This window comes from Pan troglodytes, chromosome 9 (assembly GCF_028858775.2).
Source record: "Pan troglodytes isolate AG18354 chromosome 9, NHGRI_mPanTro3-v2.0_pri, whole genome shotgun sequence".
Lineage (NCBI taxonomy): Eukaryota > Metazoa > Chordata > Mammalia > Primates > Hominidae > Pan > Pan troglodytes.
Window position 1 is genome coordinate 48026161 of NC_072407.2, and position 246898 is coordinate 48273058.

Genomic DNA, 246898 nt, shown 5'->3' on the forward strand with positions numbered 1-246898 from the left:
AGTGAGGGTGACTCAAGTTAGGCAAATTGCATGATGGAAAAGCTGGGACATAAAAGTCCAAATAAGTTAAAGTATTGCATTGCATTTAGAGCCTGTAACCTGGGGCGCTTCCAATATTTCCAGCCTTTGGAAAAGATTTCACCATGAGCCAGAAACCCAAGAGCGTACATCTGTCTCTCCTCGCCCCACTGGGAGTTTAGTTCCTAAGTGTGTCTCAGATCTGTGTATGTCTCCCATCTCCCCTGCTACCTGTTCAGTCCATGCTACCTTCACTTCCCACCTGGACATCTGCTCTACAGGTACATCCTCCCTGACCTCCACCTCCCAACCCCCAGCCAGTGAGGCCAGAAACCCCCATGGCTGGCTCCAGCACTTCTCCCCAGCACTCATCGTGGTCCTAGCTATGGATTTATTAGTGAGCTTGTTTAAGTAATGGTTGCCTTCCCCATTTCATTATAATGTCCTTAAGTGGAGGGACTGCGTCTGTTTTTGCTCATCATTCTGTCCCCTGCACTTAGCACAAAGCATGGAAGAAGGAGGTTGAAACATATTTTGGCCAATGCTTTGTAAACACGTCCACATAAGTTAGACCTATTCTGACACTTACTCGGTCTCCCTATCCTGATCTGTGAGAGGTGCTCAATAAATATTTGTTCAGTGAATGAATAAATGAATAAAGGTGTTATAAACCTCAAAAAGAGATCAGTAATTTTTGCACATATGCAGTCAGTTTTTCTCCTCCCCAACCAAAAAAATGCTGAAGTGTTTCAAGACTGTCCATCTGAAAGAACATACTGGTCTGTTCAGAGCTCACATATGGGTGGTGGAGACCCTGATAAACCCTGGGTGTGTGTTTGAGTATGTGTGGGGGCGTGTGTGTGTGTGTATGGTTGAGAAGTTAAAAGAACATTCCCTGGTGAGAGGAAAAAGAGGAAGAGAGGATTCTGTTCAATTACCTATCAAGATACAAATACATCCAACCTAGAGCCTTATTTGAAGTATTTGTGCAATGAATACTTGCTCCAATACTGCTAAGTATTTGTGTACTGAGTGCATATGTGAGGGAATCATTACTCATGTGCTGATGCTAGGAGGGGTGTGGGAGGAAAGAGAAGAGCCTCCCTTCTAGCCTTTTTTCTGTCCGTCCTGCCAAAGTCTTCTCCTGGATGATCCTCTGGACTCCTTCAAGGAGGTGATGGCCCGGGAAGTGGTCTGTTGTGGTCAGTGGGGCTAGTGTTTGGCTCTCAATAGAGGTTCCCATTTATGCCCACTTTGTGCTCAGTCTTCCAGAAAGACCTGATGCTGGCTAGGTATGGAGAAACAGGCTCTCTTATATACTCTTCTTGGGAATATCAATTTGATTAACTTTTTTTTTTTTTTTGAGATAGAGTTTCGCTCTTTTTGCCCAGGCTGGAATGCAATGGCACGATTTCGGCTCACTGCAACCTCCGCCTCCCGTGTTCAAGCAATTCTCCTGCCTCAGCCTCCTGAGTAGCTGGGATTACAGGTGCCCGCCACCATGTCCAGCAAATTTTTGTATTTTTAGTAGAAACGGAGTTTCACCATGTTGGCCAGGCTGGTCTCGAACTCCTGACCTCAGGTGATCCACCTGCCTCTGCCACCCAAAGTGCTGGGATTATAGGTGTGAGCCACTGTACCCAGCCTTGATTAACTTTTTTCAGGGCAATTTAGCAATATCTGTCAAACATTTAAAGACATATACCCTTGATAGTGCCAAATTATCTTCCAAGAATCTATCTCATGGATATACTTGAAGTTGTGTGCAGAGATGGACTTATAAAGATGTTCATTGCAGTGTTTTTTATGCTAGCAAAAAAGTCAGAACAATTAAAGTCTAACAATAAGGAAACGGCCTAATACATTGTGGTCCCTCCATGTGGTGAAGTGTTATGAAAGCTGTAAGGTGGCTCTTTCCATATTACAGTCCCTTGATTTTCTTCCTAACTCAACAACGTTCCTTCTTGGTGTCCTTTACTGGGTTAACCTCCTCTCAACAACAAAGAATAATCTGGTCTTAAATATCAATAGTGCCAAGGGTGAGAAACCCTGGGCTAGCCCAGTGCCAGGAGCATGGTAAATACTCATTAAATCTGTGATATATGAACAGGGTCTAGCACATGGCAGGTGCTCAAGAAATAATGGTTACATGACTGAAGGAAAGAGAATGAGGTAGGTCTATATATGCATATAAGGAAAGAAGTCCAAGATACACTGAAAAAGCAAAGTGCAAAACAGCGTGTATATTATCATACTTTTGGGCTAAAAATAGGCATAAATGGATCTGCTTATCTATGCATAGGAAACTTATGTATGTAAAAGAACATAAGCACTTCTTTTTCTTTTTTTTGGAGACAGGGTCTTGCCCTGTTGCCAGGCTGGAGCTGGAGTGCAGTGGCGCAATCTCGGCTCGCTGCAACCTCTGCCTCCTGGGTTCAAGCGATTCTCCTGCCTCAGACTCCCAAGTAGCCTGGATTACAGGTGCCCACCACCATGCCTGGCTAATTTTTGTACTTTTAGTAGAGACGGGGGGTGGAGTGGGGCGCTTGCCATGTTGGCCAGGCTGGTCTCGAACCCCTGACCTCAGGTGATCCACCCGCCTCGGCCTCCCAAAGTGCTGGGATTACAGGCGCGAGCCACCACGCCTGGCCAAGCACGTCTTAATAATGGTTTCCTCTGTAAGACAGAATTTGGAGTGAAGGGTATGAAAATATATTACGTATTTCATAGGTTTTTGAGCTGTTTCATTTTATTCTGTGAGCATATAGTGATTCTACAACTCACCACCACCCTGCAAACCTAGTTTAATTCAAAAACAAAAACAAAAAAACAAAAACAAAAAAACAGGACTGCTTGGTCCCCCTTGATTGCAGCAAGACCTGAATGTAAAAAGTAAAAAGTAGCATTTGGGGCTGTGCGGACAGAGGCTTCGGGGTTGGTAACAGACAGATGGGTTTTCACAGCCTGCAGAGGCGCCCTTCTGCCCCAGAAACCACCTGGGCTCTGAACTCATTTCTGTTGGTCTTCATCTCAAACTTGAGAAGAAGGCCTCATTGCCACCAATCGTGATGCTGAGGAAACTGAGGCCCAAAGCAGCACAGCGCCTTCCTGAAGGGGAAACAGCAGATAAGGGTTCTTTTTGTTTGGCCCCCAGGAGTGCTGCCAGCAGCAGGGTTGGCGGCAGGTGCCAGTTATCTACCGCTGTGAAACATATATCCCCACACCGCATCTTACATCTTAAGACCACAAATGCTTACTTCACTTACTGCCTCACAGTTTCTGAAGGCCAGGGTTTCAAGAGTGGCTGAGCTGCTGATCCTGGCTCAGGGCTTCACAGGAGGCCCCTTGAGGTCCAGCTGTGGGCAGGGGCTGCTGTCATCTGAAAACTGGACTGGGCTTCCAGGCTCACTCTGTGGCCCTTGGCAGGCGGCGATGCCTCATTGGCTGTCAGCCAGAGACCTCAGTCCCTGCCATGTGGGCCATAGGCTGCCTGAGGGTCATCATGACATTGCAGCTGGCTTCCCCCAGAGCAATGAGCTGGCAGAGAGAGATAGCCAGAGAGAGAGAGAGAGAGAGAGAGAGAGAGAGAGAGAGAGAGAGAGGTGCCACTGTCTTTTATCACCTAATCTCAGAAGGGACATACCACCACTTCCACCATATTCTATTGGTCACACTGACCAACCTGGCACAGTGTGGGAGGGGCCTGCACAAGGGTATCACTACCAGGAGAGGGGATCGTGGGGTCCATCTTGGAGGATGGTGACCCTAGGGCAGCCCCTGGCAGGGCCTTACTCTGAAAGTCTGGACTCTACATTTGAGTGACCCTAGGAGTAGGAGGGGAGAAGGACCCACCAGATTGAGTCCTGCAGTACAGCAGAGGCACCGTGGAGAGACACCTGGTGAGAGAAAAAGGTATGGGCCTGGGCTCTAAAGCGCTCCCCGAGCCTGGGCTCCTGCTCCAATCCCAAGAATCACAGACATCTCGTGGGCCTCAGCATCCTCGACCCAGGGCCAGTGGCGGCCTGACTGCCTTCCCCCTCCCCTCCTCCCGGGGATGTGATGATACACATGCAGGGGCACCCAGGAGCCAATGGCACTGTCAATCAGCTGCCATAATCACAGGCATGCACAAACTGCTCTGGGCAAATAATCTCACCAAGTTGGTGATGGAGTAGGTGCTCCATAAACACTCAGTGGCCAGCTAATGGCTTTTTTTCTGAGCACACGTGTTGAATGCTGACTACATACCAAGTCCTTTGGCAGGCATGATTCATGCATTATATCACTGCTTTCCACCCAAATATACTATAAGGTTGCAATACACCAGACAATAAATCTACTAATAAGATTAGACCCATTTTAAGGATGAGAAACTGAGGCTGGGAGGGTTAAGCATGTTGCTCAAATCCTTACAGGACTTACACTCAGATCGGCCTGGCTTCAAAGCCTCTGCTCTTGCCTCTGACATTGCATTGCCTCCCACCCACTCTCCTCCAGTGGAAGACAGGGCCATCTACCAGAGAGAAGAAATAGGAGCCTAGCATCGTGTAGGCATCATATAGACCTCTGAGTCCTTCCTGCTTCACTAAAGAGGCAGACAAGATGCCGGCCCAAGACAAGAAGCAACTTTACTCCTTGAGTGGGGAGCAGAACCCACACCCAAAGCCTCCTAAGAGCCAGACTAGTGGTGTTTCGCTTCTACCCTAAAGCCCATCCTCAACCCAGCTCATGCAAAAATACTTCTGCAATAAGAATGCGGCTAGGTTTGTCTTAAACATTGGAGCTAATTCCCAGCAGGATGGTGTACTAGAAAGAGCCTGGGCTGCGTCATCAGATAGATCTGCATTCAAATCCTAGTCCTCTGACCCTGGACCAGTATTTAAGCTTTCTGAGCCTCAGTTTTCATATCTGTAAAATGGGGCAATCACACTAATTTCTAATTTAGTTGTGAGGAGTAAGCGAAACATAAGAAATGAAAATGCCTGGCATGTAGTAATAAATTATATTAATTTCTTTGTTTCCTTTAGTCATTTATGATCATATTGCAGAAGCTCCAATTCTTCCTCCAATAAAAATATTCTTCTTTGGGTTGAAAAAGGGACCCTTACTCTAGCCTGCTATTTTTTTCTCCTATGTGGCCCTAGCATCCCTAAACCCTTCTTCCAACCAATGAAGACCTCCAAGCATTGATAGGGGCTTTCTTTTTTGTGCCTTGATAAAGCCAGACCTGGAGCCCCCAGGAACATGAAACTTTGGTACCGGTGGCTTAGTTTTAGCCAACTGCTACTCTGGTGGGCCAGTCAGAGACACAGATCCTGCAGCATTTCTGGAGTGGAAAAACTCCAGGTTGCCGGGTGGTGGCTGCTGCAGTATTGCTGGCCGGCTTAGTCACAGTGGGCAGGCCTGGGAGGTGGTTGGATTCCAGCAACAGAGGTCCCTTGGGAAGCATCTGCTTCTGTCCTAGCTGAGCTGGGGGAGGGGGAATGGGCGAGCAGATATTCTGGAGATGCTCAGCTAGACTACAAGAGGATTGGAAAGGGTCCTAAATCCTCCCTGAGCTGCTCTGACCTGAGGTTTTTTTGGGGAAACAAGGCCCCTGTATCTTGATCACTCAAAAATAGGTGGTTTAATAGAACCAGAAAAAGATAGTATCTGTTCAGGTTGGGGGTCCAGCTCTGGGCAAAGGGTGGGTGGTCCTCAGGAATTGAAGGGTGGTTGGACCAAGCCTTGAAAGCCCTTTCCAACACCCCAAATACAGGACTTCATGATAGGGGACTTGCCAAGAAATCCAGCAGACAAGTATGTGGACTCCATAGGCAAAGCTGCTATGGCATTTCTTTGGGAGAAGCAGCCGAGTACCCAGGCCTGCGGTAGTTAACAGAAAGACCACTGGACATGGTGTCAGAGGTCCCACTGACCTTGGGATTTTGGGTAAACAACTTCCCTCTCAGAGCCTTAGTTTCTCTACTTATAAAATAGATCTCTTATAGAGACCCCTCCAGCACTGAGAATCTCTGATTCATTTCTGGAGTTTTTGCCTCATGTTTCATAATCTGAAGATCTGCCAATGGGCAAGTATTTATAGAGCCCTGTCAGGTGAGGTGGGAGAAACAAGTCACTTTGAAACCAGCCTCTGCCCTCCTGGAGCTCATCAAGGACATTCAGATACACACAGGCACACATATGGAAGCAGCCACCCAATACCCAATGGAAAGGACTTGTCTATGGGGGTCCAGAGGAAGGGACAGCAAGGTGGCCTGGGCTGTTCCAGGATGGCTTCCAGGAGGAGGTAGAATTTGAGCCAGGCCTTGCAAGATGAGCAGAGTTCACTAGGTTAGAAGAAGGGAGCAGGATGTCCCATGCAAGGCCTGGTGAAAAGTCAGGGCTCACACATACAGCTGTGTAGGTTGTGCACTGCACAACTCCAGGGGCACCAGGGGCATTCACATTGTGATCTGTGTGACTATACTCCCTGTGTACAACCTGCAAGGCCTTATGCAAAAGCCCTGAAAAAAGTGCTGGCATAGAGGAATGATGTCTGCCAGGGCTGCAGGAACAGGCAAGAGTAGCCCCTGGGTGGCCCATTTGTCCACCTGGCCTGTGGGGGTTAGTGTTCTCCCAGGCTTGGGGGCAATCAGCTCTGTTCATTTCCTGAATGGCTCAAGTGTTCATGAGAAGAGTGCAGCCAGACATCAGGTTCAGATGTTTCCTCCAGTGCTTTCTGGGATCCTGGGCAACTGACATAACCTCTCTATGCCTCAGTTTACTCCTTGAAAGTGGGCATCATAAGAGCTCCTGCTGTACAGGGTTTTGGAGGAGATGCAGGTGGATCATACATGTAAAGTAATTGTGTAACCCTGGGCTTGATCATTGATCCATGTTATGATGACTGACCCTGGGAGAGAGAGAGAGAGAAAGGCTGGGTGGAGTGGTTCCTGGAAGCTACTGGGCACTGGGAAGAGAGGGGCGGAAGTAAGCAGCTTGTCATTGGGCTGGAGATGAGCCATTGCCAAGCAGTAATGATTTTTCCATAAATCATAAATTTGGATGGCTCCCAGGAAACCAGCAGCGTCTCCTGGGAGAACTGTTTTAGGAAAAATGCTTTGTGAAGTACACTGGAGCCAGGGACCCAGGGGACTGGAGTTCTTTTCCTCACCCATCAGGGACCTTGGGCCACTCCCTGTATCTGGGCGTCTGTCTGTCCCCCAGCCCCAGTGGGGGAAGGAACTTCACAGTGGATAGACCCCTTGGCCACCTGGGCAGTACTTAAGGAGACCAAAGATGCAGATATCTGAGAGAGGGTGAGCTTCCCAGGGAGCATCACAACTCCAGGCAGACGACTCAGCCAGACTGAGATGTGAACTCACAGCAGGGAGGTCTATGCCAGCCGGTCTCGACCTCTGCCTGCTCTCACCAGCTGTGCAGACACAGAACTGATAGCAGGAGCCCCAACTCGCCCCAGCCCCACTCAGGCTTACCCTCCTGACCCATGAGTCTACAGGCAATATAGTTGGTACTCAGTCAGGGCAGAAGTTTCTCCTGCAGACTTGAACACAGCCCAGGCTCAACTTCCTCTTCCCTTCACCTGGGCAGCCAGAGATTGAGAGACCTTGGCCTTGTGCCTGGTGGAGGGCAACAGCACCCTTGACCTTTCAGGGTCCATTCTAGATGGGTTTCTAGACTTGGGGCCAGGATGATAATAATAATAATTACTCATTTTTAAAATAAAGTAACTTTACTGAGATATAATTCACATATAAAATTCACCTTTTTCATGCCTGTAATCTCAGCACATTGGGAGGCCAAGGCAGGAGAATCACTTGAGGCTAGGAGTTTGAGACCAGCCTGGACAACATAGTAAGACCCCATTTCTTAAAAAATAAAAGGAAATAAAACGAAAATTAAAAATTCACTCCTTAAAATATACAATTCAGCATTTTAAGGTATATTCACAAAATTGTGCAATTATCTAATTCCAAAATATTCTCATCACTCCAAAAAGAAATTTGATACCCATTAATTCTCCATTCCCCTCTCTGTTTCCAGCCCTTGGCAACCACTAATTCATTTTCTGTCTGTATGAATTTGACTCTTCTAGGCGTATCATATGAATGAAGTAATACAATGTGTGGTCTTTTGTGGCTGGTTTTTCTCACTTAATGTATGTTTTCAAGGTTCATCCATGTTGGTGCATGAATCAGTACTCATTTTCCATTGTATGGATATATCACACTTTGTTTAATCATCCATCAGTTGATGGACTAAGTTGTTTCCACGTTGGGGCTATTATGAATAATATTGTTATGAACATATGTGTACAAGTGTTTGCCTGCACATATGTTTCAAATTCTGTTGAGTATATACCTAGCAGTGGAATTGTTGGGTCATATAGTAACTCTGTGTTTAACTTTTTAGAAGAACTGCCTGTTTTCCAAAGTGGCTGCATCATTTTACAATCCAACCAGCAGCGTATGAAGGTTCTGATTTTTCCACATCCTTGCCAACACTTGTTACTGTCTGTCATTTTTATTCTAGCCATCCTAGTGAGTATAAAGTAGTATCTAATTGTGGTTTTTTAGAACATTTTTCATGGGCTTGTTGGCACATTTGTATATATTATTTGGAAAAATCTCTATTCCAATCATTTGCCCATTTAAAAATTAGGTTATTTGTCTTGTTATTACTGAACTGTAAGATTTCTTTATATGTTCTAAATACTAGACCTTTATCAGATATATGATTTGCAAATCTTTTCTCCCTTTTGAAAGTTATCTTTTTACTTTCTTGATAGTGTCCCTTGAAGCACAGAAGTTTCTAGTGTTGATGAAGTTCAATTTAAATATTTTTTTCTTTTGTAAATTGTACTTTCAGTGCCATATCTAAGAAACCATTACCTAATCCAAGCTCACGAAAATCTACTTCTATGTTTTTCTCTAAGAGCTTTATTGGTTTAACTCTTACATTTAGACCTCTGATCCATCTGGAGTTAATTTTTGCACATGGTATAAGGTAGGGGTCTAATTCCATCCTTTTGCATGTGGATATCCACTTGTCTCAGCATTATTTGTTGGAAAAAACTATTTTTGCCCCCGCTGAATTATCTTGGCACCCTTGTTGAAAATCAGTTGACCATAAATGTAAAGGTTTACAGCTGGACTTTCAATTTTATTCCACTGATCTGTATTTCTACCCTTATTCTAGTACCATATGGTCTTGATTACTGTTGCTTTGTAGTACATTTTGATCTTGTATCCTGCAACTTGTTGCATGTTTATTAGCTCGTATAGTTTGTGTATTTGTAGCTTCCTTAGGCTTTTCTATATATAAGATCATATCATCTACAAATAGAGATAGTTTTACTCCTTTTTTTCCCACAGCCTGGATGCCTTTTATTTCTTTTTCTTACTTGTCTTGACTAGACTATCCAGTACAATGTTGAATAGAAACGGTGAGAGCAGACATCCTTCTATTGTTCTTGATATTACAAGGAGAATTTTAAGTCTTTCACCATTAAGAATGATAAATGTGGATTTTTCATAGATGTCCTTTATTAGATTGAGGAAATCTATTCCTAGTTTCTTTGTGTGTATTTATCATGAAAGAGTGTTGGATTCTGTCAAATGTTTTTCCCGTGCCTATGAAGATAATCACATGGTTTTTGTCCTTTATCCTATTAATATGGTACATTATATTGATTTTTTTTCTTTTTTAATTTCAACAGTTTTTGGGGGAACAGGTGGTATCTGGTTACATGGATAAGTTCTTTAGTGGTGATTTCTGAGATTTTGGTGCACCCATCACCTGAGCAGTGTACACTTTACCCATGCATAGTCTTTTATTCCTCACCCTCCTCCCACCCTTTCCCCCGAGTCCCCAAAGTCCATTGTATCATTCTTATGCCTTCATGTCCTCATAGCTTAGCTCCCACTTACAAATGAGAACATATAATGTTTGGTTTCTCATTCCTAAGTTACTTCACTTAGAATGATGGTTTCCAACTACATCTGGGTTGCTGCAAATGCCATTATTTCATTCCTTTTTATGGCTGAGTAGTATTCCATGGTGTGTGTATATATATCACATTTTCTTTATCTAGTTGTTGGTTGATGGGCATTTAGGCTGGTTCCGTATTTTACGATTGTGAATTGTGCTGCTATAAACATGTATGTGCAAGTGTCTTTTGCATATAATGACTTCTTTTCCTCCAGTAGTGGGATTGATGGATCAAATGGTAGCTCTAGTTTTAGTTCTTTAAGGAATCTCCATACTGTTTCCCATAGTGGTTGTACTAGCTTACATTCCCACCAGCAGTGTAATAGTGTTCCCTTTTCACCACATCCATGCCAACATCTATTAGGTTTTGATTTTTTATTTATGGCCATTCTTGCAGGAGTTAGGTGGTATTGCATTGTGGTTTTGATTTGTATTTCCATGATAATTAGTGATGTTGAGCATTTTTCATGTTTGTTGGCCATTTGTATATCTTCTTTTGAGAATTGTCTATTCATGTCCTTTGTCCACTTTTTGATGGGATTATTTGTTCTTTTTCTTGCTGATTTGTTTGAGTTCCTTGTAGCTTCTGGATATTAGTTCCTTGTTGGATGTATAGTTTGCAAAAATTTTCTCCCCCTCTGTGGATTTCTGTTTACTCTGCTGATTATTTCTTTTGCTGTGCAGAAGCTTTTTACTTTAATTAAGTCTCATCTATTTATCTTTGTTTTTGTTGCATTTACTTTTGGGTTCTTGGTCATGAACTCTTTGCCTAAGTCAGTGTCTAGAAGAGTTTTTCCAATGTTACCTTCTAGAATTTTTATGGTTTCAGGTCTTAGATTTAAGTCTTTGATCCACCTTGAGTTGATTTTTTTATAAGGTGACAGATGAGGATCCAGTTTCATTTGTCTACATGTGGCTTGCTGATGATCCCAGGACCATTTGTTGAATAGGGTGTCCCTTCCTCACCTTATGTTTTTGTTTGCTTTGTTGAAGATAATTGGCTGTAAGTATTTGGCTTTATTTCTGGGTTCTCTCTTCTGTTCCATTGGTTTATGTGCCTATTTTTATACCAGTACCATGCTGTGTTGGTGACTATAGCTTTATAGTATAGTTTGAAGTCAGGTAATGTGATGCCTTCAGATTTGTTTTTTTGCTTAGTTTTGCTGTAGCTATGAGGGCTCTTTTTTGGTTTCATATGAAGTTTAGGGTTGTTTTTTCTAGTTCTGTGAAGAATGATGGTGGTATTTTGATGGGAATTGCATTGAATTTGTAGACTGCTTTTGGCAGTATGGTCATTTTCACAATATTGATTCTACCCATCTGTGATCATGGAATGTGTTTCCATTTGTTTGTGTCATCTATGATTTCTTTCAGCAGTGTTTTGTAGTTTTCCTTGTGGTGGTCTTTTACCTCTTTGGTTACATATATTCATACGTATTTTATTTTTTTGCAGCTATGTAAAACAGGTTGAGTTCTTGATTTGATTCTCTGCTTGATTGCTGTTGGTATATAGCAGTGCTACCGATTTGTGTACATTGATTTTGTATCTTGAAACTTTACGGAATTCATTTATCAGATCTACGAGCTTTTTGGATGAGTCTTTAGGGTTTTCTAGGCATATGATCATATCATTGGTGAATCGAGGCAGTTTGATTTCCTCTTTACTCATTTGAGTGCACTTTATTTCCTTTTCTTGTCTGATTGCTCTGGCTTACATTGATTGATTTTTGGATGTTAACACAATCTTGCGCTCCTGGAATAAATCCCACTTGGTTGTGGTGTTTTATCCTATTTTTATTTGTTGCTTCATTAAGTTTGCAAGTATTTTGTTGAGGATTTTTGTGTCTATATTCATATGAGTTATTGGTCTGTAGTTTTCTTGTGATTGCTTTGTCTGGCTATGATATCAGGGTAATTCAAGCCTTATGAAATGAGTTGAAAAGTGTTCCCTCCTTTTCTGTTTTTGGAAGAGTTTGTGTTGATTCTTCTTTAAATGTTTAGTAGAATTCACCAGTGAAGAATTTTGGGCCTATGCTTTTCTTTATGGGAAGTTTTCTGGTTACTAATTCAATCTCTTTATTTATTATAGGTCCATTCAGATTTTCTATTTCTTCTTCTTCCTTTTTTTTTTTTTTTTTTTTTTTTTTTTTTTTTTTTTTTGAGAAAGAGTCTCACTCTCGTTGGCCAGGCTGGAGTGCAGTGGCACCATCATGGCTCACTGCAGCTCACTGCAGACTTTCTGGGCTCAGGTGATCCTCCCACCTCAGCCTCCCAAGTAGCTGGGACTACAGGTGCACACCACCATGCTCAGCTACTTTTTTATACTTTTAGTAGAGGCAGAGTTTTGCCATGTTGCCTAGGCTTGTCTTGAACTCCCGGGCTCAAGCAATCCACCTGCCTCAGCCTCCTAAAGTGTTGCGATTATAGGCATGAGCCACCACACCCGACCTAGATCTTCTATTTCTTCTTGATTTAATTTGAGTAGTTTGTGCCTTTCTAGAAATTTTTCCATTTAAGTTATCTAATCTTTTGGCATATGTGGTTTCTGGTATTCCCTTATGATCCTTTTTATTTCTGTATGATTGGTACTCATGTCCTCCTCTTTCATTTCTGATTTTTGTAATTCGAATTTTTTCTTTCTTTTTTCTTGGTCAGTCTAGCTAAAGGTTTGTCAATTCATTATCTTTTCAAAGAACCAACTTTTAGTTTTGTTGATTTTATCTGTTTTTTTTTTTTCTATTCTCTATTTCTGCTGCAGTTTTTATTATTTCCTTCCTCTGGCTTGCTGTGGATGAAGTTTGGTTTTAATTTTCTAATTTCTGAAGGTAGAAAGTTAGGTTATTTATTTGAGATCTTTCTTTTTTAAAAATATAAATGTTTATAGCTATAAATTTTCCTCTAAGTACTAATTTAGTGGTCTCTCATAAGTTTGGTATGTTGTGTTTTCACTTTTATTAATCTCAGATCATTTCTACTTTCCCCTGTAATTTATTATTTAATCCAGTGGTTATTGAAGAGTGTGTTGTTTAATTTCCACATGTGTGGATTTCCTGAATTTTCTGTTGTTATTGTGATGGTTAACTCTGTGTGTCAATTTGACTGGGGCAATGGGTATACAGATTATACATTATTTCTCAGTGTGTCCGTGAGGGTGTCTCTGGATGAGATTAGCATTTGAATCAGTGGACTCAATAAAGTAGATTGTGCTCCCTAGTGTAGGTGGGCATCATCAGTCTACTGATGGTCTGAATAGAACAAAAAGCAGAGGAAGGAGGGATTCACTTTTTTGCTCCCTGCATGTCTACTTGAGCTGGCACATCAGTTTCTCCTGCTCTTGGACTGGGATATACATTACTGGCTCCCTTGGCTTCCAGGCCTTTGGACTCAATCTGGAACTATACCTCCAGCTTTCCTGGGTCTCCAGCTTGCAGATGGCAGATCATGGGACTTCTCAGCCTCCATAATTGCATAAGCCAGCTCCTCATAATAAATCTTCTCCCATATATATCTCTCTCTCTTTCTCTCTCTCTCTCTCTCTCTGTGTGTGTGTGTGTGTGTGTGTGTATACATCCTATTGCTTCTGTTTCTCTGGACAACCCTAACTAATACATTGATTTCCAATTTCATTCAATTGTGGTCAGAAAAAAATACTTTTAAATTTATTGAGACTTGTTTTATGGGCTGACATATGGTCTATCCTGGAGAATGTTCCATGTGCACTTGAGAAGAATGTGTATTCTGCTGTTGTTGGGTAGAGAGTTCTATAGATGTTCATTAGATCTAGTTGGTTTATATGTTGTCCAAATGTTCTATTCCATTGCTGGTGATCTGCCTGGTTGTTATATTCATTATTGAAAGTGAGGTATTAAAGTTTCTGTTATTATTGAATTGTCTATTTCTCCCTTCATTTCTGTTATTTTTTGCTTCATGTATTTTGGGGCTGTTTGTTGGGTGCATAGATGCATAGAATTGTTATGTTTTTATGATATATTTATCATTTTATTATTTAAAAATGCCCTTCTTTGTTTCCAATGATGATTTTGTCTTAAAGTCTATTTTGTCTTACATTTGCATATAGCAATTCCAGCTCTCTTTTAGGCACGTTTGCATAGTAAATATTCTATTCTTTTACTTTCAATCTATTTATGTGTTTGATTCTAAAGTGTATTTCTTATAAACATCATATAATTGGATGATATGTCTTATCCTTTTGCTTGGAGTATTTAATCCATTTACATTATTGTAATTACCGTTTAGGTAGGGTTTACACTTGCCATTTTGTTATTTGTTTTCTAAATGTCCTATGTCTTTTTCTCTATGTATTCTATCATTGCTGCCCTATTTGTATTAAATGGATATTTTTAAATATATAATTTTAACTTGCTTCTTGTTTCACTTTTTTTAAAAAATTACTTTCTTAGTGGTTGCCCTGGGAATTACAATTAATACCTTAACTTAAAACAATCTAGTTTGTACTAGTATCAACTTAATTTTAATAGTATACTATACAAAAACTTTATTTTAACATAACTTTGTTCATTGCTGTCCCTCTCCTTTCTACTATTGTTGGCATACAACTTACATCCTTATGCATGATAAGACTGTAACAGTTTTGTAATTATTGAATTATACCATTATCTTTTAAATCAGATAGTAAAATAAGAGTTATAAACAAAAACATATCTTTGAACTGTTTTTCATATTTTCCTATGTGATTACTTATACTCTATATTTATTCATGTGGATTTGAGTTCCTGGCTAGCTCATACAGCCTAAATGACTCCTTTAGTATTTCTTATACAATTGGTCTGCTAGTGATAAATTCTCTCAGTTACAAAAAAAATCTAGGAATGTCTTAATTTCTTCTTCATTTCTGAAAGATAGTTTTGCTGGATATACAATTCATGTTCAAAGTCTTTTTCTTTCAGCACTTTGAATATGTTATCCCCATGCCTTCTGCTTTCCATAGTGTCTGATGAAAAGTCAACTGCTGATCTTATTAAGAGGCTCTTGTACATGAGTAACTTTGCTCTTGTTGTGTTCAAGACTTTTTCTTTGTCTTTTAACCATTTGACTAGGGTGTGTCAAGGTGTGCAACCCTTTGAATTTATCCTAAGTGGAACTTGTTGAGCTTCTTGGGTGTGCAGATTAATATTTTCATCAAATTTGTGCAGTTTTCAGCCATTATTTCTTCAAATATTCTTTCTACCTCCTTGTCTGTCCTCTTGGATGCCCATTATGCATATACTGGTATACTTAATGGTTTGTCACAGGTCTCTGTTTGGTTTTCTTTATTCTTTTTTCTTTCTGCTAAACAAACTGACAATCTCAATTGATCTATCTTCAAGTTTTCTGATTCTTTATTTTATCTGTTCAATTCTACTGTTGAGCCCCTCTAATACACTGTTCAGTTCAGCTATTGTGCTTTTAACTTAGAATTCCTATTTGCTTCCTTAAAAAAAAGGTCTACCTCTTTATTGATATTCTCTATTTGGTGAGACATTGTTCTCATTACTTTCTTTTAATTCTTTATGCTTGACTTCTTTTAGTTATTTGACTATATTTATCATAGCTGATTTAAAGTCTTTAGTAAATCCAACATCTGGGCATTCTGAGGGATAGTTTTAATTGAATGCTTTTTGTTCTTATGTATAGGCCATACTTTCCTGTTTCTTAGTGTGTCCTGTAATTTTTAAATTGAAATATGGACATCTAAAATAACATAATGTGGCAACTCTGAAAATCAGATTCTGTCCCTTCACTAGGGTTTGTTATTGTCATTGTTTGTTTATTTATTGACTTATCTAGACTAATTTTTTTTTTTTGAGATGGAGTTTCACTCTTGTTGCCCAAGCTGGAGTGCAATGATATGATCTCAACTCACTGCAACCTCCTTCTCCTGGGTTCAAGCCATTCTCCCACCTCAGCCTCCCGAGTAGTTGGAATTACAGGCTTGTGCTACCACGCCTGGCTAATTTTGTATTTTTAGTAGAGATGGGTTTCTCCATGTTGGTCAGGCTGGTCTCGAATTCCCAACCTCAGGTGATCCACCCGCCTTGGGCTCCCAAAGTGCTGGGATTACAGGCGTGAGCCACCGCACCCAGCCAACTAATTCTTTAAAGTCTATATTCTTTATCATGCGTGACCCCTGAAGTCTGCTTGTTAGCTTACTGGTCTTCTAATGATTGGACAGAGATTTCCTTAAACGCCTAGATACAATAAGTTTCTCAGCCTTTGCCAAGAGGTATTTTGTGTTCATTGGGGCATGTCTTTAATGCTCTGGCAGACAGTCTACAACTCTGCCTTAGCCTTTACTTCCTTGGGCAGAGGCTCAAGGTCAGCCAGAGGAGAGAGATGTGGGCCTTCTTAGATCTTTCGTGGGTATGTGCATGCCTCTGAACATGCATGTGGACTTCTAGATTCCCAGAAATAAATTGGAGCTTTTCATAGCCGCCTATAGAATCTTCCAGTTCTGCTTTTGCTTTTTAAATCTTGGAGCCTCAGCTTTCTTATCTGTAAAGTAAATGTTCCAATAAAGGACCAGCTGAGTTCCTATGAAAATTAGGTAGAGAGCTTTATAGCGAAACCTAGCATTTTGCCTGGCACAGAGTAAGTGCTCATCAAATGTTAATTCCTTTCCCCTCCTTCTTCTTTCCCCTTTTTCAGCCCCACTGAGGGTTAAAGATTGGTGAAGGTTAAAGGAGGTGAAGAAATGTTCCCAAGGGCATACAACTGGTTAAATGGTGAAGTCCTTTTCTGATTTCTAAGCCCATGCCTCTCCACCATACCAGTGTTTCCCAATAATGAGATAATTTAAGGTAATATATAGATCATCATTCAACAACTTTGCCTGCATGTTTGTGTGTATGCATAATTTGTACACCAAACCCATGACTTTGTGCTTAGGACAAGGCATATATATAATAGATATTTAAGCTTAAAAAGTGAGTCAATCGATCTAAGCTGGGTGTGGCGGCTCATGCCTGTAATCCCAGCACTTTGGGAGGCCAAAGCAGGAGGATTACTTGAGGCCAGGAGTGTAAGACCAGTCTGCGCAACAGAGTGAAACTCTATCTCTACAAGTCTTCTCAAAAAAATTATCTGGGCATGGTAGCATGCACCTATAGTTTTAGCTACTTAGAAGGCTAAAGGGAAGATTGCCTGAGCCTAGGATTTTGAGGCTGCAGTAAGCTATGATCATGCCACCATACTCCTGCTTGGGTGACAGAGTGAGACCCTATCTCTTAAAAAAATTGAGTCCATCTAAAATCAGTTATTAAGATAAGTAAGAGATGGTGCAGGTGGTATGTTGTCAGGGCAAAAGCTGAGAGTAGTGGAAGTTGGCATGGCACCACATTCTACCCACAAGCCCTCAATTCTGACATTGGGAGTTAGAGTTGGAGTGGGCAGGAAAGGTTATTTGTACCAGCACTGTCCAGTAGAATTTTCTCTGATAATGGAAATGTTTTACTATCTGTGCTGTGCTGTATGGTGGCCACCAGCCACATTTAGCACTTGAAATGTGGCTAATATGATTAAAGAATTAATTTTTACATTTTGAATTTAAATAGCTACATGTGACTAGTAGCTGCTGTGTTGGGACAGCTCAGCCATAAACCAAATTTATTATAGCTGCTCCCATGGGTCTACCAGCATCCTCTAGTCATCCTTGCGTCACCTTCATTGAGCAGAGTGTGTGGCACAGGGAGCCCTTACCCAGGGGTCAGCAGACAAAGCTTCTGCACCCAAATCCTGGATTGTGTGATAGAGCAGCCTTGCCCAAGGGACTTAGCCTTGTTTCATCAGTCTTGTCTGTGCCTCAGTTTCCTTGTCTGTAAAATAAGGGTAATAAGAGTAATAATGACTTCTCCACATATGTCATAGGCTTGTGATGAGGGTCATGTGGAATCATACAGGAGGAATGTTTTGTAAGCCACAAAGTAGTAGAAAAATGAGTTAGCTTAAACAATAAGTTTGGAATAAGTTTGGAATGGATGTGTCCTTTAGAACAGGTGTGTTCAGGCTGGGCTGGGGTGTGGTGATCCTGTAGGCTTGACCTCCACCCAGAATCCAACCACTTCTCACTCCCGGGCAGTGATCATGCTGAGCACACTGTCACCACCTCGCCCTGGGGCTATTATGATGTCCTCCTATCTGGCCCCACCATTGTCCCTCTGCAACAGCATCTTTCCCACACTGTAATCAGAGGGATTCTTCTATGTGCTAAATTAGATCTAGTCTTCTTCAAAACCCTGCAAAGGCTTCTGGCCTCTCTAGGAGAAAGCCAAGATCCTTCCAGAGGCCTGCAGGTCCCTCCTGTTCTGTCTCTGACCTCATCTCCAAGTACTCCCCTCCAGCCATCCAGCTTCTTGCTGTTCCTTAAACATGAGAAGCCTCAGGGCCTTTGCCCTTGCTGTTGCCCCTGACTAGACTGTTATGGATATTCTCATGGCTCACCCTTTGCTGCCTTCAGGTAACCTTTGCTCAAATGCTACCTTATCAGAGAGGCTTTCTCTGTATACCGTTGGATACCTATGCACCTGCAACAGTGCCTGGTGCAGAGTAGGTGCTCAGTCATTATTGCTGAATGAATGAAGTCCTGGTTAGAATGAATCACTGGCAGCTCATGCAGTGAGGTGGTGCTGGATTGGGAGTTGGCACTCTTGCTGGGTGACTTGGACAAGCTATTCACCCTTTCTGGACTTCAGCTGCCCCATCTGCATGTTGAGGCCTAAACAAGGGAGTATGAATAATCTGGAAGATACCTTCTAATTTCAAAGAGTCCATAACCCCAAGTTCCATAGAGCCCCCGATTCTGCTTACATCCTTGCCTGATCGCTTGGTGAGTTGGCCCTCCAGAGGAGCAGTGTGATCTTGGATTGGCTAAGGGATCACTTAGGATAAAGAAGAATGGAATCTAAGCAGGGGTCCCTGGGACAGAACTGAAAGGGCAAGGGGATAACTTTTGTATAACATGAGGTTGTTGGAAGTGACTCCATTGACTTGGGTTCATGTCAAACGGTCAAACCAGGGTCCCCTGGGCCTTGTTTTTATTTTATTTTATTTTACTTTATTTTATGTTTGCTTGTTTCTTTGGTTGATTTTTTTTTTTAGTATAAAGGGGCTCCCCCTGGTTTTCCTTGCTTAGTGACGGTGGTGACCTGCCTCTCTCTTCCTGGTCTATCAATGTCTACTCGTCTCTCCCTGGGTCCTTTTCTCTCTCCCCAGTAAATCTGAGAACACTAGTAGTGATTCCTCAGGATTCTCTGGCTCAACAAATTTGAGGAGTCTTGACCCATTTCTTTCTCCCCTTCACTACAAAGCCCCTTCTCCCCACCTTTCCCTAAAACCCCAGATTGTAGAGCCCCACTCTCCCTCCTGTTTCTCATGGACACAGGCGTCCAGAAGCCTAGGCCCCCTCCCCTCCATCCCTCCCCGCCTATTCTCCAAGCCCCAGAAGGGGCCGCCTGCTGCTTGGCTATTTTTAGCCCAGGAGCTTTTTCAAGGAGAAAGCAGCACGAGTCCCTGAGCCAAGGCACAGGACTGCGTCCCTGTGGAAAACCTCCCCTCATGGGGAAAGAATCCAGGGGATTTTTTTTTGGATCCTGGCTTGGAGCCTTAAATTTTTGTGTGTCCCTTGCTAATTTATCTGGTTTTTTGTTGTTGATGTATTGTTTTTCTTATAGAAACGAAGGCAACACCAGATTATGAATCAGACATGGACATAAACTCTTGTGTAATTTGTGATCAGCCTGGAGTTTGGGTTTTAAAAAAATTCTTAACTTGTTTGTGTCAATAGGATGGAAACAACTCAGTGTAATGGAAAACTGGCTGGTCTGGAGGCTGGGGTGGGAGTCAGGGTCAAAATTAATATGACTAACACATGTAACACATGATCACACAAGACTCATTCTCTATGCTTACGATGCTCTTAGGAGGAAGAGACAAGGAGGGTCCTAGTTTTATACATGGGGAAACTGAAACTCAGAGAGGTTAAGCAACATGCCCAAGGCCTCCCAGGAACACACAAAAGGCAGGGATTTACACCCAGGATTTGGAAGGCACCTGGCTGTTGTTTCCCTCCATTGGGGTTTAAGTCTCAGCCCTGCCATGTGTTAGCTGTGTGACCCAAGGCAGCCTGCTTCACCTCTTTGAGACTCATGTCCTCCGTAAAATGGGAATGGTACTACTTGGCTTGTGAATGGTTGGGAGGATTCCATGAGATAATGTGTGTAAAGAGCTCAGGACAGAGAATAAACGTTCGCACGTCATCCTGCCCCCTGCCATCCCTTCCAGGGGAGGCTCCTGGATCACATCAGTTCCTGAAGACCCAGGTGTCAGTCCGGCTCCCCCAGGGTGTCTGCTGAGGTTCCTGCACCTTGTTTTTCTTGTCTTTGAAGTTTTCCTTTCATGTGGCCTTAGAACTTCTGAGATCTGGATGGTATTGATTTTTGAAGATGCTCGTTTTTCCTAGGAGGAAAAGTGTCTCGAGGAAAACAAAGGAAAGCATCAAGACAGAGGCTCCATGGGCTTGAATCTTAGCTTTCCCACTGGGTGGGATTAGAAATGCAATATATTTATTGGAGGAAACACCTGCAATGGATGAAAGAGAGGGAGCAGGAGGAGGTGGGAGGGCCTTCAGACTGTGTGACCCAGGGAGAGAAGACAGAAGGATGGGGATTGAGGTAGGAAGAGTCTTGCACTGCCACACACTTCCAAGAAAGGTTGAGTCAGGCTGATAGGGAGTCTTTGAGCCAAAGTAGACTGATGGAGGAATTCACGTCTCCTAGGAAGAGGCTTGTGCTAGTACCTTGGCTGTGCTCATTTATTGGCTGGGGGCAGCCCTGGAGAAGACACAGCCTCAGTGTGGATGGTGGTGGATGCAGGTGGACAGTCGCAGGGGCTGTCAGTCAATTAAGCTCCCTCCAGCAGGAGATCCAAGGTGCATGTTTCACGGCCACCACATTCACTTACTCAGGGGCAACCTTGGGAAATTCCCTCAAGCTCTCTGAATCTCAGAGTCAGCATCGGTGAAATGGGGCTGATTATCATAGTATCTGGGTCTGAGGGTTTTATTTCAAATTTCTATTGCTGTGTGACAAACTGTCCTCATACTTAGTGGCTTAAGACTACAATAATATATTATTTCTCACAATTCTGTTGCTGAATGGGACTCAGTTAGGGGTCCTTCTGCTTCACATGGCATTGCCAAGGTTGCTTATGTGGCTGCAATCCAATGGGTGCTTTGCTGGGGCTGGGATGTGCAAGATGCCTCACCTTCCAGGGTATCTCTCTACATGTCCTCTCATCACTCTGCAGTCTGAGCTGCTCTGCAGCATGGCGCTGGCTTCTGGACCACCCACTGCACTTGTCAAGCTCTGCTTGCATGGCTCTTGTTCGTGTCTCGCTGACTGAAGCACGTCACATGGCCAAATCCAGAGTCCATGTGCAAGGGCATGAATACCAGAAGGCATTATTCACCGTGGGTCAGCAATGGTCCAGGCAGCTGCAGGGTGCGGGGAGGGGGATGAAATAACATTGCCAAGTGCTCAGCACAGTGTCTGGGGTGCCTCAATGCGCCCAATAACCTGGGGCTGGGGCATGATGAAATTGCTCTCTGGAAGGCTTGAGGCATTAAATAAGCACTCCTAGCTCTGGGAAAACATAGCAGAGTGGACTGGAGTGGGGAGCGGGCAGATACGTGGGCATTGTCCCCGCTCAAGAATTCCTACGAAGAAGGGAAGTGGTGAAGACCAGCTCTGCAGGTCCAGGTTTGAGGGAGACCTAGGTCAACAGAAGCCCAGTAGGTCAGAATGGGCCTTTCAGAATCAAGGAAAAGCCCTCCTGCCAAGAATTTTCCCAGTGGGAAGGAACTCACAAATGTGGTATGACTGGGAGGAAAAGTCCCACAGAAACTCTCAGCTCATCGTCTCTGAGAGGCTCCCCCGAGGGAGACGCAGGTGGAGACTTCTCTACAGAGCTCAAGCCTCCCTGGCGACAGTGGGAGGAGTCGGCAGGAACTCCCTCCAAAATGTTTCTTGTATCAGCCTCAGTCTCAGAAGACTGGTGAGTGCACAGTGGAGTAAGGCTCAACAAAAGTTAGTAATGAAAGAATGAAAGTTTAAATGGTCAGGTGGACGAACAGTCGGGTTTGGTGGATGGCAGGATGGAACTTGGAAGGGAGAGGCTCAAATTTATATTTGTTATTTCACATAACCTCTCGAGCCCTCCTCCCTGACCTTCCTTCACAGAGGAGAAGCTGAAGCCCAGAGACGCTTAGTAACTCACCCGTGGCCACGTAGTTTGCCTGGCCACGTGGTCTGTAAGTGGCTGAGCTGGGACTTGAACTTGCGGCATGAACCCTGGGCTCTTGACAAAAACTCCATATCAGACCACAACACACCATACCATACCTCCTGAACAGAAAGGGACTTCTTAGGGAATCCTGGCAAACAGGCCCAGAAAATGAGCAGATGAATTCAGGGCCTGCCAAAGCCAGATAGCAACCCCTTCCCAGCCAGGGAACCAGGCCATTGACATGGCCACCACTGTTGTCTCCAGCCTCCTCACCCCCAGCATGCCCAGGGCTGAGGTCATTTGATCTCCCCTACAGCACCAGAGTTCTTGAAGGGGGCCCCTCGGATTTGAAATGTGGGTGACAATGGTAGATAGTGTCAATGGAAAATGAAAGAAAACCCTTTTCTTTGTGTCCCAAGCAGGATACCAAGTCCTGGGCAGGGGGAGAAATGGGTCACTGGAACAAACTCCTCTTTGACAGCTGAAGCAGGAAGACCTTGTTTGGGGGGAGAGTAAACAGAAAGGGCCCAGAAAAGACCGACTTCACTGAGCCGCAGCTCTGGCAAGGAAAACAGCTTATTCATATTTGAAGAGGTATTGGATGCTGGTAGCATCCTAAGTGCTGGAAGGAAGGGAGACACTGCCATCAAAATACATCTAAGCAAAGTAATGAGATGCAGGAGACCGAGAAAGAAGACATTGGCAGAAGGGATGGGGGTGGGGGCAGTGGGTGGGAAGGAAAGGAACTGGAGGGAGAGGGGTCAAGTCCAGCCGGGCTTGGGCTGTCATTTTGCAGCCATTTCAGTGGCAGCCCCATTTGGTTTGCCTGGAATATGATTCTCCATCTTTGGGGGCGTCTAATGAAAGCTGTGGTCATTATCATCCCCCTAACACCACATATACTTGTAGATACAATTTAGGGTGGGGGTCCACCCACACCCCCTCTGGGACTGTGGGTCTTCATGAGCAGTGTGTAGCCCATAGCTCACCCCAGAGACTGGGTCAGCGAGGCACAGGTGGGACTTGGCATTTGTTTTTGGAAAAAAGCTTCCCAGTGATTTTGACATGGCCCCTGGTTGAGCATATTGCTCTGGGGCTCCAGGAAATCCCGATGAAGACCTTAGCTTTTGAGGAGCAAGGATGCTCTATTAGTCTGTTTTCGTGCCGCTGATAAAGACATACCTGAAACTGAGTAATTTATAAAGAAAAAGAGTTTTAATGGACTCACAGTTCCACATGGCCGAGGAGGCCTCACAATCATGGTGGAAGTCAAAAAATATGTCTTACATGGTGGCAAGCAAGAGAGAGAGAGAGCTTGTAGAGGGAAATTCCCCTGTATAAAACCATCAGATCTCATGAGACTTATTCACTATCACGAGAACAGCATGGGAAAGACCCATCCCCATGATTCAATTACCTCCCACCAGGTGCCTCCTATGACGTGTGGAAATTGTGGGAGCTACAATTCAAGATGAGATTTGGGCGGGGACATACCCAAACCATATCAGGTGCTTCATTCTAGCAATGAGAACAAGTGAATTTTAAGTCAGGGAATGAACCTCACAGAGTCCCAGGCACCCTGAGTGGTTCAGGGGCCTCCAGCCAGCTCCACAAGGCAATGAGTAACTCACACAGTAGCTCTAGAGCACCTGTATTATCTTCCCATCATGCTCATAGTAAAAGCTAAAGTGGCTATCCAGGTTTATGAAATCTTGCAGATCCATTCCTCAACTACAGCAAATACACTGTCTTATCCCAGGGCCTTTGCACTTGGCATTCCGTCTGCCTGGAACATTCTTCCTTCCCCCACAGATCCATGTATGTTCCTCCTTTGCTTCCTGTGGGTCTTTGCCCAACTATCCTACCTAAATAGCACCCCCTCTTGCTCTCAATATCCTACCCAACTTGAGTTTTCTTCACAGCACTTACCCAATTATATTATACTTATTTATATATGTTGCTCATTTTCTGTCACCTGCTTTAGGTAAATTGCAAGAGGGTTGTGTCTGTCTCGTTGCTGTCTCTCTTCCCAGCACCTAGAGCAGTGTCTAGCATGTCAGTTGCTCAATAAATACTTGTTGAGTGAATGAATAATGCTAATTCCTTCCTCTCTGTTGTCCAACAGGACACAGATGTCATTTTCAACTGTGGTTAAAAATTCCCTGGAAAGCAGAGAGCTGGTTTTTGGATCTGTTTTCCCATGTAAACAGTAAACAAGTAAACAAAAAGCAGCTACGTGGCATCTACTGTATGCTCAGCCACCATGGGCTCAAGGGAGAAAGAAGCAGAGTAAAGCATTAGTTCCTCTCTTCAAGATCTTCACAGTCTGTTTGGGTCTGAGTGCTAAGGCCAGAGAATACCTGGGAGGCATTAGAACCATAAAGAATAGCTGAAGGGGCAGGGCACGGTGGCTCAGGCCTATAATCTCAGCGCTTTGGGAGGGCGAGGCAGGCGGATCACTTGAGGCCAGGAGTTTGAGACTAGCCTGGCCAACATGGTGAAACCTTGTCTCTACTAAAAATACAAAAATTAGCCAGGCATGGTGTTGCATGCCTGTAGTCCCAGCTACTGAAGTGGCTGAGGCAGAAGAATTGCTTGAACCCGGAAAGTAGAGGTTGCAGTGAGCCGAGATCATGCCATTGCACTCCAGCCTGAGCCATAGAGTGAGACTCTGTGTAAAAAAAAAAAAAAAAAAAAAAAAAAAGAAAGAAAGAAAGAAAAGAAAAAAGAAAAGAATAGTTGAAGTTCCGAGGGGGCTGGAGCAGTCAGGGAACTTTTCTGGAGAAGGGGAGAACTTCAGTGCCCTTTGAAGAACAGTCCCTGCAATGTAAGTGGTTTGAGCCAGACTGTTCCCCAGAGGGCAACCAGGTAGCAGCCAACTGGGTAGCTGGCCTTCGGCCCCCGCTGGAGGAAAGTGGGCAAGAGCCATTAGGACCCTGACATGGTGACCTTCCTCCTCCCCAGGATCCCCATTCCAGGTCACCTCATACAACCTAGAGACCAGGCCAGACCTAAAGGAATTGTTAGGGTCCTGTCACTGTGGCCCAGGAATCCGTGAAGAGAATACTCTGGGCCTGGATTCAGACAGGTCTGCAGTCAGGCCCAAGCAAGTAGCATGAACTTGGACAAGATCGAGGAACCTCGCCGGGCCTCAGTTTTGTTACCTATAAAATGGGGCCAAGGACACGTTCCTCATTGAATTGTTGGGAGGCCCGTTATTTGGAGCCGAGGGCCCAGTATTACAGATTCCCAGGTTCTATGCCAGGTGCTGTGGTGCACACCTGCAATCCCAGCACTTTAGGAGGCCAAGGTAGGTGGATCACTTGAGGCCAGGAGTTTGAGACCAGCCTGGCCAACGTGGCAAAACCCTGTCTCTACAAAAAATACAAAAATTACCCATGTGTGGTGGTGCACACATGTAATCCCAGCTACTTGGGAGGCTGAGGCAGGAGAATCGCTTGAACCCTGGGGGCAAAGGATGCAGTGAGTCAAGATCGCCCCACTGCACTCCAGCCTGGGTGACAGAGCAAGACACCATCTCAAAAAAAAAAAAAAAAAAAAGATTCCCAGGTTCTGGCATGGACGGGCCAGGGTCTTGCCAGGTAGGTTCCTCTACCTCTCTCTGGACCACAGTTTCATTGATGGGTTGGAGACCTTTTGCAGTCTCTTCCCACTGGCTGCACCTCTGTGCCTTCCAGGCTGCTGTCTCCAAAGTGAGTTTGTATGAGGCCAGTGACCACTTAGAAGCCCAGGGAACTGAAGTCAAGGGAGAAAAGGTTATACAATCTGGAGGGATGGGGAGAGCTGAGGGCAGCTGGGTCAGTGTCCCTGGAAGAGGAATTCTCCTCCTTTCCCCATCTCCCACTGCCTACCTCCACCTTTCCCCAACCTTGGAACCTACAGGCCTTCTAAATTAGGCCATGCCAGATGTTGCACTTGGAATTTGTTTGCTTTTGGAGCAGAGATGCCAAAGGGGTGGTAGCAGGAACAGCCGTATTTGCCAATTCTGGATTCTAATCCTATCACTAGATTCTGGTTGTGACAGTGACCAAGGTACCCAACCTCTCTGAGCCCTGAGTCCTGTCTGTAAAACAGAAATACTAAGAGATCCCAAGAGCCACCAGTGGTTGCAGTGAGTCAGAAAAGAGATGCAATTGCCTGCTGCTAGCGGCAACTGCAGGCTGGAGCCCAGCAGTCTCTCTTGACTCCCAGCCTTTCTGAGGTCACGCATGCGCGGATGGCGCACTGGCCGCTCCTTGCCTGGCCTCTTCTATACTCCTCTCACCCGCTGCTTCTCTGAGTCTGCAGTGCTGGCTGGCCTGAGTTTTCTGCACTAGGCATGAAAATAAGGGTTTAGCGACCCCTCTTGGCAAATCCGTGTTACAGCTGCTGTAGTCAGGGTGCCGGCAGCAGAGAGGCTCCCAGGCATGTCAAGTTGTGGAAAAGCCAGGAGGCTGTGGAAGGTGAAGTTTTTCCACTGGGTAAATCTTCACTCTACTGTCAACATTCACAAGGTGCCTGCAACTGATTGATTTCTTCATTCTTGTCTTCGGTCATTGAAAGATTAGTTAGAAATGAATATTCAACAAACATTAACTAAAAACTCCCTGTGTGCCTTGGAACTATGGTAGAACGTGAATAGCGTACAGACCAGAAGGGGGCCCAGACCTTAGAAAATTGCATTATGGTATTCATCCATCCATCCATCCATCCATCCATCCATCCACCCATCCATCCATCCATCCATCCATCCACCCATCCATCCATCCACTTGGTCATTCATTTATTCATTCACAGACATTATTGAGCTCTTACATGGGCCAAGCACCCTTCTTTGCGTTTGAGAAATATCAGTAAACAAAGCAATTGAAGACCTCTGCCCTCATGGAGTTTACCTTCTAGAGAAGGGGATTGAAAATAAACGATGCATGTAATAAATGAGTACATTATATAGTATGCTTGAAGGGGAAAAGTGCTACAAAAATGAAAGGTGGGATGGAGGAGGGGGAACTGCAGTGTGGTGAGCATGAGGAGTGGGTTGTAGAATTAAATAGGTGGTCATAGCAGGACTCTGGGAGAAGGTGAGCTTTGAGCAAAGCCTTGAAGGAGATGAGGGAGTGAGCCAAGCAGGTATCTGAGGACAGAGTAGCTCAGACGCTGGATTCATGTTAGAGCCAAGACTCTAAAGCACTGCCTACCTGTTGTGTTTTATACAGAGGGCATGAACAAAGTATGTGGGAACATAGGCATGGGTCCCTTTATCTGCCTGAGGAGTTAGGGAGGAAGGCTCCTTGGAGGAGGTGTTAAAAGAGCTTAGACTTGAAGTATAAGCAGGAATGCGCAGAGTGGGCAAGCCTCTGACAGGGCTTTCCAGTGGAGAGGCAGCATGTGCAAAGGCCCAGAGGAACAAGAAATCCTGGTGTGCTGGGAGAGTTAAGGAGGCTCAACGATTTGGGTTGTTAGAGGGTAGAGTTAGAGGGTAGAGTGAGGGGGAGAGGAATGCAAAGGATGAGAGTAGGGAGCTAGATGTGACTGATTATTCCAAAGCTCTATTTGCCACACTGAAGAGCTTGCAAATGATGGCTACAGGGCTGAAATCAACGGGCAAAAAGACTTTGCTTGGCTGGCCTTACTTTTTAAAAAAGTTTGAATGTCTATTGGAGGAATAGGCAGGCTGCCATTAGCCTATGTCCTCCCCAACCTCTCCCTTTTCCTTAAGTCAGCATTGTACTTGTGTCGCCACTGTGTCCCTGAAGGTATTTGAATTTGCAGTCTCTGTAAGGTGAAGGGGAACTGTCGAAGGATCTTGAGCACAGGAAATAGGTGATCAGACTTTTCCATTGGAAAGTTTATTCTGGGGCGCCTTCAAGTCAGGGGATTTTTTTCTTCATTTTGATGCTCCCAGGGTCTAAGACAATACTTGGTATCTAATAGGTGCCCGGTGGATTGTTTTTAGTTTTGTTTTTAATGAATGGGGAATGAATAAACAAATGACAGAGGAGATGGGCTCCCAGTGCAGGACAGGATGGGGGATATGTGAGGTCCTGCCCTCTGGGGTAAGGTGCCTGCCCACAGCTAATGCTTCCTTTAGGTGTGGAATCTACTATGGCACTGTCTTTCCAAGAGTCTTCCAGAATCACCTGTCATGCTTGTTTTAAAAAGCAGATTCCTACCACTCAGCCATAAAAAAGGAATGAATTAATGGCAATCACAGCAACCTGAATGGGATTGGAGACTGTTATTCTAAGTGAAGTAACTCAGGAATGGAAAACCAAACATTGTATGTTCTCACTAATAAGTGGGAGCTAAGCTATGAGGATGCAAAAGCATAAAAATGACACAATTGATTTTGTGGACTCAGGGGGAAAGGATGGGAAGGGGGTGAGAGATAAAAGACTATAAATTGAGTTCAGTGTATACTGCTTGGGTGATGGGTGCACCAAAGTCTCACAAATCATAATTAAAGAAATTACTCATGTAACCAAACACAGCCTGTTTCCCAAAAACCTATGGAAATAAAAAATAAATAAAATGCAGATTCCTGGGTTCAGTTATACACCTACTGAATTGGAATCCTACTGATGTGGAGCCCAGGCATCTGTATGTTAAACAAGCTCTCATTAAAGTTTGCAAAGAGGCACAAGGCAGAGTATTCTGGGGCTACAGGCTGCCTTGGCCTTGCTTCTGTGTAGACCCCTAGAGAAAGCAGCACAGCAGCTAGCTGCCCAGGGCAAGCCTGGCAAGCCCACAGCACATAGTCATGGGCGGTTCCACCTGCCCTATCACTTTAGCATATCTGCTCCCGTCTAGTCCTCATACCACCCTCGGGGAGGTAGGTTTCATTACTCCCATCTTTAACAAGGAGAAACTGAAAACCAGAAAGGCTAGATGGGTTTGCCAAGGCCACACAGGCAGGGGGGCCTGGGCAGATTGGGATCCAGCCCTCCTGGGTCTCCTTCCTGATCTTTCTTGCCAAGTTGTCTTTTCTGCCCTGGGTTAACCCACTTCAGCTTGTTCTCAAATCATGACCTCCTCAGATATGGGGAAAAGTCAGTAGCTCATTTGTGTTTTAATTGGGAGTCCCTTGCTCTAGTAGTTCTCACTAGTTGGTAAGTATTAGAATCACCTGGTGGTCTTGATAAAGTACGTAGGCCCAGGCCTAGCCTACTTCATAAGAGCCTGGTCCTGTAGCGCTTGATTAGTTCTCCAGGTGATGCCAATACCCTCCAAAGTTTGAGAACCATGGCTTCAATCAGTGGTTCTCCCTGGGTGGGCGTTGCAAAGCCTTTTCTCTGTAATGGGGCAAAGAAAGCCCACTTAAGGTAATAGGGAATTCCTGGGGAAGATCACCCTGGATGGGAAAAGGTGGATCTTATTATTACCTCTAAAGTCACCTTGTGCCTACAAGCAGAACATGCAGGCCACAGTGGTAAACACATTCAGTGAGGAGGGCGGCAGAGCAGGTCCCTGAGTGCTGACAGTCAAGGATGGTTTGCTCAGTCAGGTTCTAGGCCAGAGAAAAGAAGAGTGAAAACAGATACAGAGGTAAGTGCTGGTGGCAGGGTAGTGTGAGCTGTGAGATGTAGAGTGAGAGAGGTACTTTGGACTAGGTGATGCCTAGGGCTCCTGGGCCTCCAGTGAGGTATGGACTTAGGTGGCTCATGGATCCCCAAAAGTGAATGCCAAGCTTTGAGAGTATGTGCACCCTTCCAGGGAGAGGCCTTAAGGAGGAATGTTTATAAGGGCAATGGGGCCTGAGGTTCACCAACTTGGGTTTGAAGCTCCCCTTTCCACGTCCTACTTGTGCCATCTTGTGTGATTCATTGAGCCTCTGTTTTCTCATCTGTAAAGTGAGTCTAATGATGGTACCCTCCTAATAGGACTGTTTTGAGAATTAAATAACGTAAAATACATAAGGAACCTAGACCAGAGCCTGACTTGAGGCAGTGCTTGAATAATGTTTTAGCTGTCTTTGGTAATATTGTGGTTCAGAGAATTCTATGTCCCCCATGAATAGTTTACATCATTCATAATCATTCAGGTCATATCTGGGGACCTTGCTAAATTCAATGGACTGTAATGAATTATGTCCTTAACCGTGTCATCTGAAAGTTGAGGATAATTCTTACCTCACAGCAGTTGTTAGGGTTAAGTGAAAATGAAACAACTTGAATGGGTCAGCTAGGTAGTCATTAGGCTCACTTTTTAGCTAAGTGACCAGCCTTTTCTTCCAGATTACTAATTTTCTTTTTAGCTATATCTAATTGCCTGCTAAACCCTTTTGTTGAGGTTTTCCATTTTTGGTCCTTATATTTGAACCTCTAGGATAGGTTGAAAATGCTAGTCTAGTGTTTATCAAAGTCTGACCTATGTGTATATGCAACATAGGCATAGCTGTGTTCCAATAAAACTTTATAAAAACATGAGATGGGCCCCTATTCTACAACTATGTTAAACTCTTGTAGATCTTCCTTTAATTCTCTTGTGTTTTCCAGATGTATAGTAGTAGTCTGTAGATAGTGATAGTTCAAATTCCCTTTTCTGACTCAAATTTCTTACCTTGGCTAATATTCTTGGCTGAGACTGCTGGTACAATGTTAGATATTTAGCAGAGACAATAGGTAGGCCTTATCTTGTTTATGAGAATCCTTCCATTGTTTCCCAATTGTGTAGGAGGCTGGCTTTTTAGCTGAGAGATGTTTCATGTTAAATAGGTCCCATTCACTTAAATAAGTTGTCTAAATAAAGAATGGGTGCTGAATTTCGTCAGGTATCTTTTTAGCATCTATAGATATAATTGATTTTTTGAAACTCCCTAGGATCTATTAATGAAAAGTTGATATAAATAATAGTATTAAACTAGTCTTACATTCTCATATAACCCCACTTGGTCATAAGGTTATTTTATGGTGCCATTGGATTCCATTTGTTGAATGCTATTCAGCTTTTAAGATATTTATAATCTACTCATAGGTGAAATTCATCCATAGTTCATTAAACTTCATCAAATCTTTATCACTATTTATTTGACTATAAAATATGGGGTTTTTCTTCTCTAAAACAATTTAAATAGCATTGGAGTAATATACTCCTTTAAATATATGGTAGAATTCACCTGTGAGACAGTCTGGGCCAGTTACTTGCTTAGGGAGTTAGCTCTTTTCTAACTTCCATGGGAACTGATTTGTTCAGATTTTATTTCTCTTCTGGGATTAGGACTAATAAATTCAGTTTTTATACTAAATTGTCCACTTCATCCAGATTGAAGTGTAGTCATAGAACTATTCAAAATAGTCTTTAGTCCTTATTTCTGTGTACATGCTTTCTCCTGTTATTTTTATTTTTATTTATTTTTGTAGAGATGAGATCTCACTATGTTGATGAGGCTGGTCTCCAACTCCTCAAGCCATTCTCTTGCCTCAGCCTCCCAAATGTTTGGATTACAAGTGTGAGCCACCATGCCTAGCCTTCCTGGTTTTTTTTTTTTTTTTTTTATTAGCTTGTCTTTTTTGGAACTAGCTCACTTTTTTCTACTATAAAATAATTATGCAAATATCCTGTGTAAATATGGGGACCAACCCCATCCTGGTCTTTCCACTGGAAAGGCTAGCATTTAAAATAAAGTTGTTGACTGGGTGCAGTGGCTCACACCTGTAATCCCAGCACTTTGGGAGGCTGAGGTGGGCAAATCACTTGAGCCCAGGAGATTGAAACCGGCCTGGGCAACAAGGTGAGACCTGGTCTCTACAAAAAATACAACAAAATTAGCTGGGCATGGTGGTGTGTGCCTGTGATACCAGTTACTCGGGAGGCTGAGGTGGGAGGATTGCTTAAGCCTGGGAAGTTGAAACTGCAGTGAGCTCTGATTGCACCATTGCACTCCAGTCTCGGTGACAGAGTGAGACCCTGTCTCAAAAATAAACATATTTAGCTATTTATATTCTAGCAGAGACTTAGTTCGCTATAGCTACGTTTTAAATCTATTTAAGTCTGATAAGATTCATAAGTATACTGTTTGAGCTTGGACAAATGGCTATCACCATCTACCTACCACTCCATCAAATAGAGATCACCTCCATTTCCCTAGAAAAGTTCCTTGGGCCCCAGTGCAGTCAGTTTCCTACACGCCTCCCCTGGCAACCACTAGTCTGAGGAATTGGTATTGCCTGTGGAAATATTGATCCTGTGATGGTCACAAGATTCTAAGTGGAGTTATTTTCTTTCAGTACATTGAAAATGACATCCCACTGTCTTCAGGTTTCCACTGTTGATGAAGTTAGCTTTTGATCTGTTATTCCTTGAAAGGTACATTTTTTTCCTGGATTGCTTTTGAGATGTTATCTTTGTCTTGTTTTTTGTAGTTTCACTATATAGTGTAGATTTCCTTATCCCAGTTAGCATTTGGACTTCTTGAATCCATGCTTTGATGTCTAACTATCTAGCACTGAAGATACAGCTTATTCAAATGATTTTTGTCCCATTTTCTCTTCTTTTGGGACTCCAAAAAAATACATATGTGTGTGTATTAGATTTTTTCATATTCTCTTACTTTCTCTTGTCTTCATGCCTTATTCCAGAAAGCTTCTTCAGCCTCTTCTTCCAGGTTAGTAATTTTATCTTTAGAGGTTTTAAATTTTTGGTCCTTATATTGTAACCTCTGGGGATCTCCTGTTTTCCTTCAAATCTGTTATTTTAATAAATTTTAATTTTCTTTCCATTTTTAAACTTGGATTTTATCTCCTTCAACAGAAAAACAATTATTTTATAATCTACTCCCAATAGCTGGAGACCAGTTGGTCTTTCTCTTGTCTGTGCTGGTGGTTTTAGGTCATGCTGTTTATTTATGTACCTGATTTTCTATATGCTGGACACAATATTTTAAAAATGCTTTGAGAAATGTACTCTATGGTAGCAGCTTCCAGAGTGTTTGCTTACTTCTACCTGGAATTTTGAGTCACCAAAATACGGTATGATTTAACCCAATCTCAGAACTTGAGACTTTCTGGGTATTATGTGACATGAAGCCAGGCTGGAGTTCATGCAAGGACTGGTTTTCTACTAGTTCACTCTGCTTCCTAGGGCTAAAATGGGAGGCTTGGGGTTTAAATCCTGGCTCTAATGTGAGACCCTAGAAGGTACTTATCTTCACTGGGCTTCAGTTTCATCACATTCTTCTCATCTTACATACGGAGAAACTGATGCCCAGACAGGGGAAGTAATTCTTCCAACATCCTACAGTTAGTGAGCAGCAATTATAGAATAGAGCCTAGGCCTGTCAAGGGTACTTCTACTTGAGCTTTCAATTTTGCACCTTCTATTTAGGGATCTATATCCCCAAATACCTTGCTTCCCCCTACATGCACATGAAGACGATTCTGCAATCCCTATCATACTTGCCATACCCAGAAGGAAGAATCTGAATTAGGTGAGAGTACTGAGACACCAGAGGAGGCTGGTGTGTGGCAAGAAGAAGGAAGGCTGGAAGAGTTATAAGGGCTTGTAGGGCACTAGAAAAAGTGATATTAGAAGTATCCTTCTGTAAACAGTATAGCCATGTGCTGGCATCAAAAGTGAACTGCCAGCCTGTTCCCACTTCATTTCCCACATTCATTTCTCCTTCCCAACTTCTGTTCACGATCTGTCTTTCAGCTCTTGTCAAAAGGCTGCTAGCATCTACTGGGCTGATCCTGGGATACTGGTTCTAGCTGCTAGAGAAGTCCCCCAGGTGAATTGAAAGGTAGATGGTGGGAGGCTGACGAATACTGAAACCAATGGTATAGCCAAGAAGACTTGAGAGGATTGGTATACCCCCGGTACCAGACAACTTAGGGCTGAGGAATAGGGGTATTGTTGCCTTTGTGGAATGGTGTCATTTACGATAGACTTTTCCCATAGAAAGATGAGTCTTGGCAGAAGTCCAGCTTCTAGGTTTACTCCTGGCCTTGCTGCATACTCACTTTGTTATCAGAGAACACATTTTTGGGACCATGCATGGTGGCTCCTGCCTACAATCCTAGCACTTAGGGAGGCTGAGGCGAGAGGATCACTTGAGCCCAGGAATTTGAGACCAACCTGGGCAACATGATGAAACCCCATCTCTACAAAAGATACACAAAAATTGGCTGGGTGTGGTGGAATGTGCCTGTAGTCCCAGCTACTCAGGAGGCTGAGGTGGAAGGAACGCTGGAGCCCAGGAGGCAGAGGTTGCAGTGAGCCATGATTGCACCAGTGCACTCCAGCCTGGGCGAGAGAGTGAGATTCTGTCTCAAAAACAAACAACGGCCCCCCAAAAAAACCAAAACATTTTTACCAGGAAAACGCATTACTTTCAGTTACCTGCCTTGGCCCCAATGTTTGCTATATAAATCTGCCCTGGGGGGTTCTCATTCAAACTACTTTAAACAAGTTTCCTCCTCCATTTGCCTACTAGGCCACACTGGCCTCCAGCTTCCCTGCCCCATCCTGGTCCCTATTTCCTATGTGCCTGGAGTCCCCGGCTGAGTGCTTGGTATATGGGGCAGACTAGTGGGACTTTGGTAACAGCAAGGACTTCCATGGCAAGAAGTCTAAGAGCCCCTAATTTAACTGAACTGGAATAACTAAAATTCTGGGACCATGGGCTGAGCTGGCTGATGTTACAGAGCTGTCCAAAGAGCTGTCCCATCTTTGACTTTGTTGTTAAGGTGACACAGGGCAAAGATACTCAATGTGTAATTCCAGTCCTGGGAGAAGGAAGAAGATGCCTGGTGACAATAGCTTCTTGTTCATTGGAGGGAGGTTACCACCCCGATCTTGGCTCTTTCCACTAGCACTCCGCAGGACCAACAGGGATGATAGGCACCACCTTTTGGAAGGCAAAACCAAAGGAATCTCACCTGGCCCTTGCAATGCTCTATGATAATCAAGTATTTGGAAAGATAGTGTGACTTACCTACAGAGTTGAGAGCCCCATTAAAATGAATCTCTTCTAGGACAGGGAATTTGGGCCAGAGCAAAGTTCTTGCTTGTGGAAGAGATGGTTTCTCTAGGCATAAACACTTATATTTGTTCAATTTCTTTCTCATCAGTATGTTCCTAACACTGAATAAAGTTTTTGCATTATGATTAAAGGTTGGGATCCTAAGTCAAGACTTGATACAGCTTTGTTCTGTGGCTTTCTCTGTCTATTGCTCCATCTTCCATGGCCAAAGTCTTCATTTATGGCTCATCTCTTCCCTGACTTGGCAACATCCTTGTGGTTATGCCTCTCCTACTCATTAACTATGTTAGTTGCCCATGTGCCAAGGTACTGTGCTAAGAATGTAATACTGAAGGCTGACCTGGGCAGACACTGAACAAGTAACAATATTAAATGTCACTAAGGGGAGGTATAGGTTGCAATGGGAACATCACAGGCAAACTGAACATGGTTTGAAGAAGTTGGACAGAGTGTTTGGTACTCTGAAGTACTGGTGCCCTAAATTTATAAAAGAAGCAACGAGGTTTTTTTTTGTGTTTGTGTGTGTGTAGGGGGATGTTACTTAGGGGGAAAAACTTGGAATTGTAGCATTTGGTGGAATGGGCATAGGTCTAGATTTTTAGAAAAAAGGGTCTTGATGTCTTGGGATATAAGGATTGTCTTAAAGAAGTAGTGGCAGCTGTTGGCCTCAAGCTTTCCTACCTTCTGGGATCTTGCTATCTGATTTATTGATTCTTTGAGGCTTTAAAAGGTATTTTTTGGTCTTGTTCAGTATTTAACTTGTTTTCAAAAGGAAGGTTAATCCTAATCGTTGGAAGTTTGTTGCAGTAAGCCATAATCGTGCCACTGCACTTCAGTCTGAGTGATAGAGCAAGACCCAGTCCCTCCAAAGAAAAACAAAAACAAAACAAAACAAAATTGCTAAGTATAGTCCCAGGAACTTGCTAGAAATGAGGATTCTCAGGTCTCACCCCAGACATACTGACTCAAAATTCAGGGGTGAGGTCTCACCATCTGTTTCCTACTACGCCCTCCAGGTGATTCTGATGGACTTCAAAGTTTGAGAGCCATGTACCTAGCCCATAGTTACAAGTGATGGAAGCCTAAGGCAGCTGTCACAGTGAGTAGGTGGAAGGCATTTGCAGGAAGCCAAGTGAGGATAGAGGAACTGAGGAATCTAAAGGCTTTGAGTATCTGGTATGGCCAACCTGGAGAAGAAAAGGCAAAAAGAAGGGCTGATGTTCTTCAACAGGGCTTGGCAAACCTTTTATGTAAAGGGCCAGACAGTTAATATTTTAGGCTTCGTGGACCACATGGTCTCTGTCACATGGTCTCTGTCATGACTATTAAACTCTGCCATTGTAACACAAAAGCAGCCATAATCAAGACATAAATAAATGAATGGGGCTGTGTTCCAATAAAACTATCTACAAAAATAAGTGGCAGGCCAGATTTGGCCCTCAGGCATTAGTTTATTCTAGCAGAATGTTTTACTCAGTGGGTAGTGATGGTGATTGTTTTTGAGCAGTAGAAACCCTTTTTTCCTATTTAACCAAACAAAGCAGGAACTGCTCAGGTTGAAGAATGGGGTGGAAAATCCAGAGCCTCCTTGTTCATATCCCCCTGCTCTTCCTCAGAACACATCCTAATGCCGTTTAAGTAGAGCACTCAGTGTCTAGGCTTGAGGCCATGTACTCATTGCCCTAAAGAGTAGGTAACTCTTCATGAACCAATCTGGTCATATAACCAAGGCATGGAAGTGAGAAGAACAGATCTGAGATCTGTTCTGTCTCCGTCCATTCCCGGACCTGAGGGTCCAGGAGATCCTCCTTTGCTCCATTGTCAATGGTCTCTTTCTCCGTAGGTGCCAGGCAGCCTGCAGAGGCCAGTAAAGATACCCGGAGTATGAGTCATCGGTCAGACACCCTTCCTGTGCCCTCTGGTCAGAGGAGAGGCCGGGTCCCCAGAGACCACAGCATCTATACCCAGCTGTTGGAGATAACGCTGCACTTGCAGCAGGCCATGACGGAGCACTTCGTGCAGCTGACGAGCAGACAGGGCCTGTCGCTGGAGGAAAGGAGGCACACTGAGGCCATCTGTGAGCATGAAGCCCTTCTGAGTCGCTTAATATGCCGGATGATCAACCTCCTACAGTCTGGGGCCACGAGTGGCCTGGAGCTCCAAGTGCCTCTTCCTTCTGAGGACTCTAGGGGTGATGTCAGATATGGGCAGAGGGCCCAACTGTCTGGGCAGCCTGATCCAGTTCCCCAACTGAGTGATTGTGAAGCTGCCTTTGTCAGCCACGACCTATCCAACCGTGGGATTGACATCTCTGTCTTTTATCAGTCGAGCTTCCAGGACTACAATGCCTACCAAAAAGATAAATATCATAAGGACAAGAACACCTTGGTGAGAATTTGGGGTGGGGGGTGGGCAGCATCCTCACGGGCTCCAGTCACTTGGATTTACTGAGTCCTGGGCCAAGTGCTGTATATGCTCTCATTCTTTATAGCCTTATGAAATGGGCACTCTTGTCATCTTGCAGATAAGGGAGTAATTACAGAAATAAAGTGACATGCCCCAGAAAGTTAGAGAACTCCATCCACCCCCACATCCCTCCCTCTCCCTAAATCCCAGCTCTTAATTATTAGGAGTTGGCCCCTGTGGTCACAGGGACAAATGAGCCTGCCGTTAAAGAACTTAGTGTAGTGATGAATGGAGTCAGCCACTGGGGCACAGACATTAATAATCTTCCCAAGAACGTGAAAGGGATGCCCACTTCAGGTGGTCTGGGAAGAGGTCTTAAAGGCTGAATCAGCCAGCCATGTGGTGATGGCCATGGCCATGACCCTCCAGGCAGGAGGAACAGCACACGTGAAACCTTCAAGATGCGAAGGGCTAGGAGTGATTGGGAAAGGAGGTCCAATGGCCAGAGTAGGGACCACTGGTGCTGTGGCAGGAGGTGTGAACAGAGGTGGATGGGAGGTGTTAAGATGTTACCCTAAGGGGCTGGGCGTGGTGGCTCATGCCTGTAATCCCAGCACTTTGGGAGGCCAAGGTTGGTGGATCGCTCAAGTCCAGGAATTCGAGACCAGCCAGGGCAACATGGTGAAACCTCATCTCTACAAAAAATACAAAAACTAGCCAGGCATGGTGGCACACACCTATAGTCCCAACTATCTGGGAAGCTAAGGTGGGAGGATCACTTGACCCCGGCAGGTGAAGGTTGCAGTGAGCTGAGATCGCGCCACTGCACTCCAGCCTGGATGACAGAGTGGGACCCTGTCTCAAAAAAAAAAAAAAAAAAAGGAATGTTACCCTAAGGGCGATGGGGAACTGAGGAAAGGCTTCCAGGAAAGGGGGTCCTTAGCAGCTCTCCAGCCAGAGGGTGGAGGGTAACATTAGCTATACCTTCCCCTTCTGTTCCTATCTCTGTTCTCCTCTAATAACTTAGAAGGCCCTAATGTGTAAGGAGAAGTAGCAGAGGTAGGTGCCAGATGGGGCCTTGGGGATTAAGGGTCCAGGCTCAGGCGTCAGGTAGGTAGAGTTCTACTTATCACCCAAGGTCACATGGCTAGTAGGTTATTCAACTTTTCTAAACTTCACTCTTTAAATTGGATTATATAGAACCTTCTGCTCAGGAATTAAGACAACTCACAGGAAGCACTTGGTCTAGTATCTGGCACATAATAAGAACTCAATGACTGGTCGATAGGACATAACTTATTTATGTGGCTCTAATGGGGAAATTTGCAAGCTGTACTATTTTGGGTTCATGGAAAGCTTTCCTAACGTGTAAAGTTGTCAAATTTGGATTGAATTGCCTCATGGGCAGTGAGATCTCCATTTGAACTAATGTTTCAAGGGATCTATGTAGGGTGGAGCAAGAGGACTGACATGATCTTGGATTCCTTCCATCTCCAGGGTTTCATTAACCTTGGCACCAGTGAGAACAAGCTCTGCATGGATCTGATGACTGAAAGAGTAAGGATGTTCTGGGCTGTGTTGGGACCCATCCCTTCAAGGCTTAGTCCCCCTAGCATGCTCCTGAGCTATGGTAGATACAGGGGTGAGACATAGGAGCCTGGGAAGAGGAGTGAAGAAATAGCTTCTAGAATAGCACATTTAACCTCCTGGCCTTGCTGACTGTCCAGAGATATTCTCTGATTAGGTATATGGTGGGAAAGTTGCTATGGGAACCTCTGGGTCAGATACTTCCCAGTGAGGTATCTACTTGTGTAATTTATGACAAGATGGTAGCCTCCATTCATTAAGGAGCACGCAGTGTATATACCCATTCCCTTTCTAGGAGGTCGTGTATGTGGAGGGCAAACACTCATGTACAAACTAGGAGTAGGATGAGGCCTCTTGAACTTCCCTGGCCTACCTGTCTTCATGTTCTATTTGTCAACAGTTGCAAGAAAGTGACATGAACTGCACTGAGGACACCTTGCTTCAGTACCCTGATTGGAGAGGGCAGCCATTGTAAGTGACCTTCAGATTTAGAGTCTCTTGGTCCCACAGGCAGCTATCCTTATCCGGAAGGAGGATTCAAGGCACCAAATTCCTGGTTGGTTACCTCCCTATCTCTTTGGGTAATAACTTCTAGAAATAGAGCAAAACTTCATCAGGAGGCAACCTGGTATAGTGGGAATAGTTATTCTGGTATAGTAGGAATAATTCATAAGGCCTGAGTTCTTTTTTTTTTTTTTTTTGAGATGGAGTCTCACTCTGTCACCCAGACTGGAGTGCAGTGGTGCTATGTCAGCTCACTGCAGGCTCTGCCCCCTGGGTTCAGGCCATTCTCCTGCCTCAGCCTCCAGAATAGCTGGGACTACAGGTGCCCACCACCACGCCCAGCTAATTTTTTGTATTTTTAGTAGAGACGGGGTTTCACCATGTTTGCCAGCTTGGTCTTGATCTCCTGACCTTGTGATCCGCCCGCACTGGCCTCCCAAAGTGCTGGGATTACAGGCATGAGCCACTGCGCCCAGTCAAGGCCTGAGTTCTTGTCCCAACTCTCATTTATTGTCTGTGTGACTTGGGGAGTTGATGGTCTTAGTCAGTAGCCCTGTAATATGAGGTTGGACTGAGTAGAAAAGGTCCCCGTTAGGCTGGACAATGACCATCTAGATCATGAGTGAGGAAAGGGGCCCGGAAGCCACAAGGTCTCTCTGGGTCTGTTTACAGCCTGCGGGAAGAAGTGGCCCGGTTCCTGACCTACTACTGCAGGGCACCTACCCGACTTGACCCAGAAAATGTGAGTCAGTTTCCCAGCCTTGCTGCCACCCTGGTGGAGGGCTATATTCTTGGAGGATGCTCTGCCCTTTCTAGGGGGTACAAGGAGAACCAGTGAAGACTCTCAGGGCCAGGGCAGCATGAAGGCCAATGTGTCCCAGCTGAGGAGGCTCCCTGTGCCTGTTCTGCCCAGGGGGATGGAGAAAGCATGGCTACCCCTTCTCACATAGGTATTGGTTTTGACTTCTGCCTTTCATGTGTTGTCTTCAGGTGGTGGTTCTAAATGGCTGCTGCTCTGTCTTCTCTGCCCTGGCCATGGTTCTGTGTGATCCAGGCGGTAAGTCAGTGGGCTCTGCTTTCACTCTCAGTGAAATACTAGCAACATGGGTAGGAACACACGGGCACTGGACTTTGAGGAAGAAGAGCATCCTGACTCAAGGCCTTTTCCCCAAAGTGGTGGGCCTTCTCCCACACTGACTAGGTTATCTTCCTATTTCTGTGGGAAAGGGGTTTGGATTCTCCATTTAAGGGAAGAGAGACATGGTGGACCTCAAGGAGGTATGCCCCAGGAATGATGATGGGAGCCTACCTACTATGTTCATGGCTGGGCTTTTGGGCTCAGCTGCAATACAGACAGCCATGGCAATGGGCTCAGACAATATAGATTTCTTATCTCTTCAGAAAAAGGCTAATTAGTCCTGGACCCAACGAGGTTGAGTGGACTGTTCCGAACCTCCCCGGTAACAATGCTTAAGCAAGAGGCTCCAATGTTAAAGAGCTCTGCATGCATCAAAAGAAGTGCTAAGATAGTCCCTTTCATGCAAAGGAGCTTCTCTTAGCTCGTCAGTAAGGCCAAATGGATGGGAAGAAAAGAACGTGAGATCACCAGGTCCAAATAACTGGAGCCCTCCTTGTGCATGGACCTTGACCTCTGATATTTGGCCTGAATCCGTTGAGACTTTCCTGATAACCATTGCTCCATCTGCTAGTGAGCCTCGCTTGACTTGTGCCCTGGATTCTGAGTTACTCAGTGATATTCTTCCCTCTTCTTCTCTAGTGTACCCGCAAAGAAGAAACTAGAGTTTTGTTTCCCCCAGTGATGTCTATAATAATGGATAACTTTCATAGCACCTGAACCTAAGAACATTAATCCCCAGGTAGAAAGGATCATGAAACTGACTTTTTTTCTGTCGATAGCTTTGCTAGTTTGGGGAGCCTGGCAACAGGCTCTGATTGGGAGACTTTGGACTGATAGCTCTGTCTCTCTGTGTTTCCAGAGGCCTTCCTGGTCCCTGCTCCCTTCTATGGTGGCTTTGCCTTTAGCTCCCGCCTGTATGCAAAGGTTGAGTTGATTCCTGTCCACCTGGAGAGTGAGGTCTGAATGGGGCCCCTTCCCTGCTCAGTATGCCTAGACAATGGACTGTTCTGGGGACACTTAAAGGGGTAGAGGGGCTTGCTTTCTACCCATCTAAGTGGTTGGGTAGGGGTGGAGAAGGCATGTGGACTGGCACTCTGGTATGAAGGCAAAGGATTGCGGGGCTTATGGGAATGAGGAATCAAGACTTAGATTTTAAGAGACACTTCTCACATAGTGTTTCTCTTCCAGGTCACTGTTACAAACACCCATCCTTTCCAGCTCACTGTGGACAAGTTAGAGGAAGCCCTGCTTGAAGCTAGGCTTGAGGTAAGGAGGGAACCATATTTTTAGGATGGCCACTGATGGTGCTAAAAGGGGTTTGAGTATTGAAATTCTAGTACTGCTTATTCACCAAGACCTGGTGGGCTGTCCTTAGTTGGAAGAGACAATGAATGATCCAGGGGTGTGTCCCTCTAGTCCTATGGGGATGTTATGGCAGCCCCAGACTTCCTTCCTGTTCCCCCTCTTTGGGCAGTATAGTAGTTGCTGCTTCAAGACCCTACCTAGGCCTTTTTGGGTGCCTGACCTATAAAAGATCCTTGGCTGAATTTAGGGTAGATGCTAAGGACTTGTATTCACTCAGTTATATTTGGGTTTTTCTTAGGGGAAAAAGGTCCGAGGCCTTGTGCTAATCAACCCTCAGAATCCTCTGGGTGACATCTACTCCCCAGAGTCACTGATGAAATACCTGGAATTTGCCAAGAGGTATGAGTTCTACCCCTTGAGACTAGGTAATGTTTCTTGAAAGGATTCCCATCACTTATAGTCAAGTAGTCAGGAGCCAGATCTGGTGGCACATGCCTGTAATCCCAGCACTTTGGGAGGCCGAGAAGGTGGATCACTTGAGGTCAGGAGTTCGAGACCAGCCTGGCCAACAGGGTGAAACCTTGTCTCTACTAAAAATACAAAAATTAACCAGGCATCATGGTGGGCACCTACTATCCCAGCTACGTGGGAGGCTGAGACATGAGAATTGCTTGAGCCCGGGAGGAGGAGGTTGCAGTGAGCCGAGATCGTGCCACTGTACTCCAGCCTAGGCAATAGAGTGAGACTTTGTCTCAAAAAGTAATTTACCCTAAATGGTCTCACTATACACCATACTTTGCAGAGTTATATAAAACTAACTGAAATTAAAATGAAGGAAAACGCAATCACATGCTTACCACTTCAAATTTTTTGCCATTTCCTTTCTAGCCTCAGCCTATGTATTGACATTTATATAACAGTCAAAATATAGTTTTGTTTTCTGAGAAATATGTCACTTAAAAATATATAATTTGTTCCTTCTCTACTTAAGCTTAAGTACTTTCTCCCAGCATCCATTTCCGAAGCCACTTGGGCTGGAGTGCCGAGGAAGACACTCTTAGACCTTGTGGGATGAAGACGTGTTCCTACAGAGCTTCACATTCCTTTCTAAGAGCACATTCTAGAAATTATAACCTTCCATTTTCCATAAGAAACAGACTTAGTCAAACTTCACGACTAACACAGACCAATGAATGGTGCAGTATATGGTCAGGAGGAAAAATGCTAGAGGGGGTAGGCAAGAATTGGATAGAATGGGTTCACTTCCCAGCTGTAGCACCTGCTAATTGAGGGAATTGACTTTACAGCTCAGAGCCTTAGTTTCTTTTTTTCTTTCTTTCTTTCTTTTTTTTTTTTTTTTTTTTTGTTTTTTTGAGATGGAGTCTCGCTCTGTCACCCAGGCTGGAGTGCAGTGGTGGGATCTCAGCTCACTGCAACCTTTGTCTCCCGGGTTCAAGCAATTCTCCTGCCTCAGCCTCCTGAGTAGCTACAACTGCAGGCATGCGCCAACATACCCAGCTAATTTTTGTATTTTTAGTAGAGACAAGGTTCCATGATGTTGGCCAGGCCGGTCTTGAACTCCTGACCTCATGATCCACCCACCTCGGCCTCCCAAAGTGCTGGGATTACAGGCCTGAACCACCATGCCCGGCCTGCCTTAGTTTCTTCATCTAAAATGGAGATGACAGTACTGAGGGTTGTTGGGAGAATGAATGAGGCACATAAGCAGTTAGGAGCTCCTGACTCTACCAGTTAAAAATTCTCTGGGCTACCCAACCCCTTCCCATAGTCTCTGCTTGATGGTTGAATGGTTAGCTAAGGTTAGACAAGATGTTCTCATATGTGTCTTTTGCATCCTATTCCTTCCCATTACCCCCAAGCTAGGTCTAAGGGTCCCTTCTGATGTACCACCCCATCTACCTTACTATGCCCCTTGGAGGGTCAGATGGGCTGCTGGGGCAGTAGGAGTGCATGATCTGTGTCCAGAGAACACCATAAAAGACATGACTTAAGATTACAAAGATGCTTGTAAAAAGCATGCAAAGAAAAAAGATTAGAGAGAAGCTAGATCTTGTTCTCCTTCTTTCATCTAATCTACAGGTATAACCTACATGTGATCATAGATGAGATTTACATGCTGTCTGTGTTTGATGAATCCATCACATTCCACAGCGTTCTGAGCATGAAAAGGTGAGCTGGTCTCAGCTGGAGTTGGGAACGAGAACCACAAGGTTCTTGTTTTGCAGGGTGAGTTTATGTGACATGAATTTAACTCAGTTCCTAGCACATAGCCAGTTAACTGCCCACAGGGCCTGTGAATACAAACAAAGCATCATCTTTCCCTCTAAATGTCTTCTAGTCTATATGCCATTTTGTATAGAAGATAATTTGAGGTCAAGGTAGAAAGTCTACTGTCAAAGGTCAAAATAAAGCCTCATAAAATGCCAGGGTAGGAGATTCTTGATAAGTAGAGCACAGGGAAAGAAAAAGGAGGCAGAACCTTCTGAAGGGTAGTATCTGGCCATAGAGATGGGATTCCAGCATTCAAAGCAAGGGAAGGAAATGCCTGGCAGAAGGAACAGCTTCACCAAAGGTGGAGCAGTAGGAAATACTCGGGCACGTTCTAGAAATTATGGTGACCCACATCTGAAGAGCCAACTGCCAGGAAAGTGGCTTTGGCCAAGCTGTAGGAGAGCCACATGTCAGGCTGAAGGCCCTAGACTTCATTCAGTGGGCACTTGGGTTCTGTGCCTCTAGGTCTTCAGGAATACCTTGTGTTGACTTCCTGGCTTAACTGGGACAACTGTTTCTTGAGCTTTGGGCCCTATAGGCCCTTCTGTCTAGGAACAACCTCAAGTCTACTTTCCCCTCTTATACCCCAAATCTTCATCAACTATTTCTCTATAACCTTAGTTAATTTTTCCATTTCTTCTTCAGTTTGCCTGATAGCAACAGGACCCATGTGATCTGGGGTACCAGTAAGGTGAGCCATTGCTTTCTCTCCTTGGCTAGGGAAGGAGGAGGAGCCAGGAATAGAAGGCAGACAAAACACTTGTTCCTGTTCCTGCTTTTCTTCCTCTAGGATTTTGGCATCTCTGGCTTCCGCTTTGGTGCTCTGTATACCCACAACAAGGAGGTGGCCTCTGCTGTGAGTGCCTTTGGCTACCTCCACAGTATTTCTGGCATCACCCAGCACAAGCTGTGTCAACTGCTCCAGAACACAGGTACTGAGCTCTAGCACAGACCAGCATGTTGGCTGGACCTCATGGCCATGGGGAATTCTTGGATTTGCTTGGGCCTCTGATGTGCCCTTAATATACTGAGACCCTATTTACTGTCTCAGATTTAACTGTGGTAAGATGTGAGGTTTGAAGGAGGGCAAGATAGGGCAGATAACACAGCAGGGTGTAGGCAGAAGATGGAGGTGCTGTTTTAAAATACAGGATGAGGCCGGGCATGGTGGCTCACGCCTGTAATCCCAGCACTTTGGGAGGCCGAGGTGGGTGGATCACTTGAGGCCAGGAGTTTGAGACCAGCCTGGCCAACAAGGTGAAACCCGGTCTCTACTAAAAATGCAAAATTAGCCAGGCATGCTGGCAAACGCCTGTAATCCCAGCTACTTCGGGGACTGAGGCAGGAGAATCTCCTGAACCCAGGAGGCAGAGATTGCAGTGAGCCAAGACAGCACCATTGACTCCAGTCTGGGTAGAAAAAGTGAAACTCTGTCTCAAAAAACAAAAACAAAAAACTACAGGATGAGCTTTAATTTCTGGATGTCTGGTAGCTTGTGTTCTACCCAGATGTGGGATGGCTAATCGTACTCTAAGTTGTGAAGGTAGGAACTTCAGAAATTAGTCTTTATGTGAATATAGATTTTCCCTCCCCAAAACCCTGTTTGCTTTAGACAAAGATTATAAAACCAAAAACAAAACAAACACTCTGACTCTTCTAATACAACATAATCTCATCTTCCAAGGTGGCCAAAGGAGAGCTGCCATTTGGGCAGGTTGGTGTGGCTAGGCCTGTGGCACCTAGATTCATCGTCCCCTTGCTTGGATCTCAAGTGAATGCTGGCCTCAGAAGGGACTTTCCCCTTTAAAGCCATGGCCCAAGCTTAGAGACTCACTTTCTTTAGTTCCCTGTAATAGAACAGATACCAAACTGGAAGTTTTAATTAATAGCTGGGATATAATGAAACAAACTGATGTCATTATATTTGCTGATTTAGAAAACAATTTGCTTTCAGCTCTGGGAGGGGAGAGAGGTAGATAGGAGAAATCCAACTGAATGCTTCCCTAGATATCAAGACCTTTGATACTTGGCAGAAACCAGATCGCAGCCCCTTGAACGCTAGTCCTTAATCTTGGATGGACGTGGGAGTTTCCCAGGGAGCTTAAATACTGACGTGTGTTCCATCTTCAAAGATCCTGATATAGCCTGAGCATCAGGGCTTCTAACAGCTCCCCAAGTGGTTCTGTTCTATGAATGCTGAGGGCAACTGGCCAAGAGCATCCCCAGGCACACATATATTCCTCCGACTCCATTGTATGAGGCTCAGATTCGGGTGGTAGGAGCTGCGAGTCCCTGCTGCTTGCCCAGTTAACAACAGCAGCATCAACCCCTATTTGGGGATTGACTCCTTGCCCTAGGGCTGTGAACTCAAAGAGAACTTTCCTACTAGACCTTTGAGAAGCCCAGTGTCTCTACCAGAGCCTTAGATAAGAGGTGGGTGTATCAGATGTGGACACCATCAGCTCAAACATACTAGAGTTAGTCTTAGAAATAGCTTGCAGGGTGCAGTGGCTAACACCTAAAATCCAGCACTTTGGGAGGCAGAGGCAGGTGGATCACTTGAGGCCAGGAGTTTGAGACCAGCCTGGCCAACATGGTGAAACCCCATCTCTACTAAAAATACAAAAATAAGCTGGGTTTGGTGGCGTACGCCTGTAGTGCCAGTTACTTGGAAGGCTGAGACATGAGAATCACTTGAGCCAAGGAGGTGGAGATTGCAGTGTGCCGAGATTGTGCCACTGCACTCCAGCCTGGGTGACAGAGGGAAACTCTGGTTTTGTTTTTTTTAAAAACAGATGAACAAAACAAAAACAAACAAACAAACTTGCATGAAGCCCAGGAAGGGAGCATTTGGGAAGGAACTCTCGGTAGATTTCTGTAGTAATATCTGTGACAGTGTTTTTCCTCTACCCATCCAGAATGGATTGACAAAGTATACGTACCCACCAATTGCTACCGGCTCCGGGAAGCTCACAAGTACATCACTGCTGAGCTGAAGGCATTGGAGATCCCTTTTCACAACCGCAGCTCTGGCCTCTATGTCTGGATCAACTTGAAAAAGGTGTGTTCTGGGAATGAGGACAGGTGTTCTTGGGCAGACCTGCCAGCTGGGTCTTGGGCTCAGTTCTGTTCCTCTGCCCTCCCTAGTACCTGGATCCCTGTACATTTGAAGAAGAATGGCTCCTCTATTGCCGCTTCCTGGACAACAAGCTATTGTTATCCCGTGGCAAAACCTACATGTGTAAGGAGCCAGGCTGGTTCCGCCTCATCTTTGCAGATGAGCTCCCCCGGCTAAAATTGGGTGAGTGGAGCTGACCTCCCAATCCTTTAAAGATGCCCCATCAACTTAATATCTCAATCTTCTCCCCCACCCCCCTTAAACATCCTATAGATCTAGCCCTTTATTCCCTGTTTCCATGTCTATCTTTAGTTAGGTGCTCTTGCAAACAACAACTGATATGTACCTCAAGCACCTATCCATTCATTAACCATTTGGGGTATCTGTTCTGTGACTGCCATTGAGTGAGGCATTGGGACCACAAGCTAAAAAGTAGTACTCTGAGGCCAGGTGCGGTGTCTTATGCCTGTAATCCCAGCACTTTGGGAGGCCGAGGTGGGTGGATCATGAGGTCAGGAGTTCCAGACCAGCCTGGCCAGCATGGTGAAACCCTGTCTCTACTAAAAATACAAAAAATTAGCCATGCATGGTGGCGCACGCCTGTAGTCCCAGCTACTCAGGGGTCTGAGGCAGGAGAATTGCTTGAACCTGGGAGGTGGAGGTTGCAGTGAGCTGAGATTGCGCCACTGCACTCCAGCCTGGGCGACAGAGTGAGACTCTGTTTCAAGAAAACAAAAACAAACAAACAAAAAAAACCCAAAAAAAGTAGTACTCTGCCCTTGTGGGGCTGGCAGCCTAGTAAGTGAGATGGATAGGCAGATGACCATGGAAGTCCCTGTATGCCATACTAGAGAGTTTACTTTCTCCTCTGAGGTTATAGAGAATAGGACATTCATGTGAACATTTATTTATTGCATTCCACTACATGCCAGATGCTGTTCTACCTGCTGGGAATATAGCAGTGAATTGTTCATTCTCATGAAGATTTTTGTTGCAGAATTCTTTTGAGCTAGCATAGAAGATAGGCTGAGTGAAGAGACACTAGAGGCAAATAGAAATCCTGATTAGGCCAAGGCCATAAGCCCGAGAGTACAGGCTTTGATACAAGACATTGAGATGTCTCGCAGGCTGACATAACAATGATATTCAAAAAGAAATCAGGGATGCAACATGTAGACTTGGAAATCCAACCCAAAGGTGGGAGGGCTGAAGTTCAGGATCCCTGAATGAGAGGCTTTTATGGTTGACCATGACCTGGCTATGTCTGGGACCCACCTGCAAACCTACTAAATCACGATCTCTCTCTGTCCCCATTTGAACCCTCTAGCCATGCGTCGGTTCTGTGATGTGCTACAGGAGCAGAAGGAGGCTTTGATAGTGAAGCAGTTGGAGGATGCAATGAGGGAGTAGGCCGTCTGCCTCCCAACCAGCAGTTCCAGCCCATCACTTGCTCAGGGACCCCCTAATGTCAGCCTCTGGCCCAGAAGGCCAGGGTGTCTTTTTGTCAGTGTTGCGATGGAGAAAATGGTGGGCTCCTCCAGGAAGATCTCATCTGACCCGGTTGTCACCCTCCTTAAGCTGAGTGCCTGCTGTCTTTGGAAGCTTTCCATCTTTTTAGTCTTTGCTAGCCATTATATATGCAAAACGTTTTTATCGGGGTTGGGGTGGAAAGGCCTAGAGACACCTAGAGAAACAAAGGGAGTTCTCTGGGCCCCTATTTAGATGGTTTATTTTATATTCAGTACCTAATAAATTCTATACTTTTAAATTCTAGGCCCATCTTATTTTCTTGCTTATATTCTTCATCATCATCTTTGGAAGCCAGATGATTTTCTGTCCTCCTTAATTTTTAAATTCTAAGGCAGGTTCTATGTAAAGAATACTGTCTAGAGCAGGCCAGAAAAAGAAAGAAGTCATCCTTAACTGATGGGCCATTTTCCAGGTGTTGGATGCAATGTTCTATAAGATTCTTATGAAATCACATCCACTTCCACATGACCTGCTAAGAGGCAGGCGGGAGTATAATTGCAGGTATTCCTGCTTCCAAATACTAGAGTTTGTTCCACTTTTACCTTCCCAAAAGGCTTTTAAAGTCTCTTGCTGGGTATGGTGGCTCATGCCTGTAATCCCAGCACTTTGGGAGGCTGAGGCCAGAGAATGGCTTGAGGCCAGGTGTTTGAGACCAGCCTGAGCAACCGAGACCCTGTCTCTACAAAAAATAAAATTAGCTGGGTGTGGTGACGTGTGCCTCTAGTCCCAGCTATTCAGGAGGCTGAGGTGGGAGGCTCACTTAAGTCCAGGAGGCCAAGCCTGCAGTGAACCATATCGTGCCACTGCACTCCAGCCTGGTTATAGAGTAAGACCCTGCCTCTACAAAAAAGAAAAAAAAAAATCTGATAAGCTTGGTGTCTTAGTCCCTTTATAATATGAACATATCACAAAGTGGATGGCTTAGAAACAAATCTTTCTCACAGTTCTGGAGGCTGGAAAGGCCGAGTTCAAGGCCCTGGGAGATTTGGCATCTGGTGAGGGTCCCATCTTCCCAGTGTCATCTCATGTGGCAGAAGGGGTGAGAGGTCTTCCTCTGCCTTCATGACCCAATCACTTTTCAAAGGGCTCACCTTCTAATACCATCACCTTGGGGGTTAGGATTTCAAATATGAATGTTGGGGGGACACATTCAGTTCGTAGCATCTGGGGTTGTCCATTTCCATTTCTAATGTTTTCAGCTGTTCAAATCAAACCACCCATCAGTTTCTCTGCAAAGCCCTTGCATGTCAGAGCACCGATACTGTGAAGTGGGCAGAGAAGGGACTACTACCATTTTATGGATGAAGAAAGAGCTCACAGTACCAACTGGTGGCTTTGGTCACTTGGGTTTGTGGCCGTACTTGCTCCGAATCCAAATTTGTTTATTCTTCTCAGTTTTCTTGTGTGTGTGTGTGTATGTGTGTGTTTTTGTTGTTGTTGTTGTTGTGAGACTGAGTCTCACTCTGTCGCCCAGGTTGGAGTGCAGTGTCGCAATCTTGGCTCACTGCAACCTCTGCCGCTGGTTCAGCGATTCTCCTGCCTCTGCCTCCCGAGCAGCTGGGACTACAGGCACGTGCCACCTCGCCCAGCTAATTTTTATATCTTTAGTAGAGACAGGGTTTTACCATGTTGGCCAGGCTTGTCTCAAACGCCTGACCTCAAGTGACCCGCCTGCCTCGGCCTCCCAAATTGCTGGGATTACAAGCTGAGCCACCGCTCCTGACCGATATAGCCCTTTTTAAAAAACCTCTAGTATAACGTTGAATAAAAATGGTTGAGAGGACAGCCTGCCTTGTTCTCAGTCTTAGTAGCATTGAGTGCAATCTTCTGCTCTTGAGTATAACGTTACTGTATTTTTCATTCTGTCCCTTATCTAATAAAGTTTCCTTCTATTACTAGTTTGCTGGGAGTTTTACCATGTATGAGGGTTCAATGTTGTTAGATGTTTTTCATCTGCATTTATAGAGATATGATTTTTCTCTTGATTATCAATGTAGTAAATTACATTGATTTCTTAATGTTAAAGCAACTTCACATTGCTGCAATAAACCCCATTTGGTCATGATGCATTGTCCTTTTATATACCATTGAGTTTGGTTTGCTATTTTAAGAATTTTACATTCAAGAAGGACATCATTCTATAATTTTTTTTTTGTAATGCATTGTTAGTTTCAGTATCATGATTAATACTGGTTTCATAGATGTTTGGGAAACTGTTCCTTCCTGAATTTTCTAGAAGTTTGTGTCCAAAAACTTCTTCAACCTTTAAATATTTGGTTGAATTCAGCTGTAAAACCATAAGGGCCTGGAGGTTTTTTTTTCTTTTTTTGTGTGTGTGTGGACGGCTTTTACTTATAAATTCAATTTCTGTGACAGTTCAAGTTTTCTATTTCTTGTATCAGATTTGGTTATTTGTGCCTTTCAATAAAGTTTGTCTATTTCATCTAAGTTTAATTATTGACTTAAAATTGGTTATAAATATTCTGTTATCCTTTTAATATATTTAGGATCTTTAGTTGTATCTCCTTTTCCTTTCCTGATACTGAAATTGATACATGCAGGAGGGGGATTAGGGAGAGGGTCTCCGGAGAATCTCCAACCCATCTGTGCACTGGGAGAACAAGACGGAGCCAAGGGAAGCTGTGGCCATGCTCAGCGGGGAGGAGCCTGGCCTCTTCAATTTCTGTGTGGTGGCCTGGGATTCAAGGTGAGTTTGGGGGCCTGTTAGCAGGACCCCCTCTCGCTCTGCTGACAGTATTTTTCTTTTTTCCTTTTTGCCCAGTAAATTCCGTTCCCCTCACCCTTCAATGTGTCCATGTTCCTAATCCTTCCTGGTGGTGTGAGAAGAACCCGGTTTTAGCTGAACTAAGGAACAAAATTCTGCAACAAAATGAGTTTTTTTGATCAATCTAACTGTTTATCAACTGTATTGAACTTTTCAAAGAACCAACTTTCAGTTTCATTGATTTTTCTCTTGTTTCACCTTCATTTCTGCTCTTTATTTCTTTCTATTTACTTTGGGTTTAATTTGCTCTTTTTTCTAGCTTATTAATGTGGAAGCTTAGATCATTTAAGTTGGTTTCAAATATATGCATTACAAGCTATTCATTTCTCACTTAGCATTATTTAAGCTACATTCCATAAACTTTGATCTGCTGGTTTTTAATCATTCAAAATATTTTCTAATTTCCCTTGTGATTTCTTTTTTTAAATCAATGGTTTGCTTAGCATATGTAACTTAGTTTCCAAATATTTGGGGACTGTTCAGCTTTCTTTGTTAATGATTTCTACTTTAATTTCATTGTGACTAGAGAATGTACTCTATGGTTTCAATCCTTTGAAACTTATTAAGACAGTTTATGGCCAGATTTGTTTACAGCATGTGGTCTATCTTAATGTTTCATTTGCACTTGAAAAGAGGTATATTCTGTGGTATTGGGGATGGTGTTCTATAAATGTCAATTAGATTAAATTTTTGTATAATGTCCAAAAGTTCTGATCCTTAGTGTCTTTTGATCCATTTGTTCTATCACCGAGAGAGTGGTATAAAATTTTCCAATTATTATGAACTTGTCTTTTCTCTTTTTCGTTCTGTCAGTTTCTGCTTCATGTATTTTGAAGCTTTGTTATTACGAGCATAAACTTTTAAGATTGTCATTCTGATAAATTAATCATTTTATTCTAAAATGCCCCATTTTATTTTTGTTAATTATTTTTGTCTTGAAGCCTACTATCAGATACCAATATGAACACATCAGCTTTTTTTATGATTATTATTTGCTTGGGTTTTTTTCACATTTTTACCTTTGACCATTTGTTTTTGTATTTAAAGTGTGTCTCCTGCACACACCATATGCTTGATTCTTGCTGTTTTATCCAGTCTGATGATCTTTTAATTGATCTTTAGTCAATTCACATTTAATGTAACGTGTGTGTATGTCTTCCACCTAGGACAAATGCCTGTGTTTGTTGTTTCGTGGGGTTAAATCCCCCTGCTGCATGTTTCCATGGTACCCAGTAAATAGTCTTTTTAAAATAGTCCCCACATTGTAAGTCGGCCTTCCCAATCAATCATGCAGGCTTTGGTTTGTCTTGCTCATCACCGTATCCTCGCATTTTACAGAGACCTGGCACATAACAGGCATTCAGTGAGATGTGAATTACATAGAATTAAGATTTAAATAGAGGAAAATAATGGCTTCCTTATCTTACAGAAGAAAACAGTAAGGGCCAAAAAAGTCATGAGAGTTACTCAAGGTCACAGTGTTAGCTAGTGCAAGGTAAAAGTGAAGACAAGAAGTGGAATGGCCAGAAGACAGCCATGTCTTCCCAGCCATACCTGTATTGAGAGATTCTGCTTATTTCCTTTCATGGGGAAAGAAGACTTTCCCATTCAAGGCACCTCAGAGATTGCAGCTCTACCTGGGACCTGGGTGCCCACTGTACCCATTGCCAGAATATGTAGAGCTTAGGGCAGAGTTTGAAAAATACTTTTGAAATTATATGTGTGTGTGTGTGTGTGTGTATGTAATTTTTTTTTTTTTTTTTTTAGACAGAGTCTCGCAAACACCCAGGTGGGAGTGCAGTGGCACGATCATATTCACTGCAGCCTCTACCTTCTGGGCTCAAGTGATCCTCCCACCTCAGCCTCCCAAGTAGCTGAAACCACAGGCACATGTCATCAAGTCTTGCTAATTTACAAAAACATTTTGGCTGAGTGCAGTGGCTCACGCCTGCCATCCCAGCACTTGGGAGGCCGAGGCGGGCGGATCACGAGGTCAGGAGTTCAAGACCAGTCGGGAAAATATGGTGAAACTCCGTCTCTACTAAAAATACAAAAATTAGCCAGGCGTGGTGGTGCGCGCCTGTAGTCCCAGCTACTGGGGAGGCTGAGACAGAAGAATTGCTTGAATCCAGGAGGCGGAGGTTGCAGTGAGCAGAGATTGTGCCACTGCACTCCAGCCTGGATGACAGAGCGAGACTCCGTCTCAAAAAAACAGAAAAACATAAAAACCTTTTTTTGGTAGAGACACGGTCTGTCTATGTTGCCCAGGCTGGTTTCAAACTCCTGGGTTCAAGGGATGCTCCCACCTTGTCCTCTCAAAGTGTTGGTATTACAGGCGTGGGCCACCACGCCTAGCCAGAGTTCAACAAATATTGCAGGCACATGTGGGAGACCAGGACATGCCTCCCCAAAACATGAAGGATTGTGCTAAAGACAAGCAGCAGCACATTCAGGAAAGCTCTCTACCCTGGCCCTATTTGCCTAAAAGTAGGACATAGGTTTACAAAGACAAAAGGTATCCTGTCCCTCTGTCTACCTAGGAAAACAAAGACAACTTTAGACCCCTATGGCCTGTAGATGGTACCAGAGGAATTTACATTAACAAGCTTGACTAACTGGCCTTTGTCTTTTTTTTTTTTTGCCTTCTCACATGTTGCCTCCTGGAGAGACTCAAAGTCCTATTTCTTTGTCTTGTAACTTAAAAAAATTACTGTTCTTTGTTGAAGATGCTATAAAAACTGGAATTCAAAGTCACCTCTTCCAGAACCACTCATTCCCTCCGGATTTCTCATGTATAAATGAAATATACATGTCAGTAAATTTCTGTCTGTTTTTCTCTTGTTAATTTGTCTTTTGTAACAGGAGTCTCCCCCAACTAAGAACCTATGAGGGCTACAGAAAATCCCCTACAAATGCAAGGGGCAGAAATGACAAACTGCGATGAAAGGCCATAAGGATGCTCACACCCGAATCTAAAAAGCCCTCTGTGTGGGCCGCAGCCAAGCATACTTTGGCAAGAAATTTCTGTGGCTCTAACCTCCTTTGAAAACTGGAGAACCAAGGCCAGGAGGCAGAAGGAGGTGGCAGACCCGGCCCGGCGGCGGCCCAGCACGCGCAGGCCACCCAGAGTGGAGGTGGGAAACGGCATTACGCCCCTTTCCCTTGTCCTGCGGTGCTACCTCGTGTGCCACCCTTAAAGCGTAGTCCCCGCCGAGACCGCCCCGCCTGAGTGGCGAGGGGACGAACTGCGCCCTGAACAGGCCTGGAAGCCCAGCCCGGGGCGGACCGCCCTCAGTCTCCTAGTCCGGGCGCGCTGAGCGCAGGGCGGCGCTGTCCTCACCCGCGCGTAAGTCGCCGCAGGGCGTTTCCGGGCGGAGGAAACCTACACGTGATGGGCGCCCACCGAGTGCCAGCACCGCCTCCTCCAGCTCCGCCAAGTAGGTGGGATCCACTACTTTGCAGAGGAGGAAGCTGTTCAGGCCTCCCTCTGTGCACTTTGCAAAAGCCTCTGCCCTTCCATCTGGAATCCCTTGGCGCCGATCACACTTCCTCTGCCTGGAAATCCGGAGCCGTCTCTCGCGAGACGTCCTCCGCCCTGTAGAAGGCCGTTTCGGTTCTTCGTGCGCGGTAGCCGCCCCACTTGCGGGATTCCAAGGCCTCATCGGGTGCGGGTATCTGGCTGTGGATTCGCCGCCGTCCCGCTGGACGCCTGGAGGCTCGAACCCCGCCGCCCCCCGACCCCAGGCTTTACTCCCACCCTGGCTTCCGCCCACTGTGCTGCCCTTCCTCGGACCTGGGCTGTCGGGAGAGCTGGAGGTGAGCGCTCTTGGGAGAGCCCAGCCAATTTAAAGAGTACCCCTGAGAAGACTTTGCGGAGGAAAATTTAACTGCGGGTACCCACTGAGTTTCTGGTGCGCCCAGTGTTATCAGAGCTTGTGTTGTGCATCAAGACTGGGAAAATTGGCAAGGAGTTACGCTATAATGACTCATATTTTATTGAACTTTGGTCATCAGCCAGGATTTGTTCTAAGTACTTTATTGTCACTAACAGATATATTTATGTCTTCATGGCCACCCCGAGGTGGTTACTGTTATATCCACTGTGCAGATGAGGAAACTAAACTGGCTTAGAGAAGTGAAGGAGTTCACACCCGCGGGCAGGAGTAGACCACCCTCTGCTTGGTGTCCACACCTGGTTTCTTCAGGACTGAAGAGGCAGGCCCTGGAGCTCTGCCTGGGGTGCCTGCACTTGTGGAGGTTCCCATTCCTCCCTTTCCTTGGTTCCCACCCGCCATCTGCCTCAGAACACCACATAATCTTATCCTACCCTTTACACCACAAGACCCCCAGGACTCCCAGGCAATGCTCTGCTTTAACTCAGGAAATTTTAACCTGGCATTTGGTAATTGAGGTGAGCAAGGATGGAAAAAGAATGTTGATGACCCCTTAGGCTGGAGAGTGAAAAACTTTTGCAGAAGTAGAACACGCTAAAGCAGCAATACATTAAAGTCACGTCAATGTGGCAAGTGCAGTCCCTGGTCCTTAACAGATTTTTCTTGTTGAAGTCATTGCACATATGGTTACAGCTAAGGGACACAGGAAGTCATGAGTGCATAAACCTAAAGGAAGGGGCAGATAAGAGAAAGGGGACTCCCATGACTCCAACTCCTTTCTGATGCTTGGTGCTATGGAAATCCCTTGAGCAGGGCTGTGCATTTTGTCTTTTTGCAGATGTTCACCCTTCCTCAGAAGGACTTCAGGGCTCCCACCACCTGTCTGGGCCCCGCCTGCATGCAGGACCTGGGCAGTAGCCATGGGGAAGATCTGGAAGGAGAATGCTCCAGAAAACTGGACCAGAAGCTACCAGAGCTCCGTGGAGTGGGTGATCCTGCCATGATCTCCTCTGATACCTCCTACCTGTCCTCTAGAGGAAGAATGATTAAATGGTTCTGGGATTCAGCTGAGGAGGGCTACAGGACCTACCACATGGATGAGTATGATGAGGACAAGAACCCCAGTGTGAGTGAAGCTCCCCTCCCACTGGGACCCAAGAGAGAACTGCAGGGTGGGGTACCCTACCTTGACCAATAAGGCAGCATCCAGCCTGCTCTTATGAGGTTGGAGTTATGGTACTCTGACCTCCAAGAGGGCTTCTAATGTAGCTTAGAGAGGCCCCAGTGTACTGCCTGGATCAGGAAATGGTCCATTTAGAATATAGGGGACCTTGATTTCTGAGGGAGGAATTCAAGAACCATATGATGTTCTATGGATTCTGACCCACGACCTGTCGACTATCCAACTTTAGAGCTAGGGCAGAACTAAGGTTCAGGTCGCAACTGTTTTACTTATAGGTTGTGTGTTGCTGAGCTAGTTACTTAACTTCCTTGAATCTTAAGTTATCTCTAAAATGAGATAATAAGGCCAAGCATGGTGGTTCATGCCTGTAATCCCAGCACTTTGGGAGGCTGAGGCAGAGGGAACACTTGAGGCCAGGAGTTTGAGACCAGCCTGGGCAACATAGCAAGACCCCATCACTACAAAAAAGTAAAAATAAAAAAATTAGCAGGGTGTGGTGACGTGCACTTGTGGTCCCAGCTACTGGGGAGGCTGAGGTGGAAGGATTGCTTGAACCTGGGAGGTTGAGACTATAGTGAGCCAAGATCTCGCCGCTGCATTCTAGCCTGGGCAATGGCGTGAGACCCTATCTCAAAATAACAACAAACAAACAAAAATAAAATCAAATGGGATAATAATACCTGTTGTGTAGAAGAGGCAAGATTAAATGAGAGCAAGTATATGAAGTTTTTAGCACAGTGCTACCCAATAAATGATAGCTGCTATTATTATTTTCTGTCCCAAATATAAGCTATTCTCATAATGCCTTCAGAAGTCAGAAAGCTGTTACAAATAACCCTTTAATAATCTTCATTTGTTGAGCATCTACCATGTAGATGTGAACAGAAACAAAGTTCTTATCCTCATAGAGCTCATATTCTAGTTAGGGAGACAGTGAATGAACAGAGAAAAAATATATATACTATATGGGGGTAAGTACTATAGAGAAAAATAAACCAGGTTAAAGAAGACAGAGAATGATGGGTGGGCTGGGGATATTGCTATTTAGTAGAAGGAGGTCACAGAAGGCTATTTTAATAAGATGAACATTTGAACAGAAACCTGGAAAAAGTGAGGGATTGTATTAGTTATCTATTGTTGCGTAACAAATGACCTCAAATCTAGCAAGTTAAAACAACAGTTCACAATTTTTGGAGTTCAGGAATCCTGGTGGATGCCTCAGGCTCAAGATCTGTTTTTTCCTTTTTCTTTTTCTTTTTTTTTTTGTGACGGAGTCTCGCTGTGACACCCATGGAGTGCAGTGGCACGATCTCGGATCACTGCAACCTCTGCCTCCCGGGTTCAAGCGATTCTGCCTCAGCTTCCTGAGTAGCTGGGATTACAGATGTGTGCCACTATGCCCAGATAATTTTTGTATTTTTAGTAGAGACAGGGTTTTGCCATGTTGGCCTGGCTGGTCTCAAACTCCTGACCTCAGGTGATCCGCCTGCCTCCGCCTCCCAAAGTGCTGGGATTACAGGCATGAGCCACCGCGCCCGGCCAAGCCACTGTGCCAGGCCACACCACCACGCCCAGCCTCAAGATCTTTTGTGAAGGTGCCATGAAGCTGGGGCTATGGTCTCATCTGAAAGGTTGACTTGGGGCCAAGGGATTGGGTGGGAAGCTCTACTTCCAATGACACTCTTATGCTTATTGGCAGGCTTCAGTCCTTCTCCACATGGGCTTCTTCACAGAATTGCCTCATGGCATGGTAGCTGGCTTCTCTCAGGGCAAGTGATTCAAGAGAGAATCACTTGGGTCATGGTACCCAAGATGGAAGCCACAGACTCTTAATAACCTAACTTTGGAAGTGACATCCCATCACATCTGCCTATTCTGTTAATTAGAAGCACGTTGCTAGGCCCAGCCCATACTCAAGGGGTGTGAATACCAGTAGGCAGGGACCTTACAGGCTGCGCATCACAGGGAGTAAGCCATGCAGTTATCTAGGGGAAGAGCATTCCCAGCAGAGGAAACAGCCAGTGCAAAGGCTCCAGGGTTAGATCATGCTTGATGAGTTCAAGGGACAGCAGAGGGGCTACTGGAGCTGGAATAAAGCCAAAAACAAGATGGGCAGGCGATGAGGTCAGAAAGGTGATGGGGTGGTGGAGGTGATAGATCCTGTAGGGCCCCACAGGACCTGGTGAGCCTTCTGATTTTGGACAAACTGGAATAGGAGGTATTCAAAGGAGGAGCAGTGTGGTCTGAATTTGGGTTTTGAAAGATGTCTTGGACTGCTGTATGGAGATTTGACTTGGCAGGTGAGACAGTACACAGAGAGAGGGGAGGGAAGCTGTTGTAATAATATAGATAAGAAATGATGGTGGCTCATACCAGGGTCCCAGCAGTGGAGGGTGAGACATGGTTGGACTGTGCATGTGTTTTGAAGGTAGAGCTGCCAGGATGTGTGGACAGATTGGCTCTGTTTGGAGGAGCTTCCCAGCTTGCTTCCCAGGTCGTGAAGGAGCACTGCCTTTTATTTTGTCATAGCCTGAGCTCATTCAGGTTTTATTTTTTCATCTTCCTTCCTTCACTCCCCCTGCAGTAACTCAGGGGTCAGCAGTTAGCTGTGCGTGAGGCCTGCACCAAGTCTCCCTGGGGACTCTGTAAGGGAGAGCTTGGGTTATGCCTGCCTGCCTATCCTATGACAATAAATGTCTGTGGGGTGGGGATCAAGGTATTGTGTGATGTTGCAGGGTCTCCTGGGGGAGTATTTGCACTGGCAAAGGAACCTCTTCTTGATCTACATCCACCTTTGCTTCTGTTCCTTCCAGACTGCCAATATACCATCTCTATCCTTTCATTCTGTAAATGTGTATTGAGTCCCACTAAACCCCTCGAGAGAAACAGTGGTGTCTTCAGCACACATCTGTCCTTCAGGGAGCTTACCCTCAGTAGGGGAGATATGGTGTGTACCTCAGTCCCTGTGACCTGGGGTGGAAACTGACCAGTTCTCTAAAGGGGACAGATCAAGAGCTATGGGATCCAGAAGAATATATCTCTTCCAGGTGGGGTTATAGGGGGGACTTCCTGGAGGACATGGCATTTGGACAGAGCTTTAGGAATGGGAAGATGGGATCAGGCAGCTGAGCAGAAGGCATACCTTGAGCAAAGGCAAGGAGGGGTGGTTGAAAGGGTGGGATTGTAGAGAGCTCCCACTTTGCTTTGCTGCCTCCATGGGCTCCTGGGGCCTTTCACTGGCACCCCCCTGCCATGCTAACTCTGCCTCTGTACCTCTCATCTCCAGGGCATCATTAACTTGGGCACCAGTGAGAACAAACTCTGCTTTGACCTGCTGTCCTGGCGGGTAAGTCCTAGGGCCCCTCTGGGGGGCATCACCAGCTCCGAGGAGCTGTCTTCCCTGGAACGCTTTCCCAACAGGAGCCTGCTGCTTGGCTCAGTGGCCCTGGCCTGGGAATCAGGAGACCCGGGTTCCAGGCCTACCTTGGGACAGTTTTCTGTGTGATCTTAGGTGAGTTTCTTCCCCACTGTAGTCCTATTTCTTCATCTCTGTAGACTCTTATTTCACTCAGTCCCTCCTGCTGTGTTGGGTCCCCTGATCTCAGAGGGAAACACTCAGTGCTTTGTGGTGTAGGTATTTAGCAATTAGCTCTTCAGGGGGACAAAAAAAGCCCTGTTGTGTAGTTTTGCCAATTTCCGTAGTGTAAATACTCCCACCATGGCTGATTTCAAGCTCCTTATGTGATATCACTGTAGGCAGAGTTGGAAGAGAGCTGCACGGGCACACTTATGTAATATTTTCACCATACAGACATGTAGACAGAACTGACCTCAAAAGCATAGATAGTAAAAGGTACTAGCAAATCAGGAAGCAGTGACGTTTGAGTGCTTATCACCTTTGTTTGTAAGATAATGTATTTCATTGTCAGTTTATATTAATTTGCTTTTTAAAAGTGGCTGTTTTTAACACAGCTTGCAACATTTCTGAAAATTTTATAATCCGATTTCTTGAGCTGTGGTAAGCCATCTTAGCAACCACTGACAATGCCTAATAAATGTATCTCCCAAGGCGGCAGTGGCAGAGTTTGGGTTTGTAGAAACAGCAGTCCTTAACCCAAAGGAACATATTTCCAAAGGGAGAAATCTCAACCCCAAGGGGAAGGGGTTATAGGGAATAGATTTTATTTATTTATTTATTTATTTATTTATTTATTTATTTAAGATGGAGTCTCACTCTGTTGCCCAGGCTGGAGTGTAGTGGTGTGATCTCAGCTCACTACCACCCCCTCCTCCCGGGTTCAAGCAATTCTTCTGCCACAGCCTCCTGAGTAGCTGGGATTACAGGCACACACCACCATGCCCGGCTAATTTTTGTATTTTTAGTAGAGACAGGGTTTCACCATTTTGGCCAGGCTGGTCTCGAACTCCTGACCTTGTGATTCGCCCGCCTTGGCCTCCCAAAGTGCTAGGATTACAGGCGTGAGCCACTGCACCCGGCCAGGGAATAGATTTTAAAGGCCTGTTTTACCTAAAGCCAGCTCCTTCTTCTAAGGCAGCTAAGCACTGAAATAAAAGGTGAGCCACATATATCAATTTAAATTTTCTATTAAAAAAATAAAAAGATGCCAGGTAAAAACTAATTTTAATAATATATTTTATTTAGCCCAATATATTCAAAATATGACCATTTTAGCATGTCATCAGTACAAAAATTATTAATGATATATTTTACATACTTTTTTCCTGCCACGTTTTCAAAATCCAGTGTGTCTTAATTCAGATGAACCACATTTCAAATGCTCATTAGCCACATGTGGCCAGTGGCTACCATGTTGGACAGTGTGGCTCTAAGGGAGGAAGGGAGAGAGGGCAAAGGCTGGACCCAGCTACGTAGAAGTGGCTGATTCCCTTTCTTCCTTTTGGCCCCAGTGCGTAAGGCCCCTGCATTGGCCCTTCTTTGACAAAGGACCTACAATACTAGGAGTTTCTAACCTAGCACTGGTCATGGAGTGGGTGGTCTAGAAACTGCTACTTTTTTTAAAGTGCGAGGTTGAGCTGAGCTTGCAGGAAGACAGTGGCCTAAGTCCCTCTAGAAGTTGGAGCCAAGACTGAGGTTCTCGCTCTCAGTATCTTCTATCACCCCATGGAGATGCTGATCAGTGTGCTCTTCCGTTACTACTTTTGCAAACCCACCCCTCCAATTTTTTTAGGTGGCAGTGTTGTATAAAGAATGCCAGACTAGGAGTCAAAAATTTTGGGTTTTTGTCTCAGCTCTGCCACTTGCTAGCTCTGTGAGCTTGGCTGAGTGACCTCACTTTTTTGGACCTCAGTTTCCTCACCTGCAGCATGGGTATGAGAAAGCTGTCACTCTCTGCCCCTCTCGCAGTTTCTCTGATGAGCAGAACAAGCGTTCAGCTTTACCTGCCCTGTGCTGTGGATGCGGGTAGCAGTGCTGGCCCTCAGCCGTGCTCTTCCCTCTCTGTCCCCAGCTGAGTCAGAGCGACATGCAGAGGGTGGAGCCATCCCTGCTGCAGTATGCTGACTGGAGGGGACATCTGTTGTAAGTAGTTGCCATAGGGTGAGTTTGTCCCCCTGGGGATGTGTGGCAATGTTGGGAGACATTTTTGGTTGTTATAACTGGGAAGTCAGGTGCTCCTGGCATTTAGTGTGTAGAGTTCAGGGATGCTGCTAAAGTTCTACAATGTACAGGACAGCCCCCACAACGAAGAATGACCTGGCCCCGAACATCAGTAGTGGCAGGCTGAGGGCCTAGTCCTGGAGACCTGGCGACTGTGGGGTCTCCTGCCAGTCCCACCTCAGCACAGGAGCTCTCTAGTCTGGTTTCTGGGAACCTGGGTTTAAAGCATGGGGAGGGCCTTCAGGTGAGGAGTCTTTGTCCTTGCTTTGATGGTAGCTTTAGAGAAGCCAGAATTGCTGTTCGGGGAGCTGGCTGGGTCCTTTTCCTAATGCTAAGAGGGGAGGTGGTAAATAACACTAATAGCTTGTGCTTATTGAACACTTGCTTGTGGACACTGTTCTAGGGGCTCAGCGGCTGAGCAGGACTTGATCCCAAGACTGATCGTAAAGCACGTGTTCTTCTAGTGTAGTAATCAGGGTAGTGGGCCCTGGAGTCAGACCACTGGGCTTGAGTGTGGACTTTGCCTCTTACCAGCAAGTGACTTAATTCCTTTAAATCTTAGTTTTTGTTTCTTTGCCTGTACAATGGGAATAATAATAATAATGATAGTAGTAGCCACATCATAGGATTATTATGAAGAGTAAGTAAAAATTTTCTAAATAACATTTATATAAGGTAAATGCTCAAAAAATATGAGCAACAATAATGGTGCTAATAGTTGTTGTTGTAGTAATAATGTTTATTAGTATAATTGGCTAGATCTCCATGGAGGGTGTTACTTTTGATAATCCCTGAAGTCTCCTGATTAGGTGGGGTGGGGTGTCCTCTGCAATGCATGTGGGTACTGGGGAGGGGAAGGTGGGTGCTAAGGAGTGGAGACAGATACACCCACACCCCATCATGGGAAATTAGGGAAGAGTGATGGCAGCTGCCTGAGGATTCACCAGAGGAGCTTCGGGATGCACCGTGGGTTGGGGACCATCTGGCAAGCACTGTCTTTTTGTCTTATCTTCAGCCTCCGGGAGGAAGTGGCCAAGTTCCTGTCTTTCTACTGCAAGAGCCCAGTACCCCTCAGACCAGAGAATGTGAGTAGCCCCCTCCACTGCTCCTTCCTGTTCTCCTGCCTCCCCTCTCCATCTCTCTCTTTCTTTCTTTCTCTCTTTTTCTCTCTCTCTCTTTCTCTCCTTCCTTCCTTCTTTTTTTTTTTTTTTTTTTTCAGACAGACTCTTGCTCTGTCGCCCAGACTAGAATGTAATGGTGCCGTCTTGGCTCACTGCATCCTCTGCCTCTTGTGTTTAAGTGATTCTCCTGCCTCAGCCTCCCGAGTAGATGGGATTACAGGCATGCACCACCACGCCCGGCTAATTTTTGTATTTTTAGTAGAGATGGGGTTTTACCATGTTGGTCAGGCTGGTCTCGAACTACTGACCTCAGTTGATCTGCCCGCCTTGACCTCCCAAAGTGCTGGGATTACAGGCCTGAGCCACTGAGCCTGGCCTCCATTCCCCATCTTTTGGCTGGCCTGAGGGTAAGCTGGGGTTGAGATCTGCCCTTCACATAGTTTTGACTTGTTTCAGAGTAGAATTAGGAATACCTTCTCCGTCCTCGATGTTTAGAGTTTGGGTATAATTTCCACCCCATGTTGTTCTGTGGGCCTTCTGCCTCCACACCTTCAGGCGAGACCCTCTAAATGACCAGCCCCCTCTTCCTGGCTCAGATGATCTGGAGCAGGGTCCACACGGATGAGCTTGGCTGTCAGTCTAGTGGCTTTGTTGTGACAGAGCCTCAGGTGGCACCAAGGCAGGGCCTGGCGCTCACTCTGTGCTGTCCTGGGAGGCTGCGGGTCCGTGCACACTCCTGGAACTGGTTCATCTTCATCCCTTGGATATGTCACCCTTAGGTGGTTGTCCTGAATGGTGGTGCCTCGCTCTTCTCTGCTCTGGCCACGGTGCTGTGTGAGGCCGGGGGTAAGTGAGCTCTGTGGCCTGCCCCGCACTGTGAGCCTCATTGTGCTTGCAGGGTTCCCAGTTGCCTGGCCTCAAGGGCTGCAATAGTATGCTTTCGGGCACAATAGAATATACTAGACTGCAGGGGGCTTGAATAAGTGGCTTGACAAAGCACCCAGGGGTCAGCAGTTCCAGGGGAGGTTAGTTTGATGTCAGGGTCCTGGGCTTTCTCTCTGCCATGACCTTGGCTGCTTCATGCTCATAAGGTGGCTGTCGCGTCCTCACGTGACAGTGTGTCTTAGAGCAGGAAAAAAGGGATGTGGTCGTGCCGTGCCTGTCTCTTTTTTATCAGGAGATGGGGATGGGGATGCTGTTTCCCAGAAGAGGCCCACTTCTATCTTCCTGACCAGAATGGACTCATATGCCTGTTTCCAAAATGGTCCCTGGCAAAGGGGACTAAGAAAACCAAGGTTGCCTTAAACCAGATGTGGTTTGTCCCCCAGGGACAGGGGAAGGCCCACCTTCCTTAGACATCTTGCTGGTCATACCTGAAGAAACTAGTGCTCTCTTAGCATGGAAGGAAATTGGAATGGCTGTTGAGTGGGCAGCCAGCCAGCATTGCCTGCTGTAAGAGCCTGTTGTTTTAAGAATCAGTTGTGGTCAGGGGTTATTGGTTGCAAGGAAAAGAGACCCATTCATGGTAACTTAATTAATAATGAGAATATTAGTAACATTTATTGACCACGTACTGTGTTCCAGGGATTAGCCTAAGGCTTTATGCAGAGTATTTCATTTAATCCTCACAATACTTCAATAAGGTCGGTTCTATGGTTATCTCTATTTTACATATGAGGAGACTAAGACACAGGAGGTTAACTTGTCAAAGTCACACAAAGAGAGGTAGTAACCAGTATTTGAACCATGAAAGAGAGATTCATTGTAAGGATATAATAGGGAATTTCCTGCCGGCTCCAGAACAATCAATAACAGGAACCCTCTAAGCTTCAGTTTCCCTGTCTATAAAGTTAGGATATAATAAATAGTACCTCCTTCGGAGACTAATTGTCAGGAGCAAATGAGATAAAATAGAAACAAATGTTCAGTGCATTTCCCATCACGTCGTAAATGCTTAGCAAATGTTAGCTGTTAATAATTAGAAAGGGGGCTGTATTAGTCTGTTCTCATGTGCTAATAAAGACATACCTGAGACTGGGTAATTTATAAAGGAAAGAGGTTTAATGGATTCACAGTTCCACATGGCTGGGGAGGCCTCACAATCATGGTGGAAGGTGAATGAGGAGCAAAGTCACATCTTATATGGCAGCAGGCCAGAGAGGTTGTGTAGGGGAACTCCCCTCGGTAAAACCATCAGATCTCGTGAGACTTAATTCCCTATCACCAGAACAGCACAGGAAAGACCTGCCCCCGTTACTCAATTACTTCCCTCCAGATCCCTCCTATGACACAGGGGAATTATGGGAGCTATAATTCAAGATGAGATTTGGGTGGGGACACAGCCAAACCATATCAGGGGCTGATCTCAGTGGATCCAAGCTTTCCAAAGTGTTTTGGGAGTTAAGAGTGCAAGTATGCCCCAAACGGTCCCCAAGGAAGTTAAAGGCTTGGAGAGGGACTGGGGACAGTGGACAGAGGGTCTGGGGTGTTCTGGCCAGAAAGTGACAGGCCCTCGCCCACTCCTGCCCCCAGAGGCTTTCCTGATCCCCACCCCTTACTATGGCGCTATCACACAGCACGTGTGTCTCTATGGCAACATCCGGCTGGCCTATGTCTACCTGGACAGTGAGGTAAGAGTCTTGACTTCCCAGGTGGAACCTGGGCCTGCCTGTGGTCAAGAGTTTCCTGAGTCTGAATTTGAGGGTGGTCCATGCTGAGGGCTCTGGGGTTGTGATGAGTAGGGAATGGAGCCTTCTGTTGCCACATGGCTGCCTGTGCCTGGGTTCCCCAGTGGCTCCAAAGTTCCAGTCTCTGAGATCCCTGGGGTTGATGTAGAAGCCAAGAGCCAGACCCAGAAACAGCAAGGTAGGAACAGAGCAGGGTAGACCTAAGCATGACACCCAAGAGTGATGAGGGGGTCCCTGATGTGATGGGTTGGGGGTGGATGGCAGTAAGAGGGAGGGACCCCACCTGCTTTTCCAGAGACTCTTCTGAGGAGGCTGGGGATTACAGGGGAGGAGAGGCCTGAGAGTTCATGTGTATTTTGGGGGGCAATGGTCACTGAATGTGGCTGGTGGCTCTGATGGGTCTTTTTCCAGGTCACTGGGCTAGACACACGCCCCTTCCAGCTCACAGTGGAGAAGCTGGAGATGGCCCTGAGAGAAGCTCACTCTGAGGTCTGGGGATCAAATCAAACCTGAGGCTGGGTGTGGGTGGGTCTGAGCAGGGTCTGGACCCCTCTTCTTGTGACTGATCTCCTCCCGGGAGTAGGGTTGATACCCGGTGATTGGGACAGACAGGTAGGGTGGTAGCACAGAATTATTCTGGGAGTCAGGCAGAACCCTGCCCAGGGAGGGTCTTCCCTTTCAAAACAGACTCTCAGACCTCAGTTCACAGAGAATCAACCAGGGAGCATCACTAAAGATACCCCCATCCCTGATCCATCTGATTATGATTCAGTGGGTCAAGTATGGAGTATAGGAGTCTGTGGTTTAACAAGTCTCCCTGGTAGTTTGAGGGGGCAATCTTGCTCACTGTGGGGGGACCTGAGGACTCCCAAAGAAGAGCAGAGACCAGTATTCCAGTGGTTCCTTTCCAGCCTACTTTTCAAAAATCTACTTAATTTTTTTTACTTCTGTCATGAAAGCTATACATACTCACTGTAGGAATTTTGAAAGTGCAAAAGGCCAACCCAAAATTCTACCAACAAAGGTAACCTACTGGCATTTGGGTATATTTTTTCTCTGGGCCTTGTCCTCCGCCTTTATCTGATGCTGCAGATGTAATTCTGTGTTCCGCTTGTTTGCTTCATGTTGTGTTATGAACATGTCCCCCTCAAATCTCCCTGGGAGCCTTCCAGCGATCAGCCCCCTTTGACTGTGTGGCTCTGGCCTTGGGGAAGAGCTGAGGGTCATCTGCCCTAACGGATGGTTTCAGGGTGTGAAGGTCAAAGGCCTCATCCTCATCAGCCCCCAGAACCCTCTGGGTGATGTATACTCCCCTGAAGAGCTACAGGAGTACCTGGTATTTGCCAAGAGGTGAGGCACCTCACACTGGCCCCGACAGAGCGTCTGGGCAGCCTGGGGTTCCAATGCGGGTTTGGTGCAGGTTTTTCTACTCTCTTGACCCCACTGTGGGCTGCTACTTGCTTGGGCCCTTCCTTGGCAGTGGAGCGGGGAAGCAGGGATTTGTGGGATGCCCATTCCTCTTTATCTCTCACTCTTTATAACAATAGCTATCAATTATCGCACACTCTAGGGGCCAGGCACCATGCTAAGCACTTTATGTGCCTCGTACAATCCTCACAACAACGCTATCATACAATCCTCACAACAACCGTTTATGTGCCTCATACAATCCTCACAACAACCCTCATACAATCCTTACAACAATCCTCACAACAACCCTACTGATGCTGTTATCACATCCAGCTCACTGAGCCTTAGAGTGGTCAAGTGAGGGGTGGATCCAGACTTGAACCTGGGTCTCTCCGACTCGAGCCCTTGTGCATGACCCTGCCCCTCCATGGAGGTGCCCGGGAGCTCCTTTTCTCCCCTGCAGTGCTTCAAAAGCTCCTCTGTCACCTGCTCTGTATGTGTGGCTTTCTGTTTGAAAAAAACAGAATAAAGAATGGTGTTCTTGGAAAAACAAGTTTGGTAACCCCGGGCTAGATGCCGGCCCCTCTGGATTTCTGATGTATTGCCTCCCCACCCTGTGGGACGCATTTGCCCTACACACTAAGTCTCTCCTCCCCACCCCTGCCTCACTCCAGGCACAGGCTGCATGTGATTGTGGATGAGGTCTACATGCTGTCCGTGTTTGAGAAGTCTGTTGGGTACCGCAGTGTCCTAAGCCTGGAAAGGTGAGGCTCCCTGACACAGCTAACTCCCCCAGCCCCTATTATCCCACGGAGCCCTGGCCACTTTCTGGCTCAGCCCACAGGGCATGGCCTGCCCAGAGCAATTCCATTTCCACCCAGCTGGTCCCACTGGTCCTCAGATCTAATGAGAAGCAGGGAGGGTTGGGCTAGATTAGTGATTTTCAAGTTATTCTGTGGAATTTCTGAGAACTCCAAGAAGAGGCCTCAGGATCCCTTAAGTTAGGGCTGAGTGGATGGCAAATTGGCCTCTTTGCTGTTTCCTTTACCTCCAGAGTCGCTCCAGTTTTATTCATTCATTCATTTACTCATTCATGCTCTCATTCACTCAGCACCTCTGGAGCCCCTTACACACAGAGTGTGCCAAACACCTCTGGATATTTAAATGTTGGGCTTTTTCATTAGGTTTACTGTAAGCAAAGCATTTGTGGCCAAAATACCTTTGGGAACACTTGGAGCAGATCATCCTCAAGGCACACTGGCCCATGCCTGTAATCTCAGCACTTTGGGAGGCCAAGGTGGGAGGATTGCATGAGCCCAGGAGTTTGAGACCATCCTGGGCAACATAGTGAGACTCTGTTTCTACGGGAAAGAAAAAGAAAGTGGGGACCAGATCATGTGTGCAGTCTGTGAATCTCACCTTCAGGGGTTCTAACAGTTCCGGCTGTTTGTTCAGAACCTTCAGCCCAGCCAAGTCCTTTCCATTAGCCTTCTCTTCTTGTCCTCACAAAGCCTTGAGGAGTTGATGGAGCATGGATTGTGACTCTCATCTATTTTTTGGATTAGGAAACTGAGGCACAGAAAAAAGTGATTGTCCACGATCCTTGGTTAGTCATTAAAAAAAAAATTATTGAGCATCGATTTCGTGGCAGGCACTGTGCTAAGTGCTGGAGATACAACAGTGAACAAGAAAGACATAGACCCTTCTTGTGTAGAACTTTAATTTCTAGCCAGAAAAACCATTTTAGCGGCTAAATGCACATCTAGCCATTGGATTATGGCCATCATGAATGCTAAAAGGGAGAGTCCAGGGAGCTGTGAGAGGATCTGTTCAGGGTACCTGATTGGCCTGGTCCCAGGCGGAGTGGTTAGGGAAAGTCTCTTTGATGAGTGACATTTGAGCTAGGGGCTAGATCATGGCTGTGTTCTCATTAAACTTTATTTACAAGAAACAGGCAGCAGGCTATGTTTGGCCCGCGGGCTGTCATTTGCTAACCCCTGCTCTAAAGGATGCATGGGAATGGGTGGTTCAAAGACATGAAACCAGGGCTTGTCCCAGAACCAAAACTAGATTCAACCACCCATCTCTTCATTTGTTCAACCAAACACATGTGGGTTTCCATAGTTCTGTGTTGCCTCTGTTCCCATGCTGTGCTCTCTGCAGGCTGCCTGACCCCCAGAGGACCCATGTGATGTGGGCAACCAGCAAGGTGAGTTCCTGGCTGGCCTTGGGGGTGTCAGAAGGGTGGGAGGGCAGAGAGGTGGGTGGAACCAGCTTCCTCCATGGAGGGCTGGCCACCGCCTAGGGTGCTTCTTCCTGCAGGACTTCGGGATGTCTGGGCTCCGCTTTGGCACGCTGTACACAGAAAACCAGGATGTGGCCACTGCCGTGGCTTCCCTCTGCCGCTACCACGGCCTCAGTGGCTTGGTCCAGTACCAGATGGCGCAGCTGCTCCGGGACCGTGGTGACTGCCTGGGCCTGGTGACCTGAAAATGGGAGGAGGGTTGGAGGCAGCCTGGGAACAGCCAGGAATCATAGATACTTCTCCTATGAGAATAATTTAGGGTAATGTTTGAGAGTGCCAGCTCTGAGCCCCGACTGGGTCCATACCCTATTTGGCCACTTCCTGGCCATGTGGCACTTTGCTTCACCTCTTTATCTGTATGAGCCTCAGTTTCCTCATCTGTAAAACAGGGATCATAATGGTACCTGTCCTGTAACAGGTTAGTATGATTTGTAATTCAATTAGAATAGTGCCTTGCATATAATAGGCACTTGATTAATGTGAATTCATTATGATTAGCTGTGAGCACCTAAAAAACAGAGCAGGGTCGAGCATGGAGGTTCATGCCTGTAATTTCAGCACTTTGGGAGGCTGAGGTGGGAGGATCACTTGAACCTGTGCGGTTGAGGCTACAGTGAGCCTTCATCATACCACTACACTCCAGCTCGGGTGACAGAGTAAGACCCTGTCTTTAACAACAACAAAAAACAGCAGAAGCTTCTAAGGAAAATTGTTTTAAAGGAAGTATCTCTCTTGCTGTGAATCTATTCTGTTCCCAGATTCAAATAGTGAGTTTAAATAGCAAAGGTTACCTTTAAATGCCGCCATTTACTGAGCCTAGCAAATGCACCTGCTGTATCATCTCATTCACTCCAGAATCCTGGGAAGCAAGAATTCTTATATTTTCCTTATTATTTTACAGATGAGGAAAATGAGGACCAGATACTACCCCACTCACTATAGTAGCTAAAAGTTTTAAAAATAGTGACAACATCAAGTGTTGACAAAGATAAGGAGCAGCTGGAAGTCTCATACACTGCTGGTAGGAGTGTAAGTAGTTCAGCCACTTCGGAAAAGAATTCAGCAGTTTCTTATAAAGTTAAACATACACTTGCCAAGTGATTCAACAATCCTACTCCTAGATATTGACCTTGATGGTCACCCAAAAACCTCTGCTTTATTCATCATCACCCATAACTGCTGCTTTATTCATAATCACCCATAACTGGAAACAACCCAAATGTCCTTCCACAGATGTGTGGATGCACAAACCGTGGCCCATCCACTCAATGGAACACTACTCTGCAATAAAATCCGTGGCAGTATGGGATAATTTCAAAGAAATCCTGCTGAGTGAAAGCAGCTAGCCTCAAAAGATTACATGCTGTATAATTCCAATTCGATGACATTCTGGAAAAGGCAAAACTGTAGTGATGGGGAACAGATCTGTGCTTGCAGGGAAGGGGCTGATGTGACTATAAACAGCATCAGGGTGTTCTTTAGGATGGTGGAACTGTTCAGCATCCTGACTATGGTGGTGGTTACATAAATGTACACATGTATTAGAATTCATAGAACTGTATGACAACGATAAAAAGTCAGTACAAACAATGAGGATCAGAGAGGTGAAGTTGCCTAAGGACCCACCCCTTGTCATTGGCCACACTGGGATCTGAACCTTGGTCTGTGGGACTACAGAGCATCACTCTGGAACTTTAGAACTAGATAAACATTGGGTTCGATTCTTTATCCTGGGGGACTTTGCCCTGAGGGGGTGTGGGACCTGGAGCTGTCAGGGCTGAGTGTCTGGGTTTAAGGTGCTTTGCATTGAACACTGAATTTCCATCCCTTCTTGACCTCCCCTTCATAATCCTTCCCACCACAGCAGCCAGCTAGAGGAGGGACTCAACAGCATCCTGGCAGCTTGTGGCCTTTTTCTTTACAGCATTTAGACTAGTGGGACCAAGTAGAGGGTTGATGGGATATTGATCTTCTGGCCTCTCTTTCACCCAAACAGACTGGATCAACCAGGTGTACCTGCCGGAAAACCATGCCCGGCTCAAGGCTGCCCACACCTATGTCTCAGAAGAGCTCAGGGTGTTGGGGATCCCCTTCTTGAGTCGTGGGGCTGGCTTCTTCATCTGGGTTGACTTGAGAAAGGTAATGCTGGTGGAGGTGTGGGCTGAGAGGGAGTTTCAGGTCTCCCTCCAGCAGGTGAGGGGCAGTTGGTGAGGGGTCTCAGCTATGTCCTGAGCCGCTCCCACCCTCTCAGTACCTGCCCAAGGGCACCTTTGAGGAGGAAATGCTGCTCTGGCGCCGCTTTTTGGACAACAAGGTGCTGCTGTCCTTTGGCAAGGCCTTCGAGTGTAAAGAGCCTGGTTGGTTTCGCTTTGTCTTCTCAGACCAGGCCCACCGGCTTTGCCTGGGTGAGCAGCCTGCCTTTCCAGCCCAGTCCTAACTGCAGCCTTCACTGTGGCCTCCACTTGTTTGTCCCCACCCACCTGGCCATCAGTGCCAACTGGCCCCTCACTTCCCCTTCCCAGGGATGCAGAGGGTCCGGCAGGTGCTTGCAGGCAAATCCCAAGTGGCAGAAGACCCCCGTCCCTCTCAGAGCCAGGAGCCAAGTGACCAACGCAGGTGAGCTGGTCATTGTCTCGTGGCCAGAGGGCCCAGCAGCCACTGTGGACCTGGGGCATTCCAGGGCTGCAGAAGACTGACTGTGGATGTGCCATTTGCCAGGAAGGTATCTAACTTGGCTTTGTGCCTGAAGAACTGTTTCTTGTCTTTCGCTGTAGCAGTGGGAAACTCCTTAAGCTGTGGTTCAGCCTGGGCCCTCCCTCTCTCCTATTAAACAAAACTAGGAGAGTCCATATGTCTCCATTGTGAGTTATTTAGAATGGAGGAGTCGTGACTGCTTCTAACCAGAGCCTCAGCCCCTCTGAGGACGTGAAAAGAAAACAAACAACTTGTACCTTCTTTCTGATATCACCGTCATTCCTCTTTCTTTGTCACCAAGGAAACGAGTCAAAGGAACAGCACATACAGGAGAGTTTGTAGAAAAATAAAAAAAAGTGATAACTTCCAAACTCCGAGGAGAATGGAATGAATGTTGTTTGTACACATTGTTCTCCCCACACTTAAGACAGTTGGGCTCAACAGCACACTGGGATTGTGGGACCGTCTTCTGATTGGGACAAGGTGAACAGGACTCTATGGTGGAAGTCAGGAGAGGCATCTTTATGGGAGCTGAACTGGTCCCTCAATCTCCAGGAAGCTCCTTCTCCCTCTCCCTTTGAAAGAGCTGCCTTCACTGATGTCCCCAAAGCAGAGTGACCTAGTGATGGTTGTTGGGGGAAGATTTGGGGCTGGAACCCTGAACTGAGGCTGCTATGAGGCCAAGCTAACCAAGGCTGGCTTTTCTACTATAAGGATGCAGATGAGGGCCGCCTACCCCATTTTCAGGGGTGCGTTAATTCAGAGGCTAAATGAGCTTCTAGATCTGACAAGGTGTGTCAGATCTAAAGCTGTGTGCTGAGGAGCCTTCCCAGGTGCTGACACTCCTGCTTGGAAGCCGATGCTTTCCTTCTTTCTCTGTTTTTTTTTGAGATGGAGTCTCACTTTGTCGCGCAGACTGGAGCAGTGGTGCAATCTCGGCTCACTGCAACCTCCATCTCCTGGGTTCAAGTGATTCTCCTGCCTCTGCCTCCCGAGTAGCTGGGATTACAGGTGCCCGCCACCATGCCCAGCTGATTTTTGTATTTTTAGTAGAGATGGGATTTTGCCATGTTGGCCAGGCTGGTCTCGAACTCCTGACCTCAGGTGATCCGCCCACCTTGGCCTCCTGAAGTGTTGGAATTACAGGCGTGAGCCACCACACCTGGCCCAAGACTTCTTTTTGAGATCACTTTTCTTTTGCCTGGAGTGTAGCACTTCAGTGTCCTTTGGTGAGGGTCTGCTGATGATAAACCCTCAGTTTCTGCTTGTCTGTATTTTGCTGTATTTATTTTATTTTATTTTATTTTATTTTATTTTATTTTATTTTATTTTATTTGAGACAGAGTCTCACTCTTTTGCTCAGGCTGGAGTGCAATGGTGTGATCTTTGTTCACTGCAACCTCTGCCTCGCATATTCAAGTGATTCTCGTGCCTCAGCCTCCCAAGTAGCTGGAATTACAGGCATGTGCCACCACACCTAGCTAATTTGCATTTTTAGTAGAGACAGGGTTTCACCATGTTGGCCAGGCTGGTCTCAAACTCCTGACCTCAAGTGATCCACCTGACTTGGCCTCCCAAAGTGCTGGGATTACGGGCATGCGCTACCTCACCTGGCCTGCTCTATTTTTGAAAGAATTTCACTGGGTATAGGATTCCAGGCTAATAGTTATTTTCTGACTTCCATTGTCCCTGTCAAGTAGTCAGCTGTCAGTCTGTGGCTTCTTCAAAGGTGATCTGTTTCCTCTGTCTCAATGCCTTTAAGACATACTCTGATCATTGATGTTATACAGTGTTACTATTATATATCTCGATGGTTTCTTTTTACTGATCTTATTTTGGGTATTGGGATTCTTGCATCTGTGGATTCTTTCAGCAGCTCTGGAAAGTTCTCATCAAATATTTCTTCTGCCTCATTCTCCCTCTTCTCTCCCTCTGGAATTCCTATTAAATGTATGATATAGATCAACTTGCTCTGTCTTCATGTCTCCTAATCTGTTTTTCATATTTTCTTTCTCATCTTTCTGTGCTACATTCAGGGTAATTTGTTTTGGTCTATTTTTCAGTTTAATAATTCTTTCTTTAGCTGGATGTAATCTGCTTTAATCTATTTGAGTTTTAAATTTGAGCAAATATATTTTTATTAGTAGAAGTTCTAAAAGTTATTCTTTATACCTCAAGCTTGTTTTTCATTTTTTAAGATGTAATAAGCATAATAATAATAATAAGTTTATTTTTTGAGACAGAGTCTCACTCTGTTGCCCAGGCTGGAATGCTGAAGTGCAGTGGCATGATTTCAGCTCAGTACAACCTCTGTCTCCCAGGTTCAAGCGATTCTCCTGCCTCAGCCTCTAAAGTAGGTAGGATTACAGGTGTGCACCACCACACCTGGCTAATTTTTGGCATTTTTAGTAGAGATGAGGTTTTGCCATGTTGGCCAGGCTGGTCTCAAACTCCTGGCCTTAAGTGGTCCACTTGCCTCAGACTCCGAAAGTGCTGGGATTACAGGCGGGAACCACCGTACCCGGTCAGTTATTTTTATATACCTCTATGCATCTTTCTATGTATGTATTATTGTATGTATCTATTTCCAGTATTCCAGTGTCTGAAATCTTTGCTGGTTTGTTTCTGCTATTCTGGCTCATGCCTTGATTCTTTGTGAGTTTAGTGATTTTTTATGGTGAGCTGCACATTTTTGGGGGAAATTTATTTGTTGGAATTCTTTGAAGTCTTAGATAAAGACAGATTCCTCAAGAGAGTTTTTGTGTGTTTATTTCTTCCAGGCAACTAGAGGCAATGCCAGTCTTCAAACTAAATATTTAGATTTTTTTGTTGTTGTTGTTGCCATCAGCTGCTGTGAATTTGGCCTGGAAATCTAGTCTGGCAAGAGCCAGCTTTTGGTTACAACTTCTCAGGTTAACTTCCCTCCTTTAACACCAAGGTTTGAGACAGCTTTCCTTGCAGTCTTCTGAAGAGGGAGGAAAGGATGTGAATCTGGTTTAGCCTTATTTTGTGGAGTTAGCTTTTTGGAGTCCTGGCTTTATTGGAGAAGAATTTCCGATTAGATTTCTCATCTCTGGTCAGCCTCCAGGAGACTGGGAAAATAGAAGCTCGAGATCATTGTTTTGGCAAATGCCTCAAGATGAAAGCCAGCATCATAGTTGTCACTCAGTCCCATGCCTGATCATTCCTTTGTTTTGTTCCAGCTAATGCATGTGCTCATGAAAATTGTGTTTTGTTTTGTTTTTTTTGAGATGGAGTTTTGCTCTTGCTGTTCAGGCTGGAGTGCAATAGTGTAATCCTGGCTTACTGCAACCTCTGTCTCCTGGGTTCAAGTGAGTGTCCATCCTCAGCCTCCCAAGTAGCTGGGACTACAGGTGCCCGCCACCACATCCGGCTAATTTTTTTTTTTTTTTAAGACAGTCTTGCTCTGTCGCCCAGGCTAGAGTGCTGTGGCAGGATCTTGGCTCACTGCAAGCTCCGCCTCCCAGGTTCACGCCATTCTCCTGCCTCAGCCCCCCGAGTAGCTGGGACTGCAGGCTCCTGCCACCACACCTGGCTAATTTTTTGTATTTTTTTTTTAGTAGAGATGGGGTTTCACCATGTTAGCCATGATGGTCTTGATCTCCTGACCTCATGATCCACTATTTTTTTTTTTTTTGTATTTTTAGTAGAGACAGGGTTTCACCATGTTGGCCAGGCTGGTCATGTACTGCTGACCTCAGATGATCCCCTTGCCTCGGCTTACCAAAGTGCTGGGAGTACAGGCTGAGCCACCGCGCCTGGCCTGAACATTGTGTTTCAGCATTGTTACTTGTTTTCAGTGTATGTGGTGGGGAGAGGGGGGTCTTTCTTACTGTAAATGACTACGTGGGCTTTCCTTTTGCACTCTCATTTAATCCTGACTTCATCACAAGGCAGATATTGCTGTCCTGGTTATGTTTTTAAGTAGAATTTCCATGGTGTATAGCTTTTCACTATTATGAATAATGCTGCTGTGAACATTCTTGAATATGACTTTTTGGGACACATACATACACATTTCCTTTCAATATGTACCTGCTAGATAATGGGGTAAGCTCAGCTTTAGTAAATACTGCCAGTTTCCTAATATGATTCTACCGATGTATAGAAGTGTATAAAAATTCTATTAGCTCCTCATCCTTGCCAACTTTTAGGTATTATCAGGTAAAAAAGGTATGTAGAAGTATCTCATTGTAGGCTGGGCATGGTGGCTCATGTCTGTAATCCCAGCAGTTTGGGAGGCTGCGGTGAGTGGATCACCTGAGGTCAGGAGCTCGAGACCAGCCTGGCCAACATGGTGAAACCCCATCTCTATTAAAATTACAAAAATTAGCTGGGTGTGGTGGCAGGCACCTGTAATCCCAGCTACTCAGGAGGCTGAGGCAGGAGAATCACTTGAACCCAGGAGGCGGAGGTTGCAGTGAACCGGGATTGCTCCACTGCATTCCAGCCTCGGTGACAGAGCAAGTCTCTGTCTAAAAAAAAAAAAAAGAAAAAAAAAGGAAGCATCTCATTGTAGTCTACATTTTCTTCTGTTCTGGTACAAAAACCATGTAACATTTACCATTTTAACCATTTTTAAGTGTACACTTCAGTAATGTTAAGTACGTTCCCATTGTGGTTAAACAGATCTCCAGGAGTTTTTCGTCCTACAAAACTGAATCTCTACACCAGTTAAACCACTCTTCCTGCATGCTTCCTCTCAGCTCTTGGTAACCACTATTCTACCTTTTGTTTCTATGAATATGACTAAACCTCCTGTAAGTGGAGTCACACAATATTGATCCTTCTGTGAATAGCTTATTTCACTTCACATAATGTCCGTATGGCTCATTCATATCATAGCATTTGATAGGCTATCTTTCCTTGTTAAGGCTGAATAATATTCCATTATATGTCTATACCATATTTTGTTTATCATTCTCCTATCCGTGGTCATTACGTTGCTATCTCCTTTTGGCTTTTGTGAATAGTGCTGCTGACAGAGCAGGAGCATCGCCATCTTGGACAAGCACAGTCATTTTAAAGTTCACATTGATCAAAAACTGCCCAAATCCAAAAGGTGTCTCTCTAATGGCTAAGATCAGCATGACTATAAACTACAAATTGCATTTCTGACCAGAAACATTCCAAACCCTTCCCTTTCTAGAGACATGCCAGCCCCGAGATAACCTCCTCTCCAGCAGGAGAGATGTCAGCCCCAAGGTCACCTCCCCTCTGACCAGAGACATTCCAACCCCGCCATAAACTTCTCCCTTACACAGAAACATTCCAAGCCTGTCATAAGCTGTCTCTCCCTGAACCCTTAAATAATCTTAGTCTGTGAGAGAACATGCTCCTGACCGAAATCAGCCAGAAGCCCCTCTCAGGTTTATTCTCCAAAATAAACCTGTCTTTGACTATTGAGCCACTTTTCATGTTTCTTTCCTCTTTCTTTAACTCATATACTGCTATGAACATGGGTGTGCAGCTATCTCTTGAAGACCCTGCTTTCAATGCTTTTGGGTATACATCCAGAACTGGAATTGTCGGGTCATATGGTCATTCTATTCTTAATTCTTTAAGGAACCATCATACTGTTTTCCATTGCAGTTGCACTATTTTACAGTCCTGCCAACAGTGCACAGGGGTTCCAGTTTCTCCATGTTCTCACTAGCACTTGTTTCTGTTTTTTTGTTGTTGTTGTTGTTGTTGTTTTAAGATGGGGTCTTGCTCTGTTGCCCAGGCTGGAGTGCAGCGGCATGATCTTGGCTCACTGCAACCTCTGCATCCCAGGCTCAAGAGATTCTCCAGCCTCAGCCTCCCAAGTAGCTGGGATTACAGGCACGCATCACCATACCTGGCTAATTTTTGTATTTTAGTAGAGATGAGGTTTCACCATGTTGGCCAGGCTAGTCTTGAACTGTTGACCTCAAGTGATTTGCCCACCTCAGCCTCCCAAAGTGCTGGAATTACCTCACTGGCCTTATATATTTTTTTGATAGCTATCCTAATAGATATGAGACAGTATCTCATTGTGGTTTTCATTTGCATTTCTCTGATAGTTAGTGATGTTTAGCATCTTTTCATACTTGTTGGCCATTTGCATATCCTCATTGGAGGTATCTCTATTCCATGTGGTTTGCATTTCCTGCTGCTAATGATATTGAACAGGTTTTCATGTGTGTGTTGCCCTTTTATGTATATTCTTTTGTGTGGTGTTTGTTTAAGAATTTTGCTCATTTAAAAAATTGTCTTTTTCTAATTGAAGTGTAGGAGTTCTTTATATAGCCTGGAAATGAGTCCTTTGTCAGATACCTTTAAATTATCAACATTCATAGTTAACAAAGTCTAAATTTTACCTTCTTTATCCTCTACCTGAACATGAAATGACCTCAGAACATTGAGCTCTTACTCCTTTACTTTCATCTCATTTGATATTGTTGACTGGTGTATTAGCTACACCTAGTTTTTTTTTTTTTTTGAAATGGAGTCTTGCCCTGTTGCCCAGGCTGGAGTGTAATGGTGCGATCTTGGCTCACTGCAACTTCCACTTCCAGGGTTCAAGCTATTTTCCTGCCTCAGCCTCCTGAGTAGCTGGGATTACAGGCTTGCGCCACCATGCCTGGCTAATTTTTGTATTTTTATTAGAGACAGGGTTTCACCATGTTGGCCAGGCTGGTCTCAAACTCCTGACCTCAAGTGATCCACCTGCCTCAGCTGCCCAAAGTGCTGGGATTACATAGGCATGAGCCACCATGCCCGGCCCTAGTTTTTAAATTTCTAAATTATTTTTCTAGTTTTATACAGTCAGTATTTGTTTTGATTTACCCACAGGTTTATCAGTTTCATTGTTTCCCAGCCCTACATCATTGCAGTACTTCCTTTTGGTTTAAATTTTTTCCTTCCTAACATTCTTAAGAAGTTCCTTTAGGAAGGATCTACTGATGGTAATCTCTTTCTATTTGTATTTGTCTAAGATATCTTTACTTCCCTGTTATTCTTCAAAGATGGTGTTATTGGGTATACAATTATACATCATTAACTATTGCCCTCTCAGCCTTTTTACCATGATTTTTTGGCTTTAGGTTTTTGTTGTTGAGAAGTCTGCTATTAGTCTCATTGTTAGTTCATTGCAGGTGATCATCTCTGCTCAATTTTGGAAAATTCTTAGCTATCATCTCCTTGGATATTACCTTCACCTCCTTTTCTCTATTCCCTCCTTTTAGATATGTGCCATTTTCTTCATCTCTCCTCTCCCTCTCTTAACTTCTCTTTCCTATATTTAATTCCTTTGTTTCCTGTCTTTCAGATCGATCGTTGTTGTTTCTAACCTACTATTTAACTTATGCATTGACTTTTCAATTTCAATGTTTATATTTAGTACATTTTCAGTCTCCTTGGTCTTTTAAAAATATAACATCTTATTTCTTTGTAATGTTTTACATTTCATTTTAAGTCTTTGAGTGCTATAAACATACTTGTTTTATATTTATATATCGTAATTCAATTATATGTAGTTCTTGGGGGTTAAATTTCTGCTGTTTGTGATTTCTGGTGGTTTGTTTTCTCATATGCTTTATAGTTCTGCATTGTGAGTTTACATTTGTCAGGGTTTTATTTGTCAGAATCCTAGGTAGCTTGTGTTGAGGATGTGGGTCTCCAGAGGGGATTTATGTTTCCTTCTGTTGGATGTCTTTGGGTGCTACCAACCTGGGAATACTGTGTGTTACTATCCTGGCTTGGAGCTTCCTAGACCATGCTGGTAGTATAAATTCAAACCCCAGATGGTCATAAAGCTTGATTGCTATGAACTGAATGTTCATCCCCTCCCACACCTCCTTCATATGTTGAAGTCCTAATCCCCAGTGTGATGATTATTGGAGGTGGGGCCTTTGGGATGTAATTAGGTCTTGAGGGTGGAATCCTCATGAGTAGGATTAGTGCCCTGACAAGAAGAGACACAGAAAGGTCTTTTTCTCCACCATATGAGAATATAGCAAGAAGGTAACCCTCTGCAAACCAGGAAAAGAGCCCTCATCAGGAACCAAATTGGCCAGCACCTTTATCTTGGACTTCCTAGCCTCTAGAGCTGGGAGAAATGAATTCCTGTTGTTTAAGCCACCCAGTCTGTGGTATTTTTGTTATAGCAGCCCGAACTGACTAAGACATGCATGTTAAAGATCATCAGTGAGACTCTCTTCTTTTTCCATTCCCTGGACAAGACAGGTAAGTTTCTTTGGTGGATGTTGAGCAAATTTTTTCCAGTATTCCCTGTTGGGTGTAATTCTTTAAGATCCTAGCTTTATGGGTTTCTTTGTATCAGCTTCCTGCCTTGTATGCCCAAGATAGTTGTAGCTTCAATGTCATTTCTATTATTTCAGCTTCATTTTTGACTTTGGATGTTGTCCTTACTTTTTTTTGTGCGTAAGCTCACCTGTTCACTTGAGAAGGTATTCCTTATATTTCACCTGGTTAGGTGTTTTTTAGCCTACCATGCTGCCTGCCAGTGCTGTTTTAAGCTGAGCCAACCTAAGGCCCCACAGATCAATTATATTATGGAGCCCTTTTCTTTAGAGAATATGCCTTTTTCCATTCTTGGATATCTCTGTTACAGTAGACTCTTGAATAATGTGGGGGTTGGGGTGCCAATCCCCTAAGCAGTTGAAAAATGATATATAACTTTTGACTCCCCCAAAACTTAACTACTAATAGCCTTCTGTTGACTGGACACCTTACTGATAATGTAAATAGTCTATTAAACATATTTTATATGTTATATATATTAAATACTGTATTCTTACAATAAAGTAAGAGAAAAGAAAATGTTAGTAAGAAAGTCAAGAGGAAGAAAAATATATTTACTATTCATTAAGTGGAAGTCATAACGATCTTCATCCTCCTCATCTTCATGTTGAGTAGGCCAAGGAGGAGAAGGAAGGGGGGTTGGTCTCACTGTCTCAGGAGTGGCAGAGGCAGAATAGGTAGCAGAGGGGGAAAGAGAAGCTGGAGAGGCAGGCACACTTGGTGTAACTTTTGTTGAAAAAAAATCTGCACAGCAGTGGATCTGCAAAGTTTAAACCTGTGTTGCTCAAGAATCAACTGTATTTAGAGGAAGTGCTAAATATGGGATTCAACCCTACACCAGCTCTTTCTCCTAATTGGAAACTCACTTTCCCCTGATGACACTATTTTCCACGAAAGCCATTCCCTTTCTAACCCTGACTTTCATATTTCCTGACTTACTGGGTAAGGGGGTATCTGTGTAATCTTTGCTTTGCCCTGTACCTTCAAATTCAGTAAAGCAGTATCTTTCTACAACCTCTCCTCCTTCAACTACCAGCTACTAAGACGCTTTTCTGCCTTCTCAGAAACTTCAGGTCCTGGCTTATAATTTATTTCCCCCTCCTCCCTGAAGTCATCCTTGGATACTTTCGCATCATGTAGCTTCTAATTTCACATCTATATTTTCCCACCTCCCTCACTTGCATGGTTTCTATGCCTAGAAATGTAGCCACACTGGATTGAAAAACACTTGCTCTTTCTGATTGCTTTTCCTTCTTTATTTTTATTTATTACTTTTTTTTTTTTTTTTTTTGCAGAGATAGGGGTCTCACTTTTTTGCCTAGGCTGGTATTGAACTTGTGGTCTCAAGTGATCCTCCTGCCTCGGCCTCCCAAAGTGCTGGGGTTGCAGATGTGAGCCATTCTGCCCAGCTGCTTTTCCTTCTTTAACACATGCTCATGACTTTCTTTCTCTGCCTTGAATGCCCTTTTCACCTCTCTGCTTGTCAAAATACTAAGTATCCTCCAGGATAAACAAAGATATCAACTGTTGATTGAACTCTTCCTAGATTTTTCCAGCTGGCTGTCACCTCTTTTTTTTTTTTTTTTTTTGAATTCTGTAGCATTTTGTTTATATTCTTCTATGCCACTTTTTACCTTCTCCTTTGAATAATCTTATTGTCTTATTTCTAGTTAGCTCCTCCCAGTGTCTAGGCATCCTTTCTCCATTCAACAACTATTTATTGAGCAATTAACTATATGCCAGGCATTAGGCAAGTTTAAGGTTATAAAAAATGAAGAAGATAGGCAGCATTGTGTGAGGCTGTGCCTCACACAGTTCTTTAACACGGCAAATTCTCATTTTATAAAAGAACAAAGGATTAATTAAAAACATACATGTTTAAAATACAGATAAATATGGAGAAGAAAAAAAGAGGCCACAATCTTCCAGACCAGATAGGTATTGTTGACTTATTTCAAAAAGTGAAAACAATATTCCCTGGGATAAGATAAATTTGGATACAGTTCCACTGGTGATTGTCACTGCTCTCCACCCATCCAGTTCTCAAATGGGGTGGGTGTGTGCTACATTTTGTATCATTTGCAGGGGGGATTTGATTTGGAAAGCAGAGCAATGCCCCCTTGGATGTGGGGAAGCAGAACATGAGTGTCCCATCCCCAGAATGTTCTCATCCCAATCTCCCTAGATCTGTGACAAGCAGGCATTAACTCACAAAAATATCCCTGGAATCGAGGTTGCTGCCGGAAGCCTCTGTAGGTATCTAGTCTCAGAATCATCACTTTGAATATTTAAGCTATCAGTGACAACTTCCACCAGATGGCGCCAAAGTACATCTGGGACCAGAAGGGATTTGGATCCTGTAGCCAGACCCACAACTCTACCAAACCAACATCGCAGGCCCAGGGGTCATTTCATTAACCTCTCAATAACATCGCTCTGAATTTTAATTTAATTTTTTAGTTTCCACTTACTGCTTTATGACAGCGGTTTTACTGTGCATGTATAGGGCTAAATCATGTAAATAATAGAGAAAGATACAAAACAAAAATGCGTTTTTGTTTTGTTTTGTTTTGTTTTTTGGAGACAGGGTCTTGCTCTATCACCCAGGCTGGAGTGCAGTGGCACGACCACGGCCCACTGCAGCCTTGACCTCCTGGGCTCAAGCAATCTTCCTGCCTCTGCCTCCTAAGTAGTTGGGACTACAAGCGTGTGCTACGATGCCTAGTTAACTTTTTATTTTTTGTAGAGATGGGGTCTTGCTCTGCTGCCCAGGCTGGTCTCAAACTCTTGGGCTCAAGCGATCCTCTCGCTTAGGCCTCCCCAAATGCTGGAATTACAGGCGTGAGCCACCTTGCCTCGCCATAAATGCTTCCATTTCCGCCTCGACAACTACTCCACCTGAAGCTGTTCATTTCTTCTTGCATTCCTTCCAGAAAAAAGTTATACACACGCCTGAATATAAGCACCTACTTTATATATTTCTCCCTCTTGTTTTTGCATATGCATAGTTTACCTAAAAGTGACGGTACTTGCCCGCTGTTTTGGACTACGCTTTGATCTTAACTAATATCTTGGAGATATTTCCTTACCCAAATATATTGCACTATCTCACATTATTCAAATCAATCAAATTCCGTAATTTATTTCGATTGTGTCTAGCATTTCGCTATGATTAGAAAGAATGCTGTCATGGAAATTTTTGACAAACATTGTTGAGAATATCCATAGGGCAAACTCCGTACAGAGAGCTTGTTGGAATGAAGGGTACCACCAGCATTTTCCGTTTGATGGATAGTACCAAATTGCCCTCCAGGAATGTTATACGCTCACCAGAACTGATTATAATAAAACGTCTACATATTTGTTAGTTTTATAAGCAACGCGTGGTGTCTCGTTTGGGTTTAAGGATTCTTTAATTATGAATGAGGCTGTCTGAGCATTTCACTGCGGAGCCTGAGCGCGCCTGCCTGGGAAAACACTGCAGCGGTGCTCTGACTCCTCCTGTCCAGCAGGAGGCGCGGCCCGGCAGCTCCCGCATGCGCAGTGCGCTCGGTGTCAGACGGCCCGGATCCCGGTTACCGGCCCCTCGCTCGCTGCTCGCCAGCCCAGACTCGGCCCTGGCGGTGGCGGCTGGCGATTCGGACCGATCCGACCTGGGCGGAGGTGGCCCGCGCCCCGCGGCATGAGCCGGTGACCAAGCTCGGGGCCGAGCGGGAGGCAGCCGTGGCCGAGGTAAGCGCGGCGCTCCAGGGCGGCGGCCGGGCGGGCGCTGAGGCGAGGGCTCGGGCCTCCGGGGGCCGCGGCTGGGTCGGGACAAGGGCCGAGGGAGCGCTGCCGCGCGGAGGCTCCGTGGAGGCCCGTGGGCTGCGAGAGGCCACCCCCAGCCCCGCCGGGGCTGTGACAATGACTGCCCGCTTTTGGAGCGCTCCGATTTCCACTCCTGCTTCTCCTTCTCCTCCGGCGGCGGCCGCGCTTTCAGCATCTTGGTACCCACCTGTTCTCCTAGCCAACCTTCGCCCCCAGTCCGCTCCTTCCTTTCCTCCTGCGACCCGCCCTCCGCCCTCCGCCGTGACCCCTCCCTTCCTGCTGCCACCTTCCCGCCAGCCACAGGGATCTGATTCCTCCCAGGGGGATGTCCTGCGCCTCAGGGTCCGGTGGTGGCCTGCGGCATCCCTTGCGGTGCCAGAAGCCGTGGGACGAGGTAGGGAAGGGGCCAGGGGCATGTTAGGCCGGGGACTGGGTGGTCGGGGGCGTGTTAGGCCGGGGACTGGGTGACCGGGAACTAGATGGCCGGGGGCGTGTTAGGCCGGGGACTGGGTGGCCGGGGTCATGTTGGGCCAGGCACTAGGTGGCTGGGGGCGTGTTAGGCAGGGGACCGGGTGGCCGGGGGCCTGTCAGGACGGGGCAGGAGTATGTTAGACTGCGGACTAGATTGCTGGTGGCATGTTAGGCCAGGGACTAGGTGGCCCGGGGGTGTGTCGGGCCGGGGCCAGGGGCATGTTAGTCTCGGGACTAGGTGGCCAGAAGCACACTGGCTCTGGGCTTCAACTTGAAGTCCAGAGGTGTTTGGGGCTATGTTACATTCGGTGGGAACCAGATCTAAACACACAATTTTGAGAATCAAAGAATTGCTTGGTGTTACTGATTGGGCAATGCTAATCTAGAAAGGTTCTTGACTTATTTATGTGAAGATATGGTCTTGAAATATGTACATTTAAATTCTTCTTGTAAGTCTTAACTTCTTGTAAGTCAGGTAAGTGCTCTATGTACTTTAACTGGGCTTAGTTTTTAACTTTCAGAACTCAAAGGCTATTCACTGTAATAAAATAGATGATTCAGTTTCCATCATTCACTTTCCCCGACTTCCTGGTTGCATGTGAGGGTATGAATGGATAATCAGTTTTGGGGCCAGACTGCCATGCTGTGAATCCTAGCTTTGGCATTTCCAGTTGTGTAATATTGGGCCAGGTACTTAAACTTTCTGTTGTACTATCCCCATCTGTAAAATGAGGGTAATAATAGCTTGGCTTATAGTGCTATTATGAAGATTAAATAAGTTAACACTATAAAGTGCTTAAAACAGACCCTGGCATGTAGTAAGTGCTTAGTAAGATTTATATATTAATTATGTAATGACACACATTGTCTTATGGTATAATTCCCATGATTAAAAGGGCATTGTTTTTAATTGAAAATAATTTTTAGGGGCATTTAGCCATGACATAACTTTAATTATAAAGAATCCTATCAAGTAAGGCAATGAATTGTGGCTTTTTTTGCTTTTGCTTGTATTTGGTTCCTCTGTTTTTCGGAATGGTTGGGTTAAGATCCAGTGTGGCAGTGGCCCCAGGAGTTCAGCTGTAAGGCCCTTTCTAAAAAGGTTAAGAAGAGGCCAGGCACGGTGGCTCACGCCTGTAATCCCAACACTTTGGGAGGCCGAGGTGGGTGGATCACTTGAGGCCAGGAGTTCAAGACCAGCTGGCCAACATGATGAAAACTTGTCTCTACTAAAAATACAAAAAAGTTAGCTGGATGTGGTAGCACATGCTTGTAATCCCAGCTACTTGGGAGGCTGAGGTTGTAGTGAGTTGAGATTGTGCCACTGCACTCCAGCCTGAGTGACAGAGCAAGACTCCATCTCAAAAAATAAATAAATAAATAAATAAAATAAAAAGGTTGAAATGACAAGAGACTGTGACTGAAAATATTGGACTAAGTGGGTTGGCTATAACCTGAAGCACCAAGGAAAGGTTATTCAGGCAAATTTTAGGAATAAATAATTCCAGGAACAGAAAATGCATCTCATCCTCACAATAGGTTGGGGTTAAAAGACTTTTCCAGTGACTCAGTGCTTGACAGCTAGCCAGATGATTCCAGTGTTTTGCAGGGGCAGGTTTGATGTGTTTCAAGGTGATAAAGTTTGTAGGGCTGAAATTCTTGTTTTGATCCAGGTTATGGTATTGTATGGAATAAACCTTCATTAGTAGGAGATTCCTTTCAGTCTGTCATCTTCCAGGGATTTTAACTTCTTGGTGGTAGGGAGCAGTCTCACTGGACAGAAAGATTATGACTTGTTTCCTCGGATGATGGTTTGGAGATACTCCATCTCTCTGTGCTTTGGCATGTGAAAACTGTTTTGGGAGGATTGTTTCTGTGTGTTACAGGGGTGAGTTTGGAGTGTCCTGAGTCGGGAGCACTGTCACTTCAGTCTAGGCTGGCAGTTTTACAAAAGGGGTCCAGTATAGCACAGGTTTATAAAGGCAGGGGTGCAGCCTGGGCACGGTGGCTCAATCCTGTAATCTCAGCACTTTGGGAGGCTGAGGTAGGTGGATTACCTGAGGTCAGGAGTTCAAGACGAGCCTGGCCAACTTGGCAAAACTCCGTCTCTACTAAAAAATACAAAAAATTAGCCGGGGATGGTGGTGGGCGCCTGTAATCCCAGTGACTTGGGAGGCTGAGGCACGAGAATCGCTTGAACCCAGGAGGCAGAGGTTGCAGTGAGCCAAGATGACACCACTGCACTCCAGCCTGGGCAACAGAGAGAGATTCTGTCTCAAAAAAAAAAAAAAAAAAAGCAGGGATGGGGAAAGTAATGGTGCTCTTTGGATGTGTTTGCATATGGTGGGTGGTGGGAGAGGAGGGTGTTCAGGGGTGGGTACAGAAAATTCAGAGTCTATGGAAATATCTAGTCATTCCCCCTCCTCCTTTGGAAATTCCTTCCTATTTAGGAAAGATAATAGTCAGAGGCTGTCACATATAATAACTCAAAACTTGGATGCTAAACCGTTTGCACCTATGGAACTGGGAAGGATACAGACATTTGTTCGTTCAACAAATATTTATGTTTATATTAAATATGTTCTATTTTCTTTTTTCTCCTTGGAGACAGGGTCTCCATTGTCGCCCAGACTGGAGTACAGTGACGCAGTCATGGCTCACTGCAGCCTCAACCTCCCGGGTTCAAGAAACCCTCCCACCTCAGCCTCCCAAGTAGCTGGGAGTGTAGTTGTGCACCACCACACCTGGCTAATTTTTGTTTTTTTTTTTTGTTTGTTTGTTCATTTTTGAGACGGAGTCTCGCACTTTCATCCAGGCTGGACTGCAGTGGCGCGATCTCGGTTCACTGCAAGCTCCGCCTCCCAGGTTCATGCCATTCTCCTGCCTCAGCCTCCCGAGTAGCTGGGACTACAGGCACCCACCACCATGCCTGGCTAATTTTTTGTGTTTTTAGTAGAGATGGGGTTTCACTGTGTTAGCCAGGATGGTCTCGATCTCCTGATCTTGTGATTCGCCCGCCTCCACCTCCCAAAGTGCTGGGATTACAGGCGTGAGCCACTGTGCCTGGCTTAATTTTTATATTTTTTAGTAGAGACAGGGTCTCGCTATGTTGCCCAGGCTGGTCTCAAACTGCTGAACTCAAGTGGTTCTTCTGCCTCAGCCTCCCAAAGTGCTGGGATTACAGGTTTGAGCCACTGCGTCTGGCTTAAATATATGCTCTAGATTTGGTATTAGATGCTAGGAATACTGAGCAGAGATGAACAACTGATTACAGGAAAAATCACAACCAGTAGAGGAGACAGACTTGCAAATACTTAACCAATTCATAAAATGTGGCAAGTGCTAGAATGAAGTGTATGAAAGGTGATGTGGGTGCTCACAGGGAAGATCCTCTCTCTGTAAAGCACTGCTTAGTAAGGGGCTTTTCCCCTTTCTTTTCTCATTCTTTCCCTCTCATTTCTTCTATTGTTTATTCCACCTCAAGTGCTTGCTTTTATTCCTCAGAGTTTGATACAGATGTGTGGGAGTTCGCTTAGCTTGTGTCGACACACTTCACAAGCATGGAGGAGTTTACGTGTCTGAGGGCACCCCTCAGCCAGTGCGGGGTGGGCTTTGGTTGTTGAATGATGTGGCTTCCCTCCAAAGGGACAGCTCTGAAGTGTGTTCTCCGTGCTTCTCCAGAGGGATCCTAGAAGGACTGGGTATTGTGGCCTAGCTCAGTCTGGTAAGCAGCTCAAGTGTGCACCCTTCTGACTCCTCTCCTTACTTCCTCACTCTGGCTTTCTGGATTCACCTTTTGCAAGCTACTTGCACCCAAGTTGTTTTCTCTTAGTTTGGCAGAGCACAAACCAAGGTCGTTGGTACTAGAAGTGGCTCTAGAAAGCAGGCTGTGAGATAGTATTGTGAAAATGGAATCACTCACCCTCGGTTGGCAACAAGGACCTCTTTGCTAGTATTAATTGAGGTGTTGGTAACCCCTGGTACTCTCTAACATCACAGTTGTAGTAAGACTGTCACCACCAGTGGTTTAGGATGAGACTCAGGTGGAAGGAAAAGCATTGGCTAGTATGGTAGCTCTAGCACTTGAGCAGTGTATGGACAATGGTAATGATAAGGATAGTGGAGTTGACTGGCTCTTGTTATTTTCCTTAGAAGCCTTGGGGTAAGAGAATGCCATGCCCAGATCAGCCAGACATGAACTCAGGGTTCATTGTGAAAGACAGAAGGCTCTATGGCCGCATCTCCTGCAGCTGGAGGGTGGGCTCTGTTGAAGGTCGGGCCCAGAATTTAATTATACATGTGGCAGAATTGCAAAGGAAGCTGAATGCACAGCCTTGACAGGTTGCCTCTGCTAAAGTCAGGGCAATGGTAGCAAGATGTGAGACCCTGAGACCTGGATGGAGATATTTGGGTGGAGGCACCGAGAACTTTGAATTCCCAGATTTCCTCAGATCCCTTGGGCCAGTAGAGGTATGCACCTCTCTGATGCAGAGGACAGCAGTTTCTTCTTGCCTGGACACTGTGCAGAGCTCTCACTTGAGGCAGATGCCTCCCATATGATTCTTGTGCTCCTCAAGATCTGCCTTCCCCTCCCCTCAGATCTCAGCATTGCCTGAGCAGGAAAGCAGTTTCTTAAGGAGTTGCAGGACCTGGCTAATATGGACCAGCAGAAACTGAGGAAACACAGTGGGTTGGGGGTGGGGTGGGGAGAATCTTAAGGGTGTTGGACCAAAGGTGGGGGTATTGGTGGACTATAAAGCTGGAGAGGAGAGAACCTGTTGACAGGTGAGCATTCTCTCATGATTCAGGATTTGGTGACCTAGCAAGGACAGCTGGAGCCAGTCTTGGTATGCAGCTGGACAGGCTCCTTGAAGCTTGGACACAACGACCCATACCAGTGGTTTGCAACCAGGGCTGATTTTGCCTCCCCAAGGGATATTTGGCAATGTCTGGATATATTTTTAGTTGTTACAGCTGGAGGTTGCTTCTGGCTTCTACTGAGTAGGGATGCTATTCAGCCACCTCCAATGTACAGAATAGCTCCCCACAAAAAAGAGTTATCTGGCCTAAAATGTCATAGTGCTAAGGTTAAGTCACTTTGGACTGCAATAAATGCGGTGGAGGCATCAGAACTATCTTGGCAGAGTATTGAGGAAGGAATCACCTGCACCTCCTGCCTGTTTTCCTGGGAGGGCTATTCCTTTCACTCTGCTAATGTGGAATGCCCAGTGAGGGGACCTGCATCTTTGAGAAGCTCAGTGTTGGCTGTCTTCTGTAGGACAAGATTGACCTTAGGAGATGTTACTGTGAAACTAGGTTCCCAAGTATCAATGAGGATGATAGGATTCTGAGATAGTGGAGGCCAGTTGGTGGCAGTTAATCATCAGAGACAAGGTAGACATAGTGCCCAGAATGGGCAGCAAGGCTGGACTCACAACTGGGGAATCTTGACCCACTCTGATGCGAATAGAGCATGGTGTTTCTAAGCTGGGCAGCTAACCATGGTGCTGCTTGACTTGTATAATCAGTAAAAAAAAAAAAAAAAAAAAAAAAAAAAAATTAAGAGCTGGCACGTAGAAGATTGATGTCAGCTGCTACAATGGAAAAATCACTATCTCTCCCCTTGTGTTCAGACATGAGCCATTTCTTAGATCCATATCCCATGAATTGAAGGGGAGCCTGGATCTCTTTCGGGAAAGATCTTGCAACATTCCTGCATGTATAGGCAGACATTCTCCCATCCTTCCTCAAGGGAACTGCAGATCTTTATCAGAATAGCTGTACAGCAAAGAAAGTATAATATTTAGACCTTTATAGGGCTGTTGAATATAGGGTTCGGGCTGATAACAGTACCAGGCAACCCTCAACCAATAGTGGATAGGTGTTGCAGACAGGTGCTCTAGTCTCCCATCCTGCTTAGGGACCAGCTGTATTCTAAATGAGTCTTCAGAAGGCTTCTGGTAGCCTTAGGAGCCCCTGTTGCCCACTGCAGTAACCAGCCTAAGAACACACTTTTTATTGGCTTTGCCCTGTTGCCTGTCTCCTTGCTCCCTCACTGTGGCTTTCTGAGATCACCTCCCAAGTAAGTAGACTACTTGCACTCCTGTCTTTGTCTCTGTCTCTCTCTTTTTTTTTTTTTGCATGGGGTCGGGGGTAGGAGGGGAGTCAAACTATGACAGGTAGCAAGCAAAATGTGATACTTAAGACTAACATAGTGAGTGTCAGCTCCCTCTTCCTTCTGCTGAGGCCACTTGGGACTCTGGAGTCAGTTCCTGTGGTTCCGTATCTTCTCCAACAATACTTGGTGGTGTTTGACTCTTGATTTGCCTATGCTGTTGGGTATAGGTCTCATTGTGGTTTTACTTTCCATGACCATTAAGGAGACTAAACATCTTTTTATATGTTTATGTGCCTTTTTTGCCTTTTCTGTGAAATTCCTGTTTAAGTGTGTTTTCTGTTTTTTGTTTGTTTTGTTTTCTTTTTGTTTGTTTTTTTCTTATTGCTTCGTACAGTTTATTCTGGTTGCAAGTCCCTGTTGCTTATATGTGCTGGAAATATATTCTTCAGGCTTGCAGCTTGTCTTTTTACTTCCTTATTGTGTTTTTGATGGAAAATTCTTAATGGCTTGTGGTTTTTGTGTTTTGGAAATCATTCTCTGCCAGATGTCATTGATATTCTCTATTGTGTTCTAAATATTTTATAGTTTTTCCTTTTACATTTAGTTTTAAGATATACCTTGAATAGATTTTTCTCCCCTTTGGCTGCTTTTAATATTCTTCTTTAACTTTCTTTTTAGCAGTTTGGCTTTGATATATCTAGGTAGCATTTTCTTTATATATATATATATATATATATATATATATATATGTTCTGAGTTGAGCATCTTGAGTCTGTGAATTGATGTATTTTATCATTTTTGGAAAAACTTAACAAAACACAGTTGGATTATCCCATCGGCTTCTACATTCAGTCTGTTGCAGTGTCATACGTCATGTAGCCTCTGGAAAATGGAAGTGAATAAAGCAAATGTCAATATTAAACTAGTATAAGCCCTTTGAAAGGGCCTGGGGTGCCTGAAGCATACTTCAAGAACCAGTGTTCTAAGATTTTGGTATGAAGCATTTGCTAGCCTCCTAAACTGAGCTTTGGAGTGTTTCCTCCTTTTTTTCTGAACTCTGGAATAATTTGTGGAAAATTGGAATTATTATTTCTTGAATATTTGGTAGAACTTGGAAAATTTTCTGGGCCTGGAATTTTCTTTATAGGAAGATTTTTAAACGTTTGATTCAGTGTCTTTAATGTTATAGAGCTACTCAGAGTTGCTGTTTCTCCTTGAGATGCTTTTGGTAAGTATATTTTAAAATAATTTTTCCATGTTATCTGAGTTTTCAAATGTACTGGCATAAATTCATTGATACCATCTTATCTTTTAAATATATGCAGCATTTAGAGTTATGTTCCCCTTTTAAGGTATTTATTTGCACCTTTTTCCTTGAATTCTTGATTAATCTTACCAGAATTTTATTAGTCTGTTTTTAAACAAACAACTTTTAGCCTTGTTGACCATTTCTATTTTGTTTTTTAATTAATTTCTGTGCTTTTATTTATTATTTTCTTCTGTTATCTTTGGTTTTACTTTGTTGTGATATGTCTTTTTTATAGTTAATCTGCAACTCATAAAGATTTGTAAAGCTCATGTGTGAATACAGTTTTTGTTCCCTTAACCTCAATTTTGTCACACATAGAAGCTATTTTTCAAGCTATGGAGGACCCATTATTGGGTGGTATAATTGATCTAGTAGGTTATGGCCAGATTTTTTTAAAAGCAATAGAATAACAGAGTAGAAAAATGGAGGGTTCATTGCGTGTTCTGTGGCTAACACTGTGTACTCACAGTACATAGCTTAAATGTTGTTTTTTGAAACTTTATTTAAAATATCCATATACACACATATATATATCTGTCTATATTGGGTCACAATATAACATATGTTTCTTACTGTCAATTTTAGTTTAAAAAAAGTTTTGAAAAACACTATTAAAGGGTAGTTTGTCTAATATTAATAAAGGTTTAAAACCAGATGGCACAAAATACGTGAGGAGCTTGTTTTTAAATGACATATTCTGTGGCCCTATTTTAAACTTACTGATAACAGCCTCCAGTGGTGGGGCCAAGGAATCTGTTTTAACAAACTCTTGTGCTTCTTACCCTTCAGGTGTTGGGGAACCACTGATTCAAGTATACACATAGACCTTGAGAGCTTCTTGGGAAGTTCTAACATGGGCCAGCGGAGGGCAGCTCCTTGCCTGCATTTGTCCCAAAACTTCCTGTCTTCAAACTCCAGGAGGGATATGCAGAATGGCAAGGAAGCCATACCATAGGGTGGGCCTGCAGCTGGTAGGGGATGGGAGCAGGCAGGAATATTCTGCTGACTGTTAGAATGATAGAAAAAGTGAAATCGCTGTCATGCCACATTTCTGTCATAGAACAATTAGAATATATTGAGTGACTGATGTATATACTCCAAAGATGATAATCTTTTAAGCTCAAAATGTATGAATTTTCATGTATTAGTCAATGATAGGCAAATTCCTTGTTATGTTCCAGTTTCTGGTCTTAGAGAGATATGACTTGAAATGATTCATGACCATTTAGCATATTTTACCCCCAAAACTGAAAGTGATTGCAACATTCAAGCTTGGCAATACTCAGCTCGCTAGGCAGGAAGCAGTTTACCATGTGGGCACTGATGGGGAGAGCTCCATTTATCCGAAGCAAAAATGGTTGATAACTCTAAGATGGTCTATGAGCTTTTCAGTTACTTCCCATTATATTAATAGCTTTCCTGAAAGATCCGTGAGTAGAATGATACCATTTTGTTTATTTATTTTTATTTTATTTTATTTTTTGAGAAAGAGTCGTGCTCTATTGCCCAGGCTGGAGTGCAGTGGCACAATCTTGGTTCACTGCACCTCCGCCTCCCAGGTTTAAGTGACTGTCTTGCCTCAGCCTCCCAAGTAGCTGGGATTACAGGTGTCTGCCATCATGCCTGGCTAATTTTTGTATTTTTAGTAGAGACAGGGTTTCACCATGTTGGCTAGGCTGGTCTTGAACTCCTAATCTCAGGTGATCTGTCTGCCTTGGCCTCCCAAAGTGCTGGGATTATAGGCATGAGCCACCGTGCCCAGCTGTCTTTTTGTGGATTGGTATTTTGACATGCAGGATGCCAAAATAGCTTGTTGCAGTAACATGGTAAGTATGTGGCAGATGATGCAGCCACACTCAAGGCTCTGCCCTCCCCCGAAACAGTATCTGGGAATCATATAGGAGAAGCTTGTTTGGTAAGGATCTTAAAATGTGGTCTACATGGGAACTCTACATTTTTAGCTGAGGACTACAAATTTTCTTTACATCTCAGTCAATAATGCTTATTGGCTGTTTTATATATCTATAGCTGTATAACAAACCACCCCAAAACTTAGAAGCTTTAAACAACAACAGTCATTTGTTTGCTGATGATTGTGGAATCTATGCAGAACTTGGTGGGGATGGCTCATCTCTTCCCTAATGGTTTTGACTGAGATCTCCGTGTCCACTGGGGCAGGTTGCCTTCCACTGGGAGCTCAGCTTCCTTAGAGCATGGCGGCTGGATTCGAAGAGTGCAAAGGCAGACTCTATAGGGCCTCTCAAGTCTTGCGCTCAAAAATCCCAAAACATCACTTCAGCCACATTTTCTTGGTCAAAGCAAATCATAAAGCTAGCCTAGATTCATGGGGAAGGGACATGGATTCTACATTTTGTTTGGAGAAGTACCATGCAAATTCAGGGATGGAAAGAACTGTTGGTGTTCGTCTTTGTAAATGAATCTACCACATTGGCCCTTTTCCTCCCTTTCTCCCTTCTCTCTCTTTCTCTTCCTCCCTCCCTTTGTCTCTCCTACCCCATTCCTTTCTTCATTTCTTCCATTTATCTAAATGCAACTATCACCTTCATTATAAATCATCACTATATGTTTTATTTGAAGATGAAAGATTAATTTTTTTTCTTATTGATATCCTTTTGTACTTAATCGATACTTTCCTAGTGGTGTTTTTACATTCTGCCTTTTGTTATAGCTTTGTTTTCTCTCCCTCATTAGAGTAGGGTCTTTGCTTTCATCTTTGTTTTCTTCACAGTACATGATGGGTGCTCAATAATGGTTTGAATGAATAAGTGAACGAAAACAGATTTTTTTTTTTTATGACACAGAGTCTTGCTCTGTCACTTGGGCTGGAGTGCAGTGGCACGATCTCGGCTCACCGCAACCTCCACCTCCTGGATTCAAGCAATTCTCCTGCCTCAGCCTCCCAACTAGCTAGGATTACAGGTGCATGCCACCACGCCTGGCTAATTTTTGTATTTTTAGTAGAGACGGGTTTTGCCATGTTGGCCATGCTGGTCTTGAATTCCTGACCTCAGGTGATCCACCCATCTTGGCCTCCCAAGGTGCTGGGATTATAGACGTGAGCCACCGCACATGGCTGAAAACAGATTTTGGAATGATGAAGCTTCAGTTTGTCCAGTTAAATCATTATTTTATGTTAAGCAAGTGTTTTGAAATAAAATAACTGTCTTTTGCTATTCCACTTTTGATTTTTCTGCCTTGGTCAGAGCCCTCCTTCCCAGAGTCCCACATTTGCCAGCTTCTGCTTTAAGTAAATGTATATTGATAGGGTATAGTAATATTTTATATTATGAATTAATATTTATGTTAAATATATGCAGTATTAAATATTAAATACATTATATACTATTTATTCATATATCTAGATATATATTTCTAAATGTTTATAAGAAGTGTCCAAAGTCCCTTTTTGTTATTTCACCACACCACTTAAGGGAAAGAAATAGGTACATTAAAAGTAGAGGCTGGGCGCGGTGGCTTATGCCTATAATCCTAGCATTTTGGGAGGCCGAGGCAGGCTGATAGATTGAGCTCAGGAGTTCAAGACCAGCCTGGGCAACATGGCAAGACTCCTTCTCTACTAAAAATGCAAAAAATTAGCTGGGCGTGGTGGTCACAGTTACTTGGGAGGCCAAAGTGGGAGGATTGCTTGAGCCTGGGGAGGTGAAGGTTGCAGTGAGCTGAGATTGCACCACTGCACTCCAGCTTGAGTGACAGAGTGAAACCCTGTCTCAAAAAAAAAAAAAACCCAAAAAAAAAAAGGTTGAATAGTCTTTTCAAGTGTCATTTGCCATCCTAAATACTTGGTTTTTCTTATTTCTCTCCCTGGTGACCAGGAGTGTGAGGAAGAGGCTGTCTGTGTCATTATGTGTGCGTCGGTCAAGTATAATATCCGGGGTCCTGCCCTCATCCCAAGAATGAAGACCAAGCACCGAATCTACTATATCACCCTCTTCTCCATTGTCCTCCTGGGCCTCATTGCCACTGGCATGTTTCAGTTTTGGCCCCATTCTATCGAGTCCTCAAATGACTGGAATGTAGAGAAGCGCAGCATCCGTGATGTGCCGGTTGTCAGGCTGCCAGCCGACAGTCCCATCCCAGAGCGGGGGGATCTCAGTTGCAGAATGCACACGTGTTTTGATGTCTATCGCTGTGGCTTCAACCCAAAGAACAAAATCAAGGTGTATATCTATGCTCTGAAAAAGTACGTGGATGACTTTGGCGTCTCTGTCAGCAACGCCATCTCCCGGGAGTATAATGAACTGCTCATGGCCATCTCAGACAGTGACTACTACACTGATGACATCAACCGGGCCTGTCTGTTTGTTCCCTCCATCGATGTGCTTAACCAGAACACACTGCGCATCAAGGAGACAGCACAAGCGTTGGCCCAGCTCTCTAGGTATCTCACACTCATACAGCCCAGCACCCAGGAGATACTTGAGTGGCCCTCAGGGAACTAAAGGGAAGGGAAGGATGGGAATGCTTCTGCTCTTGAGTTGGTTTCCTGATGCTGTCTTCTTGCAGGACGGGGTGTGTTGGAGGGACTGACTTGCAGCATGAGGCCTGTGTGGCAGCATCTGCCTGTGTGCCCGTGAAGAGTAGTCTGCCATCTCCGGCACTACTGCTGTGGGTTCCCAGCCTCTTAGAGTTTCCAAACTAAGCGTGGCTCTTCTTCGTTTATTCTTCCTTTTAAATCTAAATATGCTACCACCTCCTCTTAGCACTTACATAATACACATTCACTGTAAGAAATCTGAAAATACAGGTAAGCAAAAAGAAGAATCTAAGATTCATTCTGAAATCCTTCCTCTAAGAGATAAACATTATTAATATTTTGATGTTATAAAAATACACATACACATGTGTATATAAATGTTTTGTTCCAAATGGGATCACACAGTACATACTCTTTTGCTTTTTCCCTTAATATATCATGAATATATTTCCAAATTATGACATAATTTTATGTTCTTTTACTATATAACTTTAAGGTTGCATAGTATTCCATTTTGCAGACGTTCTACCATATATTTAACCAGGCTTCTCTAATGTATTTTGTGTTTCTTTAACCAAATGGTGAACATTTGGGTAGTTTTCAACTTTTCATTATTAGAAGCAGGTCTGTATGGGACAAGCTTGAAGTACACGTGCGTTCATTTTTCCCTGTCATGGAGCCAGACTTGTGTCTGATGTGCTGTTGGGATTTCCAGGAGTTTGCTTTGCATACCTGAGAAGCGGCCCTATTTGGGCTTGGGGATCCTTGGTACTTGTTGTCTAGTAACTGACTCTTGTCTTTTCATAGTTGACACATTAATTCTCCTACATTTTAAATTTCTTGACAGGTGGGATCGAGGTACGAATCACCTGTTGTTCAACATGTTGCCTGGAGGTCCCCCAGATTATAACACAGCCCTGGATGTCCCCAGAGACAGGTAGGAGGCATATTTGGGGCTGTCCTTATGATGGGTTCAAGATCATTTTGTTCATGTGAAATTATATTCCTAAATCTACCACATACTTTGTAATCAGAATTGTTTATTAAACTAGAAAATTGTCGTAAGTATTTTCCTCCTGAAGATTTAGAAGTGCTTAAATCTTTTATGGAAAACCAGTTAGGGCTTATGTCCTGGCATAGCCTCTAAAACTGTTTTCCCACTCTGGATTGTGCACTTCTGAGTGTAACACATCCAGCCCCCAAAAGTGTGACAGGCTTGTGCTAGTTCTCTCTGAATTCAGGAGCATTTGCCACAAGTAGATGCACAGCTTACTGAGAGAAGGTAGCGTGGATATGTAAAAGCGATACCCAAAGCCTATAATGTAGAGGGTAATGGGGGCACGCTGATTCTCATTTACTTTCTGTTGTTTCAGTCAGTAGGGTTCTTTCTGTCCGTCCCTCCCTCCCTCCCTGCCTGCCTGCCTTCATTATTCGCCCCTCTTGCCTTTCGTTCCTTCTCGAAAAACCTTCCAAATAGGCAGATGTGGTATGGGGTGGCCATGACTGCCTGAGAGTGACTTTGAGTTCACTCACTGTATTTATCTGCCCTTTCATCACTGACTGAAAGATTTTGGTATGAGCTTTCTTGGAAAGCTCTGGTATGAGGTGCTACTTAAGGGACCTCTCTTAGTGCTGGGTTCAAGGCTTTGAGGAAAGTAGAAAGTTGGGGCGCAATATATAAGCCTCGCGGGCAATGCTCAAGGTATAGAATTGTTAACAGTTCACCTAAACTTGTTTATCACCAGTCTTATTACAGTTGGTGTTTAACTCTTAAACTCATTGTTAACTGAAAAGGTAACAGCCTGAGGTATTAGCCTGAGAACAGCCTGAGGCTAATTCTCAACTTGTTAGAGGCTAACATTATAATTTATGAAAATCGACACTTAGTATTCCTTTTCCCCAGAAGATTAAATCTAAACCTTCTTTGCATTAAGTGATTATCTAAAGTCAGTTTTGAGTTTCTGTCTGGAAATATAATTATAACTAGACAAGACAAACACTCCAGGACCACCCTTCAGCTTTGGTGTAGAGACCGTTTTGGACGATAGAGGGCAGTCCGGGTGCACAAATGCTGTAGGAAGTGGCTGAACACAGGGTAATTCCGGATTTGGCTCTCAGCCCCAGAGAAGGTGTGCCTGTTCCTGAGTGGGCTACTGTTTTATGGATTTGGTTGTTCTGGGGAAGTGAAATAACTTTGGAGAACAGAGAAGGGAAGGAAAAGAGCTGTTAGGAATGCAGAGTCTCCATCTCCAGTTCTGGATATTTTTTCAGAAGGGCTTCTTTCTGTTTGGGTCATTTCACTTTTTGCTGACATTTTGGTATATGCATCTGCATGGGAGTTGGATTTTATTTTTATCAAGTGCACATGTTAAATGCGATTTCATTTGTCTGCAGGAAGGTGTCAAGTAGACAGGAGAAAGTGTGAGTACATGCCAGTGTTTAGGTGTTAGGATCAGGAAGGTTAAATAGTTTTTCCTATGCATGTATTTTTGTAAGTGATTATAGCCAATCCTATAGCAGGTAATGAATCACCATCTAGTCCTTTATCTTTGCATGTGGGAAATTTCATTTTGAAACTTAGGTGGCCTTCTTGTTGGGGTAAGGAATAGTAGATTGGTTTGTTAATTTTTCTTATCCTTCATCCTTGCTCCTGGATTCAAAGGAGGCAAGAACTGTGAATGCAGAATGGTTTTACAGGAGCTGCATGTCAGATTGTTTGGAAATTAGAAAACAGATGGGCTAGATTAGACTGCTTTAAGATCTCCTAAAGTTCAAAAGCATAGGTGTGATTATTTAAAAATTATTTTACTTAAGGAAATACAGTACAAGGACCTGGACTGAAGGGAAATGTCTGCTCAGTGAATTTTTTTTTAATGCTGCTTAAATGTTTTTATTTCTCTTTCAATTAAAAAAAAATCCATACACATGATACATATATACTTTGTGCAAGGGTCGAACAGCATGCAAGTGTATAAAGAGTAAAACGTAAAAACCTGCTTTGATTCCCTCCTCTGTTTTCACTCCCTTCCTGAAAGATACTTATATTAAAATATGATGTGTTTTTCTAGTCTTTTTTCTGTGGATTTAGACACAAGCACACATACAAACCCATTTTATTTTAACTTGAGTAGGAGCATATTTCATGACTTATACATCTTTTAATGACTTAACTGATATTAGTTTTCTCAGATGTGTTCTGTAATACTGTTACTACCTTGGATTTCTTATCCTTTCTTTGCAAATATCTCTCACACATTTCTACTTTTATGTGGGTGTTTATTTATTTACTTAAACTTGTTATGGAAAATTTCACACCTATATAAAGAAGCGAGACTAGTACAGTGAACACCACATATCCTCTGTCCAGCTTCGATCATTAGCTTGAGGCCCGTCTTGTTTCATCCTTACTCTCATCTACCTCCACCTCCGCTAGATTATCTAGAAACAAATGCCAGACATCAGATCCTTGCATCTGTAAATATTGTGTGAATCTCTGCATGATACAGCCTTTTCAAAAAATGTAACTGACTATAATACTATTATCATACCTAAGAAAATTAACAATAATTTTTCCATATCACCAAATAGTCACTAAATATCTAGCCTTTGCTCATGTTTACCTGTCTCACAAATATTGTTTTACAGTTTGTTTGACTCAGTGAACAAATAAGGATGACCGATAGAATCGGTCTGCTTTTTTGGGTTTTGTTTTGTGCAAAACCTGAAGCTTTATATTTGAGGAATTTGCAGGCCTGATTCCATGCATGGTTTAAAGGAAAGCAAAGGATAAACTTGCAGCCTCACTGTGTTTAGGCACTGTGAATACTTAGATAGCAGGAGGAGAACTGTGAGAAAACATGCAGAACACTGAGTTAGGGAGGGTGGAGAATACAAGGCCGTGGAGAGGAAGGCTCAGTGTCAGAGGAGACGTCCCAGAATCAGGCAGCCCTGCAAAGTGCTAAAAATGCTGGAGAGCACCTCCAGTGATATAATACTTGGCCTGACCTGAGTCAGATCATCATATTAATACTTCTTTAGCTGCAGGTTTTCTTTTCAGTCTCTTGCAGCTTTGGAACTAATCTCTGATTTGGGGATACATAATGGGAAAACAGAATGTGCTGTTCAGAAATTCACTTTTCAGTCAATGTAAACCATGTGTTCTGTAAAGCAAGGGATGCTTACAATATTTTCTCCATTATAATGTAATGGAGACCTTGGCAGAAGAAGATACAGTGCCTTAGAGTACATGCCAGTAGCAGGGCTGGCATGAGGCCAGTTTGACTAATTGCAGTCGTGGCTCTTTTTGAGATGACAAACAGATTGCATGTGGATGATCTTCAGCGTAAGGCATGCTTCTGATTGCTGCTTTCCTACTGCCAGTGCTGAACATTCACCTTAACCCCCCTGGAACAGAATAACAAGTTTGGGGCCCCGGGGACAGAATAACAGTAAAGGTTGATGTGATATACACCTGCTTCCTTTCTCTGCACATACACACCCACTTCTCCTCTGGGGCTGTGAGTGTAATAGCCTAATCACCCACGACCCTGGCTTACCTGGACTGCCTGGTGCCTGAATATTGCATCCGTGTCTGCTTCTCTGCACATAGGCCATGGGGCCCATAGAGTCTGCTTGCCATCATGGTCATGGAACCTGCCCAAGTTCATGTTGGATGGTTTCAGTGCTGCATGATAATCAGGAAAAATAAGACCGTATGTTGGTACTAAGGATAGTTATTACGTTTTACAGAGTAGACCGGCAGCTGGAGAAGTTTTTAGCCTGCAAGTTACCTCACTCACCAGTTCTTGGTTTCATAAAGCTTAAACAAACAGAGTGGGATTTCCAGGGGTGGTTTGAAAATCTTTGAACCTAAACTGGTCATGTTAGAAGGGAATGTAGGTTGTCATCAGGGCAGGGAGGGGATTGGTAGCAATCAATATTGCAAAAAATGTGGTTTCTCAGTTGAGACATCTTGGCTCAGACTTTGTAGTGTGTGTTGCCCTAGAAAGTGATTTCGATGGGTTTGGGGTCCTGGGAGAGAATAACAGTAAAAGTTGGTGTGATATACACCTGCTTCCTTTCTCTGATGAAGTGTCATTGTACTACTTGCTGGATCCAGTTAAAACAATGTGGTCACTGTTTTCTAATTAAGGAGAGTAACGGCTAGTACAAGCAAACTGCAAGAGAAGCACTGAGGGTTTAATTCTAGGTTCTGCTTCCTGTATAGGGAATTGGGTTAATAAGACTAAGTAGCTGGAATGGACAGTGAGAGCTGGTGGAGGCTACATGATTGACATGTAACTCTGAGATGATGGTGGAAAGAACTGCTTGAGGCAGGGATTGGAGAGAGGCTGGGGTGTAAGCGATGTGAGATGTGATACTTTCTGGCCACCACTGCTTTCCAGGACCATTGTGTTCTGAGATTCTAGCCAGTGGTTGGTAAATGACTTCCCCAACCAGTCTTCCCATGCAGAACTGTTATTTCTGTTATTGTAAATGTGTTTATTTATAAAGTATGACTAGGGAGAGGTGAATGGGATCTGAGGGAGGTAGCAGAGAGGCTGTCCATAAGGTGTCCTCTGGGCTATGATGTGTTTCAAAAACTGGGAAGTAAGGAAAGGGTATTTAGGACCCCGGGGGAAGGCTGGTGATTCAAGGATAGAACACAGCTGATGGTCCCGAGATGCGTGTATAAGGCATTGTCTTTGTAGAAAACTGACTCTGTAAACATTAGCTGGTTTTGATAATAAAGACTCAGTAATTCCTGTTCCTCTCCACAGTGTGTATCAGAATAAAGTCCTTTCTTTCTCATCGTTTAACAAAATACTTTGCTTTCAGGGCCCTGTTGGCTGGTGGCGGCTTTTCTACGTGGACTTACCGGCAAGGCTACGATGTCAGCATTCCTGTCTATAGTCCACTGTCAGCTGAGGTGGATCTTCCAGAGAAAGGACCAGGGTAAGGTACATTCATCCCAGCCAGGTGTGCCTTTACTGAATCTGTGAGATGTTGATGAGGTTTAGTGTGGTGGGCATCAAAGCAACCAATACATCAGTTACAGGGTAGGGTCCTTGAGGCACCCATCTTTCCCACCTCCATGCCGGTCTCATTCATCTTGCAGTTTTCTCTGTCTCCTTAAATTCACAGTGCTTTCTACCAAGTTTTCTAAGCCAGGAATCCATGTGGTATCCTTAACTCCGTTCTCTCCTTTGTTTCCTATATCAAAGTAGGAAGTCGTATTGATTCTGCATCCTAAATACTTCCTAGGTCTGTCTGCTCCCCGAATCCTCCTCCTCTACCCTAGACCAGGTTACTGTCATCTCTCCATTGGATTGCTGAAATGGCTTCCTATGTGGTTTCCCTGCCTCTGGTCTTGCTCCCCTCGAGTTTGATCCTTGGCTTCACATTGCCCTTAGGATAAGATTCACGTTAGTCCTTAGCCCACAGTCCCTAAAACATCTTTCAAGGCTCTCTTTCATCTGACCACTATCTCCATCTTTAGCTTTGTGTCTGAGAACTTTTTACTTCTTTCAGTTCCTAGAACAAGCTGTGCTCTCTCAGTTTTTCTGGGCAGCAGACACATTCTCTACTGTCTGCAGACCTTCTTCCTCGTCTTCATTAGTCTAACATCCTGCTTGTGCCTTAGGTTTCAGCTTGAAACCACCTTCTGGGATGGGGTGGAGGGGTACCTTCTTGGCCTCTGCCCTGGCTCCTCTGCTTTATGCTCCCATAGCAGCCTCCACGTCTCTTAGAGTGATGCCCATCGCGCACACATGATGCCCATTGTGATGACTTGCTCAAAGCCTGTCTTGTTTGGATTTTGGATTTTGTACGTGCAGTGAAGCTGAGGTTAGGTTTTTGTTTTTGCTTTGTTTTGCTTTTTTAAGTGACAGAGTCTTGCCATGTTGCCCAGGCTAGATTCAAATTGTTGGGCTCAAGTGACCCTCCTGCCTCAGCCTCCCAAGTAACGGAAACTGTAGGCCCATGCCACTGCATCCGGCTGTTTTTTTAAACTACCATATCTTCAGTGTCTGGCATTTCTTGGCTCATATTTTAGTATGTGAGGGAGTAAATGAAAAGGGCTGACAACATGAATGTGCAGCATGGATGTAACCTTTTTTTTTCTGTAGTCTATGTAAAAATTGTGCTATTTCCTGGTGAGAATCTCAGTGAGCTTTAAACAAACATGATAATAAAAGCATCCTTTACTTGTGTGGAAGTGCTCAGAAGCAGAGGTGACCAATAGATAAATTTTGACACTAAAAATGTTGTATTTGGTTTGAGAAATGGGTCTCATGGAAATAGTTTGCCTGGAGAACATTAGAACCATTCTTTAAATATTTCAAACATCTCCTTAGAAACCTTTGTGGACTCTGAGAAGTAAGAGAACTTTTCTCAGGAGAAGACATCTCTCTCCTGTTTGTGTTCTACCATGTGGCCTGGGACCAAATTCTGAAACTTACATTAGCCATTCACTTAGCAAATTTTGTTATGTAGACGATGGGTAAAGCCCAGGTGAGCTTGACACATTTTTGTTCCTACCCTTAGGCAAATGCGGAGCAAGACTGAGTGGTTCATGAAGTTGTTGCTTAGGACATCTTCCTGGATTTCTCTCCCTTTGTGGACTCCCAGAGTTGACTTATTTTATTTTATTTTTAAAATTGAGATTAATTTATATACCATAAAATTTACTCTTTTAATGTGTATAATTTAATGGTTTTTAGTATATTCACAAAATTGTGCAACTATCATCAGGCCTACTACCTAATTCTAGAACATTTTCATGACTCCATAAATAAACCTAATATCCAATAGCAGTCAGTCCTCACCTCTGTCCCCAGCAAGAATCCTTAATCTGCTTTTTCTCTCTATGGGTTTGCCTATTCTGGACATTTCCTATCAACATAATTGTACAATAAATGGTCTTTTGTACCTGTCTTCTTTCACTTAGCATAATGTTTCCAAGGCTTATTCATGTAATAGCATGGAATCAGTACTTCCTTTGTTTTTTGGCTGAATATTTCATCATATGAATATACCACATTTTATTCATCTCTTCATCAGTTGATGGAAATTTGGATTATTTCCACCTGTTAGCTCTTATGAATAATGCTGCTATGAACATTTGTATACAAGTTTGTATGTAAAGCTGGTTTCAGTTCTCTTGACCTAGGAGCAGAACTGCTGGGTCATACGGTAGCTCTATGTTTAACTTTTTGAGGAGCTGCCAAACTCTTTTCCAAAGCGGCTGCACCATTTCACATTCCCACCAGCCATGTATGAGGGTTGCGATTTCCCCATATCCTCACTAACCCTTGTTATTGCCTGTGTTTTTTATTCTAGCCATCCTAGTGGATGTGAAGTCATATCTTCATTATGGTTTTGGTTTGCATTTCCCCACTGACTAATAATTTTGAGTATATTTTCATGTGCTTATTGGCCATTTATATAACTTCTTTGGAGAAATGTCTATTCAGATCATTTGCCCATTTTAAAATTGAATTGTCCTTTTATCGTAGAGCTATAAGAATTCTTTATCTATAACAGATGTTAGAACCTCTTCAGATCCATGATTTGCAAATCCTTTCTCCCACTCTATAGACTGCTTTTCACTTTTTTTTTTTTTTTTTTTTTTGAGACGGAGTTTTGCTCTTGTTGCCCAAGCTGGAGTGCAATGGCGTGATCTCGGCTCACCAAAACCTCTGCCTCCCGGATTCAAGTGATTCTCCTGCCTCAACCTCCCAAGTAGCTGGGATTACAGGCGTGTGCCACCACGCCCAGCTAATTTTGTATTTTTTGCAGAGACGGGGTTTCTCCATGTTTGTCAGGCTGGTTTCAAACTCCTGACCTCAGGTGATCCACCCACCTTGGCCTCCCAAAGTGCTGGGATTACAGGTGTGAGCCACCGCACCCGGCCTCACATTCTTGATAGTGTCCTTTGATGCACAAAAGTTCCTCATTTTGATGAAGTCAATTTATCTATTTTTCCTTTGGTTACTTGCAGTTTTGGTGTCATTTTTAAGAAACCATTGCCTAATCCAAGGCCATGAAGATTTACCCTTACGTTTTCTTCTAAGAGTTTTACAGTTTTGGCTCTTAAATTTAGATTTGTGGTTCATTTTGGTTAATTTTTGTATGTGGTATAAGGTGGGGGTCCAACTTCATTCTTTTGCTTGTGTATGTCTAGTTGTCTGAACACCACTGGTTGAAAAAACAAGTCTTCTTCTATTGAATGGTCTTGGTACCTTGTTAAAAATCAACTGGCCATAGATATATGGGTTTATTTTTGGATTGTCAATTCGAATCTGTTGGTCTATATGTCTATTATGCCAGTACTACATTGTCTTGGTTACCTTAGCTTTGTATTAAGTTTTGAAATAAATGTAAGTTCTCCAACTTTGTTCTTCCTTTTTCTTGTTTTAAGAGACGAGGTCTCGCTCTGTCACCCTGGAGTGCTGGATCGAATTGGTGGGATCATAACTCACTGCAGCCTTGAACCCCTGGGCTCAGGTGATCCTCCTGCCTCAGCCTCCCAAGTAGCTAGGACTATAGGTACATGCCACCACGCTTGGCTAATTTTTTATAGAGATGGGTTCTTGTGATACTGCCCAGGCTGTATTCTTCTTTTTCAGAGTTTTTCTGACTATTCAGGTCCTTTGCATTTTAATTAACTATTTTTGTTATAAGTAAATATAAATAAAAAACAGTCTAAACTCTTTGTGCTTATACAACTACAAAACTGAAACAAATTTACAAGTTTAAATATAAGCACATCTATAAAACTAATAACATTCAGATTAACATAATTGAATATGATAGCTGATGCTGTTTCTTTGAAATGAGATTGCATCTTTAAGGTGAATATGGAGTTAATTACGGGTTTGCTGGGTTTGATGTGCCTATACTGTTGTATGTTGGGTGAAAATGTACTTTTTTTTTTAACCATGTTTTCTATTTGAAACATTAGAAGCTTCCCTTTAGATAGCATATTGTGACATCATTTATCTTCATATGGTACAGATGCATGATTCATATTTTTTCCAATATTTTGTTATGAAAATTTCCAAACAGCAAAGTTTAAAAAATTTTACACTGAACATAATGTATATCCACAGCCTAGATTCTATCTGCATTTTTACTCTACTGCTTTATATGATTTACATTTTTAGTGTTTCTCTCATCTCATTAGCCCACTAAATAGAAACTTGGAAGTTGAATATTTTTTAGCAGTATTCATCATTAAATATGAGCAAAACTATCCCCATACTAATTTTTTGGATTATCATCACAATGGAAATACACAAATAATTCTTCTAGTGAATTCACGGACAGAAGAAACTGATATAATTCAGTGCCCTATTTCGAGGTTAGATTTTCATAAATTCAGAAGGGATGAGATCATCTACATAAGCCCCGCTGGTACCCTTTGGGGTGGTACAAGTTTCTGTTATGTGCCTAGGGTCTTAATTTGGCATATTTATGTAGCGCGAGATAGAAATAACTATAAGTAGAGAAAAAAGTTACTTCTCTGCTGCTTCTGTGAGCATTTACTTAAATCTGTTCTGTGATTTAAAAAGTTTTTATTCATTTCTTTTTCTCTTTTTTTCCTCCTAAAGTTGTTCTGGAAATTATTTAATTCAATTCAGTTTAGTTCAGTTCACTTCAAGTCAAACCTTTATTGAAAGCCTGTTTGGACCAAGTATTGGGCTAGACTGCTGTCTCTCATCAGGAGAAAGGGAATGATTTTGTCCCCCAGGGGACATTTGGCTATATATATATATATATATATATATATATATATATATATATATATATCTACACACACACACACACACACATTTTTGACTGTCATGACTGTGGGGATGTGTGTCAGAGGGTCCTGAAGACCACTTCCAGTTACTATGATTTGCCAGGAGGGCTCCATGACTCAGCATATAATTGTACTAACGTCTGTGACTTATTACGGCAAAAGGATGCACAGCACAGTCAGAGAGGTAGAAGATGCATGGGGTGAATCTGGAGAAACCAGGCACAAGCCTTCAAGTGCCCTCTTCCAGTGCGGTGCACAAGATGTTCTCAGTTCCCTCAGCAGCAAGCTGTGACAACACTTGTGAAATGCTGTCAACCAAGGGAGCTCGTCAGAGACTTAGCACCCAGGACCTTTCTTAGGAGCTGATTGCATAGGCTATCTCTGCCTGGCACATGCCAAACTTCCAGACTCCCAGAAGGAAAGCATGTGTTCAGCATAAACCACATTTGTTTGTGCAGTTTGGATACAGTGAGCCACTCTTATCAGTTCCAGGGATGATGGGAACCCTCTCCAAATCCAAGTCTCCAGATGACAGCCAAAGACCAAACTTATAAGCAAGCCTTTCTAAGGAGAACACTCAGGCCTGCTATGTTAATTCTTCTCTGCACAGGGCAGGGCAGCCCCCAACATCAAGAAATACTGGGTGCAAATGTCAGCAGCGCTGGGGTTGAGAAACCCTGGGTGAGGCAGAGAGTGACATGTGAGGACTGGTCTGCTAGGACTGCTCAGCTGCTGTGGGCCTCTGTCTTCAGTGCACTTTTCTTGAGACCACTTGAACCAAACTCTCTCTTTATTGTTTAATCCCTCTCATATAATCTAGCTCTCTTATATTGGTTTAGGACTCTTAATCCCCTTCAGGTTTAATCCAGGGAAGAAAACTGAAAATAAAAGCTTTAAGTGAAAATAAAACAAAGGAGAAAAACCACTCCAAACAGTAAAACCCATTTTCAAATAATTAGTTTCAGAGATTTAGATACATCAATATATAATTAGTTTCAGAGATTTTATATTGGTGGTATTTTCCTAGTAATTTAGTGTCTCTAATTTTTGTGTATAACTCAGCTGGAATTAATATCTTTAACTAGATCCTTTGAAAAGGTGTCAGTTTCTAAAGTTCTGTGGTTCAATAACCCGATAGGAGTGTCCAGTTTATCTTCAGGGTAGCACCGAAAGGTAAGGCTGCGCTGAGCATGAACCTCCCTCTGCTGGCCGGTAGATGGATTTCTGCAACCTGGCTTGGGCCCATGCTGTCCATTTCGGTGCCAGCTTGCAGTCTGGTCATGCACTTGTGGTGTTAACTTTTATATAAGAACATCTCCTACCACCACCCCTCCCTGCCCCCGAAAACCAAGACAAAAAAAAATTAAAAAGTAAAGACAGGTTCAGACTCATCATCCTGCCAGGGACGTGGGAGAAGGCAGGGTGGGCCATCTCATGGCAGTGTTTTGGGTTTGTTGATCCTTGTGAGAGTTGCTGTTTAAGGGAATTCCCACATCTCTTGCGGGCTATACAGAATAGTGAGAGCTTTGCTTTTATTTTTGTTTTAAATCTCTGTCAGCATTTGTTCAATGGGAAGTGGATGATTGTTGCTATTGATAGCTGCTTCTCACAGCTGTTTTGGCCTCAGCTGGAATTCTTGTCATTTTCCTTCTAAAATGAACTAAATTGGGAGTTTACAACTGTTACTATTGAGGGAGACTTCAAGTTCTCAGCATGGTTTTGCTTAAACTTAGATATCAGCACTGCTGGGAGGAGACATGAAAGCTATAGCTAGTCATTTTAGTCTTTAAAAGAAAAACAAATCCACCTTAAAATTTAGTTGGTTTAAAACTAAAATGAGCATACTCCTTCAACCATCTGCCAGGTCAGGGACAGCCAGCATGCAAGCAAGGGACACATTTTTAGACTTGTTCACATCTACACATTTATGTTGAAAATGGAGTAGCAGTAGAGCGGGGATCCAGTGATCCTGGTAACTGAATGTCTAAAATAGAGCTTTATTTCTCATCAGTGAAATCCAACCCAGAGTCTTTCTTAAGAGTTTTCTTTGAGCACCACACATCAACATCTGTATTTATTTCTGTGTCTGTACAGATAGATGTCTATCTATTTGTGCATATTGAAAACCATGCATTCATCTCAGTATCTCCAGTTCCATCCAACACTGCAGGGGCATTCTGGTTTTCTCTCTTTCCATATTTGTAACTCCCTTCTCTGACTCCTAGAAATCTGGCTCTCATTATCCTCAACATCTTTACTTATTTGATCAACCCTCTTATATTCATCAAACTTCTGTTGCCCCCCTGCCCCCACACTGCACAGAGGCCTTCCCCACCCCTCCTCATCCCTGCTCAGACTCTGACCCCCTACATTGTGCTGCCCTGCACCCTCCCAGCACAGATGCCTTTCTCACACTTCTTGGGTTCTAGCACTGGGGTGATGCTATCATTACCATCATTCTCCCCACAACTTGGGCACCCTTCTCAGCCTGCCCAGGCTCTAACACTCTCTTCTGAGCTGCCCAGATGCCCTTCTAACCTCACTTGGTCTCCAGCATCCCCATAACCCTTCCCCCAGCACAGAAGCCTTCCTTTCACTTCTGGGGCTCTGGTACCCTGCGCCAGGCTACCTTACTACTCTTCTCTTAAGCAGAAGCTCCCACCCCACTAGGGCTTGAACATTCCACATGTGCCTTCTTCCCCACCCGACCATGCAGAAATGCCCTCTGGGACTCCAATACTCTATGCCCTTCTGCCTGGACATCCTCTTTACTCCTCTTGGTTGCCCACCTGTTTATTCTTTTTCTGGAGAGGGTAGAACACTAGTTTTGTGCTGTCAGCTCTACTTAGAGAGAAAAGCTCCGGAAACATCCATGAGATCCTTCAAAGAGCCAGCGTCTTATTGTTTGGAAAGACCTTTAAAGACCATTTAGCTCTTAACTTGATGCATGACTTTTCAGTAACTTTTTACTGAAAAAGTTTCTGATTTATACTGAAAAATCACCAACTTACAAGACAGTCCATTTCATTATTGAATAGCTTTAATTATTAAGGAAGTTTCCCTGCTTGTCTTGTGGGTTTGACTATAAATTTTCCTCTTGCTTAAACAGGTACGTTTGATTATAGAAGTAATTTGAGCAAAGATGGTGTTTACTCTGAGATGAACTGCGGGTGCTCCCTGTATGTGATCTCGCCATCACTAAGTCATCCTCTGAAAATTAATACTTTTACAAAAGAAAAATGATTGAGGCTCAAGGCTTGGAGTAGAACTCAAAAGCCTGTTTTAGTGTCTAGAAAGAATACTTTTGGCTATAAATATTGAACATATTGCTCAATAAATTGTAATTTAGGAGGAAATGGGCCAGGAAAAAGGAACCAGTCTGTACAGCTGATCCAAACCATCTCCCTGCTGGGTTGCTGTTGTATATCTTTCTTATCTCCACTTACCGTCATCCCGGCCTCTGGCTCTCACCTACCTTGTGGCGCAGCTCCATTAAGTAGAACTTTCTGCAGTAAGGACGTGGTCAACATTTGTGCTGTCAGGCAGCCGCCAGCCACATATGGCTATTTGAGCACTGGAAATGGGCCTAGTGTGACTGACAAACTGAACTTTTAATTTTATTTACTTTTAATTAGTTTAATTTAAATGGCCTCACGTGGCTAGTTGCTATTAGTGAAGTTCTAGGGAGTCTGCTGGTTCCTTTTTTTCTTAATTGTGATGTGTTAAGTGCCTTTTGCTCTTAGTTAGGCCAAAACCAGAATTGATCCTGAGGATGTAAAAGCAGTCTGGCTGTGGTATAGGTTGCTTTTTTCTCTGGGTTTATATGACTAGTCTAGCTGGCTAGGCAGGTGTTCACCTTCACTCATTGCTTTATGTGATTTGGACCTGAAGCTTAATCCTCTATAAAAGGAGATGACCTTCTCAGTTAGAGTATAATTATTGAGTAAGATGCTCCCCAGCTAGAACTTCCAAACAAGTCTGAGTAACTAAGGAAAAGTAACAATTACCATTCTCTCTTCAAAGCCAAAAACAAACAAACAAAAAATGGATGGGTTCACAAACTCTAGGTTGCGTGGTGGCGTTGCCTGTGAGAGATACATAGCCCTAGTATTTTCCCTGGGCTGTACCAGTTTGAGCTGGATTTCAGTGTATGCTGCTTCTAGGCTTAATGAGCGTTTCATTTCTTCCTGGAACATGCTTTCTGTGATTCTTCTCTTTGACACTGATTCCTTGTGGTCCCTCAGCCTAAACAGGTTGAGTATCCCTTATCCAAAATGCTCAGGACCAGAAGTGTTTTGGACTCCTGATTTTTTCAGATTTTGGAGTATTTGCGTTATACTCTTGGTTGAGCATTCCAAATCCAGAAATCTAAAATGTTTCAATGAGCATTTCTTTTGAGCATCATGTTGGCATCCAGAAAGCTTTGGATTTTGGAGCATTTTGGACTTCAGATTTTCAGATTTGATGTGCTCAACCTGTATAGGTTTTATGTTCTGTACCCTCTCTGTCTTGTTTGAGTCTTGTCTTCCAGGAGGGAATTACTTCCCATCTGGTCTCTCCAAAATCTTCCCCTTGACTTCAGACTTACTAACTTTGTGTTTCCATATCTGTCTCTTGTGGAGATCTGCATGGCACTAGACCCTTGGAGATCTTTCTTCCCTCTGTCTTGTTTGAGTCTTGTCTTCCAGGAGGGAATTACTTCCCATCTGGTCTCTCCAAAATCTTCCCCTTGACTTCAGACTTACTAACTTTGTGTTTCCATATCTGTCTCTTGTGGAGATCTGCATGGCACTAGACCCTTGGAGATCTTTCTTCCCTCTGTTTTCTTTTACACATCCTTGCCATCCAGATGTTAAGACTGGAGATTCTATGCTTTGATGAAGATCGTTTTTTCTACTTCTTGTTTTCAACTACCAATTCGGTCTCCCTCCCATTTATGTGGCCTTGATCATGGGGACTTTCCCTATAGCCTCTCCATTGCACAGGGATGCTGTTCGACAGCCAGGAGCAGCCCTTTACAGAGCCCTTCAGTTGCCTGCCAGTGCTTCCCATCAAGCTTCCCTCTTTCCCCATTTGAAGAATGCAGCCAGCTTCCAGTCGCTTTCAGATCAGGGACTCAGATGTAACTAAGGCAACACTTCGATGTTCCTTCCAAATTATCAGTTTCTCTCCTACACACACACACACACACACACACACACAATTTATAGCATGCGCTCTCAGCTTAGCATATTATAAGCATTTCCTCACGATATCAAGAACTGTTCCCAAATAAGATTTGTTATGATTGCATAATATTTCAGTGTGTAAATGAATCATATCTTACTTTCTCACAATATATAATATTTTAAATATTTACTAATACTACAGAAGATAATTTTAAAAATCAGTGGAGGTGAAGACTGGTAAGGAAACACTTACTGTCGTAAGTTTAATATCAAAGTTTGTCTTACCTTGACTAACATACCAGCTGCAATTTTCCAGTCACCTGTTTTTTCCCTTGTAGTCCACGGCAATACTTCCTCCTGTCATCTCAGGTGGGTCTCCATCCCGAGTACAGAGAGGACCTAGAAGCCCTCCAGGTCAAACATGGAGAGTCAGTGTTAGTACTCGATAAATGCACCAACCTCTCAGAGGGTGTCCTTTCTGTCCGTAAGCGCTGCCACAAGCACCAGGTCTTCGATTACCCACAGGTGCTACAGGTGAGTGTCATTCATTACCTCTCGCAAAGGCTCAGTAGAGTTTGCTTACATGGGTTAAAATTGAGCCCAGCAAACCTGAGTTGTTTTCAGCATGCAACTAGAATTACCCAAGGGGAAGAAAACATAGCATTGCTCTTTACTGGACGTGTAGACCTTCAGGTACTTGGATGGCTGGTGTCTTGTGTTCGTGCAAAGCTGCTTGGCCTATGAGAGTCTATACTCCTTTCAGATATTCATTATACTTCAAAAAGACAAGTCTCATAGATTCGCAGACAAGCCACATGGACAAAGCAGGCAAATGTGTCTTGCTTTTACCCCCATATTCATAAGGCAGTCCAGAGAAATTTTCTTCTTTGAGGTGGCAACTTGCATCCCTTGACCATACTGGCCTACAGAGCCACAGTGAACTTTCCCTGGGAGTGGAGGGGTTTAGGGGTTGTTTTGATCGTTTTGCTATTTGGAGTTCTTGCCACCTTTAGCATCTCCTGTCAGTAGCATGTCCTTTATTTACATAGTGGGAATGGCTGTACTTCCATAACCATAGGGAAAGCGGTCTCTTTGGGGATGTTTTATATGTAGGATATTTGACATTCCAAGGGTATGGGGGCTAGGAAATGAGAAATTGAGCTTTGTTCACTTAAATACTTAAAATGGACCCAGGTTAGCTCAAGGAGAAACACAAAGGAGCTGGTGTGGTTTTTTTTTTTTTAATCTCCAGAGAGCTTGCCCATACTGGGATTGTAAAAATACATTCAAAAAGTGCTGCACTCCTCCTGGAATGTCTGGCTGGTAACAGTGGTGATGAGGGCAGGAGTATTTATAGTAACCTTTGTCTAGACAGGAAAAATGGTTATCAGCACGTGTGTCCACATCTGGATGCTGACTCTTGAGGTCAGGGGAGCTTTCCACCTGCACCTCCGGGTACCACGATGACTTCTCTTCCTCTCCTCTTGCTGCTTTTCTCATTTATCCCCAGAGGTGTTTGGAATATCGAATTCCTTTATTTCTTTTTCTGAACTTTCCTTTTCTCTAGCTTTAAAGATTAGTTTTTGGTTTTTTTAAAAAATCTTTTCCCCTCCTTCTTAAGAGGCAAAATCTGGGAGAAACAGAATGTTAGGTAGTTAAGGTCTCTGTATTTTGGTTTACCTATTGCAGCTGTTTTTTCTGTGGTACATCTCTCCTTTTTCCCAAGTATTCCCCACATTGAGGGGGTTTGAGGGAGTGAATGAGGAAGAAATTTTTCATTAGATTTTTTTTATAGAACATATTAGTCTTAATATCTTTTCAAAGGCATTGAATTCATGAAATGAATATCTTCTATATAAAAAGCACACTGTTAGATGCTATGGGGGGTAGAAACATGAAAAGAGATTTGATACCTTCCCTTTAGGGGGTCTTCTAGAAAGCCTGAAATTCCCAGACAAAATAATTCCATTACAAGGTAGGCTGAGGTAAGTACTGTAAGAGATGTCAGACAGTGTGCCGTGGTGTGTTTACATAGTACACTAGGGCCTAAAGAGACCCATTTGCAGGAAGTCACGTTGTTAGCTGTCTAGGGGAAGACTTTGACATTGACCTTGAACATTTTCAGAAGGCCAACAGTGGTGGCATTGAAGCAATACTGAAGAGTAGAAATATTAATACAAAACATTGCAGCCATTTAAACTTTTCAAGTTTTACAGGTGTGAGCTGTTGTCTTTTGGCATTTTTGTGTCAAGATGCCTCAGTATTGCTTGGCGTCAACCCTTGTAGAAACTTTGTGGTCTATAGGGATCAAAGTTAGTGGATCAGCAAAACTAGTTTGTAATCTCTTGCCTCTTTGTGTTCCTGCAGGAGGCTACTTTCTGTGTGGTCCTTCGTGGAGCTCGGCTGGGCCAGGCAGTATTGAGCGATGTGTTACAAGCTGGCTGTGTCCCGGTTGTCATTGCAGACTCCTATATTTTGCCTTTCTCTGAAGTTCTTGACTGGAAGAGGTGGGTAGTACCTCCTAGTAAACTCTATATTAGTGGTTCTGCGTATATTACAAATAAAATCTCCTCAGGTCATTGTAATGTATACCCTGGTTCAAGAACTACTACAGATAGTTTTTCTCTGTTTTCCATTAGGAGAGTTAGTACACTGGTCTAGAGCAGTTCACAAACTGCAGGCTGGCTGTTTTTGTAAGTCAAGTTTTATTGAAACACAGCCGTGTCCCTTCCTTTACATATAGTCTGGCTGTTATTGTGTCACATTGGTAGAGTTAAGTAATTGCAACAGAAATTGGATGACATACAGGGCTTAAAATATCACTATCTGGCCTTTCATCACAGGGGTCCCCAACTCCCGGGCTGTGGCCTGTTTGGAGCCGGGCTGCACAGCAGGAGGTGACCAGCGGGCCAGTGAACATTACCATCTGAGCCTCGCCTCCTGTCAGATCAGTGGTGGCATTAAATTATCATAGGAGCGTGGACCCTACTGTGAATTGTGCATACAAGGGATCTAGGTTGCGCTCTCCTTATGAGAATTTAACTAATGCCTGATGATCTGAGGTGGAACAGTTTCATCCCCAAACGATTCCCTGCCAAACCCAGTCTGTGGAAAAATTGTCTTCCACAAAACCAGTCCTTGGTGCTGAAAAGGTTGGGGACTGTTGCTTTTCAGAAAATGGTTACCAACCTCTAGCCTAGACCAGTGTTCAACTCTGACTACAGAGTAGACTCACCTGGAGAGCTTAAAAAAAAAATGCCTTGCCTAATTCTTGGGGATTCTGAATGTTAAAGCTCCCAGGTAATTCTGATTTGTAGTCAGAGTTGAGAACCACTGGTCTAGAGTCTATTGAATTTGCATAATGTTGTAGATGGTGGTGGAGAGCCTCATGTAGATGAAAGCTTAGAGACATTCCCAGTGTACAGATGGACTCAGTTCCATTCTACTGGGTGTTCACCATTTATATTGCAATAAACAGAATAGCCCTCTATTCTCATGCTTCACTTTCCCAAGATTTTGCAGGGTGAAGGTTGTTGAAAATTAATTCCATTCATATCTATCTCTCAGTCTTTTCCTTGCCTCAAATGCTTACTGGTTTTTTCCTCTCCCAACTTTTTTGGTATTTCTGTCCAAATCTGATCACCACAGGTATTTGAACAACTTGAAAAGCTCTAGTTCATTCATTCATTCATTTATTCATTCATCTCACATTGATTGGAAACCCTCTTGTGAGTAACATAGAGTCTCTGTTTCCAAGGAGGCTAGAATCTACTGAGAGAAGACAAACCGATGATAATGTTTTGTGGTAAATGTCATAACAGCTGCATGCACAGGGGACCATGGAAACCCAAAAGAGAGGAGGGAGCCTAACTCAGCTTGAAAGAGGAGAGCATGTAGTTATTCTTCATGCCTTAGAGAAGCGATGAGCCACTTCCAGCATTTATCTCCCAATGAAAGCATCCATTAAGTACCTTTTATTTACCAGGTACTGTCTTAAGTATAGGGAGACAAATACAATCAAGGCCAAACCTTTTCTCAGGGACACTCATAGTGTAGTGGTGGAAGACAGAGGAGTAAATCAGCAGTTACCAAATCCTGTGATGAGACAGCTGTGACTGGATGGGATGCCAGGAGGAGGGGGAGACACACACCATCACTGGCAGTGGGATTGGTGAGGGCTTCACAGAGGCGGTAACTCTAAGCTGAGTCCAAAAGGGTATTTCTATGAGAATCTAGATCTGCTTGGGTAGTGCTAATTATGGATTTAAAGTCAGAAGGCCTAGGTTGAGATAACCAGCTCTCTCACTGGCTGGCTTTTTGATCTTGGCAAATGACTTAATCTTTTTTGAGTCTCAGTTCTCCCATCTGTATAGTGGAAATCATTTACTTACTTAACAAATGTTTATCAAGTGCTAACTGTGCAAGGCAGTAATATACCAGGTGCTGAGGATACGCTGGTGAGTGGAGCCAGGCACACTTTCCGTCCTAATGGACTAGCCTAGTTGGCAGAAGTGAGGTTTAGAATTTAATCATTAATTTATACAAATGTAATTACAAACTCTGCTAAATGTCGTGAAGGAAAAGTGATTGTTGAGTCCTCTCTTTCTCTTACCCACCACATCTAATCTGTTAGCAAACCCTGTGGGCTCTACCCTCTCATCCCCATCATCAAGTCTTCCCTCATCTGCATCTCTTGCCTGGCTTTTGCAGTGTTCTCCAGTTGTTCTCTCTGCTCCTGTCCTTGCTTTCCTGTAGTTTATTCTAACACTTTAGATAGAATGATCCTGTTGGAACATGGTTAGGTTATATCATGCTTTTGCCCAAAACCCTCTCATAGCTTGCCATCTCAGAAAAAAAGCACAAGTCTTTCAGTGGCCTACAAGGTCCTATACTCTTTGCTGTGACTCTGTCTGTCCCATTTCTTCTTTCCTGGTGTTATTCTCTGCCTTCTTTACTCTGCTCCAGCCACAATAGCCTCCTTGCTGTTCCTGGAACTTGCCCACCATACTGCTTCTTCAGGGCTGTTTGCTTGTTAGACTTTTTGCCTGGAATGCTGTTTCCCAGGCATTCTTCTGGCCTGCTTACTCTCTTGCCTTCCTTGTCTAATTAATTCACTGTTGGGTTAGCACATAATAGGGCTTCCATAAATATATGCCAGATAAATGAATAGATTTGCATAGATAGCTAAAGGAGAAAAGTATTTGTTAACTTAGAAACGGAATAAAGGAAGAGTGTACTAGGTGGGTGGGATTTCACATGCAAAGGCCCTCTGGTAGGGCAGAGCATGGTGTGTTCAAGTGACTGAAATAATACCAGTGTGGCTAGAGCACACTAGTGGAGTGGAGGCAGGGTGAAAGATTAATGGAGTAGGGAGTGGGAGGTAAAAAAATGGAGCTGTAAGAGAACTCCTTTGAGAAGTTCAGCCAGTGAAGAAGGGAGGGGAAAGAGACAATACTTATCGGAAGGGATGTGGGGCTGAAGGAGGTTTGGGATGTTGTTTCTGCTTGTGAAATGAAACAAGACTGTGTGTAGAAATGCTTTCTGTGAAGGGCTGTGTGTATGTAAACTGTTTTGCTGTTGTCTCCAGAGCATCTGTGGTTGTACCAGAAGAAAAGATGTCAGATGTGTACAGTATTTTGCAGAGCATCCCCCAAAGACAGATTGAAGAAATGCAGAGACAGGTAAGAGGCCAAGTCCAAGCAGCCCTCTTGGGGAGGTGACATGGGTGGTACCGAAATGGTGGCCTTGACTGGATACAGAGGGACAGGAGCTGAATGCCTGAGTGGGGTTTACTTCCTCCACTAGATCAACTAGCCAAACTGAAACGATAGGAAATTAGTGTTAGGTGAGTTGCATCAAATAAGGTTTGAAATAATAACTCTCAGAGAACTGTGCAGAGGTAAGCCTACTGCAATTTTAGGGTCTTACCATAGCAGATGCAAAGCTGAAGCTCTTTGGAGGGTTTGTAGTCACAGCAGGTGATAGTCGTAGTGACTAAGACAGCCATGGAAGCTGGACCATTTCAGGGCAATACTTCTGTGTAGCTATTGACCATGATACTATTGCTGCACAAACTAGCCCAGCTTCCCAGTTCAGTCATCCTTTGTAATTCGGGAATCCTCCCCTCTCTTCTGGAACATTTGCCATTTTCCTGCCTCTCTTTCCAAATTTCTCTTCTACCTTCTGACACCCCATTCCCTAGGCTGATCTCTGACTGTCTCATACTCCACTTGATGTCCCACTGAGTCCTGCTTCCCTTTCTTTCTCCTGAAGGACATTTAATTGGGTTTAAATATCAAGCAAGGTGAAAAAGTTAAGAAGACTATCCCAAAAATTTTTAATGGACTTTTAAAAAGGTTTAATCTTTGTCAAAATCACCGATGTGGGAGAAGAGCAGGAAAAGAGGCTTGGCGGATTCTCAGCAGTAAGTGCATAAGTGTCCCATGCCACCCCCTGCTGTTAGTTCGGCACCCTCACCCTCAGGCAGAGAGCCTGCATTTGCCCATGTCCCAAGAACAGGCCACAGGCTTCTGTCTGGATGGGGGCAGCGCATCTGCCTGGCTGTGTGGGGAGGGGATCTGAGGTTCTGACTGTTACTTAAAGTTTCACTTTGTCCTCCTGCTTGAACCCCACTCTTCCCCTGACTTGGGGCTCTGCAGTGTGACTCAGGTTTTTCTCAGCTGATTTAGGAGGCAGCTCTCTTGAGTCTATAGCATCAGTTACCACTTCTTCCTTTACTTTTCAGCTTCCACATTCTGATGCTGTTATCTTGTCTTTCATTCTCTTTTTCTTAGGGGATACATACCTTAATTTAGAAAATTCCCCTTAATTGTCATTTTAGAGTTTTAGGAGAGTGAGGTTAGTGGATGTGTTCAGTCCACCCTCTTTATTATGATAGTGAACTTCTTATCGACACAGATTAAGTCTGTAGGTTCTTACCTCAGATTGCCTGGCTTGGGTATCAGCTCTGTGGGTTACAAACTCTGTACCCTTAGGTAAGGATCTGCCTTCTCTGGGCCTCAGTGACCTCATCTGTGCAATATTTTGGCATTCTGGTTTGAACGCAAATCGCAGGTTAGTTTTAGCTTCCCTGCAGTTTATTTATAGCATCCTCCTGTTCGTTTTAAGTTTCTGGGTTTCCCAGTTGTTATTTAACCACTGATTTCATCTAAGTTTTAGTGAATCAGAAAATCAGTCCAGAGATCTCTAGATTTTTTATCTAAACCTGTGGTTCCTAAAACTTGTGTAGAAGAAAATGCCCCTTGAGGAGTCATAATGTTTGTGCATTTTGTGTTACCTTTTCTTTCCCCGCCGAGGGGTCTCACTCTGTAGTGCAGGCTGGAGTGCAGTGGCATGATCTTGGCTCACTGCAACCTCTGCCACCAGGGTTCTAGTGATTCTCCTGCCTTAGCCTCCCGAGTAGCTGGGACTACAGGCACGCGCCACCATGCCCGGCTAATTTTGGTACTTTCAGTAGAGACAGGATTTCACCATGTTGGCCAGGCTGGTCAAACTCTTGACCCGAAGTGATCCGCCCGCCTCGGCTTCCCAAAATGTTGGGATTATAGGCGTGAGCCACCACACCTGGCCCACTTTGTGTTACTTTTTATGGAATCTTGATTTATTAGTAAAACTAAATATAGAATTATAGGCTAAAGCAGAGACTATTTTATACTAGAATCTAGTCTAGAAAGGGTAATAAAAAACTGGGGAGGTTAAAATGCACAAATTCTATCCAGTTTCTTCTCCACCCCTCCACCCTGAAGCTGTGAAAGAGAATCATTTGGTTTTTGGAGTGGCGTCTACTGCCAGCTCACAGAGGACTGTTGCCCATAGGAGGGTGGTGTGGGAACCACAGGTCTGAGATAAGCTTGGTCATTTTCAGTGTTGGCTCAGAATCATAGAACAGTTGAGAAGGAATGAATGCTGGTCATTTAAAACAGCGTACTTTTGGGTTATTTGGGTTCAAAGAGACACACTGAGTCAAAAGACTTGGGTTTGATCCCTGGCTCTGTCCGTTTGATTGCATGACCATGGTAAGTCCCCAAGCTCCCTAGGCTTCCATTTCCTCATTTATGAAATGAAGGGGTTGGCTAAATAATCTCTCATGTTCCATGTGGCTGTTAAAAACCTCTATGAAATGTTTATCCCTACCAAGAACATTACTCTCCTTGACAACATTAATAATTTAGTGGTCATCTCTTCTCCCCTTGAACAGCTCTAGTCACAAGGGCCACTTGCCTCCTCTAGTGGTGAACAGTCCACTATGCCAGCTTAAAAAGAAAGGTGGTCTTGGCACTTTCCCGGCCCCCTTTCTAACTCCCTTTTCCACTTTCTGACAGCCTCTTTCCCTGTGCTGCTTTCGGACCATCTAAAGCTCTCCACTGCGGCGACTCACTAGTCCCACTCCCCTTTCTCTGAGTAATCCATGTTCCCAAAATGACCTCTTTTCTTTTCCTAACCCCACATTTCTAGAGTGGGCTGATCTCAATTAGATATGAGATTATCTGGTTAAAGTAATTTCCAGTTAGGTATAAAGGATGACTAGGTTTCTTCAACTAATACTAGATTCCAATAGCACCCCTCCCCTCAGTTGTGATCACCAAAAATGTCTCTAGAACATTGCTTGCCAATTGTCCCCTTTGGGGTTGGGGGTGGAGGGCAAGCAAAATTGCTTTAACTGAGAACCACTGTTCTCTATAGATAGTTAATGTCTCATCTCTCTAAAATTAGAGTTCTTTGGTTCTATAACAAAATATACTGTTTCCAAAACATTCTTGTCATTTTGCTTTCTGTTTACCTTCTATTGATTTAACCTGACCTTGGCAGGAGTAATTAAAAAAATGGTAAAACACCTGATTCTGAAAAGTTCTTATACCTTAGTGAATTCTCTTTTGGGAGGTCAGAGGTGGGTCTTTTTGCAAGACAGGCATCCACTTTTAGGGGAAAGCCTATTGTATCAGTAGTTGATACCTTGGATCCCCTAGGTGATGTGTCAGAATGAACTGAGGGTGAGGAACAGAGTCTGATTTGTTTGCCGAGAAACTCCAGACTAGCTTAATGGAGCTGCATTGGACAGTTGTAGCCAGCAGAGGTCTCCATCCACTTTTAATTAACTCATTTTCCTTCTGAGTATTTAAATCTTTCCAAGAAATCCTAAATGCCATGAGCCACTCTGGTGCTTCACACTGACATCTTCCTAATAGCTGCTCTCTAGAGACCGTTTCTTTCAGATGAAGAAGAAGAAAGAAAATCCTGCTTAGCACAGGATTTTACTCTCCCTAGATGCAATAGAGCTTAAGTTTCTGATTTGGCCCCAGAAATGTGGGGTAGGGTCTTGGTGAGGAAGGTATTGGAGCAACATTTTGCAGCTTAGAGTTTAGGATCAGAAAGGCTACAATCTGACAGATGTCTAAAGTGGTGAAAGTCCTTGTTGTGACGGGAATTTGTGTGTACCAAGGGAGAAAGTCACTGCCTGACAAAGAAAGGAAATTAAATTCCCTTAGATGTGATAGTAGCAGCCAAAAAGTTAACTACAAGGCTAGAGCCTAATGTAAGTAACAGCTATAGTTAGACTAAGACTTTTGAAAAAAAGTACAACCTGTGTCTCTGGTATCTATTCCTGAAGGCCACCAGTGAGCAGTGCTGCCACACGTGGCATTGGGCAGACTACTGGGGGCTTATAGGGCTTTTTGTGGGGAAGTTAAAAAACAGTTCCTTAAGTCAGTAGAAGACAGTAGTTGTAACAGTATAAAGCTGACTTCTCAGTTGGCCTTTTATTGTCCTGTGAGCTAATGATTAACTAGTTAATTTATTGAATCCCTAATTTTTTTTGGTGGGGGGAGAGATTATAGGAGATAATAAAAAAAATCTTTGATCCCCATTCACAAAGGGCTTGTGTTGGGGATATATGGGTATAAGCATAAAGAAAGTTGAGAAGATGATGCCGATATTTCTAGGTACATTATGGGTCATTAAGGGTCTGAAATGGAAGAGAGAAAGTTGGGGCTAAAGCTGTCAGGATGAATTTCTTGGAGATGTAGAATCTGAGGTAGGCCTTGAGATGGGAGTTCCATCAGCCATCTTTCTTATGTTGGAAGGCAGGCAGAAGTATGCAGCTAAATATTTTTCTGTAGTCAAATGGAACATTCATATTCCCAGTCTCTCCTGAATCACAAAGAAAAAGTACACAATCTGGGGTCTCAGAAGGCTGGATAGACACTAGACTGTATCGTTAGAAATGTTTGTATGGATAGGGAGGAAGGTGTAAATGGATCCCCAGTTTATCTGTTGAGTAGAATTTCCAAACATTCTTTTATTGGTCAGTGGCTCCACCAGCAGTGACCTCTAACCTCAGCCACACTAGGAGGTGGAAGTCAGGAGCCTGACTTGCCTTTGAACTCTTCTTTGTACTCAATTGACTAGAAGCCTTTGAGGTGGCAGAAACATTCAGCATCTTCTTTTCTCTCTAGCCTTTAACACTTGGGGTACATTAAAATACCAGTTTCTTTTCAGTCTATTACACTGATCCATCTCAATGTGCCTTCATATTTTTCTATTAAGCATACCAAATATTGGTGCTGCAGAGAAGTACTTGAAGATGTAGTGGGCTGATTAGGAAAAAGACAAAACAATTTTATTTAAGAAAATAAAACCTCTAGACTATAGTTGGGCCTAGTAGTGATCAAGAAGAGAGTAGAAGAGGCTACAGAAATGTGTGCATACACCGAAGTTCCTGTACTTTATAGGAGAGCCCCTATGAGGGGCCTCTTATTTTATCCTACTTGCATACAATTTCAACACATTTGAATTATTTGGTTTCCATAGCCGTAGTAGTTTGGAAGAGACACATTTAAAGTGAAGAAAGACTACTAACAGTGAAGGTATCTGAGATGGGTTATCTGCTAATCTGGTATGAATAAAGAGGATGGAAATACTTTTTTTTTTTTTTTTTTTTTTTTTTGAGACAGAGGCTCGTTGTGTCACCCAGGCTGGAGTGCAGTGGTGCGATCTCAGCTCACTGCAACCTCTGCCTCCTGGGTTCAAGTGATTCTCGTGCCTCAGCCTCCCAAGAAGCTGGGATTATAGGCATACGCCACCACACCCAGCTAATTTTGGTATTTTTAGTAGAGATGGGGTTTTGCCATGTTGCCCAGGCTGGTCTCGAACTCCTGGCCTCAAGCAATCAGCCCTCCTCAGCCTCCCAAAGTGCTGGGATTACAGGCATGAGCCACTGCACTGGGTGGAAAAGCCATTTTTAATAAAAAAGAATGCTCAGCATATTGAATGTAAGGATAGCCAGCTTTTCAGGTTTCACTTTATCCTGGATATATCATTATAAGATGGCAGAATTCCTCAATTCAGAGAAGTACATCTTTATTTTTCGTATTTGGAATTTCTGACATCCAAATAAGTCTTATCATCAATTTGAACATCAAATGTAGTTTCTCTTTCTTCCCACAAAACTGTTATTAATGTGGCATCTTAAAATTGAGGAAATACAGAAATTACTATTCATGGTGATGCCCCTGAATCTTTAAGCTAAGTTTAATTTTGTTTAGCATATATGTTTTTAAGATATTGGATCTTGTGTAATATGTTTTATAAAGTTTTCTGTTTAAAATGTTTGTTTTTATTTTTAAAAAGTGTTATTTGCTTAAAACTGTAAACCCTCAGATGTCTAGAAACCTTAGCAACCCAGACTGATGTACTGAGGGTTCCCTGTGCTGCTGGCCAGTCTGTTATGTCCATGACAGTTATATAGCTGTCTGTGTCAATTTCTCCCTCCTTTCCCACCCCCAGTGTACACCAGTTTACAAAGCAGACTCAACAGAGTAGTAAGCTAGGCCATTAGAAGAGTAATCTGAATTTTTTTATGTGAAGAAACTAAGGATAAAGAGACGTAAAGTAATCCTCCCAAGACCACACAGCATGTGAGGGACAGACAAGCAGCACACTCTGTTCTGCTGCCTCCAACTTCATTCAAACCACAGAGCTGTGTGGCCTGGATTGAGGGTAAAAATCAGGATGAGCTTCCCAGCAATTCAAGCTAAGTGCTTATTGAATAGTCTTCCTTGAAAAAGTGGTTGCTTGAGACATTTAGGACTGGACACAGCCCTGGAAATATATTATGAGGAATGTGGAAAAGGTTTCACTCTAATTTCCAGTATCAGTATTATAATGTCTACCATTCTTATCCACCCTGCACTGCCACTGTGAAATTGAGGATTTTAAGAAGTATACATAAACTGGACTCTTGGGGCTTTTAAAAAAATTCCAAATATTCCCTGCCCCTCCTCCTCCCCTCTCCAGTCCTGACATGCCACTCCAAGCTGTGTTTCGTGGTCTCTGCTTTTGTACTTGCCCTTAAACAGTTACTGGCTGCTTCCCTTAAACAGTGCACATTGACCTGATCCCTGGAGTTCTTCCTGTGAAGTAGACAACCATGGTTCTAATACAAAGGGAGGCTCTTTGGCCAATGGGAGAGCCTTGGTAATGGGCGTAATCATTTTGTGGGATATTTTAAATTTCACAGTTTTTTTTTTTCAGTAGCACTCTATATTCTGTTTGAATTTTCCTAGTATGTATATCCCTATTGTGAAGGAAAGTGGTCAACATGTGTTGTTTAAAGCAGCACAAAATAAGGTCTCATTTAATTGGAATTCTTAAGGAAGACCATTTTTATGTGTTTAACTATTTTTTTCAACTTTGTTATTAAGAAGCTTGTTGGAAAAAGACTTTTACCAAGTATCTGATGGGAAGCCAAGAAAAGCATTTTAATAGAACTGTCTCAGATTTACAATGCACTAGGGCCTGTAAATAAATTTTCCTGTCTTTAAGGTTTGGACTGATTTGCAGTTGTTTTGTATGGCTTCTGAGATCTAAATCCTCACAGTCCAGATGGAGAGACCATAAAGTTACTTTCCCTGGCAGGCTTGGTCTGTCTTGTCTGTGGGCAAATACAATTGAGTAGTATGTGGATCTTAGTCTGTATAGGTCACCCGTTTTACTGTGATGCCAGTTTTAATTGGTTTGGTGACTTTTCCAAGAGCAGCTCACCAAAGCATTCTTTAAATTTAGGAGAATTAGGGTCCCTAATTTCATAATGCAAATCTAAATTCTCACAGTCTAGGTGGAGAGACCATAAAGCTACTTTCCCTGGTAGCCTTGATCTGTCTTGTCTGTAGGCAAATACAGTTGAGTAGTATGTGGAATTTAGACTGTGTAGTATAGTCACTCATCTTATTGTGATACCAGTTTTAATTGGTTTGGTGACTTTTCTAAGAGCAGCTCACCTAAGCATTCTTTAAATTTAGGAGAATTAGGGTCCTTAATTTCATAATGCAATCAATTAAATAAATATGGATTAAGGACTTGCTTTGTTCCTAGTATTGTACTGGCATATTGAGGGAGATTTTAAAAAGGGTGGGCACAGATCATGTCTTTAAGAAAGGCCCTCAGGTTGCTGGAAAGAGAACTTTCAGTAATACATAAATTATAAGGCCAGGAGTGCTGTGTACTCAGTTATGCTAAGGAGAGCCAGGAATGACCTCAAGATCAGAGTGGATCAGAAGGTGAAAGGAATCTTCACAACTGGGTGGCCTCAGATAGGGAGGGTGAACATCAGGGCACTGACTTCCACCAGGAGGTTCTGTGGAGAGACTAGTAGGTAAGAGGAGCATCTGGTGGCACAGGCGCAGGAGGCAGGGGAGAGCTTTGAATACCAGCAACAAAGAACTTGGTTGAGAACTGAAGGGAAGGACGGTAACTAACAAGCAGAAGGTAATGAAAAGATTTGTGAGGCAAGGAGAAAGCAGTGAACATAATTGAAGAGATTTAGGAAAGAAATCAAAGAGCTGGAAGGGACCTTAGAAATTATTCAACCCTTTCCTTGTATTTTACAAGTGACAAGTAAGCCCTAGAGTTGGAGTAATCTTGAGAATGAATTGTTAGGCCTAGTCTGCAGCTGGAACCTAGGTCTCCTCACTCCCAGTCTGATGATTTGTTTTTTTTTCATGGTGTACTGCAGTATTTTCCAAACTGAAGGTAATGATTCATTAGCAGATCATGAAGTCAATTCAGTGGGTCACGACTGGCATTTTTTTTTAAATGAAATATAATAGGAAACTATTAGAGAGCTTTATACATAGTAAGGGTAAATGTTTCCTGTAGCTTTTGTTCCAGTAGTGAGTTTTTGCATAAAATGTATTTGTGTATTTCTTACTGTGGGTCCCAGTCTGGAAAGTTTGAGGAAAGTTGGTACTGGAAAGCCCAGTGGGCCTGTGAGTTGGAGAGACTTGAATTTGAATCCTGCTCTGCCGGGTGTGTACCAGTTTTGTAGCTTCTGTTTTCTTACCTATAACTTGGAGCTAATAATAGTATGGAGTAGTTGTATTGATTAAATGAGATGATTGACTCAAAGCATGTAGATTCTGGCCCCCCACTCTATGCTGGCCGTCATTTGGGAGAACTCCTCCTGGGGCAGCATTTAAGTATTAGAAGGAGCCTCCAAGGAATGCAGAGTGGTCTTAAAGAACCACAGTAAGTTACAACTACTGATGTATTATGCATTTGCTTCTGGGCTTGGAAACTCGAAAGAGAATTTATTCCTGTGGGTTCTGGTGTACATTTTACATCTTGGCATGGAAGAGGCTTACTTCTCTCTCTCTCCTTTTTTTTTTGCATGTGTGTGTGAGGATCAGAATGACTTGTAGGGAGATAAAAATCAGTGACTCTTTAGCTGACCTTTTTTTTTTTAATTCATTGGCACATTTGGATAAAGTATTATTGCTTTCTTTCCCCTTTCCAATGGAAAAAAAAATGGTACTGAGCCTTTTCCCCTTTCTAATCTTTTCTTTGCCTGATCATAATTTTATCTATTTTTTAATTAAAAAAACTTGTAGAGGAAAGTTAGAATCAGAATAGATGTTTGAGTGGTAAACAGCTGAGGAGCTACAGTCTAGTAAGTATAAGCTAAAAATAAAGGACATTTTTACGTGAATTTAGGAGGACTGGTCACATACCTTTTAGAAATAGCTGTTCACATCCTGCAGAAAGGAGAATGAGTTCTGATATCTGATTTTCATGGTGCCCTCTGCCTCTTCACTTTTCCTCTTCTCCCCATTTTGCTGCCTCTGCCTCCCTTCCCCCATTTCTTTCTAGCCAGCTCCATCCCCTATTGGAAATCCCCCTGGAAAGGGGAGACGAGCTTCATCTCCCACATGATTTGGGCCAGGGGCTAAAGCACTCCCATAAATCTGCAGCTCATTTTAATGCCACGTTAAAACAGTGTGAGCGGCTGGTTTCCGTGGCCCCTGCCCTTTTCTTTATGGGCTTCTTTGGCTCTTCTTTATAAAGAGGCCCTGTGGAGTCATTTTAAAGTCCTTATCAGTTTGCTGACAGCTATATGGGCCTTTCTGCCGAGTCCAGGAGCTCAGGCAGGCGTGTGAAACTTCTGATATTAAAATTGAAGAAAAATGCCACGCAGAAGGGATTGGGTGGTGGGGCAGTGATGCAGAGGTGAAAGACTAGCAAGATAATTAACCTTTGCAGGTCCGGAACCTCGCCGTTGGCCACTGGTAGGGGCAGGGCAGGAAGGGTTAGGCAAAAGAGGGTTTTCCAAGGGCTTTTATTTTTATCCCAAGATTAGAAATGCCATTCCACTGGCAGTTTGTGCTTTCACGCTTCAGCAAGTGAGTTGGGCAACTTGAAGGGTTAGGGTGGCCAGGTTTGCAATGAATTTTTTTCCTAAAGGCAGTCTGACTGGCTGGACCTCTGCTTGCGTGTCTTTGCCAGCTCCAGCCTGCTGTCTCTGCCTCCACAGCATCACTGTTATCGAATTTAAAGGGACTTTCATCAGTCTGCTTTGCTGACCCTTTTAGACCAGACTGTTAACCCTCAATAATCCTCCCAGAGAGTTTCATGGAAACACCAGGCCCTCCATAAATGTCAGCCTGCGATGCTTGGCCCTTTTTACCCTCTCTGTTGTAGAGAAGTGGACTAGAGGCTGCTCCTGCCTCTATCCTACCACTTTTCTTTCTTTCTTTGCTGGAAAACTGCAGCAGACAGCTGAGGGGAAGGAAAAACCATTACCTGGATCAAGGCCAGTGGTTTGATGGGAGCTTCAAAATCTTTGGCATCTCCTGCCCAGAATGTTTTTCCAGGGATTTTAAAAAGAGCATCCTTACTCTCCTTCTCCTTTAAACCTTCCAACTTTGACTTCCAAAGGGGGATGGATGGGTAGAATAAGCCCTTAGAATGTACTTTATATCTTCCTGCTCTTCTTCTAACTAAAGCTCTTAGGAAGAGGTTAGTAGTGATAAGCAAAATCCAATGGGCATATATATTTCTAACTACTCTGTATACAGCTTTTTGGTACAAACATGTTATTTTGCCTTTTTCAAGTGGACATGAGCAGTTTTGCAAGTGTGTTCCATTTAAAATAGTCATTTAACTTGAGGTTGAGGCAAAAGCAAGAATTTTTATAGTAAGTTAATCAAACATATATAGCTGTTGATCTTGGATTGTCATTGAACAAATAATAAAATATACTGATTCATTTTATTACTCGTGTAGCTGTTGTGGGGAAGAGTACAGTCATCCCTCAGTATCTGTGGGGGATTGGTTCCAGGACCTCCTGCAGATACCAGAATTCAAGGATGCTCAAGTCTCTGCTACAAAATGGCATAGTATTTGCATATGACCTATGTATATCCTCCCTTATACTTTAAATTACCCCTAGATTAATTATACTTCCTAATACAATGTAAATGCTGTGCAGATAGTTATTATACTGTATTGTTTAGGGAATAAGTGAAAGGAAGAAAATTTTATGTATGTTCAGTACAGGCACAGTTTTTTTTCGGAATATTTTTGATCTGTGATTGGTTGAATCCATGGATGTGGAACCACAGATACAGAACCACAAATACAAGGGACCAACTGTAATTGTACAAAAACCAAATGAGCAGCAAAACAAAGCAAAATGCCCCAAACTCCAAAGTGGTAGAATCACTTTTCCATACTTTTCTGATGACTAAGTTGATATCGTCTAATTAGTTAAGTTTAATTTAGGACAGTGAACTGGGTGTTATTGCTTATACTATACTTTTAACAAACTAAACAACTTTTAAGTATGTTGAAAGTTGTCAGTAAATTTATGATCATGAACAATCTTCATTACATAGCCAGGTGGCGGGTAAAATGGTCACACTTTCCTCCTTGGGCATTTGTTGGAGAATAGTCTCTAAAGTTAACCATCGGTTTAATCCCTTGTCATAAATCCCCAATATGGGATATTGCTTTAGGAAATAGCCTCCCTAATAAAAGTGTTAAATATTAATTTGCAGCCTATGTAAGAATTCTCTGATTCCTTGGGGCTGGTTTCCCACAGGGTGGGACTATTTGACAAATATTTCTGAGAAATAATGATCATTACAGGAAGTGAAGTGCAGGTTTATGAATTCATGCTGTACCTACTTAGACAAATATCTAGGTTTACAATACAATAACTTGTAAAGTATCAAGTGTCAATGTGTTTGGTAGAGAACTCAGTGTTTTCAAACCTTCAAATAAGGGTTAAACTGATTAATAAAATAAGTCATTTTGTTTATTTGCCCGAATTTAGTATGTAGATGGCTAACATGCTACAAATATTGGCAACAACAGAAACATAGGATTTCTGTCTCTATTTATAAATATTAAAATAACTTATTATATACTTACATGTATTCTGTCTCCTTAAGCATTGCAGAGGCTGAGAGAATTTGGAGTTGCCTAATTATTTTTGGCATGGCATAATTTATAGTTTTATAATAGCACAATTCATCTTATAATTCTGTGCTACTGTTCTTGGGAATGTTTAGACAACAGTCACATATATTTATTTCATTATCTTCACTCAGAGTACAAGATAGCTCCACGTAAGCCATTTCTGGCAATATAGTTATTTTTCTACCGGTAACTTAAAGGCTAATTTGTTATATTTCAGTGGGTAGTTACTGCCCATTTTGATAAGGAGTTTAATAGCAGGAAAACAGTTTGCTTGTTCCTTCAGATTCCAATACTTTCTTATGAAGAGGAACAAGTGGTTTTTTTCCAAATGTTTGAAGTCTATCTATACTGAACTTTTTTAAAGTTTCAGGTTAATTTGATCAGGATTTAATGATCTTATACATGTATTATTTATATTTTAGAAAGACCTTTGAGTTTTTCCTTTGGTTTTAAGCTGCAGACTATGGTTGAGGGCAGCAGTGTGGTATTCTGGCATTTGATGGGAATGAGGAGACCTACAGGCCAGTGATACACTGAAGGGTCTGAGTAACATGCTCATGACTGTGAAGCAGTGCATAGGGAATATTAGACCTGATCCTGCTCCCTTCAGCTTAGAATAACTCCAAATCATGATTCCTCCCGAATCTCTTTGCCTAGCAAGCTATAAATGAATTCATATATGATATATCAGATATATAATCTTTGGAAATACTTTCATTTATTTATTTACTTTAATTTTTTGAAATAGAGTCTTACTCTGTCGCCTAGGCTGGAGTGCAGTGGCGCAATCTTGGCTCACTGCAACTTCTGCCTCCCAGGTTCGAGCAATTCTCCTGCCTCAGCCTTCCGAATAGCTGGGATTACAGGTGTGCACCACCACACCTGGCTAATTTTTGTATTTTTAGTAGAGACAGGGTTTCACTATGTTGACCAGGCAGGTCTTGAACTCCTGACTTCAGGTAATCCACCCGCCTTGGCCTCCCAGAGTGCTGGGATTACAGGCATGAGCCATCACACCTGGCCTTGGAAATACTTCTAGATTAGAAACTATAGAAGAGAAGGAGTTCAACTGTCTAATCTTCTCCAGTAGCAACTTTTAACTGTGAGATGAGAGAGGGATATGATTCCCTGGGGGAATTTTCAAACTTCACATATCACTCCTACTCCTCCCACTCTTGTAGGCTTTCTGGGCTGGGGGCTTGGGACATGAATCTATCTTGAGAGTCCCTGCCATAACAAACCACAGTTACTCCTACTCATAGGTGTTTGTCATCCTTCAGATGAGAAGGGGCAAGGAGAAAAAGTGAGAGCCACTGACATAGCAAGTGTAGCTCCCTCTTTTCAAGAGTCTCAATTTGGGGAACATACACAGGGGTCTTCCCTCGGAATCACCAGCAGAGCTTGTCCCTATAACCCTTAATCAGAAGATGGGGCTTTCTACCAGCAAGCAGTTCATAGAGGACTCATGTGCCTCTGGTCAGGTGCAGCAGTGATCGATGGTATTGGACCTACACGATTCTCAATGTCATTTTTCTAGGAATGTGTAGTAATAATAGTGGACAGAGCTGCTGTGCTACCTGACTGCTGAGTTAGTATTCATGGCCAAAAGGAAAACCTGCCAGAGAGTGTCTCCTTGGTGTTCTCCGGAATCATTGCTATGTGGGAAAGAAAATAGAGTAGAGAACGTCACGCTAACATGGCTGTCATGATAGCAGCATTGGGGATAAAGTGAGCTTTTGATTTCTCCCGTCTTACTCCCTTCATGTGTTGTGTTTGTGTGTGTGTTTTAATTAAAAGGAGCAGGTCTTTCAAGTGTGCCTGGTTGGAGTGAGGCTTGTTTTAGATTTGCTTTCTCTAATCAAACAAACTTACGCTTTCTTTCTCCTGGTTTTAGCATAGCAAACATGGGAAATCTCGCCCCAGGCAGATTCCTTTATAGCTAGTTGACCCAAGTTGTGCTCTTATTTATTTATTTTTGATGACACATCTTGATTAAAGGTTTCCAATTCACCTTTCAGCTCTTCATAGAACCAGCCAGGAGAGAGAACTGGTCAGCTGCTAATCACCAAATGAACTCCCTGATCTGGCCTAGGGAACAGTGGGATTCACAGGCATGGGTGACTTAGAAAACCGGGCCCAGCAGAAATGAATCTCTAGTCTCTTTGCTGAGAAGGCTTGACCAAACACAGTTTTATTGGTCAGTGGCTCCTGCTTTAGTAACCTTTCACCCCAATGGCTCTTGGAGGTGCAAGCCACTGGCCAGCCTTGCCTTTGAACTCCTTATGGCTCCTGCCACCTCAAAGGCTCCCAGTCAGAGGCTTGTGTTTTGCTAGGGACCTCACCTCACAGCAGGGTTTCAGCAGTTGGGAAAACCGATCCACCCTTAGAACATTGACATATTTGAAGGTGATACCCCTGAGACTTGAAACCTAGGGCTTTCTATTTCAGGAGCTGTCTGTCACATGCCAAGAAACATGACTCAGGCTTCCCCTTTTCCCTTCTTGACCCCTTCTTGTTTCCTGGAGGACAGGAGGTCATAACATGGGAGCATTCCCTCAGAGTATTCGTGAAGTCCTCTCTTACCGTCAAGCTCTTTCACCCCTTATTCTTCTAACGTTCCCCAAGTAGCATTTATTTTGAAAGTTTTTTTTTTTTAATAGGGCAAAAGCATGCAAATTACAAGCATCTTTGGTGTCTGGGAACATAGTGGTGAAGATGGTGTAGTGTAAGTGTCATGAGGCTGTGAGTTCAGTCCTAAAGCATTCAGATCACAGAAGTCCTAGTTGTGAGAGAGCCCGGCTGTAGTTTTCTTTGCCTTCTTGATTCCATTCCATCTTCAGAAAAAAACTAGATCTTGCAAGAAGACATAGAAATAGCATGGATTGTCCTCCCGCATCTGCTTGGGTTCTTGCCTGAGGAGCAGAAGTGAAAACTGTTGGTATTTAGAAGCAAATCCAGGGAGCTGTCGATATTAGATGACTTCAGTATAGCTTCTTTGGCAAGAAATCAAACATCTCATTCTAAAAACATTGAGTAGAAAATGCCTCTTTTACTCATGATGCCTTTAGCATAGAAAAAGAGCAAATAATATCCATTGAAGTCTTTGCTTTTCTACAATTCAAATAGAATATTATTGATGATATTATAATACTACTTTTAGCAGAAAGGACAAAGGTCTCTTTCTGCCTTAGAGCAAAGTTTAAGTTTTCAGAAGAGTTATCAGAAGAGTTAGGCCTGTTTCTACCATTGTCTTGTTCTATGGTCATGGGTATTTTCATGAGTAGGATCATGAGCTCACATTTCACAATTTGCAAAGGGAAGGGCCAAATTAACATTTGTGTTAACTACTGTGTCTGGTACTGTACTGGGAGCTTCCTCATGAAAACTTGATGAGGTAGCTATTATTCTTATTTTTATAAAGGAGGAAAATGAACTTTAGAGGCTGAGTAGATGGCCTGAGGTTATAAAACTTAAGTGACAGATTCAAGATTGGGAAGAATTTTGGCATATGACTAAAAACTATGAACTTTATTTATAAAGCTCTCTTTTGTCCTTGTTTAGAGTACTCTTGAACTATTATAATCATCTAAAATATTTGTAAAATGCCTACTTTGGGTAATATACTATACACAATTCAGAGCTGTACAAGCCATGGTTCTTGTTCTCAAGTGGCCAACATTTTTGAAGGAAGAGGTATGTGATGTCCATTAGTGTCTATATTAGTTTGCTAGAGCCGCCATAACAAAATACCACAGACGGGGTGGCTTAAACAACAGAAATCTATTTCTCACAGTTCTGGAGGCTGGAAGCCCAAGATCAACGAGTTGGCAGGGAGGGTTTCTTCTGAGGCTTCTCTGCTTGTCTCGCAGATGGCTGCCCTCTTGCCGCCTCTTCACGTGTCGTCCCTCTGTATTCACGCACCTCTGGTGTCACTCTGTGTGTCCAAATTCCTCTTCTTTAAGGACACCAGATTGGATCAGGGCCCACCCTAACAGCCTCATTTTCACTTAATCACCTCTTTGAAAAGGCCCTTTCTCTAAATACAGTTACATTTTGAGATGCTAGGGGTGAGGGTGTCAACATGTGAATTTGGGGTAGACAATTCAGCTCAGCCCCAGGTCTGTATAAAGTATAAGACTCAAAGTCAGTAGTTGTCATTTAGTGGCTCAGTTGAGAAAGGGTTTTGTTTCTGACTGGAGTGCACCTCTGTGGTGTTTTCTCCTAACTCCATTCTCAACACCTTATCAAGTATAAGCAGTAGTCATGGTGTAAGGCCAGACGGGATAGGAGCCAGTGAAGAGGGGCGCTTTCACTACCACCTCATTCCGTTGCAAGTTGAAACACTGAGAACCGGCCTGTTGGGCTCAACTCAGAATTTGTGAGGCGACTCTGCCCTGGATACCTCATCCACAAGGTGGGACTTATACTCATGGTTCCCTAATCACCACAGGGTAAGTTAGATTCTTAAAGTAGTTTATTAAGCCTAATAAATGCTCAGTTTTGTTTTGTTTTGTGGTATCAATGGAAAGATTCTTGGAGAAGACTTTTTTCTTCATTGAAATTTTGCATATCACAGTTTATGTTTTAATTCCAGAAAGGGAAGGTTGAAGGTTCAGGATTCTACACTAGATTGAGAGCTTTGGTCCTTTAACAAATGCTTGAGAATTTTAAAAAGATTTAATAATACAGAAAACCTCTTATAATAAAAGCAATTCTTCATTCTTACACTTACATCACTCAAGATGGTTGATTTGGGGGATGGGGAGGACAGAAGGTGGCAGAGGAAACAGATTTATGAAAGTAACATATCTCTACCCCTAAAGAGAGATTGTTAATTTATCCTTGTAACATTGCATGCCTGCCTTTTGTTGCCTCACCTAGATGCATCAGCTAGATCAACCCGCCCCAGCACATACTTGTACACCCTAGCTCTCTGAATCAGCCAGGTTGATGGAGTGTTAATGTGGTAGTAAACTGTAATAAAGAAGAAATCTTTTCAGCAATTTTTTAAAAACCTTTTTTAAAATTATAGAATTGTAGTCTCCTTGGCCCAGATAAAGTCATGGCCTTCCCTACCTCATTCGTGTTTTTCAGAGAATTGGATTCTCCTTGACTAGTAGGCAGGGCACAAAGTGTTTAGAAGATTAAGGAGACACTATCTTACAGAAGATAAACTCAGAAGCCTGAGTAAATAAATTTCTTCTAATGTTTTCCCTATTGATTCATTGATTCACTAGTAAAGCAGAGTTTACTAATAACACACTTCTTTAATAGCAAGCCATATTATATGCATTAATTATTAATGGGCTGGGCCTGGGCAGGAAGATACCTGGTTTTTTGTTGTTGTTGTTTTGAGACAGAGTCCTGCTCCGTCACCCAGGTTGGAGTGCAGTGGCACGATCTCTGCTCACTGCAAGCTCCGCCTCCCGGGTTCACGCCATTCTCCTGCCTCAGCCTCCCGTGTAGCTGGGACTACAGGCGCCTGCCACCACCCCCAGCTAATTTTTTTTTTTAATTGAGCATTTTCCCCCTTGTACTCCGCATTGTCTTTTTTTTTTTTTTTGTAGCAAATTTGTTGACATAATTGGGACATTTAACATTTTATATTTTTGGACCTGAGAGAGGAGGTTTATTTTTATCCAGCAGCAAGCTACTATTTTAGGTGCTGTGGGATCCTCCCTATATTCAAGGAAGTAACTCTCAAGGGAATTGTGAGCTGAGCATCACGCTTGGAGCAAGGCACGTTGGAGTACTAATAGTGGCATGAGAGGTAGTGGGACGGCCAGCAGTCATGTGCATCTGTTTCCCTCCTGTCCTTTTCAAGATTCTTAGTGCATGACTTTGGATGAGTTACTTAGCTTTAAATGTCTCCATTTCATCATCTGTTTGTTTTTATATTCTCTAGTAAGGACTAACTCCCAACTGTGTTACAATAAAAGAAATCAAGGTAGAAAGAGATCGGGGTGAATGTGGGTACTATGTTACCTAGACAACTACTCCCTAAATGTTGTTGAGGAAACTTCTTGGTTATTGTTATTCTCAGGAGGGTCTTCCAACATCACTCAAGATGGACACATAACAGTCCTTGCCACTGTGTTGGGTCAGAGGTTAAATTTCTCTCTTAAATTAGCCAAGAGCACATAGGACTGTGGCTGAGAAAGGGAGACTTCTGGAAAAGTTGAACTTTATGGAGCATTAGGAGTCTTGAAGTCACTGATTTATTCCTTTAGGAATCTGTGCAGCACCATAGCCCAGCACATGCTGCAGTGTTACCCAAGGTAAATCAGGAAGTCTAGAGAAAAGCAGGACCAGTAAACCCCCATGAACCTGTCAGTGGCTCAATTTTCTCATCATAAAATAGGGATAATTGGGTTGTGAGGATTAAATAAATTAATACAGGTAAAATACTTAAAATAGCGCCCAATACATAATAACTGCCTAATTTAATCAACAGATATTTATTGAGCACCTGCTTTGTTCGGGTATAGTTCTGAGTGCTATAGATGCCACAGTTAACAGACACAAATCTCTGCCTGCTTGGAAGCTACATTCCTCTGGTGGGAACAGGTGTTAGATGATGCTGATAGTGATGATGGTGAGCATCGTCATTATCTGAGGTCACAGGTGTTGGAAGCAGAATGAACTGTGAGCATTAAGTTCACTTTTCACCCTTTCTCCAGGGGTATTTGTCTTTTACACTGAGGTAAATACATTTTTTTGGGAAATTCCTGTGTTGAAGATGGTTTCTAGGTTGCTTGTCCTGCCTTTTTGTAATGTTTTCCTTCTAATTGCAAGTTTACTTGTCTTATTCCAAACTCCATGGCATGACTTAGAGAAAGAAAAGAGTTTGGGGTTGGGTGCAGTAGCTCAGGCCTGTAATCCCAGCACTTTGGGAGGTGGAGGCAACAGGATCACTTGGGCCCAGGAGCTCAAAACCAGCCTGGGCAACACAGCAAGGCCCCATCTCTACAGAAAATGAAAAACTTAGCTGGATGTGGTGGTGCATGCCTGTAGTCTCAGCTACTCGAGAGGCTGAGGTGGGAAGATTGCTTGAACCTGGGAGATGTAGGCTGTAGTGATCTGTGATCATGCCACTGCACTTCAGCCAGGGTGACAGAGCAAGACTCTGTCTTAAAAACAGTTGGAGTTTGGAATCCCCATTTTTCATTTGCCTCTCTTTGTCCCATGTTCTGTTTCTTTTTTCTGTATCCTTTCTCTGATGATAACTAGGTTTTTAAACTCTTTATAGCAATCAACCATGTAATCCAATGCCATATAAGCTTGTAAAGAGCTTGTAAATACGTATTGGACCTTGAAAATAAAACCTTGTCTAAAAACTCTTGTGAACTTACGTGAGTACACTATTTTGATATCAGAAAGTATTGTCCTGGACTTCATCATTTAGACCTCTTCCCTACATTTTTGTCATTAACGAATATATGCTTTAGCCATTTTCTCTGGTGGAACTTAACTGCATGTTAATTCTTTAATTACCCCCCACAAATATAAATACCGAGACTGGAGATGAAAGGAAGTAATATGCTTCGAAATGGATGACATGTGCTTATATATGGGCCTTTGGGAATGTTCCAGGCCACTGTGTTTGAGATTAGGATTTGAGTGCTGGTCCATGTATTTTCTTGTTTTTCTAACCTTTGAGTGACTCATAGTTTTGGATGTAATAATAGATCTAGAACTCCCCAAAATTAAACTACACAAAGAGGAAATTGTTGTATATTCAACTTTTTATATGTGGATGGGGCTGCTGCTGATGTTGAGAGTTCTTCAGAAATTCTTTGGAACATGCTAGGGAAACATGGCCTGGAAGATTGTGTAGAGCCGTTTTTTTCCTCAGCACCAGGGAAATGGGATTAAACTGGAGGAGGTTAAGAGATGGTTAACAAAAATGCTAGGAGTGGAGAAAGTTAGATTTAAACAAGCAAGATCTTTGCAGCTAACCAAGGGGTAAGGTCATGAGCAAGTTGTCAAAATCCTGAGAAGGGCGAGAGAGAGAGAAATAAGGTCCATTTAGTATGGCACAGAGTTTCATAATTGTGTTTGTTAATATTAAAACTTTTTTTTCCTTTTCACTACATATGTGCCAACTGGGTGGAGACTATTTTTAAAAAGACAAAACCACAATAATGAACAACCCATCGTGGATTCTACATTCTTACATATTTTTAGAAGGATGGAAATGTGGGATAAGGTAAAAAGAAAATTGAGATTAAATCCTAGGAGAAATTAATTCCTAGCAAGAATTATTGGGCTGTATAGGAGATCCTGGGAAGAAAGCAATATGTGTTCACTAAGGTGTGATACACTAGATCTTGCACTGGGCAGTGGCTACATTTAAAATGGTTCTCAGCTGTTCCTCTGGAACAACACAGCTTAAAATAGAGTCTCTACTGGTCAAAGCACGTGTAGTCTTGCCTTACTGTTGCTGAGAAAATTGTGATGTTAAGGATGGAGTTCTCTCTCCTTAATCCATTGATAATTTGGGGGGACACATGGGCCTTACTCTAGAGGAAATTCAGGATCCTAGTATAAAGAAGCTGTAAGACTCCACAGACCTATTATACAACAGCTGTAGTATTTATGGGCTGGTTTCTTGAGTCCTTGCCCATAGGTGAGGACTAGTAAATTTTGCTTAACATTGTGTGCCAACCATCAGAGAGTTTTTGATCTGTCTGGGAAGATAAGCTTTTCCCCCGTAGAATTACAATGGGGCAGAAAATAGATGCTGATTGTTTTGAAAAATTGTCAGATGAATTAGAAAAGAATTAAGGCTAGTTTCAAGGAAGAGATGAACATTAAAGTACAGATAGGATTTTTTAAATTAATAAACTTTAGATTTTTAGGAGAGTTTTAGGTTCACAGCAAAATTGAGCAGAAACTACAAAGAGTTCCCATATATCCCCCATCCTCATAGTTGTCCAACATACCCCACTATTTTCTGAACACCATAGTGGTACATTTCTTACAGTTCATGAATCTACACTGGCACATCATTATCACATGAAGTCCCTAATTTACATTAGGGTTCACTCTTGATATTTTACATTGTATGGGTTTGGACAAACATGTGTCTACCATTGTAATATACAGAATAGTTCCATTGCCCTGAAAATCCTCTGTGCTCTGCCTATTAATTGCTCCCTTCTCCCAACTCTCGGAAACCATTGATCTTTTTACTGTCTCTGTGGTTTTGCCTTTTTTTGAAGTCATATAGTTGAAATTATATAGTATGTAGCCCCTTCAGTTTGGCTTCTTTTACTTAGTAATATGCATTTAAGTTTCCTCCACGTGTCTTCATGGCTTGGTAGCTCATTTCTTTTCAGTGCTAAATAATATTCCATTGTCTGGATGTACCACAGTTTATTCACCTACTGAAGGGCATCTTGATTCCTTCTATGTTTTGTATATGAATAAAGCTGCTGTAAACATCTGTGTGCAGGTTTTCGAGTAGATGTAAGTTTTCAGTGCATTTGGGTAACCTTCAGGGAGTACAGTTGCTGGCTTGCATGGTAAGAATACATTTAGTTTTGTAGGAACCTACCAAACTATCTTCCAAAGTGGCTGTACCACTTTGCTTTCCCACCTGGAATGAATGACAGTTCCTGTTGCCCTACATCTTCACCAACATTTGGTGTTCTCAGTGCTTTGGATTTTGGCCATTCTAATAGATATGTATTTGTATCTTGTTGTTTTAATTTATAATTCCTTAATGATATGTGATATTGAACATCTTTTCATATGCTTACTTGCCATCTATATATGTTCTTTGGTAAGGTGTCTGTTCAGGTCTTTTGCCATTTTTTAATCTGATTGTTCACTTTCTTATTGTAGAGTTTTACGAGTATTTCGTTTATTTTGGAGAACAGTCCTTTATTAGACGTGTCCTTTTGGCTTATTTTCTCATTCTCTTGACATTATTTGTTGCACATCAGGAGTGTTTAATATTAATGAAGTCCAGCTTATCTATTATTTATTTCATGGGTTATATCTTTGGTATTGTACCTAAAAAGTCATTGCCATACCAAGGCCATCTAGGTTTTCTCCTAAGTTATCATCTAGGAGTTTTATAGGGTTGTTGTTGTTGTTGTTATTTTTGAGACAGTCTCATTTCATCACCCAGGCTGGAGTGCAGTGGTGTGTTCTCAGCTCACTGCAGCCTCCTCCTCCTGGGTTCAAGCAGTTCTCATGCCTCAGCTTCCCAAGTAGCTGGGACTACAGGTGCACACCACCACACCCGGCTAATCTTTGTATTTTTAGTAGAGACGGGTTTTCATCATGTTGGCCAGGCTGATCTTGAACTCCTGACCTCAGGTGATCTGCCTGCCTCGGCTTCCCAAGGTGCTGAGATTACAGGCATGAGCCACTGCACCCTGCTGGAGTTTATAATTTTACATTTTATATTTAGGTCAGTGATCCATTGTGAGTAAATTTTTTTTGAAGGATGTAAAATCTGTCTAGATTTTTTTGTATGTTGATGTCCAGTTTTTTCAGCACCATTTGTGGAAAGACTGTCTTTTCTTCATATGTATGGTTTTTGCTCCTTTGTCAAAGATCATTCGGGTATATTTATGTAGGTCTGTGTCTGGGCTCTCTATTCTGTTCCATTGATCTGTCTATTCTTTCACCAATATCACATTGTCTTGATGACTGCAGCTTTATTTTAAGTTTTGGAGTTTGGTAGTCTCAGTCTTCTGACTTTGTTCTTCAATATTGAGTTGCCTATTCTGGATCTTTATCTCTCTATACAAATTTAGAATCAGTTTGTTGATAGCCACAAAATAACTTGCTGGGATTTTTACTGAAATTTTGTTGAATCTATAATTCAAGTTGGGAAGAACCGACATCTTGACAATATTGAGTCCTCCTAGCTAGGAATATAGAATAGCTCTCCATTTATTTAGTTATTTGATATCTTTCATCAGAGTTTTATACTTTTACTCTTATAGATCTTATACATATTTTGTTAGATTTATACTTATTTCATTGTTTTCAGTGCTAATGTAAATGGTGATGGGTTTTAAATTTCAAATTCCACTTATTCATTGCTAGTGTATATGAAAGGGATTGATTTTTGTATATTAAACTTATATCCTACCATCTTGCAGTAACTGCTTATTAGTTCCATTTTGTTGTTGTTGTTGATTTTGTTGGATTCTCTATATAAACAATCATGTTATCTGTGAACAAAGACAGTTTTATTTCTTTTTTCCCAATATATATACCTTGTATTTTTTTTTTCTTGACTTACTGCATTAGCTAGGACTTTCAGTATGGTGTTGAAAAGGAGTGTGAGAGGGGACATCTTTGCCTTGTTGCTGGTCTGAGTAGAAAAGCTTTGAATTTTTCATCATTATGATATAAGCAGTAGGTTTTTTTGTAGATATTCCTTCTGTTCCTAGTTTGCTGAGAGTTTTTATCATGAATAAGTATTGGATTTGGTCAAATGCTTTTTCTGTATCTATTGGTGTGCTCTTGGATTTTTTTCTCTTTAGCTTGTTGATGTGGTGGATTACATTAAGTGATCTGTGAAAGCTGAAGCAGCCTTGCATACCTGGGATAAATCTCACTTGATCATGGTGTTTAATTCTTTTTACACAATGTTGGATTTGAGTACTGGTTGTTTTTTTTTTTTTTTTTTGAGAATTTTTTCTTCTATTTTCATGAGAGATATTGGTCTGTAGTTTTCTGTTTTTTTAAAAAATTAAAAAATTTTATGGGTACATAGTAGGTATATATATTTATAGGGTACCTGAGATAATTTTGATACAGGCATACAATGGGTAATTATCACATTAGGGAAAATTGGGTATCTATCCCCTCAAGCATTTATCATTTCTTTGTGTTACAGACGTTCCAATTATAGTCTTTTAGTCATTTTGAGATGTACAATAAATTATTGTTGACTATAGTTACTCTGTTGCACTATCAAATACTATATCTTATTTATTCTATCTAACTATATTTTTGTACCCATTAACCATCCCTACTTACCACTCCCCACCCTTCCCAGCCTCTGGTGATCATCATTCTACCTTCTATCTCTTTGAGTTCAGTTGTTTTAATTTTTAGCTCCTACAAATGAGTGAGAACATGCCAAGGTTGTCTTTCTGCACCTGGCTTATTTCACTTAACATAATGACCTCCATTTCCATCCATGTTGCAAATGACAGGATCTCATTCTTTTTAACAATTGAGTAGTTCTCCATTGTGTATAAGTACCACATTTTCTTTATTCATTCATTTGTTGATGGACACTTAGGTTGCTTCCAAATCTTGGCTGTTGTGAATAGTGCTATTATAAGCATGGGAGTATAGATACCTCTTCGATATACTGATTTCCTTTCTTTTGATATATACCTAGCATTGGGATTCCTGGATCATAGTTTAGTTCTATTTTTAGTTTTTTGAGGAGCCTCTGTACTGTTCTCCATAGATGCTGTACCTGTTTACATTCCCACCAACACTGTATGAGGGTTCCATTTTCTCTACATCCTCACCAGCGTTCATTATTGCCTGTCTTTTGGTTAAAAGCCATTTTAACTAGGAGGAGATGATATCTTATTATAGTTTTGATTTGCATTTCTCTAATGATCAATGATGTTGAGCACCTTTTCAGGTCTTGTAACAACATGACTTAATTTTGCCCATTTTTAAATCAGATTTTTTTTTGCTATTAAGTTGTTTGAGCTCCTTATATATTCTGGTTATTAATCCCTTGTCAGATGGATTGTTTGCAGATATTTTCTCCCATTCTTTTGGTTGTCTCTTCATTTTGTTGATTGTTTCCTTTGCTATGCAGAAGCTTTTTAACTCTGTGATCCCATTTGCCCATTTGATTGCCTGTGCTTTGGGGGTATTACTCAAGAAATCTTTGCCTAGACCAATGTCCTGGACAGTTTCCCTAGTGTTTTCTTTGAATAGTTTCATGGTTTGAGATCTTAGTCTAAGTCTTTAATCCATTTTGATTTGATTTTTGTACATGGTGAGAGATAGGTACCTAGTTTCCTTCTTCTTCATTCCGTATTATTGATAAGTTAAGGACTTATTCCTGCCATTTTGTTATTTGTTTCCTGGTTGTTTTGCGATCTTCTTATTTTTCCTTGCTTCTGTCCTGTCTTCCTTTTTGTGAAGGTGATTTTCTCTGGTAGTATGATTTAATTTCTTGCTTTCTATTTTTTTTGTGTTTCTGTTGCAGGATTTTTTTTTTTAGTTTAAGGTTACCATGAGGCTTACAAATAACGTTTTATAATCCATTATTTTAAACTGATGACAACTTAACACTGATTGCAAAAACAAGCTAACAAGCAAAGAGAAAACTAATGAAAACTTACACTTTAACTTCACTCCTCCCTACCTTTTAACATTTTGTTTTTATTTATATTTTATGATACTGCCTATGTCTTGAAAAGTTGTTGTAGCTATTTTTGTTAGGTTCATCTTTTAATCTTTCTACCCAAGATATGAATAGTTTACACACCATAATTACAGTGTTATAATATTCTGTGTGTGTCTGTGGACTTGCTATTACCGGTGGGTTTTGTACCTTCAGACGATTTCTTATTGCTTGTTAACATCCTTTTCTTTCGGATTGAATAACTCTTTAGTATTTCTTATAAGACAGGTCTAGTGTTGATGAAATCCCTCAGCCTTTGTTTGTCCGGGAAAGTATTCCTCCTTTATGTTTGAAGAACATTTTTGCCAGATATACTCTAAAAGCTTTTTTCCTTCAGCACTTCAAATATGTCATGTCACTTTCTTCTGGCCTGTAAGGTTTCCACTGAAAAGTCTGCTGCCAGATGTATTTGAGCTCCTTTATATGTTATTTGTTTCTTTTCTCTTGCTGCTTTTAGGATCCTTCCTTTTTTCTTGACCTTTGGAAGTGTGATTATTAAATGACTTGAGATAGTCTTCTTTGGGGTTCAATCTGCTTGGTGTTCTATAACCTTCTAATACTTGAATATTGACATCTTGCTGCAGGTTTGGAAAGTTCTCTATTATTATCCCTTTGAATAAACTTTCTACCTCGATCTCTCTTTCCACCTCTTCTTTAAGGCCAATAACTCTTAGATTCGCCCTTTTGAAGCTACTTTATAGATCTTGTAGGCATGCTTCATTCTTTCTTATTCTGTTTTCTTTTGTCTCCTCTGTCTCTATGTTTTCAAACTCACTAATTCTTTCTTTTGCTTGATAAATTCTGCTGTTGAGAGATTGATGTATTCTTCAGTTTGTGAATGGAAGTTTTTAGCTCCAGAATTTCTGCTTGATTTTTAAAAATTATTTCAATCTCCTTTGTTAAATTTATCTGTTAGAATTCTGAATTCCTTCTCTCTGTTGTCTTGAATTTCCTCGAGCTTCCTCAAAAGAGCTAATTTGAATTCTCTGTCTGAAAGGTCACATGTCTCTGTCACTCCAGGATTGGTCACTGATGACTTATTTAGTTCATTTGGCTAGGTCATGTTTTCCTGAATGTTCTTGATGCTTGTGGATGTTTGTCAATGTCTAGGCATTGAAGAGTTAGGTATTTATTGTAGTCTCTGCAGTCTGGGCTTGTTTGTACCCATCCTTCTTAGGAAGGCTTTCTAAGTATTCAAAGGAAATTGAGTGTTGTGATCTAAATCTTGGTCACTGCAGCCGTATCTGCATTGGGGGCAGCACTCCAAGACCAGTACTGTGAGTCTTATGGACTCACGAAGGTACAGCCTTGGTGGTCATGGATAAGATCTGGAAGAATTCGCTGGGTACTAGGCAAAGTCTCTTGTTCTCTTTTCTTACTTTCTCCCTAACAAATGGAGTCTCTGTCTCTGTGATGAGCTGCCTAGAACTGGGGGATGGGTGACACAGGCACTCCAGTGGTCACCGCTGCTTGGACTGTGCTGGATCAGATCCAAAGTGAGCACAGCACTGGATCTTTCCCAGGGCCTGCAGTGACCACTGCCTGGCTGCTTCTGATGTTCACTCAGGCTCCAGGGGCTCTTCAGTCAGCAGGTGGCAAATCCATTCTGGCTTATGTCCTCTGCAGGACAGCAGGCCTCACCCCTGGCCCAAGTCACGACCAGAAATGCCATCTGGGAGCCAGTGCTTGGAGTTGGGAACCTTAGGAATCTACTTGGTTTTCTATTCTACGTGGCTGAGCTGGTATCCAAGCTGCAAGTCCTTCCCACTTTTCCCTCTCCTTTCCACATGTAGAAGAAGTCTCTCTTCATGGCCACCACTGCCCTTGGCCCATGGCAAGTACAGCCTGGCCACTGGCTGATGTTCAGTCAAGGCTCAAGGGCTCTTCAGTCGGCTTGTGGTGAATGCTCTCAGGCCTGGGTCACTCCCTTCGGGGCAGCAGTCTCCCCTCTGGCCCAGGGTGAGTCCAGAAATGCCATCCAGGAACCAAGGCCTGGGATCAGGGACCCCAAAGTCTACTTGGTACTCTACCCTGCTATGGCCAAGTTGGTCCCCAAACTGCAAAACAAAGCCCCCTTTTCTCTCTCCTTCCCCTGAGCAGGAGGAGTCTCTCCCAGTGGCCACCACAGCTGTGAATGTGCTGGGTCATACCTGAAGCCAGCACAGCCATAAGTCTTACCCAGGGCCCACAGTGAGAACTGCCTGTGTACCACTGATGTTTATTCAGGGCCCAGTGCTCTTAAGGCAGCAGACTCAATCCTACCAGCACTGGGCCCTTCTCTTCAAAGGAGCAAGTTTCCTTCTGGCCCAGTGTGTGTCTAGAACCAGGGCCTGGAATGAGGGTTTCAGGACTCTGCCTGCTGCCCTGTTCTGCTGTGGTTAAGCTAGTATCCAAGTTGGAAGATGAAGTCCTCTTTATTGTTCCCTCTCCTCTCCTCAAGTGGAAGGAAAAGGTCTTTCCTGGAGCTGTGAGCTGCACTGCCTGAGGTTGGGGGAGCAGTGACACAAGCACCCACTTTACTGTACCAGCAGCTGGTGTATATATGTAGGCCACATGCACCCCGAGTCTGCTGGTTCTGAGCCCAGACTTGCCCAGGAATTGCCATCCTTGTGGCCTGGACTGCCTTTCAAGTTTATTTAGGACCCCAGAGTACTTTAGCCATTAACCCGATACATTGTTGCTGTGATCATCTGGAACAAACTGTTATTTGTTCTGTAAATGGGATGGCAAAGCCTGGATGACAGCGTATCAGTTTATAGCATGGTTTATGAATATTTTAAGCCCACTATCAAGGCCTGCTGCTCAAAGAAAGATTCCTTCCAAAATAGTAAGAATTGAAAAAATTTTAATTTTAATAAATTAATTTAATTTTTAATTAAATTAATTAATTTTAATAAATTGATTTTTATTAAAAATTAATAAATTGATTTTTAATAATATTTAAATTAATTTAATTTTAATAAAGATAAGGAATTTTATTTGACCTTTGCTTTTTCTCTAATGCTCTTTCTTTCCTTATGTAGATCTGAATTCCTGACCTATATCATTTTCCTTCTCTCTGAAGAACATTTAACATTTCTTGCAAGGCAAGGCTACTGACAAATTTCCTCAATTTTTTTTCTGAGAAAATCTTTATTTCTCCTTCAGTTGGGGGATAATTTTGCAGGGTACAGAATTCTTAAGTGTGTGGTTTTTTTCTCTCAACACTTTAAATATTTCACTCCATTTTCTTCTATTGCATGGTTTTTAGGAGAAGTCAGATGAAATTCTTATCCTTGCTCCTCTGTAGGTAAGGTGTTTTCCCCTACCCCTGGTGTCTATAGAGATTTTTTTTCTTTATGTTTGATTTTCTGAAGTTTGAATATGATATGCTAGGTGTGGTTTTTGGGGTTTTTGGGTTTTTTGGGTTTTCTTTTCTTAACATTTTTAGGGTTTTTGCTTTCGTTCTTTTTTTTTTTTCTTCATTTATTCTGTTTATTGTTCTCTGATCTTCCTGGATCTGTAGTTTGGTATCTTGATATTATTTTGGTAAAATCCTCAGTCATTATTGCTTCAGATATTGCTTCTGTTCTTTTCTCTGTTTCTTCTCTTCTGGTATTTTCATTATATGTATTTATACCTTTTGTAGTTGTTCTACAGTTGTTGGAGATCCTGTTTTGTTTTCTTCAGTCTTTTTTTTTCTGTGCTTTTCAGGTTTGGAAGTTACTGTTAAAATATCCTCAAGTTCAGCGATTATTTCCTCAGTTGTATCCAGTTTAATAATGAGCCCATCTTCATTTTCATTACAGTGTGTTTGATCTCTATCATTTCTTTTTTATTCTTTCTTAGAATTTTCATCTCTCTGTTTAAATTATTCATCTGTTCTTGCATGTTGTCTGCTTTTTCCATTAGAACCTTTAGCATATTAATCATAATTGTTTTAAATTTCTGGTCTGGTAATTTCAGCATCTCTGCCATGTCTCATTCTGGTTTTGATGCTTACTCAGTCTCTTCAAACTGTGTTTTTGCTTTTCAATATGCCTTGTAATTTTTTGTTGAAGTACTGGGTGAAAGGAACTCTGGGAAATAGGCCTTCAATGGTATGGTGGTATTGTGTGGGGGGAAGGACTGGACTGTGAACTTCACCAATGCTCAGTTTTTCCCCAACCTTGCTTAGGTGGGACGGGATGGCTACAGGGGACTAGAGTTGGGTATTTCCTCACTTTTATGTGGAAGGTTAGAGCCAGCTGGAGTTGGTTATTTCCTTTCTCGCAAATAGGATAGGCTCTGATAAAACCCTAACAGGTTAGGCTCTTGTAAAATAGTTTCTCCTGAGGGCAAATCTTGTTAAGAACAAAATGCTCTGGTGTATTTCAGAATGGTTACTTTCCCTTCCCCTTTCTAGAAGCACCAAGGGGTTGTTCTCTAGTATTCTCTGTGAGAACCTGGTTGAACAAATTCTGGTGGTAAAACTCTGGAAGTGTGGGGATGCCCCCATCTCCCTCCCTGACTGGGTTTCCCTGGAGTTTTTAAACTCTCAGACTTGTCCACACTGAGCCTCCAGCAATTTGTCAATTACAGTTAAGGTTTTCCTACCCTGGCACTGGTTCCTGGAGAGGTTTGTGCTCCAGTAAGTTGTGATTCTCTCTATTCACCTGCCCATCTCTTCAGTTTCCAAGGCAGCTGTTTGTGATGTGACCTCATTTGCTTGATAGATTGGAGAAAAGGTGTTGATTTTTTCATTTCAGCCTTTTACTTGTGTTAGGACAGAATGGTGACTTCTAAGCTTATTAAGTGCCATACTGGAAACCAGAAACCCCCAGACAGGGTTTTAGTAGATGGAAGAACATGAAGATGGCATTCCAGAAAAAGGGAATACCATGAACAGAGTAATGATCATGTGTTTGTGGGCCAGTGGAGAAAGTGACTTGCCTGGACTAGCAGAAGCATGGTGAAAATAGTGGGTGAGAAGTTTAGATATGTTAAGTGCAAAGGATTTTGAAGGATATTGAATGGATTTTGGATGAAGAATAATCTGGACTGTGAGAAGCTGGGGTAATGGGAAGAGCTCTGCTACTGATTGTGTGTGTGTAAACTCTCATGGGGTATTGCTGGGATATAAGGGTCTGGGTATTTGTTTTAGTTATTTACTTAACAAATTATTTTGTAGCTGGCTAATTTACTGAACTTGCTTATTAGTTCTGATAGGTTTTTAGCTGATTCTTTAGGGTTTCCTTCTTAGCCAATCTATGGAAAGCTCTTGGATTTATTTTCACATTTGTATCCTTTTTCTGTTTTCTTATTCATTAATTACTTCTACTGATTTTCTTGGATTTGTTTCATTTTCCACATTAAGTTGGATGCTTACTTTATTTTTGTATGATAATTTGGCATATACATCAAAATAAAATTAAAGTGTGGGACTAGAAGCAGTTGGAATTTTGGAAATATCTGAAGTCTCAGTAGATTTCATCTCTAAGATTTTAAATATAAAAAGTGGCTATATACTTTTAAATAGGTGAGATATGTTAGCAGGCTTCAACTTAACATTTAAGGCAAATGTCAGATTTTTTATTGCTGTGAACTTATTACTGAGGAAAGAAAACATTTAAATATTTTTCTCCAGCCACAAATCCCCATAAGTTTAAAGATTTTGACAGAATGCCATACTTTATGTATGTTAAAAAATTGTAAGCCAGGATCAATGGCATGCACCTCTAGCCACAGCTGCTCAGGAGGCCAAGACAGGAGGTTCACCTGAGCCTGGGAGTTTGAAGCTGTAGTGTGCAATGATTGTGCCTGTGAATAGCTACTATACTCCAGTCTGGGCAATGGAGCAAGACCCTGGCTCTTAAAAAAAAAAAGTAATATTCAGTGAATACAATTTCATAGTTTTTAATCCTTTCAAAGTACATTAAAAATAGTGTGCTAAATTCTTTGATACTTCTTCCTCCAGGAGGTAAAGCTTCATTACTCTCCCTTTCTGTATGGACTGAACATAGTGACTTGCTTCTAGGGAGCATAGACTATGGGATGGGAACAGTAGTAATTTAGCAGTGGGGAAACCTGGCAGACCTCACCTTAACTATGTGAGCAAGGTTAACGTTACTTTTAATAAGTCATATTGGTAGCATATGTCCCCTGATGGAGTGTGAAGGGAAGGGTACGTCATCTCTGTAGTATTCTCCAAAATCTATAACCTCAATCTAATAAGTAGAAAACATCGGATAAACCCAAACTGAGGGACATTCTATATGAAAGTCCTGACCAGTACTGTCAACTATGTCAATGTCATGAAAGACAAGGAAAGACTGAGAAACTGTCCCTGATTAGAGGAGACTGAGCTGACATGACAAGTAAATGCACTATGGTGTCCTGGATTAGATCCTGGAACAGAAAAAGGACTTTAGGAGAAAACTGGGAATCTGGAGAAGAAAAAAAGTATGTTGTTTAGTTAATAGAATTGTACCAATGTTAACCTCTTGGTTTTGATAATTGTACCATGGTGATGTAAGATGTTAACATTAGGAGAAGCTGGATGAGGGGCATTCCAGATATTTGAGAACTCTCTGGCTACTATTGCAACTGTTCACTAAGTCTAAAAGTATTACAAAATAAAAAGTTATAAAAGCAATTACCAGCTGGGCTCAGTGGCTCATGCCTGTAATCCCAGGACTTTGGGAGGCCGAGGCAGGCAGGTCACCTGAGGTCAGGTATTCAAGACCAGCCTGACCAACATGGCAAAACCGCATCTCTACTAAAAATACAAAAATTAGCCAGGCATGGTGGCAGACGTCTGTAATCCCAGCTACTCGGGAGGCTGAGGTAGGAGAATCGCTTGAACCCAGTAGGCTGAGGTTGCAGTGAGCCGAGATCGCACCACTGCCCTCCAGCCTGGGGGACAAGGTGAGACTCCATATCAAAAAAAAAAAACAAAAAACAAAAAACAAACAAACAAAAAAAGCAGTTACCACTTTGCATGGCAAAGCAATAGAAAAATACTGAAACCTACCAAAAACTTATAAAATGAATTCTGCTGCAGTTAGGTGAACCATTGTGTGTGGCTTTCTATAAACTTTCAGCAAGTGCCATATGGGTGGGTTCCTAAATTACTGTCTTTATGTAACTGATAGGTGAAGATGGTGGGGGGAAAAATGTACTGGATTAATAGAAACATGTTTCCAGGAGTTGCATGTGGAGAAGGCAAATAAAACAGCTTCATGAATAAGGAAGTGAAAAAAAGCCATCTCATGTTTTATGCGGCAAGGTGTTTTACATACAACTAAATTAACAAAATAAATATTTTAAGTAAAGAAAATGATTAGTATGTGGATAAATCCCAGGTATATTAACCTTTTTGCTTCAAAATCCCTTTTTATGTTAAAGAAAGTAAGTTCTATTAATTGCTGTTTGTTGGATCCCCAAGTTAAAGGGATATCAGATATTTGTGAACTTCCTCTGCTCTTCTGGAGAAACTGGTAACATGGGCATAGTAAATGTCTTCAAAAACCTCCAGTCCACAAGAAGTGCCTTTAAAGGGTTTTGCTGATATTTTTTTCCCTCTAATTTTAAGTTAGTTGTCAGGTAACTCTTATATTTATGAAAATGGAGTATGTAAAAGAATAAACAAAAAATCTTGCTTACAGTAATTCTAAACTAAAAGTAAGGATGCTTGGGTTATAATTTGGCCTTATTATTGAGCTTTTTGAGCTGTCAGATGAAGATTATTAGAGCCTATCTCTGGGACCTTCAGACTGTTATGAGGTTGTCCAGGAAGGACACCAGACTCCCTGCTCTTGTGCTGTCAAAAGGACCAGTGAGCACCAAAGAGCCTGTTGGACACAGGGCTTTGGAAAGTTGGGAATGCTCGTTGCTACTATTTTGCTAAAGCAAACAAATGAAAAGGAATAATTAGCCTTTGGCATATGTATTTGGAAAGGCTTAGAATCTCTTTGGAAGTTTTCAGGCTTATCTTCAGACACAGCTTTGAAAAATAAATCCGTGATGCATGGAAATATTTTCCAGCTGTTCACCTGAAATAAATGGTTCTGTCAATGTTAGTGTGTTAAGAGAAAGTTTCCTGTAGCTCGGATCTCTTGAATCTCCTCATTTGCTAAGAGGGAGAAGATTTGCCTTTTTAACAGTGCAGCTGTTTCTTAAACTTCTTGATGGAGCAAGTGAATGCTTTATTTAATGTCTTGGTTCTCTTGGGTTTTGGGGTCTGTGTTTTGCTGTTTTCTCATTAATTTTGGAAAATTCTTAGCTCTTTTTCCTTTAAATACATCTGCTGCCTTGTTCTCCACTTCCCCCTCTCTCCTCTTCTGAGACTATAGTTACACTATATTAGAGTGTTTGATATCGTCCTACAGTTCTAGAGTACTCTGTTTTAGATTTTTCCCTCCCACTCTTTTTTCTTTTTGTGTTTCAGTTTGGATAATTTCTATTGTTCTGTCTTCAAGCTCTCTCTTTCTTTTCTTGGCTCTGTCTAGTGTGCTAAGACTGTCAAAGGAATTCTTCATCTATAATACTGTTTTTTCACTTCTAGCATTTTTATTTGACTGTTTTTTATATTATCCATCTTTCTACCAAAAATTCCCATATGTTCCTGCGAGTTGTCCACCTTTTTCACTAGATCCTTTAATATATTAATTATAGTTAAAGTCCTTGTCTAATAGTTCCTTCATCTTGGTCATCTTTGAGTTAGGTTCTGTTGACAGCTTTATTTCATGTCGGTGGGCTGTTTTCTCTTATTTCAAAAAGCAGAGAGGTTAAGTAACTTAAAATTGCTCAAGATGCTCTATAACTGTTGTTCTTTCCACTATGCCACACTGGCTTCTCTTAAATACTTATTATTGCTAATCCCATTGCCTTTGCATTACTGAAAATTAAGAAATTAATCACATTTAATTGATGTATAAACTGAAATAGCAGTTTCAATTTGGAGTTCCATTTTGCCCATGATAGTTTTAAGCTGGCCCAGTCCCTGCCCTAGAGAAGCTTTATAATTCTCATGTTTGAAAATATCCTAGGAATTATATAGTTCTTATGCTGTGAAATCTGTGTGTTTTATAAACAAAATCACTGTGGAATCTGATTAACCAAGAAAGTTTAAATGCTTTGTTCAAGGTTATATTGGTATGATCTATTCACCTGTAACCTAACTCTTCAACTGTGTACCTTCCACAGTTTAGAGTGACTGGGGAATTTGCATAGCTGCTGAAGAATCTCTCATTCACACTTTTAAGATAGATATAAATGTGGACCATGTTTTAGGGGAGAAAAAGCCATAATAAGCACTTATTTGCATTTGCTCTCTGGATGAGAATAGTGGTGCTTTCGTACATTGCCAGCGTAGCTGAAAACTCCTTCCTCTCTGTGGACAAGCAGGCTATACTAAGCCCTGGAGGGGCTATAAATTATAATACCTTCTGAACATTTCAAGGTATTACAGAAGACCTGCAGAAACAATTAAGCCTGAGAAGTTCACTTATCCCTAGGCTGAGACACTTGAGCTATGATTACTGGCAAAACTTGCTTCCTTTCTGAGTGAATTGCAATTTGGTGGACAGGGTGAGATGATTTGAGACATCTTAAATTAGAAGTTCAGTTGTGCGTTTGTGCCTTTGGCTGGTGTCCTGGGTGGATTTCTTACCAATTATTGTTTTCTATAAATCCCAAAAGCTGCTGTCTCCACTGTGATTATATGTGAGCATAAGGCTTTGGAATGCTTAAGTTGGAATGTGGTTTAATTTGAATATGACTTAAAAGAATATATGATGATAGACCCAGTTGGGTAGAAAAGGAGATAAATATTCAGGATATATATGTGTTTATGTTTGGCCTGATGCTTTGTAAATTTTTACACCTTTCAGTTTCTTGAAAAAGGACGATTTTCTAAAACTTGCTATGTGCTGGTGCTCTTAATGCTCTGGAATGGGGTAGAAAAAAGGTCTGAATTTAGTTAGGAGTCATGGATTTGAATTGTGATTCTGCTCCTTAATATCTTTGTATCTTAGTTTCCTCATTTATAAAATGAAACTGTCCCAAATAAGTGACAAACTGGTTGTGAAGAGCAGATGAAATCATGAATATAAAAGTGCTCTGCAGCAGGTAGAACACTAACATTTGCAAGGTTGCTGATTTTTAAAATACCAATATCTATTTCCAAGGAACTCACAGTCTAGCTGGAGAGAAAAAAGTAATCCTCTGAAACAACAGAAAAACAATTATAGAACAGTATATAACAACTAATGTGTATGGCAAAGGCTGTAAGGGCTAAGGGATTTCATAGTAAGGGGAGATTGGTGATAACAGAAAGTGATCAGTAAAGGTTTCATAGGGAAGATGCGTTATTTCAGGTCTCATAAAATGTAAACATTTTGGCTGGATGATAGGAGAGAAAGCAGTAACATGAATTTAAGCAGGATTGAGATTGTAGTGAATAGGGCATATCTAAGAAGCAGTAGCAGGGAGGCAGCCAGCTGTGTACCCAGATGACCAACTTCTGGACAACTTGAGAAAGTCAGATACCCTTGAAAGCTAAATCTGTATTTCAGCTTTTCTTTGAGTAGGAGACATTCTCATTGTGCATGCTTTGCTTTCTTCTTATTAGTTAGTGGAGATGATAATAGTTACATAACTCAAGTTACCCTAGGCTTTTAACTCATGGATAGAACACTTGCCCAGGAAACAGAAGCAGAGTAAGCACATCTAGACTAGAAAGTATCTTTTTCCTTCACCCTTTTGGGTTATCCTTACAATTTCCCCATGTTAAATTTTCACATGTTCACTCCCTTGCATAAATCCAAATAGCCTCTGGTTTTGAGTGGAATCATAGATCTGAATGAAGCTGGAGAGATCATATAGACTAGCATCCTGCTTTTGTTAGGAACTGAGTTTAACTTCTGCTCGGATAAGAAACTGCCTTCTTTCAAAAGACTATATTGGACCAGGAAAGAATAGCTGATACTGGAGCAACCCTCCTGCCAAAAGAAGAAAAAATTATAAAAGTTTATTTAAAACAACTGCTTACAGGCATTGTAGAACCACTAACACAGTATTTGAGGGAATACCATTCCTGAGAGGAAGAAAGCACTTGGAATTGAGCTACATAGTCACTCTGGCATCTTCTCTGATGGTACTTGCCAATTCTCTACCCAAGAGTATGGGGTCCCAGCAGAAAGCAGCAGTCCTACAGGACTTAGAGGTTGGAGTTAGGGCCTATTAAAGTATTTGGGATCTGAAACACAAAATCCCAGGAGAAAGAAAACCACAAGGAAGAAAGTGAAAAATGTGCACGTAATATTCCCTTAGAGTGTTTGCCAACTCCTAAGGTACACATGATCAGAGCAAGACTCCAAGAATCCTAGTAAAAAGCAGCAGTTGGGAATGTAGTGAGCAGTGCAGATATTTCAGCAGCCATATACAGTGCTGGTGAGAGGTTGGTATTCAAGGCCTGCCAAGGTAGAGGGGCCCTGGCAAATACAAATAACCCAGGCTTTAATTGGAGGCCTCAGAAAGACCACACTTTAAGCATAAGGGAAAGCTGAAATAAGCTAGCCCTGACACAGGGCTCTGACAGGACCTCTGACAGGATTAAAGTGGCCTGACTGTACTCTTACACCTGCCAAAAGAATAAGTTACAGTCTTAGGAGGAAGATAATCTGAATCATCCAGAACCTCTACAGGTTTTAAACAGAATGTCTGCCATCCAATAAAAAATTAAGAAGTGTGCTAAAATTGAGACCAAATGACCAAAATGAAGAGAAAAACGACAGTAGAAAGATATCCACAGGTGACTCAGATATTGGAGTTTATCAGTCAAAAACTGATTATGTTCAAGAAAGTAGAAGAAAAGAAGGAGACTTTCTTTTTTTTATTATTATTATACTTTAAGTTTTAGGGTACATGTGCACAGTGTGCAGGTTAGTTACATATGTATACATGTGCCATGCTGGTGCGCTGCACCCACTAACTCGTCCTCTAGCATTAGGTGTATCTCCCAATGCTATCCCTCCCCTCTCCCCCCTCCCCACCACAGTCCCCAGAGTGTGATGTTCCCCTTCCTTAGTCCAAGTGTTCTCGTAGTTCAATTCCCACCTATGAGTGAGAATATGCGGTGTCTGGTTTTTTTTTCCTTGCGATAGTTTACTGAGAATGATGGTTTCCAATTTCAACAAAGATATGAAATCTACTTTTGACAAGATCAAATGGAAATTCTGGAACTGAAAAATATAGGAATGAAATTAAGAATCTAATACATGGGTTTAATAGCAGTTTAAACACCAAAGAAAAAGGGCTAGAAGATTATTGAACCAGAAGAAAAGTTAGTAGAAAACACCCAGATTGAAGCACAGAGAGAAAAAATACTGAAAAGAGAATAAGAGATACATGAGATATATTGAAAACATTGTGAAATATATTTCACATATATTTATATTTGGAGTCTCAGAAGAGGAGAGTGCAACAGAAATAATATTTAAGAAATATTGGCCGAAAGTTTTCTAAAATCAGTGGAAAGCATCAAACCACAAATTGAAGAAGCGCTACAATCCTCAGTGGGATAAATACAAAGGGCCACACTTAGGTATGTCATAGTTGAATTACTGTAAGCCAAAGACAGAGAAAGCTTAAATGCAGTCAGAAATAAAAAGCATATTGTCTTCAAAGGTGCACCAGTAAGATTGTCAGCTGATTTATTAATGAAAAATTGGATGAAGCCAGAACACAGTAGAAGTATATCTTGAATGTTCTGAAAGAAAATTGCTAACCTAGAATTCTCTACCTATCAAAAGTATCCTTCAAAAATTATTTGGGTAAAAAGAAGCTTTCAAACAAATAAAAGAGTCATCCACTAATTCTACAGTGAAATAAATAACAAAATAAATTCTTCAATTAGCAGGAAGATGATATTGATGGAAGTTCAGATATGCATTAAGAAAAGAAAGGGTAAATATATGGTGAAAATTTACTTTAAAAAATAATGATGTCCCCAGACGCGGTGGCTCTTGCTTGTAATCCCAGCACTTTGGGAGGTCAAGGCGGGCGGATCACAAGATCAGGAGTTTGAGACCAGTCTGACCAACATGGTGAAACCCCATCTCTACTAAAAATACAAAAATTAGCCGGGCGTGGTGGTGCGTGCCTGTAATCCCAGCTACTCAGGAGGCTGAGGCAGGAGAATCGTTTGAACCTGGGAGGTGGAGGTTGCAGTGAGCCGAGATCGCGCCACTGCACTCCAGCCTGGGTGACAGAGTGAGACTCTGTCTCAAAAATAAATAAATAAATAAATAATAAAAATAAATAAATATAAAACATGTCTTGTGGGATTTAAAATATGTAGATGAAAAATATTTGACAATAATAGCACAGCAGATAGGAGAGAGCTGATAAATTATAAAATCATTAGTTTGAGACGTAATATAATAAAGCAATTATGTTTACTGTAGTTGCTAGGAAAGCTACTCAAACAATAACAAAAGACTAAATAACTAGCAACCTAACGAAGAACAAAAATGTGGAATAATAATAAAAATTTTTTGATCAATTCTAAAGGTGAGAAAAAACTAAAGTAACAAAGAAGAGATAAATAGGAAACAAATAGAATGATCATACATTTACTCAGCCGTATCAGTAATGTAAATTAAGTATAAATCGACTATATTTGTAATTAGGAACCAAATATTTTTGGATGAGATAATATATTAAAACCCAGTAACAGATTGATTATCCCTTATCCAAAATGCTTGGGAGCAGAAGTATTTCAGATTTCAGATTTTTTTTTAGATTTTAGGGAATCTGAAATGCTCCAATGAGTATTTCCTTTGAGCATCATGTCAGCACTCAAAAAGTTTTGGATTTTGGAGCATTTTAGATTTGAGTGTTTTGGATTTAGGATGCTCAACCTGTATATGCTTTTCGCAATAGACAAGCTTTGAGGGTACAAATTTGAAATATGTATTTATAAACTTGAAATACTTACATATATATGTATATAAATATACACACACACCCCACACAATCCATAGGCACACATGCAGGCAGACAAAAACCAATAAGGATATAGAATATTTAAACAAAATTATACCCATCAACTGCAGAATATACATTTTTTAAGTGTACATAGATTATTTATAAAAATAAACAATGTGCTGGACCATAAATCAAATAAATTGCAAAGTATTGAAATCACATGCGTTCTCTGACCACAGCGCAAAGTGCAGTCAAAGTAGAAGTCAGTAACAGAAAGATAAATAGAAAAAATAAAAATATTTGGAAATTAAACAATATACAAAGGAAATTAGAACATTGTTTGCCTAAATGATGATGAAAATGATATGTAAATGTGCAGGAAGCACTTAAATAGCACATAGCGGGAAATTTATAACTTTAAATGCCTATATTAAAAATAAAGAAAGGTTGAAATCATGATCTAAACTTTAATTTTAGGAAGTTAAAAGCAAAATTAATTAAACTCCTCCAAAATAGAAGGAAATAATAAAATCAGAACAAAAACTAGCAAAATAGAAAGAATTATGATGTGGAAAATCAACAAAATCAAAAGTCGATTTTTAAAAAAAGATTAACAAAATTGATAAAGCTCTACTAAGACTGATCAAGTACAAAGAGAAAACACAACAGTATCAGGAATGAAAAGAGATGTATTACAATAGATTCTACAGGTGTTAAATGGATGTGAATGCACAGCTTTATTTCAATAAATTTAACAATTTAGATGGAATGAACATATCCCTTGAAAAACACTGTTTATGAAACTGACATACACACAGAAAAACATGCATAATCCTATGGCTATGAAAGAAAATTAATCCATAATTTAAAACGTTCACATTCACACACACACACACACACACACACACACACACCAATCCACCCACCCATACCCTTGCCCAGATGGCTTCTTTGAGGAATTCCTCTAAAACCTTTCAGGGAAGAAATAATGCTGATCTTGCATAAAAGTTCTCGAAGAACAGAAAAAGAGAGAATGGTTTCCACCTCATTTTATAAGGCCAGCATAACCTTGATACCATAACCTGACTTAGATATTGTAAGTGTTGAGCAAAACAAATCAGACACAGAAGAGTAAATACTGTTTGATTCCATTAATATGAAATTCAAGAGCAGACACCACAATTGTAATCAGCATAATGGTTATTCTCAGAGGGATGAGATACTGACTGGGAAATAGCATGAGGGAATCTTTTGGAATGCTGGAATGTTCTATATCTTTATCTGGATACTAATTGTAAGAGTATGTACATATGTATAAATTCATTGAGCTGTACACAAGATTTGTGCACTTTATGTTATATAAGACAAAATACTATAAACTCTGCCATAACACATGGATATTCTCATCATCACATAATTTATCTTCTATCTTAATTGAATCCAATGTGCATTTCACTTGCTAACATTTTATTTTGACTGCATTTGATAAGTGCCAACTTCTGATGGCAGCTGGCTTGAACAGCAGGGAGCATATGCCCTAGGCACCCCCATCCCTACAACTTTGGGAATAAAGGAATTAGCCAAACCTGGAGTTGACTATGATAGAGTATCTAGTTTTCCCACTCTGTCTCGCTTGCTCACTTAAAACAGCATTGTTTTCTTTATAGGCCCGGTGGTTCTGGGAAGCGTACTTCCAGTCAATTAAAGCCATTGCCCTGGCCACCCTGCAGATTATCAATGACCGGATCTATCCATATGCTGCCATCTCCTATGAAGAATGGAATGACCCTCCTGCTGTGGTAAGTGAATTCCAGTGCTAGCCACATGAGGCATGGTCCAGCTGTCAGGGTGGGTGGAAGGAAAAATGTACTACAATTGTAAAGGTTATTTAAATTCTAGCTTTCTAAGATGAGAGTGTGCTTTTTATACTTGGGGCCTGATAAGGGCAGCATAATTTTGAAACACTGACAAAAGTAAAAAATACAGAAGCAGCAGCTTCCAGTGTGTTTTAAATGTGCTTAGAAAGACTGTCTATTTATTGCAGAGATAAGTAAGGAGGCATGGGTCTTGTTGGAAATCAAAGACATCCTGGTGACTTTTGCAATTGTAATGCTTAGAGCTTTTGAAAAACTTCTGTAAGCAACTTAATAATAATAGCTTGTATTTTGAGTGCTTACTCTCTGCCAGGGACTGTGCTGAGTGCTTTACGTGTATTACCTCAATTAATATTTCCAACACTGTGAGGAAAATAATAAGCAGAAGTGATCTAGAGGCATTACGGATTGCTATAGTCATTTGCTCAAGATTGTGGCAGAGGCTTCTAGCTACTTCCAGCAAAGAGATGGAGCAGTCAGAAGCTGCTCTTGGGCCTTCCTCCTTGTGTGAAGGAATCACAAGGCACATGTGTCATTGTAGAAACTGTGGCAGTGGCTTCTAGGCACAGCTTCTTTCTCACTGAAAATGCCTGAAGTTTTGGAGCTGGAAATTACTACTTCCTAGCTGCTCTGAAGTGAACCTGGCTGTCCAGCTCACAGACGTCAAGGCATTCCTGTAAGAAAACTAGACTCTTCTCCATTCTTCGTTCTAATTGTCTCTCTCTTTCTGACCTCTCAGCCCTCCTTGTCTCCCGATTCTACCTTTTCTTTTCTTTTTTTTGAGTTGGAGTTTTGCTCTTGTTGCCCAGGCTTGAGTGCAGTGGCGTGACGATCTTGGCTCACTGCAGCCTCCGCCTCCCAGGTTCAAGTGATTCTCCTGCCTCAGCCTCCCCAGTAGCTGGGATTACAGGCATCCGCCACCACGCCCAGCTAATTTTTTTATTTTTAGTAGAGACAGGGTTGGCCAGGCTGGTCTCGAACGCCTGACCTCAGGTGATCCACCTGCCTTGTCCTCCCAAAGTGCTGGGATTAACAGGCATGAGCCACTGTGCCAGGCCCCGATTCTACCTTTTGTAAATAGTGCTATATATGGCTACCTGGTTAATCTTCATATAGGACCATCCTTCTCTTTCCTTTCCTGCCCACCTTCTTCCTTCTTTCATCCAGCCTTTTTGAAATGGTTACTGGGTTTTAGGCACTCTGAGAGGTGTTGAGAATACAGAAAAAAGAAGACAGTTCCTGCCTTCAAAGAAGCTCTCCGCTGATTTGGGAAGCTAGCAAGTAATGCTGTGAATGTAGAGGTCCTGTAGTGGAGTGGAGTGGTGTACTGAGTGCTGTGGATGCAAAGCGGACAGGCATCTCTCCTCACTGGGACACCTCCTGAAGAGGGAGTGCCTGAGAGGAAGTCAGTATGTGCGTATGGTAAAAACAACAGCCAACATCTTTTTGTTTTGCTTGAGGTGAAGTTTGCTTCTATCTCCCCGACTCCATTACCAAAGGTAACATCTCAGAATGTAAGCATAATTTTGTAGTTTTAAAACATATATGGGATTATACTAAACATGTTTTTCTGCCTTTTTTATTTTAGCACTAGATCATAGACTTATTTTTGTTTTATTCCATATAGGTCTCCTTCAGTTTTTTAGGATGGCTGTATTAGTATTCAATTGTTTGGGTATATCGTATGTAATAGGTCTATTATTGATAGGTATTTAGACTGCTTTCTTTTTTTTTCTTCTTTTTTTTTTTTTTGAGATGGAGTCTCGCTCTGTCGCCCAGGCTGGAGTGCAGTAGCGCGATGCCAGCTCACTGCAAGTTCCGCCTTCTGGGTTCACACCATTCTCCTGCCTCAGCCTCCAGAGTAGCTGGGACTACAGGCGCCCGCCACCACGTCCGGCTAATTTTTTGTGTTTTTAGTGGAGACGGGGTTTCACTGTGTTAGCCAGGATGGTCTCATCTCCTGATCTTGTGATCCACCCGCCTCGGCCTCCCAAAGTGCTGGGATTACAGGTGTGAGCCACCGCGCCCGGCCTTTTTTTCTTCTTTCTAACAGTAACAAGGGGCATACTTTCATATGTTTACACATAAATATGTGAACATATCTACAGAATTAATTCCAACTAAGAAATTGCTTGAAGAAAATACACATTTTAAATGTTGATAGATATTAACAAATTGCCCTTTCAAAAGACTATATTAATGTATAGTTTCACAAATAACATTTGGGTGTTCTAGTTCTCCATGTCTTCAGTAATGCTGGGTACTTGAACTTTTGCTCATCTCATAGGTGAGAAATGATCTTCATGTGTATTTTTCAAGGGAAAGACTGATATCTTTGTCGAGTTTTCTCAGATAATTCTATTTGTATTTTTATTGTTATCACATTGCACTTTTAGATTGTTTTAGACATTTATTTGTTCAGTTGGTATTTATTGAATGCCTGCCTTGTTCCAGGCAGGGTGCTTGGTACTTTGAATGAACAAGGCAGAGAAGGAGCCATGCCTTTGGGAAACTTACATTGCAATGGATCTTTCTATCTAGAAGAAAGATTTGTCTTTCTGGTAGAATTTATATTTTATATATATATATATATATACACATATATATATATTTGTGTACATATATATATTCCTTTACAAGTCTTGGTAAATATTTCTTAGATTTAAAATTTTTTCTTATACTCTAATAAAAGAATACTTTCTGATCTTATAGTTCTTAACTGGTTACCATTTGTGTACAGACACATTTTGACTTTTGTATATTAATTTTGCAACTATTCTGTTACTGAACTCTACAGTTGTTTACTTTTTTTAGTTGATTCTCTTATATTTTTAGATATACAATTATATCTACAAATGCTAATTTTGCTTCCTTTTTCCAGTATTTGAAACTTTTATTTTTTCTTTTATCTAATTGCATTGGCTAGTACTTCCAGAACAATGTTAAATCATGATTTGAATGTTAAAAGAAAAGGGTAGGTATTATCTAGTCAGAGAAAGGAAGAAAGATTCCATCCAGAAGGAACAACAAATTCAAAGATACAGAGGGACAGGGGAGCTTGGTAGTTTAAGGAACTTCAGAGAGTTCAGTGTGGCAACAGTGAAGGAAGCTTGGGTGGGAGAGGCAGAGGATGAAGCCTGGAGAGGGTCCAGATCACAAAACACCGTGTATCTTACATAAGGCATTGGAGTGTTATCTGTGAGAAACAAGTAATCACTGAAGCCTTTTAAACAAGGGAGTAATGTGATAAGATTGCATTTTGGGTCAGTCTCATCTTAGTGTGGAGAATGCATGATGCATGGCAGTGGGACCAGACTGGAGGCAGTAGACTGTTTGAGAAATGCAGATGAAAATTAATAGAGGACACATTTGAGTGGTATCTGGAAAAATGGACTGTTCTAATTGGTAAGTGAGGGAGAAGTTCAGAAGACTGAGGTATACTGTATAGTTTATCCAGATAGGGAATTTGGTTGCATGAGGAGTCATGGGTGAGGATGGTATTGGCGTCCAAACTCAGTCTAACGGCAAGGCCCTCCACAATCTACCTTTCTTTTTTTTTCTTTTTTTCTTTTTTTTCCTGTTCTCTTTCAGAGAGTTCTAGATTTCTGGCAGCACAACTCAATCCTTCCTCTCTGTGCCCCTGCTTTTCATCCTCTGTGCCTTTGTGGCTGCTAGCCTTTTCCTTGGCACACCTTTCTTCCCCATCATCTGCAGATTTATACAGGCTTCAGCAGCTGGCTGGTAAACTTCTTTCTCCAGGAGGTTTTCTCAACCCCTTCAGCAGGAAGTAACTCTTAGAGCATGTTATCTGTGTTTCTTTTCCATCACTTAACATGTATAGAAGTAGAATTTCCTGTAAAGTTTTAAGCACCTTAAGGTCATTTCTGACCTTGGTGTTTCTCATAATACCTAGGACAACTTAATTCAGACAGGAAGATCTTGACATATAAAGGAAAGAAAGAAGGATGGAGAGAGGGAGAAAGGGAAGGAGGGAGGAAGATTGGCAGACTAGGAGTTGAGCCATCTAAGACACATCCTGCTGGAAAAGTAGGGAAAGTGGTAGATTGTTTCTCATCTGTAAAGTGGTTGTGATGAGACTAACCCAATGACTTATCTAAGATCATGTAATTGGCAAGTTGTGTGAACAAGTGAGAACTCAGGTCTTCTACCTTCAGATTATCTTGAATTGCCTATGGAATTATAGGGGAGCCCTTGAGCCTCCTCTGGGCTGAAACGTTACTACTGTTCCAAGCAAATGGTACAAGCTTGAGACGAAAAATATTACATCTGTTCCTCTGCAGGAGAATTCATACCGGTGCAGGCGAATTCATAAAGAATTCTGTCTGGTCATGACCCAGACAGAAAGTACAGCAATAGTGGGACTTTATCCTATACTTTTATCTAAAGCTCTAAGAGATGTTTAATAAGAATAAAGGGTTGGAATTTAGTTCTTTTTTATAAGAATATAGGTAGGCTAGGAAAAATAGAATATGAAATTTTGCAGTTTTGAAATAGATATGTTTTAATTCAGGACAGAATGGTCAAAGTGCTAAACTCTTAACAATTTGAGAAATAACATAAGCATAAAAAGCATAAATCAAGGTATATAACTGGAAAATATATTCTCTATATATTTTTAACTCTTTCTTAAATAATCCTTTTTAGGATACTTTGGTATTTATCACATTTCTAGCTCAGGTGACAAGAGCCCTGATTTAAAGCAGTGGGTTATACATTTCTCCATCTTCAGTGAAAGCAACTGATGGGAGGCCTGAATAGCGATGGTTTATTTATAGTTAACTTCTCCTCTTCCCTCAGAAATATTTAACCGACTCTAGATGAGATTACTATGAGCCCAACCTGCAGGGGAGTCTCTTCTCTAGATTCCATCAAATTTATGATGTCTGACATTCCGAGGTGGGAGTAGGTGTGGATCTTGGTCAGTAAATCAAGGGGTGGTCTGGGGTTTTCAGAGATACACTCTTAGGGTCTCCAGCCATGCACAGAGCTTGCTCAGACTGGAGAAGGAGAGGTGAGAGTTCAGAGTCATATTTTGGCTAGATGCAGCTGCCTTAGTTTAATGTAAAAAAAAAAAAAAAAAGGCCTACGTGTGTCGATGATTATGACAGTGAGAGGTGGCCTTGCAGAGTATTCATGTCACTAGATGTTTTGTCACTCTTATCTGTAAAACTAGGGTGATGACATTATCCACGTTGCACCACACCCTCAGAACCTGAAAAAGTTTGACACAGTAAAACTTGGACATAATGTTAAAGTAATACACCTATCTAAATTGGAGAGATTGACCTTTTGTTTTGAAAGGAATTCTTTTTGAAAGGAATTTATCACCAAGTTAAGGTTCTTTATGAGGGGAAGTGTGCATGTTTTTATATTAATTTTCTTAGCTGTTCATGTTAAGGCTGCCTATATTTTTATGCCTTTTCAGTCTCTTCATGCTTTTATTTTTCTCTCCTTTTTGCAAATATCAGCAAAGCTTTGTCATCTCCCTAAATATCCTATATTACTTCTAACTTTGGTGTCATTTCTGGTCTTGCCTCTTGGCAGACCTTCATCCGCACATCTGGGGCTAGCCTCTATAGCTAGGGTTCTCCTTGGACACCCTCCTCATTTTACTTCTGGTTCTCTGCCAGATGTGAACATATGTAGGAGGACAGAGACTGAGACAAGTGAGCTTCAAACGGTGAATTCATATGTCACCAAAGCTATGTCCTCTTAGTGACAGCTTTTTAAAAACTAAATGTAATATAGTCTGAAAATTATGTAGAGTGGAGTGTTTTCCCATGTTATTTTCCTATGATGTGATTTAAAAGATTATACTGCATCTTATCAATGTTATAATTTTATTTACATTTTTGATAGATGGGTTTTTTTTCCAAGTTTGCTATCATAGGTAACACTAATAAAGATACCCCAGATTTTTTTCCTTTCTGCATTTACTTTACCAGATTTAAAACAGAAAGAGAAGAGAGTAGGGGTTCTTATGGCCATTGACAAAAATTGATGAGAAAAATGGGGAAGCATCTTAAAATGAATTATTATACCCAGAATAAGAATGAGGTTGAAAAACAAGAGCTTTTTCTATGAAATCTAGCCAGAGTGGCAACTTCACTGCAATCAAAGCCTCAGATGAGGATTAGATACTTCCCTGGACTTCCTCTAAGCCTCAGTCTAGGTCTAGTTTTTGAAGATAGAAAGGGCAAGGGATCAGCCAGATGAGAGTATTGCATAAGAGCACTTGATTGGCAAGAATCACCCAGGGGGATCAGAAATCACAGCTGTGGGCAAAATGTGGTAGAGTGTGCCATGGGGCAGTGGTTCTCAATCTTTAGTAGGCATCAGAATACAGAGTGCTGCCACTCCACCCTGAGATTCAGATTGGGTAGGTCTGGGGTAGGAACCTATAATTCGCATTTCTAGCAAGTTCCCAAGTGTTGGATATTGATGCTGCTGGTCCAGGGACCATATTTTGATGTGGGATTTCATTCACTGTGAGTGTCCTAACTCACTCCCTGGAGAAGGCTCTTCCTTTCTCCTCATCCATTTCCTCCTCTTAACCCTGCAGGGCTTGGATTAGAGGCATCCAGAGGCTGGGTTCAGACTAAATCTGTCTCAGCTACATGAAAAACTCAGGGCTGCCTATACTTAGATGTCCAGACGGTGGCCCTCACTCACAAAGGTTGTGGTTGTACAAGCAGCTGAAAATATCACTCAGCTATAAACACTAACAAGCAATAAATCACTCTGAAAGCTGAAGAAGCACTAGCTCAGATGTATGAAGCAGAACTCTAAGTTGAAAAGATACCAGGTTAACAGTCTGTGTAACTCAGCTCAGCACCCTGTAAGTTGTGGAATGTTTCTCTGGAATTTGAAAGCCTACCCTGCCCCCCAGGAGGCCTTCTTGGCTTATTCTTTCCATCTTCCTCCTACTGCCTAGATATGATAAAAAAAAAAAAAGTATGGAATTTAGAAATTTTAGCTTGAATTTAAGGTAAGTTTAAGGTTTTTGAAGTCTATTGTTTTTATAGGTGTCACATTTATAGGATCACATTTGCACAAGTGATCCAGTATGCTACCCTAAATTCCAGACCTTTCCTTGAGTAGTACCTTTTACTTCTTTGGAAGTGAGCTAGAAAGTCTCAGGATGTCAGCAGCCAGGGAATAAGGAAAGCTGAACTGGGTCTGCAGATGGAGAGATCCAGAAAGATACAGAGAGCTTGATCTGGGGCCCCAAGCAAAGAACTTGGCCAATTCTGATGGTCAGATAGAAAACGGTGAAGAAAATGAAAATCACAAGCCAGATCCAGATGGGGAGGATAGATAAAGAATATGAAAAGACGGACTCGAGGATATTGCTAAGATGATCTTGTCAATCAGAAGAGCATACTAGAGCTTTTGTAGCAGAGATAAACTAATGTGCCTGTGTAACACACATCTGCGTGGCAGCCCCAGTGGTGGTGCTGGATGAATGAATCTACACACATTGTTTCCTTGGATGCAGTCCTGCCTTCATTGCTTACTTAGAGTTCACATTTATGGCTCTAGCTTTCATGAATCAAAACCTGACTGCTTCCTTACATCACACAGCTTGTGGGAGGGCAGTGAGTAGCATAGTTTTTCAGAGTCCGTGGGAGCTTGATCTGGCAGCAGATTAATTAAGAACATACTGAATGTTTTGGCAAAGTAATCTTTCATGTACCAACTATCACTTATATTAGCACATCAAATTCCCTTTCCCCTTTTTTCAGGGGCCATTGTAATTCTCCCTTGAGGTCTGCTTAAATGATTCAATAATAGAAGTTACCAGGGAAATGTGATAATTAAGTATTATAACCTCAAGATAATGAATTTTGTTTCCGTTTCTAATATTCTGTCCTTTTTATGTGTCTCCCAATTGATTAATATTTGAGTATAATTTTCTAATAAATGGGTCATTACAGCTGCAGATTGGAAAACTTTACACACTGCTTCAATGAGAGGTTGATTCTTGACTTTTGTGTCTCCCAATTGATTAATGTGTCTCCCAATTGATTAATTTTTTATGTGTCTCCCAATTGATTAATATTTGAGTGTAAATTTCTAATAAATGGGTCATTACAGCTGCAGGTTAGAAAACTTTACACATTGCTTCAACCAGAGGTTGATTCTTGACTTTTGGCTCTCCCTTTTTTTTCCCTCAGCTATATTTCTTGGTTTTGTGTTTTAGAAAATAGTGCGGCTTAACACATATGTATGGCTTAAAAATTCAAGTAAAAGAAACCATAGAATGAAAATTAGGGCCTGTTTTCAAGGAGTAACTGCTTTTAACTCTAACTTTTCTCTGATACTTTCTTCCTATTTCCCCATTAATGCTGTTTTTAAATTTCTTACTCAGAAACCTCTTTTTACTTCAAGTTAGCACTTTTTCTCCTGTTGTTTCTACTTCCCCTATACACTCCTCCTGTTCCATCTTACCATTATGACTGTGTCATCATTTTTCATTAAAGTGGTATTTATTATATGCATTATTAGAGCTGTATAAATGTTGTTTTCAACTGAACAAAGTTGTAAACAAGGATTTTGTTTTCTTTCTTGTACAGCTTTCTATTTTCCAGAGAGCTAATAAATGCCTGTTGTTTTTTCCTACAGTTTTCCATGTTCCTATCACTAATTTAATTTTCCTGGATTCCCAAACAAAATAATAAAATGATCAAGCACAAGTGAAGTCCAGGATTTTTGTTTCTTTCTGGAGTCATCTCTCCTGTAGCCCCTCTCTTCGGTTCCAGTCTGCAGTGATTGCTCTCCAGGTCTCCTGTGCAGTGGTCATCCTGATTCTCAGTTCACTGTGACACTCTGAATTCCCTTTGTGTCTCTGCTCTGTTGGATTTTTTATTTCCATGTTGTAACATCTTTCTCTGTTTTGGTTTATTTTTTTCCAAAAGCTTCTTAAGAAATGGATGAAGGGAGATACATTTTCTGTCACCTTACATGTCCTAAAGTTACTTATTCTGGCTGGGCGCGGTGGCTCACGCCTGTAATCCCAGCACTGTGGGAGGCCGAGGCGGGCGGATCACCTGAGGTCAGGAGTTCAAGACCAGCCTGGCCAACATGGCGAAACCCCATCTCTACAAAAATACAAAAATTAGCTGGGCATGATGGTGTGTGCCTGTAACCCCAGCTACTCGGGAGGCTGAGGTGGGAGAATCACTTGAAGCCAGGAGGCGGAGGTTGCAGGGAGCCGAGTTTGCACCATTGCACTCCAGCCTGGGCAACAGAGTAAGACTCCGTCTCAAAAAAAAAAAAAAAAAGTTTTTTATTCTGTTACACTTGTGATTAATAATTGGGCTAGTGTAGAATTCTGGTTGAGGTGGGTTTTCTTATGAATTTTGAAAGGATTGCTCCATTATCTTCTAAGTTTTTCATTTTAATCTCAAAAAGTGAGATGTCATTCTTATTCCTGGTCCTTTTATGTGACCTTTGTAACCTTTTTTTCCTTCCTGGCAAATTCTGTGTTCTAAAATTTTATGATGATACGCCCTGACGTGGGTGTTTTCTGCTAGCTGGATACTGATTTGGACCCTTTTAAACTGGAAATCCATGTGCTTCAGTTGTGAGAAATTTTTGTATTTTATTTCTTTGATTATTTTATTTTTCTGTTTTCTCTTTTCTTTATGGGACGTCTGTTACATAGATGACGAATGTGCTAGACTGATTCCTGTTTTTCGTATCTTACCATCTTTCGGTCTTCTTCTAATTTTTTGGATATTTTCTCAGTTTTGTATTCTGACCTTTCTTTTGATTTTTAATATTTTGTTTACTTTTAAAATCTGAGAGTTTTTTTCCTGGACTTCTAGTTAATCTTATAACTTCCTAATTTTGTTTTAAAGTTGGAGTATTTTCTCTCTGAAGATATTATTTGTGGTTTTTAGTTTTTAGTTTTCTTCAGCTCCTTTTATTGTTTGGTTTCTTTGAATTCCTTTTTCAGTTTTTATTTGCTATTTTTCTTATTGGAAGCTTTCTTCAAATACCTGAAGATTATTGGCAGTCTGCTCTTATTTGAGAGTGAAGCACTGAAAGCTGATTGGAAGCTCTGTATACATGAATAAGGCTTGTCAAGCAATGGGCTCCACTTAGGTTAAGAGGATGGCGACCTGATTGCCTAAGTATTGGCATCCATGGGTTATTTCTCTTGGACTGGCTCATTGATCAGAGAATAATCTTTCTGTTTTGGGGGCTGGGGAAAGGATGGATAATAATTCTGGGCTGCAGGTATTTTGGGAGCTGAATAGAGGAAGGAGTCGGGTTCTCATCCTTCATCCTACAGATTATTATTTAATCTGTTATATTTAGTATGGTGCCTCACCCTGCTTTCTGTGCCTGGGGTCTCTGAGTCCGGAATCTCCCTCAATCATTTTTTCTAGACTATAAACCTCCCTTCTCCTGTCAAGGTTGAGGGGTGGGGGTAACAGGCAGATGGTTGGCCTGTGAGTGCTAAGTTTAAGGGATCTTGAGACCAACTGTTCCTTATTTCTGTTTCCAGAGCCCCTTCTTCCAGGATACCAAGTATCTCCAATTTCTGAGTTTTATTATCATTATCCTTGGAAGCTTTAGCTTTTTTTTTGCTTTGCCATGTAGGTTATTGTCCACCGATACTATATTTTGTTTATTTAAATTGATCTAAAAACTATATTTTCTAAATTTTAACTTTTTACGTTGACATATTTCAGAATTAAATTTCTAAAAATAGTACACTCTTTACCCAGATTTCTTAAATGTTTCTGTGTACTCTTCACCCAGATTCTTCAGCTGTTTATCTTTTATCACAGTTGCTTTATTCCTTTTTCTCTGGGTACATGTGTATGTGTATTTTTTCCCCTGAATTTTTTGGAAGTTGCAGATATAATGCACCTTTATCTCTAAATACTTCTTATACAGAATCACAATACAGTGATTGAAATCGTCAGGACATAAACATTGGTGCAATATTATTATTTAATCTGTAGATCTTATTTCGATTTCATCAGTTATCCTAATAATGTCCATTAGAACAAAAGAAAATCCAAGACCATGCATTGCATTCATGTCTCTTTAGCCTCCTTTTTAAGTCTAGAACAATTTCTCAGTCTTTCTTTTTCTTACCTGAAATTGACATTTTTGAAGAGCACATGTCTTTCTGTAAGACGTCCTTTGATTTGGGTTTATTATTTTGTAAGTTATTTTGTAAGATATCCTTTGATTTGGGTTTGTCTGATGCTTTTGCATGATGAGATTCAAATTATGCATTTTGACAGGAGTGTCATATAAGTAATGTGTTCTCAATGTATCATATTGGAGAACACATGATGTCAATTTGTCCTATTACTGGTGATGATAACTTGGATCACAGGTTTCTGGGAGTTTCTCCAATGTCATGTCAAGTTACTACTTTTCCTTTTATTATGTGTCTTGTGGGGAACTACTTTGAGACTATGTGAATATCCTGTTACTCCTCAAACTTTCACCCACTAGAATTTTAGCATCCATTGGTGATTCTTGCCTGAATCTGTTGTTATAGTGGTTGCCAAATAGTGATTTTCCAGTTCTTATTCTCTATCTTCTCAAATAAGTTACTAATTTTTTTGAGGGTGATTTGTCTTTTTAAACCTGAAGATTGTTGAGTTTAAAGGTTCTTCTTTAATCCATTTTTGGAAAGTTTTCATTCTCTCTTTGAATATTACATATCTGCAATTCTCACTAATCTTTCCTTCTAGAATTCTATTAAATCTTTGTTAGACCTTTTATTCTGTCCTTACCTTATGTCTCTCAGCTTTGTTTTGTTTCGTTCATCAGGTTTTCCACATTTTTCTCTCTCTGTGCTGCATGCTAGATAACTTTTTCACATCTATTTTCCTATTTTCTTCATCTTTGACTAATGTGTTTTTTACCCATTCATCATGATTTAAATTTCAGTGGTTATTTGTAGAAGTTCTATTTGATTATTTTTCAAATCTGTCTGCCTGGTCTTCTTCATAGCATCTTTTTTTCTCACATTTTTAATTCCTTCTTTTATATCTTTAATCATTTGAGACACTTACTTTATATTCTTCATCCAATTTTCTGAATTCTTGTAAGGTCTGATCTTGTCATTTGTCTACTGTCCACTGCTCTTGTTGCATTGTTTCCTTAGATGTTTTATAATTTTGGAATGTGAGTTCATCTCACATGTGAGGTTTTCTGTGGAAATTCTCCCATCCTGGGATAAGGAGGTATTTTCCAGAGAATTTGTTTTTGTTTATTTTGCTTCTTCAACATTAATGTCTCACTGGAGGTTTCTGAACCACTCAGATAATTCATTGAAACCCCAAACCTGCATGAGCCCTAGCCTCTGTTAAAAGCTCCCAAGGGAAACAGAGCTGACTTGGTTACGAAGCAGTAAGCTCTTTCTCTTTTTGCAAGTTGGTGAAAACATGCTGTTCCAGGGAATTTTATTTTTTCATGTATCATGATATTTACGCTGGGAAGCCTTGTTTTCCCATGTTTTAGAGCATTCTAGGTTTAATAAAACTAGCTAAAAATTACATTTTTTCTTAAAGTAAGTGCTCTTTCCAGGTGAGAACTACTTTTTTTGGTTTGGTTTGAAGGTAAGAAAGGGAGGAGGAACTTTTCTCTTTTAATAATTACATTGAGGGCCGGGCGCGGTGGCTCACGCCTATAATCCCAGCACTTTGGGAGGCCGAGGGGGGTGGATCACGAGGTCAGGAGATGGAGACCATCCTGGCTAACAAGGTGAAACCCCATCTCTACTAAAAATACAAGAAATTAGCCGGGCGTGGTGGCGGGCGCCTGTGGTCCTAGCTACTCGGGAGGCTGAGGCAGGAGAATGGCATGAACCCGGGAGGTGGAGCTTGCAGTGAGCCGAGATGGTGCCACTGCACTCCAGCCTGGGCGACAGAGCAAGACTCCGTCTCAAAATAATAATAATAATAATAATTACATTCAGCCTGTGATGAAGCATTTGATTATTAGACAGCAATGTCACTAATCAGTTTTTTAAGTTGTCAGCAATTAATTGTAAACACTAGTGTAGTACTCTTCATTATGGTAAATACAGTTGTCTTAAGATGAATGGCTCATATTTTGGTACAGTGCTTGATGTTCAAAACAAAATGTTGCAAAACAATAAGCAAACATAAATTGAAAGAAACAATTCCCCAGGAAGATTCCCCCTCACCCACATCACCAAGCTCAGGTTGAGAAAGAAAAGTGACTTTTGTTGCTTCTGTGTACTAGTGAGAGACTTTATCTGGCTCACTCTTTCACTGATTGTATAGGCCTTCAAGGGATCTGGTTTAATGTACAAGTCTCACTTCTAACTTCCTTACTTCCTGTGCCCAAAACCAAGTCTCCTGTTCCAGCATGAGCGTTAAAACCAACTACATTGCCAACCCCTGCAACAAGCTTGGCCCTCTGCGGTGCCACAGTGCCAACTAGCTCCTGGGCGTTCAGCTTTCATTTGCAGTTTTTTCTTCATTTTTGGTCCCTAGGGACTTATCTTTTCCAGTGACCTCAGCTGTATATTTAAAATAATTTTTGTTCTATTTTATACTACATTTCTATGTTTTATAGCAAGAGGATTTTGAAAAAGGAAGGCTTCATCTGTTTTACCTTCCAAAAATTTGTTGAACTCTGGTCCATTCTTGTTTCCAATAAAAGGTTTTTTTTTGCCCTTGTGGGTTCATGACTTTTTTTCAGGAAGAAGCAGAGATGGAGCACAGTAGACAAAACATATGCTTTATTGGAATTCCAGAGAAATTAATATTTAAGAAATCACTTTATTGTGGAGTCTCTTCTTTCCACTCTGTATCAACTTTCATTTTGGTGTTAGGCTCCTAACAGCTCAAACTATACAGAAACTTTGGTTTCCTTGGTTATAACTGTGTCGGTGTTTTGAGCTTGGATGCCATAAGCTGTAATTTAATCACTCCCCAAAGTTCTTATTTACCAAGCCAATGAAGTCTTCCCCTATACCATAGATGACCTCTCTAATATGGTCAGGGGCTACCAACAATCATTTTTATGCCCAGATCAGAGAATGAGCTACTCTTTCAAACTGTCAGAGCATTTCAAGTATGGGAGAATCAGATGAAACTGTAAATTTGTTTTACCTCTCATAAGATGTAGTAGTATAAGCCATCATGAACATTGTTGGACACTTTGTCTTTGGTTTATAGATTGGCTTTCTTTGTTTGAATCAGATAAGTCACTAGTTTTTTCACTGAAGCATTTAAGTATTTTCAGTGTACTTATGAAGTAGCAGGTCCAAGGATGATGATTGAAGACCTTGTTCTAAATAATCTAAATCTTTTGTACTGTAAAACATCTGAACTGTTATTTTTAACATATCAAATTATAAACCAATAAAATCAATGGTATGTTATCTTTGCCAGTATCTTAAGCAATCATACTATAGATATATTTAGTGAAATTTATTACTTGCAGACTGCTGTAACTCATGAATTATTAAAAGTATCAGCATATGGAACCCTCTCTTCCCTCATTCCAAATTCTTTTAATATGGCTTATGTTGAACCATTTAAATGGTTTCTGTCCATCCCACTAATGGAAGCTGCAGCCAGATGAGGGTTCTTATAAATGATTGGCTTTCTTTCCAAGCAAGAGGAGGATGAAATGTCAACTTTTTCCTCTACTACCTGAAAAGCAATCAGTGGCAACCTTTCTTGCTCTCCTTGACAGTAGTTTGGCTTCATGGAAGAAGGGTGGGCATTTAGCCAAATGTGAATTTCAGTGCTATATGAAGAAAAAAATTGACGTAGCTAAAACTCAGATAATAACAGGAATTTTCAAGAGGCATTCAAATGGGTTTAACCTGTGAGCCTTCCAGTAAACTAACTGTAGCCCAGAAATTCCTAAACTGCACGTTTCAATCCCTTTTTTGTTGAGGATGATCTGAGTGACTTGAGGTTACTTACCAAATCTCTCTTTGCAACAATTTGCCCATCTGTAGGACTGAAATTAGGGATAATGATAGCTTCAGAAGAATAGTGTAACAATTAGCAACTGATTATTATCTGATCATATGATTATCTGATTATGTCTGATTATAATTAAGGCCATTGCAAAGGACATTTGGAATCAAACCTGAGCTCAAAACCATTTATTAGCTTGACCTTGTACAAAATTTCCTTCCTTCCTTCCTTCCTTCCTTCCTTCCTTCCTTCCTTCCTTCCTTCCTTCCTTCCTTCCCTCCTTCCCTCCTCCCTCCCTCCGTCCCTCCCTCCCTCCCTTCTGCAGTGGCACAATCATAGCTCCCTATAGCCTTGACCTCCTGGGCTCAAGTGATCCTCCCACCTCAGCCTCCTGAGTAGCTGGGATTATAGGTGTGCACCACATGCCGTGCTACTTTTAAAAAATCTTATTTTTATAGAGTGCAATGGCATGATCACAGCTCACTGCAGCCTCAAACTCCTGGGCTCCACCAATCCTTTTGCTTCAGCCTCCTAAGTAACTAGGACCATAGGCTTGCACCACTATATCCAGCTAATTTTTTTTTTTTTAGTGACAGGGTCTTACTATGTTTCCCAGGCTGATGTTGAACTCCTGGCCTCCAGCTCTTGAACTCCTGGCCTCGAGCAATCCTCCCACCCCGGCAAGTTTCTTTTCTCTTTGAATTTCATTATTCTTATCTGTAAAATGAGGATACTTATTTCAGAGAACTATTCTCAGAAATTAATGATATACATGGAAGCATTTTGTAAGTGGTGTGGAGCTATGAGAAGTGAAGTGTTGATAATTATAAGGTTGATAGTATAATGCTGTATCACATGGAAACATAAATTTTAGAATTGGGTGGGACTCTGGAGAGGAAAATTAAAAATACAGGAGGGTATTTTTTGTGCCCAAATAGGTCTTATTATGTATTTTCTCTTGTTTATTCCTTACAACAAAAAGTAGCATTCCGTTAGCTCTATTCTTACAGATGAAGGAAGTGAGACATATTTATATTCAAGGCCCATCCACTGATCACCTCTTTTTTTAAATGAGGAAATGGAGGTCCAAAAAAGTATGTTGATTCATCTAATGCAGAGATTCTGTGCCCATCATTCCATCTATTATACTGCTTTCTTTTCATATAATTGTTTTCATCTTGCACCCAAATTTGGCCCCCAAGTTAAACAGGGAACTCAATGACACATAAGTACAGTGGCAGTGTAAAATAAAAAAGACTTCTGTCCCTGGCTTTCTGATAGGTTAGATAAGCTAAGTGACCTCCTTAAGTGAACAACTAAAATATTGAATGAAGTATTATAAAGCAATTTTAACCTATTGCTGAGCTGGCAGGAAAGTAAGGTATTTGCTAATCCCCAAATCAAAGTGAAACTTGGTATCCTGGGAGGTGAGTGGGAGCCAAAATCAGCTTTTGCCATGGAGACTTTTGTAGACCTTGATGATCTGGAGCTTTGACCTGGTAACTCTGTGAAGTAAGGGACAGGGATTAGGATTTAAATCCTGTGGCCCATCCAACTCTCACAAGAACTTCTTGGATGAAGCTAGGAAACTAAAAGATTATGTCTTCAGTGAAAGAGTAAAGAAGGAGTAAACCTGTCTGTATTGACCCTTGTGATTAAGAACTGCAATCACAAGCCACCCCCACATGGATTCATACTACAGTTATCATCCAAATAAGCCTTATGAAGGGAATTTAGTTGAAAGTGGCTTTGTATTGATAGGAACCAGCAGAAGCAGACACAAACCCTGTCATAAGGACCATATTTTCAGTCCAGGTCTCAAATAATTCTTATAAATTAAGTGTCTGAGGACAATTAGCAGCTCACAACCATAAAGCTATAGGCAATACTGTGAGCGAGAACTACCAGAAACAGACATGCAAGGGCTTGCAATTATTAGATTAGATTATTAGAGTCAATGAAATTGTTCAGAATGCAGCCCAAAGAGACAAAGAGGTGGAAAATATGAAGGAGAAGTGAAGTAATATGGAGAACAGAGAGAGAAGGTCCAACATACGTCTAAGCTGAGTTCCAGAAGAAGAGGTGGGGAATGGAAAGAAGTCCTATTGAAAGGATCAGAGCTGAGAATTTTCCACAATTGTTGAATGACACAGGCCGCAGATCCAGGAAGACTAACACCACAAGCAGGATAAGTAAAAGTAAATTTACAGCCTGGTAATCATAATGAGACTGCAGTAAACCAAAGAAAAAGCAAAGATCTTAAAAGCAGCTGTAGGAAAAAGAGAATAGCAGTAGACATATTTGGCCTGCTCTTGTGACCCTGAGTTAGTCTCTGGCTCAGTTTCTTCAGATATCAGTCATGGTACTTGTTAGTTCAGTACCCCTAAATGTGATGCCACCATTTAGAAAACTCACTTATGAGCAAATTGCTGTAAATAGGTTTCAGGAGCTTTAAGTTGATAATTAACTATCTTACTTAGTTGAAGCCTTAAGAGGATTTCTAGCCTTTGATTTTCTCCATTTTTCACATGTCTGTTTAATGGTTGGTCAGTGAGATTTGGCCTTCAGTGTTATTCTTGTTTTTCAGAACAGTCAGTTATTGTATTAGTCTGTTCTCACATCACTGTAGAGAATTACCTGAGACTGGATAATTTAGAAAGAAAAGAGGTTTAATTGGCTCTTGGTTCTGCAGGCTGTACAGGCTTCTGCTTCTGGGGAAGCCACAGGAAACTTACAATCATGGCAGAAGGCAAAAGGGAAGCTGGCATGTCTTACATAGCTGGAGCAGGAGGAAGAGAGAAGGGGGAGGTACTACACACTTTTAAACAACCAGATCTTGGGAGAACTCACTCACTGTCATGAGAACAGCAAGGGGGAAACCCACCCCCATGATTCATTTATCTCCCACCAGGCCCCTCCTCCAACATTGGGGATTACAATTCAATGTGAAATTTGAGCAGGAACACAAATCCAAACCATATCAGTTATTATTTGAGAGTGAAATGAAATAGACATGTGCATCAGGTAAACTTCAGACTTGTCCCCAAAACTTTTCTCTCTTGAGCTAAGAGATGCTACTTGAAGACATTGTTAGGTCTCAGTAATTCTCTAGTTTTGCAAGTCAGCATGTGCCTGGCTGGTGGAGTGCTGTGCTGTGGGTATTTGGGGCTGTAGAGGTTTAATGGTTAAGGCAACATGGACCACATTACTGATTGCCCCTTTCAAATCTCCCAGTAACCATTAACATAAATATCATCTCACCATTTTGGACAAGGGACACCACCCTTATGCATGTTAGTAATATGATGCTAATGCTTAACTCTTTCATTGCCCTGCTTCAAAGGCCTTGTCCTATATCCATTGATAGGGAGTCTCTTTGAACCTAAAGGAGAAATGAAAGGGTTAACTCCTTTTGGTTTTGCCCTTTGACCACTTCTGGATGAGAGGCATGATGAAATACTTTTCAAAGTCTTCAGTGGAAACACATCATGCATAATTGGAGCAAAAAAGAATAAATCAAAGCTTTTTTTCCCCTTTTAGTCTGGTAATTCATAATTGAAACCACATTGAGGTAAGGGTTGATAACTTCAAAACAACCAAGAAAACTGCCCTTTCTATCAAGGTAGGAATAGGTAAGGCTTCTCATTACTAGGGGCTGAAAAGCTTCTGTATAGCAGGCCTGTCCTCTTCTCTTCCTTTCTTCTCTGTCTTCTCATTTTTCTGTTTAGGCAAAATACGTTCATTTAAATCAGATATAGGTTGACTCAAATATCTGCTGAATTCTCTTATTTTCACGTGAAGTTATACATAGTGACAAAAAATATCTGATGTGATGAGGAATAGTAATTAAAATTTGGATCATCCTGTATTGCAGCTTGATTTCTTCAGTGCTACAGTTTGGTTTGGTTTAGGCTGAAAGAGTCTTTTAGTTGGTAATGAAATGTGGTTTTCCTTGCTCTTGATTTCACAATCCGAGTAGCATCAGCAAGAACGCTTCAGAATGGCTAGCAAAGGCCACCCGTTTACCACCTTTCTCTGCTTTCTGTATGGTAACCCTAGAATGGTTTTGGTTAGGCTCACACAGCTACCATGACCTTTCAACTACAAGAAAGCAAATCAGGATTGCAGGAAGGGCTCAGGCAACTTCCTGTGTTTGGGATTGCCAAAGGCACCACTAGTTGCTTGAGTTTGAATCTCTTTCCTGAAGGGGAAACCCCTTTGAACTGGTAGCTGACTTTAAGCTTAGTCTCCCAAGGCCTTTCCTTCAAGGCATCCTGAAACCTGAGCCCACACATCCCTCTCACTAGTGTCTGCACACTACTAGTTCTTACACCAGGGCTTTGCAGAATAAAAGAACTTTTCTGCAGCTGGCATTGTGACCTGACAGTTCTTGTGGCTGTTAGGGATTACTTTTATGCAATTGCAATTTAACAATGTGAGATTTCTTATTGGCGCTTCTGTACTGAATTTGGAGGAGTGAGAAGTAAACGGTGGGAGAATGGGCAAGAGGTGAGCAAGGCATTTTGGCCAAAGGCCAGCACATTGTCAGAATAATACACACTTATTCTTTTGGTATCTCCTCCTACCTTTGAGTGAACAGGTTCATCCAGTGTATTTGAAAATTGCATTGATAGCCAAGGTTTTGAAGGCATAGCTGCGATAGATGAGCTTTGCCTCTTCTCCAGCTCTGTTGCTGGATGCCTGGTTTTATGCCCTATCTTGCCATCTTGGAGATTTAATCAGGTAGCAGAGTTAATTGCCAGCATTGTTTGCCTTTTCCCTGGCAGAAGCCAGTCTTGAGTAAATTATGGAGGTTTAAATTTGCTTGATTTCCTGCAGAAAGTGGGGTCAAGAGGTCCCAGACTGTAGACACTCTCCTTGGTCAGCCAGCAGGGGGTCAGTTCTTAAAGGTATTTCAGAGGTGACTAAATGCTGTTTTTGAAATGTTCCTCCCCAGTAAGCTTTTTTTCTCTGGAGGTTAGTTTGCTGACCTTACCCTAGTGGGGTGGAGTGTCTGTGTGAAGGTAACACCCCAATTAAAGCTGCCTTTCTCCACGCTGTCACTGAGCTCCAAAGGCAAATAGGATTATGCTTGAGGAAGGGAAAAGCAATTGACACAGAAGCTTAGTTGTAGATCAGCATTTCCTATTTATGACTCTTTGAAATAGAGCATAACGGTAGCCATGTCAATTTGTCACTGAAACAATGACCAGGAAAAGAAAATTTCAAAAGAAACGAAAAAGCTAGCTGTGTAACTTAAAAAGAAAAAATGTTATTTAAGGCTTTTCACAATAGAGCTCTAACCTGCTGTTACCTGAGTTCCTCTCATTTCTGCTGTCTGACCTTTCTCCTCCCAGCAAGCTGTGAGGTGCCCTGTTGGATGGCTCACTCTCTTGTCAGCAAATCTTTGCACATGCCGCTCAGCTTGCCCCTAGGCTTCTTTGGCCAGCCCTCTCCTGCTTCTTCTTAAAGGCACTGCTCAGACCTCCTTATCTCCAGGTAGGGAGAGGTGATTGTGTAGATCTCGGTGTTTCCACCTATGGAGTACCTTTCATTCTTTGTTTACTACTTGTTAGTTTACATTGTAATTTGTGTTTTTACTGTGCTGTCTTCCCCACTAGGTTACGTGTGTTTTGAGAGGAAGGAAAGTGTTCATCTTTGCATCTTTAACACTATACCAGGCTTATAGTGTATGTTCAGGAAATGTTGACTGAATGAATGAGTACCAGAAATAAAGCTAGTGGGAATAATTGCTGAATCACCAATACCAGTGTTTTAGTAGGCAAGATGAATACAAATCGAGAAGAGTGGAAGTATTTTGTTTGCTTTAAACTCTAATTCATAGGATCCTGTGTTGAGCCCTCTGCTAAATGTTTATGTACATAATCTCGTTTAATCATCATTGCCCTAGGAGGTAGATACTATCATGATCCCTGTTTTACAGATGAGGAAACTGATACTCAAAGAACTGTACATGTCACAAGACTAGTACATGGCAAGGCCCAGATTAAAGCCCTCTGTTAAATATCTCTATAAAATCCTACACTTCTTCAGAACACAGCACAGTAAGATTCTTGGTAAGTATGTATAAAATGAGTTAACTAGGTTCGGAGTCATTTCAAAACTCATAATTTTAGTCATTTGAATGTACATCAGCTATTCATATCTATACATAAGGGGGACTGATAAAACAGGCCTGAGTCATTTGGCTTTAACTTACTTCTTTAAAAAACAAGTTTTGATTGAACAACTAGGCATTGTTCTAAATAGTGGGTGTTCTGGCTCCTGCCTTCGTGGAGCTTTCAGGATAGCCAAAACATAATGAATAGAAAGGAAAAGAGAAAATCATGGAAATAAAAACAGTATATTTGGACAGGAAGAAGTAGAGGTAGAGAATCCAGGTAAACCAGGACCTTGAAACATGATATGGTAAAGAGAGGGAGAAATAAGGACTTCATTTGGGATTCTTGTACTGCAATTCATTTGGAATTCTTGTGCTGCAAGAGATCTCAAGACTGCTTAGGCTACCTCCTATCCACTTTTGAGACACATGGAACGTAAAGCCTGGAGAAATTATAACTCACACAAGATCAACCATTGGCTATCGTTTATCGAATGCTTCTACATGACAGTACCTTACATATATTACCTCATTTATGCTAAGTAATACTACCTAGAAAGATGGTAATAGTTATATGATGATTTTTATAGACAGAGAAACTGAGATACAAGAGAGATTAAGTACTTTGCCCAGGCTATGCAGCTGGCAAGTGAAAGAACCTGGATTCCGATTAAGAACTTGTGATTCCAAAACTGACTTCAAACATGCTAACTCAATTTTGAAGCCATTTGCATTAACCCTGGTGGTGTGTTCTACAGTAAATAATTGAGCCTGTGTTTGAGTAGATGTATACTTAGAAGCTTACATACTGCCTCCTGTGTTCATCTCCACTTCTGGATTTTAAGGGACGGTATTGGCAAGATCCAGTTCTCCTTATGCTCCTTTCCATGCTGTCCATACCCCCCATGCTGCCTTCCCTGCTTCTCCAGTACTCAAGCCCTATTTGGGATGCAAGTGGGCAGTGGGGAAAAACAACATCAAGAAAAGTTACTGTCCACTTCCCAGCCAACCCTTCCTTCCTGTCCTTCCTCCTCCCCTACCAATTCACTTCCCAAGTGGAGCTGGCATGTGGGATGAGACCCGATCTGTTGTCTTGCCAGCGACTCTGGCTCCATGTCCCTGGCAGCTCCTTGAAATCAGAGCTGCGATGCCTTTCAGGGATGCCTCAGTTTAAATGCCAAGGCATTCATTTTGCGAGCCTAAGCTTTGCATCTCTTAGGGAATTTTCCTCTCCTCTTAATGTCATAAAGACATTTAAGTGTGTTGGCATTCTCCCCTCTTCTCCCAAAGAACAGACCTCATTCTGTTGGAGTTTTAATAGTTTTTCCTTCTGTTTTAGTGGTGTATTTACCTTTTTAAATTTATATGCACACTTTGTGTCAGTGTTATATATTTGGTGTGTTTTTATTCCATAGACTTTCTGAAATCATAGTGTTTGGGGTGGGTTCTTGCTTATTGGCCCAGATTTTATTAACAAGGATCAAGAACTTTTAGGATTTTTGTCTTAGAAAAGAGCTAGAAGTAGCAAACTCTGGAGTTCCCCACACTTGAATTTTCCAAAGTCTATAAAATGGTAATGCATACCCAGTTTGGGTATATATGTAGGAGGGCATAGGGAAGGGCTGTGAACCATTACCGTCAGGTGTTCTGAAATCAGATTGCTTGAGTTGTATCTCAGTTCCATCACTTACAGGTTATATAGCCTTGAACATCATTTGCTATTTCTAGTTCTACAGTTTCCTCATCTGTAAAGTGAGAACAATAACCGTATCTATCTTGGGGGTTGTTGTGAATATCTAATGAGGTAATACATGTAAAGCACAGTATTTTGCACTTAGTAAGTACTCAGTAAATCTTGACTGTTTCAATATCACACATTAAATCATTTTATACACTTTTTTAAAAGAATCTTTTTGTTTCTTTTCCACTTAAAATGGTGTTTTTCAAGCAGGCATTAGTGAGTATTGTGTCAAGAGGGTTAGGTGAGTGGGTTGGGGATAGTGATGGCACATAGACCATGAACGGTCCCTGGGGATTAATTATTACTTAAATATAGGGCTACTTTCTGACTTCGGTTTCCATAAAGGTCAGGAAGAGATGAAGAATAAAATTTGGGGTAGAAAACTCAAAAAGGTTTCTAGAAGTACAATGAGTTGCTAAGGTGCAAATACTAAAATCCAGGCACCTTCCTAAGACTACAGCTTAATATCAAAGTGTGATGTCATGGAAACAGAAGATCAACATTGAAAAGATGGCCTTTCCTGGCCGGGCACGGTGGCTCACACCTGTAATCCCAGCACTTTGGGAGGTTGAGGCAGGTGGATCACCTGAGGTCGGGAGTTCGAGACCATTCTTACCAACATGGAGAAACCCCGTCTCTACTAAAAATACAAAATTAGCCCGGTGTGGTGGTGCATGCCTGTAATCCCAGCTACTTGGGAGGCTGAGACAGGAGAATCTTTTGAACCCGGGAGACGGAGGTTGAGGTGAGCCGAGATTGCGCCATTGCACTCCAGCCTGGGCAACGAGTGAAACGCTGTCTCAAAAAAAAAAGAAAAAGAAAAGATGGTGTTTCCTATTGTGTCTCTTGGTTGTGAAATCTAATTATAGCATGTTGTGGACATTTTGGCTTTAATATCCTGATTACATTAGGACCCTAGGAATCCCATTCAGCTTCTTTGAGTTTCCATCCCATGTGTATTCCATGGGCTTGTGTGCATTTCTCATCCCACACTGTTACATCTGGCAGACAGCTGTTGTCACAAAGTTGGTGATGGGTGTCCATCAGTGATATGGATGAGATTGATAGGGAACCTTGGCAATCCCAGAGTATAAAAGACTAGGGAAGTATGCAGCAGCCATAATAGCAGATAGGACATTTCATACTCAGCCACCTTCTGGCAAAGATGGAATTCAGTCCTGGGCTTTTTGCATGATAACATATGAATATGAATGTAATTAATGCCACCGAATTACACATTTAACAATGGTTAAAATGGCAAATTTAATATTATATATATTTTACCACAATTTTTAAAAGTGAACAATGTAATATACCAAAACCATTATATGCTTTAAGTGGGTAGATTGTATGGTATATGAATCATATCCTAATAAAGCTGGTAAAATATATAACAACATTTAAATAATCTTAATTATTGTCAGTGCAAAAATATTCTTGCTTACATTGCTGTATTGAAAGTACTTAATATTTTAATGGTAGCAAAGAGATTGACTTTCTTTCATCACTTTTTAAACTTTATTTTTAAAACATTTCACATTTAACTGATAACTTTTGAGAATTATACATTGAACTTACATGTTCCTCACCTATTTTCACACATTGTGAACATTTTCTCTTATTCTCTGTGTTCAGAAATATGCACTTTGATATGGCAGTGGTTTTTGTTTTTTTATTTTTGTCTTTTTAAAAAATTCACTGTGCTACTTCTGTTAATCCTTTGCAATCTGAAAATTCATGCCTCTTATATCTTACATACTGAGAACTTCTTTAATTTCTTTGATAGATTTACTTCTCCCATAGTCTGTGTTTTCTTTTCTGGAATCTCCTATTAAATAGATGTTGGTCCTTCTAGATTTTCTCATTTTCTCTGTCCTTATTTTTCATCTCTGCCTTTTTGTTCACCAGTCTGGAATATTTTGTCATCTTTATCTTGCAATCCTGACCTTTTTTCCCCCGACTGACAGGACCAACCAGGTAGCAATCCTGCCCTCAAAAAATAATTTAAACTATTATATTTTTAATGTCGAAGAGTTGTTTCTGTTCTTTGGTAGAGCTTTTAAAATAAAAATAGCAATTTATTCTTGTTTCATGGATGAAGAATCTTATCTCCCAGTGGCTACAATTTGTTGTTGATGCTGTTTGAATTTCCTTCTGCTGCTTCTGTTGTTTCTGTTACTTCTAAGTTCCTTTTTTTCTTTATTCGTTTGGTTTCTGACATTCATGCTGAAGACGCTCTTGAAATGCCTGTGATTCTAGAATCTGCTCACGATTGAGAGGGAAGCGCTGAAAAGCTGATTGGAAGTTCTTTGTGTGAAGGCCAGCTTGTTGCCTGGAGGACTTCACTGTAAGATGTTGGGGTGCCGAGCTAGCCACATGGCTACCAATGCTTTGGGAACTGAAGGGGAAAGAAGGCTGTAGGGCCCATCATTCAGAATGTAGATTTTTAGCCTGTATTTTCGTCTCCTCTGTGCCTGTATTTCCCTGTCTAGAGCTTCAGTTTCCTTGGAGAGGAAACCTCCCTTCTCTAGCTGGGGTGAGGGAAGAGTCGTTTTTCTGGCTGAGTAGGATCAAGGGAGGGTTTGTGAATCTGGGCCTCTAACTGCTCCTTAAACAGATTTTTAACAATCTTCCTGTTTTCAACCTTACCGCTTCTCTTACCTCACAAGGTATCTGTGAGTTTCATTCCTGAACCCTGTGAATTCCCAGGTTGGCTTGCTTGCCATCGCTGCCTCCCCTCCTGGTAGGTGCCCAGGTCTCCACTCTCACTCCTCCTCTGCTACCCCTTCTCTAGCCCTTTCCATCTTTCAGAAATATCGTAATAGGCCCATCAGCTGTTGTCTCTTCTCCCATCTCTTTGTCCTTGTAGATTTATATTCTTTTATATTCATCAACTGCCTTTTTATTGGGTTTGGGGAGAGAATGGAGATAAACGCATGCTTTAATCTGTCATGTTTAACTAGAATTCTTTTCTCAGCTGCAAAAGTTCTCAGCTCCTTTTCCAGTGATATCAGAGCCAAACTTAATTAGTCCGTGCAAATTTTGAGGAGGGGAAGACTTTGAGCAGTTGCTTAGCTCTGGGATCTGTCCTGGTAAAAGCCACCAAGCCTGCCATGTTTGGGTTTGCTGACGATATTGGGTCAGCCATATTGTTACAGCTGCTTTTCTGACCCGTGTTAATCTGTCCTCTTGTAGAAGTGGGGCAGCGTGAGCAATCCACTCTTCCTCCCGCTGATCCCACCACAGTCTCAAGGGTTCACCGCCATAGTCCTCACCTACGACCGAGTAGAGAGCCTCTTCCGGGTCATCACTGAAGTGTCCAAGGTGCCCAGTCTATCCAAACTACTTGTCGTCTGGAATAATCAGAATAAAAACCCTCCAGAAGGTAAGAAGCCTTAGTGCCTCTCTCAGCTGGATCGATTTTGGATGGCCAAATTATTCACATCCTTTGTTTTAAATAAATTTTCCTGCTTTGTCAATAGCAATACCATTTCTGAGACAGCATGCCTCCATTTTTCTCAGTCATCTCATTCTTGTTCTAGGGTGGCCCATTTAACTCCAAGCCCTGGCATACTCTGTAGCCACAAGTGTTTGAGGGCTTAGGAATCAATAGGATCAAAGGCTATCAGCCTTAGGAAAACAGATCTCAGCTTCCCTCAGCCATCTCAGCTGATTTGTTTACATGAAAACTCAGTTTAAAAGGCATGAGTTTTCTCCTTTCTTATCTCTGCTCTGATGCTGTACTTTCTCAAAAAAAAAAAAAAAAGAAAAGAAAAAGGGATGGCCTCACCTCTGAATGGAAAAGTCAGCAGCAAAGCATACCCTGTCCAGACTTCAAGTCAGGTCCTTAAAGAGAGCAATCACTAGAAGTTCCCATTGGTTCTCCCTTAATCACTTTGTTCCTTGCCTTGGCCACCCCTGTAATCTGCTGGCTGGCAGCTAGGGTTGAGGACTATTTGATTCATTGGATTTGTTTTTAATTCAGGACGCACAGAGTATGTTCCACCTGCATTTAGTTTCTCATTCAGTCTGTGTATTACTGATCCTAATCCCAGGGACTTCAAAGCTCCTGCCATTTATAGCCTATTAAAGCCAGGAAGTTTTTGATGGATTAGAGCAAGGAATGAATGAGTTTGAAGTTAGTAATGTGCACCACTGTCACCGATAAGGTCTAGTTTATTGCCTGACAGTAGTATCTGCACTTTTTATGGCTAGTCTCTTTTAATTGGATATACTGAAGTCGGGAAAGTCAACCCTGAAAATAGCCAGTAGTAGATCTATAGTCTAGGCTGGAAGAAGTCCATATTTCTGGCTCTGTTAGGCAAATCAGAATTTGCCTTGAGAAAATTCTTTAGTTTCTTCTTTACTTCAGGGGATGTTTGTTCTCTGAGAGAATCATGTGCTTTCTTTTTAGATTTAGGGAGCCACAGTTTGAGTAAATAAAACAGCTATTTTAAATGAAGGTCCTGTATTATTCCCTGATTTTTAAAAATTAACTTTCTATGCCAAGATTTGTTTTCTCTTTCTCAACACTATAACATGGCCAGTTTTCTGGATTTTTGTTTTGTTTGATACTTAATAAGGGAGAAGGAAAGGGGTAAAAGAAAAAGGAAGATGTGGGCATCATTTAAGAAGGGAGGATGAGAATACAGAAAGGAAGGAAAAGAGAGACAATTATAAGGAACTATGTAAAGAAGGAAATTGTTGACTTGGATTTCTTCATACCAATTGCCTTTCTCCAGAGTGAAGTGAATTGGATGGTATTGCATTGCTAAATAGTCCCTTCATTTATAAAGGATGGGCTATGTTTGCAGAAGGAAGGCTGGGCCTCTCATTGGGTCTGGAGTGGCCTGTTGTGTCTTGAAGTAGTCACAGGCCTGTATTTGCTCCTGCATGGAAAGGCCACCAGCTTTCAGAGAGACTCTCAGCCTGCTCCTGCAATCCTGCCTGAAAGGCAGAGTTGCAAATTCTAGTGCTAAATGCAAAAGAGGCTTCTCCTTATTACTCCTGGTTAGCCACTTTAGGCATAAGGTGAGTTATTTATTGTGAATTTGTGTCACTTCTTTGGGGAAGGTATCATTGCAAACTGTGAGAAAGGATACATTTTTTTTCCTTCTTGATCTAAGCCTCTACACTGGCACAACTAAAGGCAGTAGCAGGAGCCCAGATTTTGGAGTTGGGTGTTCAGTTTTAATTTTTGGTAAGACCCTGCTAAAATGTAGTGGTTAATTTTATGACCAAGACTTTAGTTTATTTTTAAAAGATTTTGACTCTAGGGAGGAAAAAGAGCCCTTAACTGATGAGGCCCTAATTTTGACATGTGTAGTGACTGGACTGGCTTTTTTCTAACAGTGGTTTTTAGGTCAGGGCTCTGGCTCTGGCGATGTGGTTGTTTGGGGAGAACATGAACCATGTTTAATCTTCTGTGGGGTGTTTGTTCAGTTGGTAAATGAGGCTGTCAGCTCTGGTCCGCATGCCAGCAAATGCATCTGATTTTTCACGTACAGCATTAGTAACATATATATTATAAAAAAAAAAAAGCAAGTCCAAGTCTTTGAAATATTAGAGGCAAAAGTGATGTTTTTCGCTTTCTCTACATTTACTAAAATAAATATTGTGGTTACCATGTCTGCTGCTGGGAGGATTTGTGTAGGCAGAAATCTACCCCCTTCCCACTTTTTTTTTTTTCATTCTCCAACCCAACCAAATACTTTTTTCTTTTGGTTACACTTAAGTCCAAATTTCTGGGTTTTAAGTTTAAGTAAATACTTAGACTAGGCAATTGAAATTTCCAGTGAGCTTTCATCACATTGATTTTGAGCTTTGTCAGAAGAAAAGGCAGGCTACTGCCTTTCTTCCTTTAACTGACTTTAGTTTTAAATTTGAATTAACATCAGGAGCCCCCCAGCTTCAGACTGTGATTTGCATAGTCCTTAGCAGGCAGGGTGGGGTTGGCTGAGCATGTCAGCAACCCAGGATGGTCAACAGGGGAGTAAAACCAGCAGCCACCTTCCTTTTGAGCCGAGTTCTAGGACTGCAGGGAGTTGGGTCATGAGACCAGCTGTACACCAGCAACTCAGGCAATTCTGAAGTGGGCTTAAGGTTTGTATGGAGATAATCTGATAATTTATTTTGTGAATCTGTGGTTGTATTTATGATAGTGATTGGCAGGATGGACTTGGGGTCATCTTCAGTCAACCTGACCATTTTTGTAGTACCTTTGCCAAGTTGGAGAAAAATGTCTTTGCTCACATTTCTCTTGGCATCCAACATGGAGAAAACCGTTAATCAATATACTTAAAAAAAGAAATCCTTAACACAAGGAGTTCTTTTTCTCCTTTGAGCTGGGCTAAAGCTCATACTGTGAAGTTATCAGGTCACCTGGCTCAGCTGTTTGTTTTTCATAAATTCTGCAACGCATTTGAAAAATCATATTTTTCAGGCTACTTTGTATGAATGGAAGGTGACATTTCTATTTTGTCTGTTATAGGTTCACAGGATGAGACATAAGATACAAGGGCATGCTGTTTCATTTAGAATTTAAAGGAGTAAGGAAGAAAGACCCCATTTAGGCTAAGCAATAGAAGTTGGGCCTGAAGATTTCTAGCTATGACACAGTTTCTGTCTGCATTCTAGGGGTCACCCCCATATTCTTCTGTTTAGACCTCTTCATGTTATCAGTAGAGAAGTGAAGTTCATAGGACTTCACAAGAATCCATTTGTGAAGATAATAGTGATATAACCATACTGTATACTTTTTTAATTCTAGGAACAGGAACTGTGCTACATGCTTATTATCTCTAGACCTTAGGACAAACCTGCAAGGAAACTGTTGTTATTCCCATTTTACAAAAATAAGAAAAATGAAACTCAGATTAGTAATTTGTCAGAAATCAACACAGATCTTTCTAGATCCAAAGCTCATGCCCTTTGCACTAAGCCCCCCTGTGTCTATTTAGATTACCGTTTAGTTGTAGGAAAATCATCATGTGTTGTCAGTTCTTTGATTTGGGATCATATAGAAGAACTAGATCCTTGTCAGGGACTCAGAGAGACAGAAAAGTAAATCTATTTTTTTGAAAAAACTAATGGGAAAGAAAAATCCTCTTTTCTTTTTCACATATGTTTTTCTTTCCTACCTCATTCTCCCTTCTCCTTCTACTGCTCCAGTCCTAATTTTTTTAAAGGTTACCTTTCCAGAATCAAAATTCCATATCAGGATTATCTAAAGGCAGGATATAATTTTAATGCTTGTTCTTTGATTGCTACCCTCTCATTTCTGGCCTCCACGAAAGGGATACTGTCAGAAGCCTAAGAGAATGGTACTTCTCTTTCATGGAGGCCATTTAATTTGACAAAGGGAAAACATGAAACTGAGAATTCTATTTAGAGTTCTGCCTGGTGGTAGCTGATCACTGAAATGGAGATGCCTTTTGCCAAAGCCGACTTTTGGCTACTCAGACCTAACTTGCAACAGGGAAAAGTAACCATGTATCTTAAAAAGCCATGATTCATTCTATATTTCTACCTGCACCCCATATCATCCTCCTGGGTCTTCATTGTTCTCTAAAACTTCCCCTTCAAAGACTTTACAGAGGCAAGTTAGTTCTTTGTGGACATGGTCTCAAGTAATTCTTTGGACATAGATAGATGAACAGTGCGGAAAGCTGTCTATCGGTTGAATATGCTATACACATTCCCCAATTGTAAGTCCAGATTCCATCCAGTATAGAGGTATGTTCATACTTAATCAAAGTAGCTAGCCTAGTTTCTCTACATAGTGGAAAGAGGAGCTGCTTGTTGCCTTGTGGAATTAACATGACCAAAGTTCCATGTTCTTTTGTTTTATTAGTGTGTGAGAGTTTAGAGGATTCATGGCAGGGATGTTGCTTCTCTCAAAGTGGATATGGAAGGCCTGGGCCAGGGGTATACCACTGGGTTGTCAGGGTGATGTACCAGATCTCAACTGTACCACTTTGACACTGCTACCTAGGGTTCAAAAAAATGCTCTGGTTCTGTAGGTAGACACAGACTTTCCAGGGAAAGCATGGCTAACATTTTAGTGACTACCTCCAGTGTGCTGGGCACTGTGTTGCTAAATGCATTCCCATTCACCCTCACAGTTAATCATGTCAAGATGGTGTCATTGTTATTCCTTCTTCATAGTTGAAGAAGCAGGCTCAGAGTGTTTAACTTGTCCAAGGTCACATGACAAGCAAGTGGTAGACCTGGGATCTGAAGCTGTTTCCAAAGACTGTGTTCTTTCTGTGATGTTTTGCTGCCTCATGGAATCCTAAGGCCATAGAGGCATCTTGTTTAGTTTTCCACCTGATGTCAAGTAGAAATCTGACCTAAGTTAGTGCATTTGAAGTAAAAGGGCACGTTGTGCTGCTGAAGGCAACACATCTTAGAACAGTTTATACCATCAGGAAGTTCTTACCTATTTTAAGTCTAAATCAGTTTCCCTGTAACTTCTACCCTTCCATTTGTCATGCTTCTAACTCTAGAGACCATAGAGAACAATTCCCTTTTCATTCGATAATCTTTCTGATACCCCAAGAATATTAGTCGAGGTTCATTTAGGAGACAGAAACCACATGATAATTTGAACAGGAAAAATTTAATCTAAAGAATTATTAACTAGTAACAGGATTTGCCTACTAGAGGGTAAAGAGAACTCTAAAGGTTACAGAAAATAAACTTGGGAGAGCCCCTTCCCCAGCTAGATCTGAGATTCACACCTTACTAATCACATCCACTGGATTAGTAAAGTTTACTGAGGTGCCACAGGCAAAACTTGACAAGCAGGAAACCCAGTCATGCCCTCGTATACACACAGAATTCAACAGAAATCTGCCCCAGGAGTGTTATTGAACTTGCTGGGAAACTGGCTAGGGCTTTAGTGGAGCTCACCTGGAACTACCCACAGGGAGAATTCTGGCTGAGTTGCTGGTGGGGCATCCACATAACTTGCTGGGAAGCTGCCTGCAGGGGTGCTGTTAAATTCACTGGGAAGCCAGTTGGGGTGTGCTAGAACCTCCTGGGAAGCTGCCCCAGGGAAGAAGTGCTGCTTACACTTGCTAGAGACAAGTGCCCCTGCCTGCCTGCCTGCTGGCCAGGCACTACTGGAGCAAGAAGTAAAAAAGGCATACCAGAACCAGGAAGAAAGCCACCCCCATGCGCTGCACTGGCCCTTCAGTGCCCTGTACTGACACAGTGTGACGCCATGCCAGTTGGCAAAGAAGAGATGTTTACAGGGTCCAGTTCAGCTATCACTAACAGGGCAATGATGACTACAGTTGAAACTGAGAGGCAATAAAGTGATAAGTGGCACACTTAGTTTCTTTAAGCATTCTGTAGAAAGCCTGGATACAGATGCCTGCACTGTCCTTGTTATTTCTTCTCAACTATTTTCTGGGCTTGTTGGTACTTCTTTTAATGTTGTGGTACCCAAATCTGAACAGAGTCTAACTCAGCAGATTTCAGAGTGTAATCTGGGTACCCTGAGCATCCCTGAGATCCTTTCAGGAGATCCAGGACATGGAAATTATTTTCATAATCACTCTGAGTCATTATTTCTCTTTCCCACTTCTTTTATTCTCTCACAAATGTACAGTCGAGTTCTCCAGAATCTACAGGTCATGAGTGACATCATTTCCCACAGCTAATGGAATGTGTGCTCATATATTTTCATGTTTTAAAATTTCCTCAGTTTTAATTTTTAATATAGTAAATAGACAATGTGTTTGTGTGTGTGTGTGTATCCTATATAAACAAAATCTCTTTGGGATTTTCAGTAATTTTTAAGAGCATGAAGGGATTCTGAGACCAAAAGTTTTGAAAACCACCGGTCTGGTAGGTAGGGCTATAACCTCCTTCATTTTAGATGTTACAGGGCGGGGTCCCCAACCCCGGGCCATGAACCCGTAGCCATCTGTGGCCTGTTAGGAACCAAGCTGCACAGCAGGAGGTGAGTGGTGGGTACCACCTGAGTTCCGCCTCCTGTCAGATCAGTGGCAGCATTAGATTCTCACTCAAGCGAGAAGCCTATTGTGAACTACTCATGCAAGGGATCTAGGTTGCACGCCCCTTACGAGAATCTAATGCCGGATGATCTGAGGTGGAGTAGTTTCATCCTAAAACCATCCCCGCCCCTCCTTCCCCTACATTCATGGAAAATTTTTCTTCCACAAAACTGGTCCCTGGTGCCAAAAAGTTTGAGGATGACTGTTATAATGTATTCATATTTTATAAGGATTTGGGAATGGTAGATGTATGACAGGGATTTTATTTATCTGAAATAGGGAGTGGGGATCAAGCAAGAATAAGGATGATTGCTGGAGAAAGTGATTGAACCTTACTAGTTTTGTTCCAGATCCAGAGAAACATGGGATTCTGAAGCTGCAGGTCCTTTTTGGTCTTTTAATGCTAAACAGACTTAGGTTCAAATACTAGCCTTATCATTTATTTTCTGTGTATCACTGGGCAAGTTAATTAACCTCTCTGAGCCATGAAAATACTAGTTTGTAAATAATTCCTGCCTCATAAGGTTGTCAGGAGGATTGAATGAATTACAGTGCATCTGTAAAGCATCTGGCATATATTAGTTGCTTAACAAAGTTCCCTTTCTCCCCTTCCCTCTACTTATTCTTATCCTGAGAAGAATGGACTTGCTTAAGATCCCACAGATAATGCAGAACCCAGGCCTCCAGTCTTTCAGCCATGTGTTCATGCATTATTCCAAAGATATTTTTCGATTATGTGCCAAGAATGAAACTATAACTGTTGATATTGATGAAAAGGCAGTGGCCCATAGGGTTATTTCTTTGGTCACGGATTCAGCCCTTTCCCAAACACGTTTTTTGGAGCTGACCATTCTCTTTTAGGCTCTGTGCCACAGGTTTATTTTAAGACCGTGAATATCTTCCTTGACTACAGGGCCTCTCACTTGCACAGGCCTCTTCCAAGACCCTGGGAGTGCCCCCAACAATGTGTTCTACAACCAGTTATATTACAACTATGCAGAAGTAAAACATTTTATCTGCAGTCAGTTAAGGCAGCTTTTCTCCTACTGACTTTCCCTCTATCATACTTCTTCTTCAATATGGTGACTTTGGAGTGGCCAGGAGCGCTTTGGGACTTCAAGACCCACAGAAATGAGATTTTTCTACAATTACATGATGGACTTTTTGAAAGCAGTATGATACCTAGCTTTCCTATTCTCATTTGACAAATGTGTAAAGAACAAACCGCCCTCTGAGATCTATGGACATGGGTACTGTACCAAAGAAGTATGAATTTCATGCTATGCTAAATGCAACATTTTAAAACAAAGAACCTTTGGTTAAATTACCCAGCTATTTCATAAAGTAGAATGGGAAAAAAATGTAAGGCACGTCATGGGTTGGTGTTTCTTCAGTATACTAGAAAATCCCACATAATTGGACCTAGAAATTTGATATTTACTTTGTAAATTGGTCATGATGAGAAACCAAACCTAGTGAGTTGAGGGGAGGGGATAAAGTGCTGAGTTAAGGAAGCTACACTCATTCAATAAAACATACTTTGATGAGTGGTGGATTTTAGCGGCACCAAAAGCTGTTTGATTGCATGATGGAGGTGGGCACGTCGGGGACCTTCGGCACATGCACTATATTTCCTAGCACAGCTGCAGGCAAGTTTTCAGCTAGGATATACTTATCTGAAAGTATTTTGCAGAGTATTTACCAGAGGTGGGTAGAGTTCTGATATTAAAGTCTTGATCCTGAGAATGAGGTTATGCAGACCTTATTTCTCTTCCTGTCATTGTGACCTTGGTCGAGTCGTTTTGCTTCTCTGCCTCTCAATTGTGAATTGAAGCCAATTTGTTCATTCTAGTTAGGACAGTATTGAGAATTAGTAGTGTTACAAGAATTTAGAGAGGATAAATATGTATGTATATAGTATGTGTGTATATATGTTGTATATATGTGTATGTGCAGTATATATATTTTTTATTATAATAAAGATGCATCTGTGAGAATCTCCCCTGGCACAGTTCTACCTTTGGATTTGATGAGAGCCGTGGATACAAGCTGATTCTTCCATCTCATTTGTGATGTCATGCTTTTACTACTTTATCTCCTCACAAAAGTTAGGAGAATAGTAAATATCTTTCTCTTTTTCCAGATTCTCTCTGGCCCAAAATCCGGGTTCCATTAAAAGTTGTGAGGACTGCTGAAAACAAGTTAAGTAACCGTTTCTTCCCTTATGATGAAATCGAGACAGAAGCTGTTCTGGCCATTGATGATGATATCATTATGCTGACCTCTGACGAGCTGCAATTTGGTTATGAGGTAAGGAGGTTTTACACAGTGTGTTTATATGTTTAATATTACTTCCTATGACTGCTTGTCTTTCCTAAAAAAGAGTATTATATTTCCTTCTTAAAAGTCAGAGTTTCTAAAATCTTCCAGTAGAGTCCAAAAGGTGTGCGTAAGAGTGTGGGTTATGAAGCTGTTCTTTGAAGCACTGGAGAAACCCTATTCCAAAATGGCAACTGTGCCCTCCACTGGTTTTGGGAACTCCCAAGGAGAGTCCCAGGGGACAATTTCAAAAGAGCATCTATAGCATTTAACAAGCACTTAATTGATGTCTCCTTGAATACCACTTCCCTTGACTCAAGCAGCTGGGCGCTGCAACAATAAAAACATCAATAAGTGAAGAAGCTGGCGACACTGACAAACAAAGCAGACCCTGTTGATGGCTTTCTTTCTGAGTTTTAAGTGGAGAGGCTGGCTGCCTGTCTTTAGGGAGAAACATTCCCTATCACCGTTTATTCAATGAGGCTGATGGATTAGGCTGGGTTCAAGGGTTAAGTATGGAGACCAGTAAAGGTCTCCCCAGGGGAAAGTACCAGAGTCCAGGCCTGGTGAAAAGCAATAGGAATTGATGGGCCCTGTCAGGGTGTACGTGAGATGCATGATGACAACAGGCGGAGGCCTGCGGCTGTGGGTAAAAGTGGTATCAGACTTAAGCACGCAGAGTGTTCAAGTCATTTAGCTATAGCTGGCTCAGGGGAAAGGGGAGCAAGGTAACCATTTTCTTTAGCTAACTTAGGATTTGTTGAATTTGGGGTTCTTAAATCATAAATTTTTAAAAATGAAGCTATATTTAGTACATGTATTTATTATAGAAATACATTTTTAAACACTTAAATTGAAGGTGGATTTTAAGGGCAAGGAAAAGGAATCCACTCCCCCCCGACACTATCGCCACCACTAAAAATTAAAAGCTCAAGTTTTCCTAGGTTTTTAAAAAAATGTAGCTTCATTTGAGTGTAAAAGAAATTGTTATGAAATAGATTAATAGATTGATGTGCGATGCCCTGGATGATGTAGTTATTGGCCAATGAAAGGCATGAGAGTAGCTAATAAAACATACATTCATCTTTTTGGATTTATTTTTATTCATAGGAGATGACTTTTATGGCATAGTGTCTAGGGTGTTGGATGATATTTAGTATACTATTATTCCCATTTTTAAAACAAATTGCCTACTTGTTTTTCTAGCCAAGTAATGGCAAAAAGACCAATTTTTTTTTTTTTTTTTTTTTTTTTTTTTGCGAGTGATTTCTCTCTTCATTGCATGTAATGGCTTCAAATGCTACCCATGTGTTTATTTTTGTGGCAAAAGAGAGGTGGAAAAAAGGAATGTTCAAAACGACGTGACCAAGATGGACAGAGGGCTGTCTCTTAAGTATTTTCAGTTGGTCTAAAGGAAGACTACTAAAAGAAGGGTGGGCTAAATGTATTTCTATGATTTCTTTCAACCCTGAGTTTGTTTTAAGCAACTAAGACTATGTTAATGCGAGGAAGTTTTGCAGCACTTAAAGGGACTGAGCTCGAATCTTTACCTCTTTCCTCTGATTACTTGTGTTTGATTCCATATTACCTCTAAAGAAGTAATCATTAGAAGAGTGAAATCAGGAAGCTTTCTTATCTCTGTTAGTCAGAATATCCAGATGCTATGGAAGGAACAACTTTGATAACAACCTTGTATATACAACTTACTATGTTCCTGTCAACGTCCCGAGTGTTTCCATACATTACTTATGCTCTTGGCCCAGGCCTGCAAAGCAGGTATGTTTTTCTTATTCTGTGCTGAGACTAAGTAAGGTTAGATAACTTGCTTATAGTCACATAGCTAATAAGTGGAAGAATTGGGATTTAAATCCAAATTTTTCTGACACTGTGCTGCCTTCCCTGAGGATTTTACTGTGAGTGACATTTGCCAGAGATCAGTGGTCCTCAGAAGTAGTTACTTACAGCCATCAGCAGATCATTTGCCTGTCACAAAATTATTTTGACTCTAAGGCAAACAAATACATTTTTAGGTACCCCTATCATTGGTGCTTTAGGGCCTCCGTTCCCAAATTCCTGCTCTATCACTGACCAATTTATGATGATTGACAGGTTATTTAATCTCTCTGGATCATAGTTCATTCTTATATAAAATGGTAATGACAATATCTACTTCATGAGGTTATTATTTGCATTGGATGAAATTACATAGTGCCTCCCACATGGAAAGTGGGATTCCCCAGTCTAGGTTGGGTTCAGAGCACTCTATACCTCTTTGTGAGCAAATAATGGTGAACTGTGTTGTTTATTGTCTTTTTTTTCCTTTTAGAATGTAAGCACCAAAAGGCAGTAAGTACACTTCCTGTGTGATAGACAGTAGATTTTACACTTTACAGATGCCATGTTAGCTGCTGCTGCTGTTATCATTATGACTACTGCTATTTTCATTATTCCATTCATGATTCTACTATGATTCATGAACGAGATTGTCGTTTTCATTATTCAGAAGGAACATTTCTATCTTGAAGAAGGGACTCAGTTTAGTGTTGAATCAAGAGACAGAAGATCATGATGCTCCTAAATCCTGCTTTTTATCCCAAAGCCTAGGATTTTCATGCAGAAATTGGGAGCAGGCTTGATTGATTAAGGGAATAAATAAGTAAATATTTGCATCCTAGGGGAGTTATATTGGATCCCAGAACTACTATTTTGTGGTGTTATCACAGTCCCTTGGGATTATATCTGTCTTGTTAATCTCTACTCATCCTTCAACACTCAGCTTGGCTGTTGCTGTCTCAAAGAAGCTTTCAGAGAGTCCTCAGTCACATTGGGTTCAGAGCACTCTGTACCTCTTTGTGAGCAAATAATTGTGAACTGTGTTGTTATAGTGTCTTTTTTTCCTTCTAGAATGTAAGCACCAAAGGGCAGGAACCATGGCTGTCTTATTCATTGCTATGCCCTCTGTGCCTAACCCAGTTCATTGCATTCAGTAGTTAATTCAGTAACATTTGATGAATGAATAAATCTCCCTTACCAACACACATATGAAAGATATAGAAAAGATTATTCTGGCCTGTATGCCCTTCCACTTTACTGTGATCCATAATCTGGTTACATCCATTTTGGAAAGCAGTTTGGAGTTTAAAATGTTAAACATACATCTACCATATGATCAGCCATTCTTCCCATGGGGATTTACCCTAGAGAAATTACAACAAAAGTCTGCACAAATATTTGTACGCTAACATTCAAAGCAGCTTTTATTTGTAATAGGCAAAAATTGGAGAAAATAAAACAATGTCTATCGACAGTTAACTGGATAAACATTGTGATACATCCATAGAGTAGCATATGGCTCAGTAATAAGTAAGAAGTAACTATTGATACATGCAACAACATGGACAGTTTTCAAAGTAATTATGCTAAGTTAATGAAGCAGGATGAAAAAGAGAACATACTTTATGATTCCATGTATATAAAATTCTGGAAAGTACAAACTAACCCTAGAGATAGAAAGATCAGTGGTTGCCTGGAAGGTAAGTGGGGAGGGTCAGGCTGTAAAGGGCAGGAGGGACGAATAACAGAGGGGTACAAAAAACTTTTAGGGGAAATGGATATGTTCATTATTTTAATTGGGGTAATGGTTTTACTAGTGTATACAGATGCCAAAACATGTCAAATTATACACTTTAAATAAATTATTTATTGTATATCAACTCTATTTCCAAAAAGCCACAAGGACAAGGAATGTTACTTATACTCTAGCAGTAGCATAAAAACTGAAATACTTGAAAAATACAACAAAATGTGTGCCAGATATGTTTAGTGAAACCTAAAAAATGTTGCCGAGAGAAATTGAAGAACAACTTCATAATTGGAAAGATATACCATGCTTGTGGATCCAAAGACTCAGTATTGTTACCATGTAAATTCTCCCCAAGTTGTATAGATTCAAAACAATACAGTCAAAATCCCAGAAGTCTTTTTGTTATTGAAATTGACAAGCTAAAATTGAAATGGAAACACATCAGACCTGAAAAAGCCAAAGCAATTTTTTAAAAGAAGAACAAAGTTGCAGGACTTACACTCCTTATTTTCAAACTTGCTATAAAGCTACGGTAATCAAGACATGGTGGTATTGGTATAAATTTAGATATATAGGACAATGAAACAGAATAAAGAGTTTAGAAATGGACCACACATGTATGGCCTTGTACACTGTCGGTGGGAATGTAAATTGATACAGCCATTTTGGAAAAGAGCATGGAGGTTCCTCAAAAAACTAAAAATAGAACTGCCATATGATCCAGCAACCCCACTTGTGGGTATATGTCCAAAGGAATTGAAATCAGTATATTGAAGAGATAGCTGCACTCTCATATTCATTACAGCATTGTTCATAATAGCCAAGATATGGAATCAACCTAAGTATCCATAAACAGATGAGTGGATAAAGAAAATGTGATGCATATGCACAATGGAATACTATTCAGCTTGAAAAAAGAATGAAATTTTGTCATTTGTGACAACGTGGATGAATCTAGAGGACATTATGCTATCTAGAGGGCAGGCACAAAAAGACAAGCATTGTATTATCTCACTAAATGTAGAATCTAAAAGTCTGATCTCATAGAAGTAGAGAGTAGAATGGTGGTTACCAGAGGTTGGAGAGAAAGGCAGGTAAAGGGGAAATATTGGTCAAAAGGTATAAAGTTTCAGTTAGACAGGAGGAATAGTTCTGGTGATCTATTCACAGTAAGGTGGCTATAGTTAATAATAACATATGTTATATTTCAATATTGCTAGAAGAGTGGATTTTAAATGTTTCCACCACAAAGAAATAAGTATGCAAGGTGATGGATTAGTCTGATTTGCTCTTCTACAATGTAAATGTGTATGGAGCTATCACATTGTACCCCACAAATGTATACAATTATTACTTGTCAATAAGAATAACATTTTTTAAAAGCTGAAAGAGAATAGGATTAAACAGAGGGGGAAAGGTAGATTGAGCAAAAATTACTGCTTGAAACATTTTTTAAAAGATGATATAGGCTGGGCGCAGTGGCTTACACCTGTAATCCCAGCACTTTGGGAGGCTGAGGCAGGCGGATCACGAGGTCAGGAATTTGAGACCAGTCTGGCCAACGTGATGAAACCCCATCTCCACTAAAAATACAAAAAATTAGCCGGGTATGGTGGTGTGAGCCTGTAATCCCAGCTACTCAGGAGGCTGAGGCAGGAGAATCACATGAATCTGGGAGGCAGAGGTTGCCGTGAGCCAAGATCGCACCATTGCACTACAGCCCGGGCGACGGTGCGAGACTCCGTCTTAAAAAAATAAAAATAAAAATAAATACATAAATAAATAAATAAATACAGGATGATATAGAGGTACAAGATGACACACAAAAAAAGTCCTCAACATCATAGTCATTACAACAGTTTTAAAATAAAAGCACATTGAGTTATCACTATATCTCCACTAGAATGGCTATAAGTAAAATTAAAAAGAATGACAATACTGAGTATTGGTGAGGCTGTGGAGCAACTTGAACTCATACATTACTGGTGAAAATGTGAACTGGTACAACCAATTTAGAAAACAGTTCGGCATATAAAACATTTTTTTATATGACCCAGCTTCCAAAAGAAATAAATATGTGCAGACATATGTCTGCATAAAGACTTATAAGATCCCTAAACTAGAAACATCAGCTGGTAATGGATAAACAGAATGTGGAGTATCTATACAGGGGAGTACTACACAGCAATAGAAAGAAAGAAATGGATACATGCAGCAACATGGATAAATCTCAGAAGTGTTATGCTAAGTGAACAAAGTCAGATGTAGGAGGCTACTGACTGTATGACTCCGTGTATATGAAATTCTAGAGTAGAAAAAACTACATTGCCAGGCCTGGGGGATGGGATTGACCACAAAAAAGCAAGAAGGAGCTTTTCAGGTGATGGAAATGTTTTATATTATGATATGGTGGTGGTTATATCATTATGTACACTTGTCAACACTCAATGAATTATACCTTTAAAATTGATAGTTTTTATTGTAAGTAAACTCTATTTCAAAACTTGAAAAAAAAAATTGTGGGATGCAGCTAAAGCAGTGCTTATGGGAAAGTTATAGCATTAAATGCTTATATTATAAAAAGAAGAAAAGTCTAAAAGCAGTGACCAAAAGTTCATTCCATCTTAAGAACCTAGAAAAAGAAGAGTAAATTAAACTCAAAGCAAGTAGAAGGAAGAAAGCAAGTTAAATGCTAAATTAGTGAAGTAGAAAACAGACCAACAGAGAAAATGTACAGATCCAGCATCTCATAGCAATACTCAGAATGTTCCAAAATTACTCATCATACCAGAAACCAGGCAAATTGCAACTTCAATGAGAAAAGATAATTAACAGATGCCAACAGGGTGACACAGATGTTAGAATTATCTGGTAAAGATTTTTAAAAGGTTATCACAAAAAAGCCTCTAATAAGCAATTATGACTACTGTCAAAACAAATGGAAAACAGAAAGTTTCAGTAAAAAGACAGAAGATATAAAGAAGAGCTAAAAGGAAATTTCAAAACTGATTACAATACCTAAAATTGAAAACTCACTGGATGGGCTCAATAGGAGAATGGAGATAACAAGAAAAAACTGGAGAACTTGAAGATAAATCAATAGGAATTCTCCAGTGTGAACAACAGAGAAGAAATAGATTGGCGAAAAATGAACAGAGCTTCAGAGACTTGTGGGACAATCACAAAAGATATAATATTTGTGTCATTAGAATTTTAGAAGAAGAGAAAGAATGTGGGACTGAAGAAATATTTGAAGAAATAATGGCTAAAAACGTCCCAAATTAGCAAGAGACATAAATGTACAGACTCAAGAAGCTGAACCAACCACAAACATCCAAAGAATAAATAGTATAAATTTACATAAATTGTGTAACCTGAATAAATTGTAGCAATACTTCTTATTTCAAATAGTAATTAGAAAAGAGGAAAAATAAACTGGTTTATATATCCAAATATATATACATAAGGAAAGGAGAAAATATGCATAGGTGCCACATTCTTTGCTTCTGTTGCTTGATCTCCAGACCATAGGTGATATTTGTAACTTTCTTCTTCTTCTTCTTCTTTTTTTTTGAGACGGAGTCTCTCTGTCGCCCAGGCTGTAGTGCAGTGGCACAATCTCGGCTCACTGCAATCTCCGCCTCCCGGGTTCACGCCATTCTCCTGCCTCAGCCTCTCCGAGTAGCTGGGACTACAGGCGCCCGCCACCACGCCCGGCTAATTTTTTGTATTTTTAGTAGAGACGGGGTTTAACCGTGTTAGCCAGGATGGTCTCGATCTCCTGACCTCGTGATCCACCCGCCTCAGCCTCCCAAAGTGCTGGGACTACAAGCGTGAGCCACCATGCCCGGCCGTAACTTTCTTCTTCTATCCATTCCATGTTCCCTTTGTTCCCAACCAGCAGCCTTGCATATTTACTACAGACTCAATTTCTTTAATGTCTCTAATACTATTCAGATTTCCTTCTTGTGTTGGTTTTGATAAATTGTATTTTCCAGGGAATTTGCTCATTTTATCTAAATTACAAAATGTATTGGTATAAAGTCATTCGTAATATTCCCTTGTTGTTTAAAGCCTGTAAGATTTGGAATGATGTACTCTTTTTCATTCCTGATACTGGCAATTTTTGTTTTATGTCTTTCATGATGAATCTTGTTGGAGGTTTATCCATAATCTTTTCAAAGAATTGACTTTTTTTTTTTTTTTTTAAAGACAGAGGGTCTCACTCTTTCACCCAGGCTGGTGTGCAGAGGTGCAATTGTAGCTAACTGTAACTTCAAATTCCTGGGCTCAAGTGATTCTCCCACCTCAGTCTCCCCAGTTGCTAGGACTACAGAATTGTCCCACTATGGCTAATTTTTTTTTTTTTTTTTTGGCGGTGGGGCGGTAGACAAGCTCCTGCTATGTTGTTATGGGCTGATCTTGAACTCCTGGTTTCAAGCAATCCTCCTGCCTCAGCCTCCCAAAGCACTGGGGTTACAGGCATGAGCCACACTGCACCTGGCCTCAACTTTTGAGTTTTGTTGATTTTTCTGTTGTGCTTTTTTTGTATTTAATTACTACTCCTTTCTTGATTAATTTCTTTCTCTCCTTTGATGAATTTAAGTTGCTGTTGTTTTCTAGCCTTTTGACTTGATAGATCAGGTCATTGATTTCAATATTTGTTTTTCTAATATATGCATATAAAGCTATAAATTACTCTTCAATTGCTGCCTTAGGTGCATTTCCAGATTTTGATGTGTCATATTTCTATTGTCTTTAAGCTCAAAATATTTTCTGATTTCCATTGTATTATCTTCTTTGACACATACTTATATAAAAGTACATTGCTTACTTTTGTCAGATTTTTAAGTTAATAGTTTTTTTATGGATTTCTGGTTTGATTCTACTGTGGTCAGAAAATATACTCTACGATTTTATTATTTTAGAATTTATTGAAACTATATGGCCCCATAAAAGGTCTATTTTGGTAAATGTTCTGTGTGTGATTAAAAAGAGGGCACATCTGCACCTGTGGATTTAATGTTCTTACTAGGCCAGTTAGGTAAGTCTAGCTACCTCAGCACCTTTAGCATAATCAAAATATCCCCTTGCTTGTTCTCTGAAATAAGCATCTCTATTTCTTCTTTTTTCTGTAGCCTTTGTCATTTCTGTAATAGTTAAAATCATTATCCTACTTAAAATTAAAAATGGTTTAAATACAGAATTTACTATATGAGAATCAAAGAGAAATCATGCAGCAGACCTTTTTAGCTGTTGCCCCAAAGAATTTTTAAGAGGCCTGGAGAGACAGGAGTCTTCCATTTGGGAATTTTTAAGAGAAGGAAGCCAGCAATCCCCCAGCATTTAGAGTGGTTTTACTAGGTCTGCTTGGATGCAGAAGAATAGACCAAGTGACTTCCTGAGATCCCTTTGGTTGTAATGATTCTAAGCCATCAGAAGTACAGGCAGATCTGTAAGGTGTGATTCCGTATGGAAAAGTACCAAACTTCAATGCATAAAAAATGTCAGATTCCTTCACTTTCTTGTGGAACACAGAGAGATTGCATGTGTTAAGATAAGGGTAGATTTGCAGGTGATGGCCAACAGCATGTTGAAATTGAAGAAAGAAAACAAGAAGTTATTTTAATGGAGGAGAGAGAGCCGAATATGGTGAACCAGATCTTATTTTGTTCAGGATTCTAATGACGCCTGTACTGAGGAATAACATGCAGATTCAAGCCCTAGACTTCCGGCATGTTTTTCACAAATGCAAAGGCATCCTAAGGCAGTGCTTATGTTAAAGGGTTGGAAGAATTGATTTACAGAGACCATTTTAAAGCAACTGGCTCCAGGTCTTGCTAAAGGAACATAAAGCAGTGATTAAAGGCCAGTTCACAGATTGCACACTTCCGAGAGCTATGAGAGAAACTTGGGCCTAGTGTAAGAGGGAAGAGATGTAAGATAAATGATGAGGGAGATCTACCTGGATATTAGCTTGAAAATTGATAGTGCACTCTAGAGTCACTCTCCAGGAGAAAGTTATTAGAGCCACAACAGTCCTTTCTCCATCCTTTGTCAAATCATTGCACAAATAGATGATGCCAATACACTATACTGGGATACACAGACAAGGCTGCGGCACACTAGATGTGACCCACCCGAGGCCTCACTGCTGATGGGTGAGGATTAGCTCTTTACATGAGCATTACCCATTCATAGCACCCCAGTCAGAAAGCTCTGTTTAAAAGAAACACAGTGTCAGAATGTGAAGATCTTAGGATCATCCTGTCACTTCAGGCTTTATTGCTGAGAAAACTGAAGTGCACAGAGGTTAAGTTACTTCTTTGGGGTGTTAAATGTACATTGAATATAACCCTTAAAGGCACACCATAGCAAGTTCTTGGGAATGAAAGGCTAGACCATGTAGGAAAGCCTGTTTTCTTCCAGTGTCTGTGACTTGAGCACACAGACATTTGGACCGAATACCGGGTATCATTATTTATTTAATTGGAAGAAAACAGAGGGGTTATTTGTGTGTTTATATGGGTCGTATTTCCTATTGGAAGGCAAAGCGCTTTGGGAAATGTTCCATTCTCTCTCCAGCCCTGAAATCAGGAGCTAGGAATGATCTTCTCTGGCCCTGCGTGTTTCTGACTTGTTTGACAAGCTCTAGTGAGCTACCAGATGTGGAAATTCTTTTCAGCCTGGGATAATTTATTTATCTGTTTATGTATTTTACTAGGAAAGTATCTATTGAGTTCTTGATACTCATTTGCGAGGGACTCCTAGGGGAACAGTAGCAGTGTATAGTGTTACTTGAATGTTTGATTTTTTTTTTCCAAGTCTATCTGCTTTTATTTCAGATCTGAGAGCTGGGAAATAAAAAGCAACTTATTCCTCCTCCCCTCCTCCATCTTTGAGAGAGACAGTTTAAAACATGTGGCAGAAAATGAGCCATGGAGACTTGGCTGAATGTATGAATCTGTGAATTTATTTTTTCTTTCATTCTTTGATCCTCATTTCCAACCATAAAAATTACTAGTAGCACTTAAGTGTTGAACATTTTCACCTGAGAGATGTGAAATGCTCTTGGCTAAGAATATTCATTATAAAGTCAGTGAATGAATTCCTATTCATGTGAGAATACGAGTTCACCAGAGCAACTGTGTGTTGTTAGGCACACAAAATATTGATGCTCTCCCTTTTACAACCTGGGTATCTTGTAGGTGGTAGCACTGGTAAAACCTCCTGAGTGCTAATACATTGTGAGAATTTATTTGTATTACTTTGTTCACAACTTCCCAAGGTAATAACAAGTACATACTCTCAAAGAACCATGGAAGACCGCAAAATAGCATGGAATGCCCCAGTTTTTTCATGAGAACATAAAACCATCTTTGAGTGGGGTTTCCTGATGCAGGAAGCACCAAGAAGAAAGACACCAAAGGAGAATGAGCTTGGTGTGTGTGGTAGTACAGGGGAACCATCATCATATCGGTGTGGCAGAGTAGGAATTTTGTTTTGGTGAGCAGTGGAAGCTAGGCTGCTTAGGTTAATAGAGGGCCAGCAGAGGTGCAGGCTGAGAGGTCAACTGAAAAGTTTAAAGTGACAGGCAGAAAAGAGGTGTTGTGGGTTTTTAGAGAAGTATATGGTAAAAAGCCATCAGATCACAAGATGACTTAGAGGTTGCAGAGACTGGAGATTGTGCTAGTGGAAAATCTATAGACTTAGTGTTTGAATGGATTGAAGAACCAAGGAGAAGGAAAAGACCAGCTTACTCCATAGCTCAGATTTAATTAGTGATGAGGGGGCCTCACTAATTGGAGAATTCCAGAGCTGAGATGCTGTATAATGTTTATATTTTAAGCAGAATTAGTAAAACTTATGGCTATCTATATGTGTATTCAAGGAGAGTAAGAGATTATAGAATCTGCAATTCTTTTTTTTTTTTTTTTTGAGATGGAGTCTCACTCTGTTGTCCAGGCTGGAATGCAGTGGCACAGTCTTGGCTCACTGCAACCTCTGCCTCCTGGGTTCAAGTGATTCTCCTGCTCCAGCCTCCCAAGTAGCTGGGATTACAGGAACCTGCCACCATGCCCAGCTGATTTTTTTGTATTTTTACTAGAGATGGGGTTTTCACCATGTTGGCCAGGCTGGTCTCAAACTCCTGACCTCAGATGATCTGCCCGCCTCGGCCTCCCAAAGTGCTGGGCCTACAGGTGTGAGCCACTGCACCTGGCCTAGAATCTGCAATTCTAAATAAATGATCCCACTTTTTCTCTTCTCACTACAACAACTGAAAAATAGAAATGACATATCCTAGAATTAGACTTCATAACCTCCTTTAAAAACTAGTAGATGACTGAGCACAGTGACCCATTCCTGTAATTCCTACACTTTGGGAACCCGAGGTGAGAGAATGGCTTGAGGCCAGGAGTTCAAGACCAGCCTGAACAACATAGTGAGACCTCATCTCTACTAAAAATTAAAAAAAATAATAATAACCAAGTGTGGTGGCGCTCACCTGTAGTCCCAGCTACTCAGGAGGCTGAGTGAGGCGGGAGAATCACTTGAGTCTAGGATCGTGCCACTGCACTCCAGCCTGGGCAACAAAGTGAGACCCTGTCTCAAAAAAATAAATAATTAAAAATAAAAATGCAAAACAGGTCTTCACGTGCTTCTCACAGGCTTGTGCTTATGATCCTTCTGAAAAGAAATTAACTGCTTACCTCCCTAGATTTACATTCCAGAATCCTAAATGTGAAAATGTGCCTCAGTCTGTTGGGAATCCAGGAGGGTCTCTGCAGAAGGGTTTTTCTTTATGGCACGTGGAACCTCCTATCTCATCTTGCCATGGATGGGCTCTAGGAAAGGCTAACCCTTTGAGTTCATCTTGGACAGAGAGAAACTCGGTTCTTACTTACATAGCTGAGGCTGATAAAAAAGGGGGCATCCCTAACAGAGGAACCATAAAACAAAGTACATACCTGCAGTGCATCCACTTCCAATAAATATACTTATTGAAAGTATTTCAGCTTTCAGTGGGAACTAGCACCTTAGATTTTCATTCCTTGACCTCTTGTGTGACTCAGATCATTGAGCCTAAGTCTGACCTAGTGATGACTGGGAAGATTAGGAATTAAAGTCTTTCTTTCTCTTATCTGGATGGTGGCCTGTATCCAGAGTGCAGTGTGGATCCAGTCTAGTAGTCAGCTTGCACGGCTGCTGGTGTGTTGCTGGTGCTGGAATTCACAGTGAGCCAGGCCTGGTTTTGGTGTGCACAAGGTCAAACCTTGCCAGAGCTGCACTGGATCAACTTTTGTGCTAGGTCTGACACTAAAGCTTTACAGTGTAACTAGGACCAGTTTGCCAAAGTTGAGCTTTTAGAAAACTATAATTTTTTTAGGCCTGTTGTGTACCCTGTTCTTTAAGTTGATGGGTGTGAGCTGTCTTTGAGCCTTGTGTATATATCTCAGTAAGCAACAGTTCCCCCGAGTACCTTTCCTTAGCCTGGCCATAATGTCAGTACAGTATTGAAAAGAGCATATCTCTGTCTGTTACCTCCATTTTTCACTTTTTGGAAGTACCTGAAGGGTTGCCATTATAGAGACTATTGTCTTTAGAAGAGAATGGGCCACAAACAGCTCATTTCTGTGAGTGTTCCCACCTGTCAGGTACAGTTAGAGCTTCCCAAAAGAGACAAATGGAAGACTGTGGTCAGAGGTGAGTCATTCTTTCTTAGAGGATCATCTCCCTGGAGTATTTTTCACATTGCTTCAGGCTCCCTGTTTTTCAGCCTGTAGGAGAACTAAATAATCTATTAGGTCTGTCCTATTTCCAGCTTGCATTGATTTACACCCCCAAGACTCACAGGGACCTGGAGAGAAAATAGCTCATGTGTGCCACGGCTGCAGCAAGTGCTGCTGAAAGAAGATCCCAAGTAGTGGGCCAGAAGCCCAGGGAGGTGCTGAAGGAAGCCGCAGTAAAGCCTGACCTCTCAGAGCTTCTCTAAAGCACCCAGTCCCCATTGGAGAACAAGTCAAACAAATGTTAAGGGAAGGAAATCAAATATGTTTGCTGAACATTGAAATAACATCTGATCATTGAAAAAAAGCACCTAGTTGGGAATTACAAGAGAGTGGCACTTTTTTCTTCCCCACTGAGCAAATTAAAACAGCAAGTTCAGAATTTGTTTATATAGCCATTATTGAAACATCCAATGTAGAACTAGCAGCCTCCCTGCCCTACAAAGGAGGGCATATACTGCTTGCTGGCACATCTGCCCATCTGAGGGTCTCTCCTCCTCGAAGACCCCCATTCCAAATAAGCCCATTCCATTGGTTTTAGTATGTGCCAAGCAGCCCTAGTGAGGAAAGAGCCCTGCAGACCTTTCCATGGCCAGCGCTGTGTGTTCTGCACCCTCACCTCACCCCAGGATCTTTCCTATCTGCAGCACCATGGAGGCCACCTGGTTTCGTATCTCTGCTTCCAAACTAGTGCTCATAATATGAGATCGTTATTTTAAAGAGGTGTTGGTACATTTGATGGTTTAAAGAATATGTACTTTCCCTCCCCCTGTTCAAAATGAGATATCTGCAATGATATTCCAACCCTGAAAGGATCCATATGTTTGAGGGTTATTGTTCTAAAAGCTGCTTGCTGTCTCATTGGGATTGATTACAGGGGAGCTTTGGCTGCTTCAGGAATTCAGAGCTTCAGAATTTGGCTTATGGTTTGGGGATGTGGGGAATTTGTCTTCATGGGCTGTTTATCTGCCTTAATTGTGATAGAGATGCTCCAAGGAGATGTGTGGGCAGGACTGGGCCCAGGGCCAGGGTAAATCAGAGCAGCCCCAGGCCTGAACTTCCCAGTTCACTCAAGACAGCAGTGTATGTAGCTTTCGGAGGAAAGCTCTATCATTTCTCCTGAATATGAAGCTGCACCCATTCATTGCAAAATTGTACAACTGCCTGCAAAATCGTGAGTTTCAGGCAGTGGTTGGTGATTGCTATTGCATTAGACATAGTGATTCCACATTTGGGGAGAATAAAGAGAAAGAAAACTTGAAGGATCAGAGTAGTCCCAGACCTTGGAAATGTCACAACTATGAAACAAGTCTCTAGAAAGCAAGATAAACTAATCAGTGTGATATTTACAGCTCATCTCTCGATCATATTTATTTCTTGGTGCATGAAAATTGGTTCCTAGGGTTCACATTAATCATGATGAAATATATTCGCTACTGTCTGTTGGCTGGTTTAGATCAAGAGTTGGCAACCATTACTAGTAATATTTCTAGGTTCCCAACCAGCATTTAGGCTGAAGATTTCAGGGGTTGGGTGGAGGTCATGACCACATGTTGACACTCTGTGCTTGGAGAGGGAAGGAAGAAACTGACTTCTCACAACCACGGCCACTAAATACATCCACAGCAGAGATCTGGGCTTGATTGAAAGCCTCTTCTCCAGTGTGGTCCATTCATGCAAGAATTGTATCTGCCCTGTTTACCACTGTATGCCTAAATGCTTGACACATAGTAGCTGCTCAATAAATATTTATTGAATTGAATGTGTTTGGACATTGAATTTATATATACTTCCTGTCAGTAGAATTGTAAGGGGTTGTTCAAAGTGTGATTCCATATTCCATATTCAGTGGAAAAGTCCTGGTCTTTTCCTTGCTGACTTTTTCAACAAATGGTGCTGAAAGATTGGACATCCATGGGCAAAAATTTAACCTTGGCCTGGACCTCACACTACATGCAAAAATTAACTGAAAGTGAATCAGATTTAAATGTAAAACATGAAACCATAAAACTTTTAGGAAAAAAGGAGAAAGTCTTCAGACTCTAGGGCTAGGCAAAGAGTTCTTAGATTTGACACCAAAAGCATGATCCATAAAAAAAAAAAAAATTGACCAATGAGACCTCATCAAAATGTAAAACTTTTGCTCTGTCAAAGACCTTGTGAAGAGGACAAAAAGACAAGCTATATACTTGGAGATAATATTTGCAAACCACATATCCAACAAAGGGCTAAACATCTAGAATATGTTTTTTAAAACTCTCAAAACTCAACAATGAAAAAACAAATAATCCAGTTAGAAAATGGGCAAAGGCCATGAACAGACCTTGCACTGAAGAGGATATACAGGTGGCAAATAAGGTGTTCAGCATCATTAACTATTATGGAAATGCAAAATAAAACTGCAACGAGATATCATTACACACCTATAAGAATGGCTAAAGTTAACCAAAAAAATACAAACAGCAAATGCCAATGAGAATACAGAAAAACTGGACCACTCATATATTGTTTTTGGAAATATAAAATGGTATAGCCACTCTGAAAAATAGTTTTGGTAGTTTCTTATAAAATTAAACATGCAACTACCATAGGACTCAGCAATTACACATTTGGGCATTTATCCCAGAGGAATGATAATTTATGCTCACATGAAAACCTATATGTGAATGTTTGTAGCAGCTTTATTTGTAATTGCCAAAACCTGAAATCAGCCCAGGCATCCTTCAGTGGATAAATGGTTAAGCAGACTATGGCACATGCATACCATGGTATATTATTCATCCATAAAAAGAGCAAACTACTGATACACACAACAGCTTGGATGATTCTCCAGGGAATTATGCTGAGTGAAAAAAGCCAGTCCAAAAAGGTTACATACTGTGTGATTCCATTTATATAACCTCCTTGAAATGACAAAATTATAGAAATGGAGGACAGATGGGTGCTTGCCAGGAGTCAGGGATAGGGAGGGAGACAGTTGTGTGTCTTTTTTTTTTTTTTGTGACGGAGTCTCGCTCTGTCGCCTGGCGACAGAGTGTAGTGGCGTGATCTCCGCTTACTGCAAGCTCCGCCTCCTGGGTTCACGCCATTCCCCTGCCTCAGCCTCCCTAGTAGCGGGGACTATAGGTACCCGCCACTAGGCCTGGCTAATTTTTTTGAATTTTCAGTAGAGACCGGGTTTCACCGTGTTACCCAGGATAGTCTCGATCTCCTGACCTTGTGATCCACCCGCCTCGGCCTTCCAAAGTGCTAGGATTACATGCGTGAGCCACTGCACCTGGCCCGACAATTGTGTCTTAAAAGTTCAACAGGAGGGACCCTTGTGGCTGTGGAAATGCTCTGTACCTTGATTCTATCAATGTCAATTTCATGTTGTGATGTCATACTATAGTTTTGCAAGATGTTGGGGGAAACTGGGTAAAGCGTATACAGGCTCTCTGCATTATTTCTTACAACTACATGTAAATCTATAATTATCTCAAACTAAAATGTTTAATTTAAAAAATATTGGGAGCTTGGTATCTGTGAGTCAGATGCATAATGAATTAATAAAATAAAAACACTCAAATCTCTCCATCCCTAAACTTGTATGACTTTAGCTTGATGTTGGATTGCCTTTTCTGAATCTTAATATCAAAATTAAGATTTTAAAACTAGATGGAGTATATCTGGAGATCTATCTATCTATATCTATATCTATATTTATTAGATATATGTGTACATATATTAGATATATGTGTTTATATTTATATTGAATAATATTGAGGACATAATCTGTTATGATACTTTGAACTTTAGTTTTGCCTTTTATTATAAGTGACCCCAAATCATTTTTTGGAAATAGATGAGATATAAATAAATAAGTCATCTGAAAAAGTCCCTCTGCTGCTTGATTCTCCACCAAGAGATTATGGGATTTAAGCACACATGTAGGGCACTAGGATGAAATAACGCATTAAATAATGTTTTGGGAAGCAGATTTATGCTTTGAAGCCAGCCAGAATTACTGAGTTTGTGGTCACTGTCATTTTGTACCTTTGCACAGTAATAAGAAAACAAAGGGGATATGCTGTAGTGTCCCTGACTGCAAGTGATGGAAGTCAGCAGGGCAGCTACTTGAAGTAAGCAGAGTTTATTTTCTCCTTGGTGGACAGAGCTAATATCTTTGATCCCTGGTCATTTAAATTGAGCCTCACCAAAATCAACTTGAAATTTTGAAGGCTCAATAATAGTTGTTTATAAGAAACTGAAGTCTCTGTTTCCACTGGTTGTGTAGGATTTAAAGAGAATCATCATTTGGCTTATGATGACTATTCTCCTTTTAACTTCATTAAGCAATCTCCTGAGATTAGACTTAGAAATAGTATGACCCACACTGGAGCTGAGGTTATGGAAATAAAAGTGATTTCATCTTTACTGGGTCTTAGGGAGCACAGAATTAGAAAACCCACGACCTGATCCTGACCCATCTCTTCCTCCTCCTCCCATCCCCTCAAACTCTCATCTCTCCTTCCCTTCTTATTATCTCCCAAGAGATTCATTGCCTCATGAAAAATAGTATTTGGGGTTAATCTTTCATTTAGCTGCTTTTTGCTTGTGTTTCCTTCTCTGCCCCAGAGCCTCACAGATTACGAAGTTCCAGTAGGCCCTCAGATATCAGATGTGGAGTCTCACTAGTTTGCTGCACAGCTGACTGGAGTTCTTTCTTTTAATGGTGTGGGCATATGGCTTTCTTTGCTAAATGGAAACCACATTCACAAAGAGCCTGTAGCTTTTAGAAATGAAGACTGATGGGAGCAAAGGGTTTTTTCATGTTCCCTGCCTCCTCTCCCTACCTGGTTCTATTCTGAATCTGGTCATTCAGCAGGCACCTGTGACCCTCTTCATATCTGCCACTGGCACCACAGAGCTGAAGAACATTGACCCTGAATGTCGTTTTTGACATCATAATCTGACTTCTTTGTTTTCAGGTGAGGGGCTGAGCTTGGGGACAATAAGGTGCTTTTTAGAATTAGCATAGTAGGAAGTCAGATGACTTCATGAATAGAAGATTGGACTGGGAGTTAGGGCCAATTTAGACTTGACCCAGCACTGTAACCTTGGGAGAACCATGTCTCTCCAGGTCTCAGTTTTCTCATCTGTGCAATGAGGGAACTAGACCAAGTCACCTCTGCCTTCTACATGATCTCTGAGGTTGCAGATCTCCGAGATAGCTTGGACAGTGGTCATCAACTCCAACTGCCAAAGTGTGAGTCTTCTTATTATCCACAGAAGGCTCATGGTTATGCCGTCCAGTGAGCTGGTACAGATACAAGGATGAGGCACATGTTTAAAGACACTTTCTTTGGCAGTGTCTTCCTAGTAGTGGTAATTATTGAAAGATTTCATGGCACAGATTTTTTTATCAACTGTGGCCAACCCCAGTCTGTCTCTTTGCCATCTTCATGGCACCTGGCCTTAAAAAATAACTTGCAAAGAATGGAGATCAGGTGCCCCAGTACCAAGGTACCAACCTCTAGCCAGACTGGAGCAAATGGGAATGCTGCCCAAACCCCAGAAGCCTGCCCATGTAATTGGTTTTCCTGCGTGGCTTATTTTAAGCAAACTCCCGCCTGGGGTTGGGAAGGTCTCTCGGACAGACTAAAGTGATCTCACAGGTAAATCTTAATCCATAATGCAGTTTGTCCATGTGTTTGTCAAAACTAGTCAGCATTAGGGAACTCTGCATGACAACTTCTGGGCTCCTTGGCTGTAGATGGCTAGTATCAGCATTGAATTGTGTCCCAGGAGTGAATGAAGGCTCTTTGGCTTTTCTCAAAGCACGTCCTTGACAAAAACTGCCAACTACCACTGTAGTTAAAAGCATAAGCTGAAAATGAAGGCAGTCAGTCCCTCCATTCCACTTCATTTCAGGAAATTCCAAAAATAAAAGGTGAGCTTTGTTCCCAGAGGGCTGAGAGTGAATCCTATAACTGGCTCCTCTGTGGAAACCAGCTCAGAATTGGAAGCCAGCCAGCTGCCCCTTTCCCATCTGGGCAGCATGCAAGACGAAGCCTGAAGGGAAGAAGGGCCACTAATTCAAAGATGCTTTTGCATATTGGATTCCTTGTGCTCTGTCTTGGCTGACCCAGCCATGTGACAGCAAGGTTTGAGCTGGTTCATAGAGCTCTGTTGCACTTTGATGGTTAGGGATTGACCAAACTCAGGCAGTGTGTGCAAGGAAGGAAATGAAGCCATTGCCAAATTTGATGTGCCTTGGATCTATAGACTGCACCCCCAATTCCATTTCTCTCACTACTTCTTAGTCTGTCTCTTGGTTCATGAGTCCTGATACATTGCTCACCCAGTAGCAATATCCCTGTGGAACTGTGCCTTTGACAGTGTGATGACTGTAGAAGCCACTTCAGAGTGGCTTTTCTCCTAGTGCTGGCCCATGATTTCATAACTGAACGTCCCAGATGGGCACCACCTGTTGTTACACCTTCCCCCTTCTCCCCCCAGTCTGTTTCCTGAATCTGACTGCAGTTAGCACACACCCTGAGTTTAAAATGCACTCTCTAAGCTGGCTTAGAAGGTAGTGCATTATCCTCTTTTTAGGACCATTTATTGGGTACTTCTATGTGTATGGCATTTTAAACAAAGTTAGATAATGCAGCCCATGCTGTTTAGAAACTTACAACTTGAAACAGATCACAATTGGTGGGTTAGTTCCCTGGGAACAGGTCAGTGAGGAGGAAGATAAAAAATCTTAGCTGTTAAAGGACATTAGAATTCACTTAATCCAATCCCTTATTTTATAGATGGCAAAATGGAAGCAAGACACCTTGAATAGGTCAGTTGCACAATGCACTAGTGGCAGAGCTTCCTGGACCTACTTTAACCATGTGCCTCTGGTCCACTTTCTATAGGATGTGAGACTCAATCTAGGCTGCCTCCTGTGGGCTTTTACACAAAGGTAGAAGATATTTGTTTGATCCTATCTATAGTAATGGGACACAACAAAAGACCTCAGGAGGCTCAAGAAAGAAGAACTTGGAAAATGGCCAAGTAAGCATAGCTGAGAATCTAGAGAGCAGAACATTTCCATAATCAGGTAAGAGGTGTTGAGGACCAACAGGTAAGAGGTGTTGAGGATCCTTCACTAGAATGTAAGCTCCTTGGGAGAAGTCTCCTTGAATACCTTGTCCATCACTTTCACCCCAGTACCTGGAAGAGTGTCCAGCATAAAGGTTGGGTTAATAAACATCTCAAGTCTGATGGAAGCCTATGAATGCTTACTATGCAACTTCACACAATCCTTACAACAGCCCTATGATGTAAATATAAAAATTAGAATGGAAAGAAACAGTTGGAGGATGTTTTTACATTGTTACAATCCCCATTTGACTAGTGGTGTGGGATAGCCACAAATGGAAGGACTATCCCAATTGTTGCTAAGTCCCTAACTTAGGCATAGAGTTTTTTATAACAGAGATAGGCTTCTGTCCCCAAAGATGCGTGCAATTTAAAATAGATGGGGGCACTATATATATGGAGGATTTCAACAGTATAGACAATTTAATATTGACTTTGTGAATAATATAACTGTGGAAGCACTGTTACTGGAACTCCAGGGATATTCTGTGAAGTTTCAAATGCCCACACTACAATATATAAAGGCATTTGGTAGTAATGACAAAAGGCTTACCCAGAGCATTTCCCCAAGGTAAAAGGAAAAAAGTTGAATTAGAGTAGGGGTGGGTAGCCATGAAGAGACAGGGTAGAGTTTGAGCTCTTGCTCGTCTGGCTGGGAAAATGCTTTACTGTATACATAATCGACTTTGTACTACACTAGGGCTCAATTAGAGAGGGCCCATCCCATTCTGTTTCACTCCGTTTTGATCCTGTAGTCAGCTGCAGAGTTATAGATTAAGTGACAAGGATGGTATCTTGATTGTATCCAGCTGCTTGGAATCAGTCAAGGGCTGAGAGGCCCCGCATGAGGAACAGCGCTCACTATAAAGGCTCCAAAGCAACCTGAAATTCAGGACACCTCTGATGCCTTTTAGAGCAGCATAGTTTAGCATCTGACCCATTGTCACCAAATTAAGTCCCTGAGAGGAGTCTGATAAGTGATTTCAGCCAACAGTAAGAGGACCGAAATCTTAACAGCATTGGACTCGAAAACTGAGCCAATAATAGTAATAATGTAATTATTATGGCTGCAAAAGAGGGGCTTGTAAAGAAGAATCCCTAGGGAAAGCAATTTGAACTTTTCTTAGCATGGAGTAGAGAGCTGTGTTGACTCAAAGTAAACAGGGGGAGAAAAGCAACTTCCATCTTCAGCAGAAGTGCCAACTGAATTGGATGCCCCCTCCCCATGCCCTACTCCTTTTCTTTCACTTTGGCATCCCTGGTGTTTAGTTATGTGTGCTTGGGGCCCTTCGGAAATCTCTTTAACCCCATGAATCAGTGATCATGGCATTGGTGTGACTTGAACAGGCAGGTGCTTGGTGCTGAGAAAAGGAAGCTGGCAGCACATTTCATGGCATCTGCCTAGGCCCACAAAACAAACAGAAGTTATGGCTCACATACTGTGTTGCTGCTCTGGGCTCTATAAAACTGTAATAGTATCATATTATTTTAATCTGCTGAAATACAAATCCCAGAGTAGAGAGAACACAGCAGCAGCATTACACATCTGAGAAAATGTTTGACATGGATTCATTTGTCTGCAGCTATTATGACGATGCCTGCGGTCGATTAGCTCTGTTGGTTACAACACAGTGTTAATGAAGCCAAGGTTGTGGGTTTGAGAGCCCTGTTAGGTGAGCTGGTTTCACACAAATGAAAGCTCTTTTCATGATCCCAGACCACGCCCAAGACCTAGGTCAGACATTCCATAAAAACACGGAGATGGTCACAGTGAGGACTGGGCAAGACAGTGCAGTGTCTCACCAAAAATGCCCCTTTACCTGCTTCTGGAAAAACAAGTCACAACATGTGCTTTAGTGGGGAATTAGGACTGTGGTCTTCACACACAATGGATATCACGTTATTATTCATGGTAACTGCTGGTCAGTACTGCTGCAGGCTTCCTTCCTGAATTAAGGAATATACTGGCTCTGGTATATATTTTCTCTGAAGAAAAGAGAAGGATTTTTGGTCCCCTTCATTCTTGGCTTTTTACTCACTGAGATTCTGCCCATTCGTGTGTTAGACAACTGTGTGTGGAATGTTGTTGCATGCCAGGCACTGTTCTTTGTGCGTGGAATACCACAGTGTATAAAACAGTCTCTGTCTTCTTTGAGTTTAAATTCTGCAAGAGGAAAATACATAATAAACAATAAATAACCAAGATAATGGTGCAAGTGAAAGTTTGGTAAAGAAAAGGATGAGGTTGGAGGGGGTGTAGCAAGGAGTTGCTGGTTGCGGGTGCTGTTTGCTTCAGCAAGGAAGGCTCGAGAAGCCCTCTCAAAGTAGTTGACATTTAAACAGGGACCTGACAGATGAGAAGGACCCAAGCCTTTGGAAGAGCTGGAAGAACACTCCAGCCAGAAGAAACAGCAAATGCAGAGGGCTTGAGGTCTAGTGGTGGCTGAAGAACAGAAGGGCCACTGGAGAGTGAGGGGACATGGTGAGAGAAGAGGTGAAGAGTGGATGGGCCCTCTGTGACATGTGAAGGAGTTCGGATATTATTCTCAGTGCAGTAGGAAGCCATTTTGTTTTGTTTTGAGGGCGGGACCTTTCTTTAAATATTTTGGGAGCGATATTATGGGTTGAATTGTTGAAGTCCTGATCTTCAGTACCTCAAAATGTGACTTTATTTGGAAATGGGGTATTTTCAGAGGTTAATCAAGTTAAAATGTTGTCAGGGTGACTCCTAATTCACAGAATGATGTCCTTATCGAAAGGGGAAATTTAGACACAGAGATAGACTTGCACAGAGGGAAGATGGCCTTGTGAAGATGGAGGGTTGGAGTGAGGCATCTACAAGCCAGGCAATGCCAGAGATTGACAGCCAGCTACCAGAAGCTAGGAAGAGGCAAGGAAACATTTCCCGATATGTTTCAGTGGGAGCATGGCCTTAATAACGCCTTGCTTTTAGATTTCTAACCTTTAGAACTTGAGACTAGTTTCTGATCTAAGCCCCCCAATTTGTGGTTCTTTGTTAACAGCAACCCTAGGAAACTGAAAAGGGCATAGGGTCCAAACACACTGGCTCTGCCCTAGGGAATGGCATGAAGTCTCCTTTCTGGACTCAGCAACACTTGTGTGTTGGGGAAGCCTCTAGTTGCTCTGGCATATGATCATATGACTTTTATATATATTTAGGGAAATTGATGGTGAAAATAACTATATTAAAATAGATATAAAATAGGATAGAATGCACTAGTTGAATTACCCTGTGCAGAATACCCTAATATTCTTTTAGGAATGGTCCTTGTAGGGATGCTGTGCAAATGATGCTTTGGAAGGGCAAGAATGGCAGGAAGGAGACAAGTTAGAAGGCTAGCACAGTAATCTTGGTGATAGATCGTGGTGGTTTGGGCTAGAGGGAATGGCACTAGAGGTGGTAAGAGATAGAAGAAGAGCCAGCAGTACTCGCTAATGGATTGAACATGAGGAAAGGAAGGAATAAAGACTGAGTCTTAGCTTTTGGGTTTGAGCAACTGGCCGGATGATTTATTGAGATGGAGAACATTGAGAGAATGACTTGTCTGGGGATAAGGAATCAAGAGTTATGTTTTGGACGTGTTAGGTTTGTTTATCCAGGTGGAGATATTAACTAAGTGGTTGGCTATCTTAGGAACATTAGGGGCTAAACATAAATTTAGAGGTCACCAGATTATTGATGGTATTTAAAGTGATTGAAACTAGATGAGACTACTTAAAGAAAGAGTTTGAAGAAGAGAATAGAGCCTAGGACCGAATTCTCAGAAGTCTGGTGATGGTTGAGGAACTAGCAACAGAGACTGAGAAGAAGCACCAAGACTAGCCAACAAATTGTTATACTCATTCATGGTATGGATCTTTTCAAGGTTAGACTAAATTATACAGAAACACATGGGAGAAGGTACTGGAAGTTCCTCATTCCCAGTATACCCAATTCTGCTTAATCCAACAAAACTCTTATGTAAGGACCTTTCCAGATTTGGAAAGCAAGTATTTGTTTTCATTATGTTACAGATTACAGAATCAGACAGCCCTTCTATCCTTTAGGCTTCCAATAGGTCATAAGAATGGTGTACGCTCAAGAGAAATAGATGCTTTTTTTTAATAAGAAATGGGACTTTATCATAAGTTTTCGTAATCACCAATTTAATACAAATCAGGGCAGTTGAGTTGCAGGGTTCCATTTATCCTTCATTTTGTGAATTCATTAAGAATGGAACCTATTTCATTAATCATATGTTAAGAGATTGCCTACCTTGGCCCAACTCAGTAAGCTATTACCCCCACATTAGTTGAAATTCCCAAGCATATACAAGAAGATTGGGAGGAAGTCAGAATCAGCATCTGTCTTTGAGTATTGGCAGAATAACTAACACCTGTTTGATGGAACATCTCCAGAATCCCATTATGACCTTCTTAGGTTATGATGGTTTGAACCTAGGAAGTCTGTTGATACCTGTTTGGATAACTCAGCACTGAATGGTTGCTGTCTGAATTGGGACCTGATTGTTATTATGTGTCTGTCCTTAGGTCTGGCGGGAATTTCCTGACCGGTTGGTGGGTTACCCGGGTCGTCTGCATCTCTGGGACCATGAGATGAATAAGTGGAAGTACGAGTCTGAGTGGACGAATGAAGTGTCCATGGTGCTCACTGGGGCAGCTTTTTATCACAAGGTAAGGGGGCGCAGTCCTGGCAAGGTGACAAAACTGAGAGAATGATACACATTTTATTTGACCCAATTTAATTTTTCATACCTGCCGAGAGGGCTTAGAAAAGCCATATTGTGTGACAGTATTTTACAAATAAAGCTATCCTTTTTCTAATTATAAAAGTAATGCATGCTCATAGTAGAAAATATAAAAATAGAATGAAGAAAAGTTACTTGTAATCCTGTCACTTAGAGATAACCATTTTATCATTCAGGTGCTATTTCCAGCTTGCCGTTTATTTATTTACTTACTTGTATGTATACACAGACAGTTGTAAATATTCTCATTAGCCTGCTTTTTTCATGGATTGTATTGTGAGCCTTTTCTCATGTCATTGACATTTCTTCATAAACAGTTACTTGTTAGCATAATTAAGATACCATTATCTTAATGTTTTAGAAGTCATGTATAACTATTTTGCTATCGTGGATATTACTTTCTAAATTTTTGCTATTTTAAATAATGCTTAATATCTAATGTTAGTGATAGATGTCCATTTTCATAACTGTTTGTACTCATGACCATTGTGATAGATTCCTAGAAATAGAATTATTATATCAAAGGGCATGAATATTTTGGGTTTTTTAAGATGTATGTACATACATGTATATATACACATGTACAACATATACATATATATGTTGCGAATATTCTAAGCATATATATGTTGTGTATGTATACGTGTGTGTGTGTCTGTTGGTTTCAGTATTGTTTGTGCAAATTTACACTCACACCAGCAAAATATAAAACTGTTTTACCATGCCTTTTCTTGCATGAAATATGATTAATAGAAAAGAAATGAGCAATTTTAAAGTGAATTTTATTGTTTTAACTTTGATTTGATTACTAGTAAGACTGAAATTCCTTTTGTGTATTTATTAGCCTTTTGTACTTCCTCTCTTCCGGGAATCATCACTTCGTGTTTTTGACTCTTTTTTTATTAGGGAGAGATTGGGGAATATGCATTTGATTTTAAGAATATTCAGTTCAATAGTAGAATGCTCCCTGGGAGTAATATGGTTTAATTAAACAATCATAACTTGTCTGTTGTCAGCAGTAGCATAAAGAACTGATGTCGGGAGAAAGGTCTGTTCAGCTCAACACAGTTAATTTAATTTAGCTGTATTCATATCGATTGTTTGTTGTTAGCTCAGCACTACTGCCCTCATATTTTTCAGGTCTCTAGATCCAGAAATGGGTTTTTTTATTTTGTAATAAGCAAACAAAAAAACCCAAAAAACTAAGGTTTACAATTCTTGGGATTTATAGTAGTAGACTATGTATGCTTTATTTTTTTTGACCCAATAATTTCTACACTATTTCATATATATGGTAGTTTTAGAATTGCCTCATTTTTCTTCTACTTTAAAAAGCACACACTTTGGTAGAAAATGACCATATTGAACATGCTTGGTCACTTGACCAAAAGCATTCTAATGCCTCCTTTTACCCTTCCTATTAATACAGCCTTGTGATTAATCTTATGAGAGAAAGCTTGTCCCCATGCCTTGGCTATGCTGCCCCTTATTTATCAGCCAAAGGGAACTGCTATTTTTGAGTATTTCTTCTTTCTGTCTCACTTGACAGTATTTTAATTACCTGTATACCTACAAAATGCCTGGGGATATCAAGAACTGGGTAGATGCTCATATGAACTGTGAAGATATTGCCATGAACTTCCTGGTGGCCAACGTCACGGGAAAAGCAGTTATCAAGGTAGGAGGCTCTGCCACTCACTTGCTTTGTGATCTTGGGCAAATATCTATTATCTGAGCCTAGGAAGTTCTTGTAACTATAAATTAAATATAGGAATAGATAAACTTTAAGCTCCATTTTAGTTTAAGGTTCTATGATTGATGCGGTCACATTGGGAAATTGAAGCTAGGCTTTGACAATTTAAACATATTTTCTTTTTTAAGACAGTTTCTTTAGTTGCAGTTTTTAACCTTCAGTATCAGAATAAAGGCTATGATGATCAATCTATAAATCAAAAAATTATATTCTCAAAGCTGATATGGGTTCTAGTTCTTTTAGTTAAAGGATGTAGTTTAAATTTTTCTTAAGGTAGCTGGTTTTTTTTTTTTTTTAATAGATGTTGAGAAAATAGTACACCTCATACAGTTATGTAACTGTAGCTGTCCTAAACACAACGAATTTAATTGCTTTTAAATATCAATTACCAGTTTTTAAAAGTACCTTTCCCATAACATATTAAAAGCTGAGAATACACAAAGATCCTATGGGAGGCCTTTGTATCTGTAAAAGATGCCTGTTTATTCCTGAAATTTAGACATTGTTCAAATAAGATCCCTAGATATGTAGAGAAGGTACAATTCTTTATATGAGTAGAATCATCTTGGTCTTTTTTGCTTCTAGATTAGAATTTTGTGTGTTAAAATGGGCAATGCCAGGTTCCCTAGCAATCTGCCTAGAAAGCCAAATTCCTAGGTGAGCTTATGCTGGAAGCATGGTACAGCATTATCCATTGATTCCTTATGCTATTAATTGATAAGAGAAGCCAGATTAAACCAAAGTGAGTAGGGAATAGGAAAAATCACTATCTGTGCTCACCAAACTTGCCCCAGTTCACACCCTGTCCCCCAGCTCTCTAAATAACTCAGTGAACAGCTGACCACAAAAAAAATTAAATAACGTAAATTGTGAGAGTTGTTTTAAAGGGACCCCTCCCATCCCCAAATTTGCTTTTTTTTTTTTTTTTTTTTTTTTTTTTTTTTTTTTTTTGGTGAGACTGAGTCTTGCTCTGTCGCCAGGCTGGAGTGCGGTGGCACAGTCTCGGCTCATTGCAGCCTCCTGGGTTCAAGCAATTCACAATTCTCCTGCCTCAGCCTCCTGAGTAGCTGGGACTACAGGCGCACGCCACCACGTCCGGCTAATTTTTTTTTTGTATTTTAGTAGAGACGGCGTTTCACCATGTTGCCCAGGCTGGTCTTGAACTCCTGAGCTCAGGCAGTCCACCCGCTTCGGCCTCCCAAAATGCTAAGATTACAGGTGTGAGCCACTGTGCCTGGCCCCAAATTTGCTTTTTAACACGCTTCAACATGTTTTTAGCTGTGGCTGCTTACTCTGGACAGTAATGCCCAGTGTCTCTATGCTTCTTAGCCTAAATTTAGTTATCTAGCTTTCTTTCCCTTCCATCTCTTCACTGTTTATTTATCTTCACTAGGTTGGGATAGCAGCTTCCCCTGAGTTTGCTAGGGAGATCGCTAGTTAAGGTTTGAGAGTGTAGTGGGGAGTCAGGGAAAAAGATTCAGAGTATGAGGGACCATTCAATTTTTTTCTTGACTCAAGGGAATTGCAAAATAGCTTGGCATCCTCAAGAGCATGGTGCTGCTCATAGCATTTGCCATTAGCTGGAAAGAGGAGAAAGAGCGCCTGTTGGAACTAAGGTTACGGTGAAAGTTATGGGAAGCTGTATTTCATCGCCCTTATGGCTACAAGAACAAATGGTGTTTATACAAGGACCTTGGCAGTGAGAAAACAGTCATTAAACAGGAATTAAGGAGCTTGTCATCACCACTTCTTTCCAGTTACAGAAGGCAAAAGCCCTCCAAGCCTTTTTTATTGGGCCCTTGTGAGTTCTGCCGTTGGCTGAGCCAGACAGAGTTGAATGGAGGAATGGCGAGGTGTGTGTGTGTGTGTGCACGCGCATGCAACATCTCAGCTTACAACACAAAAGAATGCAGTGTGGTGTCACAAGCATGATTTTATTGTCCTTGACACTGACAGCCAGGTATGTTTTTGTCCTCCTCTGGCAGGTAACCCCACGAAAGAAATTCAAGTGTCCTGAGTGCACAGCCATAGATGGGCTTTCACTAGACCAAACACACATGGTGGAGAGGTAAGTGAGCCTCCAACCAAAAGTGCGCCTTAGCCTCTGATCTCTATTTCCTGCCTTAGGCCTGTTTATGGGGCTTTGTTGGAGATATAAGGACAGCAGCTGGTAGCCATAGTCACCTCCATGTGCACTGTGGGAATTGGGTTAGTTCAAGCCCAGGTCACCCAAAGAATTAATTTGGAATGCTACTCACTCAATTTGTAATGGCTGGAAGGGTCTTAAAAATATAGTGGGCCTTAAGCTCCAGAAGCCACATTCTCCATGTGGACTAAGCAGTTAACCATCTACAGTCATTGAGTGGAAGCTAGTTAATTCCAAGGAAATACTGGATTATTTTTCAGGGTAATAGCTCCATGTTATAGTAAAAGCTTGATTACAAAGAATTAAACCAAACCCACCAGAGACAAATTACCTTTGCTGACACTATGGAAATGCCTGCCAAGAACAGGATCGAAAGCAAAGCCCTCATATTACAGACAGAGGGGCAAGACAGCTCTGAAACACTCTCTTTATTTCGATTCAAGTCAGTTTCTCAACAAGCACACCTTTGTGTGGAATGTAATCCTAGGCCTTGTAGGTAAGAATTAAAAGAGTGGGAGATGTATGTCTTCCGTTAAGACTATACTAGACCTAAGAGTTCTCACTTGTGCCCCAAAAGTCCCCAAGCTTTGAAGTGCCTGAATCAAGCCTAGTACTTTCAGAAGACAATTATTTATACAAGACAGCAAACTCTGATATCCCAGTAGTGCTTGTCAGGGGACCAAAATGCACTCAGATAAGGATATAGTAGCCTTTTAGAATGAAATATCTAGTTCAGATTTCACAGATCTCATATGCCTCTGCTTGCAGAATTCATTTCTGAAATCTGTCAGCTATATTAGAATTCTTCAAGCCTAGAGAATTTTTGTGTGTGTGTGCAGAAAGTTGTTTCAGTTGGCCTGGCTTCTATAATGTTTTACTCTCTAAATAACTTCTTTATCTTTTTCATGTATAAACATTACCCAGATGACATGACCTTTACCAGCTGTTGATGTGAAATAATATATTATCACTGGTTGATGTGAAATAATATATTATCATTGGTATCATAAGTATTTCACAGTTAAGGGTAGTGACATACACTGTCATAGCTCCTTTGGGAGAGACCCCAATTGAACTTCTATTGGAGTACAAGAAATTGTTATTTAAACCTACCCCATTGTCTGTGTTTGGGGAAAATTCATAACAGTAAGCTAAGTGGTCATTAATAGGGCTGAGTTAAAATAGTGTATCGGATATATGGTCCAGGAAAGGAAGTATAGGAAGAAAAGTTGACCTGATGGTGGCCTTGAAGTTCATGCTGAGGCTAAACAACTCCTCTAGCACTACTGAGATCTTAACAAATGTAAAGAGGTTTAAAATGCAGTGAGAGCCAGGTGTGGTGGCTCACTCCTGTAATCCCAGCACTTTGGGTTACCAAGGCTGGTGGATCACCTGAGGTCAGGAGTTCAAGACCAGGCTGACCAACATGGTGAAACCCCGTCTCTACTTAAAAAAAAAAAAAAAAAAACATACAAAGTTAGCTGGGTGTGGTGGCGCATGCCTGTAATCTCAGCTACTTGGGAGGCTGAGGCAGGAGAATCACTTGAATCTGGGAGGTGGAGTTTGCAGTGAGCTGAGATCGTGCCATTGCACTCCAGCCTGGGCAACAAGAGTGAAACTCCATCTCAAAAGAAAAAAATGCAGTAGGGAGATTTAATTTAGATATAATTATTATTAAACACTGGAGTGAGTAACTAAGGGAGATATGGAGGCTTCCTCTTTGGAAGATCTTTTTTATTATTATTATTAAGAGAAAGGATCTTGCTCTGTTGTGTGGTGATACAATCATGGCTCACTACAACCTTGAACTCCTAGGCTCAAGTGATCCTCTCATCTCAGCCACCTGAGTAGCTGGGACTACAGGTGCGTGCCACCACGCTAACTAGTTCTTAAATTTTTTGTAGAGACAGAGTCTCAGCATGTTACTCAGCCTGGTCTTGAACTCCTGGCCTCAAGGTATCCTCTCGCCTGGGGCTCCCAAAGTGCTGGGATTATAGGCATGATAGGATATGTTATGATATGTAGGTTGTATAGTTAGGAGGAGATGCTGATGGAGGGATTGGAGCGAACTGTTGGACTTTTAACAGTGTCAAGGACCTTAACAGTGTTACATGTATATGTAACAATGCAATTTGTGATGAGCGCCCTGAGAGAGGCTCAAAGGGCTATAACTGATCAGGTGAAAGAGAAGTAACTTTTTGCTAGGTTCATTGTTAAGAATAACTTTCTAAAAGAGGTGACACTTGAAGTGATCCTTCAAAAATCACTAGGATCCCAACTAGTAAAACCCTGGGCCAGAAGCAGAGACTCTCAGCAGTGGAAACTGAATGGTTTGTCAAGGGTGCCTGATCAGCAAGTTCAACAAGAAGAAGCCCAATTTGGAGAGCTTAGAATGCTGGCCTATTAGTGCTGGACTCCAAAGGGCTTTGAATCCCCAAATAAGGAGCTAGATTTTTTTCCTTCAGGCTCTGGTAAGCTATAGAATTTTCGAACACGAGACTAGCTGGATCAAAGTATTGCTTTGGGATTAATTTGGAAGTAATGCACAGGGTGGAATGAAGAGTGAAGAGGTTGGAGAAAAGACTAGTTAGAACCTTTAACTAAGCTGCATGTGGAAAGGAAGGAACAAATTAAATTACAAGAGATTTTTTTTTCCCAAAGGAAGATGTACCTGAACTTGGTTTCCAACTGAAGAGATGTGGGGAGGCTATGAAGAAGGAGTTGACAAACATACCTTTAAGATTTTGAGTGGTAGTAGTACCTTCAGCAGTGTAATAGGTTTAGGAGGAGATGCTGATTAGGGGAGAGATTAGAGTGAACTGCTGGACCTCAGCAGTGTCGTTAATGGGGACAGGAGGTGATGTTAATCAGGGGTGAAGTTGGAGAATAATAAGATATGTGATTGTGATTTGGGGGTCTTGCCCTCTGTATATACTTTTTTTTTTTTTTTTTTTTTTGAGACATAGTCTCACTCTCTTGCCAGGCTGGAGTTCAGTGGTGCAATCTCGGCTCACTGTAACCTCCGCCTCCCAGGTTCAAGTGATTCTCCTGCCTCCACCTCCCGAGCAGCTGGGACTACAGGCACGTGGCACCGTGCCCGGCTAATTTTTTGTATTTTTGTAGAGACAGGGTTTCACCATGTTGGCCAGGATGGTCTTGATCTCCTGACCTCAAGATCCGCCCACCTTGGCCTCCCAAAGTGCTGGGATTACAGGCATGAACCACCCTGCCTGGCTTTTTTTTTTTTTTTTTTTTTTTGGAAGACCGGAGTTTTATTATTACTCAAATCAGTCTCTGTATATACTTTTATGTATGTATATCAAGATATAGATATGTGGAACTAGAATTTCAGAAAGAACTTTAAAAAAAAATGTTGAGTGCAGTCATCCCTCGGTATCCACAGGGGATTTGTCCCAGGACCTCTGGAGGATACCAAACTTCACGCATGCGCAAGTCCATTATATAAAATGGCCTAGGATTTGCATATAACCTTCGCATATCCTTCTTTATAGTTTAAATCATCTCTAGATTACTTACAATCCCTAATACAACATAAATGCTATGTAAATAGTTGTTACATGGCGTTGTTTAGGGAAAAATGACATGAAAAAACTCTGTACATGTTTAGTATAGATGCAGTTTTTTTCCAGATATCTTTGATCCAAGGTTGGTTGAATCTACAAACATGCAACCCTTGGATATGGATGGCTAACTGTATTTGGCAGTCATCTGTCCAGAGACAGCAGTTGACTAAAGAAAAGCAAAGGCAGACTCTTGGGAAATTCTGGCATTTAGGAGACACAAAGAGTAACTGAAAACAGAGAGGCAACCACTGGAAAGGCCAGGAGAGAACCAGGATATACAGTGCTCAGAAGCATGGAAGGAACAAGGAACAGGCAGGCTGGAGAAGGTCTTTGAATTCAATGGTTGTTGGTACCTTACAAAAATAATAGCCAGGGGTGGTGGTGGGCACCTCTAGTCTCAGCTACTTGGGAAGCTGAGGCAAGGGGATCACTTGAGCTTAGGAGTTCAAGGCACTATCACTCTACAATTGCACCTGTGTGAATAGCCACTGCACTCCTGCCTGGGCAACATAGCAAAATCCCCATCTGTAAAAAAATAATAATAATGTCATACAGTATGAAGCCAAAGGGTTATAGAGTATGAGTCGACAGTGAGGAAGTAGAGTTAGTGAATGTAAACTACCCTTTTGAGAAATTTAACAGAGAATAGAAGGAAACAAATATGGAAATAAATTAGCAACTGGGAACAAAACTATTTATATTAAAAATTGAGTCACTGAATTATTAAATAAGGCATTTAGATAGGGAGGGAAGAAGACATGAGTTAAGCCATCTTGGGTAGATAAAGAGATGATGTTACAACTGTAGAATACATCCTTCCTTCCTCTTCCCTCCCCCTGTCTTTGGCTGGTCTCCTGGCCTCAAACAGGCCTCCTGCCTCAGCCACCTGAGTAGCTGGGATTATAAATATGAGCCACCATGCCCAGCTGTTTTATTTTTAATAATAATCTTTGCAGAATACACATTTTACGCAAAACAATGAAAGCAGTTAGCCACTTTACAAGTGTGTGTGACCTTGTGTTGGGTTTTGTGGTTCAGTAGCTCATTTATTCCTATATTTGGGGGTCTGGGATCAGAAATCTCAGTTGTGTAGGAGAGTAGCTTCCATTACTACCCAGCTTCCATTTCCAGGATCCGCTGTTAGTTCTTTAAGAGTCAGAAGCATGTGTCGCTGTTCATTTTGACAAGTGTCTTCACCAAGGTTAGGGCAATATGACAGGCAGACAGTATTGACTTAAAAAAAAGAACATAGTATTTTGAATTAGGCTAATCTTTATTCAAATGATGAGTTTGCCACACTTATTAGCTGTCTGACCTAAGGAAATTGACTTTACCTTATCCGAACTTCAATCTGTTCATCTCCTAACATAGGGATATTAGTATCTGTCAAATTACAATGTCCATTCATAGGTTCAACAAATATTTATTGAGCATCTTTATACCCAAGCTGTTATGTGTAGTGATAAATGAAGTAGTGGTACATGAAAGCCTGTAGCACAGGGCCTGGGAATGTTAGTTTCCTTCCCAGTTTCCCCAGTGTTAGTCCTAAAGACTCCTGGTTACTTTAAGTAATGGTATGTGTTTGAAAGGAAAATAGAAAACCATTAGTTCTTTCTTCCCCAGACACCTTCATCACTTCAGAGAGAGTCACTGGCAGTTCTTGGTGTGTTTATACTTGATTGGAAAACCAACACAGGAGGATGGTTACTGACATGGTAGCTGGACCCCTGACAACAGCTCATGTGGGCCACCGGCAACCAGCCAAAGTCCTGTCTCCCCTAACCTGCTCTCCAACCCAGACCCCCTGTGTGAAAAGAAAGTAGGAAGCACTGTTATTACCTGGCAGGAGAGTTAAGGACCTTGACCATTCAGCGGAGGCCTGCCGCTTCTCCAGTGTGGGCCTGTATGAAGGAGAAAGAAGTACTCACTAGACTTGGGTTAGCCAGGGGCAGCTGTCAACAAATCAAGCTGGCCTGAGCCCCAGTGGCTTCTTGCCTATGACCCATTCCTGTTGGCAGATCTAGTTACAGAGGAGACATTGTCCTCAATACTCTCTACAGGGCCTTGGAACCGCTATCCTCTGCCAAGAACCAGGATTCTTCTTTAATACGTACTTGCTAGTACCTATGCTGGGAACAGCTGGGCTTTGCCGGCCAGAGTCTGTATGCATAACTAGAAATGAGAAGAATCTGGACATATTTACAGGCGGAACAACAGTCAAAAGTAAAACCTTGGAGAGATTTGATTTTATCTGCCATGCTTTGACCCCATAATTTGAAGAGAGGGAAGCTGTTGTCCCACGCTTGGTCCACCTCACTTTGTTAAAGTTCATCCATCTTTTCCCAGTCTCTCTTCAATTTGGAACTAGGAACACCACCTCCTGAGTCTCAAAAGACTTCCAGCAGGAGGGACACTCAGTCACTGGCATGTAATGGTAGAGTGTGATCCAAAGAGCAGGCTCTATTGCCAGCTCAAACCTGAGTTTAAAACCCAGTTCCACCACATTCTACCCCTGGGTCCTTGGGCAAGTTACTTAACCTCTCTGAACCTTAATTTCTTAACCCATAACATGAGGCTACTATACACCCAGTAGTTGGGCAAGGGGGGTGATGAGTATGGAGGAGGATTACTTTAAGCAATCCATGAGATATGTATGTAAATTATCTGTCACATAATAGGTGCTCAGCAGTTGTTAATTTCCAGTCCCCTTCATTGGACTGGAATTGTGTTAATAAGTACATTTGTATCATCTAATTAAGACTTTTGCCTCAGAAGCCAGAATGCCTGCTTTGGCTCTAGCTTTTTCTAGTTATTTGACCTTTGAACATGTTATTTATCCTCTCTGTATCTCAGTCTTCCCATTATAAAATGGGAATGATAGTCCTACCCCATAGGGTTGTTGTGAGGATTAAATGCATTATTAATGCATAGAAAGCAATTTTAACACAGCTTGGAACATACAGTAAATAGTAGTTGTTGCTTTGTGGTGTTGGTGGACATGATGGTGTTATGAGTTAAAAGCTCAAAATGAAATAATAACAAATTTTTTTAGAAACATAATGACCAAGAGGGAAGTTTGTTCTTTTTGTAGTGCTCTCAGATGTCCTGGGCCCGACTGAGGCAAGAGTGTTGACCTTTCTGAAATCCATCCTTGAGGTCCCCTTGACTTCAAAAGCAGCTTTTCCAGGCTTGTTTTCCCTCTGGCCTAATGCTGAAGCGTCCTCATTACCCAGCTGTCACACTCAGTTGGCCTGATTGACCAGAGCCATTCCCGAACACATGCCTGACCTGCTCACCTCTGAGAAGGCTGGCTTTGGGGGTGAGGTGGAGATAGGGAGACAGCCTCTCCCCTCCTCTGGCGGTGCTGTGCTGCACTGGCACTGAAGTAGTTGTTGCTAAAAGTTCTGACATGGGAGTGACAAAAATGATGAAAATTATGAAGGCTGTCCTATGTGAACTTCAGCTTTCACGGAAGATTGTGCAGATTGACATAATTCCCAGAAATTGCCACTTACAGGCCCTCCGTCAGTGTTGGTTGAATGAATGAAGTGTTTATTGTTTGAAATTTGGCCCTGTCACCTTTTTTTTTTTTGCCTTTCATCATTTTGTGAGCAAGATCTCTCCTCTGCCTTTTAAACTTCAGTAAACTGAAGCTCAGATCCAAGTAGTTTTTTTTCTTTCCATCCTTTGCCTTCTCTTAGCTGGCAGAGATGGGGTTAAGAATTGTTGGCAGCTAATCCACCTTGGTTTGAGGCCCTCTCACACTGAGCTGGAGGAATGACTGGAATTTGAGGGGGAGGGGAAAAGATACTCCGACCTTTGCAGGCCCGTGGCCTCCAAGCAGCATCTCCTGTTCACGTTCTCCCACTGAACTAATAGTCCAAGTACCCCCAGTTCACCTCTTTTTTCCACACCTGTCAACCTTTTTAAGAACCTGGGAGCAGACTGTGGCTACTTGAGCTTTTTTTGTTGATGTTGAACATTATGTATTTTGCTGTTATCTCTCAACCTCTTGAACATATTATCTTTTCTCCCTGCCCCCATCCTTCTCATTCTGCTCAAACCCCTCCTCCCCACCTCCTCTCCAAATCCCACAGGTCAGAGTGCATCAACAAGTTTGCTTCAGTCTTCGGGACCATGCCTCTCAAGGTGGTGGAACACCGAGCTGACCCTGTCCTGTACAAAGATGACTTTCCTGAGAAACTGAAGAGCTTCCCCAACATTGGCAGCTTATGAAACGTGTCATTGGTGGAGGTCTGAATGTGAGGCTGGGACAGAGGGAGAGAACAAGGCCTCCCAGCATTCTGATGTCAGAGTAGTAGGTTAAGGGTGGAAGGTTGACCTACTTGGATCTTGGCATGCACCCACCTAATCCACTTTCTCAAGAACAAGAACCTAGAATGAATATCCAAGCACCTCGAGCTATGCAACCTCTGTTCTTGTATTTCTTATGATCTCTGATGGGTTCTTCTCGAAAATGCCAAGTGGAAGACTTTGTGGCATGCTCCAGATTTAAATCCAGCTGAGGCTCCCTTTGTTTTCAGTTCCATGTAACAATCTGGAAGGAAACTTCACAGACAGGAAGACTGCTGGAGAAGAGAAGCGTGTTAGCCCATTTGAGGCCTGGGGAATCATGTAAAGGGTACCCAGACCTCACTTTTAGTTATTTACATCAGTGAGTTCTTTCAGGGAACCAAACCCAGAATTCGGTGCAAAAGCCAAACATCTTGGTGGGATTTGATAAATGCCTTGGGACCTGGAGTGCTGGGCTTATGCACAGGAAGAGCACCAGCCGCTGAGTCAGGATCCTGTCAGTTCCATGAACTATTCCTCTTTGGTTTGGCTTTTTGATATGATTAAAATTATTTTTTATTCCTTTTTCTACTGTGTCTTAAACACCAATTCCTGATAGTCCAAGGAACCACCTTTCTCCCTTGATATATTTAACTCCGTCTTTGGCCTGACAACAGTCTTCTGCCCATGTCTGGGAACACACGCCAGGAGGAATGTCTGATACCCTCTGCATCAAGTGTAAGAAGGTCCCAAATCGTAACCATTTTAAGAACAGATGACTCAGAAACCTCCAGAGGAATCTGTTTGCTTCCTGATTAGATCCAGTCAATGTTTTAAAGGTATTGTCAGAGAAAAACAGAGGGTCTGTACTAGCCATGCAAGGAGTCGCTCTAGCTGGTACCCGTAAAAGTTGTGGGAATCGTGACCCCCATCCCAAGGGGATGCCAAAATTTCTCTCATTCTTTTGGTATAAACTTAACATTAGCCAGGGAGGTTCTGGCTAACGTTAAATGCTGCTATACAACTGCTTTGCAACAGTTGCTGGTATATTTAAATCATTAAATTTCAGCATTTACTAATACTGCACATGTGTGAATTATACCTCTTTAAGCCCAGTTGATGAACAAATCTACCCTGGCAAATGTTAAATGTTATGGATTCGAAACAGATTTATCTGGCTCTAATATTAAGATTAGCCACAGTTTGGGCTTTAGCCATAACATATGTCCCCAAAACACAAAATACATAACAATTTGCTTAGAATATGGATATAATTACAGAAACCTAGTTGTTTTGCCAGTCAGCGTCACTCATACACCATCCATTGTTCTGTTGAGTGACATGAAGGTGGGCAGTTATTATGCTGTAGTTTCATCAAGAGTCACTTCAGATGTGTTCCCCAGACTTTGAGAGGTCAAAGAAAGTTTCAGAAGTAGCAAAGTTGGAAGTGGAAATCATAAGAGTTTTGTCTTCTTTCATTTGAATAAGTGATCGAATCATGGACTATTATTGCCAAAGGGGGCAAGCGATCATCTCATCCAGTTTGTTCATTTTGCAAATGCAGAAACTGAAGCTGCAGATGTTCATTTTGCAAATGCAGAAACTGAAGTGATTTTTTTCAGTTTCTGACAGCAGCAAACACAGGTGCTTACCAAATACTTTTGATTTGGGTAATGTGTACTGGTCAGTAGGAGACATGGGAAAGCATTTTGGTCTCATGTATTCATAATATTGGGGACGATATGATAGAAAGCCAGGAAAAATATTTCTGTTGTCACCCAGGTACCAGAGGCTGACAAGCACAGTGAGGACCTCTAATCTTTCTAGGGGTTTTCTAGTTTGTTTTCCAAGATGTGGGGCAGGTATAGGGGAGGGTCTTACATTGAAATCTCTGCTGAAAGCTATGGACTGTGCTGGCATTGTGTATGTGTCATATTGCCCTGGTTTCTTCAAATTTCTGCCCTTTTGCTCATCATCGAATGCACTACCTTAGTGGCTGGTTTCTAATGCAGCTTCTCTCCCAAAGGGTACATTTTTAAATTTTTATTTTTTAAAATCTTGAGAGTCCTTTGATTTGGGAAGAGGAACTCTTTCATCTGAGTTCACTGTGAGCCCTAGAGAGCTGTGTGACTTTATCATCGTCATAGGAGTCATTGGACTTTAAAGGCATTACAACTCCATTTAAAGTACCTCATTACTCCCAGGAATATTGGGTGTTAGATCTTGCAACACAGCGTAAAACAATTTATGTTAAAGAAGGAGCATTATATCCTAGGCACTTGAAACAACCTCAAAGGTGATGTTACCCTATGAACAGATAGGTGGTACAGTCACCGTAGAAATTCAAGACAGGGATATAGCAGGTGATGGCGATTCATGGATTCAGAGTGGGCTAGGGACTCCACTTTATTGTTCGTGTATTTCTGAGCTGCTAACCAGCAAACCTCACCCATAAGCTTAGGTCAGGATCATCTGTCCTCGGGATGCCATAGAGCCTGGTTTCAGAAGCGGAACAATCATGCTAATTAAAATGTCGTGTTCTGGCCTACAGCAGACAACAGCTGGTTTTAGATTAAGAAATCTTTTTAAAGAAACACATCTTACTGGCCTATAGAGAAGACGAACTTGAACTGGCCCTGGCCCAAGTGCACACTGAGCCACTGGCTTTGCCCCCAGGGGCCTAACTGGGATGGGCCTGCTTGGAATGCCAGGGCTGGAAATACTTTTTTATTTTGCTGATTAACATTACATAGTTGTTAAAATGTTTATCTCATGTATTTTACCAACCCTCACACATTTAGGTATAAACCTCCTTTTCTGGGAGAATTAAAGAGAAAAACAGCAACTTTAGTTGTCAGAATCTTGTGTTCTTTCCTGCCAGTGATGCTCTGCTGTATCCTTTTTTTTTTTTTTTTTTTGAGACAGAGTCTTGCTCTTGTCACCCAGGCTGGAGTGCAACAGCATGGTCTCGGCTCACTACATCCTCCGCCTCCCAGGTTCAAGTGATTCTCCTGCCTCAACCTCCTGAGTAGCTGGGATTACAGGCGCTTGCCACCACGCCTGGCTAATTTGTTTGTAATTTTAGTAGAGGCAGGGTTTCACCACGTTGGCCAGGCTGGTCTCGAACTCCTGACCTCAGGTGATCTGCACGCCTTGACCTCCCAAAGTGCTGGGATTACAGGCGTGAGCCCCCACGCTCAGCCACTGTATCCTTTACTCAGTGTCATCAAGTTCAAAGCTCTGACCACCCTGGTTTCTCTGCCAAAGCCTCATCTACTTCCAGCTGGGCTTTGAACTCGTGGTTTTTAAGTGCTGGTTTCTCTGCTGCCTTTGGAAAATAGTGACCATCATGCTGGTCTGTGCTGATGCAGACTGGGAGCTGGAAGAGACAAGCTCCCTCTTTGCTCTCATTGGCCAAAGATGTTGCTAATAACCCTGTGATCCTAGCTTCCTTCTAGGATGATAGCCTCTGACAGGCACCATGCCAGGAGGAAACTAGAGCATCTTTATCACTGAAAGATAGCACGTTTCTAGCCACAGGTTCTGAAGTTGATTTGAGGTTAAAATCCAAGAACCTTTGATAGTTTTCAGCCAAGATAGTAATCAGAAAGTAGATGAAGCAGAGACTGGGTTTGGGAAGTGGTTGGGTTCTGGGAGGGCTCTTCCTAGCTCTGCAGTTAGATCCTGTGAGGACCCAGCTGATAGGGTAAAGGCTTTGGGTGTTGGAGACTTCCCATCAGCCACCCATCGTGAGCCTGGTGTGTTTCCTTTGCTTTGTAGCTCCTTTGGGGGTATGCTGCTTTTTCCATTTCTCTTGGCTCAGGTACTCTTCCATTGCAGCAAGAGAAGCCACAGTGGGCTGTTCCCCAAGCAGCCCTGGCACAGAGAGGCAGAGTAGAGAATGCTAAACTGGCCCCATGTCTCCTCCAGCCGCTTCCTGAGGAGCAGTTCTGGCAGGAGTGTTAACCATATTGGCAGCAGCTTCCATCCAGAGAGACTTTGAAAGCAACTTAAGCTTTCCACTGCAGGGCCTGGAGGCATATGAAACCTGTGGGGCCTGCCCCTACTCACCTCACCCCTGAGCTCTGTCCAAGCCCTGGACCTCCTGTCCTCGGCCTGTGTTTGGTACTCACCCACTTTCTACTTCTGAGTAGAATCAAGGGCAGCATTTGGTCCCATTATACCAGCCATGCATCATCTGTGAACAGGCCTTATTGAGCTTATCTTGGCAGAGGAAAGTCAGGCAGGCAAGACCCACTCTAAATTTTAATGTTTCCCCCTCATTTCAGGGTGGGAGCTGTGAGTTCATCTGAAGACTGGGTGAGGGCATTGTAAGCTCAAGCCACAGCCTCTTTTCCACCTCCATTAAATGGACTGTTAGGGATGCCCAGCTTCCCCAATTTCCTGGGAGGGTGTGTGGGTCTGTACAGGCAACCTTGTGTCATTCTTTCAATTTCCGGCTCACCCTTGCTGGCAACAGTGGGAAGATGACCAGAGAAAGTTTGGCCCCCTCTCCCAAGCTTCCAGGCCTCTTTCCTTTTCAAGAAATAGTTGAGTCACCAGCATCTGTATCTGGCATTTTGTTTCTTCACATTTGCAACCCTTTCAGGGTAGAGTTTTTTTGTTTGTTTGTTTGTTTGTTTTTTGTTTTTTTTGTTTTTTTTTGGAAACAGAGTCTCACTCTGTCCCATAGGCTGGAGTGCAGTGCTGTGATCATGGCTCGCTGCAGCCTCAAACTCCTGGACTCAAGCAGTCTTCCCATCTCAGCCTTCCAAGTAGCTGAGACTAAAAGCGTGCACCACCACACCTGGCTGATTTTTTAATTTTTTTGGAGAGACAGGGCCTCACTATGTTGCCTAGGCTGGTCTCTAACTCCTGGGCTCAAGTGATCCTCCTGCCTCAGCGTCCCAAAGTGTTGGGATTACAGGTGTGAACCACCATGCCTGGCCCAGGATAGCACTTTTTCCTTTCTTCTGCTCTCAGTTGGTTGGACCACTGGTTGCATCTCTTCCCACTCTCCCTGAAAAGCACAGAACTATCAGACAGAAGACAAGGTAGTTGTCAAGAAGTACCAGGCAGCTGTGTCTGCTAGAGGCTTCCTCAGCAAAGCCCCATCTTGTGGACAACCTCTCAGGAATTGCAGGTGGGGTGGGAGTGGCTGACAGAGGAGGGATCCATATGTCTTAGACCAAAGCCACCAGTCAGGCCTTGCCACCATATAGAACCTTCCCTTTAGAATGTATTTATTTGGACTTTTACTTATAGCTGCAAATATATCATTGGCTACTATACCCAAGCATCAACTCAAGGAACATTTGGTTTTCTGGTGAGCACAGCTGAAGACCAACCAACTAGTTACTGATCCAGATGAGGGAAGAGAACATTTATTCAGTCATTCTGTTATGCTAACTATTCATTTTCTCATGAAAATGTAGTCTTTGGCTGGGCATGGTGGCTCATGCCTGTAATCCCAGCATTTTGGGAGGCCAAAGTGGGCAGATCATGAGGTCACGAGATCGAGACCCTCCTGGCTAACACGGTGAAACCCCATCTCTACTAAAAATACAAAGAATTAGCCGGGCATAGTGGCAGGCACCTGTAGTCCCAGCTACTCGGGAGGCTGAGGCAGGAGAATGGCGTGAACCTGAGAGGTGGAGCTTGCAGTGAGCTGAGATCGTGCCACTACACTCCAGCCTGGGCGACAGAGCAAGACTCCGTCTCAAAAGAGAAAATGTTGTCTTTGCCAGGCAGTGTGGTAGGCCCAAGAGATATAGCAGTTAGAGTTGACTAAGACAGTGTCCCTATCCTGTTCTTGAGCTCCAGTTCTAGTGGGAGTTCTTGAGCTTGGTAAGATGATGTGAGTCCATCAGTGGCCCAGGACTCTAAGCATGTATGTTTTAGTCCCAGCTGTAAATGAGGATTCCATTAACCCCATCTTCTCCAATGTATGCAGGATGCAAGAAGCTTTAAAATGTCCTTTTCTCACAGTGTCTTCCCTTGATCATGCCTTAGTTTCCTCAGCCAGAAATTGGAGACAGCAAGAGCACTTATGCCTGAGTTGGTGAGATGGAATGATGTATCATATCTCTTCCCCTTTTATTAACCAGATCGTTTACCAGATTGTACCTGGTGATGCTGGCAGCCAGCCCTCTTCCGGCCCCTATTTCTGCTTACCCTGTTACTAGAGAGCCTGGGGGTCTGGATCCTATCTGGCCCCGTCAGGGTGGATTACCAAATGAGCAGTTCTCTTGCCCCAGTCCCTTTCCTGTGCTATAAATAAGCCCCATGTTTATTTTCTTATGTTATTGAAATGAGCACTTGTGATTTGGGCCTCTTTTGAGGAGTCCAGAGAGCGTCCATCCGGTGCCTGGTGAGGGCCCTGCATGGCTGGCTGCTGTCTGAAGCTATTTGGAGTCCTCTCCCTGTGTTTTCTATGTGGCTTAATTTCAATAGAAAGGGTTATATGCAACCCTGTATCTGCTGATTTTCAGGTTTCAACTTTCTGCCAGCGTCACTGCCTGCTTAGAAGTAAAGTTATGTTTCTCATTAAGGGGATAACAGCCACAATTGAGGTAATTAACGAAAATTGTACATTGGTGGCAGCACCTCCTATAGGATTTCCAATAGTCTTTCTCTAGTAGATCATTGGGGGCTCACCTTGATCTCCTCTCTTCTGTCTACCCTGCACCAAAATACCTTGTCCTGTTTTCTGGATATAGTTCCAATAATTTTTTTCCTAACAGCCTTTTTGTCACCAGTTGGTTTGATATCTTACAACTTGGCCAAATGAGGGTTCCATTAACTCCATCTTGTCTAATGCATGGAGAATTCAAGGATTTTTTTTTTTCTCTTTTCATAGCACCTTCCAGTTGCCAGTTGTACCCTGGCCCTTCTTTGGAAGTCATAATGATGAATATCCATTAATAAGAGATTGATGCTCTTTCAACTCTCATGTCATCTATACCATCTCAGTGGAGAGGATGACTTTGGATGAGGTTGGAATAGAAAGGAAACATTTGGAAGTCCACTGCAGTGTATTATATGCTGTGTGGAAGTCTGGGGGTTAGGAAATACCTGGAGGGAGAACTTCCTAAGAAATGATTTTTGGTTCTTTTAGGCCTTAACAGCACAATAAAAGTATCCCATGAGACCATTATGAGCAGGACACAACATTGTTTCTCACCTTGGGCTGTGACTATTAACTTCTCGGTACAGATTACTGTGGTTAAATCACTCAGTAAAGAAATCTTTTCATGCTCACAATCTGAACCTGAAGGCTATTACTGAAGAGAATTGCATCTGACAACAAAATTTAATTTACTTCCAGAGAAAGGACCAGAAGAAAGTAAATTTTCATTTATGTTTTTAAGTCTATTGTCTTAAAAAGATTCTTTTCCCTTAAAAAATAAAAAAACCTGATGTGATGGGTTCCTTCAGTCAACAAATACTTATTGAGCAGTTATTGTGTGCCAGATACTGTTCTTGGTGTGAGGATATGGCACTGAACAAAACAATGTACCTACTTTCGTCAAGCTTACATTCTAATGAGGAAGATAACCAAAACAAGTGACTGAATATAATTTCAAATGTCAATAAATGCTGTGAAGAAAATAAAGCAGAGTATTATACGTGGATAATGACTTGGAGATATTTTAGGTAGGTTGCTCAGAGGTGATATTTAAGCACAAATGTAAATGTTGAGGAGTGAACCATGAGCACACCAGGCAGAGGGAAGAGCTGGTATAAAGACCCTCAGGCAGGAACAAGCTCAGCTTATTTTAAGAACTGTAAGAATAATGTCTGAAGCATATTGAGTATGGAGAGCATGATAGATGATGATGCCAGAAAGGTAGGCTGGTATCAAATTGTGTTAGGATCATATGGGCCAGAAGGATTCTAGAGTCTTACTATGAGTGTGATGGGAAGACACTGGATAGTTTTAAGCAAGAGAGTGACATATCTGAATGGCATTTTTAAAAAGGTTATCCCTGCTACTGAGTGGACAGTAGGCTGTAAGGAGCAAGAGTAGAAGAAAGGAATTCAGCTAGGACACTCTTTTAGGGACCCCAAATAAGAAATGGTGACCTAAACTAGGATGGTAGCAGCAGAGGTGGTGAGAAGTTATATTGGAAGTAGAGTTTATTGGATGTACTGATGAATTAAATTTAAGAGATGAAAACAAAAGAGGATTCACAGGTAACTCCAAGGTTTTTATCCTTAGTAACTGCATGATACCATGAGCTGAAATGTATCAGACTGAACAGGGTGAGGGCAAGGAAATGTTGAGAGAGAAAAATCAAGAGCTCTACTTTGAACATGTTAAGTTTAAGATGTCTATTGGACATCTAAGGTATAGTGTCATTTAAACAGTTGGTTATCTAGAGCTCAGAGGAAAAGTTATGACTGAAAATAAAGATGGGATTTAAAACCCTAGGACTCGATAAGATTACCCAGAGAATTAGTGTAGTTAGAAAGGCGACAAGGATAGGGGCCCAAGTACTAGGCCCACTCTAACATTTACAGGTAGAGAATAAAAAGAAAAACCAGCAAAGGAGACGAAGTAGTTGCCAGTGAATTAGGAAGAAAACCAGGAAGGTGTCTGTAGGATACCTGTGATAAATTAAAAGTGCATGCTGTAAACTCTAGAGCAACCACTAAAAATCACTTTTAAAAGAGACAAGGCTAATAAGGCAATACTGGAGATGGAATATCAAAAATATACTCAATCAGAAAGCAGGAAAAGAAGAGTAAACAAAGGACAAAAGGAACAAATGGAAACAAAGAGCAAGATAGGGTTAAACCCAAACATGTCACCAATTACATTAAATGTAAATGATCTAAACACTGTAATTAAAGGGCAGAGATTATCAGGCTGAATTAAGCAGCAAGAGCAATTACATGCTGTCTACAAGGAAAACCCCTATAAAGTTAAGTTTAAAAAGTAAAAGGGTAGAAAAGATGTACTATACAAATATTAGTCATGAGAAAGTGAGAGTGATTATATCATCAGGGAGCAAGAGGAACATTTCATAATGATAAAGAGGCCCATTCATCAAGAAGACAGAACAAGATAATCCTAAAATGTGTGTGCATTAAATAACAATGCCTCAAAATATATAAATCAAAAATTAACACTGAAAGAGAAATCGAAAACCCACAATTATATATAGATGTTTCAATGCTCCTCTCTCAGTAACTGATATAACAAGTTGATAGAAAAATGTAGATGACCTGAATAACACTGTCAACAACGTTGGCTTAATTGACAGTTATAGAACGCTTCATCTGCGTAGCTGAATACACATTCTTCTTAAGTGCACATGCAACATTTACCTCAAATGTGTTACACAAAAATAAGTCTCAGTAATTTTAGAGGAATTGAACGTTAAAAAGTTATCTGACCGCAGTGAAGTTAAATTAGAAATCAATAACAGCTATCTGAGAATATCCTAAATAGTTAGGAATTAAATCACATTTCTAAATAATGCATGGATTAATAAAGACACAAAGGAAATTAGAAAATATTTTGAGTAAAAATGAAAACTGTATTAAATTTGTAGGGTACTTAGAGATTTATAGCTTGAAGAGTTTAAATTAGAAAAAAAAGTCTACATTAAGAAACTAGGAAAAGGAGCAAAATAAACCCAAAGTAAGTAGAAAGAATAAAGATAAGAACAGAAATCAATGGAGTAGAAAATGGAAAACAATGGAAAAAATCAAAAACTGGTTCTTTGTAAAAGATTAATAACTGCTCAAGACCGCTAAAGGAAAAAAAAAGGAACTAAGATACAAATTACCAGTATCAAGAATCAGAGGGCAACATTGGAACAGATTCTAAACATATTAAAAGGATAATACATTGCTATGATCTGAATTTTTGTGAGCCTCCCCACACACAACCCCACTCCACTCCAAGTTTATGTGTTGAAACTTAATCCCCAGTTCACTGGTGTTGGCAGGTGGGGCATCTGGTGGGTAATTAGCTCATGAGCAGAGCTGTCATGAATGTGATTAGTGTCATTATAAAAGAGACCTGAGAGAGAGCTCGTTGGTGCCTTCTACCATGTGAGGACACTTAGAAGGTGCCATCTATAAGGAATGGGCCCTACCCAGACACCAAATCTGCCAAAACCTAGATCTTGGATTTTCCAGCCTCAAGAACTGTGAGCAATAAATTTCTATTGTTTATAAATTACCAGTCTAAGATATTTTGCTATAGCAGCCCAAACAGACTAAGAAATATGAACTTTATAACAATAATTTCTGTAACTTACATGAAATGAGCACAATCCGTGAAAGACACAAATTGACAAAACTGCCTGAAGAAGAAATGGAAAATCTGAATACCCTTGTATCTGTTAAAGAAATCTGTAATTTAAAATGTTTTGCAAAGAAATACCTATGTCCATATAGTTTTCCTGGCTAATTCTATCAAACAATTAAGGAAGAAATAATACCAATCTTATTCAAACCCTTTTCAGAAAATAGAAGGGGAGGAAGTATGTTTCAATTAATTTTAAGTGGCCATTATTACCCTGATACCAAAGCCAGATAAAAACCTTACAAGAAGAAAACTGCAGACCAGTAGCCTTCCTGAACATAAATGCAAAATCCTTAACAAAATATTGGCAGATTGATACAGCAAGACTAAAGAATACAAAGTTGGCTGAATGTTGGAAAATCAATGTAATTCACAATAGAGTAAAAGAGAATATTTGTGTGATTGTCTCACTAGATATAGAAAAAGCATTTGACAAAATTCCATACCGGGATTGTTTAAAGAAAAAAAAAAACGTAGAAAACATATCCACACAAAAACTTGCACACAAATGTCCATAGCCAGCTGTATTCAGAATAGCCAAAAGCTGGAAATAAGTCAAATGTTCAAGAGCAGATGAATGGATAGACAAATTCTGGTATATCCATACAATGAAATACAGCTCAGCAATACAAATACTGAACTACTGAGTGACACAACATGGATGAGTTTCCAAAACAGGTGAGCAAAAAAAAAAAAAAAAAAAAATGCCAGACACAAAAGAGTACATACTATATGTATGAAGTGTTGATTTAAAAAAGAAAAAAAAAGCTGATGGTTAAAAAATATCATCTTCTCAGTTCCTTGGTTTTATCCTGGACTGGTATATCTTTCCTTCCTTAACCTGGGTGTTTACTTAGGGCCTCAGGATCTAGAATGCCTCCAGTCCCATTGCCTCAGTCTGGTGCGTTCTTGGTATGGAATGCAGACTTGCCAGCAAGGCGGCTGACATTTATTAAATGCTGGCCACGTGAGGGATGCCGTGCCAGGTGCTTCAGATAAACAGGCAAAGGAGACATCTTTTCCACCTTCAAGGAACTCATCGTTGAATTGATAAACACAGGAGATTAATCAGTTATAGTCCTATCTGCTGTATAAGGCAGTGCATGACAAAGGGCAAATTGCACACATTCCCCACTGTGGAGGGAGAGTAGGATTATTTCTGACTTGGTCAAAGAGGTAGCACTTGAAGGGGCTGTGAAGAGTTAATATATGAAGATGGGCATTAGGTGGACAGGGGTGTGTTGACCGATAACCCTCCTGAACATAATTGCAAAATCCTTAGCAAATAGAGATGCATGTTGGGGCAGGCATTCGACCTGAGGGGAGTGAAAGGAAACAAGAAGATGGGAAAATATAAAGGATGTCCTAGGTTTTCAGGAGCACAGAGCCCAGACTGGGGAATTAGAAACAGCAAGGCTGAACAGGAGTTGAGGGCTATATGAAAGAGCCGGAACTCCAGTCTGTAGGCTGTGTGAAGGTGTTCAGGTTAATGTGCTGGTAAAGGATGGATCAGAGCTGGGTTTTGGCATCCCTATTATTGATGGAGTGGACCAGGGAGAGACTGGGAATTAGATGTAACCACTTAGCAGTAGCCTGGGTAGAAAGTGAAAGGGCACTGAACCAGATAGGCTGCTGGGAATGCTGAGACCCTTTTGGATATGGGGATGGGAAAAGCAGCCCCCTGTCCATTTCTGTGCCTTCCTCTCACCCCTATAACACATACCAGCCACACTGCTTGTTGTGTGCCCTCCCTTCATATACTGAAGCCCTAACCCCCAATGTAACTGCATTTGCAGATAGCGCCTTTAAAGAGGTAATAAAGGTTGAGTTCACAAATGTGGAACCCTACTCCAATAAGACTGGTGTCCTTAAAAGAGGAAGGGGCACCAGACCTATCTACATGTGTACACAGAGGAAGGGCTATGTGAGGACACAGAGAGAAGGCAGTCTTCTATTAACATAAGCCAGAAAGAGGCCAGAAACCACATTTGCCAGCACCTTGATCACGGACTTCTGGCCTCCAGAACTAGGAGAAAATAAATGTCTGCTAGCCACCACTGTGTGGTATTTTGTTATGGCAGCCCAAGCAGATTAATACACTACTCTCCCCTAGGTCCCTCACTGCCTCCCCACCCCCGCCAATCTGATAAACATAATATCGGATGTTCCCAGTGCTCCATAGTATGGTGTCACTCTTGTGAAGCAGTTATCCAATGTTTGGCACCCTGCCCTTAGCCACTTGGATGGAAGTCAACCCTTTGGCCTTCCCAGCCTCCAGTGTGCATGATTCCCCCACTGTACAACTCTTCACTATTTTCAAATATTTTAACTTTTGGACTTTGTAACCACCTGATGAGATAAGCAGGAAACAGTTGGTTATCCCCATTTTACAGAAGAAAAAATTGAAAATGAAAGCATTTTTGTGGCTTGCCGAAGGTAACAGAGGTTAAGTTTCAAAGTCAGATCTTAAACTCATGTCTCCTGTCTCTTGCTTCACCACGTGGGTTCCTGGCCAGTGCTCTCCCATGCTTTCAACTGGACAGTGCTTTCTGTCCATATCTATCTTGGAGAAGAGCTATGGTTTGCCTTGTGTTTCATTCTTCCTTAGGCTTTTATCCCCTTCCCCTGTCCTCTCAACACACACACACACACACACACACACACACACACACACACACACACACATACACACTCTCATTTATTTTCATTCTTTCCCATGGTGTAGCTTGGCCCTACTATCATAGCTACAGGGAGCCCCTTCCTTTCCAGAAGCGCCTTGAAATTACAGAGGTGCACTGTGGGTAGAGGACAGAGAAGGGATAGAGAGGGGGCTTGTGATGCAACCAAAGAGAAATCCCAGGAGGCAAGGCAAGAACACTGTGTCCTCTGCACATCTAAGAACCACATCCTGATTGGGGTTCCAGGCAGATCTCATGCAGGCAGTACAGTGGGTTTTCTCCCAACTAGTTAAGGCAACACCTTAACACATGGTGTACACATGCTCATAAATTGAAGCTCCCTGTGGAGGTTTGTCCTTCCTCAAGCCTGTTGGTCTTTGTTGAGCTTAAAAAAAAATCTGTTTGGAATCACACAGAATTCCTGGGAAAATTTCAACTCTCACACCCCATTGTCTTCTGGCGCTAACTTGCATCTTCTCACTTGTGCACATACACAGTTTGCCGTCAGCCTTATTTTGGGGAACTGGCTATTTGTGGAGAGCCTATTGTTCCTTAGCTGCTGAGCATGCAAGTCTAGACCTGTGGAAGGAGAGGTACCACCACCACTCCACGCCCTGCTCGCCAGATTGAAGATTCTGCTGTCACATGGCCCAGCCAGCTTGTGGAGCCCTGGGGTTGGCTGTGTTGCCTGTAGCAAGACCTGGGACAATGGGATTGGTGATGAGCTGAAGGCAAGAGTGGTTTCTGCTGGGGTTGGCACCAAGGCAGGAAAGAAGCTGTCTTCAGCCAGTCGCTGAAGCTGGAGTTGAGAGTGGAGGGCTTAAGGGCATGAGGATTATCCAGGGATGCTGGAGAAAGTGGGCTTTGAGCCCAGGGACAAGTTGAGAAGCTTCCAGATGTGCACTCTTGGACACAGGACCTCTTGCGCCATCTTGGGGAGCTGGCCTGGTGCTGACCTGTGCTGTCCCAACCCCGGCAACACTAAATAAACAGGCCAGGTTTACTGCCGTGGCCACAGCTCATCTTGAATGCATGTGAACCCTGGAGGAATGGGGTGGATGAGGTTCATGGTCAAGCAGAGGCTCTGACACTCCAGGAAGATCTCTAGTGGGCTGAGTCAGCTTCCAGCTGTCTGTAAAACGAATCCCTGAGTGTCCTCTGGCCTCCCTCCTCCCACCCTTAATCAAAACAGAGCATCTCTTTATTCTCACCTTCCCATTCATTCACTCATTCGCACATTACCTAACATTCTTATTCTTTCAGGCATTCGGATGTGAACACAGCCTG

At 42.0% G+C, this 246898-nt stretch overlaps 3 protein-coding genes across 10 annotated transcripts; all 3 read left to right on the top strand.

Moving 5' to 3' along the window:
- The first annotated feature begins 37116 nt into the window (after positions 1–37116).
- On the top strand, positions 37117–49463 carry ACCSL (1-aminocyclopropane-1-carboxylate synthase homolog (inactive) like). Its single transcript, XM_016922417.4, has 14 exons — positions 37117–37675; positions 39191–39250; positions 39681–39751; positions 40457–40526; positions 40775–40841; positions 41782–41879; positions 42111–42188; positions 42526–42626; positions 44328–44417; positions 45165–45210; positions 45310–45451; positions 47438–47580; positions 47667–47820; positions 48965–49463. The coding sequence occupies exons 1-14, from the start codon at positions 37172–37174 to the stop codon at positions 49045–49047; spliced, it is 1707 nt and encodes a 568-aa protein (XP_016777906.1). The 5' UTR covers positions 37117–37171; the 3' UTR covers positions 49048–49463.
- A 5782-nt stretch (positions 49464–55245) lies between these two features.
- ACCS (1-aminocyclopropane-1-carboxylate synthase homolog (inactive)) lies at positions 55246–73036 on the top strand. Of its 6 annotated transcripts, XR_010147166.1 has the most exons (16): positions 55939–56363; positions 56684–56971; positions 60315–60374; positions 62518–62588; positions 63682–63751; positions 64567–64633; positions 66320–66417; positions 66886–66963; positions 67724–67824; positions 68559–68648; positions 70048–70093; positions 70207–70348; positions 71091–71218; positions 72186–72328; positions 72441–72594; positions 72712–73036. XR_010147166.1 is itself a non-coding variant. In XM_508382.8 (15 exons), exons 2-15 carry the CDS (start codon positions 56684–56686, stop codon positions 72807–72809), a joined length of 1506 nt encoding a protein of 501 aa, XP_508382.3. In that variant the 5' UTR covers positions 55246–55768; the 3' UTR covers positions 72810–73036. The 6 variants fall into 6 exon arrangements, 4 of the variants coding, with proteins under 4 accessions (XP_508382.3, XP_009458543.4, XP_016776202.3 ...); XM_508382.8 differs by lacking the exons at positions 55939–56363; positions 71091–71218 and adding an exon at positions 55246–55768; XM_009460268.5 differs by lacking the exon at positions 71091–71218 and having other exon boundaries at positions 55335–56363.
- Positions 73037–84723: 11687 nt separating this feature from the next.
- On the top strand, positions 84724–233199 carry EXT2 (exostosin glycosyltransferase 2). Of its 3 annotated transcripts, XM_009460273.5 has the most exons (15): positions 84737–84922; positions 92776–92814; positions 96750–97315; positions 98259–98348; positions 103250–103366; positions 113725–113920; positions 115754–115893; positions 118974–119067; positions 160187–160318; positions 186414–186603; positions 195387–195553; positions 220619–220762; positions 222386–222514; positions 224575–224657; positions 232417–233199. In XM_009460273.5, exons 2-15 carry the CDS (start codon positions 92806–92808, stop codon positions 232553–232555), a joined length of 2196 nt encoding a protein of 731 aa, XP_009458548.2. In that variant the 5' UTR covers positions 84737–84922; positions 92776–92805; the 3' UTR covers positions 232556–233199. The 3 variants fall into 3 exon arrangements, with proteins under 3 accessions (XP_508383.4, XP_009458548.2, XP_003313042.2); XM_508383.8 differs by lacking the exon at positions 92776–92814 and having other exon boundaries at positions 84724–84922; XM_003312994.6 differs by lacking the exons at positions 84737–84922; positions 92776–92814 and adding an exon at positions 85073–85391.
- Positions 233200–246898: the final 13699 nt, after the last annotated feature.

Coding starts and splice junctions, on each gene's coding strand:
- ACCSL (XM_016922417.4), top strand. CDS start 37,172: ATGAGTCATCGGTCAGACACCCTTCCTGTGCCCTCTGGTCAGAGGAGA. Junction 39,752..40,456: donor GATTGGAGAGGGCAGCCATT/GTAAGTGACCTT, acceptor GTCTGTTTACAG/CCTGCGGGAAGAAGTGGCCC. Junction 40,842..41,781: donor GGTTCTGTGTGATCCAGGCG/GTAAGTCAGTGG, acceptor CTGTGTTTCCAG/AGGCCTTCCTGGTCCCTGCT.
- ACCS (XM_009460268.5), top strand. CDS start 56,061: ATGAGGAAACTAAACTGGCTTAGAGAAGTGAAGGAGTTCACACCCGCG. Junction 56,364..56,683: donor CCTGGCATTTGGTAATTGAG/GTGAGCAAGGAT, acceptor GTCTTTTTGCAG/ATGTTCACCCTTCCTCAGAA. Junction 72,595..72,711: donor GGCCCACCGGCTTTGCCTGG/GTGAGCAGCCTG, acceptor TCCCCTTCCCAG/GGATGCAGAGGGTCCGGCAG.
- EXT2 (XM_003312994.6), top strand. CDS start 85,323: ATGTCCTGCGCCTCAGGGTCCGGTGGTGGCCTGCGGCATCCCTTGCGG. Junction 222,515..224,574: donor CGGGAAAAGCAGTTATCAAG/GTAGGAGGCTCT, acceptor CTCCTCTGGCAG/GTAACCCCACGAAAGAAATT. Junction 224,658..232,416: donor CAAACACACATGGTGGAGAG/GTAAGTGAGCCT, acceptor CAAATCCCACAG/GTCAGAGTGCATCAACAAGT.